Below are 245,820 nucleotides of genomic sequence, written 5' to 3' on the forward strand. Positions count from 1 at the left end.
GAGGCCTCGGCTCAGCCCCACTTGGGGGTGAAACTCCTCTTGGCCTTGCAAGAAGCAGGGGTGGGCCAGGAGCACAGCCCCAGTCCTTGCCCCATGCAGCATCCCGGAGCAAACGCACCCTGAGCACCGGTGCCTGCCTGCTGCAGCAGCACATCAAGGGCAGGGAATGTGCGGGCAGCAGCAGCAGCCAGAGGTGGGGGGAAACACCGCTTCGGGCTTTGCAGGGGTAGCAGGAGCCAGGGACACGTCCCCATTCACTGTGTGGCTGGCCCAAGTCCAGGCATCCTGCAAAGCGCCTGTATCTGGGTTCACAAGGATGTGTTAATGAACAGATTCAGTTTTCTGCAGGCAGCGCCCATCAGAGATGCCTTTTTTGGGGATGATGTCACCACCAGCACAGGAGATCCCCTGCCACCCATCCTCCCTTGCCTACCAGGCAAACAGGTTTCCCGAAATCCCAACCCTCTCCTCCGGAAGCGTGTTCCTCTGACTCAGGGGATGGGGAGCAGGCAGGAGGGCTCCTTGGCAGACAGAGCGGCCTCGCTCTGTGCCGCTGCAGGGGTGGACGTATGCCCCAAGCTGCCCCAAATAACCCAGAGCCCCACACTGCGGCTGAGCCATCACCTTCCTGCAGCCCCAGGCCACACCACCCGCCGGCTGCTTGCCTGGCTCAGCCGGAGCGGAGGCTTCCCCGAAACTCCCAGCAGCCTCACCCGCCGGCTGACTCCCTGCCCGGGAATGCTGCACAGCCGAGCCACGGCTCTGGGAGCCGTGCAGTCCCGGGGGGACGGCGGGGGACAGGAGTGCACGTGGCGCAGGAGCATGTCCCAGTGAACCCACAAACACAGGGGACACCCCAGGACAGGGAAGGGGAACAGCCCTGCTCGCACGCCTGTGTGGCCAAGCCTCCGAGAGGCTGCCACCCCATGGCCCCTTATTTCCATGGCACACAAGGGACCCAGCAGAGCGGGGCCAGGGCCACCCCATGACCTGCTCCAAGGGTGCTGGCGGGTGGCTTCCAAAGCCCCTTTGCCTGGTGGGGTCACAGCCCTGTGGGTCCCAGCGAGGTGGGCAGAGGGCCCAGCACAGCATCGCCCAGAGTCAACGAGCATCCTAGGGCTCCAGGACAGCCTGGCACCAGGTCCAGCCGTGCCTGGGGTGCTGCTCCCCACCACGGGGCCAGCCTGGAGCAGCGTGAGGAAGTGGCAACCGCGGGTGATGGGGCCTGTGGTTGTGCTTTGCCAGCGCTCCTGATATGGGCAGCAATGCAGAGGGCTCCTGGCTGCCATGCCAGCCCGAGTCGATGGGCTTATACAACAGGCAGAGCACTGATCGATCGCTCCGCTGCAGGCAGAGCCCCGCTGCATCGGGGTTCCTGGGTCCAGCCCCCTCTCCCTCCCCCCCCCCCCCCGTTCCCGCAGTGCTGGGAACAGCTGCCCTCCCCACGCTGATGGAAAATTCAATGAGCTCATGATGAGCATGCCGCCCAGTCCCAGTTGCATGCCCCAGAGCTCCCCATGCTCTTCAGCCCCTTGGTGTGGGGTGCATTGCCCTGACAGCGCCTGTGGGGAGCCGACGGGGTGCTGAGCACCCCAAAATCAAAGGACAATTACAGCCACGGCTCAGCCACTGCCCTGCCAGCACAAGCTGACGCTGCGGGAGGCTGGGTGCAAACAGGGATGAGCACGGCAAACAAACCCCGCCGGCATCTCCGGGCAAAGTACCGCACAGGACACCCCATCCCACCTGCTCCCCACCCCTCTGCCCCACACCTCCCTCCTCCGGTCCCAGGACTTTGCTCCCGCTCCAGGCTGCTCCCACCCTGCTGCTCTGCACGGGGCGGTTTTGGGGCCCACACGGGGCAGTGATACCATGGTCACGAGGGCTGATCTGAACCCCTGCCCCCAAAATGCTCCGGCTGACCCCCACTAGCTATGGGGCAGTGACCCAACAGGAACCCGAGGGCAAGGGTCTGTCCCTGCATCCTGCCCTGGAGCGGATGGGTGCGGTACCAGCCCGTCGCCAGCAGTGTGCCGGGGCAGCCACCAGCCACCAAGCATCTTGCCATGGGGCTGGCCACAAAGCCCTGCAGCTGCAGGACAATCCCCCGTGGGTGCAGGTGACAAATGGGCCAGCAACAGGCTGAGCCCTGCCCTGCCGCAGCCTTCGTCTGCTCTGTGATTATCCCAGATCGCATCTGTAATTAGTGCCCTGATGTCATGGTGTCAGGCCTGGGCAGCCCCACGCACTCCCTGCCAGCCCCACCCTGCCCTCTGGCCCTGGGGCTGAAGGAGATCCCAGCCCTCCAACACCATCTCAAGGAGCTCCTGCCCAGCTCCAGCTCCCTGCGCTCCCTGCCAGCATTGCTGCTGGACCCCTGTCCCATCCCGAGCTGCTGCAGGGCTGGATCTGTCCCTCTGGCCAGTGCAGGGTTTGGCTGCTCCCAACTGCTGCATCTCTGCTCCCCCCGCCCCACTGCCAGCATCCTGCCTGTTCCTTGCTGCGCTGGCCCTGCCCGCTGCCTGCACGGCTGCCACCCTCCTGGGGACGGATCCTGCCTGGCAGGAGAGGGGCCAGCCCCTGCCCTGCTGAGCTCCCCAGGCTGGGGACAAAGGCAGCGCTGCCGGTCCCCCACCCCCTCAGCACGGGGAATGCGCTGGAGTGGCCCCAGCAGCTATAAATAGAGCGGGAGGCACAGGCTGTGCGCCGGCCGGGGCACACGTGGGTCTGGGTGGCTGCTGCCCCTCAGCGGGTGTGTGGCACGGGCAGGGTGTGGGGCTGCAGCGGCACCCCGGGTGGGACGGGAACGGGGAGGGGGGTGGAAGTGTTCAAGGCCAGGTTGGATGAGGCTTTGGGCAACATGGTCTAGCGGAGGGTGTCCCTGCCCGCAGCAGGGGGGTTGGAACCAGATGATCTTTAAGGTCCCTTCCAACCCAAACCATTCTGTGATTCTGTGAAAGCCCTGGGCAGGACAAGGGCACTGCCGTCCTGCTGCAGGGACGCACCCAGCCCTGTGCCAGGGGGACGGCGGGGGAGGCCCCACACAGCCGCCGCAGAGCAGCACCCAGCGCTTTATTGCAAGGCACACAAATGCACTCCCCGCGGCACGCCGCACACCCCTTCCCTCTGCCAGGCTGCCCGGCCCTGCGGCTGCCCCCACCTCTAGCACCCGCGCAGGGGCCGGGCTGCACCGGTGACGGTGAACCGTGCGCTCAGCACCTCCGAGGGCGCCTGCATCTGTTGTCCCGGCTGCTGCCCACCGGCAAAGAGGGTGAAGGTGCCGGGCTCGAGGCGCCAGTCCTGTGCCCAGACAGCACGCTGCTCGGCCACCACCTGGAAGTACAGCTTGGTCTCCTGGCCGGCTGGCACAGCCACGCGGCGGAAAGCCACCAGCTGCCAGCGGGGCATCGGCACGGACGACTGCTCCCACCGCAGGTACAGCTGCACCACCTGCCCGGAGCGATGGGAGTCAGCACCAACAGGACCCCCCAGCTGCCCCCCTGGCAGGGGGGACCCCGACTCCATCCGTACCCCCTGTGGCCACATCAGTGCGGAGCAGCCATGCTCACCTCCTCGCCATCTCGCTGCCCCGTGTTCTCCAGCACCACGGACACAGAGAGGTTGGCACAGATGGGCAGCACTGGGGGGCTCAGCACCAGGTCCCGGTACTGGAAGGTTGTGTAGGACAGCCCGTACCCGAAGGGGTAAAGCGGGGCATCCTGCCCATAGTACCGGTACGTCCGCCCCTCCATGGTGTAGTTCTCCATTGGCGGCACCTGTGGGATGCGGGACCGGTGGAGGGGACAGGGTTGGGTGGGCATGGTCAAGCATCAGCCCTGCTTCCCGCAGCTGCCCCGGCCACTGAGGCAGAGAGGGGCTATGGGTGCCACCCGCTGTCCTAATCTCACTTACCTGGTGCATGCTGGCGGGCCACGTGGCCGGCAGCCTGCCAGCCGGGTTGGCCCCTGCCTCGCCCAGAAGGACCCTGGCAATGGCGAGGCCGGTGGCCTGGGCGGGGAAGAAGCACGCCAGGATGGCCCCCACGCCCTCGTGTCCCTGCGCCCAGCTCACGTCGAGGGGCCCCGCGTTGAACAGCAGCAGGATGACGGGGTGCCCGGCGGCTGCAGGGAGACGGCTGTCACCAAGAGCCTTGCACCGGTGCTGCTCCAGGGTGCCCCGTGAATGGGGAATGCCTGGGGGGGTTGTGGTCCCCCTCCCTGCGCCCCAGCCCATCACCACCCCCTCTGGGCTGGCCCTGACCCCCAGGACCCCAGCCAGCCCCCAGGCACCCATGCGCTGCCCTGGCCGGGAGTTGCCCCAGCACCCTACCTGCCTGCACGGCGTCCTGCAGCAGCTCCAGCTGGTGGCCTGGCAGGGACAGGTCACTCCGGTCCTTCGCCTCTGTCTCCACATCTGTCCCTGCACAGGGACAGCCAAGGGACAGCCCCTTACACCCCCCCCAGGGCACCACGGGCAGATGGGGCAGAGGGGCACCCACCACCTCGGGGGGCCGATGAGGACCTGTTCCTCTCCCAGAGCTGCCCAGGCTCTGGGGCGCTCCCCCTCCCCAGGCTGTGCCCACCCAGCACCCTCCGGGCTCCCACCTACCTGTCCCCAGGCAGACCACCACCACGTCGGCTGCCCCCGCCGCACCCACCACCTCCTCCCGCGAGTACTGCTGGCACAGCGGCTCACGGCAGCCTGCTGCGAAGCTGACGTTGGCCGGCAGCGTCTCCAGCCCCCTCCTGTGCCAGGGAAAAGCAGAGGGTGTGGGGGCTGCTGTGCCCCAGGGTTGGGGCACCTTGGGGACGTCCCCCCCCCTTGTCCCGGCCCCCAGCAAAGGGTTGAGCGGCTCCAGCAGCAGCCCCAGGCTGTGCCCAGGAGCAGGGGATGGATGGCGGCACAGCGCTGTCTCACCGGGGAGTGTAGATGTACCGCGGCTCTGGCACTGGGGCGTAGTCCCCGAACAGCACCCGGGGGTTGTCAGCGAAGGGACCCACCACCTGTGGAGGGCAAAGGGGTGAGGGCGGGCACCCACAGCCCTGTGCCACGCAGCCTGTGGCTCTCCAAAGGAGGGGAAACCTGCATGCCTGGGGCACAGAGCCAGCAGCCCCTGGGTCACCATGTCCCCCTGCCCGCCTCTGTTGGCGGTGCTCACCGCGAGGCGCTTGCCGGGCAGGTCCTGGGCCTGGAGGGGCAGCGTCCCCCGCACATTCTTCAGCAGCACGAAGCTCTTGACGGCAGCTTCCAGCGAGAGGTTGCGGTGCTCAGGGCTCTGCACAACGCTCAGGTCCAGGGTGCTGTAGGGGTTCATGGCCGGGGGGTCGAACTCCCCCAGCCGCATCCGCGTGTAGAAGAGGGGCCGGACCCGGTCACGCAGCATCTGCGAAGACCCCGACACCAAAACCTCGGCCGGGCTTGGTGGGGGCAGCCCTGGCTCCCTGTCCGTGCCCCCAGCTCACCTGCAGGCTGATGTTGCCCGTGGCCAGAGCCTGCGGGATGTGCATGAAGACGTTGTTCCTCATGCCGTAGGAGAGCTCCAGGTTGCAGCCAGCATTCATTGAGGCTGCCGTGCCGGTGAGAAGGGAAACCGCCCGTCATGACTGCATGACGCCCGGGGACCCCACGCTGGTCCCACAAGCTCACCGATCGCTGTCTCCAGGAAAGTTTGCGTGTAGTGGTGCCCCAGCATGATGAGCTCCAGGGCCCCCTCGTCGCTCACCACGTAGCCCTCGAACCCCCACTCGCCACGCAGAATGTCTGTCAGCAGCTTCTTGTTGGCGCAGGCAGGAATGCCATTGATTCTGAAGGACAGGGGATGGGGCAGCCCGGCCGGGCGGGCACTGGCCACCCCACAGGCAGCCCATCCCGTGCGGTCTCCACTGTGCTCGATACCTGTTGTAGCTGCACATGAAGCTGTAGGAGCCAGCACGCACGCAGGCCTGGAACTGGGGCAGGAAGGTGGTGCGCCAGTCCCGCTCCAGCACCTGCGAGAGCCACGGCAGAGAGGGGTCAGCGTCCGGGGGGGCTGCCCGCCGTCCCACGGCCCTGCCGCGCTCACCTTGGCATCGAAGCTGAGCCTGGAGACGGGGATGTTCTCGGGGCCCCCGTGCACGCTGAAGTGCTTGCAGCCGGCGCTGGCCTTGACGTAGCGGGGGTGCTGGCCCTGCAGGCCCTGCACGAAGCTGCGGGCCAGCTCCCCGCTCAGGAACGGGTCCTCCCCGTAGGTCTCCTGGCCGAGGCGCAGGTGGGTCACCACCGGGACCCCCAGCCCCGCACCCAGGGGAGCTGCTGCCACCCTCCGGCTGGTCAGCCGCAGTCCTGCGTGGCCCGAGGCCAGCCCCCCCCTCCACCCCCCCGCCGCTGGCACCTGGTTCCTGCCCCACAGCGGGTGCCTCATGATGTTCAGGACGGGGCTGAAGCAGCTCAGCCCCGTGTGGTCACCGTAGCGGCCGGCGGCGGCAAAGTCGTTGTGCTTGGCTCTCACCTCGGTGGCGGTGGCGTTGGCCACCCGGTAGATGAGCTCGGAGCTGCGGGGAGAGCGCGGGGGGGGGGGGGGGGGCGTCTCGCGGGGCCACGTCCCACATCCCCGGGGGGTCCCGTCCCGCGGGGGCCCGTCCCCGGTGCCGGTACCTGAAGGCGGCGGCGAGCCCCAGCGCCTGAGGAAAAGCCGTGGCCCAGCCGGGCGCCTCCGCGTCGCCCCGCAGACACTCCGTGTTCCAGTTGTAGGGCGCGATGCCCAGCCGCGGGACCGGGGGTGCGGGGCCGTTCCCCATCGCGCCCCCCCGCGCCACCTGCGGGCCAGCGGCGCTGAGCGGGGGGGTCCCGGGACCGGCCCCGCCGCCCCCCGCCGCGCCCTCACCTGCAGCACCAGCTCGGCGGGGCTCAGCCGGCCCAGCAGGTCGTCGAGGCGGCGGTGCCAGGGCAGGGTCGGGTCCTGGAACGGGAAGGGCTGCGCTCGGCCCGGCCCGGCCCCCAGCGCCGCACACAGCAGCACGACGGCGGCCCGGAGCCCCGCCAGCCCCGGCACGGCCGCTCCGGGGGCCACCGCGCTCCGCTGGCCGGACGAGGGGGCGACTCGGCGCGGCATGGCACGGCTCGGCACGGCTCGGTTCCCAGGATCAGCCTGTTCCGGCGCTCCGAGGCCACGGACGATGGGCGCAGCGGGGCGGGGCGCGCTGCAGCTCGGCCCTGCGCCCGCCGGACGGGGCGGAACGGGGTGGGGCGGACCGGGGGGGGTCCCGGGGCGCTGCCTGGCCCCGGCCGCGCTCCCCCCTGCCCGGGAAGGCATCAGAGAGCGGCGGCGCCGCAGAAGGCCCAGCCGCCTCCCCCCGAACGAGCAACCAGACCCGGCGGGGGGGGGGGGGGCCGTGCATCGGGGTCTGCGTTCGGGGGGCGGCGAGTCCCGGCCGGCGGCAGCCAGCACCGTGCAACGTGCAGCCGGGCCCTGGCTCCGCCGCGGTGGCGGGTCGCGGCATTTCCGTGTCCCCCCGCCTCCCCGAGCACCTCCCGGCACGGGCCCGTCTGGGGGCCAGAACCGGCAGAGCCGCCCAGCGCCGCCAAACCGGCTCCTGGGGTCTCCCGGGCTGCAGCGGGGCTGGCAGGGCACGGCCCCGCTCGGGGCTGGGGGCAGCAGTTGCTCCACCGCTGCTCCTGTCCCAGACCCGGGACAACGAGGGGAAGGGCCTTCCTTAGCATGCCGTGCTTTAACGAGAGCCACGGAGCGCGATGCCAGCGCGGTCCCCTCTGTGCCCTCCGATGCCAGGGACCCATGATGTGACCAGGACACGGTACCTCCAGTGGGCACCCATGCACAGGAGTGGCCGTGGACGCACTCGGTGCCTGGGGGGGTTCCGGTCCTCCCGAGCTGCCGCAGTCCCAGAGGTGCAGCCTGGGGACACAGCGTGGGGCTGGGCGGTGGCTCCAGCACGAGCATCCCGGCAGGGCTGCGGCCAGACCTGGCACATCTCCCAGGGCCCGGCCAGGTGACTCCCCAGCCAGCGAGGGCCAGCACTGCGGGACCTGGAGCAGCACGTGCGGCTCAGGCAGTCCCCGGGCACACGGCGGTGTTTGCTCTGTGGCTTTCTCACACGGCCGCTCCCACAAGACAAACCTTACGGTGATGGCCGGGGTTTGGCTCGGCACCAGGCAGCCCGTGCCCATGGAGACCTGTGTCTCCACATGGGTGAGCTCGGTGGCTACCTGGCTCCGGGGGCTCATGCCCACCTCCAGCATCACGGCTGTGGTGGTGTGCGCCGTGTGCCACGGGATCTCCACTGCCCCCGCCTTTGCCCTCCCCTGGATGTAGCTCTCCAGCCAGGAGATGCACAAGGGGGGAAGAGGAGAGCACGAAACAGCCGTTTGCCCACCAGTGCTGGGATGGACTGGGAGCAGGAGGGGAGCGCAGGCATCTCCTCATCTCGCTGGCACTGTGTCCCGCTCCTGCCAGGGACAGAGGCGATGCTGGCAGTTCCCCCGCCCGGATCGGCCACGCCAAGAGCTGGTATCAGGCCGAGAGGCTCGCAGCCCGCCAGCAGCCAAGCGAGCCGGGGCTGCGCCGTCCTGGGGCCGTGGCCATGTAAGGCAATGCCAGCAGGTTGGCTGCAGCCAGCGAGAGCCTGGCCGGCCCCCGCGCTCCCCGCACTGCTGCTCGAGGGTGACAGCGAGCAGTCACCCAGCTGTGGGAGTCCTGAACAGCCGGCAGGGGGGAGGGCACACCCCCGCACCTGGCACGCAGCCGCCATCGCACTGCTCCGGCTGGAGCCACCCTCGAGCACAGGTCAGCAATCGGCCCTCGCTCAGCGACATGTCTACAACAGAGACGTACCCAAATAAATAAATAATGGCCAGGCAGCATCCATCTGGGAGCGGAGGCCGGTGCTGAGGTGGTCGTGCTGGCTGGGGAGGGTCCGGGGGGCTCAGCTGTTGCAGTATTTACTGCAGGTGCACGGAGCCCCAGGCTGCGACATCCCTGTCCTCTGCCGCGTTTCTGCACGGCCGTGCTTGCTTCTCACGCGTGCGAGGGATGGAAACCCTGCACCGGGCAGCTCCTGTTCCCACTCCGAGCTGCAGCCCCAGGCTCCGAACTCCCTCTGCTCCGGGGGGCACCGGCTGCCCTGACCCCAGGAACCAGCGTCTGCCAAGACACGGGGGCCAGCAGCAGGGCACGGGCAGCACCGGGGAAGGGAACCTTTCCCCCCGACGGGCCTTGCTTTGGCAACGGCCCTTTCCGAGAGGAGTTACTCATCCAGCACAACCCCTCACCGCCATCACCGGGACCGAGGCCCCTCCGCGGCAGCTGACAGGCACCCGCGGGCCTTGCTGGAGGCCGAGCAGCGGAGGGCCGCCCTCCCCCGGGACAGGTCGCAGGGAGCAACGCCACCGGCACCGGCACCGGCACCGGCACCGGCACCGGCACCGGCACCGGCACCGGCACCGGCACCGGCACCGGCACCGGCACCGGCACCGGCACCGGCACCGGCACCGGCACCGGCACCGGCACCGGCGGACGACAGCACCCCCTAGCGGCGCGCACACCCCCGCGCCTGCCGGGATTTGTAGGCGCCTCGCCGTCACGTGAGGCAGGGCCCGCCGGGAAGTGTCCCCCCACCCCGCCAGTACGCATGCTCACAGAGCGGTCGCGTTGCACTCTGGGATGTGTAGTTCGATAGCGCGGGCGTGGCGGGACCGGCAGCCCGGTGCGGACTGCGAGTCCCGTGGTGCCCTGCGGCGCGGCGCGGTGCGGTGCGGGAGGCGGCCGGGCCGGGCCGGGCCGGGGACGCAGCGGGCCGGGCAGGATGTCGCGCCAGGCCGGCCGCGGCACCGAGAGCAAGAAAATGGTAACGGCGGGGCCGCGGCGCCTGAGGGGCCGGGCGGGCCCCGGCGGGCCCCTGCGCCGCCCGCCCGCGGAGCCAGGCCTGGCGGGCCCGGGGCGAGTCGGCCGCGGGGCGCCTCGCCGGCGGCGATGGCAGGGCGCGGGCCCGGGGCGGGGGGTGCCGGAGGAGGCGGAGGCCCGGCCCGGATGTGCGGTCGGGGCCTCCGGGGCTGCAGGGCCCGGCTCTGCCCGCCTCGGGCCGCGGGGTGGGCTCGGCGGGACCTGCCCCTCCGCTCGCCCCTCTCCGGGCCGTCCCCGGCGGGTGGGCAGGCGGCTACAGGCCGGGCACCGGCTGCCCCCTTCCTCTGCCTTTCCCGCCCGCCCCGGAGGCCCGAGGCGGTCTCAGCGGGAGGTCAGGACCCGCCGCGGCCCTTGAACGGCCTCGCCCTAAAGCGTCCGGTACCCGCAGCGGTCCTTGCGGGAGCTCCCGGCACCGCAGGGCAGGGAGTGCCCGGTGCCGCGGGGCCGGACGGCGACGGCGTGTGTCGGGATGAGAGATCAGAGGGGAACGGGACACTTGGGGTTCTGGAGACGTTACAGTCAGGACGCCGACGCTTTTCTCGCGTCTCTTCTCCTCTCTCACCCGTTCCGTGTTATCAGTCCGGCTGCACTGAGACACGAGAGATGGGAACAAAACTACAGAGCTGAGGTCTGGGTCTGGGTCAAACCAGATCGAATTAATTCACTTTCGGTGCAACACCAGTATTTGGAAGCAAGTAATAAAAATAAAATGTTTTTTCTCCCTCTCTGGCCGTGGGCTGGTTCTGGCTCAGCGGAGGCCGGGCAGCTGCCCGCTCCTGCCCGCTCCTGCCTCCTCTGCACCACGAGGGATTCTCTTCTAGGGATTCAACTCCTTACCTACAATGATTTGTACTTAAGGAATTGGTGTTACTTCAGTACGATTCTGACATTTTGTAGCCACAGAACCGTTATATAGTGTTGAGACTATACGCTAGTCTGCAATATAAAGAATACAAATAGTAGAAAAAGTATTAGGCGCTTTAATTCCATTAGATGGACTGAAAATTAAAGAGTTTGTTTACAAATATGAATTCAGAAGTTTGCCTTGTTACAATACTTTAAAATTACCTGAACAGCAGCATTGCTGGCGATAACTGTGACCAGCACTGGCTTTGCGCACTTGGGGGGCTGATAACCGTAGGTGACGGCTTCATGGCTTTACACAGTAAATGACAACACCTTGGAGTGGTAACAGCTGGATTTCCTCCATCCATTCACCCCTACTCCCTCCAGCTGCCCAGCCCTGTCTTTACTAAAATTACTGAACTCCTTAAAAATAGCGTAACCTTTTTTTTGCGTGTTTGTTAAATTCTCTGCCAAATGTCTGACTCTGCTGGTTGAGCTACAGGAGACTTCTGCCTTGTCGTTTGGTGTGAACTTGCGCAACCTTTATCTTTCCAAGATGAAAGCAGAATTTTAAGTAGAAAAAACCCCAAAGAATGCATCAGTTCTTTAGATCTGAAATTGGACAAAAGTACCAAGGAGCCTGACTGGCTCTTTTCACATGCTGAAAGCCTTTTGCTAGCCAACTGCTGTTGAATTACAATGACAAGGTGGAATTCCCGGTGTCTTCTAACAACCCCAATTTCTGTTTGTTGAATGTTGCCGTTTGGGAGTGATTCCTCCTTGTGTTTGTCTTGGCTTTGTGTAAACTTGTTCAGAATGAAGTGCGATCAGTGTTGTCACTTAACTCTGATGTTGTCTCTTTTCCCTTCCTTTCTGCCTGCCTGCTGCTTTCATTCTGTAGTATTGGTATTTGCCATTCATTTCACCTTCTGCATCTATGCATCTCATGGTAGGTGATAGGCTTTTAATCCAAGATTAGACTCTCTGTAATGTTTCTGAATGCTAAAACTGAAAGCAGAAATAAATTATGATGGTTTATTTGTTCCTGAAAACACTTCCTTCAGGTTCTGTGAAAAGCTAAAGCCTACTGTAGCTTTCTGTTTTGCAGCCTTTAATGACCCTGTTAGTCACTGGTCTGGCTTAATGGCTCCCAAGAAAATGGGACATTTGACAACTTTGACATAGTTGCTGCAGGCTGAGGATCGGTGGTGGTGGCGGCGGCTGGGAGAAGAGACCTTTTCCCTTGACGTTTTCTGCAAATCTGACTGTGCAAAGAAAGCCCAAGTAACTTTGATCCTAGCCAGGCACAGAAAGCGGCTGTGCACAACACGGATCTGCTCAACTGACCTGAAATTGTCCTTGCTGTTCCTCTTCTGGGTCTGAGGAGCTGATTGTAATGTCTGAAGCAAATTATGTGCCTAGATAACTTTCTAGGGACCAGATGAGTCTTGTTTTTTCTTGGTAGAGTTTGTACCTCTGGGGCAGTGGTTGAAATAAATTCAGGTCCCTGGCAACTGCACATTTAGCCATCCAGGAGGTGGTCAGTAGCACACGGAATGACCTGGAGGTATCATTCCAGTTAGCTGGGGATGTGCTCCATAAAGCAGAGATGCTAATTGGCAGCTGATGAGTTCTAAGAATGGCTACAGAGTGTGAGCAGCCTCCTGGCTTGCCTCTTCAGGTCAGATTCAATGGGAAGTGCTGTGTGTGTGGAGAGAGGGAGAGGAAGAAAGCGCTCAGTCATTTCTAGTCAAAGAGAACTTCGCTTTCCAAAGAGACTGAAGTTGCCTTGCCAAAATATGAACTGGGATCTCTCCTTATTAAGTAGCAAATTCCTTTGAGACAGCAGGTTTCTGTTCCCCCTCTCCGGGCCAACGGAAGCAGCGCTGGACACAGAAGCAGCAGTGCTCAGTCAGTTTTTTCTTCGGCTTGTGCTAAATCCCTTTTGCCTCTGTCTAGAACTCGGAGCTCTTCACGCTGACGTACGGCGCTCTGGTCACCCAGCTGTGCAAGGACTACGAGAATGACGAGGACGTCAACAAGCAGCTTGACAAAATGTAAGTGGATCTGCTGCAGTGGAGCCTTGCAGGAGCTGGGGTTCACAGTAGGCACATCTGTGTGCTGCACTAAGAATAAACGCCTGGCAGACTGAATTTTATTTAATACTGATATTTCTCAGATTTCATTTTTCCCCTCTCCGCTATCTTCTTTTATACATGTTGGCTGTTTTTCTAAAGAAGATGCTCTTCACACTCTAACTGTTGCTCTGTGGTACCTTCACAGGGGTTACAACATAGGTGTTCGGCTAATAGAAGACTTTCTGGCCCGGTCCAATGTCGGAAGATGCCATGATTTCCGTGAAACTGCAGATGTTATTGCAAAGGTAATTGTCAGAGCACAGCTTTGTCAGGTTTTGTATGTCAGGATAGAGTGTTTGCTACTCACAGGACTGTTCTGAGAGTTTGACTGAGATTTTGGGGAGGAAGAAGAAAGAATTAGATCCCTGACTGCTGCTGACTGGTGGGAATTGGGAGAAAGGCATGGTGCCTTCAAAACTCTTTAGTAATTTTAGAGATCAAAGCTGTGCTGTTGCTTCATGGGACGCGTTCTTGTTCAAACTCTGTTTGCCATAACAGATAGCATTTAAAATGTACCTGGGCATCACTCCAAGCATCACCAACTGGAGTCCTGGAGGTGACGAGTTCTCCCTGATCTTGGAAAATAACCCCTTGGTGGACTTTGTTGAGCTCCCCGACAACCACTCATCTCTCATCTATTCCAACTTGTTGTGTGGAGTGCTGCGAGGAGCCCTGGAAATGGTGAGCCAGCATCTCTCTTCCAGTGAGATAGATGTGTGAATGACCAAGGTATCAGCAGATACTTTACTGTCTAGGTTGTGTTTGTGACTTCTGTGTCTGCTTTGGACTTGAAGTTCATTCCCAGGAGAAGAGCAGGACCGCAGGAGCACTCGGCTGCCATTGCATATGGCAGCTGTGAGTTCCAGAGGTGCTGCCTTTCATCTTATGACCCAAGTACAAGCACTAGGATCTCCTTGAATTTTTATGAAGCTTCAAAGTCCTCCCTTTGTAACTGCTCTGAGCCCTAGTTGGGAATTGGCCGGAACAAGAGAACAGCTGTGTCGCAAATTTAGGAGTCTGTATTTGGGCTTGATTATCTTGCTTAGCTGAAATTTTTGAGGAACGTACATGGAGCAGCAGGACGTGTAGCCTGAGCGATAGGGTTAATTGGGCTCTGGTCTCTGCAGGGAGTCCTGGTTACCCTGTAGGAGGTATTTTTGCCAAGGTGAGGTGCCCGCTGTCCACCACGTAGGACTCGATGTACAAGGAGGGTGTGATCTTGAAAGATAACGAGTGTTTCTGTAGAGCTCTGCATTGCATGTCGTGCCCTTAGAGTTCTTAGGCTGGTGCTTCACGATCAGACGGTTCCTGGAGAAGCTGGTCTGGTAACAGCTCTTATTTTTCCTCTTCCATCACCTAGGTTCAGATGGCCGTGGATGTAAAATTTGTCCAGGACACGCTGAAGGGTGACAGCGTCACAGAAATAAGAATGAAGTTCATCAGGCGGATTGAAGACAATCTTCCAGCTGGCGAAGAGTGAACCGCAACCCAGTCTCCCTTTGGGACTGGAGGGGACCAGCTGGGTTTGGCCATTAGCTTTCATCACAGATCTGTAGGGATATAGCGCTTTCATCACAGATCTGTAGAGATCTGGTGCCCCTGTACATTCAGACTGACTCACGGACTGTTTAAGATGTAATTATATTCTTCTACTGTTACTTCCACCTTCTGTAGAAGACAGTTGTCCGGTCGCTGTTTATTTCACAGGTTCATTCTGAAGCTTTTTCATAAGGTGATGTCTTTTTCGTATTCCTCTGGGGACTCTTTCTATGCTCAGTTTCTAATTGTGATCTTTGGTTGTGCAAGAACTACTGCTCAGACTCCAGAAGAGCTCCAGTCTGTTCAAATCTGAATCCATGTTTTATTACCAGAATTGGAGACCAAACTATGAGAGCCCACCGATTTGTTGTTAAATGTCCTTAAAAAGAGGAGTTTAAAATTAATTTGGAGATCAGTGCATTGTATTTCTGTAGAGCAAAGGGGCTTCCTGCATTTGATTTGGAAGTTACTAGTAAAATGCAAGCTTGATACAAAGGGGTGGCTTGGGAGAGCAACTATTTGAGTGCTGGCACCCAGTCGGGGAGGCTCCTTTTGCCGGAGAGCAGTGGCATCACCAGCACCGGCAGGTTGAGGGGGTCTGCGTGGCCTGGGCCTTTCTGCGGTGTTATCTTCCCCAGCTGCCTCCTGCCTCCCCTCTTGGAAGGGGAGGACCATTAAATTGCAACAGGGCAGCAGTAAATATTTTAAATGGAGAAAAGGAAAGAGTGAGTAAAACGCCATCAGCATTCTACAGTACGTACAGCCCAGAGGCCGCGTGGCAAGTCCACAGAACGAAAAGCAGACGAACGACTGGGAGGTATTAAACACATTTCATCAAGTAGAGCCTGTTCTCCTGTTACGGTGTATAAACACTGCGCGGTGAGGAGGTGGTGCTGGGTATATTCTCACAGATGTTTAGGCTACAACAGAATTTCCCGTGTTACTTGAATTGGCAAGCTCCGGCAGTCTGTAGCACCTGCTGTTCTGTAAAATAAATACACAAAGTAGTGTTATATCTCAAAAACCCAAGATATTGGAAAATCAGCTTCCTCTGCCATCCCATTCAGCAAGAAAATGCAGTCAGACGTTCAGTTCTCAAATCACTTTACATAGCATGAAGGCACAGATCCCAGAGATCATTAGGAACCTGAAGTCGGTAGCTCTTACTCACTTCCACAGGAGCTGGCGGCTCAAACACCTTTGTAGGGTTATGCCTGAGCGTAAGGTGAGAGCCAGCTGCCGCTTGTGCTGCTGTTTGTTTAGGCTGTCCGGATGGACGCTGGGTCACCTGGACGGCTCACCCCGTCCCTGTTCTCCCAGTTGTGGTGGAAGGGTTCGGATGCCCGGTGCGGTGTGTGTCCTGTGGCGGGGCAGTGAGTCGCTGTAAAGGCAGCTGGAGAACGACATGCAGGAACAGCGGCGGCTGGTGGGTTTTGGAGGCAGAGGTGCCGCGTGGCTGCGTTGCAGAGATGAAAAAGATCCGTCCTTCCTCATTGTTGACCATTACAAGTCATTTTAAGGCTGCATTTTAAAAGCAATTGCATTAAAAGAATCCTGGTGTCAACTCTTTGGTTTCCTCTTGCCTTTTTTTTTTTTTTTTTTTTTTTGGGTGACATGGGTGCTGGCGCGGAGCAGCAGCTGATCGGTGTGGGCTCACCGCTCTGCCGCTGGCAGGGCGACGGCAGCACCAAACCAAGAATGTCTGGCTGCCGGCGCGTGTGAAAGCTGCTGCCTGAAGGAAACCTGCCCAATATTCAGGGCGCAGAGGGAGTGTGGCCGGGGATGGGGCTGATGAGCAGAGCTGGGAAACCACAGTCGATGTTTGCTTGTTTGAGGACGGGCCTTTTTCTGCCCCGTGAATACCCGGGCGTACATTAGCAGGGACTCGCTACCGCCAGCCCAAGGCAGCCTGCTGCCCAGGGCACTAAGGCGCGCTATTTGTGGTCATTCATAGTGGCAAAAAAGTCACCTCGGGAGGCATCTGTACCCCCTCCCCGCGCCAGGCTGGGGGCTGCGCCACAGCTGCCGTGGGCTGTGAGCTGAGGAACGGGAACTGCCGGCTCTCCGGGAGCAGGGATTTGCACCTCCCTTGCTGGTATAAATGATATAAACGTTCCCCAGGAGTCTGCGGCGTGGGGGAGCCCCAGTGGGCTTCACCCTTGCTCGGGGAGGGGGGCACCCTGCAGCCTCAGTCAGCCCCGGGCACTGAGCAGCGCCAGGACGGGGAAGCTTCAGCTTTTGCAATAAAGTGGCTTTTCTGTTTGGCCGGAGCTGGCGAGCGTCACGTGTCGCCTGCCTGGCCGGTGACAAAAGCCAGGCTTTGCCAGCCAGAGCGGCCCCAAATAGCCCCGACACACGCCCGGCTCCCCAGGCAGCCCCGGGGCAGCGGCTGCCCCCCCGGAACAAGGGAGGCCCCGTGTCCGCCTTGCTGCCGTGCAGCTAAAAGGAGGTTATTTTGCAACGAGGAGGTCACGCCGGGTCCTTTCCCTCCTTTGGGGAGCAAGGGAACGTGCTCACCCCCGCGGGGAGTGGGTCCTGGGCTCCCCCCGGGGATTACAGAGTTGTGCAGTAATTTGCTGGGGCGACTGGGTCAAAACCAGCCCAGACCCTCTGGAAGAACAAAAAGCAAAAATTGCATTAAGTAAATTAAAACTGTCTACTACCGAGTAGCTCATTGTAGACAAGGGAGAATATGCAAAAAGCTCTGTTTGAAACCTACTAAATATTACCATGTGCTGTTTATAGGAAACAAATGGGGAAAGGCATGCTGCATCAATAAAACCCTGAACATGGTTGGAGTTGGACTGAAGCCTTTCCACGGCTCTAGGTTATTGAATACCCCTCACTTTCATGTGGTGCCAGGCCTGACCCCTGGACACATACCGCGAAGGGGAAAGTTGACTTGTGGGAATAATAGACATTCCTGGTGAACGATTTAACCTGGCAGGAAAAGAGGCGACTTTCAGCCTTTCATATCTCCGCGTGATATTAGAGATGACAATAGCAACAAGTTGGGGGGGGGGGGGAATACAGAGCGGCAGCGCTGCCGGAGAGCGATGCTGCAGGACCCGGCGTACGGCAGCGCTCGGGGTGAGCCCCCCGCCGTGCCCGGCCCCTGCCCACCCGCACCGGGGGCTCAGCCAGCCGCGACAGCAGCAGACGGACCCTGCATCACCCAGACCGGCCGTGGCCCAACCCCAGCCCCGGCTCCCAGAGCCACGGGTCGTGGGAGCTTTATTTGCAGCGGTGCCCACAGAGGGCAGAAGGAGCTTTTCCAGCCCTCACCTTCCTCGAGCTCTGTGTCCTCCCACGGGTGAGCGAGACTTTGGACGGTGCTGAGCCGGAGCGTGTCCCAACAGTACACGCTGGCGGGAGCTGAACTGCTTACCAGGGTCTAGCTCGAGGGTTTAAACCAGTTCATCACCCCAGGTGCTCCCGCTCCCGGCTCACCCCGGGGTCTGTTGCCTGCTTTGCTGCAGGCAGCCGGCGAGGGCAGTTTGCTGCCGCGCTGCTCTGACCGCGCAGTACGGGGCTGCGGAGTATTTCGGCTGCAGCAGAGTTGTCGGGGAGCCCGACCGTGCACGCAGCCACGCTCCACACCGCCTCGTGCCGGCGCGTGCTGACAGCATCCTCACCCCACCCTCACGCTGCCTGGAGCTGGGCAGTCCCTTCTCCCCTCACTGGTGGGAAGGGGAGCTCCCAGCCCCGCTCCTGCCACCCAAACCAGGCGTGGGCACAGCCCCGGGCACTGTCCCTTTGCAGACCCCATGGCCCGGCACTGGCCGATGGGGCAGGGATGGTGCCGGGAGAGGAGCCTGGACGGCACAGGGGAATCTCTCCGGGAGAGAAGCGTTTCCGGACTGGTGTCCTCATTGCTGGGGCAGCTCCCACAGCTTTCAGCCAGATGTGCTTGGCCGGGGTGCCAGGCGCTCGCTGGGGCCGTTCGAAGGATGTTTCACCCACAAGAGCTTGTGCGCCGGGGACGGCAGCTCCTCGACAGGGCTGGCACGGTGCCGGCAGCCCCGAGCAGCCAAGGTGCTGACAGTTCTGGCACCATCAGCTCAACAAATGGCCCCCTCGAGCACCAGGAACCCGGGATGCTCAGCCCCAGCCCCCAAGGGTGCTCCAGCCCCGCATCCCTGCTGCAGCCATGCATTGAAAAACCGTTGGCTACTGGCAGCACCAGGGCCAGGTGAGAGGATGCTCAGGATGGGGGGGTCCAGCTGGGACACGGATCCATCCCCATCCCGGGATTCCCAGCTCTCGCCAACCTGGCCAAGCATCTTCCCATGCTTGGCACCACGTGGGTACCAAATGAACATGTTCTCTGCCTGATAACAGTCGGGCAAGTTTGGGTATGCGGCTGCTGCTTTTATAAAACTTCCCAGGACCCTGTGCCAGCTGCAAAACACGTTCAGCCAATCCAGGCAGCCTGGGCAGCATGCAAAACCCTTCCCCAAGGCACAACTGTGCTGCAAAACCACTGCCTTGACCCAAACACGGTTTCCAAAGCTGAGAATGCCCGCTGGCAGCAGCATCGGGTCAGGGCAGCCCATTGGCGATGCTCCTTGGCACCCGCCCTCCCGCAGCATCCCTTGCCAGGGCCAAGAAGGAGGTTTCTGCAGCTCCCCTCAGGCCAAGGGACGCCAGAGCTGTCCCAGCAACGCTGCTCGGAGCTCTGCCACATTTTGGTGGCATTTGGCATTTCGGGTGAAGGAAAGGAGGCTCCATTGTTCCTCTTTTATTGTTTTGTGTTTCCTAAGCAGGACAGGCACCCTCCTCCCACGCTCTGCCTGGCCGCAGAGCTGATCCGGCCCTTTGAAAGTCAACACTGCAGCAAAGGCGTCTGTTAAAGTGCTGGGCGAGCAGAAACGCAGTGAGAAACATCCCCGCTTCCAGGCACAGACCGGCACTGGCAGCACGTGCAGGGACGAGGGGTGCTCGGGGCAGGGACCCTGCATGGGACCTGATTAGTCTCAGTGTCCCCCTTCCCCCCGCACCCAGTCCGGGTCCATGCTCCCGAGTCACCGCACAGCGATTTGTTTCCGTACGCAGCAGCAGCTCGTGCCGAGCTGGGATGGGAAGGGGTGGCCCTGGGCGACAGCACGACGGTCACAGGGGAACAGGTTGACATCGGCCGAGCCACTGTTCCTGCCCCGTGCCGTGACCCCACAAGGACGCCGGTGCTCTCCCGGCGGCAGGATGGTCCAGCCAGCCCCCCCACCTCCCATCAGGCAGCCGGCCAAAGACCCTCCTTTCCGCCTTTCTCCCTGCGGTTTCACTGTTCTCAGTCTCTCGTTCTGCTCCATGCAACTAAACCCCAATAATTAAAACCACAGCCACTATCATCCTGCCGGCAGCAGCACCGTTCCCCTCCGGAAGCTGTCCTCCGCTGCCCAGCCGTGCAGGACACGGCACGGGGACCCGGTGCCCTGCGGGGCTGGGCTCCATCCAAAATTGTACAGGAGTGCCTGCGGGATGGGGTACAGCCCGTGCAGTCGTTTCGCACAATAAACACTGCAGCCATAAGCTCACCGCCACCCCAGCATCAAAAACCTTGGGGAGAGCAGGGGAGCACCAGTCCAGCCTCTCCGATTTCCTGCAAAAGATGCAAAATTTCCAAGGGCCAATTACCAAACGCAACCAAAACTCCGAGTCCGGCTCGGGTGGATTTGCCCAGAGGCGGCTTGGGAAACTGCTGGGGTCAAACAGCCTTGGCCATGATGAGACCTTCAGCTGCGGGCCAGGAACAGACAGGCATTTTGATGAGAAATGTTTGTTTTCTTTTAAAATATTTTTAATTGTGGCTTCCAAGGAAGGCAGCTGATGAAATGATCTGTGTTTCCGAGCCGCAGCAAACCGGGTTTTTGAAGGACATCTAACCCATCCCAGGGCAGGAGCTGCTCTCAGCCCATCCCCGCTGCGCTTGGGCCAACCTGGGCTTACAAACCCGGTGACAGAGCTTTCCTCCTCGCCGCAGGCAGCCCAGGCCCTGCTCAGCTGCCCCCCAAAGCTGCCACTTTCGAGACGAAACCTTTCCTCCAGCAGTTCAAACCTGTCCAGTGGCCTGTCCTGCAGCAGTGCCCGGTCCTGGTTCCTCCGGCCACCCGCTGGCTCCGGCACAGGAGCGGTGACCCCCGGCCCTGCCAGCGCCTGCTGGGGTGCCAGCCGACCCCGGGAGCCACCGCCCACTCCTGCACATCTGGGCAGCAGCTGGAGCGGGCACAGACAGCAGCACAGCTCTCAGGGGACACACCGGGGTGTCCCCTTGGCTGCCCCGAAGGACGGGCTGCGAGGGGCAGCCCTGGGCACCCGCTTCCCTCCTGCCAACCCACCCCCCGGCGTGGGCACTGCCCGGCACAGCCACCACCTCCCCTTGCAGGGTTTGCTGAAGCCCTGGCAGCCCTGGCTCCGAGCTCAACTGCTGCCATGGGGTCAGCACATCACCTACGCACACGCTCAGCTTCCTCAGCCCCACCGCCTGCAGATGACCCTCCCTGAGCCCTGCGGAGCCCGGCACTGCTGGGTTTGGGGGCTGTTTTTAGAGCACTGGGTGCCAGCCCCCACACCAGCCCTGCAGAGGCACAGCTGCCCCCCCAGGACACAGCCCATGCCCGATCCCATCCCCACTTCAGCAACCTGCCACGAGCACGACCGTGCCCTGGATGGCAGGGAAGGGGCTGGGGTTGAGGCTTCCAAGCAGTTAAATTAGAGAGGAGCAAAATGATTTGAAAATTTAAAACCAATCCCCTCCCTGAACGCGGCAAAGCCCCAGACTTTCATCTCGGCCCCAGCGTCCCGTTGGCTTCTCCCTGCCCATCACGCGCAGCCAGCTGAGACATGGGAGCTTACTTGGGGAAAGCGCTGCCAGAACAATGTCTCTTTTTCCAGCAAAAAAATATTGATTTTGTTTTAATTAGTGCTAGCGCTGACATCCAAGAACTTGGAGAGAAGTTGCCGGGCACGGGGCTGGCTCTGCCCCAGCCTGTGGCTCCACATCCCCGTCCCACAGCGGGCAGGGAGCTCCCCACAGCCACCTCCTGCCCCGGCTGGAGCCAGCATCCTGCCCCAGGACCGGCACTGGCATCCCAGCCTCTCACCCAAGCTCCCCAGTCGTGGCCATTATTGCTCCCCCAGGTCTCAGCAGCGAGTCATTGCTGGGAAGGAGCTTGAGCAAGATGCCACCAAGCAGCCAGAGGGGCATCCCCTCCAGAGGGGAGAAACCCAGCAGCTTCCTTGAGCACGGAACACCAACATGACCCAGCAGGACCTTTGCCTGCCCGGTACAGAGGAGCCTGGAAGGAGCAAAAGGGCAACAGGGGCTGCCCTGGGCTCCAGCATCCCCCCACTCTGCATTCCTGCATCCCCTGACCCCAGGCTCCAGCATCCTCCTGCATCCCCCAGGCTCCAGCATCGCCCCACCCAGCACTCCTGCATCCCCTGACCCCAGGCTCCAGCATCCCAGGCAGGCAGGGTGCAGGGAGCCGTGCCATGGGTGCTGGCTGGCCAGGAGCCGGGGAGCAGAGCGTTAACCGGGGCAGCGGGGCCAGGGAGCAGAGCCCAAGGAATGAGGAAGCTGAGGAGCGGGTACCGTAGTGAAAAAGGCTTGGCACGAGCTGTGGAAAATGGAGGCCTAGAGAAATGTGACAGCAGGCTGGACTGGCTGGAAGTACCACACAGGCATATTTAAGCCTTCAAGCCTGCCATTGTTCTCCCCTAATTATTCCCACTCCCTGAGTATTACACCCCATAATTCAGGAAAGCTGAGTAATGGAAGAAACAACAGCAATTTTAATCTCTCAGTACCGGTGGTCTCCACCAAAAAAATGCTTTCAAGAGCTCTGTGGTTGCAACTTCCTCGGTTTGGTGGGCAGCAGAGGGGAGGGAGCGCACAGCCACTGGCCCACGGGTGCTCGGCCGACACCAGAGGTGAGGAGGGGACCAGGGACAGGACCGGGACCTTCCTCTGGGTGATGGGAGAGGAGCAGGAAGAACACGCTGGGTGCCAGGAGCATCCCCACCAGGTACCACATGAGCCCCGCACCAGCAGCTGGGCTGGCTTTGGGGTGATGCTGGCTGGTGGGTGGGTACAGCCCCTCACCCCCCTGCACCAGAGGACCCTGGTCAGCATGGCTGCTGCTGGGGAGGACCAGAGCAGGGTGAGGAACCCACCTCATACCACCAGCACTATCTTCTGCTCCCGGCTAGACCACAGAGAACTGAGCATCAGTTTTTGGTCAAAACATGTTTTCCTTAATGGGAACTGGCTTTCTGAAAAGGAAATTCTGATCTCCCTAGAAATGCTCTTGCTTTTCAACAAAAGCCACTGCGGGTTTGTTCCCCGAGGAGCAAGCTTTGGGTAAACACGGTCCCACTCCTGTGAGGGGCAAGACCAGGAATCAGAATGATCAGCACCCGGGTGCTCCAGAGGAACCTGCACGGGTGGGAGGGACCCCCAGCCCTGCCCTCTCCAGCACCCCCAGCCAGATCCAGGCACCCACACCTTCCCACCAGCCGTGCTCCCACCATGGCCCTGAGCACGAGTAAAGCGAGTGGTGGGTTAAAACGAGCCTCTCTGCTAATTAGCATCACTTGCCCATCAGTTCTCAGGGAGCAAGGAAGGGAGGATGGGCAGCAGCGCCTGCAGCGGGGCCAGGACACACACACCGAGCATGCGCTGCGCTGCCCCAGGCAGAAAGCAAAGCACCGTGTGCGGGAACCGAGCACCCCAAGGCCAGGGTGTCCGACAGCCTCCTGGGCACACACTGCTGGGGGGGGGCAGCCATCGCCTCCATCATCCCTCCCTCCTCCTCAGCTCCGAGATGCAGGAAAAGCACCAAAATAAGCCCAGGTCCCCCTCACCCTGGCTCCCTGCAGACACTGCAGCTAACCTGTAATAAATTACACCAACTGTTTTCCCTCCTGTTTGAGGTTTCAGCGATAGCGAACTGACTCACAGAGCCAGGCAGTGACTTGCCGTACGAGGAGCCCGTTGCAGCCCATGGGGGATCACACCAGGAGCCAAGGGGACAGAGCCAGTGGTCTGATGTTAAACTGCATCTCAGCTTCTCAGCAGCTGATCTATAGCTTTGGCTACACGATGCTCAGCCCCGTTACGTTTAGCAAAGCTTTGCCGGAGGTTGCATCCTTGCCCCAGGTACAAGCCAGGGTGATGGCTCTGCCACAGCATCCCTTGGAGCCACACAACAAGCCACCAGCCTTGGGGGACAGGTCACCCTGCAGCCACCGTCAGCATTAACCCTAATGTCACACAATTCAACCTGCCACATCCTCCAGTGCCACCCCACGCTGTGTCCCAAGGTCCCTGAGCATCACAGGCTAGGTGGGACAGGGTGGCCCAAAGGTGGCCGTGCTGGCGGCACACGCTGCCTCTGTGTGGTCTGCAGCCATCTGGATGTACTTACAGCAATACTGCAGCAATTGCTAAAAGATCAAAAATCTTCAGGCCAACCTTGATTCCCATTGCATTTTTTGCATTTTTGAGGACTCGAGTCTAAAACCTGACAGCGGGGAGGGGCTGCCTGCACAGCCCGGGAGCGCTTGGCACAGCGCTGCCAGACTGCAAGAGCGATGGCTGGGCTGCCCCGGCATCGCTGCAAGACCCCACGGGGCGAGCCCGAGGAAGTGCTGTGGGGCCCTTTGTACCTGTCACGTGGAGCCAGCACCGTTTCTGCTGGAGGGGGGTCCGAATCCCTGAGCTGGACCCTGCTGCACCCCTGGGGGTCCAGCTCAGTGACAGGAGGGGGCATTTCAGGTCTCCCCATTCCTGGGGCCAAGGAAGACGCCAAGCAGCAGTCAACACCCACGCCTGTCCCCCATCAATGCCCCCACTCCCAGCCAGCCGTGCGTCCCTCCTGGGGCTTCTCATCCCCTTTGAAGCTCAGCTGAGGGAACTGGTCCCAGCTCCCACACAGCCCTGCCCAGCCAGGAGGGGGTTATCCCAGCACGGAGGCGAAGTGATGCTGGTTTACTGGCCGAGCGCCACCTCCATCCGCACCGGCAAGTGCCGAGGTTCAGACATCTGGGCTTCAGGTGTCCCACGACACGGCTGGATCCTGCCCAGGCTGCGCCTGGCCCCGGCCCCACTCCTGCACCCCCACAGCTCCAATCGCCCATCCCTGCATCCCAGGGAGTCCCAACTCACCCTAGACCAAAGTTTCCAGCTGCTCCAGTCCCCCCCAGCCCCTCTCAAAGAGACACACCCAGGAGCCACCATCAGCACCCACCTCTGTCCGTGGGGTACACCCAGCCCCAGGGCTGCAGCAGCTGCGTCCTTGTGTCTGCACCAAGAAAAGGAAAGGACACGTGTCAGGGTGCTGGTTTCATAAAAACCTTCATCTGTATCAGCAGAAAGTTATTACCAACCCACATTAATTGAGCAAGGCTCAGCCAGGTGCATCCCGCACAGGCAACCACACATAGCTGAGCCCCAGCTGGTGTGGGTGAGCTGCTCACTACACCCAAACAAGCCAGCAGGCTCTCAACTTTATTTTTGTAAGAGCAGATCAAGGAAAAGACCCTTCTTCACACCACAGTTCCCCCACCCGGCCCCAGGAATCTGCAGAAAAGTCTCCATGTTGGTTTTGGGCTGGGATAAAAGTCAAGCTGCACCAGCTGTTGAGCTGCCCCACTCAAAGTAGCACTCGGGAAGATCGCTGCGCAGCGCCTGGGTTTGTGAACTGGGTGGTGGGTGCTGCACGGCCAGAACTGGAGTATCTGGGGGCCGGCAGCACTGGGCTGACTCCTGCATGGGCACCGCTCCTTGCAAGGGAGGGTGCTCAGCTCCTGCCCTGAGCCATGCCTTAGAGGGATCAGTTAGACCCCCCCACACCCTGCACTCCAGCTCGTCCCTCTCAGCAGCCTGGTGCCCAGCTGTGGTCTCCACCTGAACACTTCCCAGGACCAGTCCTGTCCCAGCTGCACCCCATCAGCCAGCACACTGCTCCCCACCCCAGGGCTGGCAGGCTGCGCTCCAGCCACCTCCCACCCGACCAGCACAGCCAAGCTGGGGCTGCAGCAGGGCAGGCAGCCACATGCATCCCTCCTGCTGAGGGACAAGCTGTGGGCTCTTATCCCTGCAGGGAGATGAGCTCCTGAGGGTTTTCCAGCAGGCTGGCTCCTCAGCCATCACGGAGCTAGGTGCTGTCCCAGGGGCTGCCCAGCCCAGGCTCAGCGCTGCCTGGTGATGCCCAGGGGCTGCTCCTGCCCAGGCCACCATCACCAGGCTGGGCTAGAAGGCAGCATCGCAAAAGCCCTGTGTAGAAAAAGGCAAAGCAGCCCCCATCAGCCCAAGGACAGACACTGGCAGCAATGTCCCCCCCTTACCCAGAGGGAGTAGTCCAAACCCAGCAGCCCCAGCCATGCAACCAGCTCTGGGCTGGGCTTTTGGCCCCTTATATAGGGCAGTGCAGGCACCCCCCAGCTGGGAAGGGTTGTCAGCCCCAGCTGTGTTGGTCTGCTGCCTGGCTGGGGCCAGCCCTGCCTGCACCCTGCCCTGCCTGTACCCTGCCCTGCCCACCTCGCCCAGCACGTGGCCCTGTGCCCACTCTGCACTGACGCCAGTCTTCAAGCACCGAACGTAGGGGAGGGAGGTTTTATCCCTGGGCACAGAAAAGGGATAAACCTCCTCTTCCTCCCCAGTGGGGTGCCTGGTGCTCACCCCTGGGATTGCCCGCGGTGGTGCTGGTGCACATTCCCAGTCTGACCTCCCAGCAGCAGCCAGTCCTGCACTGCAGCACCGTGGCACTGGGCTTGGGTCTGGCTGCTCTCACACCAGGCAAGCTGGACATGGTTTCATAGAACCCCAGACTGGTTTGGGTGGGCAGGGACCTCCCAGCCCATCCAGTGCCACCCCCTGCCATGGGCAGGGACACCCTCCACTAGCCCAGGTTGCCCAAAGCCCCATCCAACCTGGCCTTGACCACTGCCAGGGAGCCAGGGGCAGCCACAGCTTCTCTGGGCAACCTGTGCCAGGGCCTCACCACCGTCTTAGGCAGCTGGAGCAGCTGGCTTGGTTGGAGCAGCACCGTGCCCACGTGTGCTGAGTCCCATGGAACCCCTCGGCATGGCAGGCACGGCAAAGGCGGCAGCCCCAGCCCAGGACCCGGGCACGCTGGTGCTGCCCTCCACACGTATGCACGGCCCTGGCACGCTCGCCCCACAAAAAAGCTGCTCAGAGAGGTAACGGCCCCAATAATTAATCATTACCTTGGTCGTTATGGAAGTGCTGGCCCCAGCAGCCTGGCCGGAGCGGTGAGGGGGTGAGGAGGAGGCGGGTGCCCACTCCTGTGCCAGTCCCTGCCTGTGCTGACTGAATGGTTCAGTCATTAACGGGAGTGGGGCTCGTTTGCCTTTTCCCTCGCCTTGCCTGGAAAGGGGCCACTTACTGTTTTACAACTAAAATAACAAATTATTTCATAGAGGGCTGGAGCTGCTGGGAGCTCTTGTGCCGGCCGCGGTGCGGCGCCGGGGCAGGCGGCACAGCCTCCCGCACCCCCCCCAGGCGGGGGCTGCCCACGCGGTTCCCACCGGCACGGGCGAAGGGGGCACAAGTGATGGAGAAGGAGGAAGGGGACCACCAGGGGCAAGGGCTGGCATGTCCCCACAGTTGCCTGTCCCTGTTGATGCTCACCCTCCCCATGAGGACCCCGTCCCCTGGCGATGCCCAGGGACCCCCAGCACTACAGCAACTGTCCGAGGGGAAACGGGCTCTGTGCAGTGCTGGGGGCTGCAGCAGCCCCGGCCCCCGGCACGCCGGGCTGGCATCTGCATCCTGCGACCCTGCCCGGTGGCTCTGGGCACCGGCGATGCCACCTCCCCGAGCACTCAGCTTCCTCTGGGAACGGGAGGCTGTGCTGTGCCCTGGCTTCCTCTGCCGGGGAATGCGATGGGAACCAGCCCAGGCCCCCGCTCTCCTGCCCTGCCCTCCGGAGCCGCTCACGCACTGTCTGGCCTTGCAGCCGGCTCTCCGGGTGCCACAGGACACAGCCCCGCGCCCCCGCGCCGCCTCCCCAAGGCGACCTGCTGACAGACCCAACAATAGCACGGCTGATAAAAATCATAAAGCTACAAGTGCACTTCCCTGGGCCGTGTCCCACCATGGCCGCCCATCCCCGAGTGCCCAGCCTGGTGCTGCGGGGCCGGTGGGGGCTGGGGGAGCCGAGCTGGGGGGTGCCAGGAGCCTGGAGCACACCACGACCTGGGCTTTGTGCCTCTGCTCTGCTGGCCGGACCTCCTTGGAGAATGACCCCCATAAAATGAAGCAGCAGCTGTTTGGTGGATAATAAAACGTTATTTTTTTTTCCTCTTTTACAGCTAGTTTACTGCATAAATGTTTCAGCAGCACAGCACAGCACCAGGAGCAGCAAACCTCTCTTGTGCTGCTGCGCATTCCAGGCGGCTCGCCGGATCCCCGGGCAGCTCCCAGATGGGCTGCACGACCCTGCCCTCATCCCATGGGATGGGTTCCCAGCACCCATGGGAGCAGCGTGCAGATGGCAGCACCCACCCCAGTCCCTGGTGCAGGAATGGCACGGGGAGGAGGGATGCAAACCGGGAGGGTGACAGCAGCTGGGCGAGTCTGCTCCCCACGGCTCCTCTCCTGAGCCACCCCCTCCAGGGACAGCCGGGTGCTGCGGGGTCACCCTGTCCCCAGGATGGAGCAGCCCCTGGGACCCGGGGACTCTGTTCAGCCACCGGCTCTGGAGGCAGATTTACTAGCTCGTAGCCCGGGGTGTTTATGGCCGGCTGGAATGCGTGCCCCCAGCACGTGATGAATTTACAACATGCCAGCGAGTGGATTTATTCCTACCCCACTGTCAGTGAATTAATCACAGCAGCCACGGAAAGGCTGGAGGCGCAGAGTGGGGAGAAGTGCCTGGAGAGCAGGGCAGCGGGGGGGATTTGGGGCACATTGGGCGTGGGGCATCACGGGGACGGTGCCTGGCTCCGACTGTGCCAGCCCCGTCGTGCTGAGCTGCGGTGAGCTCTGGGGCTGCTGCGTCCCCTCCAGTGCTCCCACTGAGCTGCCGTCCCACGGAGCTGGTTTGGCTTAGGTGAAGCTGGGGAAGCCAGGAGAGGAGCGTGTTTTCCAGCTGATTTCACACTCGCAAACGCTGCCATTCCCTGGGGGAGCCGCGTTTCGCCACCTCCCCACGTGCCCCAACGGACACGGAGCCCGATGTGCGAGGGCATCCATGGGAAGGGCTGCTCTCGCCACAGCTCCCAGCCGCCCTCGGGGACCACGGCCAGGGACGAGGAGTGCAGTGCTGCCAAGTCTCCCCCAGAAGGAATCTGAGAATTGATGTGTTCAGGAAAAAAACAGCCTGGGGGTTTATTCACCAGGAATCTCCCCAGGTCCCCGTCCCAGCACCGCAGGTCTCCCTGCTGCCATCAGCTGCTCTCCCGGTGGGCGAGGGACAAGAGCAGCCAGCGCAGGAGCAGATGCTGCTGCTGTTCGTGCGAACGCCGCATCCCCGGGCACGTGCCGAGCTATTTCAAGCAATACCCTGCGGCAGCATTTCTGGGTCTGTTTTGCGTTTGCTGTGTTTGATGGCGACGTGGGTCACTTCACCCCTTGCTCCCATCCCGACACCTCGGCAAGCAAAGCGCAGCCCGTGCCGGCCAGCTGTGCCGGTCGGGGCACGGCCGAGCCCTTGGGGACACCCCGCTGCTGGCACTGGGGCCACGTCCCTCCTCTCCCTGTGACCCTCGTGGCAGCATGGGCTGGACATCGCTTGCTCCTGCTCCTGCTCCCACTCCTGCTCCCGCTCCACCAGCGGTGCCCAGCAGCCCTCCTCCTCTTCCTCCTCCTCTCCCCCTAAACTGCAGCAGCATTTCTCCCACCACTCTGTTCCGGGGCTTGGCCACATCTGTCCGCTGGCGCTGGGCAAGCACTTGCCTGGGAAGGGCCAGCAGCCTCTGGGGCCACCATGGGGAGAGGTCTAACCTTGTGTGGCTTTCAATTCAACGTGTCATTTCCAAACAGAGGTCTTGGGGCCGCCAGCTCCCACCTGGGCCGGCTCTCTGCAGAAAAGGGAGCCGTGGAAATGTTAGGTGAGTGCAGTTTTTCCATGCATATGTATATAGGAGCGGAGTCAGCTGCCAAAGTAAATACAACCCTTCCCTTTCCAAAAATGTCCTCCAGGAATTGTAAAGGATCCTGGAGCAAGAATTCTGTCTCAGATCCTTTATGCTTTCTATCAGGGGAAGCGTATAAACCCGCTTCTTTTTAGCTCTAGCAAAGTCAACGTGCTGAGAGTGTTTTTTTTATGACATGCACCAAAGGCGCTGGGAGCCGGAGCCACGGCCATGTGTACCCCGGGCAGGGCTTACGCAGAAAAACAATCCCAGTAAAGAGCTTTATAGCCACCGAGGAATGTGGAACCTCCACCAGCCCGGCCGAAGCTTGCAAAGCTAATTGCTTTGGGATTTACTCTTTGGGGGGGTCGAGTCTCCGTGGTTGCTGCCTCAGAGGGTCCCAGCTGCCCTTGCGGTTCATTAGGATGCTGAACAGGGAACGAGAGATGCTTTTAGGAGGCTGCAGTGGTTGTGGGGTAAGGGAAGGAGCCATGCGGTTCCCAGCTGCAGCCCTGCCTTCTCCCGTTACAGCCGGGGACCCTTCCTGCCTCGGCGAGGTCCGTGCTCGGAGCCGGTGGTGGCCGCGGTGGCCCCACAACTGCTGCCGGTGCAGAGCCAGGCGCTGTCCCCAACCCTGGCAGGGCCGTCCCCTGCCAGCTGACCCGCTGGGACCTGTCCCCAGCCTGGGCTGAACCCCGGGGGCAGGAACGCAGGGGATGCTTTCGGGGCGATGCATCCTCATGTCCCCAGCAATCAGCGGTGGTGGCTGATCGCTGCCGCTGCCTGAACCGGCACCTCGCAACGCGCCGGTGGAGCAGCCGCTCCGGGGTGCTGCGCCCGCGGCTGCCGCAGCCACTCCCCGCCAGGCCCCGGCTGGCCGGCGTGTTTTCTTTACTGATCGTTTCTTGCTCGTTTAAGTGACTTTGGAAAATGGGATTTTGGCTCTTAAATCGTTCAGGGGCTTTTGAAAATTTGACTCTAAATACTTTCCGAAGTGCATTTGTATGAAGTAATTCTCTCCAACCTCCCACAGTGGTAGTCAGATTGCATTTAATCCATCACTGAATGTTCCCGAAGGCTGGGATCTGGCACCGCACTCCACACGGAGCAGCAGCTCACCCTGCGCTGTGCCGGCACCGCTGCTCGCTGCCCGGCCTTTTCCCGCCCGGGGCACCTCTCACCTGCTTGTCACCACCTGCAAAGCCGGGGCGATGCACCCCGGGCCCCCGGCCCTGCCCTCGGCACAGCCCGGCACGGCCCGGCACAGCCCTGCCAGCAAGCGGAGCGAGCACGGCATTGCGCCCCGACACGCGTGGCTCAGCCTCCCCTGCCGTGGGGACACCGCAGTGCATGGCCACCGGCACGGCCACCGGCACGACAGGGCTCTGCTCAGGAGAAGCGCTGCCGGCCCCCGGCTGCCAGCCTGGCCCCCGGCCCCCTCCTACCCCTGTGGCAGATTTTCCTGTCGAGCACCAAGGGCTGGTTTTCAGAGCACAATTATCCGTCTTGTGGAAACATGGAAACGATATTCCAGTGCACGGGGCTGATTCAATTACGTCCGTGACCCACCGAAATTAAGTTAAGGCATTTTTCAGCCCTAGATTGAATTATTTCTCCTCCCTCTCTTTCATTCCTTCTGTGCAGAGCAGCAGGATGGCTGGGACGGAGCTTTTGGGGGCAGCAAACCTGGGACCCCACGAGCAGCCCCCAGCAGTGCCCGTGCACCCAGGCCTCGGTGCTGCTGAGGTGCCACGGCCCTCGCCGGCTCGTTTAGGGCCGGTTCAATGCCGGTTTCCAAGGCATCGTCTCTCACCCCCCTGGGAGGCCATGGCCACCGCGGAGCCCTGGCACGGCAGGCGGGCGCAGAGCTGCCAGAGGTTAGAGGCAGCAGAGCCACTAAATCCTGCGCTAAGCCCAGCTTCCCTCTCCCGCCGGCGAGAACCTTCAGCAGCAGCTCGGCACAGCCAGTGCCCGGCTCCGCGCTGCTGCGCACGGCTGAGCCCCGGCCCAGGACAAGCCGTGTCCGGGGATGAGCCACGTCCGGGGCGGCAGTGGTGCCAGAAGCTGTGGCTGCGTTCGCCCTCATGGGCACGTTCGTCCCCGGTGCCCCACGTGCACCGTTTGGGATGGCACGGTGGGGACACCGCTAAGCGTGGAGCAACTGCCTCTGGTGCTCCGGCACAGCTGGGTGGAGGGAAGGAGCCGGTGCGTGGCCAGGTGGGGCAGGAGGGCCAGGGCGGCATGGCCAGGGTGGCACAGCTGCACCCCAGGATCTGTCCGGGCAAAGGGGCAGGCGTGGGGGCTGCGGAGGAGCGAGCCGGCACGGGGGCGATGATGGGCGGGAGACGCCGGCACGGAGCGAGGCTGCAGCCGATGGTTTGCTCTGTGGGACAGAGGAATGTCTGTGCTGGCTAATGAGTCTGCGTGCAGAGGAAATGCTTTGCCAGTGAGAGTTCTGGTTAAACAAGGCTGGTCCATTTCTGTGGGAGCCACTGTGCCGGCGGAGGCCCCTCCATCCTCTGCCTTGCACCCGGGTTCCCTGGCACCGGGGGCTGCAGGTGAGATGAGGGTGAGGGCATGGCAGCCACGAGGCCAAGACAGTGGCAGAGCAGTTTCTGCCAGCAGCCATCCCGCTGGGGCTGCGGTCCCCGAGCAGCAGGTGATGGTGCATCGCGGTTCAGGCGGGCTCAGCTGTGGCCAGGAGCAGCCTCGGGGCTGCTCTAAGCTGCTCGCTGTGGCCTGCGGTAGGGACCAGTTCTGGGTGGACCCCCAGTCTCGCCTGCTCGGGGCACAGAGGGGACCCCTAGCCCCATCCGCCTGCGTGGGGCAGAGCACATCAGCATTCCTGGGAGCAGGGTCCAGTCCCGCGGCGGCCGCTCGCTGAGGGAAGGCATTGAGGGGGGATTAGTCGTCTGATGCCCCCCCTTGCTCAGGCGCTTAATGCAGAAAACAAACACCCTTGTGCGCCCCGGCGGTCTCGATCCAGACGGGCTTTCTCTGTGCCCGTTGCCTGAGCAACCCTAATCTGCCTCCTGGGGCGCACCGGGGCCCTGCACCCCCGGGGCCTGTGCACCCCAGCAGCTGCGGCAGTGCCGGCGGCGTCCCTGCTGTGCCTGGCACGCGGCTGCCAGCGGGATGCCATGACTCCTCCACCTCGGCAACGGGCAGCACACGGCGGCTGGGAAAGGCTGGAGGTGGGGGCCATGGGCACCGCACTCCCCCAGGATTGGGGCATCTCTGTCCTGGTGCCTGATTTGAAACCGTGCCGAACCGGGAGGCAGCAGGACCTGGCTGCACTGGCACCACATTTCCCTACTTTTCTGCTCAGGGCAGCAGGATTTTTGGGGTGGTGAAGTTCCCCCCCCCCCCATTGCAAAGCGGGGGAGCGCCTCCTGCTCCGACTGGCCCTGTGCCTACAAGAGGAATGGGCGGTGGGTTTGGGGGAGCACGGGAGCAAGCTGCTCCCGCCCTGGCCTGCCAGACTGGCCAAGAAGGGGAAAGAGGGTTGAAGCCCAATCTGCCCCGTCCCAGGGCCGTGCTGGAGGCAGGCAGCACCCAGTTTTGGGTGACTGCGGACGAAGGAAGCTCTTTTCTCACCACTGTGGCTGGTATCGCTGGCATCAGCATCCCCAAGACACTGGGCATCCCCGCACCAGGCCAGGGCAGAGGAGTCTGGGCCCTGTGCCCACCCCGTGGGCTGGTGAGGAGGGGGCCGAGGGCTCTCTGCTCCCACCCCGCCGGCGGGCCGGGGGCCGGGGGGGCCGCACTGGTATTGATTTATTTTGCGCGCAGTCTCCCTCCTGCGACCGAGGAACGGAGGAGCGCTGCCGGGCTGCGAGCTCCGGGGGTGTGGAGGGGGGGGGGAGAAGAAAATAAGAAAAAAGAAAAAAAAAAAAAAGAGGGAAAAGGAAGAAACCGCAGCAGCCAGCCCAGCCCAGCCCAGCCCAGCCCCGCGCTGCCCGCTCCGCTCCGCACCTCCCGGCTCCGCTCCGCACCGCCCCGCAGCGCTCCGCTCCGCCCCGCACCGGCCCGCTCCGCCCCGCGGCGGGGGTGCCCGGCCCGTCCCGGCCCGTCCCGGCCCGTCCCGTCTCGCCAGCTCTCCGCCGGCGCCAGCCCGTGCCCGCCTGAGCCGCGCTCCGCCGAGGTAAGGGCTCCGCCGAGGTCGGGGCTCCGCCGGGGTAAGGGCTCCGCCGAGGTAAGGGCTCCGCCGAGGTCGGGGCTCCGCCGGGGTCAGGGCTCCGCCGAGGTCGGGGCTCCGCCGGGGTCAGGGCTCCGCCGAGGTCGGGGCTCCGCCGCTCCCCGCGCCCCCGGCCGTTCCCCGCGCTCACCTGGGCGTCCCCGCGGGTCGCGCCGGGCTCGGGCGGGAGAAAATCTCGTGGATTTCTCAGTCACGAGTCCCTGTAATTCTGATTACTTTTCCCCATGCGGAGAGGAATATTGCAAGGGCGCTTCCAAACGCCTCTTTCCAGGCGAGGTCCTAGCCTGCATGCTTTTCTTTATTTCTTTTTCCCTTTTGTCATCCCTTCTTTTTCCCCTGACCCACTTTAATCGCGTGCCTTTTCCAGTGATTCGTGCCCAGAGGTTTTGCCGTGTTCGGGAACCAGACGGACCGAGCCGTATCCTAACGTTCAGACCTTTCTTTCTGCTGTTAACAAAATCTGTTTGTGAGAACAAAAGTGTTTCGGGGAAAGTGCCGTGACCTTTGGGATGGCTGCTGCTGGCACATCGATGCCCTGACCCCGCCGGGAGGTTGTCCGCTCCCACGGCTGCAAACATCTGCACCCAGGGGTTCCCGGGTACCGGCCGGATCGGGGCAGGTTGCTGCTGCTCCTTCCACAAACACTTTGGGAAATACAAGGTGCTTATTTTATTTGGGTTTTTTAAGAGCGTTGCTGTTAATTGGCTCCTGATCTACCAGGTTCCCCGGCTTCGGACATTCCCAATAAGCCAGGAAAGATCCCCCCGTAACGGTAGCCTCAGGCGAGGCAATAACCTACCAGAGATGTTTTCTCATCAATGGGCAGCTTTGCTATAAGGAACATGTTTAATAAATCATAAGGCCGGTGAATTCCTGGGATTTTTATTGCTTCTGTAAAAATGCAGTTTTGATCTGTCTGCGAGGGACACTGGGAAGCAAAGCTGCTCTTTTCAGAGCCGGATCCTACGAATTTAGGACACTGAGCTGGCGGCGGGGCCAGTGGCTGCGAGCCCCCCCCCGGGCAGGGGCAGGGGCAGGGGCAGGGGCAGGGGCAGGGGCAGGGGCAGTGCCGTGGTGGGCAGGGGGAGACAGGGGCTCCCGGGACAGGCCCCAGCCGCGCTTCGGTTTTCTGCTTCTGCCTCTGCTCTTTGAGGGACCGAACGTAAATCGGGTGCCCGGAGCCCCGTCTTGGCTTCCCTCGCGCTGCTGGGGCTGCGGACGCGACCGCGTGCACAGAGCCGAGGCAGCGATGCCAGGGGAAACATCGCAGCTGGAAACCCAGCGAGGCTGCGCCAGGCTTCAAATTACATTTTTCCTCCTCGCCCTGTTGTCCGGGGGGAAAAGAAGCAGCAAAAAACCAAACCGCTAAAAAAACGGGAGAGTTTCTTGCAGAAGAATCGCCCGGTTTCCATCAGCCAGGCTGACCTGACCCCCCCCTCCCGCCTCCTCTGCGGGGCTGCCCGGCGCTGCGGGCAGCAGGGCGGTGGATTGCCCCGGCGTGGGGAATGGAAATAAACCGATTTTCTTTATTTGCTTCTTCCGATCTGAAAACTGGGGTTTAGACCTGGGAGCTGAGCCGAAACGTGAAAGGCACACGGAGATGTGAACCTGGGAGCTGTCAGGAGCTCGTTGGGATTTTGGAAAACACGAGTGCTGTAGCCAGGGGAGTCGGTTGCTGGTTGAAGTGGGTGGTGGAGGGTGCCCAGCTCTGCGAAACCCGGTGTGTCCCGGGCTGCCGAGCTGCCCTGCGGAAGCAGCGGTTTGGTGATCGGGATTTGTCCATGTCTACTGCCATGCCTTTGTTTTAGGCTGCGCGGAGCCTGGCTGCGCTAGCAGAGGCGGAGAGGGAGCTTTTCTTTGTACGGGGAAGTATTTAAATTCTTTACAGTGATTCATATATTCCATTCATATGAAACACAGTCCTGTGGAGTGTGAATGGGGACTGCTGGGGGATTTTTTTAAGGCAATAAGCCCTAGAAGTGTCAAAAGTTATTCACACCTTGGTGAAATCAAGGATATTTCTGTCCGTGGCTCTTGGCAGGGGCTCAGCACAGCTCGCCTTGCGTCGGGTTTTTGGTTTCCCACTCGGATACGGTGCGGGGGGAGCGCGGGGGCAGCCCTCTCGCTCCCACTGCCCGGTGCGTTAAGCATTTCTTGGTGCTTTCACAGCAGCCGGAGGGGCCCGGCGCAGGCTGTGCTGGGGGTCGTGGGGTGGCCCCCAGCGCTCGTCCCCACTGGGGTTTGGCCCCCTGTGAGTCGTGCACCCAGCCCGGGGCTGGGAAGCAGCCGCGTCTCGGTGAGCCAGCGGCTGGGTGAGATGCTGCCCCTCGTGTTTCACAACTCACGGGGCGGGGGGTGTCACCAAGGCTGCGACTAAAACTGCAGGCTGCGCCTGTCGGGGCAGAGCCCTGCCCCATCTGCCCCCCCGCGCCCCCGTCACAGGGGCTGCGTGCCACCCAGCGAAGGGACGGGCCGTGCGAGCATCCCTCCCTCGCAGGAGCTGCAGGAAGACTTCACATGCCCGGCACAAACGGGTGCCCCTCCGTCGGGCTGCTCCGCGGTGGCTTTGCCCGTTTCAGTGCCGAGAAACCCCTTCCCCTCCTGGGCCTTTTTGGGGGGTGCTGCCCAGGGCAGCCAGGCTGGGACCCCGGCGAGAGGCTCCAGGGGTCAGGCATGGCCCTGGGGGCACTGACCTTCTGGGGGGGGGGCTGCCAAGTCCCTGCTGGGGAGCGCTTGGGGGGGGAAATAAGGTGGAACGACTGGGAGCTTAGAGGTGCGGGGACATCGCCCCGCTGTCGGGATGCGCCCCAGGTGCGGGGCCAGCACCCGTGAGGGGCTCTCGCCTCCTCCAGCCGCGCCGGGATGCTTTGAGCCGCTGTAAATCCTCTCCGAAGGAACTGGAAAGACAGTTTTATGGCTGCTGGGGAGGAAGATTAGCAGGGTGTTGTTTTCAGAGCTGATCCATCACGGGACGCAGGCACTGCGTGGTGCATCCGAGCGCTCGGCTGCTGGCGGGCGGCGCAGCCTTTTCTGTGAAGGTTCAGATAAAAACGCCTGGTTTCAACGTTCTGTCTCCTCTTGGGATCTGTGATGCGAGTGACAAAACCGCCTCCGCAGGCCCCACGTGTCTCCCCTCTGCCCGTGCGGCAGCCGGGCTCCTCGCGAGCCGGGGGAATGGCGGATCGAGGGGATTTGGGCAACGGCACCTGCAAAAGGCATTAACCCCGGTGGAGAGGGCGTGCGGGGCCGGTCCCTTCCTGTCCTCACACACTCCCTCTGTCATTCTCTCCTATTTCAGCTTGTCCACAGCCCGGGAAGGAGCAGAGTTTCCATTCTCCTGCGCTAAAGAAAATGTCTGTGACAATAAAATCTAATAGTTCAGGAGGGGGAGGGATACAAAGACGCTGAATCGCATTTGTCTTCCCCCAGTTTCTCTCTCCCAGCCCCTTCCCTGTTGATTCCGTCGGGCACGCGCTGGGCTCCGAGCCTCCCTGCTCCCCCACGTGCTCAGTCACCCGCTAATTAGAGAAGCAAATTAACTGCCTTAACAAAGGTGGAGGGGGGCATTGACTCGCACCCACTCCCTCCTTCGCACCCAGGGGTTCCCTGTGCCTCTGCCATTGCTCTCTGTCCAGGACGTTTTGGGGAGAGGGGCTGGGTGCTGCTGGAAACTTGGCTGTGTCCTGCCGCACTCCCGTGGGAGCGGAGCCCTCGGGGGCAGCAGGCGAAGCGAGGAGCGATGATGCCCCACGCCGCTGGCTGCCCCGGGCTCTCCCCTCCCGGTCAGGACTCAGCCGCACGCTGCTTCCCCTGCGTGGCGACTTGGACGCCGGCACAGACATAATAATAAACCGCTTTTCCTTTTCCCCTTGCCGCCGGAGCTGTTCCTGAGTCACATCCCTGGGCGCGGGGCCTCTTCCCCGGGGCTGTCTGGGCTGGCTGCGTAACCCCGCGCGTCGGCTGCGAACTTCAAAGCCGTGAGATCCAATCCGGCCGGGAAGGGCCCTCCTGGCTGGCGGGATGGCAGCGCACCGGGGAAACATCTGTGCGGGGCCGGGGGGGTGCAGGGGCCGGCGCGGCCGCCGGGATGCTCTGCTAAGCTCTGCAGAGCCTGGCTCACCCATGGGCATCGCTCAGCTGCTCCCAAGGAGCTGCAGGAGCCGGACCCTTTCCCGGGGCCACCTTCTGCCCCGTACCCCCCTTTTCCCCGCAGGAGCATCCCACCGGGGACCCCACAGCTCCCGCTGGCTGCTGGCTCCCCACAGAGCTCCTGAGCTTGGCCAGGGTGCCGTAGGCAGGAGATGGGTGCCGTTAAAAATGAGATGGGAGAAAAAAGGAACCGAAGGCGGCCGTGTGAGGGATTCTGCCCGTTCGCGCAGAGCGCTCCTACGGCCCGCAGCCCCGGTGTCAGCCGAGTTCACGGAGCAAAGCTGCAGATCACAGGCAGAAACTGCAGCCAAAATCTGCAGAGCAGCCGGGTCCCGTCTCTGTGACCTTCCCTGGGGCCGAGCCCGTCCCGCTGGCCCATCTGGAGATGTTTGTCCTCAGAGGCTCTTCCAGGCGCCTCTGTCCAGGACAGGGCTTGGCAAGAAGCAGACAGGGAGGAAGACATTGATCTCGATGTCCACCTGCTGTGGATGCAGAGAGGCGGAGGCAAGGGCTTTCCCAGCTTGGATATTTTGCACCAAAAACCCAAGTCCCTAACTCTTGCATTGAAGTGCAGCGCTCCTAGCACCAGCTCTGCCTTCCCCGGGCAGGATGTGGCCCCAGGAATCCCCTAAAAGCAGCAGAGTTCTGCAAACCTGCTGCAAACCCGAGCGGCCCAGCAACGCCGGACCCCTGGGATCTCGCAGCACTGCCTGTGCCTGCCCTGCGGATCCCTCTGGCCGTTGCCGAGAGCCTCTTTATTGTTCTTGCAGAGGGTTTTGTTTCACTGCTGCCTTCCAAGTTCCCAGGGATCTAAATTCTAAAGAAGGGTCTTTTAAAGAGCCCCGTCCAGATGGATGAGATGATATTGCTGGTATCAGATGAGATCTATCCCCCGTCTTTGTCCGCAGACAATGCAGCAGTGGGAGCGAACAAGGATACAGCCTTTCTTCAGAGGCACATTAGCCAAATAAGAGCCTTCTTTTTGTTTTGTACCGAAACCCAAGACCCTGCGGCCAGACCACCTTGCGTAGCTGCTCCGATTCCCGCAGCCACGCGAGGATTTACCCCTTTCGCTGCAAAATCCTCCGTGCCCAAGGTGCGAGCGGGGCAGGGCAGATGGGTCCTGCCCGTTAAATGCAAGGGTGTTTCCTTTCCTGCTCCCGCCGTCAGGGGCGTTGGCTGTGCCCCCCAGGTCTCCGTGCTGCTGCAGGGATGGAGCAATGCTCGGGGCTCTTCTGCTCTTGGGCAGAGACATGAACCTGACACCTGCAGAAGTTGTTTTGGTCGTCACCATCTTTAAGGGAGAGCTGAGCCCATTCAGCCACGGATCGGGGCTGTCCAGAGCAGCCGAGTCCGCTCTGCGCACGCTTGCAGCGATGCTTGGAGCCCGCGGCCAATTCACCTGCTTTCAGATTTCATTACAAGTCCTAAAATTCAGCCCAGGTTTGTTTTAAGAAGTTACCAGAGGCTGAGAGAGCCTGGGACTGATTTATGGCTTCCCATCAAAATCATGTGGTTTTACCACAAAACTTGGAAGCTCTGGCTGCATTTTTTCTTTGGAGATTTTTGGCTTTGCTCCAGGCTCGGCTCCAAGGGGCGAGAGTGTGAATCCAGGGTGCGCATCAGGGCTGGAGCATTCGGGTGCTGCAGGTGAAACGGAGGAGATACAGATCACTGCAAAGAGAATATTTAATGTCAGGACAACACAGCCATCTTTTTCAGGGAAGCTCCGATAAGGCGACGGGAGGCTTGGCACGGAGGGGAGTTGCAACAGTTCCTCTGCTTTCAGCGTAGCTTTAATTTCAACACTCGCCACTTATCGCCCTTGCATCCTGCTCACTGTTCGGCAGCTTGATGTCAGCAGCCGAGAGCAACGTCTCCCGCGGCGCCTGCGTGCCCAGGGAGTTGTGAAGTCCCGCTGCTCTCCCCGGTGCCCTGCTCCCGGACCCGCGGGGTGAGCTGCTGGTGCCCACCGGGGTTAAATATGTGGGCTTTTGCCAGAGAAGCATATTTTCAGCCTCAAACATGCATTGTCAATGACTGCAGAAAGGTATTTCTCAGCTGCTCCAATGTCCTGTGAGCCAGCCAGCCAGCGGAGAGAAACAAGCCTACTTTTATTGCTATTTCTTCATATTTCCTGATATTGCCAGTCTGGCGCTCACAGCCCACAGGCAGATCCCCGAAGGTCCTGGGTTTGGATTACAGCAGCGATACTTTTGTCTTTTCTTTGCCTTTAATTTCAGATCCCTTGGCCCTAAAGGGATGGGGCTGATAAACCCACCCGCTGCCGCGGGGCGGGCAGAGACCGCAGCCCCCCAGGCTGGGCAGCCCAGGCGTGGAGAGCTGACCGCAAACCAGGCTGGCGTGGGCAATGCGTCGCCGTGCCCGGGCACCTCGGGGGCAGCCGGGGCTGGGGCATCCCCCTGGCCACGGTGGCATGAGGGTCCTGGAGCCCAGTGACCGCTGTGTGCCCACGGACCGCCGAGGGTCACGTTGGGAGTCTTGGCTGCCGGCTCGTGGATGATGCGTGAACAGCTGAAAATAGTGCTTGATGTTACGTAAAGAACAAGGTCAGGGCGGCTGCGAGCTGCTCCAGCCACGAGCGAGTGCCGTGTCCTGCCGAGCATCCCCGGTGCGGGGGCCGGCGGGACAGCAGAGAGTCGCTTCAGGGCTCGGGTGGCTTTGTGGTTTTAATTTAGTGGCTTTTTAAAGAAAAGATGAAAGGGAGAGCTGGGCAGTGTCACATCAGTTCCCTGATGAAAGCTGGCGGGGCCGCGCTCAGCACCGGTGGCTCCATGCCTGCTTCCTGAACCTCCGCTCGCTCCTTCCCACCGCTGCACAGAAACGTCTGCACCGCAAACGGACCTCGTCCGTGCCAAACACCGCGCTGTGCCGCGCCGCGCCGACTGGGAAGCGCCAGCTCACGTGGCGTGGCCCCGGTGCGAGATGCTCGGGTGTCCGGCACCGCTCCTCCAGCCGGGGCATGTTCGGTTCTGCTTGGCACATCCCCTGATGCTTTTTTCCATTACACATTCTCCCGTAGCTGTTTCTTAAAGACCACGTGTGATGTTATTGCCAAATGTAAACTACGAGCTAGGACGAGACCCTGAGCTCCTCCGGGCAGTTATAAGCAGAGCTATACAATGACTTTGTAATTATTTTATACCAAGCCTGGTATTTTCCTCCCCCCAGGGGAAGGCCAGTAGAGCGAACAAGAGCGGGCCCGTGCCAAACCGTGCCCAGGCAGCACTTTTATGAAATCTTGGGTTCGTAAGAATTAATTTCATTTAAAACATTCTTTTCGTTTTTCATAAAGCACAGCAAATCCGCGGTACTTAGGGCAGGAATGCAGCGAGAGCGCTGCCGGGCAGGCAGCGAATTACCCGCGGCAGATGAGCCGTGACAGCAGGGTCGCCCGTGGACTGGAGCTCTGCTGGCCTCGGCTTAGTCCGGGCATCCGGCTGGGAAGAAGGGAGATGCTGGAGCGACCGTCTTGGATGCAGCCCCCTCGCATCCTGCGCTCCCAGGGGACATGGGGGTCCGGCTGTGTTTATCCCTGGAGGTCAGGCGAACGCCAGCGTGGCCGTTTCCCAGCCTGGCACCTGCGTACCGTGGGGCTGTGGCATCCTGCACGGGCGGGACGGGGTGTCACAAATCGTCTTTGAGTCCCGTGGCTGGTGGCGGCTGGCCGAGGGAGGAAAGCGGGCTTGAAACCCAAGCAGACTTGCTCAGGTGACAGGTTGCAAAGAATTCAAGTGAGTTTTGGGGCTGGGGGTACCTGACAAGCGCTGGGGCCGGGGGCTACAGCGGTGCTGCCGGATGGGGGCTGGCAGCCGGCGCTCCTGCCCTGCACGTGAAGGCTGTGGGAGAAGGAAACCTCCGTCCTCATCGCTGGGCTGCTGGAGGCATGGCAGCCGGCTGCTGGGGAGCCTTGGCATGGGGTGGGGTTTGCTCCCTGGGGCCCGATCCCTGTTGAAGGAACAGCCCAAAATCTCATTATTCTGGAGGGCAGCCCCACTGGGAAGGGGTTTAACTCTCCTCCCTTCAGCTATTTCCCCCTCTTGCAGCTTCCCAGGACAGGGCACCTCGCATAACGTGTCCTCAGCTCGTGACCTTGGGTGTGCTTCCTCAGCCAGCTCAGGGGTCCGGCCACGAGCGCTGGCGTGGGACGTGGCCACAGGAGTTAGAAACTGGAGGCAGCTGATGGATCTGTCTGGCCGGTCCCGCTGCCGGGCTGGGATCGCTCCCTGCCGCACTCCCGGCGCTTCCGGAGAGGCTCTCTTGCTATAAATCTCTGCCTCCCACCTGGCCGGTGGGCTCCAAGCCTGCTGGAGAGCTGATAGTGATGAACAAGAGGAGGATTAGAGGGTTTAGCAGGTGTCAAACCTCATCTTTCATCCCGCTGCGGGGAAGTCCGTGGCTCGCTCTTTCCTGCTCCTTTTGCCAGCGCTGCCGGGGCCGGGGCTGCCTTTTCCTCCTTCGTATTTGCTGCTGAGCTGGAGGGCGCGGGAGATGGGGTTTGCGACAGCGCAGGGTGAGCTGGCGGCTGTGGCAGGGGGTCTGCGGTGTTCCCAGAGCCCTCCGGGCACCGTCCAGCTTTGAGCGGTGTGTTTTTGCTGGATAGATGAAGCACCTGAGAAGGAGAGGGCAGCAGCTCTCTGGCGCTGGGCGGCGCGGCACAGCCGAACGGCCGGGGCCGGCGGGGATGCCCAGGGAGCGTGGCGAGCGGACGATTTGAGTTTGCCAGCCACGGTACTGGGTTGAGCCACGCTGCTCTGCGGTTTGCTGGGGAGAGTGTGAGAGCGCAGGGCTGGGCACGCTGTTTATTTTGGTTAAATTGAGTTTTCTCCGGGAAATTGGGGGGCACGGGGGGCCTCCAGACAAGGGGCTTTTGTGAGCCGGGCTGCAAGCCGATCCTCTTTTGTGGTTTTGCTTTTTTGGATGATACAATTTGTTATTCCAAGAACTACCCAGCAAATGGACCCCATTAGCCAAGTCTCCGAAGCAGCTGGAGCTGGCGCTGACGGTGTCTTTGTCTGCGCCCACCTTGGCCCCGATGGGAGATGGGGGGCCGTGTCCCTGCAGCGCCTCTGCCCCCAGACAGTGCCCGGGGGAGACGGGGGGCCGGGAGCCACCGTCCCTCCTTGCAGGCTGCAGGGCCGCGGCTGTGCTGACGGGGCATCTTACAGGATTAGCCCGGGCTGGGAAAGCCAGTGGGACAGGCGGAAAGCGCCGGGTTTGTTGAATTCCCCGGCACACTCGTGTCCCCGGCGGCACGCTGACAATAACCCAATTGTTGCCGCGCTGCCGGGGGCCGGAGCCAGTGCCAGGGGGGAGCCCATCTGTGGGGCAGCCCCTTTGCCCCCCTGGAAGGGGCCGGACCCTCGCCCTCACCTCCGGCCACCCAAGCTGAGCTCAGCAGGAGCTGCGGGAGTCGGCATCCCTCTCTGCCCTCGGGCACCAGGGCGCTGGTCCCAGCCCCAGCCGGTGTTTAAGGTACGTGTCCCCCCCAAGAGCACTGACCACGAGTGGGGCCCACTGCCCCAGTGCAGTGCCTGAGGAGCAGGGGTGGGAAGTGGGGGGCAGCCACAGCATCGGGGGGGTCCCACAGCAGCTGGAGCTCTGCAGTTACCCACAGCGGCTCTGCAGCACCCCGAGCGGGGCACAGGCACTTCTGTGCCACACGCGCGGGTCCCCAGCACTGAGCAGCAGGACCTGTGCTGGGGGCAGCACATGGGGTCCCGCCGGCAGCCCCCCACGTGCTCCGCGGCAGCCCCAGCACACGTGGGTCCACCCAAGGCGGCTGCGCAGACGCAGCTGCAGCCTTGCGCGTTGAAGCCCGGCCCAGGACCACGGTGCCAAGGCATGTCCATCCCGCCGGGCAGCCCAGGGCCGGGCGCTTCAGCCGGAGCATCCTTGGCCCGCTCAGCGTTACCTCCTCCTGTGCGGGGATGCTGCTGGCTCTGTTTGTCTTGGCTCCGTTGGGCTTTTTCCTGCATGCGAGCCGGCTGGAGCTGGGCAGGAGCCAGTGGGTTTATAAATAAAAGCATCGGACACCTCTCTGGGTGGTGCTGAAAGCTCCCGAAATAGCCCCGCTGCCCCGCCAAGGCGCGCGTGGCCGGGATGTTCGCAGAGGCAGCCCCAGGGCTGGGTGTGGGAGCAGGACTCCCCCCGCTCCCCCCGGCTCCCATCCTGGCTGCCCTTGCACAACAGCCCTGGGGTCTCCCTTCCCAGCTGGGCGGGCACCCGCCGCTCTAGCGGCACCGGGACGGGCTGCCCTGGCCAGCCGGGACGTGTCCCTGCTCCTGCTGGCCCCCCCGATGGGATGTGTCCCCTGGGCTGGCTGTCCTGAGGAGGGACGAGGAGGGATGCCCCAGGAATGGGCAGCGGGCACCAGCGGGAACCTCCCCGGCGGTGCAGGCACACGGTGCTACGGAAAAGGGGGGGTCGGTGCTGGTGGGGACCCGACGCCAAGCTCCCACGAGGGGAGCAGATCAGCTCCGGGACACGGTGTGTGCCGGGCACCGCACAGAGGGAACGATGGCCGCGGTGAACCAGCCCCTCGGCCAGCTCCGGTTGATGGAGAAAAGCTGGGAGGAGAGCGTTGGCTTTACGGCTTCACCTCCCGCGCGCGGCGCTGCTTGGCCGCACACCGTATTCTGGTCGCAGCGCTGGCCTGGCCCAGGCGGGGATGGTGGGAGGCCGTGGGACGCTGGCCTTGCACAGCCCTTGTTTGCTGCCGAGGCAGCCCGGCTCACTGGTCCGGCCCTGGCAGAGCCCAGTGGGGGCCGTGGGAGGGGGCAGCCGTAACGTCCCCACAAAAGGAGCCCGGCAGCGGGCAGGAGACGGCGCCGGAGCCAAGTGCGGGGGCAGGACCCCGTCCTGGGCTCCTCGCGCTGGCCGCCTCCACTCAATGCTGCCTGCCCTGCCTGCCCTGCCTGCAGCGTGCCAGAGGGATGGAGGCAGCGGTGGCCCCGCAGACCCCGGTGCCACCCGTGGGGGCCGACCGCAGCGTGCCAAGGGCCAGCATGGCTGGGGGGTTCCCGGCGCCCAGCCGTGGCCAGAGCCATCCTCCCACCGAGCCCCCGCTAAATTCCACCAAAGGCCTGGCATTTCGATGTGCCGTGCCTGCGGAAAACAGCATTTTAATGTTCTTGCTGGAAATGAGGTGGAAAATGTCTGTGGGTTGTGCAGAAGGCTCCCAGGAGCCTGGCTGTGCCGTAGGCGTGCTGGGGTCTGGCCGAGCCCCGGCATGGCGGCTGGGGATGGGCTGGGGTCCTCCGGAGCCCCGCGTCTCTCCGGGACTTCCCCGCCATCGCAGGCCAGCTCTGCTTGTTCCGGGCATTTCCGTTGCAGCAGCGAGACTGGTGCTGCCCATCCCCGGGGTGGGTGCGGAGATTTGGGGCACACGCTGACCCTCCCGTGGTGAGTGTGGCCGGGGGGGCTGTCACCCCTCCCCGGGCAGGGATCGGGGGGCATTGCCGCTGTCCCTGCGCCGCCCCCAGCCTGGCCAGCACCTCCGGGATCCTTTCCCTGCTCCGGTCCTGCGCAATGACTGTGGGTGGGGGGTCAACGGGGATCGGCGCTGGGGTCCGTCATGCGTGGCAATGGGTGCCAGTCCCCCCCGCGAGTGCCACGGCAGCCTCCCCGGCGCCTGTGCCCCAGCAAGTGGGTGCCCCCCGTGCAGAGGCAGGGGGTCCTTGCTGGGCTCAGCGTTGCTGCCGTCCCTGCAGCCCCGGGCAGGATGAGCCCCTCTTTGGGCAGCGAGTCCTGAGCAGGGATGGAGGGAGGTTCCCACACGAGACAGCCCAGAGGAAAACTCTGCCTGGAAATAGGAGCTGGATGTTTTTCCAGCTTGAAGCCTAAACAAAAGGTTTTGCAATAAGTGCGTTCCCTTGGCCTCAGCTCAGCACCCGCCTCGGCCGGCTGCGGTGGCCGGCACAGCCCTCCCTGTCCCCCCCCGAGCTGTTCCCAGATTTTGCACTCCGGTGCTCCCGGGACGGGGCTGTGGGGCATGGTCCTGTGCCGTCACCGCTGCGGGCTCCATCCCTTCCTCCAGCAAAACATCCCCCCGGGAGGCTGCGGGGATGTGGGGACAGCCCGGAGTGCCACCGGCTGCCTGTCTGTCCAAGGGCTGGCGTCTCTTGACAGAAATAAATAAGTTCCACTAAGAAAATATTCTGTATGTTCTGCACTGATTTCCACTGGTGCTTGAACTCCAGGTCCCCGAATTTGCTTGGCAAAGGGTGAATGGTACCAGAGACACCCCAGGGAAACGCTCTGCGCCCTGCGGGGAGGCAGGACTGGCCCTGGTGCTGCCCAGCCCTGGAGCCCATGGAGGTCACTGGCTCCCCGGCGCCTTTCCCAGCCTGCTCGCTCCTGGTGCCGTCCTCGCTGCTCCTACGGCTCCTTTCTCTGACCTGGAGCCAGAAGTGTTTTTTTTTTTCCCCGGGATGGTCTGGGGCACACGAAATCCATCCCGTTTTCCTCTGGGCTGCCCTGGCGTGGTCCGGGTCCAGCTGCCCCGCAGGGCGGCTCTGCCAGGCGGCACCGCGTCAGGCGAAGCAGAACCAGCGGGAAATGAACACGGTTTGTGGGCACAGCGGTCCAGCCCGGCGCAGGCAGAGGGGATCTGGAAGCCTTTAAAGCAGATTAAATGAGATACTTGATTGCACTGGAAATTAGGAGCCTGGTAATAAGATTGTGGCTTCGGGTAGTGGCACATTGGCGTTGCTGGAGGGTGGAAGCTCTTTGTTTGTGACAAATAGAGATGGTACGCATGGGGACGCATGGGGACGGCGAGCGGCTCTCCGCCTCCCCAGGACACGGCACCTGGCTGGCCGAGATCCGGGAACCCCGGGGGAGGAGGGGAGCGGAGCTGCCCCATGGGACTCGCTGCCGCCTCGGCCAGGGGGCTTGCAGGGAACAGGGGTTTTGGCGTAATCCCCAGGAAAGCGGGGCCGCTGGAATTCCCTGTGAGGCTTTCGGCTGCGAGACAAAGGAAATGTGGAAACTAAAAAAAAAATACAAAAATTTCAAATTGAAAAATCAAACCAGCTGATTCAGCGATGTTGAAACATCTTGTGACAGCATCAGGCAAATTTTTTCCAAACAAAATGCTGGGAAAAAATCAGCCTGATTTTACACAACCTGTGTCTGCCCTGACGGAAAGGCACGTGCTGGGGGGTGGTGTGGGGGCTTCCCGCAGCCGGAGCGGCACTGGGATCGGTACACGGAGCCCCACGGCAGTGCAGAGCCCCGGGAGCGCAGCCTTGCAGAGGTTCTGCACCCACCGTGGTGCTGGCCCCACAGAAACGGTCATTACAGAGCGCGGAGGAAAAATCTGAAATCCAAGCCGGCAGCGCGGGGCCAGCGCCGGCCGGGCGGCGGGAGCGTGGTTTATGGTAGCGTCTTGTCAGAGTTTCCACTGAACACCTCAGGCTTGCTGGGATCTCACATCAGCTCACATAAATTAAATTAAATTAAATAACATAAACTAAAATACTGCCTGAAAGCGTGCGCTCCAGCCCCTCGCTGGGGTGTGAATATGTGTAAGCAGCTCCACCGCTGCTGGCGTGCCAGAAAAGCTGCTTTGTGGTGCACAGCCCCGGGGTGGCAGGCGATGGGGATGGGATGGGATGGGGATGGGATGGGGACGGGATGGGGATGGGATGGGGATGGGATGGGATGGGGATGGGATGGGATGAGTTGGGGATGGGATGGGGATGGGGATGGGATGGGGACAGGATGGGGTGCTTGGGGCAGCGGGATGGGGAGGGTTCAGGCTGTGGCAGCCTGAGGGTCCTGTCGGGAGCCCCCCGCAGTCGGAGAGAATCTGCTGCTCATTTTTTTTACTGAGTTAATTGAGTCACACGCCTTAACCCCTGACAGCCCCAAGCCAAGGCTGGGCTTGTCAGCCCCCCCGGGGCAGCAAAGGCAGGCCAGGGGCCCCTGCAGCCGGAGGGGTGCAGCCCCCCCCACCCGGCAGCTCGCCCAGCTCTGCCGCTGCCCCCCCGATGCCGCTTCGGTGCCCACAGGTACCGATCCTGGCAGGATGCTCTGCCCTGGGCACCGCGCTGGGGAGACCCCGGGACAGGACCCGGGCAGGGGTGGGGGCTGGCACGGGGGTCAGTGACCACCCCGGGGGCGTAAAATTGCTGAGGGTCGCTGTGTCCGCACTGCCCGTCGGGGTGCCGGTGGGAAGCAGCAGGGACCAGGACCCCCGTGCCACCCCGCTGTGCCGGGGGAGCAGCATCTCGCCCCGTGACCCCTGCGGCACGGTGCAGCCGGTGCCGGGCCGCGTGCCACCGAGGCGAGGGCGGCTTTGGAGCGGGCAGCGCCCCGGCAGGTAACCCTATCCCCCCGCGCCCCCGCGCCACCGCCCGCCGGGGAGGGACGCAGCCGAGGCTCCCGCTCCTGAAATTTATTTTAATGTAAACCTAGCTCTAAGGCAGCTTTTTCTCATTTTTAAACTATTTCATATCAATCCTTGGCCTGACATTTGTTTTCTTTGAGTGCGGTGGGGAGCGTGGTCGGCATTGCTGAGGATATCTCCTCAGGAATCTTGGCAGAGGCGGCTCCCTATCTTTGAAGAAATGGCAAATGCAAAACAGAAGGCAGATATTAGAGAAGCATAAACAATATTTTCCCCCTGCTAATCCCAGAAGCGGCGCAGCGGCCGGCTCGGGGACACGGTGGCGGGGGGACCCTGTGCCCAGACCCCACCGGTGGCACAGCACCTGCCCGGCTTGACCCCCCGGGGTGGGGGGGGTGCAGTCCCCAGCACCGCTCCAGGACAGGTCCCTATCACCGGTGGCCACGCCGCTGCGCAGAGGCACGTGGCCAACCCGGTCCCCAAGGGCTGTGACCGACCCACCGGGACGGGGAGCGGTGGCAGCCCAGGAGCGGTCGCACCGGGAGGGTTGGCAGTGGATGAGGCTGGTGCAGCCGCGGGTGCCCCCACCGGGGTCTTGCCCTGTTGGGTGCTGGGCTCTGGGGTCACCCCCGAAATTCTCAAACCCCAAGGTAACGCGGCTCCGAGGGTGAAGCTGGTTTCACCAGTGTGTTATGGCAGAGGGGCTTTGCGGAGGATGTGCACGGCGAGGCCGCGCAGGAGCACCGACACCAGCCAGGCGCGCGCAGGCTCAACTGGGGGTGCTGCTAAAAAGCTGGAAGAGGAGAGGAAACACAGATCAAAGGACCCAGCAAAACCAGGGAGACAGGATTTCAAGCCCTGAGATTAAAGTAAAATGACTGTTAGGACAAGCACTGCAAGGCAGTTTCCCATTCTGGGGAAACCAGGCTCGCTGGTGGGGATGGAGGCCGGGGTTATGGTCCTTGGCGTTTCACGCACGACAAGAAGTTTTCGCGGCAGCTCACGGATTTGCCGTCGTATCTGGGCAGCCGGGAGAGTGGCGGAGGGCGGCGCTGGCGAGGAGCGGTGGTGCTCGGCCTGGGAAAACAACAGCGTGGGGGACACCGCGGCGGTAACGCTGAGCCGGGGAGCGAGCTGCCGACCAGCGGCACCAGCTCTCGCAGGGGCACCGGGAGCAGCCCGGCAGCTGCTGTCTCCGCCTGCTTCACCACGGCACGAGGCCACGATGGACGGAGCCGTTGAGGCTCCTTGTTGCAACCGGAGCTGCTGTGGGGATTCTTGCAGGAGCGAGAGGAGAGCAGGGCATCGGGGCTGGTGAACGGAGGGGCTGGGATGGTGGCGCTGGGGTCTGGGGCAGGAGAAGCTCCTGGACGTGGTCACAAGCACAGGTTCTGCAGAGCAGCCGCTCGCTGCTTACAACCTAATCCACTGAGGAATGACGGTCCGTGGGTTCAGAGCTGGCCTCTCCCCTGTTCGCTCTCGGCATCTTGGGCATTTTCTGGCCCCCTCCATCCCCTGCCACAAATTTCACCCTGGTGATGGATCGTATGGTGCTGAGGAAGTGGCTGAAAATGCTGCTGCGCTTGTTCTGGGGGCTTTGGAGAGAAGGGAGGAGATGCCCAGCTTAGGGCAAGGTCCTCCCACGCGAGCTTTGAAGCCACCACAGGGCTCCTGGCCTCGCAGCGGCTCCCCTACTGCTGCCACAGGCTCGTGCTGCTCCTTGATCGCCCGCATCCCCCTTCACGGGGGTTCCCTTCCCATGGGGTGCGTGGACAGGGGCTGGAGCAGCCGCAGTGTCACTGCGCTCACTTGGGCACAGAAACCGTGTCCCCCCCCGCGGTGCTGGTGCAAGTGCAATGGGCTTCAGCAGCACCGGGCTGCTCTGTGCCGCGCCATCGCCCTGGCTCTTGGTGGGGACAGCATGGATGGGGACCCAGGAGGTCTCTGGGGCATCCCTGCCCCACACATCCTGCCCCACAGCATGGGCAGCAGCCCCCCGAGTGAGCTGCTCCGGCCCCTCTGAGCACCCCTGCCCAGAAGGCTCTGGCCCGGACCACGCCTCATTATAATTAAGGCGATGACCCCAGCACGAGAGGCTGGAAGTTTAAATGTCTGCGGTTGATGGCCACTTGCCTGCAAATTCCCCGAGATGGGAATCGCTCTCTGCGGGTCCCTCCAGGCTGAGCAGATTTCTTTGCACAATGCCCATCGCATTAGAAAACGCTGTTTCTGCGCGGGAGCTGCGAGGGCAAAGCGGCGTCTGACCCACGGCCCCTGGGCAAACACCATCCACTTCCCACCAGAGATTACGTGCCAGGGCGGCTTCGCCGGACCGAGCTGGCAGGCGTCCCTCGGGGAGCGATGCCCTGAAGCTGCTGCAGCTCGCTGGGGCTCGCAGCCCGCGTCCCTCCCCGGGGACATCCCACATCCCACACCAGGATCCGGGCGCGAGACGCTGCGCTCAGGTCGCGGCACGGGCTGGGGCTCACGCGGCAATTCGGACCCTGCGCGGCCTGGCCCCAGCCCCTGCGCCTGCACGGAGACCCCAGGAGAGGGGCTCCAGACCCAGCGGCTGCCGGGGCGGCGAAGGGGACGGGACCCTCTGGCACCACCGTCCTCACCGTACGCCCCAGCTCCGGTCCTCAGCTCTCGCTCTGCTCCATCCTTTGGCTATCAGGGACGGCATTGCTCTTGCCCCCCGGGCGGGCCACCGTCCCGCCGGGAGGAGGAAAGGGGAAGAAGAGGGGAAAAAAAAAAATGAATCCCCACAAAAATGTCTTCATAACAGGAAACGTCTCATAAAATACCTGTGGTTTGGCATGTGTGATCCGACTGGTCAAACTATGCACCTGGCAGGCAACCCTGCTATTAATGCTGCGCAGTCTGGTATTTCGGTGGAGCTGAGGCTGGCGGGGGGAGGAGGACAGGACCGGGCAACTCAGGGTGCAGAAACCCTCCGTCAGGGCTGGGGCGAGGGACAGAACATGTCCCTTGGGTCTCGCTCACCTCCGTGTGGGCCCGGGGGGACATCCCACCCGTGTTTCGGCGAGGGGACCACGGCTCCCCGGGGATGCGGTGAGCGGGGCTGAGCCTCACGCCTGGGGCAGAACCCTGGTGTTTCTGCAGCCTCAGGCCAGGGCTCTCCACCCAGACCGCGTCCAAGGCAGCGCAGACCCAGAGGTCTCTGTCCAGGTCTCCAAACGCCACGGTGCCCACCATTCCCCAGGGCTGGCTTCGCCTCCCGTGCGCGCCCTCGGCTCCGGCCACAGCCAGGCGTGCCGGCAGCGATCACTGCGGCGCTCTCCCGTGCTCAGCAGAGGAGTTTTGACAGCTGGAGGTGAGGGATTAAGCCCTGAGCTGTGACCTGTGGCAGGCTCACGCCTTGCCGCGCTCCCGGCACACACACGTGGAGGGTCATTAATCCGCCTTAGCTGATCTCTGACCTGGCGGCTGCAGGATCAAGCAGCGGCACCGACCCTGGTGTCAGCACCGCCACCGAACCCGGGGCTCCTCAGCTCCGGGCAACGTGCACTGCGGGCAGCGTGCACCGCGGGCAGCAGGCGCCATGGGCAGCGTGCACCGCGGGCAGCGTGCACCACGCAGGCCCCCACCACAGCCAAGTGCTGGCCTGACACCGATGCGGGGCGTCACCCGGCGCGTGCGGTGGGGCAGGGTGCGGTTCCCGCGCGCTCCCCACTCTCTGCACATCGCAGATGGCTCAGGCGTGTCGGGAGACGAGTCAAGACAGAGAGAAATACCCTGGTCGGTTTTGCAGAAAGCTCTTTAGCAGCTGCCTGCAAACCTGCTGGTTTACAACCAGCGGAGCGAGCGGGGCCCGGCGTCCCACTGCCTCGTGCTGTACACCCATCCCCGGGCTCCTCCCGCCGCAGCAGCCGCTGCCGCCGCAATCCCCCCAGCGCCAGCTCCTCTCCTGCGCCCCGGCACGGCCACCCCGAGCTGCACACGTGCCGGCTGGCCCGTGGCTACCAAGAGCAGCTCGGCCTGTGGCCATTCCTTCAGCCCCCTGCCCGCCTCCCAGTAGTTGCGAATGCAGCGGGAGTTAATTAGCACAGCCCCCAGCCTCGGAGTTAATTTGGCTGCAACCCCTGCCTGGACCGGAGCAGCACAGATGGACGCGGCCACCACCCGCAGCCAGATGGGCTGAAGGCACCGCAGTGCTGTGCCGCAGGGCGATGCACCGTGCCATGCCGTGCTGTGCCGTGCTGTGCCGTGCCATGCCACGCCACGCTATGCCATGCCGTGCCGTGCCGTGCTGTGCCGTGCCATGCCATGCCACGCTATGCCATGCCGTGCCGTGCCGTGCCATGCCATGCCACGCCACGCTATGCCATGCTGTGCCGTGCCGTGCTGTGCCGTGCCATGCCACGCCACGCTATGCCATGCCGTGCCGTGCCGTGCCGTGCCGTGCCCAGCCCGCTCTGCGCAGGGGCCAGGCGCAGGCGCTGCAGGGGTGGCAGGAGGCTGCCTGCAGATGGGGTGGGGTGTTTTTCTTTCGTCAAGGAAAATGTTTTCTTGTTCCCTCTGCTGACGGGCGGGTGAGGCTCCGGGTCCGTGCGGCGCGTACAGCAGCTTTTGGAGCGGATCAGGTGTCATGCATTTAAGGACCGGCTCCGGCCAAGACTCTCCCCGCGCGCTCCGGCGCTGCTCGGCCGAGCTGCTGCCTGATGCCTTTGGCTTTCGCAGCCCAGTCTACGGAAACAACGTGCTCGCTCTCCGTTTCAATAGCTCACTTTTCGTTTTTGACTCGTTTTATTATTATTTTTAAAGCATGTGTAGCGCAAACCAAATCACCTACCTCCCGCTGGAGTCAGTCCAGCCCCGTGTTGGGCTTGGAAAAGCTCCCTGCTTTATTTTTTATTGTAAATGACCGTAGGATGGAGCGGCTCGACGGGACACGGCGGCGTCCAAACCCGTGCTGCTCCAGCCCACCCACACATGCTGGCGGCTTTCTCGGTGTTTTCTCTTTGCAGTGTCCACCCGAGCTGGGAGAGCGTGTGAGGTGCTCGCTGCTCGCTGCTGCTCGCTGCAGCCCGGGGTGAGCTTTGGCCGCGGTTTGCAGAGGCGGTGCCTGTGCCCCGTGCTCCCGGTGCGCGGCACAGGGACGGGGACGGGGATAGCGATGGGGCCGTGCCAGTAAACCTGGGGGTGCGGTTGAAGCACATTGAAGGTCCCATCCTGGCTCATCCCTGTGCCCCAGAGAACCTGCGTGGGGGCTGGCATGGCCCCGGGTTTGACGCGGGGCCGGAGCCGGGGCGAGGGCCAGCGAGCAGCACGCCGCACCCCGCACTGGTCGCGCTTTTACTGCCGGGTTTAAACAAGTTCTTCATTTTACTGACCTTCAACCACAATCGCAGCTCCCCCGTGGATCACATATATTGACTTAAAAAATAATTAGCTTTGAAGGGAGCAGGCGCGGTGCCTGCCTGCCAGGCCCGTAATTAATATTTAAATCACAGGGGCCATAAATCAGCTGCGGCTCAGCGAACAAGCCCCCGGTTGTGTGCGCGGGGGAAGCGAGCGGCGGTGTTGCTCACAGGGAAGCGGCCGGGTCTGCGGCAGGGCCGTGCCCGGGAGCGTTGACATGGACGCTGCGGGGAACGGGGGCCGGTGCGGGGCGGCAGCAACCCCTTCCACTGGGAACGGCCGGAGCTGCGTGCCTGGAGCTGGCCGGGAACTCGCCGGGCCGACCGGCACAAGCCAAAGGCTGTTTCTGGAGCGACGGGGGCGGCGCAGGCTCCAGCTGCCCGAGCCCCCGCGCTCCTGCGAGAACAAGGTGACATTTCTTGTCTCCTTTCTCATGCTTTAAGTGTGAGATTTTTTTGTTTTTTTTTTTTCCTTTTCCCGGAGCTTTCATTGCGTGCCAGGGGTATTTAACACGTCTGCTCACCAACTGCCAGGGGAGCAGACACTTGCACAGTTAGCGCGGCGGCGGCGCGCTCTGAAGTCATGCCAGGGGTCTCGGTGCTGCGCCACCGCACCGGCTGCAGCCGGGTCGGGCCCCCGCTCCCCCCCCCTCCCCGGGAGCTGAGCAGCACGGTGCTGCCGAGCCCCGTCCCAGCTCCAGCGTCTTGGAGGGAACAGCACCGCGTCGCCGAACCCCTCGAGCGTTCCCCCTGCATGAACCCTCCTGGCCCGGCTGCTCCTGCTGGGCTTGGCTGCTCTGCACGGAGCGGTTGTGGTCGAACTACCGGACTGTGCCGGGGGGGCTGGAGCTGCCTCCGAAGGACAGCAGCTCGGCTGGCTGCGGTGCCCAGGCAGCAGAGCGGGGTGAGCCCCATCCTGCAGTGCCAGGGCCGGGAGGGGCCCCCCGTGCTCGGGAGCCCCCGCAGCATCTCCCCTGCTCTGAGTGGAAAAACGTGACTCCTCGTGGGATTTCTGCTGGCTGTACCAGAGCGGCTGCCGGGCCCCAGCTCCACCGGAGGACAGGCAGGCGACACCCAGCCGTAGCCGTCACGGGTGCAGCGGTTCCATCCGCACCATGAACCAGCCGACGTTTGCAACCTGCCCTGGGAGATGAGTACGTTACACGGCTGCTCGTTGTGATTAATTATCATTTCATAACGCAGGAGATTTCAGGCATGAAAGAGCCTCTTCACAGACACGTTGTGCACACTTTATCCATCATATGAGACTCCAGATGTTTCCATTTTATTCTTATTAAATCACCACCTGGAGAGCCCGGGTAGTGTGAGGCCTCCTGCCCCGATGCTGGGCACCGCCGCGGACGACAGCAAAGCACCTCAGACCCCTTTTCCTTCAGACACGGAGACACGAGCCTGGGGGTCTCGGGCCAGACCCCCCCCTTGCCCCCGCAGCCCCTTGGGAGGGCTGGGCAGGAGGGATGCCCCAGCCGGACCAAGGGAGAACGTGCAGGAGCTAAGCCGTGTCTGGAGACGCCACGTTACAGCCAGCGACCTCGGCGCGGAGCAGGGGGACTCGATCTTGCATCCGGCGCGCAGCGAAACGGCGGCTGGAGCGGTTTCCTGTCCTCCCTCTCCCTTCCCTCTGGCTGTGCTGCCCCCCCCCTGCCCTGTGTCTCTCCAAGGGCTGAGGGCTCGCAGAAGGACAGGGGGACATTTGCAGATGCCCCGCAGCACCCAGCAGCGAGGGGCTGAGCCACCCCAGGGTGCTGCTCCCGTGGCGTGGGCTCCTTGGAGCAACGAGCAGCGTCCTGTGAAAACAGCCCCGCGGGAGGGAGGAGCAGGGTGGGTAAAGCCCAGGTGGGAGAGAAGAGACCTGGGAAGGGAGGGAGTTAGAGACGGAGGCACAGGGGTCATACCAGGTAAGGAAAACAAATAAATAGCTGATTCAGGGGTTTGTTCTCCTCTTTTATTTAGCAGAAACTGTATTTTTACAGCTGCAATCCCTTAAAATGGGATTCTTTTTCCCTTAAACAAATGCTTGTAAAATAATGCTTCATAAAAATAAGCGTTCCTCTTCTCGACCTCGAAGACAGAAAAACAATAACGCCGGCAAGGCCCTGTCTGCGTCGCCGCCGAGGCTGACGGTGGCTGTCACGCGTGTCCCTGGCTGTGGGCAGGAGCCCAGCCATGGCCTCCCCTCCGGGTGCCGCGGTGGGTACGGCACAGCACCGGTACGCCCGGCTCCGGCAGGATGGGTGGAGCAGAGCTGCTCTCCCAGCGTCCGCCGTGGCCACCTGCGTCCTCACCGGTCCGGGCGCCGTCGTGCCACCGGCGGCAGAGCTGTCCCCGTCCCCTCCAGCCCCCAGCACGGCGCGGGGGGCAGAACCGCGCGGCTCCGCGGGCATTGCCTGGGCAGGAGAGCAGCGGTCTGGGCTGCCTCGGCACTGGAGACCTCCGACAACCTGCCAAGCACTTGTAGTGTCAGGAAGAATCCCACGCCAGGGCTCCCCACTCCCTTTATTTAATTTGCTTGAATTTTGTTTTAATTTGGGGGATTTTTGGGGTTGTTTTTTCTCCAGGCTGCAGCTTTTTTTTTTTTTTTTCACTGCTGCTTCAGCAAAAGTGATTCAGGAAATTCCGATCAAATCCCGGCGCGCAGCAGCCCTGCCCCTGCTCCCTGGCGGGAGAGGCAAAGAGCTTAATTCTCATTAATAACTACCACGGGTCAATTATTGCGAGAAGGAGAAAAACCAGCAAAGCCCTTTGATATCACGTGTTATTTAAACTTCCGAAAATAAATGTTCTTTGCAAAACAATCGGTTTGCAGCTCTGCGCGTGGACCTGGCACTGAAAAAGTTGCTAGAGGGCAGATATATTTATAGAGGGTATTTATTTTAAATAAACAGGCACTTAAGGCAGAGGCTGCTGCTTCCAAGCGCTGCAGCCTTCCCCTGGGCTTTACAGGCTGAGGATTCCCGTCCCTCGCCCTCCGAGCGAGCTCCCACTGCTGCCTGCAAAAGTGCCACAGCTGAGCCACCAACACAGCGAGTCCTGGGCTCCAACATCGTGGGTTTGGGCCAGCACCCACCAGGAGATGCAGCACCCATTTGGGAGACACAGCACCCACCCAGCCGCTCCCAGGGCAGGCAGGGCTCGGCGCCGACAGCCCGAGCCACCCGTGGGACCGCAGCCAGAACACACGTGGCTTTGGTTAGAGGAGACCTTGCTCGCTTGAGAGATGTGACAGCAACGCTGGGCTCCGTGGGCTGTGGTTTTCATCCTGCCTTTTTTTCCCCCTCCTCTTATATGTATGTTGAAAATATATAAGGGAAGCCTGACAGGGGCATAACCCCAGACAAACAGGTACTGGGGCGGCCTCTGAAAGGTGTTGCCAGGTGCCCATCGTTAATTATTGCTCCTAAACCATGTGTTTATTGTGCATCTCTCAGCCGGCGCGTGTTGGGAAGGGTAACGTGGTCAGGGCAACGCTGCTCCGGAAAAAGGCACATTCGGGGGAGCCCTGCTGCCACCAGGATCGTTCCCAGCTGATCCTTGCGGGACAGAGGGTGCGAACGGGGGTCGCGGGTGCCTGGTCTCACTGTCACTTTGTCCGCAGGAGCAGTGGGGAGCAGGATGCTGCCGGACGCCGTGGCACTGCTGGTGGTGGTGGTGATGGTGGTCGGCCTTCGCTCGGCGGCAGGAGGCGGCGCGGCGGGCTACGCCCAAGTGAAGTACATGCAGCCCATGGTGAAGGGACCCCTGGGACCCCCCTTCCGTGAAGGCAAAGGGCAGTACCTGGGTAAGGGACGCGCTCTGCGGGGAGGTGGGAGGACACGGGGCCACAGGTGCCTGGGAGACCTGCCGATGGCGTGACGGGAAGGGGCCGAAGCATCATGCAGCCATCAGGCACTCGCCATCCCCTTCCCCGCGGGGTCGGTGGCCCCGGGGAGCAGCCTGGCGCGGCTGAGGGTGTTGCTGTCCGATGCCTCTTGGGCCAAGCACGGAGGGGCCGTTTAGGTCTCCTTAACTCACTGCAGAAAGACAAGGATGGGCACGGAGCGGCTCAGCAGAGAAGCAAAGCCCTTTGCTTGGGCTGGGTGGGCACCCTTGGGTGCTCAGACTGGGAGCTTGTGCACAAAGGGGACCCACGAGTCCTTTGCTCTCCTCCTCCTCCCTGCATGTTTGCCGGTAGCTTCGAGGCTCAGCCCCAGGAGCTGCGCCACTCGCCATCTCTCCCTCTCGCTGCTGTTAAACCTGAGCCGTCCCTGCGAGGCTTTTTCCATTCCTCCACCTATTCCGTTTTCCCCATCTACTTTTTACACCAGCTGGGAAAGGAAAGAGGGCCAAGGCCGGAGCAGAGACCCAGCCTAGCGAGAGGAGAGCAGGAGAGAGATGCGTCCTTCCTCGGAGAGCAGCAACCAGAAACTCCACGTGTGTTAAATCACTCCCCACCCAGGACACGTGCCGTGCAGAGGTGCTGAGGTCACTGCTCTGAGCAGCCAGGCCTCCTGCACCGCGTCCAGCCCACCCCAGGCTTTTGTAACTGCCTGCCCCGAGCTGCCCTGCCCGCACGCCCTGCCCGCACACCCTGCCCGTACGCGCTGCCCACACGCCCTGCCCTTGCTGTAGTCCCACGTGCCTGCCCAGGGCTCCTTTTATGCCCAGCCCTGGCTGCGGGTGCGGGAGGTTCCGTCAGTGCCCCACACCAGCGGGGTTATTAGCGTGTGTTAATTACTCACACCCTGGGGAATTGCTCAGGAACTTGGGGGCTTCACAAAGAGCAAGTGTTGAGTGCGACTGAGTTTCTCCGGCACTTTTTGGGCTCATCAGGGCGTCCCTCTGCCAAGCGAGCACCCAGCACCTCCCGAGGGTCGCGGCAGCAGCAGGGTACTTTCAGCTTGAAGAGGGGATGGAGGCTCTGAGCCCTTTCCCTGGTACCAAACAGTGGTCCCCAACCACTTCCCAGAGCCAGCCGCTGCTGGCAGCACTGCGGGATGGGGCAGTGCCGGCTCGGGTACCCGGACCCGCCAGGTCGGTGCTTGGCCCTTGGGCAGCGGCTCTGCTGCGGGGGGAGGAGACGCCGGAGCCCTCCCTGTGGGTTCACACAGACCCGGACCCTCCGGGGAGCTGAAGTCTTGGCTCTGGGAGGAGAAACTGGAGAAGGCTTGGCTGCTGGTGGCTGATTTACTGCTGGGCTGAATGGCTTATCAGGAGTTCAGCTCAGCACATATGTCAGAAAACACACAGCAAAACCTGGAGCTGAAGCATGCGATGAGCCCCCCCCCTCCCTGCCCCCTTCCCAGCTGTTGTAAAGCTGCTCCCTGAATCCCAGCCAGAGACAAAACCTTCCAGTGTAGCGCAGGAACATTTCAGCTGCTGGTGGGACTGGATTCAAGTATCTCCCTGCTGTTTTTCCTTCTTTTTTCCCCTTCTTCCTATGCATTGGAGCGCCTTGCACTGCCACTGAGCAGCGCTGCCTGCCTACTGGCGGAGAGAGGAGTACGTGTGCCGGGCGCTTTGCAAGGTGCCATTTGGGTGCTTTGCCAGGTTAGACCAGGCACGGGTTGGAGGAGACACTGAGGCAGGGCAGAGCGCAGGAATCCCCTGGATGTTACTCTCCTAAAACCCCTGGGAAGAGTGCACGGGCAGGGAGACACAGGCAGGGGGGCAGCTGCAGCCTGAGCCACCGGCTACGGGGCTGCACAGAGGCGGCTGGGGAAGCCGGTGCCTCCAGGATCCCACCGAGCTCCCATCTCTGCTTAACCTCTGATTTGGCAAGGAAAATCCCTGCTGGCCTTCTGCCCTGCTTGGGGAAGCTCAGCTGACTCGCCGTGATGGCGCAGGGCCGTGCCGTGCCCCTGCGGGTTACCCCCGAGCTGGCAGGGAGCTGTGTGGGGCCCCCCCACGCTGCCCTAGCCTGGTCCCGGGGCAGGGACCCCTGCCTGGGGGGCCAGGACCCCTGCCTGGGGGGCCAGGCCAGGCCCCGGGGGCTCCCATCGGCCTGCGGGTGCCATCTAGTGAGAGACAGGGCTGGTTTCCTCAGGGTGCCAGACGCCTTTTCTGACCCAAAAGTCGACTCCCCAGGAACACAGAGGCAGCTCGGGGCAGGAGGTGCTGCTAAATGCTAAAAGCATTGAAGCAGTTATTTGCACAGTTGGGTTTTATTTTGGCTTGGTTAAAACCATGTTGGTGCAGCTCACAGCCAGGTAAAACCACTGCTGGGTGCTGGCCGGGGCTTAGGGCACCCAGCATGTTCCCCGTGCACGCGGGGAGCCAAGCCAGCAGCACCCCAGCTTGGGGCATCGATAAGGCAGAGGCAATGCCCAGGTCTGGCGTTGAGCCTCTCCAGCGCTGCTCGGGGCACCCGCTGCAATGGAAGATGGGATGAGAGATGCAGTAACACTGGTCCCGTGCAGTGTCCGTATGAGCCTGTGAAACTCGCTCTCACGAGACAGGGCTTGGCAGCAGCGCTGGAATGAGCTCGGCCAGGCTCTGCCATAGAGCAGCCAATCTCTCCTTCCTGCGGTGTCATCCGGCAGCGCTGGCCAGACCCATTGCTGACTGCTCGTGGCCGGGAACCACTTCCCATCTCACTGGATTGTTCCTCTGCCAGCCAGTCCACGCTGCAGGGTCCCTTCTCCAGGCATGCGGGGTCCTTACTGGGATGAACGCAGCTCCAGAGGGGCTGCAGGATCCGCCTGGACGTGTCCATGTTCCTCAGGAGGTGAAAAGTTCTGCGGTGCCCAGGCGAGAGCTCGCAGGGGCCGTGCCTGCTCCTTCCCCTTCCCGCTGCCCCAGCTGGCTCTTTGCATTAGCATTCATGGCAGCTTTGTTCATGCTTCGAGGGGAACACAGAACCCCATGCCGCTGCTGTGAAATGCAGAGCTCTGAGACATGCGTCTGTGGTAAGACATGGTCTTTTGAAATTGGATACCACTGGGGCTGCAATGTCCCAGTTTCTCTCCGCTAACGTCCCCGGTTTGGTTTTCCCGTCTGCTTTTTTGGCCGCCTGCAAGTTGGCAGCTCTCGCCTGGCGTTTCTCTTCGCTGCCTTGTGTGAGAGTGTGTGTGTGCTTTTTCCTTCCTTCGTGGGCTCAGCTGTAGATCCTTGTTCTGATTCCATGCAAAATGACCTAGAAAACTAATTCTTTTCAAACCATTGCAAGAAGAAAAGAAAAAAAAAAAGCGGGGGGGGGGGGAGAAAACACATTGAAATAATTTTCTGGAGAAAAATTTTTCCAGAATTCGAACCCCAGAAATTTACTTTACAACGCTTCACATCTCCCTTGCTGCCTTTCCCACACCATTTTCCGGGGCGAGGAGCAGGAGATTTGCAGAAATCCAGTGGCAATGTCATGACAGACAAGTATTTCCTTAACTTCCACAGCCAAGTGACCTCTATTACAGCCCAGGATGCAGGCCAGGCTTTGATATGTAGATAAACTCTGAAAATGTTTCCATTACCAAAAGGAAAACAAGCAGGCACCAGGCTCGGAAATGGCCAGAGCTAATTGCTGGGCTTAGGAAAGGTAAAGCTGCCCCTGATGCACCGGGAGCGGGGCCTGCCGCTGCCGCCGCAGTTATTCTGCAGTTATTCTTTTCACGTGTCTCAAATCTCCCCTAATCTTTTCCCATCAACTGAGAAAATCTCTGTGTTGGCAGATCCCAGCGCTGCGGGTGTCTGTGCTCCCGAGGCCCCGCTCCGCTCGCCGAGTGCCCGGGCTGGGCAGGCTGGCAGAGCTGGGGACCCCCTGCCTCCTCCTCAGTGCCATGCCAGGGCACGCAGCCTCGTGTTCTGTTCTCATCCCAGGCGGGATCCAGTCCCATCCCGGGAACTTGTCCATGCAGATCTCTTCCTGACTGGAATGTTCAACTTTGGGCAGATTTGATTAAAATTTGCCTAAGGTGTCAAGGCCCTCTCCTCTGCCCTTCGCATTTCTCATCACAGGCCCTCGTACGTGCGACTGCCAAATATTTCCTTCATTTCGAACTTCCCAAAAAAGAGTTTGTCAGATTTATTCTTTTGCACCCGTTCCCGGTGTCACGTGGGAAGTGACACCCTGCCCGGGCTGGCCTCAAGGAGTTATTTATGCTCATGTCTGTGCTTTAAGTACCGAGCTGCGGTGGGCATGTAATCTGGCTCTCCTTGGCTTTGTAGTCTCTCAGCTCATTAGTTTCTTTCTTATATCCATTTGCAAAATGCCTCTATAAATTCTTTAAATGTCAAGTGGTTACGGCCTATTCCCAGCTGGGCTGACTCATTTGGATGTCACTGAGGTTGCGTTTCCCTTGCAGCTATTGGCTTTTCCTCCATCCTCAGCGCTTTTTTTCTTTTTGGTGATTTTTTTCTCTGCCTTGCTGGACACAGGAGCTGAGCCAGTGAGCACTGCAGGCATGTCTTAACCCGTACACGAATCACCTCTTTGGTCTCTCGAGTACATGTCCAAGAGTTTTCTTTTTAATCCAAAAGGATTAAAGGTCTCCTGAGACCCTGGACTCCAGGGATGGGGTGGAGGGATTATCCTCAGTCTTGGCTTGCTCTGTCGCCATCCTCTCGGCTGAGCCCAGGCAGCAGCAACTGAATCCCACGGTGCTTTTGAGGCCGCTGGGAAGTGAGGCAGCGGGAGGTTTGAATCCAGCTCCTAAAAAACCCCCACAGGAGGTCATCACACAACAGCACTGCCAGAGCCAACAGCAACTGCTGGGCTTGTTGACACCCTCTGCGGAGGGATGGATGGAGTAAGGCTCGAATTAGTACCCTGAGCTCTGGCCAAGGTCTTGCCTCAAGCCAGTCCTGCTGATGCGGTGGCCCAGGAAGCCACTGTGGCCGCGTTTCCATAAAACCATTTCTAGAGAAGGGCTATTCCAAGTACAGACCCAGGCAGCGCCAAAGCCCCTGGCTTTAACACCAGGCATGCTCCTCCGCCCACTGCCAGCCCCAGTAAAGCTCCATGTCTCCTCTCTCCACAGACATGCCACCGCTGCTGCCGATGGACCTCAAAGGGGAGCCAGGACCGCCAGGGAAGCCCGGCCCGCGTGGACCCCCGGGGCCCCCCGGCTACCCAGGAAAGCCAGGCACGGGGAAGCCAGGAATGCACGGCCAGCCTGGGCCTGCTGGCCCCCCCGGCTTCTCAGGCATTGGGAAACCTGGCATCCCAGGACTGCCTGGAAAGGCGGGTATGAAAGGGATGCCCGGAGCCAAGGGCGAGCCCGGCATGAGAGGAGAGCAAGGGCCAAGAGGACTGCCTGGCCCCCCGGGGCTGCCGGGACCAGCTGGCATCTCGGTCAACGGGAAGCCAGGCCCCCAGGGTGGCCCCGGCCTGCCCGGGTTTCGGGGCGAGCCTGGCCCAAAAGGAGAGCCAGGTCCCCGTGGAGAGCGAGGGATGAAGGGTGAAAACGGCGTGGGGAAGCCAGGGCTACCAGGGCCCCGGGGGAACGGGGGCCCTCCCGGCCCTGCAGGGCCCCCAGGGCCCGTCGGCGTTGGAAAACCTGGCCTTGATGGGCTGCCGGGTGCACCGGGGGAGAAGGGCGACATGGGCCCTCCGGGTGGGCCTGGTGTCAATGGGGAGCCCGGCCCCATGGGGCCCCGGGGCCCCCCCGGCATCGATGGGATTGGCGTCCCAGGTGCCGCGGGGGTGCCGGGGATACAGGGCCCCATGGGACCGAAGGGAGAGCCTGGGATCCGTGGCCTTCCTGGTTTGCCAGGCCCGACGGGCTACGGGAAGCCGGGCTTGCCCGGCCTGAAAGGAGACCGCGGGCAGCCCGGGGTGCCAGGAGCCATCGGCGATAAGGGGGAACCTGGCGTTGACGGGGAGCCGGGTGAGCCGGGCCCTGCCGGCATCATCGGGCCACCAGGCCCACCGGGGTCCATGGGCCTGCCGGGCAAGCATGGGCTGCCTGGCTCCAAAGGGGACGTGGGTCCGAGCGGGCCCCCAGGAATGCCGGGGATGCGTGGTGACCAGGGCCCAAATGGTTTTGCAGGGAAACCAGGAGTGCCGGGAGAAAGGGGCCTGCCTGGGTCACAGGGACCCCCCGGCCCAACGGGCCCGAAAGGAGAACCAGGGTTCATCGGCCTCCCAGGGGTGCCTGGAGTAACGGGCGGCCCCGGGCCAAAAGGGGATGGTGGGATCCCGGGGCAGCCGGGGCTGAGGGGCCCTTCCGGCATCCCGGGCTTGCAAGGACCCGCAGGTCCCATGGGGCCTCAGGGGTTACCAGGGCTGAAAGGGGAGCCCGGGCTCCCTGGGGTTCCCGGTGAGGGGAAGAACGGTGAGCCCGGCATGGCCGGACCCATCGGCCCCCCAGGAATGCCAGGAACACCGGGGCTGAACGGGCCGCCGGGTCCACCAGGGCCACCCGGGCCGCCGGGAGCGCCTGGGGTGTTCGACGAGACAGGCATCGCGGGGCTGCACCTGCCGGACGGAGGCGTGGAGGGGGCAGTGCTGGGGAACGGCAAGCCGGGGAAGCCGCAGTATGGCCGAGGAGAGCTCTCTGCCCGCATCGCGCCAGCCTTCACCGCCATCCTCACCTCCCCCTTCCCGGCATCGGGCATGCCGGTCAAGTTTGACCGGACTTTGTATAACGGGCACAATGGCTACAACCCCGTCACTGGGATATTCACCTGCCCTGTATCCGGCATCTACTACTTTGCCTACCACGTGCACGTCAAAGGGACTAACGTTTGGGTGGCACTGTACAAGAACAACGTGCCCGCCACCTACACCTACGACGAGTACAAAAAGGGCTACCTGGACCAGGCCTCGGGCAGTGCCGTGCTTGAACTCAAGGAGAACGACCAAGTCTGGGTACAAATGCCCTCGGACCAGGCCAACGGGCTGTACTCCACGGAATACATCCATTCCTCTTTCTCTGGGTTCCTGCTCTGCCCCACATAACGGCTGTTGGGCACGTTTCCTTTTCACCCACTTTAGCCATAAACTCTCTTTTTTTTTTTTTTGATAAAAAAGTTTTTTAAAATTAATACAAAAAAGAAAAATCACTGGGAAGAACGCGCAAGCCGTTGTTGTGGGACCTTGCTTCATGCTGTTTGATCCACGAGTCAAGAGGGTAATCGGAAAGGAGACATCTATCTTTCTCTTTTTGGGGAGGGAGAAGGCAAGGAGGGGAGCGACTTCCTCAGCAAAGCATATTTGGAATAAATTTTACCCTAGTGACTGTACATCAAACACAGGAACACGTGTGGGATGGCAAGGATCCGGCTCTGCAGTAAACTGCTCTGTGATCCAGAGAGGGTCATCTGATGACGAGACCCTTCTGGTCTCTAACCAAGTGCCCTTGTTTCCCGTTTTGAGTACTAGTTACATAAATACAGCTGTTGTAACGGGCGGTGTATTTGCTGACCAGCACAGGGGTCCTAGGCACTTAACGCAAACCTGCGCAGCAGCAGAGATCCATGGTGGATTGAGAAATTTCCTTCCCAAACCATCAGACGCCCAAGTTCCAGTCTCATTGATGCCTATTTTTTTCAGACTGCGCTTTGGGGCGGTCTCTCTGATTCACTCCGGATTCAGTGGGGTTGGATTTATAATCGTAAGAAGTGGAACACTTTGCATAAGCACCTTCTTGTAAGAAGTAAATATTATTTTTAACCCTCCCCCCCAGCACCTTTAGGAGTAAGAACATCCAGGCATTGGTATCTGGGAGGACGACAGACGACCCATTCCAAAGCCGCTGAGAGAAGCTGGGACCCCTGTGATGAACAACGATCCTCTCTCTCGGGTTAGTTCACCTACTGGCAAGTCCAAGGACTAGTTCTGTCCTCTCTGTTTCTTTGCAGCCCAGAGACTCGCTCAGCCTCGTGAGCATCTTATTCTTTGACAAGACAAGGATGGCACTGCAAGCCCGGCTTACAGTGCTTCTAGCCTGGTTTGATGGAAGGTTTAGTTATGCTTTCTTGAAAGTGCCACTGACGGACAACTTGCTTTTACTGTCTCACTATTTCGGGATGTGTAAACTTTTGCATTGGTATCCCCCCTTTCTCTGGGGACCTTTTAACTAAGAAAAAATAATGTTCGTTCTAACTTTCCATTCAGTCATTTTACAACGGTGCTATTATCTACTTAACAATGTTATTTACAAGTCTAGTGCAATATGTACCTGTAAAAGTGCACCATTCCAGGTGCCAATCTGTGACTTAGGTTAAAAAAAAAAAAAAAAAAAATCACATTTGTCTGTTGTTACCACTTTGTCTCACTAATGCTTGAAATGTTATCGACCTGAATATGAGCTACAAGGTTCTGGGAAAGGTATGCGCGGATACTGACCACTTGGCTGCTCTGTCCTTTGCTAAAGGGAGCAACAACCCTGTTGCTTTGCAGATTTTCTCACGGTAGAATAGCCATTGCCACTTGCACTCCCAGGAAAGCGATTCCTCTCACACCAGGCAAGTAGCACACTGCTGAAGTTAATCCACATGCATCACGCCGCATGTCCCTCTGCAAAGGCACATCCCTGAGAAAACAGCAACAATTTGGTCACCAGCTGAGCAACTGTTACCCTTAAATTTTCCTAAGGCCTGCTCTATGGTCAACGACATGTAGCAAGAACCGGGACTTGGGATTGTTCTCCAGATGGACTGTACAAGATACTTAAACAACTTTTCTTTTTCTATTCCTGTTTTGTTTGTTTTTCTCCTTAAGCCTGTCCTGTGTTTCTGCCTCTTGCCACCCAGGGCTTCCTTTTAAAACCACACCAATCCCTGAGATGAAGAAACAGAAAAAGGAAATTTACAGTTGGAAGGCCAGTGCCTCGGCTACTGCCCGGCTGGGGCTGGCTCGTACTCCTCCCAGGGATCTTCTCCACAAAAAACTCCAGGTTTCACGTAAAGACGAAACCTTGTCAAGCTGAAGGGCTGCCCCAGTGTCTGATCCCACTGGACGTTTGCAGTTCCTGAGGGCAGGGGCTGTCGGGGCCATTCGGCTTTGATCACACTGGGTTATCTCCCAGCAGGAACGGGAGCCAGACACAGTCCCTAGAGTCAAAAGCAGATGCTCACATGTTTTCTTCAAGCCCAGGCTTGGGAGGAGGGTGGTAGGATGGGGCCCATCTCTCCTTTACTGAGGCGTTGTTCCTGTGGAGAACAGCAACGAACTCGAGCTGGTGCCACGCAAGGCCCCAGCCAGCAGCTGGCTCTGGCTCCCACCGCGCAGCACCGCGCACGCTACCTGCGCCAGGGCCAGGAGCTCCTTGTGCCCCAGACGTGCGCTGGGGTGGAAGCTTCACCCTATTACTCAGCAAAGCGACTTATTTATACTGTGTTCTAACCTACATCCTATCTCTTTTTGTTCCGTTTTATTCAACATTTCTTGTTCTAGCTGGCAAAAGGCGATGACAAAAGTATTCACTATAACCACACCAAGACACAAACTCACTCAGTGCTGTAGATACTGTTTTGCAATTTCACTTTCCCTTCACGTGCAGAGCATAAACCATAATCAACCTTCCGCAGCTATATAACCCATTACATTTACACAGTAATTGAAAGGCAAAGATATTACACGCACATAGAGTTAGGCTAGAAAAAACGATGCACAGAATGAGGGAGGGTGTTCATTAAACCGGACACTGTCAGGAAGAATTTGTTTTCTGGAGTACTGAGTACGTGATATTCGCCAGTAGAAAGGATTATTTTCTGTCGTGTGTGTGAGCGCGTGGGATTTTGGTTTCAATCACAATAATAGAAAAGGTTGGGTTGGATGAAGTATGTCTATTTTTAATTATGAAAACTGCATTACAATGTGCATTTTTATATACAAATTCTTACTATTTTTTTTAAATTTGCCTCTAGTATCTTCATTTCTAACCTAGTATATAGAGGTTTTTAGTTTTGTAAATACTTATTACATGCACTGTCATAGTAAAAGTTGGTTTAAAATGCACTCTTTTGTGATCAGAAACTGGCCTTCTCTTCAGAACTAAAACTACAGTACTTGATTGTATTGACAAAACATCAATAAAACTTATTGTATAAAAGGTGGTCGCAGCTGTGCCTTTGTCCTGGTGTTCACGGGCTCGCGCAGCCTCGCTGGTGACCATTCATACCGACCTCCTGACCTGTATTTCCTTCGCAAGCCCAGCTCCCCTCTTCCTAGCAGCGCAGCAGACTTGCTTGCCAATTCCCGTTCTTATGGAAGAAGGCATTGCCTCTTTCTTGTGGTTAGGGAGAAGATTCCTGTCTCCAGAAGTTCATTTTTAAAAAAGGATGAAATCTGGACCCTTCCAGACTGGCAATTATTAATTTGAGGAATTTAAGTCAAAGTGGTGGGGGCTCCCTTTCCTTTCTGTGTTTTTTCCATTACACCTTTTTTTGCTATGTTATAGAACCTTGTCTACAGCCAACGTTCGCATACTGAGCAGCAAAACCAGCCAGTTCAGCGGCAGACAGAAGAAATGGTGAATCACCTGTAAGCAAACCACTTTCAGAGACGAAAAGTAAAAAGAATAAAGAGAGGAAAATATGCTTTCTCACCTGATCTCTTATCTGGAAGAGGAGACGTTACTTGTTACAAGCAGAACACTTCCAGGGAAGCCTGGCTGCCACGCAGGCAGACTCCTTCAAGAGCTGACGATGAAGAACCAGCGATGCTCCTGCTGCAAGTCGCAGGGGAACCCAACACTGCTGCGTGATCATCCCACGCTGGGCTCCAGCAGCCAAACCTCTTCCATGCACTGCCCCTCGCTGCAAACAGCCTACAAGCCCCAGCCAGCAAAGGGCCTCTCCAGCAAACCGCCCTGCGACGCACGCGATTGACGCTTCCAACTCACCCTGCTGTTAACAAGAACCACTTTTACCAACTTTGGCTGCCCTGTACTGCTCAAAGGCACGAGTAGCCACCTGAAAGTAGTTTTTACAGCAGATTTCCAGTGCTAAAACTCACCCCAAACAAAGCACGAGCCTCAGCTACACGCAAGATGTCTCTAACCAGCACCGAACAACTTCCATTCTGCTTCCTACAGAAAGATTTCAAGGAGCCATTAACAAAGTAGTTTCAGGTTGAGTCTTAACAGTATGGGGTGGGGAGAAATAGCCCAGAGGTTTTCTTACAACTCCTCTTGTCATGTAGTATGGAAGAACAACTGCATGACTTGAATGAAAAGATGGGAGCAGTGGCTAATTAACAAAGATAACTAAGTGATTTTATTTCTTTCCAAGAAAGTCAGAGCTAAATGTTTTCGTACACATTTAAATTCTGGCCTAAAATGAGCTACATTTTTTAGACAGGAGCTCTTCTGCTCTTCGTGAGTTCCAAACATTTAAAATTATAAAGCTGCTTTAAAAGGAAAATATCTTCTTTTAAATAATTCCGTGAATACATTCACATCTCTGGCAGAATAACGTGAAAAACCTGACATTTTACATCTCAGATCTGCAGCACAATAGATATACAATAGACCAAAACTGCGCATATTCTCAGACAAGATACTCATTTATACAAGGAAAACCCATTAAAGCATCGCACAGAAAACTGGCACTTGAAGGAAGGAGAGTACAGGAAAAACTGGAACAACACACCGCGGCCGGATTTTCCGCATGTGCATGCAGCCTGACGCACACAACAACCACGCGCCGGTACCAACAGGGGCTGAGCTCCGTTTGAGCACAACGGTCACTTCCCGGTGTCACAAGGAATACTAGAGATTACAGAGAATTACACTGCCACATTCAAACTTAGACACATTTCCCTATGACTGCTTGTCTCTTTCAATTATTAAAAAGCTTTTAACCCTTTTCAGACATGCCATACCCAAGCTGTTACTCCATTGTTGACCAGCTCCATTGGGCAAAGGTTTTAAGCTTGAAACTCTGGAACGGCACGGCTTTGCTTGAATATTCTCGGCCACCAGTGCCAGCTTCAAACGCACAAATTCTTTTAAACTCTGGTAAGTTCTCCCCCAATTAACCTACCTTTCCCTTTATTTTCAGATGATTCTTACCAAGTACAGAGTTTTAAAACTGTGAGAAATAACTCCTGCTTCCCGCTGACATAATTTTTATCACTGACTGCAGCAGAACTAGGAATTCAATCCTTGTGTAACACCAGGTTTCACAACTATCTCCATCCACAGAATTAAACACCAATCTCACTTGATGCTCTGGACATACATAGGACAGGATTAAAAACGCAGGATGCATGGATTAGGAACAAAGGCTGGAGTAGGTGCAGCAATGTGAAAGCCAGCTACGTAAGGGACACAAAATGCAACAGATGAGGACAGCACCAGGTGGATCACAGAGCCAAGGACACCAAAGGAACAGTAATTCATTACACCCTCTTCCAGCAGCAACAGTGAGCCAGCTGGGGTTCTGTCTGCATGCACCAGAGGCATTTCTCACGATGCCACTAGCAATGCAAAGAAGCCCCTTCTCCAGTCTCTGGCACTTTTCATTCTGCCTTTAAGGAAAGGAACCTCCCTGGGAGGTCTATCCTCCAGCGTCTGCGCCCCACAACACAGGCGGTGACCCGTGCCGCCATGCAGGACGTCCTCAGGGACCTGTGCGTCTGCTGACTCTCATTGACAGCCCGTAGCTGGTCAGCTGGGTGTCAACTGGTGTGGAGCCTATCAAAGCCACTGCAGGACAGGTAACAACAACTCAAAGGCCACGGCATACAGGAGCAGAGGAAAACAGCAAGAAAATCAGTAGATTCCGACACCCACCTAGTAACTGTAATGACAAACGACCTAATGGCGGGACAAAGCAAGCAGCAGACACATTATGAAGAACTTGACGCTCCTGTACACTTAGAGCAGACGCGCCACATGCAGCCACTTCCCAGCTGACCCGTAACTGAAGGGTATGTCCCCTCTCTTCCAAACCAGCTCATGCTTCCAGCTCTCCACTTGCAGCAGCAGACGTCTTTCTCAGGGGAGGCTGGCTGGCGTCTGCAGATGGTGCGGATCCACCGCCAGACTTCTGACCAGAGAAGCAACGGTGACCACCCACTTCGCCTTCAGACAACACGCTCCGCTTGGAGCTCAGAGCCGCTGGCAGTACAGTTCATACAAGCTATTTGCCAGCTTCTGTGTCTCTTGAAAAGCTTCACAGCTCTGCTCCCAGCTTGGGGGTATCTGCTCCTCCCCATAATAAGCCCCTGCAATGGCTCCTGCCATGGTAGCAATGGTGTCTGTGTCTCCACCCAGAGAGATACAGTAGATGATGGTCCTCTGCAGGTTGCTGTAGTGATCAGGAATATCTGGGTCAGCTTCCATACAGCGCAAGAAGGAGTAAATTGCAGTAGGGACAGACCGCAAAGCGGCAATGCCATTGCCTGTCAACAAAACCAATCATCTTCAGTGCTGCAGAACACTCGGGTCTTCCTTCCCACAGAAGAACCCCTTCCCTTCTAACCACAACTTCTATCACTAGTTACTTTCAATACCAGTATCACTAATTTTGTCACGACAAAGTGCAAAAGTAAGTTTGCATCTCAGAAGAGAAAGCTCCCCGAGTTTCCCAGTACTACTCACATCCTACAGACCAACTCCTTGCTACACCACTACAGTCTGGCAATGCACATCTCCCCGTTCCTGTCCAATGTGATAGCCGTTAAGACAAGAGATCTCAGAATATTAAGAAACATTATTCATTACAGGTTTTTCTTAGCAAGACATTTTTTTCCCCACCAATACAGAGAGGGAAAATTACTGACTGGTGAGCACAGGCAGTCTTTCCAGCACATTCTGTGCCTGACAGGCAGCAGAGGCCAAAGTGGCAATCTGGAGGAGGACACACCAACCGGGCTTCCCGAGCTAGTCCTGCTTCCAGCTCTGTCCTAACACTTGTAGTAATAAAGGTACTTACCTAATTCAAACAATACATCTGCTTTGGGAACGCTGCTGAGCTCCAAAAATTCCTTTATTTTCTTTAGACGCCTTGAAAATGGTAAATCCTCAAATCCCAGCCTGGGGGTGGGTGAGAAGAGTACAATGAAGAAGAGAGAATGCGAAGAGCCAGAATACGCTGTACACAGCAGAGTTAATGCTCCTCACAGCTACTTACGCTCGGGCTTCAGTAAGAGATTTATCGTCTGCCTCTACATCCTCCATGTGGCTAATGAGCTGCTCCAGGAAGGTCTCCTTGCTGAGTTCCCCCTGCAGGGCGAGATGCACTGCCAGGGCCTGCAGGATGGCCCCGTTGTAGCCCAGGGAGTTGGCATGGGTTAACTCGGCACTCAGCTTCGCAAACTGCGAATGAAAAGACATTGTTAGCGAACCTGCCTGAGAGATCGCGTCGAAACTCACCTGACAGCAGGGACTCCCAGAGCCAAGGTGCCCAAAGGAGCCAAGAACGGTACCTTCTTAACGTCCTGCACATCAGAATACACGAGGGAGATGCCTGCCACCCTCATGGCACCGCCGTTGCCATAGGAGCCTTTCCCATTAAACTGAGCTCTGGCTGGTTCAAACACATCATTGCACTTGGGGCTCAGGAGCTTCTTGAAGACATTGACGACAGCCATCCCATAACCGCGGTTGGGTTCCTTCTTGTACTCCTCAGCAAACCTGGTGTAGGCAAGAGAGCAGCAGTCACGCAGGTGAGAAAAAACAGGCCGGGTATTTGGTCTGTTATTGGAGTTTGTATAAAGCCACTTGATAAAGCGAACACATGGGTAATTCAGCGACAGTCGGGGTTCAAGTGACTCAGTCCTGTAGGGAAAGAATCCAGTTCCCAAAAATTGGTGTGAAAGAAGGAAAAGGTGTATACACATCATCTTTCACAAATCCCTGCTTCCCTCTCAACCTTGCCTTGAAATAGAAGCAAACTGGAAACATTTCTGTGGGTCACAACCACAAGGAAAGTCTTTTGTTCAAGTTCAATGGAAGAGTTTTCTAAACAAATAAATATTCTCCCTTAAGTGGAACCAAATGCTACCAGGGTGGCTGTGGATTCAAAAGGGAAATGGATCATAAACAAACCAAAACTGACCTCACTAATATTCACTAAGTTAAGGGAAGGACAAACGTAAATAGCAACAAATAAACACGAAAGGAAATGCTTCTGAAATTTCTAAGCATTATCTTCCACAAAGGTGAATATACATACATGGCTGCAATACAGCACGTCCCATCCTGCCTCCCTTCAAAGCAGAGTCTGGACCCACCCCACAGCTAATGCTGCTGCGTGTTCCAGAACAGTGCAAAGCACACAATAAATTACAGGATTAGCCATCGCTGTTCTCATTTTTTTTCCCTCCACAAATTAACAACGACTTTGTCTTCGCCCCCATCTCCTTTCACAGAAAACTACACTGATTGCTGTCACTTAAGAAAGCTTTACCTTCACTAGTAAATGTCAACACCTGGCCTCCACTGCTGGCTGCAGTCCTTACCTCTTGGCCATGTCGACTTCATCGAACTCTTGCTTGGCTAGCAGGGACTGCACCACCGACCTGCTCATGGCCGTGTCGTCCGTGTACGAAAGCGTTTCTAAAACAGAAGGTCAAAATGTAATGTGATCATCCAGGGACAAACTCTCCTCCTGTCCTGCTCCACTGTCAGCACTTCTCTCCGGGGCCTGATTATCTGTATAGCTGGAGTTAAAATATTATCAGAAGTTCCCCAGCACTGTGAGCTTGTCACTAGCCACGGTCATCAGAGTAAGAAGACACAGAGCAAGAGAGATGCATCCACAGTGAGCATGAGACAGTATGCACTACAAGGTTAATAAGAGCCAAGAAAAAAAGTATGATATCCAGAGGCACATATGGACAAGCGAGACAAAGTCTCTTTTTCAAGGAGTTTACAGCGTACACTGACAAGCAGAGAAGAAAAAGCACAGCTGCATTTCTGGACAAGACCACAACAAAATCAAGTGTCTTTAAGATCCTACTGTAAGGGCTTACAGGGCTTGCTGCACAGCTCAGAGCCCCAGTACGAATCCATCATCACTTGTTAAGAGTTAAATAACCATTCTACTCTCTCCTTATCAATTTCTGGTACATCTGTTCCTTGCTGACACCCCTGCACTGTGACGCCCTGGTTCCCAGCACGCTACACACCTCAGCTTCACTCCAGGACAAGCAGCTGGCTGTGCACAGCAAACCGCTCATCCCTCCCCACCAGCCACCAGGAACTGCCCTGGGGGAGCCAGAACCTCATCCCGGGGAAATGGGGGAGGGAGGGGGGGCAAACCCCACAGGACAGGGGAAACAGGCTGGGGACAGCCACGGCTGTCCCGGGGGAAGCGCCCTCCGCTGAGGTGAAGGACATGAGCGGGGGCACCCAGTGGGCCTGGAGGCTGCGAGGACGGAGGACACACACAAACACGCACCCCAAAACCCAATCGTGAGAGTGTTTGGCTCCGGACCCAACCCCCGTCCCGCTCCCGACTTTTCCTCCCACCTCTACGGGCGCTGCCGGCCGGTTCCCCGGCATCAGGCGGCCCGGATACCGGTTCCAGGCCTCGGAGAAAACGCAGTAGATCGGATAGCTTTACGACGCTCCTGCCTTCGAAGACGGCGCCCAGGCAGTCACCCAACAACGCCCCGGCTAAGCAGCCCCGGAACCGGGCGGGTCCCGGCCGAGGCCGCGCCGCTGCCCGCCCTGGGCCTGAGGCCGAACCCGCCGCCGCCGCCATCTTCTCCCGCCGCCGCGCTCCTCCGGGCCACCAGGGGGCGGTGTCCGCGGCAGAGCCGCGGACACCGCCCCCTGGTGGCCCGGAGGAGCGCGACAGCGGCTGGGCAAAAAACTGCTTTATTTTCTTTATTTCCCACCCCCGCCCTCAATTTTTCAGGAGGAGCCAAAACCCATGCTGCTTTTTACCGGAGAAGTTACTGAGCATCATCTCTCACCTCGGGAAAAGCAGAGCAGGCCAAGTTTTCGGGCTCGTCGCACACGCAATAATAATAAACCGGTTTGCAAGGAGCGCGCCTGGAATAGAAACTATAAACTCCTGGCAGAACGCAAGCGTTGCAATTCAATTTTAACAAGTCTGCGGGTAAAAGAGCCAGAACGGACTCCCGGCTCTTGCTTTTGTAGCAGTGTTAGCTCCGCAGGGCTAGCAGGCAAGGGGAAATCCCAACCCAAACTTGAATCGTTAAAGCGAGCGGATTCGGGGCAGTACACCCGACAGAGCGGATCTGGCACGCGGCCACCGTTACACAGTCCCTTTTCAGAGCGCTGCCTTGCACTGTAAAGGACTTAAAAACACTGGAAAAAAATAATAATAATACAACACCCAGATGGATTCAATCACCACAAAATGCTTCCAACACTGACGGATGACAACTGCTTTTGGGGACAGAGTCTTTATAATGCTCCTTGGAGTGCAAGAGGCCATAAACATCATGGAAGGGGACAGACAGTTATATAACAAACTGGGAGGAGGGAGGAGAATTACATTATCCTAACACGACACAGATGTCCGCTTTGCTTGCTACGGAACTGAGTCACTGGTAGCTTTCTCCTCGGTGCGACTCGTTGCACAACGCTCCCCGACGCACTACGCCAGCTCCAGCTGCCCGTTCCTCAGCGGGGAGAGCGGACGGTTCGTGGTCCGGTTGAAAGTGTCGACCTCTGGCACAAGTTTCTCGGTGGGGACCAGGAGCTTTCTCCGGCTGTCCATGCACTTGTTGTCCAGCACCAGGGAACCGGCTTTGTAGCCAATGTCTGTCTGAATGCGGTGAAGTTGTCTGTAAAGCGCGTCCAAGACGCCCCTGGGAAGGAGCAGAAGTGAGAGGAGTTGCGTTCAAGCACTGCCTTCACTTCCCAAGTTGGACAGGAAACACCCAACTTCCCACTTTCTGGCAGCAGAAATACCCACGCAGCCTTTGCCTCTGTACGAAGACCGAACGTATCGGGGATTTCTCTGGGCACAGCGGCAGCACTGGGGCTGTGAGCAGCAAGCCCACATGCTGCTCCTGGAGTGCAGTGCAGAGATGCGCTCCATGGGACCCCATGCCAGCCCAGAGCAGCACTTCTGTTTTTTCCTTTACTTTTCACCCGTTTTGTTTTTTTTTCCCCTGTTTTAGAACCATCTGTGCCTGGCTGAAGTCAGAGTCGCGCAGGGACCGTGGGAATCCCATTCGCCCTCTCAGCACACAGAGCTCTCGTGCCTTGTCTGCACCCTGCAAGCCCAGTCCAGCTCCCCACCCAGCCCAGAGACTCCTTTCCACTCCTGATCCAAGCTCCAAAATGCAGTTCCTGGACACGTGCCAGCGCCAGACCTGCACGCAGCCGCATCCCTCACGTAGGCAATGTTGGGCCACTGCTCAGCCCCAGAGCTGGAGACTTACTGTGACTCTGCTAGCTTCAGTTTGAGCGCGCGGATCGTTCCCTCCAGCTGGTGGACCTCATCCGTGAGCCCGTACTGGACCTGCACAGTGGGGAAGGAGAAGGGCACAGCATTTAACAGGGCTGAAGAGTTGTTTTACAAAGGCCACAGTTCCCCTCTCGTTCCCCTTCTAGCTCAGCTATGACATTGATTTCCGTGCTCTGACTGTAGGATCCGTTGCTCAGCCCCTTGTAGTTTTTTCCAAAGCGCACCCATGTTTTTCCGAGCCAAGCGAGGCCCTGTCCCAGTCAGTTCCTCCGTCCCTCCTGGGGACGTGCCAGGCAAGGCTGGTACCTGATCCCGACAGAGCTCCACATCAGGCCGATACGTGCGGGTCTCCAGGCGGGTGTGTGCCACTTTCAGATCTTGCGCTTTCCTTCGAAGATCTTCCTCCAAGCGTCGGATGTCCTCCTCCATCTCAGCAATTTCGTCCAACATCTAAGGATAAAGACATGTATCATGAGGGACAGCCAGGGATACAGACTGGGAAACAGCCCCCACACATCCCGGGCTTTTACTGGGCTGGGAATGGGTTTTAAACAAGAGCTGGTGGGCTTCTGAGTACTGAACCCATCTGCTTTTCGCACGGAGCAGGCACAGTGCTAACGGTGTTTTGTGGCCACAGCGGTTGAGACCAGGGGTGAAATAAAAAGGCCAAAACCTGGCACTGCTCCTGGGAAATGCCAGAGCAGCAACTGTGATGGCAGGAGGAGGTAGGATGTGGCAGGGATCATACATGTGCCTCTTAACAGCTTTCATGTGGAAACCGTGCTCAGGCCAAGTAGCTTTCCACACAACAGCCTTTTAGATTCAATTCCCACCCAAGGTTGTGGTTGATAACACTTACATTCCGCTCCTGCCATTTCAGCTCATCATAGGCTCTTTCCAGGTCTCTAATCCTCTTGCGCAAGGCAAACTCTGTAGCTACACGCTGAGCCTCCAGCTCGTTGTTCGTCTGAAGAGAGAACAGGCTCCAGTCACACACATCTAGAACGTGTCTCCCTCCCAGCAGTCACCAATACAACTGTCACTTGCGACGGCCTCCTGTGAGGTTGGGACAAGCCTGTTAGCAAAACCAGCTGCGTTCTGGCAGCTGCTATGCGTGCGCAGGTCATGCACCCCCTGTAGCCAACAGGCAGGAATGGTGGCAGGTACCTGTCTGAGACTGCTGCAAGCTCCGCAGCATAACCAAGCTCCCCGTTTAACCCAGAGGGCAGCTGCTCTCAGAGGGACCCATGGGCCAATACCGTCTTTTCAAAAACTCCCCTCCCCTGGCCACAGCATGTGCCAGCCCATTCTCCCACGCTGGAACATCTGCACCACCGATTCACAGCCAAGGGACTAATTTACCTGTGCAATGGCAAGCATCGTTGCTTCTCGGAGCTCAGCCGAGGCTTTCATTTCTGCCTCAGCATGCTCCTTGTTGCGTTGGCTATTCTGTTCCCACTCATCAAGTGCACTTGATCTGTGAACAAATCAGCAGTTATGAAAATAAGTTGAGTGTTTGCAAGACAGTTCAAAAGGAACCACCTGCTGCAGGCCAAGAGGGCTTTGTGCAGTACAAAATGATTCAGGAATTCTGGAGGTCGCATCCTGTCTGATCTCCTCACTGCACCAGCTGGAGATCACTACCCCATGGCTCCTGCACCAAGCCCAACATCTGCTCAAACTGGGGACACATCCAAAGCATGCTATGAAATGCCAAGCAAGTGAAAATGTGCAGCAACTCCCCCATAAGCTGTGCCAAAGGCTGATACCACGCTACTTACTGAGTGTTGCCTATAGCCAAGCACAAGGGAGGCAGGGCAGCTACCTTCTCTGGTTTTGCGGTGACAGTTTAGGTAACTCCCAAAAGCCTGTGGCTTCACAATTCAAGAGCCACAACAAATCCCAGCAGCCAGCTCCTGTTCTTCGCGGCTGCACCCATCAAGCCAGGATATAGCACCGAAGGAAAAAGCATCCCGGGATTCGGCCACACAAGGGCAGGCTCTTTCCTTACCCGTCTGGGACCCGTGTTGGGTTGACCTTGAAGGAGATGTTGGGAGAGTTCACGCTGAGGGACAAGCACACACGATCTATTTCCAATGCTTCCATCTTGCGCCGGTGGTCACAGCTCAGCTGTTGGCGAGCTTCCTGTAAGAGGCTGCAGAAGCAGGATTGGAGTCAGGAGCAAGCACGCTGAGAGAGGAGGCAGCTCACAAGTTCCAAAGCTTTCATCACCACCTCAGCCATCTTTTTAAAATAAGTGATGAGCTCCTGCCCTCCTGGTGAACTGGGCCCAATGTGGAAGAGCCACACACCTGCCTTCCTGCCCGCCTGGCTCCCCCGTGCTCTGCTCTGGCAGCACACTGGTGAACTGAGCTGCCTGCCCGCCCGCAGCGGGGCAGTGACCCACGAGGGATTAGGGCCTGGGAGCTTTAACACCTCCAAGGCACCGCTTCATGAACCAAGGCAGGTGGCACAAAGAGATCTGTCATCCCCCAGATTAAACTGCTGAGGCCAAGTGAGGAGGGCAGAGTCCAGTCAAAAGCTGTGTCATTCATCTCACCAGAGCTGTTCGAAGGCTTCATCCGCTCTCTGCTGCAGTTCTCTCTTGGCTTTGTCTATCACCTTCACCTCCTTGTGCAGCTCCTCCTCCACAGGGTCCCTCACCACGTCGATGGCACGACGGCTCTCATGGAGTGTCAGGCAGTCAATGGAAACATCCAAAGGCAAGTTCTTTGCCTGGAGGGCACGTTCTGCTGCTTCCTTCACCTGGAGGAAGAGGGCAGCTGGGTGTGTAGGGTGTCTCCTTCAGGGACAGGAGGAAGAAAGGAAGGGGAACCCACTGATACCCTTGCTAAGAGGGCCTTGCACTGCCTGGCTTTGCAGTTCTGAAACCTTTTAGCAAGTCTGGGATGAAAATTGCAAGAGCCAAGCACACTAGGCTCTATATCTGCTATTTGCATTGGGTATCACACCTCGCCGGGGGCTAACAACTCCAGGAGCTGCAGCCTCTGGGTTTAGAACTAAAAGAATCAGAGAGATGTCTCACTGCTACTCTCTATTTAAAATCAAACATTTTTGAATGATGGTGTTAACATATTTCTCATTATCCTTCAGAGCTTTTAAAAAAACCCAACAAAACCCACCCAAACACGAGCATGCAATACTCAGCTCCATAAAATGGCATGGCTCAGCCAAGAACACAGCAGCTGGCTTTCCAGGAAGTCACTTCAGGTATGCATCTCAGGACACCTCTGATAAGCCCCCCTGAACTCCATATGGGCTTGCCCATTGCAGAAGATGAGCCTCAATTATTTAACATCCCACGTTGAGAGTGTAAGTTGATTTCCAGCCATCTGTCTTCCCAACATACTTTGGCTAAGGCATCAATTTCCACATCTATGTCTGCAAGGCATTTGTCCAGGGTCTCCTTCCATCTGTTCACACTGCTGATACGTTCAGCCAGGCGGGTTTGGTTGTCATGCTCATCCCATTTTGTCTGGAATTAGAGGAGAAACGCCATTACTTTCTTTTAAATTGCATTTGTGAATCTTGCTGAAGCCTTTCCCTGTTTTCAGGGTTGACTGACCCTTCACAGGAGTACAACACATTGCCGTGTAGTCTACTGGTCATCTACACAAATGGAGAGCACAGAAAACACCACAAGTTGCAACAGACATGAGAATCACGCCCAGAGATTTTATGACAGTACGTGTGCATCACTGCACATAGGTTACAGGAAGTAAATGTGCATACTTAGCAGGTTCTGTAGAGGTCAAGCCTTCTCCTATCCCCTCATCCATATGCCCAGACCTAGATGTTCTCCATACTCCTTAGCCCACTGTTCTGACAAACCCGGAGCAGCCAAGCTGCCAGAAGACCCACCTGGTTGTTGGTTTCATTGCGGAGAGCTCGGGCTTCCTGCCGCACTTGGTGGGAAGCAGAACGCTGGCGTTCAGCATCAGCTGAGATGAGATGGGAGTTGGTGTGCCAGTCCGGCAAGGTGAACCGCTGTCCTGGCTTTACACTCAGTGCGGCCATCTCGCTAAACAGGTGTCTAAAAGCGAGGGGAAGATTCTCACGTTTATTCATGCAGTACACCAGAAATGGAGATGCACCCACAAACTGGAAAGCTCTTCACGAGGAAATCAGCAGCAAACTCTAGCCTGGCATCTTGCCTAATGCAGACACATGTCCACGCAACCGGGCAAGCACCAGGGCAGGCGATCGGAGCCACCCTCTGCCGCTGGGCCAGGAGGAGAGCCCTGGCCACCTCTCTGTCTCTGGAGAGCGGTGCTATTTGCAGAGACAAGGAACCACTCACAGCACCATCTCCCACATGGTATTTATTGAGCTTGGACAAAATGGCTGATTACATTACTCATTCTGCTTCTGTTACAACTGCGAAGGCTCAGCCCAGGGTTGCAGTCCCAGGGGACTTGGAGGCTTTGCAGGAACAGTATAGTTTGCCGCCATTGTCCTTGCTACCCAGCGTATCCCTGCAAAACTGGCAGGAATTGCAGAGCTCGATCAACAGAGCAGCTCCTGAAAGACTGCAGGTCCCAAAAACCCCACAGCCAGGTGGAGTTCGGGGGCAGAGAGTCTCCCTGGCTCTGGCGGTCCCCCAGTCCTCTCGGGCACAGGTAGTTGGGACAGAGCTCCTTGAGCACAGCCGTCTGCACCAAAGACGGCTGGGGAAGAGAAGCAGGGGAGCTTCTAAAGGGAAGGAAGCCCTGCGGGCAGGACTCGGGGCTGCAGAGCCAGCGGGAGAGAAGGCACAAAGGGCTGCAGGGCAGAGGGGAAGGTGGATGGAAGGAGGGAACAGGGAAGGGGCTCAGTCCCCAACTAGAGGGGCCCTCACCCAGGCTGGGCGCAGGCAGCCCTGAGCAGGGTGCCCCAGCTCCACCCTGCCAGGGCCTTGCTGCTCCCTTGGGGCTCATCCCGGGCCCGGCCCCGCTCCTGCTTCCTTAGGGCCGACCCTGCTCCCGATCACCTCCCCGGCAGCCCCAGCCCCGGCCCCGCTCCCCTCACCGCCAGGCCCCGAGGCCTCAGGGCCGCTCCCGCCGCCGGCCGGTTGCCAGGCACGCGCGGGTCCGTTGCCAGGCGGCGGCTCGCGGCAGCGGGGCGGGGCCAGCGGCCGCCCCACCCTCCCGTCCCGTCTCGTCCCGGGTTCGCGGCCCCGGGACGGCAGCGCCGTGCGGATGCTGCGGGGCTGAGCGGGGGGGCACGCTGCGAGCCGCGGCAAAGCAACGCCCAAACCAGCCGTCATCGTTATTATTATGATTAAAAGAAAGCCAAGCCAACGGGCATCCTCCCGGCAGGCAGCAGGCTGAGGGCCCGGACCGAGCACCACAACGGCAGCACAACCACCCCCTCACCGCGTAACCCGCCACGGACACGGTGTAACCCCCGTGCAGGGCTCGCCCACGCCAGCAACTCGGAGACCGCCGCGTTCCCACCATAGCTCCAGCTCTGCGGACAGCAGGAGGATTTAAACCACCGATCTGAGCCCTGGTTTTTAAAATTAAATGGCATTAAATCAAATCAAACAGAAAAGGCTGAAAGTAAAAACTCTTTTCTGGCAAAGGTCTGGCAGCCATGCCTGGTACCTCCCTCCCTCCAGCTGCCCTCCAGCTCAGACCAACACCTCCATCTCCGTCCATTCCTGCAATGTGGCTTTGGGAAGAAATTAAAATGATGCAAGTATATAAAAAAAAAAGTATCACATATGCATTTCAAAAAAAATTTATTTTTCAAATGAATACGGTTTGTTTACAATACACCCAACTTGATGGTATCTAAAGCCAGCAGAGATCTGATGACTGTTGTGTGTACTATACACAGTCGTACAGAGGTTACAGATGCCTACGAGAGGGAAGGAACAGTGAAAGAAGTTGACATTTTACTGTGCTGGAAAGAAAGCAACTCTTGCAACAGGTAGAAAATTTTGGCAAGAACAATTTGTCTGGAAAGGGAGAAGGGCAGAGGACACCGCTTCTGCTTAGCAAGTACATCTCAAAACACACCGACACATGGTTTCCCTCCCGCCCCACATGGTTGCAGCCCACATCCGCAATACAAATAGGCACACATGGTCAAGATGGTTAAGTAAAAATAAAGGCTTTTACCAGTTTGTTTGCCATCCGTCTACAATCTATTTGTGCAATGTCTCAAGTCACAGCTCTACTTTATTCTTGAAACAATTCCCTTTTGCTTTGGAAACCCCCAGCTGGTGGGAACGCATTTGAGTTCCTGCTTAAGTGACAGTAACACCAAAACGCGAGGGGAGCAGTTACCAGCATATGAAAAAGAGCAAGACATACACATAGAAGGGAATCTCAATCCACCGGACTGCTTTATTAGAATTTTATTCTGAAAAGGAATCCCAAACAGCACAATATTTTTTTTTTCAATTTAAACATATGGTATTAAATACGCAAAGTTTATATGCACAACATTGCTTCCAGCAGTCTCCTAAACAAATGCAGGTTGATCACTAGCAATGTTTATGGCACACACTATGCCACCTGAACCACCTTCTCCTGAAGATACTTTAATACCCAGATTGGCTCATAACCGAATGCTACCAATTACTGTGAAAGCTTTACAGTAATACCTGCTGATAGACAATGTTCTTATCTACGATCACACGCCTCCAGGCTACGTAAACAGCCTCGTTTTTCCCCACAAACATCAACCATGCTGTTAACACACCGACAGACTACCTGGGGAAGCTTAACTGCTTACACCAAGGGAAGAAACGATGTAAGACAGGAGAATCTGTACCCTGTGAGCCCAAAGTGCGGCACCTAACCTGTGAAACGCTGATCTGTACACCAGTGTCACTGGTCATGGCAGTAGGGGCTGAGCAACGAGCCTGTAAAAATCAACATTTCAGACCAAAAAACTCGTTCTGCCAAGTCTATTGCTGTGCTGAGGCTAGCTTTTAGGAACTGCCTGCAAAACAAGACACAAAATGCAACTTTCTAGAAGCAGGGTTTTCTGCAGGAAAACAACATTGTCTCAAGGCTAAATTCAACACTGAAAACTGCAGAAATGAGAACATTTTGCTGAAGAATAGAAATCAAGTCCAAAGAAAACTAAAAACTATAGCCACAGGAGGAAAGTGATGTACAAACCCAAGTACCCGAAAGAAGCCATTCTTCACTGCAACGTTGCCAGAAGTCACAAGTCAAACTTCAGCTCTAGCAGTCTTCCTCTCACTGAGTTTTTTTTGGCGTCCAATGTTCCTCACCAGTTAAAGAGCACTACTCAAATTTCCACCTCGCTGGCACACCATCAGGTTCGAAAACTTCAAAAGGGTCTTTAAATTTAGCATTGCTCCAGTGGGTATTGCTTTGCTGTTATGTCCGAGTGAACACTAACTGGCCAGACATGGATCTTCTATCAATGAAACCGGTTTTGAATCTATTTAAAAGATTTGCAAGTGTAAGAGTAATGAAAGTTTATTAGCAACTATTTTAATAACTAATTTTTTGCACACCTGTACTTAAATGGGTTGTGGACCTATGATTTATGGGCTAGCATAGCCCTAAACTCAACATATTAGTCATAGTTTTCTGTGCTGCTAGATAGTATTACAGTAGGTATTAATTTTCCAACTGCCAAATGTGTTTGAAAGACCTACATAATTCTCAGCAATGAAAAAAACCCCAACTTTCATTTAAATAATCTTGCCCTCTGACAGTCTGTTTTGCAACAAACAGATTATCTTAAAAGAAAACAGCAGGTAAACGTTGTGGGAGCGATCCCGATGGCCCTCCTTGAGCAGAGCTGCCATGAGGTGTAAGGGAAGAGCGCAGGCTCGCATCGGAGACGGACTCCGAACAGAACTGTGTTAGTCAAAGATGCAAACTTGCAAGAAGATGCACAGGTTTATATGAAGAATTTAGCACTTCCACAGCATGGTTCATCCTCAGAACACCTAACTGTCAGCTCTCATAAGGCGATGTGAATCATCATAAACATTTTCTAGATAGGGTGAAGAACGAGGCAGAACCGTTTACTCGAGGTCAGAGAGGGAACCCAGTCAGAACCAGCGTTAATACCAGAGTTCCTGGCCAGGGAACTCAAAACTGCATCAAATACAAATCCATTTCAGTCTGAAAAATCCACTTTTTTAGCAGCTTTAAGCCCAAACTAGCATCTAAGGACACAGGCGCCTACTTTTGCGCAGCACAGTCTATGACAGACTTCCCTCTACTAGTGCCTGGATATCAGAGGAGGGGGGATCTCTTCTCCCCTTGTACCACTTGGCTCTTTCCATACCCAAGAGACCACACGATCTTGTTCGCAGACATCACTACCCTCAGCTGCTGGTTCTTGATCACTGGATTATCTGTGATGTTTAAATCCTCACCTCCACGTTCCCACTTAATCAGACCTCTGCACTGCTCCCCGACATTCACTGGACAACATTCTTCATGTCCTTACAGCCACCAAACAGGGGAAGGGGGAAGAAGCAATGGAGTGTATGGAAAGCTGCAGGAGCACAGTAAAGCATGAAAACATTACTGGACAGGCAACATTCAAATAAAGGCAGAATTAATGATTCTCATTAGGTAGAGAAACATATCAAGGTTAAATTGTATTTAAAAAATTGCAAGTCTACCAGGAAATATGCTTACTTGATAACATTACTCTCCAGAAACCGCTTATTTTAAAGGCTTCTCCTCTCTGGGTAGCTCTAATTCACAAATAATTCAGGGCTCACTAAGTAATTCAACACAAAACCAACTCCATTCTGATCAAGGACTTCAAGCTTTATAAACAGTTTAAGAAAAATACTAACCGTACTACCAATGCAAATGCAAGTTTTTCCAGCTTTGTTTCTTGATCAGAAAAAGGCACATGCTTGTTCTCAACAAGTTCAAGTCTGACACGAACAGTTCAGGACACCTAAGCTACTGTTTGACCTTCCCATCAATTTTCCTAAGGGCTCGAGCTGACCACAGCTTACCTGACATCCACCCAACTCCTACCGATCCTTGATCTCTACGGGCAGTTCTATTCATTGCCATCGCTCTACCACCACCCCTCACATCGAGAGCTGACTCACCTCCCGCACAGCTACAGCGTCCTCAACACGGTTAATTCTAGATAGGCAGTGGAGGCAGGGAACAGGGAGGTAGGTAAGAGCTGAGGAAAAGCAGAGCAACTGTAGTGCTACAGCAAAATGAACTCTACAACTGCCTGCTGCTGTTTCTCTTGGTAACCAGGCACACTTCAGCATGAACTGCGTGAAAATTGCAACCAGAAATCTATCAGAGCATCTGTGGTTTATGGAGGGGTCAGATATTGCTCACAACCCCCCTTGGCTCCGTTGTTGCAAATAGCACCGATCTACTGGAACTTGTATCTGTTTTGAATCAAGTTAAGGTAGCTTCAAGGTTTAGATACAAACCCAGACAGTTTGATTTAACTACACAGCTGTTACAGGCACTGCCACCTGCTTCTCAGCACAGTCCTTTTAGGAGGTGAACAGGCACTCAAAAAAAAAAAATACTTTTCCCGCCATGTATTAGTTTTTGAAGTAGTCATGTGGGGTCTTTTTGGGTAAACTGTGGATGCAAAGATACAGGTTCACAAGGCTCTTAGCAGCATGAGATTTTTTCAGTATAGTCAGCTTTTTCAATATGAAGACAAGTTTCCTCCTTGCATTTTTTAGAGCTTTCTACTATTGGTTTAATAGCACAGTCACCACCACCACTTCTCCTCTTCATAAAACATAGAGCTGAGTCAGTTCAGTTTTAGGATTAATCCCAGCACGATTTACTATGACTAGCATCAATCACAGCAAATCCTCAGTCTCAAACTCTGCCAGGAAGGAGGATGAATTAAAACTATCCACATGCACTGCATTGTTGGGTTTTTTGGTTTGTTGGTTGTTTTTTTTTAAATTGTTAATAGAGTGTCTACATCTTCAGCGGTTTATTAGCTTGTATTTAAATTGGCTACTTTAAAACATCATGCACCCTCCAATAAATGCAACAGAAACATACAGAACATTTCTACTGTAATTAAACCCACGTGTGCTACAGTTCATCACCACCAAGGCAAGACTTCTAGGAAGAGATCTGTGCCCAACAAACCAGCATCACCAGACACAAGTCCATTTCATTTCTTTCAATATAAAGAAGAGGCAGAAAAGTCCTTCTAAATCTCAACAGCTTCAGTATTTGCAAAATGCATATAGAAAATAAACTGGTTGATAGGCAAGGGAAGAGATGGAGAGTATTGCTGCAAACAAGCTGATGGTGCAAGATTTTTGGCCCTTTATAGTCTAAAAGATAAAAACGTCTACTACTAAAAGGGATAGGAGACACAGTTTTGGCTCAGAATTTAGACTGAAAAAATGCTTTCTAAATCCTAGCCTAACGACATTAAGAAACTGGGAATATAAAATAATTTAACATCATTGCAAGCTTAAATACCAACAACATGGCATTGGGCACTGTAGTAAGACAAAAGAGTGGGTAACAAACTACACGGAACATCACTTCATTTCTCTAACTTGAATCAGAAGAAATCTACACAGCAAAAAGATACTTAATTCATAGTCTCTGTGGGTAGCGTAAGCAACTGTATCGCGCATTGATTCGATAGCGTCCCTTCCAAAAAGAGGTGTGGGCAGCTCCAAACAAGGGGCACTGCCCCGCTCTGGGACCGTGTACCTCAAATATTCCATTGATTGTGTCCAAATAAAGAGATGTTGAAAAGCTCTGCTTACTCCTAGAAAAAAGCTGGACACAAACATATTCCTGCAAAGACACCACTTGCAATTAAAGTGGGAGTTTTGCGTTTAAGCTCCTGATATTCAAAAATATCCTGACATCAAGTTATTCTACATCTTAAATGCCCAATACTGTATGAACAGCAATTCAAATGAACACAAAGTCATTTTAGTTTGAAAGAAACAAGGTACCAATTGAAGTAGTCTGTCTCTCAGGCTGTTTATTCAGTCTCCTCTCAAACATGACTAGTTAAGCTGACTTCAGAGAAGAAAAATAGAACATTCAGAAACTTCTCCCACCTAAAAATAAGTGTTAAAAGCAACACACAGACCAGACACACAGACCTATGAGCTGCACACAGATTACCAATAAATATACAGAAACACCACAATAAAGGACAAGGTTCATCATAAAAGAAAAAGTCTCATAACTGCTATTAAGACAATTACAAAAATGAAATTTAAGTGTGTTTTTTGCAGGCATGTGCAAGCACATTACAGTGTAATCAAAGCAGAACTTTGCTATTATTATTACTTTATGCAGCATTACAAGGTTACTGAGGTGCAGTGTTTAATAGTCTACTCTACAGCTTTTCCTGACCGGAGGAATGCTCACCAAACTCGCTGTGGACCCAACACCCTCTTCAGCCGTCAGAGCGGGGCAGCACCCCCTCCCACAAGCCATTCCCACCCTGAGGTGGGAATTAGAAGCCCCACCGACACGTGCACATCGCTCCTTTGAACACGCAGCCACGTGAGCTCTGCTCGCAGCGACTGACCCTCTCGCAAGTCATCAGGTGGCTTTTGTCTACATCTTTGGGAGCTTGCTACATCTAAGAGACGGCACCCTTCAACAGCTATGGATTCCCTTTCAGCACTAATTACATCGCCCCAGAAGCCCCGTGCTGTTGCTTCTCCTACACCCCCCCACCCACACACCCCTCAATGCGAAGAGGTAAATTGCATTGACTAAATCAAACCTGGTTCCAGCCTACCAGCTGAATTTGGTGATCGCTCCTCAATGCCTCTCCCTCCACATGAAAACACCTTCCTGGTTATTCTTGGTCCTGACTCAAAGCTGATGCTTGAAAGTACCTGAAAGATACCATCAAACACTTGGCATTTTCAATAATTTATCTTAAATTTTCAGCCACGTACAACTGGAAAATAAAAATCTACAGCACCATCTTCTAAAAAGGCACTTTCTGAGGACTGTCTTGCTTAAAAAAAATAAAAATCACTCCAAGTGGAACTGATTTGTTTTGAAAGGACCCTATGTTAACTACCCGTGTCAGGTGAGGGGTTACCTCAGACAGGATCTGAAAAGGCCAGGGCACACAGCATGGAAAGGGGACGGAGTCTCTCCATCGACACCCTTGTTTCTGTAACACTGATGCTTCGGTATTTTCCCTTGCAAGCCTCTCCCTTGCAATTCCCTCCCCTCCATATGCACCTTTGCCTACTCAGGGACAATTTGGTTTTGTTTTAGTGTTATAGAGATCAGGATTCTTGAGACTCTGCTAGGGAGGTAAAAAGTCAGATCCTGTACCCATCTCATTCATAGCTCAACTAATGACAGTACAAAGTCTTCTACTAGCAGAAAGCACCAACTAGCTCAAGCTCTAACCACTACTTTTTCAGATTTACAAAAAACAGTAAGTGAATTGGCTAAGTGAAGTTTTATTGAAACAGGTGCCAAAACAAAAATGATATCCTAATAGCCCACATCGATCTAAAGTACCATCTTTGGGTAGAAAAGAAAGACGGGAATCTTTCCCTTTGACATCCACAGCACTGAAAGGGACAGAGCATCTGCCTGGCGTGACCACAGACTATGATGGCCATTTAGAAATAACGATCTCTGAAAATGGAATTTATAGTTTCAATGTACATAATCTGAGCTTTTGATTCCTTGGTTATAAAAGTGCTTTGAGTAAAGGTTCTAAACCCTCAGTTCACAAAACTGGGAAAATATTAAAAGAGGACAAGATATGAAGAAAGTATAAAAAAAAAAGGCCTCAAGCTTTTTTAAGTGTAGGCTGAGCTTGGAATTTCACCAGAGTGGACTTCAAGACTAGTAGAAAACCAGTATTTGTAGCTGGGATTTGTACAGAAGATTACTATCTGGTATCTTCTGTTGAGCATTTTACAGGACAAAAATGAAGAAGTGAAAATACTTTAGGACCGATAGCATCTTGAAATAATTCAACTGACAACTTCCAGAAACCCACTTTACTCCTGAAAACCATTTCTATGGCCAAACAAACTTCCAAAAGAATGCCAGAATGAACCCTATAAAAATAACTTTTGGACGCGTTTAGCCAGATGACACATTTAACAATAATACAGCGATCCTGAGTAAAATGGCCACAGCTGAAGTGCCCTACAAAGGAAAAAAAGCTACTTACAGTGGAGTCAGTCATTCTCTTAGCAGATGTTGCATGTTTAACGCCTCAACTACAAAACCACTCTACTCCTCTCCAAATCTGGATCGACCAGTGGCTAGATCGTGGGTTTCGGCAAGGCTCGCAGCTGGGTTACGAGAAGCACTGCTGCCAGCCCCAGGAGCGGCTCCCGCTCTCGGCACAGTACCAGCGTCGTGTGGCTGGTACTGCAAGAATGCTCCTTCCCCAGCCCAGCGCCGGGGCCCCTGGGTGCTCCCACCACGGGAGCAATTAGTGGCACTCATTAGGTACAAATGAGGTCTCGGTACAAACTGGTACAGTGTCCTAGGAGACAGGAACTGTTTCTCCAGACAGGCATATACAGGAGGGCGGTATGTCTGCAGAGAAAGTAGAACTGTCAGCCTTTGCCTGCATCCCTCTTTGGACTATATACAGACAGCTCCCAGCACGAGAGGGGATCTGGTACGCCACTCAAGGTTTCCCCAAACAGCACATTACATTTGAGATTTTTTTTTTCTTTTTAAAGGAGAGCAGGTACAAAAATAAAAGAAATCCATATACTCTGAAAATATACTGGAAACTGCCACCACAGATGAGGTACCATTTATCCCGACCCCCCACCCCCAAACTGCAAACATCAAAATATATATGTTTTTAAACAAAGGAAGAATATCTGGCTATTTAATCTCAGTTAAAATGACAGCACCCTTTGTTACACTTGATATTTCACACCATTAATTCTCTTTTGAAAAAAACAAGATATCTAACTAACCTTGATTCCTTGCTTTTCTCCTCATTCCTTAGTGCAGTAATTGTCCATCTCCACTTAAATAAATATAGCAGCTACAGCATCATAAACGTGTGGCCCTCACAACGCCAGTAACTTGATATTGTAATACAAATAAGTATCGGCACTTTACGTAGATATTTGCAAAACCAAGAATAGAGATTAAAACTTCCAAATACTCTTCACATGAAAACCAGGTAAAATGCTAGCTCGATACATAATTGGAGACACTTTCCCAATGAAGTTGCTTTGATTTATTTTTTGGTGAAAGTAGCAAGCAAAAAAGCTTCTCAAAAATCATAGTCACTGAGCGTGGGCAGGACAAGAAGCATACAGTGTCTTTGAAAGGAGCGTTAAAAGATTTTTTAAAAAGGAATTTTCATCTAAACACCAGAAATCCACGAGAATTCTTTGTAAAATAGGTTTTTGTTTAAAAAAATTCTCTATTTTAAAACAATTTTCTGTAAAAAGCCTAACCTGAACCTTTTATAAACAGAACTACTAGCTAGAGTGCTTCTGAGAGGAAACGGACAGGTCGCAGACCAAGAAAACTGTCGGAAACCATCTTGCTCAACTTATTTAGTGAGACCAACCTCCCTGCAGCGGGTTTAGTTGAAGGCGCTGAAGGTAAGTGCATGGAGACGTCAAAGAGCGCGGCTGGGCCAGTCCTGCTCCGCGGGCGTTGCTGCCCCCGGACCCCAGCGACTCTCAGCCAGGTCAGGGTCTGCCGAGTCTCCCTTGATCACCCCCCCACTCCTCTCCGGGGGCCCCCGAGCCGCTCGCCAACTGCCCACCGTCACGACTATTTCCAGTGCAATTTTAACTTTGCAAAGTTACGTCTTTTTACATTATCTTCCTTGGTATCGGGAGATAAAATACGTATATACACTAACTGTTTAGTAAAGCTCTTCGAGACAGTGTTGTGAACAGCACTACGTACATTTCAATACAATATACAAACGCACAAAATACAGTACTTTGTTTTCTGGCAGAAAAAAAAACGGGGGAGCATCATGCCTGTTGAAGCGAAATGGGCTCAGATTTTAGGCTCAAAATACAGTATATTGGCAAACAGCGGATTTCGTGAGAATGACAGGAGATAAGCTACTTAGACCAACCCACTGGTTTTCATGTGGAGAGCAGGTGGAGTTCAGAAGGGCTGGGATAACAGCAATGCCCATACAAACAATCTGCAGTATATATACTATGAACCAGTGCAAGTAAAAACAGTCAAAAATGCAGTTCACGAGTTTACAAAGTGCAAAACTCCCCAGTCCCCTCATTGAATAAATGCTTGTCTGACATCTTAAATATTGTTTTACCTTTAAAGTGGAATGAAAGAGTCCCATTAATTTGTTTCACATTTCAGTGATTTAACATGTTAGAACTATCCCAGCCCTCTTTATTTGCAGAGTGAAATGAAGTTACCAATAACTTAATTTTAAAAGGAAAGTCATTATCAAAGAGGAAAAAAGCCTAAAAACTGTTTATTGATTCCAGACATTTTACTGATGTCAAATAGATTTAACTAAGCATGTAAAAACTTAGATCTTAATAAAAAACCCTTTCCATTTAATTCAAATATCCTCCACATTTCAAAGCCAAAAATACAGCCAATTCCTTTGTTAAATCAAAATACTGCAGTGACAAGTAAAGCTCGCAGAATTCTAGAAGCATTTTTTTGCTATTTTTTGATTTAAAAAAGGAAAATACAAGATTCCTTCTGACTATAAAACTTTCCTTTCAAAATTAAGGCTTTTACTTTGTCCTTTTAAAATCATGGAGGTGTCCATTCTTCCACAGTTAGTGGTACAAACACTGCTTTAGTACAGCTCAATGGACACAGTTTTCCTTTAGAACGCTTATTGCACTAAAAGATAGCAAAACAAGTTGTCAGTTTTTTTTAAAAATAAACATGGTTACATTTCTAAAAAATAAAAGTTGATGTTGACCATATGTTCTGTAATAATTAAATTAAAGCATTATTATTACTCTAATAAATATAAAAGAAACAAAAGGAAGCTAAACTTCAAAAACACATACATATGAAATCACATTAAGGTGTGAGAGGCAGCAAGTAAACTAGCATTTTTCTTTTTTCCAAAAAGACCTTAGCTCTAAAGTTTCAGTTCTGGTGTTTACTAGATGCAATCCCATAAAACTTGGGACATCTGATCTCACCTGAAGCTTCAACATATTTGACTTGCCAGATAGAAAATAATTGAAACTTTTGGACTAGGTAAAACAGCAGCTTTAGTAAATTCACCAGGGAGCAAGAAGAGTTTGGATCACTACTGCCTGCACATACTACCACTAGCTTCTTTGCTTTTTAGAAGGGAACCATTGGAGCTGAGAACTCCAAAGCTGTGAAGAAAGACACAAAGGCAGCAGTTGGCTAAATTATGTTCAAATTACTGTATTAGTGTGCAAAACATCTTCCCCTCCTCATTTTTTTCCTAGCTAGTGCTGTACATTCAAATGTACTTGGATATGTTCACATTCGAATGCTTGATGGCAATATTGAGAGAAAGATTCCTCAATGCAGTGGGGTAAAAAACTTAATACTTTTTTTTTTTGCACACTTCCCTCCCCCAAACAATCATTGTGATTGTTTCTATAAAGGTGGTTTGCCTTTTTTTTTTTTTTTTAATTATACCATTGATTTTTTTATTGTTACTATTTTATTTTTTTTTGCAAAGATAGTTGTGCTGCCGAGCAACTTGAGGTAAAGGCATAAGAGGGTTAAACTACGAGAAATTAAAAAAAAAAAAAAGATGGCGGTGCTTCCTACAGGAGACCGCGCCAAAAAAGCAGTTGGCTGGTTTCATATTGCATAATAGTGCTGTGTTCCTCGATGAAGTAAACAATCTTCCTTGTGTCAATTTAAGGGTTAGCCTCTCGGCCCTGCACAGTGTCAACTTCAGCATGATCGGAGGCACACCCCATAAACCAACCCCACTGGAAACATACATTGTATGTGGCTTAATTTTTCAGTTCTTCCTTTCAGTGAGTATGCTCCCGTTTTATTGACTTAAGCGAAGTACATCGTGCGTAAGGTGTCTTGGTGAATTTGTACAGCCTTCGCGAGGGCCTGTGGATCTCTCCCATTGCTTTGTCCTGAAACATGGCTTCCTTCAGCACTGCAAGAACACGAGAGACACAAGCAGGGCTGTAAATCCCGTCAATTCAGATCAAAAGCTGCCTTCTCATCTCTTCAACGTTTAAGAGGGCAACATGGCAACAGTAATAGAACTGGATACTGAGAAAAATCTACTTGTCTGTTCACCCAGCAACCTCAAGGCTTTTGAGAAATCCCCTTACCTTAGCTGCTCAGCTTGTCCATCTAAAAATAAGCCTGTTACAAACACGCTGACGGCTGGAAGGTTATAGAATAGTTCTGACGTACAAAGCAGAGTTAGTAAGCGGAAGGCACTTAACATTTTCTTCATGCACAACCACTCTAATTCTAAAGCAAAAAACTAAACGCGTGGCTTGATTCCCTCAGACCACGTCAAAGTAATACCAGAATACTTTATTAAACTAAATTCTTATAATCTGACTGTTATTCAGTAGAGTCCACCAACCCACTCTTGTCTGATACTGAGCAGCAGCTGTCAGGAATGACTATCTTAATACTAGTCCCAGAAGTAACAAAAATTAACTACAAAATGAGGGGTAATTACCTACAGTCAGATGGCTCATGCCTGACAATGGAGCAAAGACCAACGGGGACAAAAACTTAAGCACACGTTTTCATTTACCTGTCATGTTCTTTGTCCACAAGATGGTATCGTGCTCTGAATGCTACCAGGTGAGCATAATACGCTGGTGCGGGTATAGAAACCGATCGTGTACAGCGCACATATGTGTGGCAGAGCTGGTAAGTCAGCAGCTGAAGTTCATCTGCAGTAAAACAGTTATCATCCCACAAAACATGATAGTGTGAGGGACGGCTGGTACCCTAAGAAAAAGGGAAGATCAATTCACTTATGTTTTTTCCATACAATCGAGTCAGATTAAGTTCAGAAAGGGCCAGACTACCTAGTCTGAACTCCTACATAACAGAAGCCAAAGACAATTCAGTTTTATGTCAGCCCTAAATGTAGTTAAAGATTAATAAGAAGTCTAACACTTACATGATTATGTTACTCTAATTATTCTTGCTTGGAAAAAAAACAACACATGCCTTCTAGATAATCCTCAACGATCAAAATCTGCTTCCAACATGACTAAACCATGATTACACCACCTTTTAACTACCTTGAATTAAACCTGTTTCTCACTGAGACACATCTCCCAGAGAAATAACTGCTGCTTTTAGCTCTTTCCAATTCCTTAGCACCCTAACTTAAAGTACGAACACTAGAAATGGTTCCAGTATTTCAGAAGTTACCTACAGAGTTCTACACCAAAACACACACTTCCTTCCTTACACACGATGCCATCTTTCCTACAGGCCCAAGAGTTGCCTTGCTCTTTGGCATTACGCTGAATCAGATTTTCACATGTCACTCGTGTGTCAAGGTTCCCCCCAGATACGTGCTGACTTTCACGACAAGTACTTAATGTTTCCTTATAGACCAGCACCAAGTACTGAATACCAAGTACAGTTCTTAGGAACTCGTTCTCTATTAAATGATGCATTACTTTGAAAGATACTCTTTTGGAGTGAACACTCCTCTTCCCTCCTGCTTCCTTCCCACAAAGGGTGGGATAGACTCTAAGAGTTAACTCCAGTGTAACTGAATTAGATCAATAGTTGTATTTTAGCCAGGATAGAAGTCTTTTTTTTTTTTTTTTTTTTAAAAAAAGGTATCAATTTAGTTAAGACTTCTTTGTGACTTGCTATATTAAAAACAACGAGCTGCAACTACATCTGGCATTTCTGCTTCAACTTATATTGGTACTAATTTTTTTCCAAGGGGCCAAAAACTAGCTTGCCTGGACCTAGCATAAAGACAGACATGTAAGTGGAGAAAAACAGCGGAAGTTTTCAACTCCAGAGTAAAAACATTGCAATGATAAAAACTGGAGAAGAAAACCTGTCCACCCAACCTAAACAAAATGAGTGATAATGTGGTCAGATGCACAAAAATTTAAAGAGGGTTTTGGGTTTTTTGGCGTTTTTTTGGTGTTTGGGTTTTTTTTTCATTTTTAAGCAATATCCTTATATAACTTTTGTCATTAAGTTGACTCTCCACTGTATTGCTGGCAATACCACCACATTGTTGGATTTAATTTCCACAGCCTGTAATTCACTAGTCTGCATTTAGTCTGTGAACAGTCAAACATTGCCTTCGGTCTTTCAAACTGTTTAAAAACCTGATTCAATGTTAATTTCGTTGCGATTAGAAATCCTAAAAGTAGCAGGTTTTATTTTCAGAAATAACAAGGGTACAAAATAAAGTCACCTCTTCAAAAGAAACTTTAAAAAGCATCACTTACCATCAATGCAAGTTTTAAGGGTGTAGCAGAGACCACCTCTTAAGCAAATAATACTTACTCTCACAATAATGTGATATCTGAGATAAAACTGAGCTAAATGACATTTCCCTACTAAATAACTGTTTGTAAACACAAGTGTCACAAAAGGGAGAAAGCCCAACATGTTCTACATTCACGTTTACTTACAAAGAAGCAATCATACCTGTATTCCAGCATGGCTACAGAGGTAAAAATCAAACTCGTATGGATGTGTAATGTCTGTATCTACAGTTGTTCCAGCTGGAATATTGCCACTTCGTCCAACCTAGAGAACAGGTTTTGTTAAAAAGTGCAGCTAACAATTGTTTATACATCTCAACTGTAATTAAAAATATATTTCTATTCAACACATGCAAGGTTTCAGCAAATGAACTGCCACAGTACTGTTTGGAATGTGGCAATACAGCCGCCTAGGATGTTTGACAAGGACTCTGCATGGCTCTACCATCTCAACACAGAACACTGCACCCACAGCACTTCAGAACTTTCAATCTCAGAAAGACGGAAGAGCTGCACATATGTTTGCCTTTTGAATTGTCCGCTTGAGTTTGGATCGACTCGCTCAGAAGAACAGAAAAGTTAAGGGCTCCATCATTCTGCATTTTCTTCTATCACAAGTGCTGTAGTTACATGAATCTTAGCTACAGCTCACTGACAAAGACTAGTATCAGCGTGCAACATGACAAAGCCCGACGGGGATTTTTTAACATTCTTAAGGTCAATGATTTTTCAGTTTGGGGCCACATTTTGCCCTTACCAATTCAACATCTTCCCTGAATGCAAAGACAATCAGATCAACAGAGAAGCCCATGCTAGTATTTTCTCCAGCAGTGTAAGTACTTGACATCAAGCTTTTCACATAAGGCTACTGATTATTACCCTTTCTGTTCTGTCAGCACAGAACAATCGTGTATGATGTCGCTTCTGTACCACAATATAGGTTATTCCAGGCTGGTAATCTTTTTCCAGACTGATGCAGGCTTCTCTAATGGCTAGCAGTTCATAATACAAAACCTACAAGCACAAGAACAGATTAGTTTAGGTTTTACTTCTATTGTATTCTGCACACAACACCTAATAAACGGTTTGCAGTTAACACTAAGTACAACTTTGCCATACAATTAGCAACCTTAGGAAGTACTTGGAAATATATTGATTCCCAGGTTCTAAGACCTCTCCTTCACAGAGAGGAAAGAATTTGCAACTTTTCTTACCCAACATCCTTAAGAAATTCTCTCCTTAAAAGTCTCAATTATTTTGTGGTATCTTGGTGTAAACATAAGCAACTCAAACAGTACAGTTATTCAAATATGAAAACTGGAGTTATTACGTAGTAACACAGTCCTTCAAGAAATCCACAAATGAACCAACCTGTCGAAACTGCCCCTCAGAGACCCCGTCCCTATAGAAGATGATACGTGTGGGCTTGAACCGTGTTGACTTGTAGAACTGGATGAGAAGCTCTCGCACCATGGAGGCTAGATCTTGGATGATTTCCTGCCGGGGTCGCTGAACTCTCACCGTGGCACAGTACCGGCTTGGATGAGCATCCATACTACCTACAACCTGCAGGGGAAGATTACGTGAGTAAAGGCTGCAAGATCAAATCTATACCAAAAAAAAAATTAAAAGAGCGCAAAAGCCAAGAGCAGCAATTCTCAAGTAAAAGATGCTTATGTTAAAACAAGAAACCACAGTAACATTTTTACCTGGAACTTGTAGTAGGAACAGGTTTAACACTTCTGCAAAGAGGTATAAAACTTGCCCTCCAAGTACTGTGAAATGCATCTGCAGAATTGGAGTCTTCCCCTCTGTTCACAGCACACTAATGCATATTCTTATAACTCACACACAGACTTTTCTCTTTGAAGTTTTCTCACCTTTTACACAGAGAAACACTTCGGTTTGCCTTAGTTACTTTAAACAAGGACGCAGTTTCTGTAACTGCAATCAATGCCAAGTAAAAGACCAAGAGAACAAAATAGAAAGGGACTGACCAAGCATCCAACCACCACTTTGATCTCCTGGACTGCATCAACACAAAAGGTAAGAAGGATCAAAAACATTCCTGCCAAACTAGACCTTTAATTACATTTTTCTCCTTTAAAAATACAAAAGCATCATTCACTAACATCACAAAGCTGCAGTATTCCCTTTAGAATATTTTTGCAGAAATACATTATTTAACATGGCTGCCATTTTACCTTGATTTAAAAATTGAAAAGCTAAGAAAACAGTCCAAAGTACCAAGCAGTGTTCTCCTTTTAAAGACATGACTTTCAGTAATATTGGAAATATGTACAAAGAACTGACATAAGCCCTGAAAGATATCTGACATAGACATAGTCCATGAGTTGCATTTACTGTTCTAACATTTACCTAAGATGAAAAAACAATGCTAATTTAACGTAACTTACAGCAGCTATGGAAGGCTTCTTTCCATCTCCAGCAGGAGGGTGAGTGACATCAGCTCCCAAAAAGATCACTGGCTGCTGGAACACAGAAGGTCTTCAAAAAGAAAAAAGTGCTAAGTCACACTTGCAGATGAACAGTTGGCGCAAGGTTATTGCTCAATATGGGGGTTTGTTTCTAGTTCAGCTACGCTACAAAGAGAAGCCCTCTTATCAGGTACTCTGGCCAAACCTAAACAATGAAATCTTTGTGCACAAGATGTGAACTTTGAAACCAGCCGTTCCAAAATACATTGCCATTTAACTGTGGCATGATTCTAGTGGAGAAAAGCCACAGAACGGTGCAGACAGCTTCATACAGAAACTAGCACTCTACAGGCTGATTACACCAGTGCTTGGAGGTCAGCTAAGTCCCACTTTGGTACCGCACCAGCCATGCCACAAACAGCTGGTGCAGTAGCACACACATTCTTCTGACTTACAGGATTTAACAGCAGGATGGTCTCCCAGTGCCTTCAAAACACCACTGTTTCACATTTAAACTTTGATTCCAAGCTCTCAGGAATTCTCAGGAAAGAATTCTTAAGACTTGCACTCCAAGAGTTTTTCTGGCTTGCTACCTTGCTTTATGCATATTTCCACTCAAAGAACAGGTATGCTCTAGTAAAGGTTAGAATCAATCTGAATTTCTAGCCTTCAGGACCTAAAGACTTGTGCTTTTCCAGAATGATCCATGTGAGAAAGCTGGGAGCACACACAGGTTGGACTTCGCAAATCTTCTCACTGAAGTCATCAAAGTGATTGGAACACACTTACAAATAGAGCATGGACAACAGCCACACAAAAAACAAGTGTGAGCTGAATTACCCAGCCTATAAAAGTGAGAGAAGTAAGATACCTCCAGTATTCTTCTACTCTTATTAACAGCATTATCCTGGTTTCAGCTGGGATAGTCAAAATGATCAAACATTTGGAAAGAACCTTGACTTAAGAGCCAACTCGGGCCAACTACTCCTCAGAGCCCAGGCTAGAAGAAATTTATTTCTACTTCACATACCACATGCCACAATCAGAAGAATATTTCAACTTAAAACTAGGCCGCAATTAAATTTTGGGTGCTAAGTATCAAACTTAACATCTGTTAAAAAAACCCCCAAATCAGTCTCCACAAAGCGTCTTACCGTTGATGAGGTACAAGGATGTTGTTGATTCCTCCTAGTTTAACATTAATCTTCAGGCACAGATTTGATAGGGTCTGTGGAGATGTTTTAATGACGTTCTTAACTTGAACACACTGTGTGGCCATTCCCAACAGTGTATCTCCCACACGCTTCACCTCCGCTGAGAAGCAAATGTTAGGATACAACATTTGAAATTATTACTTGATCTTTGCTTAAGTCACAATTATTTAAATATACATACTCTGCAACACAACTTTCAACTTATCCACATGCTCAGATCTGCTTCCAATTCATGTTAGCTTCAGACAAAACATTTGTTTCTAATGTCTAAAGAATGGTCCTGGCTGAGCAGCAGATTTCTCAGAATGATACTTGACCGAACAGGTAAAAAAAGAGGTATTCCCTTACCGTACACTGGCGTTTTGCCTGGCAGGATGACAATGATGAGCTGGAGCCCCGAATAGGTGTTCTTGAGGTGTCGAAACATGGGCTCCACACTGTCTGCGCCCTGGGCATATTTACAGAAACAGGGCTGGCCTTGGATCGGCATCCCTGCATCTTTGGAGATCTTGCGCAGCTGGTCTGTGAAACCCCTAAAGACGAGAACAAGTTTTTTTTGAATTTTCACAGTAGCACTAGCTCACAACCACCAAAGCAGAAGGGGACAGAAGAACTGTGTTACTTAAATGAAGATGATTCCAAATAGCTTTTAAAGCAGCATTTCAAAAATGTTAATTATGTGGAGGCTGTACAGCTTTGAAACATCATAGGCCAGAATGGAGAGAGAAAAAAAAGTTTAGATGCCTTTAGTACTTCACTCAAGATGTCAGAAGTAACTAAACAGAAAGCAGCAACGTTGCAGGACCAAGACACCACAGTGTACACAGGTACAGCATTTTGACTGTAGCTTCCAGCAAGGAAGCAAAATGGCTTGGACTCTCTAACATCTTAGATGATTAAAACCAGGTAAAACACTCATTAGAAGTCTATGTTCATGTTTTCACTAAGATGGCTTCATTAAGAGAACAGTCCAAAGCCTAAACTCTGACATGCCTTACTTCAGTATCTCTTCTCTGCATTGTCTCTGTGTTGCAAAGCAAGCTATAGCCCACATTTTGATCTCAACACCGGTGTGAAACTGCTTCCCTCGCATGTCCCATACTCCATGGCTTGGGGTTGCCACAGTTCGATTCTGTGGAAACAAAAGCAACAGATATTCAAGTGACTGAAAAGAAAAAGCCTATGCTATTTTCACAGTTTCAGGATTAAAAAACAAAACAAGTTTACCATTCAAATTCTGATCTCTGTATTGCACAATGCAACTGAACTGACTACAATAGTCAATGTGCACAGGAAATCACTCTTCAAAATAGAAACAAAAGAAAAAGCAAAAACCTCACCCGTCCTCCATACTGCAGCATTGGAGCTGGGAGCACGCGCCCCGTCACATGGGCCATCTCATCCCGGACTTTGAATTGGAACTCTTGAACAAATGGATCTGCATCATAATTTGCACTTCTCACCTAGAAGAAGAGTTTTGCCATATTACAGAAGTATCTAATTATAATTCATATCACAAACAAAAGACTAACAGGAATGCTGCAGAAGCATTCTACAACAATTCTCCTTGTCATTGAGAAAGGCTCAGATTTAACTGCTCAACATTATCCCCAGTGAAAACAATTAATACCATGAGATATATTGGGTGAGATTTTTGTTTGTTCCCTTAGTTACTCAAGTGCTCATTTGTAGTACACTCATTCAAAGATATTTTGTTTACTCACAGGATAGATCAAAAACCATTGTCCTTTAGAGTCAAGAAACCCAAGGTTAAACAAATTAATTCATTTTATTACTGCACATTCATGTCTTCTGTATTTTCCAGAATAGCCTTATTTTAATTGAAAAATTCTGGCTAACTTGTCAGCTCAAAAACCAGACCGTTTCAAGTAAGAGCTATCTGTTTACCAGAGCATTCAACTAAAAATATTCAAGTTTTATAGTATTTCAAGTCAGAAAAAGCACTGATGTTTAGACTGTCTGGATTCAGTAAGAAAAGATACCGGAGTTATCAGGTGAAAACATTTAGTGTGTACCACAGCAAGCAGTCACACATCTCAAGTACAAGACTGAGGCTCAGGAGACCTAGAATCATTCTTCTACCCTGTTATAGATTCCTTATATGATTCTGCACAAATCAAGTTGCCCCAGTTTGTTTTCAGTGCCTATTAAAATTAAGTAGTGCTGGAGTTACGCTACCATCTTCAAACTGCTAACAGAAAAAAAAAAAAAAAAAGAAATTCCCAAGTCTTCAGAGCCTAACTCATGATTTTAAAGGTATTTAGCACTGCTACAAATAAAAGCATCCAATAATAATAATAAAAAAATTATGGTGTTCAAATGCCAACAGGAACCAAGGAAAAGAAAAGTATCTAGAACAAAAGCTTATTTTCCTGAGTTTGGGTGCTAAAACCCAAGCCCATTTCACAAATTTATTTAAAAAACCTGAGTGCTCTATACAGCAAAACACTGAAAGCATTAGTACCGAGTAATTCCAACACCTACTTGGAAGTAACTGTAAAAATTAGAACGAAAGAGCTAGACTCAAGCTGTTGTTGCATGCTATTTTAAATGAATCCTATTAAAAAAAGTTGTTCAAATCTATCAAGTTGCAGGGCTAGAAGGAAGGAGTGAAAAGACTAGGTCGGTCATGTAAGAAGTTTTTGCATTAACGTGATCTGGTCCAGCGTCATTTAGTGAGTAGTATCACGCCCAACAAAATTACAGAACTAACCAATCTGCTTATTTCCTCTTGCCTATCTGGAGCAGATCTCGCTGTGGCCTTTATCATAGTAGATGTCTGATTGTCCGTCAGCTTCTTGATACACCGCTGGCCAGCTACAATGTTACATACCTTAAAGGAAAATCAGAAGCATCAATACACAACAGGAGCCCTTAGAAACAGATCCCAACATACCGTACGTACACAATACTATGCTACCGCTACAAAACACCCCCCAATGTGTTTAAGCAACTGCATACTTCTTTCTTATAGTTCTAAACTTAAAAGCACTTTTAAAACATAGATAGTCTTTAATGAAATAAAGTAATGAACATGTAAATATGTAAACATGCTGGTATTGCAAAGTGCACTACTTCTTAACATTTTGCAAAATGATACAGCCTACCAATAACAAGCTGATTTATCAGAATAAATTCATTACTTCTAAAGGCAGGTAGGTGTGTTTCTGTTCTTGTCCCACTTGTAGGCAAGGAAGATGAGGGTATTTCAGCTGGAGGTTGTATTTCTCTCTGAAATACTGTGCTACTGTTCTCTCCACAGTCTGGCCATTTTCTAACTGCAAAGGAAAGCTGAAGAGACATACATTTAAATAACATGTACAGAAATCTTAGTTGGCAAGTATCAACATCCTCAAAACTAACAAAACATGAAGTCCTGTTACTTATTCAGTGTTAAGCTATCACACATTGTATGCTCTGACAAAAAGCATCTTACGTTTGATGACTTGCAGGCCTTCTTGTTACATTACAAACACGGTATTTCCTTCTCATGGTTCCACAGTGAGTCACTTCTACCTTTAGACCTGCATAAAAGTACCAAAAAAACCTGATGTCATACCTACATAATAATTTGCACCGGAGAGGCAAGGTTTCATACAATGGAACATGCTCTAATCTAACAGCTTTGATGGTCAGCATCAAACAGCACGACATAAATTATTATTCACTAAGCATTTTGCTTTCATTATAATTTGATTTCTGACTAATCAGGTATGATCCTAAAAACAAATCATAATGCATAACATTTAATGTTCAATGTCATCTGAGTTTCTTGTAGCGGTTTCATTTAACAGGCATGTGACTAATCTCAGACACAGGCGGCTGTTTTTACCACGTTCTTTTGTTCTTATTCTCAATGCTGTATACCTCTTAAAACTAGCAGTTCTGATGTAATTGAAATTACAAGAGCAAAACCAGATTTCTACCTTACTGTTCATTTTTCCCCTTAGCTTTGTATCCACGTTCAGCCTGTAATTTTCGTTAATTTTACTGACCAAGTTTAGATTTTGAGCAGCTGAAGATCTTGTCTAACAGCACCCAGCCTACACACCGGAGGCTCCCCAGACTTGACTCGCTATCCACGGTAACAGTGACAGCAGCATTGGCAGCTTCAAGAGGCTTTCAGTGGCTGTTTCTATTAACTCTGCGTGCACTGTCTGTACTGTGCCGAGAGAGCAGACTCAACATCTGCTGGAAGTACCGAGCTTATCACACAAGTGCTGCATAGCATCGGCACGCTGTTACGTCTTTCCCTAGCCCCACGGAAGAAAAGGCAGTTGAAAACAAAGCCTTGTTACCCAAAAGATTCAACCTTCAGACTACTAGTAAAGGCTTTTGAGAAAGCCATTGGATGACTTGTCCTGCATTGTGGGCCACAGATTGAATCCTCCACATCAAATCGAGTGCCTAAGTACCAGATAGCTGATACCGTGTTTAGTTCTCTGTGGACACAGACATCCCAAAGAAGTACCAACTGTACTTGATTGATTCCTGACAACACTAATTGCAACATTAACATCAGTATTACTAAGAGGATGGCATAATAAAAAATAAACTACCCCTGCCCCGATACAGCATTAAGAGAAAATACAAAAAAGAAGCCATGAAGCACTATGGCCAAGCAGAAGAGGGTTGTGTATACAGAGATATCTGGAACCCATTCAGTGCTTTGTCATTAATCTGCTGTGACACTACAGAAGGCACTACCCTCCCACAGAGCTGCTCACAGACTGCCAATTCTTCAACACAGAGTTTGTTTCACTGTACGTGATCACAGCATCTTGGCTGGAGTTCCCAGATACTATAGTAGTAAAACTAAATATTGACAGCAAAGGTAGGCTTTCAACATTGTCTGACTATGGTAACGAAGTCTGTGAGGCATCCAAGAAGCAGCAGAGACAGCTTCTCATTCTCCTTCTTCCAGAATGAAGACAGAGGGAGATGTAAAAAGAGGACATGTTAGGACTACTACAAAATAATTCCTTTAAGGTTTTTTCACTAATGACTATTCTATAAACATATTAATTTCTGACTATAGCTCAGATTTGGGTTTTTTGCTGTCCAGTATTTCAATATAGTCTAATCTTGCATCAAGTAACACAAGTGTTTTAAGAGCAGAGCTTTGAAGAGCTGAGCTCTTTCAAGGCTTCTCTCTCTGCAAGTTACACTGGAATGAAAGGATATGGGGAAATGCAAAGCAAAGTAGCATATATGGAGTGAAAGTACTCAAACCAGCAGCTTATGCAATTCCTTTGGAATGGAATTTGGCCCTCAGCTGCAAGTTAGCAAGTGGTACTTGTTTTTCCATAAGGCAATCAGTTATTAGAAGTCTCTGCAACAGCATACTTTCAAAGAATCAATGATGTTAGCTTTGAAATCAATTTTCACTTTGCCTCAGCATTAACCAGCGGGAGACCTACAGCACAATACCACTGTGGCCTCAGTGACCCCTGCTTACAAAAGGTTAGCCATCCAGCAAGGCAATGGCCACTCACCTCTACCCGGGCAATAAGCAACACAATCCCTCTTGCCCCCTTTAAGCCACTGGGAACATACCTCATTTTTCATCTCTTGTTTCTGCAGAGCTGCATTGTTTCATTCAGGACTGGAACTACAAAGAGGGCATGCTGCAATCCCCCTAGCAGTTCTAGGGCCCTTCTGACACACGCTAACCAGGAGGCTTCCCGTTAAAACAAGTCTCTTAGAACTAACTGGACTGTGTTACCTGGGACAGAACAGATACATTTCTACTCACCCTTTATCTCTTTGGTGAATTTTACCCGATGAGAATCAGTCAGAGGTCTTGGTTGTTCATCAATATTATGAATGTCAAGAACTTCACACATAAATTGAATTACAGGTTGTGCTTTGTAGAAGGCAGTGGCAGAAACTAAAAAGAGCAAAATATTAAACGTAAAAAAACCCCAAGTCAGAATGTGGTGAAGCAGTATATAAATGAATGCTTTTTAAAATTCCACGTAACCCTCAAGCAAATGTTGTGCAGCACACATCTTTAAAAACAGATTAGCAAGCCTTGCAACAACGAAGTACACAAAAACCAGCGTATGGCCCACAGTGACACATCAGTCTCCAGCACAGTCATACTGCAACTACCTTGCATTTCAGGGTTTTGAAAGGGTTTTTCCCCAGATAACATTTATTTCTAGAGAGCTGTAATGTCCCAGAGAGACATTCTCCTTCAACTCTGTACGCAGCTGCAAGCAGAGATAGTATTAATGTATCTCTACTGAAGACTTTTTAACATGAAAAGTTAAGATTGTTCAACAGGCAACATAATTTTGTCAGTGATACGATCTGCTCAATTACTGAAACAATATTTGGTAGAAACTTGAGCACTATTTTGACTATACACAAATTGTGTTGGTGTAGTGGCGAGTTCAACCCTCGATCTACTAAAATCTCTCACCCTCCCTGCACACTAATGACACAATCATATTAAGTGACAATATACTGTTTTTAAACAGGACAGTTGACTTATTCCATGGAAGGAAGACCATAAACAATCTGCTTGACAAAGCTACAAGCATCTGCAACAACACCTTCTAGTAAGAAAGGTGAGGTGGCACTAGATATAGCTCAAACACAAATAAACTACTCCACACATTTAAAACTGTAAATGGCAACAACAGAAAATAAATACTCAACAAGCATTTTATTAGTTTTCCAGATCTCATGTACCAAATCCACCACATCTCTGTGCTAATACAACGAAACATTCTTCAGACATGCGTCACTTTAGCAGGCTGCCAGCTTCACATGACGCACTCCGGCCAACACCTCCGGATGTCGATTACTGAATGAACACAAATAGCTCACACCCCCAGCGACCGGCAACGTGCGGTTTGTCTCCCACAGCAACACAGGCGACACACAGAGAAACAGATTTTGCTGAGAACCTCGTATGAGTTAAACAACTAAAAGTCAAGTGATGGTATTTGAATGTAATCTTCGCAGCCTCAAACCACAACAAAACGTAATTGCCCCATAAATCGTAGCTTACAAAGTTCTTGAGTTTCTCATTCACAGAAAGGACTAGAAAATTTCTACTGCAAGAGTTACTACTACACTTTCTAATGCTGATAAGAAAAACCTGATTCACAGAAAGTAACAGAGCAGCACATCATAAATTGGTATAAATTAATTCTCTTGTCCCACCTGAATTGCAGTTATCTCAGTACCTAGCACATAGATACTAGTACTGGTTATTGCTCAGACTGATAAGATTTTTATGTTTGTTTTTCAAACAATAGCTACACCATAGCTGCTGTTTGAAAGGCAATTTTACAAGAACAAACCCATCTGAAGTCACATAAGTATCATGCACTAGAACACACGGACTTGCAAATTTTCATTGCAAAAGCTCAGCATCATTTGCAACATTTTATTATGCTCCGAGACAGATGCTAAGCACAACCTGACTTAAGAGTGCTTCACCTAGTGCAAAAAAGACTATTTACCTTGGGTTTATAAAGCATTTCAAACAGACAGTGAGAACAGAATGTGAATTAAAGAAAACTTTAGGCAGCACCTGCATCTCAAACACTGACATTTTCCAATAGGGCTTTAACAACTAAATAGACTTGGAGTGCTTACAGAATCAAGGAGTCTGACACACGCACCAGTCGATCTCAGATGCATTCATCTGGGACTTAATAAAGTGGTGCAAACCAGATCTGATTTTGCATAAGAAAGCCCACCTCAATTAGCACTATTCACAAAAGTGCTTGTGATATATCTTAGAGTTTTCTTGGAAGTATCGAACAACACCTACTGCAGACAGCTGCAGGCAGACACATCTTAAGCAATTTGCCTGCATTGCTGTGGATGTACCAATACAGAAATTAAGTAGAAAACCAGCTATGCTAGGCTTTTCCTTCCTATATAGGCATTAATATTTTTTTAATATGGCAGGTAAATTTCTGTCCAAACACTGACATGCTGACAAACCCAGAAAATAAGACTAGGATTTCCAGGTAGCCTTTGCCGTATAGGTCTGGTCTGAACTGGCTGAGCAGGAAGCCAATGCATGCATGCATACATTATTACAATCTCACTCTACTATTATCATTACAACTTCTGTAGTAGGCTGACTTCACAATTACTGTCGTGTTTCATAAGGATATTACAAGAGACAATTACTAAATCTTCAAACTGAGCAATAAGACACAAGTATTTTTCAGGTGAAAACCCCATGTCTATAAAGCAATTAAAGTTTGGAAGTTTTCTTATTCTCATATAAATTCTAGCAAAATACCCCAAGCTACTTTAACTCTGTATTATTTACAATATGAATTAAAAAATTGGTGTAGAAGATGGCTTCTGATTACTAAATCCCTCTGCACAGATGGCACCAAGTTATTACCACACAGAAACGCGGTACCACCAACTTGAGCACATGACAGTAAAATGACTGAATGGCAAGGTCACTTTTATTCTTATTCTTTTATTCTTATGTTCATTACTATCTTTATTCTTAACCCTGAATCCAAACTTACCATCAATATTGAGCATCATCTTCCACATGGCAGGCCGAACAGACTGATGGAATCCAAACCAGACCTCCCTACCTCCACCCAAGGGGTGATCATAGCCTTCTGGAGCTGAGAAAAAAGAGCGGCCCACAGGGGTATACCTAGTGAAAAAGATTACATGATTATGCTATTGCTTTCCAAATAAAAAACTCTATGATAAAGCTTATAACACACAGATTTTATTTTTTTTTTAATTTTGTGGACCAGGAATCTGTGCCTAGAACCAGGTTTAAAGAATACATCCTGAATGCTGCTGTTCTCATTGCAGTGTTTTTAAATTGAGACAAAAGACTTACTAGTTTTACAACGCGCAACCACTTTCAGTTTTTACAACAACTCAGGAACTAAGTTAAGTTACCATTTCTGCTCTTCCAATTCAAGAAAGTATAATCTCCATCACAGCAGATTCTGTACAACAACATTATATTTACTGGACTGACCCTCAAATATCATTTTTGCATGTTTGTATTCAAATGTTCCCTAGTAAAAGTACACTGAGAGACGGACTAACTATGGCGGAAACAAAGAACTAGAGAAACTAATGTTTCTCTCAGGTAGAAAGCAGCTGTTGACAAACCTCCATGCCTCCTCACATTTGTAACGGACAGGCATTGGTACAGAGGTTAACATCTTTCATGTTTGCTCAGGATCCAGGGTAGCTGAGGAACATTGGCTACCATAAACCAAGTTCTTTCTTTAAGGCAGTTACACCCAATGAAAAACACTAGTGCAAAGCCATCCTACCATCTAAAGCCAGCAATCAAACTTTAGAAGTAATTTTCATTGACCAAATGAAGCAAAATCAATTTGGCCTTTTCTAAAGTTTCTGGGTGCTGAGATAAACAACAGACTTTGTTAAGACAGGTATCTAGTCTCAACTGTGTATTTAAAACATGAGAAGCAATGCATCTCTGATGGGAATATTAATGAATTAAAAAGACTTGTGCTTTTAGACAGTCACTGCCATCAAGTGCATGACACTTGGCTCAACTTGAGCAGAAAACACAAAAGCGGTGCTATAGCATACTGTAATCTCTCCGTATTTCAGTTAAGGCCTATTATGTTTCCTGTTTCTTGATCTTTTCAAATACATCACCTGCTCTGGAGTTTAAATGTCTACAGAAATACACACTTCTACATAATTAGCTGCAGTATCCCCAATTCAGCTAACTAGCTGTGCTGCATAGGGGGAATGATCATTTTTTTTCTTTTCGGTTGTGAAGAAACAGGGGTGAAGGGCTCCCAGTGGGGATATTTCAGGAAAAGACAGACTACACGAAGACAGTGAACCTACTTCATGGAGGGTAGGTGTCGTAGCACCACATCGACAGCATGAACAGGGTTAGTGCTGATAGGTTTGTCTAGTTCCAGAGGCTCAGGCAAGGTTCTTCCTGTCAAAACTTCATGCAGCAGGTGCCAGCTCACCCGAGAAACAAACTTTATTGACACTTTGAAGGGACGATCTTTTCCACCTTCTCCCGGTAATGTCACATCCAAATCCACCTAGGTGGGGGGGGAAGAAGAAGGAAAAAAAAAAAAAAGAAAAAGCAGCTGTTTAATCTGAAGTCTGGTAGCCTTGAGTTTTCACTCCTTCCTGTAACTGGGCCAGAGGCTCAAAACCTCAGATATTTAGGACACAGCACATTTGATAAAAGTACATTATCAAATGCACAAAATAAAGAGAACTGGGTCCTCACCAAGCAGAAGAGGATCATGTAACTTTTTGTCATCTTGAATCAGAAAACCTCTCATTCCAGAGAAACTGTGGTTTGATTTTTTTAATAGTACTTCATCATAAGAGAATGTATTACAGTCTGTAAAACTGGGTATTTCATAGATGTTGCTGTAGAAAGAGGCTACTAAATTCTAGGGGAGGTTCTGAATGCAACTACTACATGCACATTTACATACATTGGAATTTGCAGAATATACATTAGGACTCCATTTCAATACAGATACTGTAAGATACTTCCAGTTTCTCTGAACTTAGCAACATTAGAAGTTAGGTTTGTTTCGTTTCCTAGGAAGCTGTTACAAATATAATTTTTCTTCCAGTTATCTTACCCCAGTAGTGGCCACAGGAAGTGGATTGGCTGTATAGAGGCTTCTTTTCCCATCATAAACTGGTCTACGGTCCCCAAATATTGTCACTTTAAAATGCTGCACCATTGAGTCCACCACCTCCCTAGAAAAGTTGATATTTACATTGAAGATGTTTTCAAAGAAGTATCAGACTGGAACTGGCTCCCACACACCCTGTGTTTTGCTGAAGTAGTTTCAACAAACATATTACTCAGGTGAATTATAGAACACTCTCAGATTTTCCAAAAAGGTGCTTCACATACTTCAACTAAAATAACAGATAAACACTGAAGAATAAAACCAGAATCAACGCAAATGCTCAAATACTCAAATGGCAAGTATCATTACTGAAATAATTCCAGGAAATCCCACAAATGACCACGGCCGTTGTATAACTTTTATTATACAAAGCAAGGACACGCTTACCTTGGAAGAAACCCGCAAGCTAGTGTTATGAAAAACTAGTACAAACTCACAACTGAAAGCTATGCTAGTTCATGGAAGCAGTAATTAATTGTATTGCCTACCAAGTAACATTCATCTGCTCTTCAATTAACAAGAGTTTTGAATTCTGCCTACGTTGTAAATAAAAATGAGGTACTGTAACAAAATAGTCTTAGCTTTAAGTCCTTAATAATCTGAGTTTTTACAACAAAATCATGTAAAAGCCTGATCAAATTTGTACACAATTATAGATTCTCCTAACTTACTTTATTATGAGTTGATAGCAATAAAGAAAATAGTAACCTGATAGAAGCTCTGAAAGGCCACTTGGAAAACAGCATAAAATTTTCATCTTATATAAAAAAAAGGCTTCTTGGTACAACTAGGAGATCTATCTGGTCCAAAGAGACTTTTGCAATACATCTAAGTGAAACATGCCTTCAGGATTTGAATTCTCTGGGTATTTTTTGTGTTTCAGTGGCACAACTGTACCTTACTTGATACAACTCCTCCCTTATTTTACAGAAATTAAACACTTAAGCACATGCAAAGTACCAAGTAGAAGCTTACTAGTATACCATTTCCTGACCAGCAATATTAACCTAAAGTACTTCAGGAAGATGATAAATATTGACTTCCTCTTCAAGCAAAATTAGCAGCAGTACTTTCACCTCTCAGCTGAGACTTGGGGAAAAGGAAAAGAAATTCTCCATTTCACAGTTCTTTATGTTACTAAACTCTCAGAATCCAAAGCCTTTCACTGGCTAAAAGCACATCAATACACTGAAGCAATTTCACAATATCTACTTAGTACTCAATTGTGCTCCTGCACAAGTCCATCTTATCTGAAAACCCCATTCCACACTGGTACACTGCTCCCTTGTAACACTGTGTGCAGGGTTAAGTGCGCAAAAGCAACTTTTTCTGTAAGGGTGGCTGGTTGTCACATACCCTGTGATAAAAGCAGAGGGATAAAAGTTAGTGATGAAGAGTAGGAGGTAGGAGGGAGGAAGGAAGAGGCTCTGTAAGACAAAACTCCCATACCAGAGTTCTCAGCAGTAGCTTTGCTGTTCCTCCCGCATGCACGGCACGCTGCAGAGCAAAGCATTATTTACCTTCTGCTTTCCAGTTTACAACGCAGCGGAAACAGAGGTAAAGAACGTCACTATAAAGGAAAGTGAAGAGGAAACAGAAGACACTCTAGATTTTAAAGCTTCCCTACACCTAAGAGCTAATAAAGGTGCAGGTGAATTTAAAAAAACCCAGCAACTCTACAGGAACTAAACTCCCTATTTATTCTAAATACAAGCATACGGACAGGATGTTAGTCAGAAACTATTTCAGAATAGCTGAGTCTATGTAAATGCACTGACTTCTTAGAAATAATTGTCACAGCATGCAAGAGAAAGGGAAAAATATATTTCTAAGGAAAAGTCTTCAAAGCAGGTATTTCAGTGTACTCATTTTCATTTAGACTAATGAAAGCCATTCTTCTCTGCGTAATCCACAGCACGCTATCCAAAGGCATCTATTCAGCAGATACTATATTCTTTTATTGGGCTCATTTGTACAAGCTCTTGCAGTTTTTAACTAACATCTGCCACATCTTTATACACATGAAAGTTGTTAAAGTAGTAGTATTTTTAAATAACCAATTTCCCAGTTCCCTACTTTGAAAACACCAACATGCCTGCAAGATTTACCCTCAGCTTTCAGATTTTAAACTGCAGCTTATATTAGGATTCATAATTTACATACAGTATTTGCTGTCAAATTTGAAAACAAATTTAGTCTTTCATTTGAAAATATTTGACTATTAAAGCAATTCCTTAGGTTTGCTGCCTGTGTTCAATTAGTCTTCTCAGTTTACCTTGATGAAAAACACATGACTGCTTCTGCCAGTTGGTAACACAAATGAAGAAAAGCAAGACACTGTCTTTACTGGTAGAATAGAAAGTTGTTCAGCTCCAGGACAAAGTTACACACGCATCTGAACTATACCTATGCCACAACAACTAAATTTATGAATGAGAAACCTCAAAAAGCACTTAAAATTAACTCCAGTCTATAAAAAGCTCTTCTGGGAAACAACCAACACTCACACAACCTAACAAAAGTCAAAAGCAGCAGTTAGATACTCAACCTGAGAGTCACAAAAGGTATGAAAAGTTGGATCAGCTGCAAGCATGCTCTTCATGAATTCACTATTATTTAGGTAAGCAAAAATATTGATCATTTCACACAGAGTTACTTTGCAAACTCAAATCACATGCTTTTGCCTCTCCCCATAAACTGAAAACTTCAGCAGACACAGCATTTATCTAAGGCATAACCAACCAAACCAAGCTGTGACAAACACTGGGTTTGGTTTTGGAAGCAAGCTTGAAATTACCCTACAAACAGGGCCATGAAAGGGATTTTTTTTTTCCTTTTAAATTTTAAATAAAATTTAGTTGCTATTTTAAAACAACTCATTTCAAGTTCACTATTTCCAAACATCTGTATTTTTTCCCAACTGTTATGGAAACAACAAACTACACAGACTGCAGTTGCTGGAGCTACCAGAGTTCTCACAGCTTTGTCTCCCTCAGTCTATTTTAATCCACCATTTCCATGCAACAGACAAAAAAAGTGGTTTTAGTCAAAAGATTTTAAGTGAAATGACATGTATCTTCATGACAAGATTGCACTAGAAAAGAATCAGACATACAAAACACTAAGTCAGTTTAGAGCAGTTTATATTCTCCTTGTATCCCTATGAGCATAACAGTAAGATTATATTAAATATTAATTCACACAGGACTATTATATACCAATTTTAGCAATTTATTCGTTTCTTTTTAATTAATACTTAACATAAGTATTTATACAACCTTCATAACTGCAGTATGCAACTAGCAGTGGAAAAAAATCACCAGGTAGAATCAGGCCCTAGCAATACACTATTGTTAAAATGCAAAAAGCCAGAGTTGCAGATGAAAGAGGAAAAAATTGCTTTTCAGCTACCCTGATGAAATAGATTTCACAAGAGACTAACAAGTAACTCCTCCTGAAAAAAAATACTCAATGCAGAGAAGAAATACAGGAAATATGAAATGTTGTAATCTTTAAAACACAAAAAATATTATAGCTCTAATGTCAGGTTCTCAATTAACTATTCCTTCTGAGGAGGCTTCTCTGGCTCCCAAAATGCATAAGGTTTAGGACAAAACACACAAAGACCATATATAAAAAGCTGTACTATCAATCTGTTAAGGCTGAAGAATCCAGCACTCAATAGGGAAAGTCTGTTGGATCACCAAATGAACAGGGATACAGCATATTAATATATTATCTTCATTTAACCATCAATGTAGAACTGAAGCAGCCTAGGAAGGGATTTTAACTGACCCTAATACACAGCAGACATGAAAATAAGATGAGATACAACGTGCTATACAAAATGCTGTGACAACAGAGAAAGGACACAGGTGGAGCTCAGGCCAAGTCTGACCATTTCAATATACTAAGCTGATTGCATGAAAAACCTATTAACAAGGGGAAAACTAGTTTGTTTGCAGTGCTTTCATACCACTACTCCTAACTGAAGCTTTCCAGCTGAAGGCCGTCTCCTCCTGCACCTACAGCAATGGCTTTTAGTCACTAGCTTCTGATCACAATACCCAAGTGAATTAAGTTGGGAAACCTTTCAAATTTACCAATGCTGCAATGTATCTCAACACCAACTGAGGATAAAAACACCCATAGGAGCAGACTCCTGCTAACTCAAATGGTGAAACAGCCAGTATTGCAACCCAAAAAGGTGACTGCCGACAGCTATACCATATTTATGCTGCCCTGAAGAATAGGGGTCACTGCCCACAGGGCTCACAAAGTACTGTGACCACTAATGGCTGGCCCACTTCAGAGCACCTGGCCCCAACCAAACTGTGAAGAACTTGGAACAGGCTCTGTACCTGTCTCACAGATGTCTGTGAGAACTTGCACACAGGTCTCCATAGCATACTGCTCAGATTTTAAGCTACACAAAGATTATATTTACTTCAGTAGGTCCCTCTGTTGCTTAAAAATTTCACTATCAGTCTAATTTACGAGATAAATGTCACCTCACCTGTTCACCCTCCGAGGACACTTATCTGGTTTGATATCCACCTCATAGAGGTAGACATCAATCTTTGGGATTTCAACTTGGAAGCAGTTGGCCAGCAGTTTAATGGGTTTGCCCATGGTGCCATAGCCAGGACGCCTGGGCACCATGAGTAGGGGCTGTGCCCCGACGGGTCCTGCGAAAGAAAAAAAATACCACAGATTAGAAGATAAGCACAACAGACAAGCTGTCCTACAGAGGTACTACTTGCTTATATTTCAGCAGTTTAAAAGTACAGAAGGCTCCTTGCATTTGCAGATACACATGCTTGCCTCCCATTGAGACTTACTAATGTACTCCCCTTTTCAGTCTTAGGCAATTCCCTGAACCAACTCACAGCATGACCGGGCAGGCACCAGAGCCAGTACACTGGAAGAAGGGAAAATCAGCTGTATCAAACAGCATACATCAAACAGCCTGCTAGCCTATTAAGTTCTAAACAAACACTTGCCCATTTTTTCCTCCATGAGCCTCCACCCACATCTCAACTGTCTTCTTACTGCTGATTTTCAGCTTCTGTGATTAGCATGATTAAACCAGGAGACTTCCTAAACAAACAAAAAAGCATGCTTCTCCTTGTAACACTTTACTATTGCAGAAAGCTTGTCTGCCATTAAAACACAAGATGTTTTACAAGTCTTTTCTGAACACCTAGTAATAACAAAGTTGCCACAGAATACAAAACCATGGAAGCAGTTCTGGACTGATGTATGTTATGTGTGATAAACTCTTAATTTCATTGCCATTATTAGCTCAGTCTTGGAAGACAGATCATTCTTGAACTTTGCTGGCTGAAAACGGATGAGGAGTAAAACCATTACCTCCTGTCTAACTGCACCGATAAAGCCGATTGACCAGAAGAGGAAAGACTCAGGGTTAAGACCCAGGACTGTAAAACTCTTGATTACTTCTACATTAGAGAATACCCATAGCTGCTCAGAGAAACCATCGAAACCTGCAATAAGATACAGGTATTTTGAAAGTCAGTTGAAAACACCTGTCTAGTAATATACGTTACATCCTCATCTGGTTGTCTATTTAATTTACTTTGTATCATTTAGATGAGAATCCTCAGCTCAAAATCTGGGTTATTCATGTCTTATAAAACCAAACCAACTAGTAAATATAGTCCACTTTCAAGAATTTCTACTGGTATTTCCACTTTAAAATATCTCTCTCCAGTCAAGAAACAACAACAAACCCAACATGTTTTGTAGCCAGAGTTTTAAAAAATTACTCATCATAGAATGCCCTGTAAATCATGACATTTGTATTAAGTTAGTTAAAAGTTCTCCCCTCTACTCCTACTCAGTGACGCAGATAGCAATTCCAACCCACTCATTTTCATAGAAGAGTTAAAATGTCAAGTGCTGGTAAAAATTTCTATTTGCCTTTTGATTAATCTCCACCATTCCTGGAAAAAAATCTCATTATCTTGAAGGAAACCGTGTACTGAGAATAGGTGAACATCAAAGCCGAGTTCCTCTGTAACATTTGTCTGTCTCTACCCAGAAACGTACCCAAAAATTCTGAGTGGGCTTGGCTTTGAGCCAGAAGATAAAACAAAAACATAAAACAAGAAGCATCATTTAGAACACCCTCACAGACTCTGCTTATGCAAGACTTGTTCCAAGCATCTGTTCTCTTCAACTTTTTTTTCATTTTAATACTGTAAAAGCAGCTCTACAATTTACTCCAGATATATTTTCAGAATATAAGCATATGCAAAAAGTTACTATTAAGCATTTGAGTGACATAAATGACTCAATAGCTTATTTTAATATTACAAAGACATACATGCCATAGTTTATATTTAGTTCACATCTGTAGGAAATGCTAACAAAACTGCTGAAATAAAGATAACATCTAAAAGTTTACTACAGTCAGGTCTGCCCTGTCTCCTGTCACCCCATTTGTTAAAATCATGTAAGAACAGTTGCTAAAATCTGTAAGCACAGAAGACACAGCATGAAGACAATCTCCACAAAGGTTAGGAGAAGAAGTTGAAGCGCGCGGAACAGGGAAATAGAGCACGGCTGAAATCTTAGTGCAACTTCCAGAGGAGACGGTGACAAAGTTCAACTTTTTAACTGAGCACTCAACTGCTGGAGAAGAGACGAACTCCTTTACAGGAATGCTATCCCATTATTTACCCCTTTGCTTACATTAACAGAATCCTAGTGATCAACTGCACAGGGGCAAAAACCTGAAACAGAGAAATTATATTCAGTTACTAATATGAGGCAGGGTGCACTTCAAAATCCTGGGTCATAAAAGAAATGCTGTACCCAAAGCCAAGCATGCAAGCAGGCCTCCAACCTCTGCTCCTTGGAAAACAGTGGTGAACAAAACAAGAAAATACCAGTTGTTAGACAAAGGCGTTCGTTAGCCTCACTCGTTCAGCTGCACCACACACGGCTCTGCAGGAAACAGCTCACCCTGGAAGAAGTTAGAACCCAGATTTTGGCAAAGAGGAATTAAGTGACCAACAAATGAATAAGAATCACAGGTCTACAGGCTATTCAGGAATAATTTTTAAAGAATTCAGCTGATTTTGCTATTGTGTGATTCACACACTCCCTTGGACAAGTTAACGTGACATGAGTCAGTTCTACTATCACTGTCCAAACACACCAGCACCCACTCGGAATACCCTGCTTTCAAAAATACACTAAATTGCCAGATTGCATGTTGTGAAAGTCTGCACCACTGGCTTCAAACCTGTGACTCAAAACCCAATAAAACATAAATAACCAGCGATGCTCTCTGAGATCAGCTACTGCTCCCGTATCGTATCAATGACTCACTCAGCCTCATGCCTAAGTCCTGTGTCAAACCAATGGAAATAAACACATGAACCAAAAATATTAAAAGCCCTATTATTCTAAATAGCACAGAATGACTACGAGTGGCAGCCCGATTCCTTCATGTTATTTAACCATTGCAAAACCAAAGTCGTTAACGCGACAAAGATCTTTGCAAAAAGCATTACTGCAGCACAGCCTGGCTCCGCAGCAGATGGAGGAACGTTCAGTCTCTCGGTGCCTCCAGACGAGCAGCTCTGCACTGTTCGTTGCCCACAAGAGACATTTTAGAGGAGAAACTTCTTTGTGTTTAAGAAACCATTACTGCTCTGCCATTAGAGCAGCATCAAATACGTACATATACCTAGTGAGTCCTTAAAAATCCAAGAAAAAACATAAATCAAGTCTGTTTAGCCTGCCAGGTTAGTACTCAATTCATAAAACCAGTTAAGGAAAGTCCCCAACATCGACATTCAACTGATTTCTAACACAGAACAATGAATACACAGGTAGGAATTAAGCTTGACCCTTCAAACGGATTCTTGGAAGGCTTTTATACAGCAAGGAAGCACATTTCAAGAACATACAAGATCTGCCACTAAATAAGGAACCTTCTGAATGTACGGTTACTCATTAGAAAATATACAGCAGAAATCTGCAGATAAAATATTTGACTAAGCATTTAAATCAGTAATAACACAAGCTAGAAAAAAAAAAATCTCTTCAGGAGCTAAAGGTATATTAATTTATAAATTACCACTCATAGCATTTGCTGAAGTCACTATTTATGAACATCCTTCAGCAATGCTGACAGACTTTTTTCTCACAACCGGATGCGCAATAAACAAGTAGGAGCGAAAGCCCTGACAATATACCTGCAAACCAAATACCAACCCAGGAAAGTTCCACCTTTCACCAACCAGTGCCCAACGGCGTGCTGTGTACAGCAGCGCACAAAGTCCAGGGTTTGCTCCCCGCCACCACTGCCACGTTTGGAAGTAGGTATCTCGAGTCCCCGTCGCATTTCACAGGGGATTTACACCGGTATTTCCCACGGACATAGACGGGACATTACTGTTCCAGCCCAACGTGCACCAGGACCTAAGTTGGTTATCTGTGCCTGCTGCACCAGACTGGGTCATGTGCCAAATTACCTGCGTCCCATAACCAGGTAGCTTGGTGATGAGGTGGACAATACTTTGCTGATATTTAATTCAAAATTTCAACTAAACCCCAAAAGAGATGAAAAAGGAATTGTCACTTTTAGAGGGCTTAATGAGGAAACTAGTATTTCAATATTTTTTTAATTGTTAAAATGGACTAAGTCTATTGTTTATGAAATACATTCTGAAGAAAAACCTCATACCAATACTATTGTTTCAAAGAACTGAAGTTTGGAGTAATATTAAAAATATGTGGACAACGAAATTAATTTCAAGTGCAATTACGCAGCACCTCTGCCAACAGAACCATTTACTCCAACAGCACTTGAAAACAGGGAATTTGCAGTTGTCAGTGTTCAAATCCACAATGTGAAAATTCCCATTAAAGTCAGATAATATTCCAGACCAATATGGAAGTCCTTCTAATGGTTTAAATGAGCTCTGAATCAGGATCTTTTCTTCTGTGGAATTATGGATGTTACAATAAAGATTAAACAAAACAAAAATTGACTGTAATTTCTATGGCAATACAGCCAGCCGTATAGAACACATCTGGCGTGCATCCAAAACGCAGGCTTGAATCTACCTAGCAACCAAATGGAGCCCTAATCAGAATAAAGCCTGAACAGAAAGAGCACGAGCACAGAAATCTGCAAATACTTTCAACAAAATTGAAGCTTTTGGCATGCAAGACAGTTTAACAACACGAAGCAAAATACTGAATTCTAGCAAGATGCTAATAGAAAATACAGATTTCTTTACATGATCCTTTCTTTACAGAAAGAGACATCAGTACTGAGCTTCCAGCAAAAAATTATCCTCTTTCCTGCTGTGGGCTTCAGCATTATAAAACCAAAAAATATTAACAGATGATTACTTAATAGTTTTATTTTTGTTTATAAAACAGTTCTAAATCTCTGACTGAATAGTCTTACAAACATGATAGAGAATTAACAGGTAAAATATTATTTAAACTCTGGCTCAGTAACCCAAGGCAGGTTTGTCTAACAGCTCCCATCCTCGGGCTGGAATCTGCACAGGGGAGAAAGCTCTCCATGGAGGGGGGGAGAAGACGGGGGGGTGGAAGATTCCCTTTCAGAGGGCCCCTGGCCTCTGCTTGGACTCAGAGGCCCAGCCTGTGGAGCTCAAAGAAAATCCTATCACTACCGAAAAATAAGTGAATTCTAGATTTAAAAAATAGATAGGGAAGATTATATTTAAATGTTGGTTTCGGTAATTGAGCTCCTTACTTATGCCAGAAATCATGAATTGCCTTATTTCTGTAGCAGCAGCCTTGCTGGGTGGCATTACATTATTTATGAGTAACGCAGTCCACGTTTACTAAACATTCCTACTCTCAATTTAGGCTGGGCTTTTTTTTTTTAAGGTTTCAGATAATAGGTCATGTTAAAACTCATCAAAAGCCAACATTTTGATGCCATGCTCAGTGATAGCCAACTGCACAAGTAAATACCAGTGTGCTAACTTGTTCTGCCCTAACGAAGTTACAAAGCATACAGTGAAGTGTTTTGGAAGCACTTACAAGAGAATAAATCCTTCTGAACCACTAAAAAAATCTAATCATGAAGAACTTTAAGGTAAAAAAACCAGAACCACGTGAAGTTAATGCCTAACTGCTCCAGGAGAAGAGAGCATGACAACCCACACAAACACCGCAATACTTTTCCCTTGAAGGTACTCCCACAGACCAAACTCAGGAAGGTAAACGCACAATCCATACTGTTGGTGTAGATAAACCACATTTTGCTGCCAAAAGAAACCTTTACCAGCGTGTACTTGCATTTACGCTAAAAAACCCACTTTATAAGAAAATACGCAATTCTTAATGCACTGATTTTTATTTTTCTGGTTTTAGATGTATTGTTTCAAAAACTACACCATTCCTCCCCCTTACTCACTAACTTTGAATTGCTCTTTCGGAGCAAGTGAAACGTGGTGTCCATCTACTGCTATTTAGGTTTCAACTTTAAGATACAAGCAGTTCCCCTTTTTCCAATTTACTGTCTGAAAAATATCTAAGAGCTGAACAGTAAGATGTGAGACACATGGTCATATTACTCAATTTAGACCCACACTACCAGACAGCCCCTTGCAAAATAAAGTACAGTTTTAACAGTTACTAAATACTAAAATTTACTTTACATCCTCACAAGTTTTGCACGTGAACAAAATTAAAAGCAATACATTCATGATAAATGTCATTGTTTTCACGCATTAGAGCAAAAAGAAATGAGAAAGTCTGAAGAACATTAAGAACAAAACTGAGTTGTAGCCAACTATAGCCTTTTCTTTAATTAAGAGGTAAATGCTTTGCACGACAGTTCAGTTATACAGTCTTGTCTAACGAGAGAGAAAAATTACTTCAGTTATCAAGATACCTCTGATCACTTGGCAAGTCACCCTGTTTGCTGCTCCTTCTCACTCCAAATTCAATACAAGTCTTGGGACTATCAGCTGAATTTTCAGACTACCCAGTAAGACTGCAAAGCATCAGTCGCAGGCTGACTCTCAGCTCCTCGCTAGAGCTAGATATAAGGGGAGACTGCGGTTCAATTAGTGTATTGTTTAAACACATACCAGATGTGTCAAAAGGCATATAAGCCGTATATTCCTGTAGTTTCTTTAAATTTCTACTGGAAATTAGCTCAAGAAACATGCCGACACCTTTACCACTAAGGAAGCAAAGCCATGAGGATGAAACAATTTGTAAAGTTCACATTGTGAGTCAAACAGCTTCCGCTGCAACTCCAGAGAAAAACTTCCACTGCAACTCCCATCACACATGTTCTGAAGTAACTTTTGAAGGCACTTATGATTCATTCTCCTTCCCTCCTCTACCCCACCCACAAAAATGTAACTTTTAAGAGTAGTGATTTGGGAGGACCATTAACACAGATGGAGACAAGCAAATTCTCAGAATTTTATCTGCCCAAAGTTTGCATAGAAAAGCGAACAGAAGATTAAAGATATCTGTAGAGCTTCATTAAAGACATACCACCACACTAGAGTCAAGAAAATCCAATGTGACACTTTTAACACACAGAGTTGTGAACTCTGAAGGAACAATTTATGAAAGGTAAGTGAAGACATACGCAGCACTCTGGTTTGACTCAGAGCATCCTCAGTTCCCTGGTAGCACTGTTTTAATGCTCCTGCCTTTTGTAAGTTCATTTAACGCTGTCCTCGTAGAAGTGTGACACACGACACCAAATTTGATCTGTTACCAAGAGCTGCTTTTACTTCACCGCACCTTTTTAGTGAATAGCGTTTTATTGCTATTCCTTAGCTTACTGGATTTCACCACAACCTGCACCATGAACAGCCGGCTTCATGTCCTTCTCATTTGGACTTTCTAGATTTCAAAGACTAAGCCTATCACACAAATAGGAAGCCACCTACAGCACCGCTTCACCTTAAATATCCTGGCACACACTTCCATACTTCTCTCCAGGTATACTCGCACCCCATCTCTGTTTCCCCACTCTTCTGCACTGTGTTCTCCCTTCACACACAGAAAAGGAAGCACATCTCACTGTCCTTCTCTCCTCTATGACAGAACTTTAACCGTTACTTGCTCTGCCAAGGATGGTTTGTGTCCTCCTGTACCAGTATTGTGTCTGATGGCCAGAAGGTTCTGTGAAACACGGACCGTCAACATCACGCTTAATGCTTCCCTCGTTACACAGACGTGGAAAGAAGCATCCGTCATGCCAAACACAGTGCTTAGGCTGAGCCCATGAGGAGCAGTCTAATGGCACGCGTTGATGAATTCTAACATGTTACAGCCTAACAACAGGTAAACTCATTCCAAAGAAAAACTGTTTACAGGCTGCTCTTGCAAATCTATTTCTTGTCATGAGAAACCTAGCATCATACCAGGTAATCATTAAAGTTTATTTAACACACACCGTTTATGAGCATACCATCTGAATTCCATCAGATTACTAAAACCCAGCAACTTCCTAAAACAGTTTCAACCCCACCATATACCTCATTAAGCAAGGACAATAGCTCAGGTGGCAAGTTTTTTCCAGCCAAATCCACCATTAACTTAAATCTCCATTTAAGTTAGATACTTTCCTACACATGAGGAGATGAAAATCCACGCTTTGCATTGCCACCCTCCATTTTCACTAGCTGCGGCATCTCCTGCAGTGACAGAAATGGAACTCCACATAGCCTTTGACATTCCCTTTGCCATGCAGCTACATCACGAACTACCGATTAAACACAGCCCAAATCCTGAACTCTCCTTCCACTCTTCTGTCAGGCCTGAAGATTAATTGTTTCGATAAACTGAAGCACAAACTCCTTTGCCAACTCTGACAATCTACTTTAAACACAAGGGTTTATAAATACTAAGCATGGGCTTCCCATATAAAAGGATCAAACGACTGAAGGCAAAACTAAAGACCCTGGGTGGGCTGCGCCTAGCAGTGCTCCCAAAAGCACATGCAATTACCCTTAAAATTCTAGTGTCCAGAGACCTGCACAGCCGTAAGCATCTCCGGTTTGCCTGGCAGAGGGTGCGGGAAGGAGCCCTTCGGGGGAACTGCCTGTTCCGCAGGTGAAGCTTCAGCTTTCAAGGCGGAATCTCAGACATCGTCGCAGCGACAAGATTATGCAAGCTGGCCTACAGCCGCTGCCTGGGAAGCTCTAGTTAGGCAACACACAAAATTAATTCTCTGCGATCTTCGGCACCGGAAAACGGGCAGCAGAGCAGGACGCGGTGCCCGGCTTTCCCCGGTTACCGGAGCTAGACCACAAGGGCTTCCGCGGCTCCCCCCGCCCGGCCGGCGGGGCAGAACTCACCCACGAGGCGAACGCGCCCGGCCCCGCCGCTCCCGGCGGCACGCTGGCAGCTCAGCAACGCTCCTGCCCTTCGGCCCACGCCGCTCCGCCGGGGCGGGAACCGGGGGGGGTGGGGTGGTGAAACGCGCGGTGAGCCGCCCCCCCCCCCCCCAACCGCTCCGGCCAAGCGGCGGCGGGTGGGGGCGCGGGGCAGGGCCGGTGCCCGTTCCCCCCACCCCGCCGCAGGGCCCGCGGCCGAGCCCCGGCCAGGCCGCCCCGCCGCCCCCCGCGCTCACCTGCGCTGCCGATTTCCATTCATGGAGCTGGGTGCAGCCGCTCAGGGCTGCGGCTTTCTCCGCTGCGCCGGGCCCGGCGGCCGGCTCGGGGCTACGCGGGGCTACGCTGGGCTGCGCTGGGCGGCGGCCCGCCCCCTTCCCCGCAGGCCGCGGCCCGGCGCGTCGCCTCGGCCGCCCGGAGCTCCCGTCCCCTCAGGCAGCAGCGGCGGCGGCGCGCGGCGACCGCAGCCCCCCGGGCGGAAGTTGCGTGGCCGCCCGCAGCCCCGGCTCGCGCTGCCGCTCTGCTCCGCCGCGCGCGCGCGCGCGCGCCCCAACCGCCGGAAGTCCCGCCCCCGCATGCCGGGCCGCGCACCCTTTCCGGGGGCGGTGCTTCCGGGCGCCGGGTGCGCGCGCGCGCGGGAAGGAGGCGCGGCCGGAAGTGCCCGGTGCCGCGCAGCGAAGGCGCGAGCCGGCGCAGTTGCTCGGCAACGGAGCGGGGGGGGGGGGGGCGGGAAAAGCGGCGGGAGCGGCCGGAGACACCGGAGCCGCCTCAGGGCCGGGCCGGGCCGAGTCTGTCAGCGCCGGGAGAGCGGGGCCCGGCTGTGCCCCAGCCCCGCAGCGTGGACGCCGGGCCCGCCCTGTGCTGCCCTCACCGGTGGGGCTGTACGCGGGCGCCCTCGGGAGCCACCCCTGAAAGCACAGGGTGGGTTTTCCCGTTACCTCACAGAGGAGGATTTTCACCTACAAGTAGAAACCGTCACCGCGGGCTTTCTCCTTCCAGCCTACCGAACACACGCTGTGGCCGTTGGGGCATACGACGGCTCTTAGGGCTGCTAGCCCAGGTCCAAATGCATTATGTTGCTGGGTTGTTTAACCTTCACTAAATCTGCCAGTCGAAAAGCCTCGGCCTTAGTCACACTCAAGAACGTAGCGCTCTGCGAGTATTTCCCTGTTTGTAGGACGCAGCAACACGCTGGACGGGAGCTCTGACGGCTGCTGGCACGTTCCGCACGCGCTGCCAGGAACGCTGACTGAACGCGCCGGCTTCTTCCTCTGCGCTGAAAAACCTGGTAAAACACGTATGGTGTACGACTGCAGTGCTAAGGTGAGGGGAGGAGATCCTGCGAAACAGCACTGCCAGAACACGGGGAGAGCCGCGCGGCAGGGCCAGGCTCAAAGCAAGGCAACTCTAGGCAAGGCTACGGTATTAAACGCTGCTGCAGACAATGAGGGTGAATATGCAGCCTTCCTCCCGCACAGCTTCAGAACAGCCTTCTCGGGGAGGGAGATGTAAAGACATCTGAGAAGCGTACACTCAACTGACTAAAAAACCCGCTAAGTGCACATTATCCTTCGACATTCCCATAACAACCAAAGGATTGACATCAGGCCTGTGTTTATTTTTCCAATTTGCAGGGGAGCTGTGAGACTCTAAGTAACTCGGGTTGATGAAGAGAATAAAGACTATGATTCACTATATCACCATAAACTGAGAGCGTACATCTGCCCTTTTCTCAGTTTTTGGCAGCGTTTTTAACAATGTTTAGTACCAGTTTGTTACAGATTTGGTGCACAAATTGTCACCAAACAAGCAGAGGGTGAAACAAGCAAAGGAATTGTGTGCACATGGGGAACTGATTCAGATGCACCACGCTCAGCACTGGGTCAGGCAGTGGCACCCTTATCTCTATTTCCTCTGCCCCCAAAAGATCAGGTTTTTGGTAAGAACAGTATATTGTGACTTGGCCCAGCAGGTCTGAACCTGGTAGTTGTGAGGAAGAAACAACGTCGCCTTTCCCGGTGGTGAGAGAGGCACTTCCCCAGATAAACGGCTGTAAGTGAAGAGCTGGAACCTTGGGCCAGCAGAAGAGGAGTTTGAGATTCATAACCCAGATTTTGGAATCATTAAGAATGACCATCCTGGGATCTGCCAGCTAAAGTAGTCTTCAAAGTGTAAATTTAGCTATCAGGTAAGCTATGTAGTAAGGGCTCTAAAACCATGCAAATTAACAGTAAACTACAAATTATTTCCTTAATTGAAATCCTGAGAGGGAAGGGGAAACACGATCTCCAAGATCAAGCAGATATGGCGGAGGGGGACACCTCCACGAAGCGCCCGCACCTTGGAGCCATCCAGGCGCTTCTGGCGCTGCAGCGCAGCCACTGTAACCAGAACCAAGGGCCAGGGCTCGAATGCCAACCTAACATTTGAAACCAAAGAGTCCGACCTGTTTTCCAGAACTTCAGGCCCAGCTGCATGAGGCACAATTTTCTGTTACACCCTTCTCACGGGAACAGACCCCTTGAAACTGCCAAAGAAGATTTCTATTAGAGAGTAGGACTCATTTTACAAAAGTGATAAAACCTTAAAACCAGCAGGAGGGTGTGCAGTCTGTACAGATGCTCCCTTCAAGACAACACCTTCTGCAGGCTACAGTTAAGTAAATTAGCTAGCGAGTACATGCCTGCCATTAGCACGCGCTTCCTTAAAATTGCTTGGCATTATTCAAAAATCCAGTTAAAGCTCAACCGCTAAATAATTCATCATCTAAAGGTCTGTCAATACACGTTTGCGAGGTAAAGCACAAGCATTCAGAGGATGGCAACCAACCTCCAGTTTTGGGCCCCAAGACACAACCATAAGCTCTTGGCTTTGGAGAGGGCTACGACATTCGCAAGGAATTCCAAAGCTGGGAAATGTAAAAGATGACACGGTACAGAAAACGCAGAGTTTAACCTCAAGCTGAAAGGAATGTGACATCTGTCCTTAAAGCAGCTGGGAGCCACGGCCCTTTCTAGCCCCCCAAGCACAGGATGCAGCTGGAGAAGCAGTGTATCCTGATGTACCCAAGGAGCTCAAATCAACTCAGTTCCCTGACAAGTGACATTTTAATAAAAAGTGGAATTGGCTAGCCTATTCCAAGAAGTTTTCAGCACATATTTGTTTGCTCAAGTGTTCTTCTCGTTAAATTGAAATCTGGAAAGTGAGGGGGTTTGGATCCTCCACAGTATCTGATGCAAGTCAGCTCCAGTCAGCGTTTCACCAGTTCTCCCCAAGCCCTTCTCGAGCGAGCAGCCAGGACTGCGCGCATACCTTCCCCATGCGATCTGACTCAGGAGCGTCACCCCAACATGTTCACATTGCTTTTATTTAGGTCTTCTGCCAACAGTTACAGGGTAACAGACACTTGGGACTGCAAAGTCAAAGTTGCAAGCAAAAAATCAGGACCAAGGCAAAAAAAAAAAAAAAAAAATCCACAAAGGCAATCAAATCAAATATAAATACAATGTTCTGGAGCTCTTTAATCATACCATTTTCTTTAATAAAGAGGTGGTTATGATCTTACAGTATCTTCTTCTGGCCTAATCCAAGGGTTTTGTTACTCTTTACCAGTCTTAATTCCACGCATACAAAACCAAAAAAAATTGATATTCAACCTTTAAAATATAAGCCGTATTTTCTTAATAAAATAAGTTTTGTGCTGCTGCTTGTTTAGTAAGTACTGTACATCAACTGTTCACGTCTATTTAACAAATGGACCATACAGATTTCAAGCTAAAGCAAAAAAAAAAAACCCCACAAGAAAAATAACAACCCAAACAGAGTGTCTTGTAAACACCCCGTGTACAGTTCAACACTTGCTTGTATAAAGGAGGTACGAAAGGGGCTAGAAATTGAACACAAAAGCACTGGAGTCCCGTAAATTTTCTTTCACAACTATTGAAGTGCAAATCACTCAGGCAAGATATGAATTTCACTTTTTTATTGCTGTCCTGCTGTCTGGCTTCCCTTCCTGAATCACATTCTTTTTTATTTCACATGAATTTTCCAAGAAGAAAACCTTCCGCGAGGCAACGTTGAATGCTTGGGCTTTTTGACGCAAGACATCGGGTCGTACGCTTGCGAATACCAGAGCGCCCCGGAGCTCTGAGGAGAGGGCTGCTCTGTCCCCTCACCCCCCCCCCCGCCCCCCGGGTCGTTCAGAGATGAGATAAGGGAAACAAACAGCATTCAACCACTGACAGGTAAATGGAAGTGACTCCTCTTCCCACAAAACTGCATGCACCTGGTGATGGTTCCAGTTGCAGGAGGAACACGTGCGCGTGGAGGAGGCAGAGACTCGGGAGCCGTTGGGGATGTCCGTGTGGGGTCTGTGGCTAACTACACCTCCTGGTATGTATCTGAGTTAACACCTATCCGCTATGGGTAGCAAAATACACAGCACCTCAACATGCAGTTAGTCGTTTGCATCTCGGACAAGAGAAGGGTAGAAATGCTGAATGCTGGAGCTGCGTGGAAGGTACAGTGCATAGTCCATCATACAAAACATGCGGGTAACTCAAACCCCTTCTAAACTTCTGCAAAATGGAAATTGGGTTTAAAGGGCACAGCAGCTACTGAGTTTGGCTTTTTTATTTGTTCAAAACCACGAAAACCCAACGCAGAGGGTGAAGTAAGGGCAGAACAGGATCTGCAAGTCAACAGCTGAGAGTTTCAGAAGCTGTGAAGCTTTTGTGTAGTTAAAATCGCTGTTAAAAGTAGGTGCTACATCAGCAAGTCTTCATTCATAGTTTTCTATGAACAGCCACCTTACAAATGAGTGCAAATCTTAAAGGTCCATTTTACATTTCAAGTCTCAAAGTTAAAAAAAATTGTTACAGAGCAACAAGCTGTTTCTGTAAATGCCCACACTATCTCTTTTCAAATGGTTAAAAATGGCACGTGCTATGCCACAGCTACTAAAAGACATTTCAGAATTCTAGACCCAACTAAAACACTAAAATAAAAACTAGAAACCAAAATACCTTTGCCCCTCGCTGCAGAACAGCAGCCAGGTGCTTTCCATTGTAATGCTGGTGAACAAACTGATTTGCAGAGAGAACCTTGACCTTAACCCCCATTTTATTCTTAGCAAGGGGCTTTCTAACACAGGGTGAGCGGGTACAGCCCCTCCGAGATCCTTTTGCTCTCAACGAACACAAGCCAGAGTTCTGAGGGTGAGATGGAGAGGTGCTGGATTTGTGTCACTATGCAGGCACTTGTGTATAGGAATGTAGGCTTCTCATGTTGACACTCCGTGTTGATGCATTCCCTACTCCCTAAAAGCATTCCTAAGAGTTCACTACCCCACTGACCATGAATAGTTCCTGGTCTCCTCCCCGTCACCTTGCAGATATACAGCAGTGGAGGTTGACACAAGGTGCAAAGGAGAGTATGAACCAAATACCGTAGTCTTGAGGAAAAACAGGACTGTGCTAAACGTAGATCTTCACAAAATATGACATCAGTGGGCTCAGCACTTGGTTTGCATAGCATAGTGATGTCTTCATTTTTGACAAACACGCCCAAAAAGAAAATGGGTAGAGTGAATTCCGGGTGTTAGGACAGATCAATGGGCCAACACGACCAATGTGGTTTTCATGAAGGCAAGGCAAGTTTAAACGTCAGAAAGTACAAAACAAAAAGGTGTGCTTCTACCCACGCGCACTGCCGAGGGGCAGGGCTCGCGGTGTATCTGCCCGGGAAACGCGTTCACGTTTGGCAGGAAAACTCACAGCAGAGCTCTTCCCTTTAAGAGCCTGGTAGGAGTGTGCGCGTCATTTTTTTCTCTTGAAGGAAGCACTGTGCACACTTTCATATTAAGATAACCAAAACAAAACAGATAATCTGCCCACATGATATTGGTGATGAGTTGCTACTACTGCCCCGCTGTGCACAACGGTCATCTGCGCAGCAAAATGAGTCTGAAAAGCAGTCGCTATGTCACCGCTGGGAAAAAGGCTTTTTTCCTGTTACAAACACAAATCAGTAGGAGTTTCCCCCATGACAATAACAAAGATGTCGTCATTCTAAGGAACAAATCAGGTGTGCTTTCAGAATAAAAAAAAAAACCCCAAACATCCCTGTGCATGAGATCAGAGACACCATGACACAAAGAGCAGCAAAACCTAGCAGCAGAGAGGGTGACAGTTTGGAGGTGCTGGCCTCGGGGTACGCGGTACTTCAGAGAGCAGCCGACCCGGGCAGACACGTGCCGAATGCACATGGGAGACGGGCGCTGAGGAGCACCCGGCGCTGCACAGTTGGTAACACTCATCGGACAGGAAACCTTAGAAATCTCTGGCATGAGCGCACAGCCTCGGGAAGCACGGTGATGTAAACTCTGAGCATGTTAATGACCTGTGTATTTTGGCAACAGACTCAGTATCGTATAAAAATAATGTTTAGTAAAAAAAAATCCCGGTGTCCATCATAAAAGTTCAGGAAAAAAAAAAGAAAAAAATAGAAAAAATCAATAGCGATTTCTGTCCTCATGGGATGAAGATGCCCCCATTTGTCAGAAACAGTTTTAAATAACAAGTAGTACATTGGAAACAAAAATGGGTCAGCAGCCATTAAACGTGTCCTATGTGAAAGTGCACATCTTTCAATGGAGTTTAACCACCGTGAGGTCGTGATCTAACACAAACTGCAACTTAGGACCATAGAAATTAACTCCTTCCCATGGAAATATGGACCACCATCAAGACAAGATTACTGTTTTCCTTACAAGATTAAAAACATTGAAATTTTGCAGCATCATAGTAAGGCACTCACCCATGGAAAAGTCTGTGACTGTTGCTTCAAATGGCAGCAGCTAACTAGCTTGTAACACAAGGAAGACAGTTTTCAGTTCTGAGCTAAGTGCTAGGGTGCCTTACATTATATGGGGGGAATTATTCAGGGCCGGGGAACTGTTAGTGTTAGAATTCTCCTATAAACTAGTTGGTTTTCCCCTTAACCCATTAAAGCATCTCATATTCTAAAATATTAGTTTTATAAATCTAGTCTTCTGTTTTAAGGCTCTAAAAATTCCCTCCCCCCAACCCCCACAAAAAATACCTACCAGCGCCTGGTGGGCAACGGAGGACCAAATCCGCCATTTCACAGTCAGGAGTCTATAGTATTGCATCTTAAAAATGAAAACCTGCTTCCGCCTCCTGGGAGTTTTATCCCTTCCTTGAATGCCTTCATGTGTTTGGTCAGGTCAAAATTTTGCAAAGCCAGAAAAATTAAAAAAATAATCATCAGTCTCTTCCAATCCTACAAAGGTGTTGGATCTTTCTGTCCCGTGGTGCTGGTCTCCTGCCTCAAATTGACGCTGCCTGCCCTGCAGTGATTTCTCATTGGAAAAAAACCAAGGTGTCCCAATGCTTCCTTTTTTGTATGGCTCCTACAAATCTGAAAGCTTTCTTGAGTGAGGTAACAAAAGTTAGGCTTTCAAGCAAAGTACATGGTACGTAAAGTGTCCTGATGAACCTGCACAGCCTTCGCCAAGGCCTGGGGGTCTCTGCCGTTGCTCTGTCCAGATATATGGCTGCCCTCGCCACTGAAAGTCAAGGAAATCACTGCATAATTATTTCATATTTCCCCCCCCCCCCAGAAACACTGAGAAAAGCCCCTTGGAGATCAGGGAGTGCTGGCAGCACTGGGAGGCATCTCACCAGGGAGGCATCCCACACGGGGACACTGCGCATGCTGGTGACCACACCTGGCACCGCTGAGATTCCAGCACCTTGAGGGGGCTGGTAACGCTCAAACACCCCTGGGATGCTCCTCCAGGCACAGGATGAGCTCAGGATGGGATTTAACGCTCCTTGACCCCCCACTCCCTCTAGGCTGGGACTGAAGGGGATGCAGCTACACGCACGTCTGCCCCCGCAGAAAGGGTCTGCCGTGGCGCTGCTCGGACACCAGCACCCTCAGACACTGAGGCAGGGCACTCGTGCCCCCTGCCCATCCCCGGGTCTGCAGAGCCCCCTCACCTGTCGTGCTCCTTGTCCACGAGATGGTACCGTGCTCTGAACGCCACCAGTCGGGCGTAGTACGCCGGGGCCGGGATGGAGACCGAGCGGGTGCAGCGCACGTAGGTATGGCACAGCTGGTACGTGAGGATCTGCAGCTCATCCGCAGTGAACCGGTTGTCATCCCAGAGCACGTAGTAATGGGACGGCCGGCTCGTACCCTGGAAAGGAGAGGGGGCAACATGAGAGGTGCTGCCTGCACCCAGACGAAGGCAGCTGCCTCGCATCCTCATCACCCCCTCCCTGATCAAAACAACCCGGCAGACAGCCTGGGCAGGAGAGATGCCCGTGCTCCCCTAATTTGAGGGCCACACACACGCACAGGCACCGCAAAGCAGGAAAGCCCTTAATGCTGGTTTCCGCCTCGGTGCCAACGCAGCTGCCCCGTGCCCAGGCGCTGCTGGTGCTTCTGTGCTGCCGCCCCCGGCTCCTGACGCTGCACAGCCCACTGCATCGCGCATCGCACCGGCCCCCCACCGAACCCGGCCAATTCCCCGCTGTCCTTGCAGGCGAAGAGGAAACCAAAAACCCTCCCTTGTGGATGCAGCTGTAGATTAAACAAGTGCAATTTTTTCAGTATGGTTTCTGACTAATCTTGGCTGCCGGAAGAAAGGCAGCTGCGAAGCAATCTGCCTGCTCCAGGGACGGCTGGCCCCAGCTCTCCCGCCCACGGCCAGACAAGAGGTCCCTGCTGACAACCAGGCGCCCCAGCGAGCCCGACACGCTCAGACACCAGCTGACAAGCTGCTGAATTGCCGCTCTGGAGGCGGAAAATCTCAGAGGAGAGATCCTTAGCTCCAGGAGAGAAACCAAGTACGTGCCACATAATGCAGCAGCAGTGCCGGCCCGGCACCTGCTCACCAAACCACCGCAACGGCAGCGTGGACCGAGCTGCCCACGTCTCCGGTGCCGGAGGGAGGCTGTGACAGGGCCGGGTCAGAGGTACGACAGCACACTCCGCAACCACAGCTGAAGAAAACCAGCAGCATCGCAACAGCCAGCTCCGCAGCGCGGTACCTGAATGCCTGCATGACTGCACAGGTAGAAGTCGAACTCAAAGGGGTGGGTGATATTTGTATCCACTGTTGTTCCTGCTGGGATGTTCCCGCTCTTCCCAATCTACAGGGAATAGAAAGAGAGACCCAAGCACTGCAGAGTTTGGTTATTTCCAGCTGCCCAGAGCACCATCTGTAACCCTGCCCTGCGCCAGGGCCACGGCGCAGGGTCCCCATCTCAGCGTCTCCGTTTGAGAGCACCGTGCAGAGCCGCTCCCCAAGTGCCCACTGAGGGGAGACAAAGCAGCTCATCGTGCTCTGCCCCCTGCCCGAACAGGCTTGCGGACATGTCCTGCAAGCATCAACACCAGGCACGACGCAGAGCTAGAGCAATCAGCGTCAGAAGGAAAGCAGGCAGGGTGACGGCTGGGCACTGGCCCATCCTACTGCAGAAATGAGGATTAAACAAGGAAAACTCCAGGGATCTCTGCAGAGAGCGTACACTAGAGTCTCTGCAACGAAGTACTGGGGCTTTTGCACCCTGATGAAAAACTGTCCTCAGTTCCCAAGATTAAATCTTCAAGCTCAGGTAAAGCCAGAGCCTGGTTAGACTAGATGTAACCACTAAATTTAGATCAAATCTAGGAAAAGCTTCAGCAATCAATGTTACTGCTCAGCACACACAAACAAGCTGTGAGCAAGCAAGGGGTTATTCATCCTGTCGCATCAGCGGCTACAGCGATCACCAAAACAACAGATGTTTTCAAGCTGACAGAGGCTATTTCAAGAGAGTCACCAGGCTCAGCAGCACCCCGTAACTCCTAACAGCAGCAAACAGCTGTCTGGGTTTCTAGAAGCAGCCTAATCCGCACGGATGAGGGAGTCAACCGAGCAGCACGTTTCATTCAAGAGAGAGCTCTCTGCCTGGCAGCGGTGAGCTTTCCCTTCACAAAGTCAGGGCTGGCTCTTCCTGAAGGCCGGGGAGGAATCGGCCGCCTCCGGCCCCCCGCGGGGCTCACCCTCTCGTTCTTGTCTGCGCAGAAGAGACGGGTGTGATGCCTTTTCTGGACAACGATGTAGGTGATGCCAGGCTGGTAATCCTTTTCCAGTTTGATGCAGGCGTCTCGGATTGCTAGGAGCTCGTAGTGAAGGATCTGGAGAGACAAGCACACGCAGAGTGAGGGGACACACTGGCACCCAGCCGTCCCCGTGCACCCTTAGGAACCCCGCGGGAGCCGGTGCAGCGCCACTGGCCGACGGGCATCCGAGGGGTCCTCACCTGCGGGAGCTGCCCCTCGGGAACACCGTCGCGGTAGAAGATGATCCTGGTGGGTTTGAAGCGGGTGGATTTGTAGAACTGGATGAGGAGCTCCCTCACCATGTAGGACAAGTCCTCGATGATTTCCTGGCGAGGACGCTGCACGCGCACCGTGGCACAGTACCGGCTGGGGTGGGCGTCCATGCTGCCCACAACCTGCAGCGACAGAGACGGGCCAGGCCCACGCGTTACGACAGAAGGGTGCAGGGGACACGAGACGTTCCTGCTTCCAACACCCACAGCTGGCAGAGCACCCGAGCCCACGGATCGCAAGGTGGGACAGTAAATTCTGTGCAGGCAACTAGCACCCAAAAAGGACGTCCCTGGTCATGGCCACGTCCTTTTTCACACTCTGCCATGCCCTTTGTGGTGTTTATGGGAATTTCCAGCGAGACAACGTGGCTGGACCCACTGAGCGATGTGTCTGTGGGGGCTGTCGCTGCTCTGCCCCCACTTCGCTCCTCCTGCTCAACCTCTCCACCTACGTAAGCCTTTCTCACTCGGTGGATTTTGGCTGCCACAAAGGACTGTGTGACCCCAAACCCTGCTCTGCTGTTTCACCATGGCAACGATGCTGCCAGGTACAAACCCCCAGTGTGCAGTCGCAACGCTGCATCGAGGTCTGTACCGCAGCGACACCACGGACTCTGCTCAGCTGGTCCTTACCCCTCTGGCTGCGGCACCAAGCCCTGCCCACCCCAGGCTGCCCAGAGACCCTCTGCCCAAAAGGCAAATGAACCACATCAATGTTTGCACAGAGCATCCGCCAGCATCGCGTCCCTGCGCCCGCCCTCGCTCAGCCGCAGGCAGCGGAGCTGCCCCAGACGGCCGCGGTCTGCTCCGCCGGCGCTGCCGTCTCCCGAGGACATGGCGGGGTTGAGTCACCGTGTGGCAGCTGCCGAGCAGGGAGTTCCCATCGCTCTGGAGGGGAGACCTCAAAGACATCAGGGCAAAGAGGCCAAGAGCAGCCAGGCTCGGCCGTGACGTGGGGCTGGGGGTGCAGCACAAGTCACGGGTGTCAAAGCAGGTGCCGGCCCGTGCTGGGAGGCAAAAGCCCGGCTGCTTCGCTGCACCGCGTGGTCCACATCCCCCCGAGCGGAGGGAAAGTACTGCAGAGCCCACATCCTCAGCGCCATCGAGCCTGCTGCCCCTGCCCTCAGCGCCGGTTTCACTTTTGCTTCGCAAACAGAGCTCTGGGGTCTGGGCTGCACCAGCGGAGCCGATGTGCTCAGCAGAAATGTTTCCTTTGGCCTCAGCCACGGACCCCCTTCTTTTGTCTAATTAACAACGGACCGAGGACAAGATCAAGGCCATCTGAAGGCTTGACCCTTCTCCTCCCCTACAGCTTCAAAAAAGCTTTTATAAAAATTTAGGAAAAACCCCCTACAGCGGTCCTGTACAAAAAACACAGAAAACGTTTTTGGAGTGGAAGTGCCGCCGCCAGGAAACAGACTGTTCTGTCCCACCCACACCTACAGCAAACAGCCAAAAGCATTTCCCAACCCCTTCTAATTAAGAAAAAAACACTCCTCCAAAGACGCATTTGCATGCCAAGGAAAACCTGAGCTATGAGTCCTGGAAAGTTAAGAACTTAATAGGAAAATGCTGACGTGCTTAATTAAAACAGATGCTACGCGAACCTGACACTCTCCTGCACCGCAACGAGGACAAGGCAACGTCGGAGAGCCCCGCGAAGGGCGCGAGCTGCCACCCAGCCTCACTGGCACGCGAGCAGCACTTCACTCGACGGATGCTCGTTATTCATTTGGCATGAAGGGAAACCCTCCTCCCCAAAAGGCTCAGAAGCTGCTTAGACACCCCAGTTTCCCATCTCCAAACCCCAGCTCTCCCGCCGGGGGAAGGTCCCTCCTAGGGCGGCACTGCCAGACCAGGATGCCTGGGGATGACTCCGGTGAGCTCCCGGCACACCCTGCCCGACAGCGCTCGCGGGGTCCGGCACATCATGAGCCCCATCTGCTGGCAGCTGCCAGCTCTCCCGGCCGCTCTCCAAAACCGCAGCTCCTCCGCGGAGAGGCAGGAGGGGATCGGGGACCCACCGCCCTGGGAGCGGGATCAAAACACTCAATAGAGCATGGTGCCACCCTGAGAGTTGTCACCACAGGGACAGTAGTGACACAGCCCCTTTACAGACACACGAGTCCCGTTCCAGCTCCCGTATCCCTGCAGCGCTCTCAGGCTCCAAGCCTGGCCCTGGACAGGGAACTTACAGCCGTTATGGAGGGTTTCTTCCCATCTCCTGCCGGCGGGTGAGTGACATCGGCCCCGAGGAAGATCACCGGCTGCTGAAAGACGGCAGAGCTGGTGGGAGAGAAGAGAAAGCAGCAGTCAGCCTTTCGGGCTGTCCAGGGGGATGCACAGCGCAATGCAGGCGAGCAGATCGCACAGAGGACATCTCTGGCCCTGGGCACATCAACAGCTCGTTACGGGGCGAGACAGGCTGCAAATGCCCATTTCCAACAGCTACTTCAGGCAGCTGCCCGCAGGCCCCCCCTTCCCCAGGTAAAGCCAGGCAGGCAGCACCACGAGGGACTTGGGGAAACGAGCCCCAAAACCGCGAGAGGCAGCAGCCACACGAACCGCTGGTGAGGCACAAGGATGTTGTTGATCCCGCCAAGCTTGACGTTGATCTTGAGGCAGAGGTTGGAAAGGGTCTGCGGGGAGGTTTTCACCACGTTCTTGACCTGGACGCACTGCGTGGCCATTCCCAGGAGGGTGTCCCCGACGCGCTTCACCTCGGCTGCGGGCAGAGGAAGCAGGTGAACAGACAGGCAATCTGCAATGCGCTGCTTCCAGCAGCAGCCTCGGGAATGGGGAGAGAAACCTCCGCGGGAGGAGCAGAGCCAGCCCTGCTGCGTGAGAGCAAAGCCCCTCTCCTCTCCCCACCTGCCCCTGCCCCAGACGCACCATACACCGGCGTTTTGCCTGGCAGGATGACAATGATGAGCTGGAGCCCCGAATAGGTGTTCTTGAGGTGTCGAAACATGGGCTCCACACTGTCTGCACCCTGGGCGTATTTACAGAAACAGGGCTGGCCTTGGATCGGCATCCCTGCATCTTTGGAGATCTTGCGCAGCTGGTCTGTAAAGTTCCTGTGCCCGGGAGGAGAAGCAGTGAGCCCCGAGCCCTTCCGCACGGCCGCTCCGCCACACGCCCCGGCCACCGAGCAAGGCGCAGGGACCCACGGCGGGAGTGCTGCGGCACAGGACAGACGGGGATGTGGTGTCACCGTGCCTGCCGTTTTACAGCATCCGGCAAGCACACAGCGTGGGAAACGCAAGACCGACAGGTGTTAGAGCTGAACCGTCCCCTCTTGGTGCCCTCCTACCCAGGTACTGACTCTTCCTGAAGTGATGGAGCTGTGAGCCGTTCTCCCTTAGAGAGCTGGAGAAGGGGGGCAGCAGACCTGCTTGATTTCCAGATGATTTGCAAAGCTGATGCAACCCTTCACTTACCAAACCGGACAAAGTGCTCAGCCACGCTCTGGATTTTTGGATTCCTAAGGATAAATTTGCTGCAGGGAGAGCCAGAGGGAGCGCAGGGCTCCCAGCTCTGCCCCAGAGGGGTCACAGGAGGAGTGCGGTGTCACTCCCGCCTCCACCTTGTTACTGCAGACATAGAGACTTTGAGCTGCTCCAAACCAACCCCAACGTTAACCGTGCCAAAGCCCCAGAAGAGGCACACAAAACGCTCGCCTAGATGCATCCACTCTCGGTCAGGAGTAACCTGAGCCCCAGCAGAATCCAAAACCAAGGCGACCATTTCCCTACACCAGATAAACTGTCCCCACTCTGTGTCACTTTGTACCGAAGCAGAGAATCTCTAACCTACCAAAGCTTTGCAGAAAGCCTAAGACTTCTCTGCAATAAAAACCTGCGGTGAGTTAGGATGCTTCCTACATGAACTACATTATTTCAGAATTGGGGAAACTTTTCATTAAATATCCCTCACACCCCCATCTCTCTGGGGAAAGCTCAATACAGCTTTAGGGCTGGCAGTACCAAATCACGATCCTGCAGCTACGTGATGCAAAGAGCAGATCGAGGAGAGCCTGACCGTCAGCTCGCAGGTGCCAGAGCACCGATGCGCTCACTCCAAGCTGGCAGATTTTGCGATGGCTCAGGGACTGTTTGCAGCCAGGATAAACAGTCAGGCACTCTGGATAAACTAACAGAAACAAGACTGAATACCCAGACTGAACCCGGATCAAATTTGTACCACGAGCAATTCAGATCCAGCGTTAACGACGAAGGACACGCAGCCCCGGGCTGGGAGCAGCGGGGTGGCCGCGCCGCTCCCCACGTCATCCCACCCACACGGGCTGCCCCTTTCCTTACTTCAGCACCTCCTCTCGACACTGCTTCTGCGGGGCAAAGCAAGCAATCGCCCAGACTTTGATCTCAATGCCGTTGTAGAACTGCTTCCCTCGCATGTCCCACACGCCTTGGTTGGGAGTTGCAATGGCCCGGTTCTGCAAGGCAAACAGACGGTCAGAGCGCTGCCGCTGCCTGCCCGGCCCCACGCCGGCAGCCCCCGGGAGCATCCGCACGTGCCGTGGTTGTGCTCCCCATCACAAAGCCGTACACCCTCGCCGGAGCCAGCTCCCTGCGCTGCCAGGGTCTGTCGCGGCGCGGGGCGACGGGCAATTCAGAATCTCAGCTCCTCAAAGGCGTTGGAAAATTCACCCAAGCTGCCTTACCCTGAGCATCCCTGTCCCCTTCAGCTCGCTTGTTTGTCACGGAATGACTCTTGGCCACGCTTTCAGAACAAAACCCAAAAAAACCCAAACCCAAGGTGCTCTGATAAAAAATTCCAGCTCTAACCTATAAACCTGAAGGCAGCACAAGTTTTGTTCGGAAAGAACGTTTTCTGGTGTAAAAGCATCTCTGCACAACACAGCCCAAAGCCCGGTGCAGCCCTGCTTACCCTGCCTCCGTACTGCAGGATGGGCGCCGGCAGGACCCTCCCCGTCACCTCCGTCATGTCATCTTTCACCTTGATCCCAAACTCCTGAATGTACGGATCCAGGTTGTAGCTGGCGTTCTTCATCTGCAGAGGGAAGGAAGGGCCGTGGGAGGGAGCGAGACCACCTGCTGCATCCCACACAGCTTCAGCTGCCCAGGAAACACGGGCACCCAAATCCTGTTCTCTACAGAGCCACACTCCTCGCCGTAAGGGCGGTGCAAGCCGTTGAACACGAAGGGCTGAGCCCTGTCCTCCAAACTGCCCCACAGGGGACCTCATTTTTGAATGCACTGACTGATGCTACCGAGAGCAGCGCCTGCTCCTGAGATTTAAGGCTTCAGCGAGAAGGTTCAGACTGGCAAGAGGATGTTATCAAGAGTCTCAGAAGAAATATTAAACATCCCCAGCTTTGAAAGCCCAGAGACATTGGTTTGGGTAACAACGGCACTGTTAACCAGCTCCTGCCTGGCCACTGGCAGAGCTGGGTGCCCCTGGTTCACCCCAGCTGACCTGCAGACAGAGCTCCTGTACCGCAGCCCCCCACCTACACCCAGAGCCAGGGTCGTTTCTCTAATTTTTAGTTTCCTATTTTTAGTTCAGCTCCCTTTGGGTCAGGTTCCATCAGTGCAAGGACCTGAATTTGCTGCACACAAGTTTCCACGGTCACTCTACACACGCAGTCACCTCTGACCGGGCACGCAGTGGGAAGAGGGGGATAAACCCAAGCCATTAACCCCACCAGCATCTTCTGAGCAGGTCACAGCTCTCCAGTGCAGAGCAGCTGAGGAGCAGGACCACAAGGTTGATCACGGACACGCCGCCGTAACCTGCTGTCAGAGCCACAGCCCCGACACCGTCCCTCCCAGGGACTCGTGCCACGTACCAGGCGACTAATTTCCTCCTGCCTGTCTGGGGCAGACCTGGCCGTTGCTTTTATCATGGTAGACGTCTGATTGTCTGTGAGCTTCTTGATGCACCGCTGGCCTGCCACGATGTTGCACACCTGCACGGCAAGGGAGAGACAGCAGCCACACATTAGGGACAGGCGAGACACGGGGAACCACGGCTGAGCTGCCCCGCGGGCACGGCACTCGGGCCCTGCAGCCAGCCCCAAACGGAGATGCCAAGCCTGCAGCTGCAGGAAAACGGCATTTTTACAGCATGGTCTCCTCCCTCACTTACTAGAAGCGGCTCTTGCCAGGTCAACATCGAGGCAATTAGTGCCCACGACACATCGGCTGCAGAACGTTGCCATGCATCTGCCAGCAAAGGCCACTTGCCTTTGCTTTGCACGGTGCCCAGTGGCGCGGAGCCGACACTCACCTCCAAGGGCAGGTACGTGTGCTTCTGCTCCTGGCCAACCTGGAGACAGGGTAGGTGGGGGTATTTCAGCTGCAGGTTGTATTTCTGCTTAAAGTACTGAGCCACTGTGCACTCCACTGTCTGACCGCTCTCCAGCTGCAGGGGAAACCTGGCAGAGGCAGGACACGAAGGATGCACCTACTCAGAACAGACACTTCCAGACCTCAAGCACTACTTACGCGGGCTGGGAAGAGAGGGAACTGGCAGGCTCCCGCTCCGAGCTACCGTAAAAGAAAATAAAAAGCAGAATAGTGGTATTTTCAGAAATCGCATCAGGAATACTCTGATCCCAGTGTGGGACTGAGATCCCTAAATAAAGCTCTCCCTCACTAATCCAGCTAATCAGGGCAAATGTTTATTGCAGGACATGCCACGCATGCCGCTGTCAGGTACATAAATACAGCACTGGCACTCCGGAGGACTCCTGTGCCTGGTGCCCTCCCTGGGAGCCGAGCTGAGCTCCAGGCAAAGGTTAACCAGCCTCTCCGGGTACAGGGCAGTGGCTCCGGGGCGGGCAGAGCATGGGGGGCAGGAGGGGTGCATCTCCCTTCAAAACCACAGGAAAAAAAATAAAATAAAAAAATCAAACTTCCCGGTGGCAGGGCTGAGGGGTGCCGTGCCGTCCACAGCCGGAGCGCGTGATACCCAGCCTCGCCCAGCACCAGCTGTTCCCGGCTCCATAAAGAGCCCTGCGAAAATCAAGAATTGACCCGATATTCTTTGTGGAGCCAAAATTAGACAGGCAAGCCAGCCCAAACGCCCTGGCGAGGCGTCACATTCCTCCCGCGCTTGCCAAACCCAAAGGCTGGGAACCAAGGGTGCTGGAGCACGGGAGAAGCGGGGTGCACGCAGCGACAGGCGCATGAGCCCCCATGAGATACCCCCAGAGATGGGGTCGGACGAGGAGGAAATGCGGCTGTGGCGAGGGAGGTGAGCCCCTTTGGCGGGGGCTCTGCAGCCCGGCACCCGGCCTGAGCGGGCGCTGCTGGTTCGGTGTCGGGCAAGAACTTAGAGCAGAGATTTTCTGCCAGCGCTTGGGTTTGTACAGCACGAGCCAAAATTTCTTGTTTGTGGGGTTTTTTTTTTTAATTACCTCTCTTTTTTTTTTTTTTTTTTTCCTGGGGGGCAGACAACCTGAAAAACATCCGTCCCGCCCCCCCCATCTCCCCTCCAGCTCCACTGGGTGAGCACCCAGCAGAGAGCACAAGCCAGCCCCTCCTGCCCCAGCACTGCCTGCACGGGGAGGCTGGGAGGGTCCCCGGCTCCCCCCAGCCTCTGCTCAAACCTCGTTTTGTCTCCAAGCCTCCCCAGGGGCAATTCCCAGGGCAAAGCCCAGCGATGAGCCCGCGGGCTGTGGCACCCGACAGCTTGGTGCTGAGGGTCCTCCGCTGCCCCTCCCTGCGGGGGCTGTGGGGAGCAGGGCAGCCCCCCGACACGGAGCTGTGCCCAGGCCCAGCCTGCTCCCAGGCACACGCAAATAATTTCAAGGCAGGGAATTGCTTTATCCCCTGACAAAGCTTCTGCTTTGGCAGTGTCTATTTTAAGAAAGAAGAAAACCAAACTCGGAGGTAAAAACTAGGACAATTCCTGGCATGTTAGCTCCCGCCCGCTGCAACGCGCTGCCTGCCAGACAAAGCATCCTCTGCGCTCCCACCCTCCCCTGCATCCCGCTCGCCTTCACCGCGCATGACACGGAGCTGCGTGAGCTGCTGCGCCCAAAACTGCTGCAGAGCGCCGAACACATCTCCTTCTGCCATCGCAGGCTGGAGTTTCCCGTCCAGCTCTCCCTAACGACACCAGCAGCTGCTAAAGAGAACAGCTCAGATTTTTCCAAGGGCATCTTCCCACCCGCCTTACGTCTGGTGGCTGGCCGGCCGCCTGGTAACGTTACACACGCGGTATTTCCTCTTCATCTGCCCGCAGTGGGTAACCTCGACTTTCAGACCTGATGCAAGACAGGGAGACACAGCAGAGGCACTGGTAACGGTGGGAGCGACTCCCCTTTGCCCAGCTTCCCCGGACACCGCCAGCACCTTCCTTAAACAATTAACCGTTTGCAGAGCAGGTATGTTTGCAGATGTCCCGTGAAGCGCAGGAGGGAGGCAACGGTGCCCCAGGAGACATTTTAAACGTGCAACCCCTGCACCCCCCACCTTGCTGCAGGGGCTGGGGGGGAGACAGCCACGGCCGGTGGCTGGGACCGGGTCCCCAGCACTCCCCGGGGGCTCTACCTTTGATCTCCTTGGTGAAACGCACTCTCTGCGAGTCCGTCAGGGGCTTCGGCTGCTCATCGATGTTCCGGATGTCCAGCACTTCGCACATGAACTCGATTACGGGCTGGGCTTTGTAGAAGGCGGTGGCCGACACTGCGGGACAGACCCCACGATGCCTCTCTGCTCTCTCCCAGCAGACAGACCTGGCCCGAGAGCCGGATCCAGCCTCCCCACGCACGCCCAGCCCCACCACTGCAGTTCCCCAGCACGAAAAATACGTCACCGTCAATGTTGAGCATCATCTTCCACATGGCAGGCCTGACCGACTGGTGGAAACCGAACCAGACCTCTCTGCCACCTCCCAGGGGGTGGTAGTAACCTTCAGGGGGGGAGAAGAAGGAGCGACCGACGGGAGTGTACCTGCGAACCAGGGCAAACCATGTCAAACAGCAGACACCAGCCCCACCAGCAGCCACCGTGACGCACCCCCAGCCCCTCCGGCTGCATCACCCCTGTTTATTTCTCCTGCAGGAGCATCCACAGCGATCGCACCAAGTGGTACGGCAGGCACGGCTGCCTCCTCCCAAAGAGCTCCAAGGCCAGTCCCAGGCACAGCAGCCTGCCGAGGGCAGCCGGTCCCCTCCCCGGCACCCTCAGTGCTCGCGGCACGGCCCCCGCCGCCCCCCCTTGGCACAGGTACCTCATGGAAGCCAAGTGTCTCATGGCAACGTCCAGCGCCTGGACGGACTCGAGGGGGACGGGGATCTGCCCGCTGACCAGGGCCTCGTGCAGCATGCGCCAGCTCACGATGGCCATCCATTTGATGGAGACCTTAAATATCCTGTCCTTGCCTTCCCCCGGGATCGTCACCTCAAAGTCAACCTGGGCGCAGAAGGGAAGGGGAAGCGGTCGTGGCGTCCCCGCAGGCACAAGGGGAGGGGGTCGGGTTAGCTGGTCCTCCCCAGGGAGGAGACGCTGCACGGGGCTCGCCATCCCCCCTTACCCGCTCGTTTCCAATGGGCAAGGCTGTGACAGTGTAGATGTTCTTCTTCCCATCGTAGACTGGCTTTCGGTCGCCGAAGATCTGCGGTTTGAAGTGCTGCACCATGTACTCCACGACTTCCCTATGCAGGCGAGCGGGGCAAGAAAGAGGGGCAGGGGGAGGGAAGGGAGAGGTTCGTTTTACCGGTTTCTTTACAGCCCGACACCTTCCGCGACCTGCCCGGTCCCCGGCTGCCCGACTCGGGGCACTGCTGAGCCGCAGAGCCGGGTCCCCCAGGGGAAGGGGGCTCCCGGATGAGCAGCCGCGCACCTTGCCCCGCAGCTCGGTACATCGGCTTCGGCAGAACGAGCTTACGCAGCGTGCAGGAACGCACGCACGCCGGAGCTGGCCGCAAACCCACCACGCGTGCCGGGACGGTGAGAGGGAGCGACTCGCGGCCACCGAGAGCAGGGGCAACAGCAGCCACAGCATCCGCTTGCAGGCCTTCGGGGTGCGGAGCTGCCCAGGCTGCCGGGGCAGGAGGGGACAGGCAGCGAGTAGAACATCAAAAAGAAAACCAAAGAAAAGTACGTGATGGCCCGAGGTCTGAGCTTGCTATTTTTAAATACGGGATTGTTGCCAAAATAGCACAGCTGCTTTGAAGCAGCAGGGAACTGCGCTGAGGTTCAGGACCTCCGAGGCTGTCAGGGGCAGGGACCAGTGCTGCTGCACAAACACGGCTGACGGGGTCCAGCCACCCATGGGCGCTGGGCAGTGCCGTGACCCCTGCCACCACGCCACCCTGACGGCTTCCACCGGTGAGGAGTGAGACAGGCACTTGTGGAGCCTCCAAATGGAAACTGGAAGCGGGGAACGAGTGCCAAAACCTCTAATACTTGCCTTACCTGTTGACTCTGCGTGGACATTTGTCGGGTTTGATATCCACTTCATAATGATACACATCGATCTTGGGAATGTCCACTTCAAAGTAGTTGGCCAAGAGCTTGATGGGTTTCCCAACGGTTCCTATCCCGGGCCGACGCGGCGCTTGGAAGACCTGCTGCAACGGTGGCAGGTATGCGCCTGCAGCTGCGGGGAGAGACGTCGGGTCAGGAGGGCTGGGAGAAACCCCGTGCCCAGCCAGACGGACAGACAACGCAGGCACAGCGCTCTCCATCACTGCATCCCGAACCGGGAGGTCTCCCGCTACAAACGCTCCTGGCAGGAGGCGGCAGTGGCAGAATTTGGACCAGCACAGCTGGAAGCGACTTCCCCGGGTGCGATCCGGCAAGCGCCAGCCAAGCCATCAAAGGGCTACGCCAAACCCCCCACTCTGCTGTGCCGACGGCAAACCATCTGCCGGCAGATAAATAATCTCTGCTTTGCCTTGGGGAAGGGAACTCACGCGGGGCCGCGTGCGGCGGCGGTACCGAAGGTGGAAGGACAGGGGACTCCACCGCCCGTCCCGGGTGCACCCACGTCCTGGCGTACGCCCCGGTCCCATCACTCAACTCCCTGACCAGACACGGGGACGGAAGGTCACAATCAGTTCTCCTGACACCGAAGAACAGGTTGTACCTAATGTCCACATTAAAAAAGCTTTGAAAGCGCCCGCTACGCCGCCTCCAAGCTGCACTGCAACTTCTGTTTCGCAGAAGAAATGTCGTAACGTGCAAACAACCAGAATGGCGGCAAGAAACTCTCCAGCGCTGGGTTTGAAAAGCCAGCAGAGCCGCGGGTCTGCGGCAGCACCCTGCGCCTGACGCGTCCGGGAGGCATCGGCACGCCGAATTAGTTTGCAGGCACCCTCTGCCCCCGCGCCAGGGCTGGGGTGGTCTTGCCGCGGGGAGCTCAGCCAGGACGCCCCGACAGCGCAGGCAGCCTTTGTCGCGCAGCCAGGCCAGCCCCTGCCCCGCTGATTTACAAGCCAGCGCCGGTACAATGGGGAGGAGGCGAAGGACCGCGTCCGCTCTGGGGAGAGAAATAAAATACGGCCCCGCAGAGATGCCCAGCACTTCTGCCGGGGGTGAAGCGAGGGGCCGAGGAGCTGGCAGTGGCCCCACCGCCTCCCGCCCTGCGTGGCGTGGGCTACGGCATCTGCCGCCTCCCATGGGAGAGCAGCACCGGCTCCGCCGCACGGAGCTGCGGGTCTGCCCTTCTCCGAGGGGACGGAACCCCCAGACCGTGTTTTCCCCTCCATCCTCCAGCAAATTCCGACTCGCTACCGGAGGGAGGATGCCACAGGAAACAGGAAAGACGTTATTGCATCTGCACGACACGATTATTTAACTGCTAGATTTTGCAGGATAACCGCTCGTTTTGGTTTTATACTGGTTCTTAACGATCGTGTTTCGAACTCCAGGTCGCACGATAACTCAAGTCCCAGAACCTGAACTTTCCTTTTATCCTTAACCCCTGCCCAAGGTAATTCTCAACTGCTGTTCAGCAAAAAAAAAAAAAAAAAAAAAGAGTCACATCGATGAGGAATGCTAACTCCAGGGAAGTCACTGATAAAAAACAGAGAAAATTAAAACCAGTTTGATTAAAACCTCCTATGAATTATGGGAGGGAGCAAAAAAAAAAAACAAAACAACCCCAATCCCAAATCCCCACTTCAAGCAGGATGGGCCCCAAACCCGTAAAGAGGGAAGTACCAGTTTTTCCACAAAGGCCGTTACACAGACTTACTAACGAAGCCCTGGAGATGGAGGGCTGGGTACCAGTGCCCAGCCACAGCACCGAGCTGTGTTTCCAAACCGACAGCACCCTCGGACTCAAAGGTATCTTAAACTACTGCCAAAGCAGCATTCAACACCGCTGCTCTCCGAGGCGAGACCTGCCCTCGCTGCCCCATTCCCACCTTGCCCGTCTCCACCCATCCCAGTTTGATCTTCTGCTCCTCAAACCCCGCGAGGTCTCGGCCAGCTGGGCCGGGTGCGGGGAGCGCAGCGTACGGGATATTCGGGCCAGGTCAGCCCCCAAACACCGTCCCGGCTCCAATTTTGGCTCTTGAACACACGGTGCTCTTAGCACCCCTTGCTCCCATCCACTTTCTTTACAAATCCAAATTTCAATTCCAGGCTAAAAATATCAGAAGCAGAAAAACAGAAGAGCAAATCTGAAGTTTACTGCTCAGTTTTTCACTCCATCTTTGCAAGACTTTTCCTGCCGATGGAAGGCCACCGCGCTGCCGGACACCAAGGGGACGGGACGACCCTTGCGAGAATCCAGGGACCAAACTGCGGCATTAACTTCCACGAATCCAACCTCTGCTCTTGCTGCTGCCCTGCGGCAGGAGCCCGGGAGCTCCAAAATCTGCCGGGAGCCCCGAGCCCGTGACCAACCTGGCCCCAGCGCCTCTGCGGAAAAAGGCAGCGCGGGACTCGGAGCAGTCCGACGAGCAAGACGGGGATCCCCGAGACCGAGGCGGGGCTCGGACCCCCATAGGCACTCGCGGCTGCTCCGGGGCAGGGCGGCCGCCAGCACCCCCGAGACAAACGGCTGTGCGGCGCTCCAGGGGCAGCTCGTTATAAGTAACTCATTTTCAGATGAGCTACTCGCGGTGTAATTCATGTCTCCACATGACAAACATTTCTTGGCAATCGCCAGCTCCCTGGCTGCAAGCTGACGCATTTTTAAATCATGGTTCGCAATCAAAGAGGTATTTGCCAGCGCTGCTGGAGCCTCTGGTCCCTGCGCTGCCTTTTGAGTGAGAAACCGCGCAGCCCGCTCGCAAGACCTGCCGGAGCACAGCAGCTCTCCGCTGCCTTCCCCGCAACCACATCAAGGCCAGCACCCGCAGCTTCTCCTCTTCTGGACCTTCTCACTCCCGAGACGATCCCGGCAGCTGTGCGGGAGCAGGACAGCATCTCCATGTGCCCACGGCGTCCCCGCGGGTGCAGGGCAGCAGCCACGGCTCGGTGCCGGAGAGGAGCTGAAGCACGTTTGGGGCCGGCAGGAGCCGCGCTGCAGAGCGGTGACCGAACGGCCCCGCACCCATCCCGCAACCCCGGCACCGCACCGGTCAGCCCGAAAATAACGTTTCGCCGTACAAACCCTCTCGCCGGAGGATCACCAGATGCTTTGCAAACGTAAAGCCTCGCAATTAGGATCATGAATCACAGATGAAGGAGCCAGCCTCCAGCAACACAGAAGTCGGCTCGGGAGTTTGATGTGAGCCACGAGATATTGCAAACAGGCAGCCCGGCTGGGGGGAGCAGCACCGCGGCGGCAGGGACACCCCAGGCTCGCCGCAGGGGTCGTGCCGCCCACCCAGAGCTTGCCCAGCAAAGGAGGGAGCGATAATGACTTTTCCTTTCCAAATTACTTTGAGATCCAAAGCTTTTTATGAAGCCATTATCTCCCAGTGCCCGTGCACGGCCTGGTGCAGCCGTGCCTACCCGGGCACGGCTATTTATAAGGACGGTGACGTGGGGGCAGCCAGCACGGGGAGGGGGACCAGGGGTGACGCTCAGCTGGGACCCGCGGTATCCGGCACCTCCGGCGTGCGAGATGGGTTCTCGCCTGGCCCCAGCTGCTTCGGCCCCGGTGGGAGAGACCCCAAAGCCACCAGTGTTGGGGGAACACGCAGGCTGGACTCACCCCTTCCCGCGCCACGTCCCTGCCCCGGGGTGCTCAGGGTCCCCCCACGATTTGCATCAGTGCAAATCCTCCCGAAAGCCACCCTGTGCCCAGCTCGGGGGATGCTGTGCCAGGGAACGCCGGGCAGCACGACGCGGCACCCCGGGCACCCTGTACCCACAGCCCCCGGCTGCGGCTCGGAGCAGCAGCAAAGGGGCCAGTGCCGAAACGTGCCAGAAGCCTCGTTAAAAAGCGACCCAAACCTCCCGGAGACAGGGAGGCTTCTGCATACAGGGGGGGCTTCTGCATACCTCGACTCTCCATGGCGAAGCTGCACAGGCTCCCACTTTGTCATGTAAATCCGGGCGCCCGGGGCCGGGGGCTGGAGGGCGAGTGTTGTTCCTGCAGCACAATGCGGCCAGTGAGCGGGATGAAATCCGCCTGCCATTATAAATTCAGCGGCCCGGGAGAAATCACAGACTTTCACACACAAAAGCCGTGCCCCGGGGACACGCCGGCGGCGGGAGCATCGCCGCCACCGCCGCCCCTTCGCCGGGTGCGCGCGAAGCACCGGCGGGCAGAGACGGCGAGAGGGCAGCGCCGCCAAGGTGAAAGTCCGTTTGGAGTAATTAGGGCTGGAATACGCTTTGTTTCTATTATTTATTGTAACAGCTGGGGAACACGACCCGCTGCCCAACAGCTGCCTGCACCCGGGCAAAGCCGCCGGTGGGACGGCATGAAATTACCATGTCATTTAAATCCTCTCCAGCGCCGCATTCAGCCGAGGGGCCACGGGAACCGGGCCCAGACAAAAGGGAGTTTTACTGCAGCGGCGGGTCTGCGACGGCCCCCTCCCCGCACAGCCGGCCCCGCCAAAACACAGCCGGGATCGGAGACGGGCAAGCGGGGCCGCGGCACGCCAAACACTGCCGGACACGCAGCGTGGTCTGTCCTGCCATGAGCCGCCTCCCACCCTGCACCAGCCCCAGAAACCCCCCAGGGAAGTGAAACCCCCCCGCCGGGAGGCAAAGCAAGCGGCTCCAGCAGGAAAGGCGACTGCTGGCAGGGCGAGCAATCGGCTTTCCCAATCTCCAGGCTCAACATCTTCAAAACCGCCGGCTCTGAGCAGCGACCGACACCGTCCCGCGATACCCAGCTTCAAAAAGCACCTTCTCGTCTCTGCCAACCCAGCCGTCGCACCCGCCGCCTGCTCCTTCCCGAGTTCCCCAGGTCCGCGCAGCTCCCGGCACTTTTCAGTTCGACGCCAAACGGAGTTTAAGGAGACCTTGCCCACGCGGGGCAGAGGGCTCCGGCCGCAGCCGTCGATGCACAACATTAAACTCATCCCGTGCACCAGAGCCCATCTGCCGAGGGAAAGCCTGAGCTGCTCCTGCCCCGCGTTGCGGTGGCTGCGTCCAAGAAATGCGCCAAAAATGGGCTCTAATCTGTTTTACTATGGTATTTACTTCTGAAAGCGGTTTAGTTCTTTGTATCCTCGATAAAGAGCGCCAAGCGCTGCAAAGGGCTTCGTTGGGCCGTGTCAAACCTCAGCTTTCCACCTGGAAATCACGGGCGACGAACTCGAAAGCGTCAAGTTAAAAACGCGCCCCGACGCAGCCGAGGCCGGTCCCCCGCACCCCGGCGCGCGCAATCCTGCGGATTCTGCGACAGAGCATCACAAACGGCAGCCCGAGCGCGGCCGCCTCCGCTGCGCCCCTTCACGGGGATGGCAAACCACCTGCCTGGGCTCTGGGGAGAGCGGCGCGGTGATGCCAGCGGCACGGACACGGCTCGACCCGCGAGGGTCTTGCTGAGCCAGCCCTGGCTGCCCAGCCGCTCCACGTCCCTTTTTTTGGTCCCTCCGACGGGGCGTGAGAAGCACCCGGCACCGTGAGTGCCGCCACCTCTGCCGAATGCACCGGGCGGCTCGTCTGGGGTCCCCGCTAACGACACCTGGACCGGGCATGGCTGACGCCCCTCCTGCCTGCCCGCAGGGTCTCGCGCCGCTCCCGCAGACCTTGCAGGCAGCAGCCAGGGCCGTGCCGGGAGCGGCAGACAAAGGCAGCCCCCGGTGCTGGGGACAGGACAAAGGCGACGCCGGCTCCTCTCCGCGTCCCACCGCAGCCGGGTGCCGCGCCACGGGCAGCCCCGCAGATCCAGCGGCCGGGGGCTCCTGCAGAGGTTAAAACCCGAACCCGGCTCCGCCACAGCTCACCCTGCTGAAAGAGCAGCGCCTTTCTGCCTGATTTGGCTTCCTTTTAACGTCTGCCATCTTAGTAACTCGTCCCTGTTTTGTTCTTCCCGGGGTTTAGAGAGGGGCTGCGGAAAGCGTTTAGAGATAAATCATACGTGCCGTGTCTCCAGGCAAGGTGCTTCTCCCGGATTTGTTTCTTGATATAATCCCGTCCCAGAAACAGGCACGTGCGATTTCACGTTTCCTGAAGATAAAGAGATCCAACAGACGGAACAGCTTTGGGGTTTTTGCAGGGTTTAGCACAGGAAGACAACGGTTAAGATTAACAGCTTTTATAGGAAGTTTGTGAGGGATAAAGAAAACTAAAAGTTGGGGGGAAAGGAAACCAACTTCAGTTTTCAAAACTAGCGCACGCGTGCCTCCCCGAGCAGCGCCTGCGGGTCAGAAGACGCCCCACATTCCCCCGCCGCTGTGAAACGGCATCTTCACGTTGGGCACATCCAGGCACACGCCGAGTTTTCTGCTTTATGACCCTGACAGGTCGCAGACCGGCACCGTCAGCCTTGTACGCGAGGCTCGGCCCCGTGCCGGGGTCCCCTGGCAGGCAGGGGGACGTAAGGCCGGGTGGGATCCGCGCCGGCTCCTGCCGCACGGGGTAAACCTCTCCCTGCACGCAGGGTGACCCGGGCGGGAGCAGACGTCCACCTGCCAGATTTGGGGAAGAAAGGGGAAATTCCCAAGAGCGCAGCCTCCGCCGCCCCGGGGACCCCCGCACCATCGGTGGCACCAAACCCCAAACCCGCTCCCCCGCCGAGCGTGGCCCCATCCCACCCCAGAGAGTGTTTTAAAGCACCTTAACAGAATCAGTTAAGGCCGGCGGAAGGAGGGTGCGGGCATGCCGGCAGCGTTATCTGCGTTGCCCCGAGGCGGCAGCGCCGCTATCGCCCCGAGGCGCCGGCAAAGCCCAGACGCCCCCGTGCAGCCGCCAAATCAAATCACGGCTTCCAGAGGCCAATAAATCAGCCCCAAACACAAAGCGCTGGCAGCCAGAAGGTAACGCGGGCAGGAAGGGATCTCCGTGCCACGCTTAAAATTTAATACTGTAAGGAAGGACCAAAGTTTGACTGTAAACGTGCAGCAGCGTTATGTCAAAATCTCACCACGCCACCGCGTTACAGCGGGCGGCAAACTTGCCGGCACAAGAGCTACGAAAGGGCAGCGGTCCCCAGTCCCCGTTGCTCCCTCTCCTCCTCCTCCCGGCACCAAAAACCCTTCTGCGACTCAGGGCAGCATGAGTTCGCGACGCTCACGCCGGGCACGGGAGCGAGCATCTGCCGACGCAACGGACAGGTTTCGGGGAACGGCTCTCCAAACCCCCGTGGAGCGGCCGGCACGAAGGGACAGGACTGAAAGCACCGCCAGCTGCTGCCGTCACCGGGCGCGGGAGGCAGGGATGGGGGGGACACGGGGTAGGGGGTGACCCTGGAGCTCGGCCCCCCGGCCCCTCGACAGCAGCCGGCCATGCACAGCCCTGGCTCCGCGCATGCCCCGGCGCGGGGAGAGGAGCCGCTTCGTGCTGTCACGGTGCGCAGCATCGCCGGCCTCACGCCAGCTGCCCGTCTGTGCCCCGCTCCCCGAAACACCGCACCGGGGGGGGGGGGAAGGACACAGGGAGCTGGGGGGCTGCTGCTGCTGCAGCTCCTCTGTGCAGAAGAGACCCTTTGCGCAGGGCTCGCGCCGCGCTTTGGGGGGGCCCCACGCTCCCAGCCCTGCAGCCGGACGCGTCCCCCGACCACAGGGCTCTGCACCCCAAACCTGCGGGTGCTCTGCCCCGTGCGGGCCCCTCGGTCGCCTCCTGGCCCCCCATCGCTGCTCTCCCCAGGGCACCCGGGGGCCACGCCAGCCCTGAAGCGGGGCAGCCCTGCAGCCCCCCCCGACGCCCCCGGCCCCCCCCCGGCGGGCTGCAGACCCCGGCAGCGGCGTTCCCCGCACCGCCCGTTGCACGGGCACCCCCCGCCCGGTCTGGCCCTCACCCACCGCTGCTCAGACCCCCCCTCGCCCCCCCGCACCCCCCGATACCGCCCCGCAGGGCCCCCCCTGCTCCCACGGCACAGGCCCCCGCCGCACATCCCTCACCCCCCCGCTGCGGGCTCCCCCCATTGCACCCCCCCCCCGCAGTCCCCGTGCCCCCGCCCTGCCCCCCCGTGCCCCCCACTTCACCCCCGCCGCCCAGCTCCCCGTTACAGCCCCCCCCTCGGTCCCCACAGCGGGGCTCCCCGGCCCCCATTGTGCAGCCCCCCCATCGCACGCTCATCCCCGGTTGCACCCTCCCTCATCGCACGGCCCCCGTCGCACGCTCCTCGCCCCCCCCCCATCGCACAGCCCCCCGCCGCACGCTCCCCCGTTGCACGCTCCTCGCTGCCCCCCCCCCCTTCTCCCCGGTGCGCAGCTCCCCGGTCTCCCGCGGGTCACCGCCGCTACCTGCGCCCGAGGGTCCCGCTTCCATCCCATCCACGCGGGTGCCGTTCCGAGCCGGGGGCCGCGGGCAGGGGCCGGGGCCGGGGCCGGGCAGGGCCGGGCAGGGCCGGGGCCGGTGCTGCACCGCCGCCCGCCGCAGCCGCCTCTCGCCGCGCCCCGCCGCGCACGCGCCACCGCCGCCGCCCGGCCCCGCGCCCAACAAAGGCGGCGCCCGACGCACCCGCCGCCATCTTGGGCCCGCGCGAGGCGGCGCGGCAGCCCCGGGGCTGGTACCGGAGGCCGGAGGCACCGGGGATGGGGAGGGGGACGGGACGGGGACGGCACCGGGGACCGGGCACCGGGCGGGCCCGCGGGGGACCCCCAGCCGGCGCCGCCCCGAGCGGTGCAGCATCCACCGCCCACGGTCGGGCCTGCCCTGCACGCCCCCGCCAGAGCCGATTTTTGGGGGATTTTCCTCCTTTTTTTGACTCGGTTTGTGCTGCCAGGCCGAGGAGGAAGCGGCGGGGGGAACCAGGCCTCGTGTGGGCAGCTTTCGTGTCAGCCCTAAGGCGTCCCAGGCTTGCCGTGGCCCTGCTCTACCAAACCCAGCAAAACTGGGCCGAAATCTCCCGATTTTCACCGAATCTGCTAGACTTGCCCTCGCCAAGGTGTGCTGACGAGCGCAGACACTGCCCCGGCCACGACCGCCACGATGGAATCAGCCCAGGAGCGTCAGGCACTAACCCCAGGCTGGAGCGGGGAGGCGACGGAAAAAAGAAAGAAACCCGCAGAAACTCAAACCCTGGAAGCACGTTCACTGCTGACAACACGGCGCAGTCACGCCATGGAGCACGAGGAGCTCCCATGGGAGCAGAAGTCGGGGGGCAGTCGGGGTTCTGGGGCTGCAGAGCGCAGGGACGGCGGGTGCCACGCAGCCCCGGCTGATTGCACCCTTTTTGGGAAGACACCAGGATACAGTCATCCTTTGGAGGATCGCCACTGCAAAAAGAATAAATAAGAACCTGGAAGCAGGGTTTGCTGAGGACGCGGGTTACCGTCAACAATCGCGTCCCGAGTTCAAGTTCGGCCTCGTCCGCAGTATTTTAGTGAAGTGCCGTTGCCTCAGGAAACCACAGACCCTCGCCTGAAACAAAGATGATGAATAAACAAGCAGCTCTTTCTCATATTAATTTGTGACTCTAATATAGAATCACTCCTCCGGGCCAATACGGAGCCCGTTGACACCGTGTTCTCTCCAGTCATCGCTATATGATCTCCGAGAACGCTGAAAACCGCGCCCACGCTGAACATCTCCCCCGGTCGGCACAGGGTCTGCAAACAGGCGCTTCACGCCCTCCCGTTCGCATCGCTAGAGACGTCAGCAGGTGAACTGCTGCTGCTCCCTACGTCCTGGCACATCAGAAATAACTGTATGTTGTGGCAATGAGTTCCACAGGTTACACATTGTGTACAAGTTTTAATTAAAAGTTAAATAATTTAAGACATTTCTTTACAGGCAGCAGTATCGGTTGCTCACTCTGTACATTGCATTTATTAGACATCAACAAGGAAAACCAGAACATTTGGCACAAGAATGCCAATATTTTTTTTTTATTATTATTATTTTTGGACACATGAACACAAAATATCCCTGCAGGCTAAAAAAAAAATAAAATACATTGCAAGTTGTACACGACCAGCATCTTATCGCAACATGGGTCTGCTAACCCGCCCATAACAGTTTAGAAAGAGTACCTCGTATTGCTATAGACATACATCCAGTCCAAATTTAATAAAATACAATTTTAAACATTACAAGTCTAACAATATAGAAACAAAAATTACATCATAAGTCAAAATGAACAAATGCAAACATTTTACACTGAAGTTTCAGCCTCTAGACATAGAAATATGAAAATGCCAATAGCAAGGTATAAGAAAATCTGTAAGTGATATTACAAGATCTTTCCTCCAATGCACAAGGAAAAAACCTTGTAGTTGAAACAGTATTGATACAATGCCCTCCAAACCCTGCCTTCTTAAAATGAAAGCAGAGTTACTCCCTTGCTATTGAGCAAGAAAAATCCTACAGCACATCCACAAAGGTAGTTCGGGGGTAGGTTTCGTTAAACACTGGATCTGAACAAAGGCGCCCTTCCCCATCTGAAGAGCAGAGCTGTCGACAGAGGTGAAATAACTCCGACGCTCGGGTCCGGGACAAGAGACGTACTGCGTGAAGCGCGTTTGTACATCGCCACCTCTTGCACCCTTCGGATGCAGCTACGGGCGCTACACTACACTGTGGTACTTACGACAATAAATAAGCCAGGCTGTTCAATCGTCTGAGACGGGCTAACTAGTGATTGCCAGAGCTTGTTCAGAATTCAGCTGTTCACAAAGCAAGCAGAACTGGTTTGAAAATGGGTTTCTGCCCCCTTTTTTTTAGTATTTTTTTTTTTTAAATGTCAACCGCCCCCTTCCCCAACTCTTTAAACTTTGCTACATTTAAAATCTTTCACACCACATAGCTAAACAGTGGCCAACAGGCTTTATTTATAAAAAATAAAACAAAACAAAACCACCCTAAGAACTACATCTACAGAATGCACATCTTCCCATTGATTGACACATGCATAACGATTCAGTCAGTCCCAAGGGTTAATCCAGATCCTCGAGCCCAACCTCAAGACTTGGACTCAGACCTGCGTAGGACCAGCACCGCCAAACCTTTGATCTGACTTTGATCTGACCGTTATCGCCACGACACGGTCCTGAACCGAAACGCTCTGCCCCAAAGCGACAGCACCGCACCCTTCGCGGCGTTCCTCTAGTGGCGTCTTAACGCGAGATTAAGGTTCTCACCCTGCGTCCCAGGGCTAGTCCCGGTCTAACAACCCGCATAGTCCGAGGTGAAATAGTCCGGTCTCAGGCTAACAAAGGAGAGGCTCTCACTTCACTCAATCTGAACTAGGAGTGCTTGGCACTGGACAGCTAACTAACTGGTGAGAAAATTAAGTATTTCTTATGCACCCTTGATTAAACCAGTCACATTCTTGCCTAGTGCACAAACTCAAAACAGCGATCTTTGATCCTATAACCTAAGGAGGGTGCTCAGTTTCTTTTCAAGGTGCCGAAGTTCTCCATGTGTGTTGGGTCAGTCAGAGTTCATTCTAAAAAGGGTTTTTTTTGTATTCTCCCTGAACGAGTACTGAGAAAAGCAGCCATCTAGCTGAAGCAGCGGTCAGTCTCCCACCCACATGTCCTGATTTTATTACACAAGTGAGGTATTCCTTAAAAAAAATTTAAAAAAACTAAAAAGAATCTTTTTTTTTTTTTCAATCTAGACCTGTCCACAATATGTGCCAGGAGCAGAGTTCGCTTCAGTCCCATTTTCAACAGAACATTAAAAAAAATTTAAACTTAATTTAAGGAGACATACTACTTGAAAGAAGGTTATAAAACTGTTTGAAGACTAAGGTCAGTGTACTCTGGTACAACTGAAAAAAAAAAAAAACCCAGCATTTAGAAATGTAAACTTTGATTTATTTACAAGCTTAAAGACTGAAGGAAACAGCATTTCATATTGCTGAACTTTTGAGGGGGCTGGTTCCTAAGCTTTGGAACAGCAGACAACTTAGCAGCAAACCCCACACGAGTATCAGAGACCACAGTGCAATCGTTGGACTTCTCAAACTTCTGTTATCAAAGCAGCGGTGTTGGCTCTACTCAGTTTAGGAATAAGCTTTTAATCTGCGCTAACTCAGGTTAACACTGAGAGGAATCAAGTCGTAACGTACTATGTTCGTGGATTCCAAGAGTGAAACCAAGCCCCTGTTCTTTATTACACATTGCAGCCAAAAAAAAGCCAAGCAGATTAAAAAACCCTAATTTCTAGGCTGGGACAGAATCAGTATATGAGACTTACATTGGTTAAACATGCTGTTGAATGCAGGTGTGTGTGCAACCTAGATTCCCAGGGAAAAAGAGTTTAAAATGCTGGTACAAGTCCTTAGGTTGCCTGTCACACAATACATTTAACTGTACAGATTGGCAAGCCTTTCCTACACGTAACACCCAGTTTCCAAGCTTATAAAAAATGTTGTAGACAGGACACCAACAGTGAATATAAAACAGTTAAAAATAATCCTTAAAAAAAGCATGGAAGTGTGTCTTTTCTAATTAGTTTCAGAAACTGCCAAATTGTGTGTTCAGAAAACGACACGAGAATGTTGGTTAAACTCATGCACAATCCTCAGCTAGAAAATTACACTGTTAGGGGGGCTTAAAAAACAAATATTTATTGCCAAAGTTAAACCTCCTATGAGAAAAAAGTTTTAAAATCACTTAGATTTATCAAACCACACAGCAGCATAAAGTGGGCACTTTTGTAAAAGTTTGCAAAATACCTAAAAGCTAATTTTTTTTGTTTTTTGTTTTTAGCATTTTTAGAGGGGGAAATGATGGTTCAGCACTTGTTACGATACCATGGCAGTATTATTTGTAACCATTACAATTAAAGTCTACTGACAGGCATCACTATCTGGTTATATTACACATTCACAGAACAAGAACCACCTATTTGAACTCGCATTATAGTGCAATTGCTTTGCAGCCGAAGTCTGCAGAGATTAAAAAGATAATTAGTAAAACTGACAAAAAACTGCAATACCTGTGAAAGTTATGTTTGTTAAAAGGCATTTACAGTAGTGAAGTCTAAAATCTCCATTAAAAAATCTATGGCCCCACACAATAGAACAATTACATTTAACTGGAGTAAAACATCTTGCCATAATATGCACACTCACTAAGCAGTGCACAGAGACAGGGAATCAGTCGTCATGATAAACTAGTGGGATGAGAAGATAACTTAAAAAGGATAGCTAGCAAAATATTCAATAGAAACCTTTCATGCCAAGTCCTTGAAAAATTTCAGGATATTCGGCCTTTTGCGCTTTGAGGTAAAAATTCAGTCCAATGCATCAGAAAAGACAAGTCTATGAATTTCTATTACGTAAAATAATGAAACAAATGGCTCAATTGTGTTGGTGCATCAGACATTGCTGTGAAGTACAGATTCAGTGCGACTGTTCAGAGCTGCTGGTAGTGGGCAGTCTGAAATAAACTGGGCCCTAGCTATAGCAGTAGGCATTTCAAAACATTTCAGGACTGCACGGGTTGTTTGTTTTGCCTCATCTTCCCAGATGCTCTCAAGCAAAATACATCGTATGCTGAGTATCGTGGTGGATCTGCACTGCCTTTGCCAGAGCCTGAGGATCGCGGCCGTTGCTCTGTCCCGACACGTGGCTGCCTTCAGCACTGCAAAAACGCAGACACGTACAGAGAACCGTGAACAATCGGGCCAAGCAGGGCATAATTCAGGTCCATCACCTGGCTACTGCCACGACGAGGCACAGTTCCTTACCTGTCGTGATCCTTGTCCACAAGATGGTACCTGGCCCTAAAAGCTACCAGCCTGGCATAGTAGGCAGGAGCTGGAATAGAGACCGATCGCGTACACCGGACATACGTGTGACACAGCTGATACGTCAACAGCTGTAGTTCGTCTGCGGTAAAACAGTTGTCGTCCCACAAGACCTGGTAGTGGGAGGGCCGGCTGGTTCCCTGCAGAAAACAGATGAGCAGTCAGCTGGAGAGCACGGACAAAACCAGAGGCAGTACCTGCAGGCTGTACCTGCCATCAGCGCACTGAGGGGTAAGTGCCAAACGGGCACTGGACTGATGCGACTGTAAGTCTGCCACGCTACAAAAAGAAGCAACGTTACTCGTCGGGACAACTGTAAGGATTTAGTCCCATAGCCTGAGCACAGCAGAGGTGAAATGTTACCTGAATTCCTGCATGGCTACAGAGGTAAAAGTCAAATTCAGAAGGATGTGTGATCGTGCTGTCCACAGTAGTGCCTGCTGGTACGTTGCCGCTCTTACCCACCTATTGAGGAAAGTTTATTATTAGCCCGTGGCTTTTTTTGGAAGTGACCCAAAAATATCTCCTAAGGTAGGCTCTACTTAAAGCTGTTTGAGAATTTACTGCTCAAAAAAGGTGGAAAAATATTAAGGTCATTTACACAGGAGGAATGAAAACGTTCTCTGTGAGTTCATTTTTAGAAACTTCACCAAATCCAATTGGTGTGTCATCGGAGAAAAATAAAACACTTGCCAGTACCATTAAAATCGCAGAGTGGGATAAAGCCTACACAAGTAATTCAGAATCTGAAAATGCAGGCTTTCTGAAATAAATGTATTTCATACCCTTGTCTGCACTCACATCCCAGAGATCCGTATTTTTTAAGCAAACCTGAGATCAAGCACTTTCCTAAAGAAGGTTCCTTAGTTGCCTTATGGATTTGTGCCACAGGCAAATCTCACAGATGCATCTGGAGACAGAACAGACAACAAACTGAACAACTAGTTCAGTTTATAGTCAGCAATCCCAGGCTATAAAAAGCCAGGCTACAGCTCCAGATACACAAATACAGCGATATAGAGTACGCCTACTCCAAAAGGGGCCGGGAACAAGCTGTTCCATCTGACCGCTTGATCTAGAGCTATAAAAAAGGGGAGGAACCACCTATTTTGGTAGAGAAAGCGTGTTACTGCACAGAACTGCTGCTTGTACAGGTTAATTCAGTTTTAGTGGGCGAGATGGATTCCACCCCACTTAACCAAACAATCTTACTTTCCTGTTGCCATCACCTCCTTCTTATGTAGTCAACATTACTTGCCCTTTCAGTTTTGTCAGCACAGAATAGCCTGGTGTGATGCCTTTTCTGCACAACAATGTAGGTTATTCCTGGTCTATAATCTTCTTCCAAACTAATACAGGCCTTCCGGATTGCTATCAGTTCTGGCCAAGCTACCTAGAAGTAGAAGATTTAACTATTAGGTGCTGAATTCAGTACATCTATTATTAATTAATTTTTTTCCACATAGAAACACCACTTCATAAGGAACATGACAAGACAGGATCAGACAGTACATTGTGCTTGCCCAGGAAAACTCAATGAAACTATTAAATGTCCCCTTAACAAACGCAATCCATGTAACTGTATTTATTTTCAAGGGCAAATCCCTTTTCACAAGCAACAAGAAATCACTGGACAATACCTGCTTCATCTGTCCTTCTGATACTCCCCCTCTGTAGTAAATGATCCTCGTGGGCTTGAAACGAGTGGATTTGTAGAACTGGATCAATAGTTCTCGCACCATGTTAGTCAGGTCCTGTATCACCTCCTGACTGTAGAGCAGCTCCTGGGAGGTCTCCTGGCGGGAGGTCTGCACGCGCACGGTGGCACAGTAACGGCTGGGATGGCCATCCATGCTGCCGACCACAGCAGCTATGGATGGCTTCTTCCCATCCCCGGCAGGAGGGTGAGTGACATCTGCTCCCAAAAAGATCACTGGCTGCTGGAACACCGATGGCCTGTTTAATGTGATTAAGGTTTATTTAATAATAAATAATAACAATAATAATAGAAAGAAGGGGGGGTGAGGAAGGAAAAAAAAAAAAATTACAACCAAGGAAGGTCTATCCAAACCATTCAACATAACTAAAACCCTGTCAGAATCATTAAGGATGAAATTCTCTGCCTCAAGCTCTTACAGTCCAGAGGGAACAGAAAGTAAAAAGGAAAGGACCAAAGGTAAAGTTACAAGCATTTATCACAAGTCACTCTTCCTCCCACTCCTTTTCTTTCAATTTGGAAGGAAATACAGTATGCTTAAGGAGGTGGCAAGAGGAGAAGGTAGACTGAGCGAACCCAAAGGCAGGAAAAAAGCGACACAGCAAAAAAAAGCCTCTGTGAGCTTGTTTTCACACACACTGCTAGATGGCTCTAACACTAGAGATGTTCCTCAGCACAGGCGGATTCTGAATGCTGAAGCATCCTTCTCTGTCCACTTCAGATTGTGGGTATTTCTAAAGCACATAATATTTTGAAAGGTATCATTTTAGCAATCAAAACAAGATGACACCGTTTTGCTTGACAATCCAGACTTCAAGGAGAGCTTTAAATTTAATCTCACCTTTGATGAGGTACAAGCACATTGTTGATTCCTCCCAGCTTTGCATTTATCTTCAGACACAGGTTGGACAGCGTTTGTGGTGAGGTTTTTACCACATTCTTTACCTGCACACACTGAGTGGCCATTCCTAGAAGGGTGTCACCAACCCGCTTTACTTCAGCTGCAACAGAAAAATAAGTTAGTGGTTCCAATTACCTGAACAGTCAGTAGTTCCATCTGCTTTCTCTATTCCCCCTCGCCAAATGTTATTGTAATTCAGATCCTTAAAAGTTCAATGACACAGGTTCAGTTCGCCCTCTGGTAATATACAGGTACTCCAATCAGGCCTGACAAAACCATCTCCAAACCCCCCTTTTAAAAGGAACATATTGCCTGCTCTGTCTGCTTCCCACCGCTGAAGTGCACAGTAAGATTCCCACTTGCTGTACAACTAATTAACGCTTCTTCTCCGTACCGTACACGGGCGTCTTTCCGGGTAGAATCACCACGATCAGCTGCAGACCAACATAAGTCAATTTTAAGTGTTTAAACATGGGCTCCACACTGTCTGCACCCTGGGCGTACTTGCAGAAACAGGGCTGGCCTTGGATCGGCATCCCTGCATCCTTTGAGATCTTACGCAGCTGGTCAGTAAAACTCCTGGAAATGAAATGTAAATGGATTTGTCCTGGCCTTTTCTCTATGTTTCACTTTGCCATTAAATTTTATCAACAAGATCCAAGTTATTTCAGCTATTCACAGCACTTCCAATTTGACACTACAGTAATTATTTTTTAGCAGTTCTGTCACTCAAAGAAACTCACTAAGAGCATTCTAAACCTGTCTGAGGACATTTCATAAGCCTCTATTCTTGGGGAAACAAACATACAGCTGAGTTGAACATTCTGAGGTAGATTCCCAAACTAATACTGATGCTTAGGTAGATTGATTTTACTCATGCACCAAACTTATCTGAGCATTGCTGCAACCATGATTTTTGCTGAACATTTCAGTGGTTCAGACAACCTCTATCTTTAGGATTCTGTAGAATAATTTGAAGGAGAGGGGGAAAATCGTGGCATACATTGCCTGGGAGGCAGTAAAGGTTAAGAAAAAAAAAACCAGTTCAGTTTTTAGAATGAACCACCATCATCAGTTATTTGTAAAAACAACGGAATACAAGTGGAATGCAGCCTCCACAGCAGAAAATACAGCCTCAGTGGTAAGGGAATTAATGCTTTTCCTAGCTGGCCAATTAGGTTATGAGCTTTGTCGTAGTCTGCTCTCAAGTAGTAAATATTTAAGAAACTGGAGAACTGTCATTTATGAGGAAAATAAACCTTGCAATAAGTGTCCTGAATAAATAGGAAAATACTTACTTTAGTAAGTCTTCCCTGCATTGTTTCTGAGGAGCAAAACAGGCAACAGCCCAAACTTTAATCTCAATGCCAGCATAGAATTGTTTTCCTCTCATGTCCCACACACCTTGGTTTGGCGTGGCCACAGTCTTGTTCTAGGTAAAAACCAAAGGCAAATTAAAAATAAAAAGCTCCTTTGTTTTGACTGCAGCCAAACAGCGCTGATACAAAGGAAGCCTTATGAGAAGATAAACGGAACACTTAATGAATTTAAATAACCTCAGGACAAGGTATTTTACAAGACCTGGAGAACTTACCCTGCCTCCATATTGCAGCATTGGTGCTGGCAAAACTCGGCCTGTCAACTCCGTCATTTCATTATGGACGACAATACCAAACTCCTTCAGATAAGGGTCAGGTCCACCAACCATACTGTTACTTTTCACCTGGTGACAAGAGAAGTATTTGCGTAACTACACCTAATGCTTCAGGTGGCTCTTTGCCATGAATAGGCTTTCTATTTAAAAGGATTTGTTTTAAAAAGTCAGATTTTTTAATTCCTGCAGTTCTTGGTCATTCTGCTTATCATTACATATGCCACGATGTTTCTGGAGGATCCACAAGAAGTGACAAATGCAGACTGTTTGGCTGGAAAAAACACTTACTAGTCTGCTGATTTCTTCCTGTCGGTCTGGTGCAGATCTTGCAGTTGCTTTTATCATAGTCGATGTTTGATTGTCCGTTAGCTTCTTTATACATCTCTGGCCTGCCACTATGTTACACACCTACACAGGAACAGTGAGAGGTGGCGTGACACCGTTCAAGGGAGGAGATACCACGATGCAAGAGAGAGCGAGATTCTTACCTCAAGCGGTAAGTACGTGTGTTTCTGTTCCTGTCCTACTTGGAGACAGGGAAGGTGAGGATATTTTAGCTGCAGACTGTACTTCTGCTTAAAATACTGAGCTACTGTACACTCCATAGCCTGCCCATTTTCCAGCTGCAGAGGAAACCTATAAAGGATATTTGTTCTGGTTAGACTTTTCAAGATTTTTTTTTTTTATTAAGGAAAAAATGGTGTGGAAAAATCTATTCCAGACTAGAAATGCTGGAATCATTTCTTTTCCTTAGCTACTGGATCTCTTCTTTATGAAAAGATTTTATAGACTCTATACTGAATTTTTCATAGCTCTTAAAAATTATAGCCTTTGATAACTATATTTAAAAGTCAGGATACAGCTTCCATTTTCCTGTGTTGAAGGAAATAGAGCAGTGGTCTAAACCCACACTATTCCTCTACTCCACTAAGACTAAACATTCTTGTCAAGCCACACAGCGGCTTCACCTCCAGTATCAACTATTCTTGCACAAACAATATACCTAGCGTACCTAATAGGTTCAAGATTTTTTAAATTGTCAGAAAGTGCTTGTATACATACGTCTGATGACTGGCTGGTCGCCGAGTAACATTGCAAACTCGGTATTTTCTCTTCATCTGGCCACAATGGGTAACCTCTACTTTTAGACCTGAAAACCCAACACAAGGGTCATCTAAATAAATTCAGGCATAGGAGTCACCTTTGAGAAAGATGAGGGCAAAAAAGAGCAGGCCAGCTTCCCAAGTGCCTTGCAAATTTTCATTACAATGTAATATGAGCAGGTTTCCAGTATTTTGTTGCAGCAGCTTTAGAACAGGCCTTTACCTCTGATTTCTTTGGTAAACTTGACACGCTGTGAGTCCGTAAGAGGCTTGCTTTGTTCGCTGATGCTCTGAATGTCCAAGACCTCGCACATGAACTCGATGATAGGCTGGGCACGATAGAAAGCAGTTGCTGACACTAAGATAAAAAAAGAGGACGTTTAATTTAGAGGCAGAAAGAACTCCGTTAGATTAGTGAGACAGAATTTCCTACATACCGTCAATGTTGAGCATCATGTTCCACATGGCAGGCCTGACTGACTGGTGGAAACCGAACCAGACCTCTCTGCCACCACCCAGAGGGTGGTAGTAACCTTCAGGAGGGGAGAAAAAGGAGCGACCCACAGGAGTGTACCTGAGAAAAATAAGAAAATTAATACTTCGATCATTCCTTTCTGATACACCTTTTTACATTCGTGCCTGTAATATTTAAAACACATTTCTACAGTACTGTTAGAGTTAACTTATGGCAAGCGTACAAAGCCTTTACTGACAGAGCAGTTGGAAAGGCTATAGCAAATTCCTGTTAGAAACATGACCAGCAGATACAAGTCCTGAGTTCAGATCAGATTTCCCTATTCTAGTGCAAATTTGTAAGGCGAGCATTGAATTACACAACTGCATCCCTCATCCCTTCTACCGCAGGGAAGTGTAATAGCAGTAGAACAGCAGCAAGTAATAACTAATACAAACGTTAAGACAGATATGAGACTAAGCCAGTCAGGAAGGCACCAGAAGGACCCACCTCATGGAGGGAAGGTGCCGTGTGATTACGTCAAGCGCCTGCACAGAATCTTCAGGAACTTCATTCAAGTGCCCTGCCAGAGCTTCCAGCAGCAACTGAAGGCTGACGACTGACACCCACTGAATCGATACTTTAAATGTCTGGTCCTTCCCCTCTCCTGGAAGCGTCACCTCCATATCCACCTGACATAGGCAGAACAGAATTAAGCACACACTTTTGTTACGGGTTACACACTATCACAACACTAAGCAACCTTATATTTTTCTCCTAGGTATCCTGTGAATCTGTATTTTTGACAATTAGTTTGTGTAACTCTTTTAAAATATTACAATTAGTTTCCTTAGGATTTTGAAAGCTTGTAATTTATTCATCTGAGAAACTGCAGTGAGGTATCTTTAAGTGTAAATTTTAAGTAGTAATTAGTATGGTGACATCAAAGCTCTGGAGAACTGTGAGTCATTTCTCTAAGTCAGCCAATTAATAGCAAGATGCCTTGTGAACCGAACAGGAAGGCAAAAAAACCCAACCTTTTGGGCAAAAAGACGACTCATTGGGAAACACTAATCTCAGAGTTCTAGCGCAGTACTTGAGATCACTGCAGAGGGGTTGAACTGGGTGACCTTTAAAGGTCTGTTCCAACCCAAACTATTCTATGAGTCTATGATTATTCTCACGTGCCATCAGCCCAAAGCGTAAATGTGAACTCATTTTATGTATTCCTCATGGCACCGTACCAGCAATAACCAGATCCCTGGGGAGAAGAATAGACAGGGGTTAAGTTTTGTATCAGGACTGGTTGATACAGATTGCAATCTGTTTGAGCCAGGGTGCTGACAAGCTCGGCCCAGAACACAAAAGGCCAGTGCAGCTGATCCAGCTGTTGACAGTACTTGTGCCGCATGTTCTTATGGAACGGCGTATTTGTCATCTACAACTACTTTATCATTTAGCAACAGAACAAGGGTTAGAAAAGAGAAAAAGGAAATTTCTATCAGAGTGGGAAAAAAAAAAATCTACTTGCAGCTGAAAGAGCACAACAAATTAATTCACATTATCACTGACAAATACTCCAACTGAAGAGCTGGGAATTAGAAACCCGAAGACAACAAACTTCAGAAAACACCAGTAAGTTCCTAGAGATCCCTGACTGGCATTGCCCGACGTTCCCAAGACTGTACTAATACGTGCGACACCATTTTGGGTTTACGTCAATAAAAGAACACTTTTCAAATGCCGCAGTAACAGCTTTGCCACAGAAACTTAAAACTGCTTATAGCAACACTTACTCTATCACGGCCAATAGGTAATGGGTGTGCAGTATACATGTTCCGTTTCCCATCATATCCAGGCTGCCGATCACCAAATATCTGCATCTTGAAGTGTCTCACCATAGTATCCACCACCTCTCTACAGAGGGATTTATTCAAGTTAGGTTGAAGAACAGAAAATCCAGCAATGGTCTTACACAGTTTAAAATTCCTTTTTCACATTTTCTTAAATGAGCAAGGCAGGAGAAACAACAATGTACTAACCAGAGTATAGCTAAGTCATTAGAAGACACCAGGAGTTTTAAAAGTCACCACTACATTAAGACATCTAAGTTTCAGCATACGGGTGTCTATACACAAGGCAGGTATCCGTACTGTCAGCAGAGATACGGTCAGTACGGGCAGGGGAATCTGGAAAGCTGTTCAACCATAGAGGCAAGTATCTGCCTTGGGGTGAGCATGGGTGCTCTGTGGGTTGATGCTAGTGACAAAACATCCACACGTGGACCATAAAATGCTGGCGTCAATCGGCAAGCTGAATTCCCTCCCCTCAGCTGCTAGCCCATGTTTCTATAACAGACTGTAGAACATTATCAGGGACATTCACTTGTAGACTGGAAAATAAAAACAGCTGTAGTTCAAGGCTTAGTACATCTCCTAGAGCCTTCTAGATTATAGGTCAATTGCAAAACTTCTTAATAAAAATAAGGAGAATATAATATTACAGTTCACTGAAAAATTAAGCAACTGCTAACCACAGCACAAATACAAACGGGCCTTTAGCAGATGAAGAATTTCTAGGATGTAGAGTTTTCTTAAATTGAGGCACACATACTCTTTAATTTTTTTTATTAAACAACTCATACCTGTTCACTCTTCGGGGGCGTTTTTCTGGTTTGATATCTACGTCATAGTGATAAACATCAATCTTAGGGATCTGAACCTGAAAATGGTTGGCTAGGAGGCGGATGGGTTTCCCAACAGTTCCCAGGCCTGGGCGACGGGGTGGCTGGAAAAGGCTGGTCGGGGGCCCTAGGGAAGTCAAACAGATACGTGTGAGGTGCAGCATCCTTTCAGGTGAACTTTAGCTGAAACACCTTTCTGACAGGGCAGAAATCTTAAGTAGCTTTCTAAGGTTGCAGATGGAGGTGTTCCAAGTGGCTCACAGCCTTCCAGCTGCTTGGAATTTCTAGGTTAAAAAAAAACATGTTCCCTAAAGCATATATAGGTTAGTGCCATCATTCATTCTCAAAATTTTAGTGACATTTATTCATGACTGGTTATGAACTTGACAGAGTCTTGAGATGGAATGTAACCATTTACATATCTGTAGTTTTATATAATGTAAAAATAAATACATGCCTACCACCATTTTTGGAACTAGCCAATAGCCACAGGAGCCACATTTTTTCATTGTTTTCATTACAGGCTTAAAGTTCAGACGTTAATGACTGTCACTCTTGCCATACTTAGGCCATACATCCCCAATGTTTAGCTGAAAATGGATATTATCTGGAAATGGGTAAGGGATATTTTTATTCTGAACTAAAAATATATTTCCGTATAGGATCTAAGTTAAAACAGTTTTGCCATTTCCTCTACATCATGAACACATCGCTTTTGTTAATAGCGAAATACTTTTCCCCTCGAGCACAATTTCAGCCAATTTAAAATTCAACACAAAGAAAGGAATGAGAAAAGGTTTAGGCCTTCTTCTAAAAAGAAAAGTAAGGGAGAAAGCATAAAGACAGGTATAGACTCTTAACAGATATGGAGAAGATAAATTATTTGGACAAAAGTAAGAGCTTCAGGAACAATTCTAATGAGAAAATTATTAGAGGCTTGAAAAAGTACTCACGCACAAGCTAGTCACTAGTTAAGTCTTTAGTTAACTTCCTCAAAGTGTTAAGATCTGAGATACCATGTTAACAAGATTAAACAGACTTTTTTTACAATCTATCACAGCCTCAGTTGACGCTGCACATAAAGCAAATCGAATTACTATATTTTCATGGGGTTTGTCTATATCTGCCAGTGTTTAGTGTGGTCAAAGTTTCTTCCCTCTGTTGTAGAGTAGCAAAGGGGGGGAGGGGAAAAGTACTACAATACAAGAATGCAATAATAAAGCAATCATAAAACTTAGGGCAAATTTAATATCATAAAACTGTGTCAACCTGCCAGTATTCACTTCAGTCAAAGGCTCACAGTTTATACCAGAAGAGAAGTAGATAAGCTGTGGGAGGATAAAGGTCATGTTTGGGTACGTTTTAGGGTACAGCAATAAACTTCAACGCCATCCTAAACTAAGCCCAGCACCAAATCTAAGCAGACTTCTATGCTGGCTTTGTAAGCCATCCAATGGCTACTATATTACCAATTAAAATTACCGATCCGAGGACACTAACCCTGGAATATTTTTAAACAGAAGTAATACTTAGAGCATGTAAGCAGCTGTAGCCCACTCGACACGTCAGCTCCCCAAAGCTGCAGTAACAGGGTGGCTGCCGGGGCCACAGACATCCCACGCAACACAGTCGCTGGTTCTGCACCCGCCTGACTAATTACAATACGTCCAGGAGGAGCTCGCAATGCCGTAGTTAAACTGGTTGTGGGGTACAGTTAGCACTGTAAAAAACTACAGCTGTCCTGACAAACATGAATCATCAAGGGCAATCAAAGTTTGCTGTGCTTATTTGGATACTCGAGAGATGATCCATTAATCCCGTGCTAATTAGTCTGAAGTGAGTGCAGGCACTGACCTCCCACAAGAGATTAAATGACAACTATATTTACCCATTTTCCTCCCTCGGTATTGACAAGTTCTGTAAACAGGCATGGCAACGCTGACCTCAGTCGGTTTTGATCAAAGGAGATAAAACTTACATCTTCTCCTTTCTAAAGTTATTTCTCAAAGGATTCCAGAGAATAAGCTAAGAACTGTTTTCCCACTTGAAGCCAGGCTGCCCTGCAAGTAACACTGATTTCATCAGGATTTTCACTTGATCGGCCTGACTACATGTGCTGTTACTCTTTCAATTTCTTCTGGTCTGTGTTGATTATGTACTAAGAACCCTCGACCAAGTTACTTCAGACAGGAAGCAGTTTTACAAAACTAAAAGAGGATCTACTTCTACGGTTGGAAGTCAGAGGACACGCTACATCATACATACATACAGCAAACTCTCCGAGTCAGCCCTCCACTATCTTCAAACCTGGATTCTTATGGAATTGCACCTTTGTGTCAATAAACACTTCCTATTGCACCAAAATCAACACTATTTCGATTATAGCAATAGTTTGAATGGGAACTTGATGGCTAAGATGCACAGAGCACTTCTGTCAAGAAATACGTCTTACAGACATTTGATAGAAGAAGAGTCGTGGAATAACGTACCAGTAGGAAAACATCACATGTAAAGTATCACCAACGTTTAACCAAAGTCTGTTAAAAAAAATAAACCCCAACATCCGTATTTTCAGAAAGTATCACCTTAAACTCTTCATAACGGCACAACGTCAAAAATAAAACTTGTTATTGTACAGCTGCCAGGCCTGACACGCAGGGAGCACATTGCTGTGTCCACCTAAAGCCCTACGCCTCTTTCCCCACCTCCTCGCTCTCCCACTCACAAGCCCGAGCCCAGACGAGCTCTGTTCCCTGACTCTGGCCGAGAAGCCGCACTCGAGGCCACGTCCTATTTACTCTCGGGAGGGTGAAGTCACCCGATAGCCCGAGCAGAAAACTTCCACCGCAGTCAGCAACCTGTTCGGCAGCGCCGTACGGGCGCATGCAAATCTCCTCGGAAAGTTTGGCGACCTGCTGCAGTTCCTCTTTAAAGGAAAGCGCCCGGCGGCTGCCAAGACGCCTCCGAGTCCGCTCGCGTGTCAGCCCGCCGCCGGAGGCCCACTGCGGGGTCACCAGCGGCCCCGGGGCCCGCCGGGCCCGGCCCGCGACACGGCCCGGCCCGCCCGGCCCCAAGCCGCTGCGGCTGCCGGCCCGGCTCAGCCGCGAACGCCCGAGGATGGCGGGGGCGGCCCCCGCCGGGGCCGGGCTGGGCCCGCGGCCTCCTTCCCCCCGCTGACACGGGCCCGCCTCCCCAGGAGCCGGGTCAGCGCGGTGCCGGGCCCGCGCCTGACAGGGCCGGCGCTGACCGCGACCCGCCAGGCCGCAGCTGGCCGGGCCCCCGCGCCGCCGGCCGCCCCCTCCGCGCCGCCCCCTCTGCGCCCCTCGCGGTTCTCACCGGGTCCCAGCGCTTCCATGGCGGCGGCGGAGGCGGCCTCGCTGCGGTCCCCCCCGGCCCCGACGACCGCCCCGGGCCCCGCCGCCGGCCCCGCCGCCGCCGCGTAACGCTGGATCTCGGGAATATTGGCTCCGGGGTGGGGGCCCGACGCGGGAACGGGGGGGGCGGCGGCGGGGCGCGAGGAGGAGGGGGGGGCGCGGCGGGGAGCGGTCCCCGCGCTCCGCTTCCCCGAGCGGCGGCGCAAACAATCCCCCCGCTGCGCCGCCGCCGAGCCCGAGCGCGCCCCCGCCGCCGCCGCCAGTACGCGCCGCCTCCCTCCGCGCGCGCCCCCCGCCGCCCGGGCGAGGAGGAGGAGGAGGAGGAGGAGGAGGAGGAGGAAGCAGCGGCCCCTCCGCACTGCCCGGGCGCCGCCGGCTCGCGCACGCGCGCTGCCCCCTGCCGGCGGGGGCGCGCACGCCGCCCGCACCCTTTCAAGGCCGGCGCGGCCCCGCGGCGGCAACAGGTGACGGCAGCGGCTTCTCGCGCGCGTGGCTCCGCCCGTCGCCTCAGGGAGCCGGTTCCCTGCCCCGGTTCCCGCGTCCGGGGGGGAGCTCCCTTCCTTCCCCCGCTGCCCGAACCCGACATCTGTTCGCAGGTTTAATAATTAACCGAACAGCGACCGAAAACTCGGGCGCGCTCCGTGACAGCAGCTCCGCGGGGCACCTCCCACCCCGGGGCCGGCCCGCAGCCACACCGCCTTGACTTCCACCCGTCCTCGGCTGCGCCCCGAAATGGGGAACTTGCCCAGGTTAATTAATTACAGCCTGAATAACTTCCTGTACCAGCCAAACTGCCCTAATGCGATTTAAACCACCTGAAAAAAACCCCCAGCATTTGTAAAAGGCGAACCGCTGGACGTGAAACACTCGCGTCCCCTGAGACGTCCTGTGGGCACAAGATGGCCCGGCCGAGCGGCAGACTGCCTTGTGGGGCTCATGAGCGATGGCCGCCCAGCAGCTGGTAGAGACCGACAGCGATCGTGGGGCATCGCCCCGAGCTGCCAGGGAAACACGACGGAAGGGAACTGGCCGGTGCCTTCAGCCCCTGGGGAACAGCTCGCCATGGCCCCGCTTCCCTCGCTCTCCCTCGCCCCTCTTGTCGGCGAGCAAGGGAGGGGGCTCACAGGCAACAAATTTGGCTTTTTAAAAGCCAACGTTTCAGGCCATGTGCCCTTAAATAAGGGGGTTACTGACTTTTCGCCTTTTTAAGCAGCTTTTCTATCTTACTGAGCTGCTCCCTCACACCCCCTTCAGGTTCTGTTTAGCCAACAATTCTCAGCTGACTCACAAGAAGGTCAGAAGTCAAAACATTTTATAAATAATAAATGCCGAGTCCATTTTATTTGCCTTTTTTAACCTTCAGCGTTGGTATTTTCCAAGTTGAAACATCAAAAACCTCTTTTAAAATGAAATGCAATCTGAGATTCTCATATAATTGCCTAACAGCAGTTGATGAATACTTAGGGGAAACACCAGTTTTACAAGACCAGTAACAAAACTCCACGATGTCAAGCAACGTTTCCATGCTATTATTCAGCATATCTATGTATAAAACCCATATATGTGGGGCTATGCAAATAGTACTTTAAAAAAAAAACCCAAAGATACAATCTCTGCCTCAAAAAGTCTGCAATACAAAGGCTTGGTCCCGTAAGATGCTGAGTATGACAACTCAACCCTATACTTAATGCATTATAAAATCAAAAAAGTCAGTAAAGCAATTAACTTGATAAATATTACATACACATTGAGGCATCCTGACTGCCAAAACGGTCAGAACCTTATTTCTGTATGTTAGCCCACGCTTACATTGAAACCAGCCACGTGTTTCCAGCGGTGAGACCTAATTTGGTTATGATGGACAATAGTTACGAAAGGCTTAGCTCTAAAGATTTGCTTCTAAACATCTCACCTGTGGAAGGACTATGTTATGTAGTAAAAAATATATTCATAAACTAGCTTTTAAAAAATGAATGTTTTAATGTGGTACTTAAAAAAAGTTAGTGCTAAAAAAAAGTTGGAATTTATTTTTCAATCTCCATAATGGTAAACATTTACCAAGAATTACCTATTTGTGAGACTGCCTTTGTGTGCCAGCTATGAGTAACAGAACTCGGGATCGGAAATAACCTAATATGGCAGGTAGCTAATCTTTTTGCCACCTTTTTCTTGCCAGCGAACTCTCAAAACTGTTCCTAACACAGCAGGAAGATTACAGCCTTGAGTAAGTACAATAAAATGCTTGCTAGCTTTTTTTTTTTTTTTTTTTACTGGCAGACTACCTAGAATGATCCCCAAATTCCAGGAATTTCTAGAGAAATGCCACCACCTTTTTGCATTGTGATTACCAGGTAGAAAGCAGCATTGGGAAACAAAGGTCTGCACAGTTACTGCTTCTTCAGCAAAGAACACAGTGTTCTGCAGAAAAAGGACAGATGGTCTTAAATACTGGCTGAATATGTTTTGTTTACATTTGCACAATAGTCTAAAAACTCCAACGGTGGATTTATTCACAGAAGTTAGTACCTTTTAAAAAGCAGGTAATTTCATTTCTTACTAAAATTGAGGATTGTTTTTTCTCTTGACTCTAGTAGGTTAGAGGCAGTATTTTAATTATATGGATTAATGGTGGTTTTATAGTAATAAATTACCATAGCTCCTGTAGCAGCTACAGAAACCAGAATTGTGTTGTGATGTTTGCAGTGGGTTTCACGGACATTTGCTTTTCTCACTTCCTCCATGCTCAGACTCGTTGGCTATATGGGAACTATCATAGCAGATTAGTCCATCTGCTCCTTATCCCCCCCAAAAAACTGTGACTGGTACCAAACACTCCAGAACACATATTTTGTCTTTTTTTCTGGGCTTGCCTTCAGTGACAGCAGATTACTGCTGTTTGACTCGGAAGAAAAAACATTACTGTAGCAGTACGTTCTACAGAACAGACCTAACCACGAAGAACTGCCAAACATCCGTGACTCTTAATTCAGAGCAAGGTCCCTGGCCCTCACCCCAGCACGCTGCTCTCCCTCTGGCTGTGGGTTGCAAACACCTCTAAAAGTTCCAAGCTCTGGGGAGGGAAAGAAGAGGTGACACACATCTCACAGTGCCTCAAAACATTCTATGTTTTTCCATGAATTCCTATGGATCCGGAGAAGCCTCTTCAGCATCAGGGTTGAGCTCTGACCTGCCATCCCTTCCCCCCTGGCAGAATTGGGGCCCTACATACTGCAGGCTTGGTGGCATTATGTGGTGGCAGCACTTTAGAATGAGCAGATATAGGGAAACGAGTTGAGGTATGACAATTATCCCTACTCAGACTTGTCTGTACTCACCAGTCCCAATCACAAGGGCAAGGCCTTTGCACTCCCACTAGCAAGTCCTTGCAAGGTGTACAGGAGCAGGTCTGTGGCCTCCACAGGTGACGCAGCACTAGACACTGCCGTTAGCTCACTGGCTCTGGAAGCAGGGCCACGCTGCCCTCACAATGTGGCCCCTCAGGGGCCTGAGCACTGAGGGGCCACTGTACCTCAGGGGGCCAGCTGGGTCTGCAGACCTGAGGAGCCCACACAGCCTAGTGCAGCACTAGGAGAGCTGTACACACTTATGCACACCCGCTCACGCCCACCAGGTCCCCGGGACGCGCGTACACGGCCTCAGGTCACCCTGAACCGGCCAAGCGCGGGCAGCGGACACCTCACCACAGCGAGAGCACCGCCACGGGGCGGGGCTATAAGGCGTGCGGGTGGCCTCGAAGCGCGAACAATGATTGGGCCAGACGGAGGGGGTGGGGCTACGCGGAAAAACACCCAATAGAGGTGATGGGCGGGGCTTCTGGGGCAGCCCTGGGCAGCTATTGGCTGTTTCCGGGGTCTGGGCGGGACTGGGGCAGCGCGCGAAGACTTGAAGCGGTTTCCTACGCGGTTGTGTGGCGGGAGCGCTGGGGCTGTGTGGGCCGGGGCCATGGCGGCGGCTGCTGCCGCCCTCGCTGAGGTGAGTCCTGCCGCTCCGCACGACCGGCTGGCGGCGGTGGCTGCAGTCCCCGGCCTGCCAGCGTTTTTGAGGCTCCTCTGGCTGTAGCGCGGCGGAGGGCCGGGAGGGGCAGCGAACGAGGTGGTAGCGGTAGCGCTCCCTTGAGCTCGGCCGGCACCGCGTCGTCACCGGGCTCGTTCCTCGCTTCGCACCGACTGCGCTTCCCAGCACAGCCGGCGGCTTGCCCTCCCTCCCTGGGAAGGCCGTGCTCGGCCTGGCCCCGCGGGCGCGGTGCATGCCGGGGGGTGTGGGGACCGGCCGCGGGCGCGGTGCGTGCCGGGAAGGCGGCGCCGGGCCCGGGCGGGCGCGGTGCATGCTGGGAGGGATGCTCTGCCCGGGGCCGTGTCCCCCCCCGGGGGGGGGGTGGCCGTGTGTCGTCGTGTCCCGTACCCCCCCCCCCGGCCGATCGCCTGCCCGCCGTGCGCCTCTTCTGCGGCGCTGGGCAGGGCTGTGGGCACCGCCGGGGTGCTGGCCTGCTGCCCCTGCAGCCCGGGGGGTGTCAGCGGGGGGGCGGGTCTATTCCTTGGGCCCCTTGTCACGGAGGAGCCTCTCTAAAGAATCCCCACAGGCGTGTCTGGTCCCTGTTTAACTCCTATGGTGAAATGCGGATGTGGGAGAATAAAGGTTTATGTTTCTTGTTACCCTTTTCATTCTAATGGTTCTGAATAATAATCAGTGGAGATCAGCCAGTATATTGATTCTCTTTGTGTGTGCAAGCTCACCTTAAACATATTTAAATCCTAATAAAAGTTGATGTAGTGTAATCTCCCTTCATGTAAACACCATTTAATTCTTAAAATAGAATGCATATGTAATTGTGTGTAAGGGGTTAACTGAGGTTTTGGAATGAAGTTAGACACCAAGAGGCGTTACTACATAAACATCACGTCGTAGTAAGGAAAATTTTATTCTGCTTTGCAGCTTCCGTTAGAAGATTTGAATTCAGACTTGCAGAAAACCCTCGAGAGTGACTCTGACAGCGGACAGGGCAGCTGTGAAACGGCCTCTCCAAGTCACCGCAGCAAGGAGATAGCGTCTCTTGATGACAGAGGTCTGTAATGTTTCTGTGAATTGTGCCTTGTGGTCGTTGCCTTCAATGGTGCTTTTTGTTTGTTTGTTTTATAAATACCTTTTTAGGAAGTTGTCATTGCTTGACATGTAGGAATCCAAACTGCCTTTTGTGTTGCTCAGAATGTGGGGAGACATCTGTAAATCTCTAAAAAGCATTTTTCTGAGGTACAGAAAGGGAAATAGTAAATGGGATGTATTAATTGTTTTATTTCCTTTCTTTTTATGATTTGCTTAACCCATATACTTACTGGGGGTTTTATTACTATTTCAAGGCAAGTCACTAATCTGTCAGTGAAGGATTTTCAGCTTTGGCTTCTTTTTAAGGTTAAAAACCTGTAACATCAATTTGGGTCAGATATATACTGCACTGTAGGAAGAACTGGATTTTGAAAACTTGTGTTCAAGTTGATTTGCTATAGACATTGACATCTGTTAAATTTAACAGATACGTAACTTTGTGTTTAACTGATAAATTGTTAATTAACTTGTGGAATTTTCCTCTCTATAGTGTACATAATTTCTGTTCCTTTAATATATTTTCTAAGATTCAGAGGAAGAGATTTTTGTACGTAAAAAAGCAAAAAGCAAGAAGGTGCTTCAGGAGAGTGAGAGCGAAGACGGAGAGGATGGTGGCTCTTCTGTGCAGAACGATGCTCCGGGTGGAGACAAGGAAAACGAAGAGGAAATAGAGAACATTACTGCCCAGAGGAACAAGAAATCTCATCGGATTCGCCAAGGTCTGCTAGACAGTGATGACAGTGACACTGGTGACCAATTGCAGATTGAAAACCTTGAAAAAAGCAGAAAGTCTGGCTTGCCTGGGAATGAGTTGGAAGAGGAGAGACCCCTAAAATCTGGGAAAAAGTACAGAAAACATAAACCTGATTTTGAAGAAGAGACCGCAAAAAATGCTGTAGGAAAATCAAGAAGAAGAAAGGAGAAGGAGAGAAGAATTGAGTGCATTAAACAGCTGAAAAAAGAAAAGAAGCCTAGAGCAGAGGTATATATTTTGGCAGAAAATAACAGATGTTTTCTCAACTAAGTTAAAATTTTTACTGCATTTGATTATTGTGTTTCAATGCTTTGGCATTGCTGGTACCCGCATTCCTACAGCAGATGTGGTGTCCACAGGAACCCATGAAACACCAGATAAGTCTGCAGTTTCATCTGCAAAGAAAGTACAAACCCTAACACCTGATGATTTAACGTCAGCGCACATGAAGCCAGGCAGAAATTCTCTGAGTTCTTTGGGTTCGTTGCGTGCACAAATGGCTTTGGTTGGTATTTCAGCTTTTCTCTACGTTGCTGTGCTAGTTTCTGGAGTAAGCTTTGGGCTACTTTCAAATTGGAATTCTGGTCTAAACAAATGGCTGCTTGGGAGGTTGTGTATTTTTGCTATTTATAAAATGTACGTTTCAGGTGTTTATTTACTCTCTCTGAGCCATTTTGGTCTTCAGTAACTATTGGAAGTCCCTATTTATCATAGATGTAGGAAATTACTTTATCCTGAATTACCTTATCAATTTTGCAGTGCTATAAAGTGAATATGACTGGCTTACAGGATACAAAAGATGCTAGATTAAAGATGGCATATACTTTTTCTAACTTCTTTCATCAAGACTTTTTGACAGTAATCTTAAATGAATGCCAAAGAACTGAAGGGAGCCTTCTGAAATTAATTACACCAATACTTTATTCTTATGGCGAGCAGGTAGATGGTGGTGAGAGGTATCCTTTTAATGACAGTGGATGTCTTCTTGATGACAAAGAACTCTTTGATAATGGCTTAGAAGAGGAAAACGATTACCCCCCAGAGGATGAAGAGTCGTTAGAATCAATACGAGCGGCAGTGAAAAACAAAATAAAAAAATACAAGGTACCATTTGATACTGATACAGATTATTGGTTATTAGTGGGAAACACTGTACCTGCGTATGTATTAAACTCTTTTTGACAATGGTGCGCTTCTACCGCTGTGAGAGAGGAGAGACCAGTCCTCTGCTACTTGTTCTTAAAGATGGAGGGATGTTGTCCTGCAAAGTTCTAAAGCTAATGCTACAGTAGAAGCTTTGGAAATCTACCATAAGTATTATGTGGCATTTGTGCTGGTTTATGAGAATACTTGCTGGTTTTGCTGACCAGTGATGATTCTGTACAACTATTTTTTTACTTACGACTTGTTTGCCCTTGGTAGTGCCTGTGTATCTAGACAAATAAATGAATCTCTTTTTATGCACTGTAGAGCAAAGAATGGTTTTCTGAGGGTGAAGGCTACAAACATGTATTTAATGATGAGAATGAGGAACCTGTATTAAAAGAACCAAAAAGGAAGGTGAAGTATTCTTTTTTTTTTTTTTTTTTAAAAACTCTCCACTGTTTGTTTCAGTAACTCAAGTGGGTTTTGTATGCTGTCTTTTCAACACTCTGCAATGTTTTTGTTGATTTGCTATTTTTAGTATTTTTTTAATTGGCTGCTTTATTCTGACCCCTTTCTGTTTGAAAGGGAAAAATAAACTATTTAGAAAGTATAGATAGAGTCCCATAACTTGTTTTCTGACTTCAGAGCCCTTTCTTTTCTTTTCTTTCCTTAAGGAGCGGAAAGCAGCAAGGTTAAGTAAAGAAGCCATTAAACAACTACATAGTGAGACCCAGCGACTTATCAGAGGTAAAACTTAAAGTCCTTGTATACAGAGGGGTACAAAACATTAAGAAATTCAGGGGAGATACTGAAAGAATTTACCTGAAAGGCTAGAGTCTTCTTTAATCTAGCATGAGTTATTTAGGGTTGACAGGTGCAAGACCATTTTTATTCAAGGACTTGTTCGAAGATATCTTTGTAACTAATGAAAAAAAAATAATTGTGCAAACACTTGAGCCTGTAAACTGGTTGTGTAAAGTTAGTGGAATATTTAAAGTTTGATAGGCATGTAATCAAATTGAAACTGGTCCTGCCATTCTGATATTCACAGCACAGTTCATTTCCAGATGAATCCATGGACACGTTGCAAATTTGGTCTTCAAGCCTGTTGCTGTTGGAACTCTTTCTCAAACAGTAGTGTTTGCTGTATTCAAGTTTAAACTCTGCTGTTTGTGCCTAGCCAGGTGTCTTTGTTGCAAAATACTTGTGTCAACCTTCTTTGCATTTCAGAAATACCAAATAAATGCCTCAGATGACTTTTTCAATTTCCTTTCACCTGCTTTCTCTGGTAGAAACATCTGTGTCTCTCCCATACCACGTCCCTGAAACCAAAAGCATTCATGACTTCTTCAAGCGTAGACCTCGACCACTATGCCATGGAAATGCCATGGCATTGCTGAAGTAAGGACTTAAACCTTCCTCATATTTTTTTCATAAATGTTGAGGCTATCCCAGCTTTGCTTTTGAGGATAACCAGACTCGTGCACGCTATAGGCGTTGTGTGACGTACACACCTGCTCTGCGTACAGTCACATCCTGTTTCTGGTTTAATTTTAGCTGTTGCTTTGACTGGAAAGTTTTATTAAGAAACTTTCTTAGATTTCTTTAATTCCATGAACACCTGGAAATTAGGAGTGTGTCACTGTTAACATAAAACAATGCTGCACTCTTAACACACTCGTACCATTGAAGTAATCAGGACCTAGTAGTAACTCCAGGTGAAGTAATGTGCTCATGCCAAGTTACTTTAAAGTGGTTTAGCCTGGACCGCAGCATTTTACTTGGACTAATTATACTTTTGAGTAATGTGTAGTAAAATACTTATGCTACTGTTGTCAAAAAATCTCTCAGGAATTTTGTAATGTAACTACTTAGTACAAAGTCTTCACATTACTCTACACTTCAGTTTCCTTATCTCCTCAAAATGAAGTTTTCCAGACTTCTGTCCTTCACCTCTTCCTACACATTAATGACAATAATTAAAAAATTACTTCTTTCTCTCGGAGTCTGTTCTTGACTTCTTCCCTGCCACAGTAACTGTGGGTAATACATTTCTTTCTGCCTTTATTAGGTCCAGTAAATACCAGCTATCCCTAAATGAAGAATCTGCAGAGACTAAGAACTTGAGCGCGGATTGCAAAGATGGGCGAATAGAAGGTGATCAATCAGCAGCTAAAGAACCAGAAACAAGCCTTGGTGGAGATGTTGATACTACTGTGAACGAGCCTCTTGCTGATGTAGGGAAGAACTTGACAGGAGACTGTGCTGAAAAGCCCGGGCAGGACAGCGATGGTTCTCATACAGTTGGTGCTGTAACAACTAGTAATAATACGGGAGAACAGCAGCACTCTGACTTCGTAAGCACTGATTGTAGTGAACAAAAAGAGAATGAAATGCCTCTGGCAGCTGGAGGAGATGCCCTGGAGCGAAGGGATGAAACAAGACCGGATTTACAATGTGAAAAAAGCAATCAACCAGTGGGGCCTGGATTGGGGGCACAACCTGAGAAAGCAAGGAAGTCCAAGTTGGATAAACTTCGCGAACTGGGAATAGACCTGTCCGTCAAGCCACGAATCTGCTCTGGCAATGAATCCTTTATAAACCTCGATGAATCTGATTCAAATAAAGGTATCACTTTTATTGTTGAATCCTGTCCTGTCTGTCCAAATAAGCAGAGTTAATCTGACTGGAAAAATCTCTGAGAAATGTTTAGGTGATGGAACAGTCTGGGACATGTTCTTACTAGTATGGATTCTTTGCTCAATGTTGGTATCCATTTTCTTTCAGCTGATGGTTAAAAGGGAAGTTCTGAGTCCTTAGTATTTGAAACCTTGAAGGAATGCTCAGTGATAACTATTTAATGATGAATGATTTGTTTCCATTTTGCTGTAGTGAATTATGTTGGTATTTAAAACACATGGGAGCACTTTTTTCAAATCGATTCAAAACTAGGCATGCAGTAATTAGATGGAAGCAAAACTGGCCTGTGTTCCAGAGTGTTTACCACTGATATTGTTAAAAGGCAAGGTTGGATAGCAAGCAAAATCTTACTTTTGTAGCAATAATATTTTGAATGTCTTTTAGGTACTGGAATTTGAACATCAATGTAATCAGTATTAAGTAGTTGACCTTGTTTCGGGGAAAGATTGCAAATGATTAGGCAATTCTAGAATTCCATTAAATCTGTTACGTATTAGAAGATATTAAGACGATGTCTGGATTGGCTGCTACTGCCATGCATGCAGGAAAATGACTTCTGCCAAGAAGCCGCGGTTTTGTCAGCCATCAGTCCAGTTTTAGATGTATGTGTTAACAGAAATTTAGAGATGCCTGGCGGCTGCAGGGCTAGACTGGAAGTGAACTGAGGTCTTGGGGATAAATCGTAGTCAGTGGTAACGTAATTTAATATTAATTGAGTACAAGTTACAGCAAAAATATTCTGTAATGGTTTATTGGTTTACTAGTCAAATAGAATGGTTTTGCAAATATTTTAATATTAAAGACTTAGAGATTTTAACTAACTTCCTTTGAAAAAAAAATTCTCAAGACCTACTCTTGATACAACTTTAGCACTCAATGCTTTTAAATGCTAGCAAATTAATTTGATTTGCATTTTGAAATTTAATTAACATGTATTTAAAGAATTAGAAGCCTTGAAAGCACGTTTCTTGAAGCACACTCTTCGAACGTCAAAATCCAAAGTTGAACGAACCGTAAACATGAGCATTATTCGTAAGGAGATGACGTCAGAAGGAAAAGAGGAGCTGAAAGCAGACGTTGTACCAGCAGTGTTAGCTGCAGAGGGCCTGGATGAAAGAGTCCACACCAAGCCAGGTTGGTTCGGGAGGAGAAACGGTTGAATTGAAAAACACTTTGTCGTCTTTTTTCTCTCTCAATTCTCCCAATGCTACCCTGTGAAATACAGATGAAGGGATCTTGGTATGTACATTCCTTTTAATGGATAGGCCTGTTTAGAAAAGAATCGTGATCGACCTCTCAAATAGCACTGGCCAGTGTAGGACAGCCTCAGTTAGATTGTTGTGACTGGTTCTCTGGATTTCTCCCCATCTGTACCAACTTTTAATCTAAACATGTATCCGCACTGTTATTTTCCATCAGCCCTCTGAATGGAAGTCTCAGACTTCTTGTGAACTATGACCGTTTATTAGAGCTCTTGTGCTTCCTTATTTCTATACTGCAGTTTCTAATATAATTGTATGTATGTGCAAAAATAAATATGTGTGGAATGTGACTCCTGTACTATCCGTTAAAAGAAATAAATTGTTTGGCTGGTTCTATGGGCACGCGTTATTTTTAGCGGCTCTTAATTATTTCATGTGCTATAGCACATCTGCCCATGGCAATTGGATGCTCTTGTTCCCAAAAGACTCAGTGGCGAGACAGACCCTATTCTCATTCAGAGTGCTGCACCGGTGGTGTTTCTGGATAATGAGGAATGTTGATAATTCATGAGATTGTGAGGTCTCTCTAAACTGAGCTCACTGAAACTAACTGCTCTAACTCTTACAGCTGGCAGATCAAGTCGTAAAAACATTTTAAACCAAGTAATTTTTTAATTCCCTTTTTATGTGTGTACTTACCTTAGATTGGATGCTTGAAACCAATGAAGTTAAGGATTCACTGTAGTGCATCTAATATATTAATTTATTCCCCCCTCCCCAGGTGAAAAGCTACAAGCGCTGAAGGCTAAACTCCAGGAGGCCATGAAACTCCGCAGGACTGAGGAACGCCAAAAGCGGCAAGCATTGTTTAAACTGGATAATGAGGACATGTTGGAGGAGGAAGAGGAGGAGGAGGAAGAGGAGGAAGAAATGACAGATGAATCTGAGGAAGAGGAAGAAGGCAGTCATGAGGTCTGTATTTAACAGTTTTACATAACCTAGTCAGCTTCTCAATTCTGCTGCCTCTCCCCAGTGACAATAGACTTCTGTACACTATTAATATTAGGGAATTTGCTAAAGAATTCTTCCTAGAAGCTGAAAAATCAGGATTTGGATTGTCTAAAACTGAATTTATTAGTATTTTCTTTATTTGTCTAAACAGTACTAAAACCAATAAGAGTGTATAAAAGATTCTGGTGCTACTTTCTCTCTTTATATATCCTTGGCTCATTGCGAGCAGGGGACAAACAGGTCACCTGCCTGATGAGGTAGGGTCTGTTGCAGCCTTTTCTTTTTAAAAGGATCAGAATAGCTCGACTGTTCAAGCACCTCTATGTCGGTTGTCTCAGAGTGGAATAGGTGCATGTATGAGCTGTGAATGTCACTTGGCTTCATCCTCCAGATGTTAAAACGTTTTCTTGAACAGTACACAAAGATGTTGACAGATGAAAGCAATGATCACCACATCTCTGCTATGTTTGGGGATGTTTTTTAGAATGTGGAATTTCTGCTTGGTGAAGCAGAGGAAGATAATGAGGATGCAGAAGAGAAACGTGTTGAAGATGGTGATAAAGAAACCGACAAAGAATCACTTGATGGAGAGAAGCTGGAGAAATCTGTGCACTGTGATTCTGTTCCCAAACCACCTTCAACAGAGTCTACATTGATGCTTTTTAAGGACAGTTCCTCCAAAATGGGGTAAATAAACCAAGCTTTAAAATTTGTGCCTGAGCAATTTTAAATTTGATCAATACATGTGGATGTTTTGTTTTTATAAGTATTTTTTCTGTCTTGTTCCAGTACTTATATGTGCATTCACATATATTTTCTTCTAAAAAAAACTTAATGACTGTAACTATTGTTTAGTGGAATAATCTGTTTCTTAATCAAAGCGTACTAGATGCATTTTTGTGTGTTACCTTTTTTGCAATTAGGTTTGACAGACAATAGCAATTCATCTTGTATATATTGGCACTAAATATAACACTGTATTTAATGAATTGCAGATACTCTCTTCCTGATGAGAAACTTGAAATGGAAGAAGCTGCAGACAAAGGACCTACCAAGTTAGGTAAAGTAGAACTATGATAATAGCCAGCATTTTTTTTCATGTGGCACACATAGAAGTTTCTATTTGAGGTTGGTATTCAATATTTTTGTTATTTCATCATCTGTATAGTAATACAGTATGATTATAAAAGTTTAGACTGATGAAAAAAATGGGAGGGCTTGAAAAAACTAGAGGAAAATAAAGTTCAAACTGCAATTGAAAAAAAATACAGAAACAGTCAGAAATCAGTAAGATGAAATTCAGTAAAGAAGTGTAATATGCATCCTCTATGGAGAAGGAAATCCAACATGAGCACAAAATAATGAATTTTAGCGAAGTGTCAGTGTTGCAAAAAAGTATCTTGAGGTCTTACAGAATCACAACAACAAAGTTAAGCACTGTATTTACTTTTCTCCTTTTTTTTCAGAGGATGATGATTCCTTTTCTCTACCAACACTAGCAAAAGAGAATAGCCATAATAGCAGCTTTGAGTTGATCGGCTCCATGATTCCATCGTATCAGCCTTATAACAAACAGATGTCACGTGGAGGGAACTTTGCGTCTGCAGCAGGAGGTTTCAGGTCACCTTCCCCAGGTTTTTTCAAAACAAGCTTTGTCAGCTCTGCTTCCAAGGTAAGGTTCCGGGTCCTATTCTCATTGTATATTAAGACAGTGGGTAGTGAATAAATATATTTTATCCTAACTGTCATATCTATCAAAAAAGTAATACCAGAAGAAGGCATCTAGCCAAATGCTTTTATATGAGTAAGATTTCAGAAAAGCAAACTGTCCCAGGAGTTTAAAATGTCTCCACATTGAAATGGATAAAAATGACATTATAAAAACTTATATTCTAAAACAGCAAAGAAAAGAGGCTATAATCTGGTTTAGATATCTAAAATAAGTACATTGTAAATATTTTTTAAGCATACTTACATGGGCTATACAACATCTGATGTTGGCGAACTCCTATGATTTATCAGAGCAGTGTGGACATACTTGACACCTGCATGGTGTTAATCCTTTCAAATAGCTTAAATGTTTTGTTCCATTCTTGCTTTTGACTTTTAGGATTGCAAAACAAATAACTTGTATATTTTTACGTTCCTTTGACTAGAGCTCAGGAAAGACGTCTGAGCCCTCTCTTCCCATAGAAGATTCCCAGGACCTGTATAATGCTTCTCCTGAGCCTAAGAGTTTATTTCCAGGGGCTGAGGAGTCACAGTTCCAGTTTTCTCTGGAAGATGACACTCAGAGCCAGCTGCTTGATGCAGATGGGTAAGTAATAGGTCTAAAGGATGACATTTTTGTGCCCCTTAACAGAAGTAGGACATACAGACCAGCAAGATTTTTCTAACTACAGACTTTCTTTCAGGTTCTTGAACGTCGGACAACATAGGAATAAATACCAGTCCTCAAAGCATCAGCTGACTCTGGCCAGTATGGATGAGAATGCAATGGATGCCAATATGGATGAATTATTGGACTTGTGTTCTGGACAGTTTAGCAGTCAAGCTGAACACGTGCCAAATACCAGCAGCAACAAAAAGCAGAACATGGAGGAATTGCTCAATCTTTGCTCAGGAAAATTTGTGTCTCAGGGTATGTCCTGAATTCTGTTGTCAGCTTTGCTTATTTGATTTATAAGCTTTACACGAAGGTACCTTTTAGTTCTGGGTGCTAACACAGAATGTGGAACTTCAGAGAGCTTTAACAATGTGTTGCCTTTGTTGGGAGCGTGCTAACTGTCACTTCTAGGATGCTCTCTGACCTCCTAAGAGTAGAAACATATCTGTCTAATAAGTTGCCATCTTATTACTTGTTTTGTAGCAGGTTCTCCAACATGGGCATCTTCAGTGTCTTCCAAGGCAGAAAAAGATAGCGACATAGAAGATCCAATGGCGGAAGCTCTAGCACTTTGTTCAGGCTCCTTTTCCACAGACAAGTTAGTATTATTCTTCCTAAAATTTACAGAAGCTTATAGTGGTAATTGTCTTGTTTCACTCTTCATATGTCTTCTTTTTTGACATCAATTCAAAATGCTGTAAGCAAAAGTGTGGTCTGTTCTGGAGGTGAAGGGGAGGAATATTGCAAATTGCTCAGCAGTCACTCTCTAAATCAGCAGCACATATGTTTCCCACAGCTACTGTGAAGGGAAATTCTTCTTTGTCTTTTCACTGATTGTGAAAGAAGTGTTGAAGAGCTGTCATCAAATTGAGAACAGATTGTTAGAATGCAGGACTCTTGGATTGTGCTCTGGGCTGTTGCCAAACTACAGGAGCCATCACCAAATGTAACTTGGATACTTACGTTAAACTGTAAAGACGTGTGGCTGCCCAACAAAAGGCTTAACAAATGGGAATGTCAGGGATCCAAGAGGAATTTTAGAGGGAAACACTCAGGATTTAATACTTGTCCCGTGGTTTCTGCAAGTGAAGCCCCAAGGTCTTAAAAAGTTGATGCTAATGGGGATGTTGGGCATCTAAAGCTAAATGCTGTTCAGGGACTGTAGCTCTTTGGTCTCAGGCAATTACCTGAGTGTTCATAGTCTGAGCTGTCATGATGGTTGAAATCTTGCCTTGAAGTACTGCGAAGCCATCATTGGAGGTGAAATGAAAACGTGCGTTTCTTTTGTTCACTTTTCCCATAGGGAAGAGGAAGATGAGGAGGAGCAAGAAGAACTTGGTGATTTTCAGCTTTTGACAGATGACAATGCCTTTGATAGTGAAGAGGTACGAACTGATGGAGCGAAGCAACTGCTACGGCATTATGACTATGAGAATTCCATTTATCTACTTAGGTTTTTACTATAACCATCAAAGCAAAGTATCCCAACTTCCAGAACAAGTCACTGAAACACTTCTAAGAGCAATAGTTGGATCATTTAAAATGTCCACTTAATGCTATAACATACTGGATAAAGCATCTTAGCATAGCAAATCCTCTGAAAGATTTGTGGTGATTCAGTCTGTGTTTATTGACTGAAGAACAGAAGAAGCTGTTGTTATAAAGCAATCTTCTTTTCAGAAATTCCTTAATTTCTGAAAACTTTCTCTTTGACAGGATGAAAAAAGTGGAGACAGTAATCCTGAAGAAGCAGAAGTTAGTGATGAAGAAGAAGAATTGCTGAGACCTAGACAGGGCTTGAAGAAAAAACTGTAAGTACATCTCTTTTTGTATCTTCATTGCCAGACAGAATAGAATATCAAGAGCACTACAAATGTAGTCTATTCCCTCCCCAGCATTAGTAGCTAATGTTTATATAGCGTTGGCTCTGGTTGGTGTTGGGTTAGGTTGGTTGGTTTGTTGGTTGTGGGGTTTTTTTGGTTGGGTTGTTTTTTGTTTTTTTTTCTTCAGTGCTGTCATGTTGCATGATGTAGAGGATTTCCATTATAACTTTCACTATAGTTGGAAATCAAAAAACTATGATAAAAACAATGCAATGGGGTTTTTTTGACCAACATTACTTAGTCTTTTCAAAAATTAAAGATGAATCATAATTTCTCATTTAGGATATGTGTTAATTTTGTGTCAAAAGATAAATCTTGCTTTCAGAAGATTTGTGATGATTATTGGTCTACCAAACTGAACTCTTTTAACATTCTTTTACAGAAAACTGCAGGATTTCATGGAAGATGAGGCAGAGCTGTCAGGGAGCGATGTGGGAAGCGAGGATGAATATGATGGTGAAGACCTGAACGAATACGAAGAAGAGATTATTGATGAGGAACTCCCTAATGAAGTGGAATTAGAAAATCAAATACACAAATTCCACATGTCAGTGACAGTATTAGTGTGTGTGAAGTCATGGCTCTTGGCTATAACCTGGACTAACCTCCTCCCTTTCTCCTCCGTTGCTAGGAAGGCAATGCTTGATGATGACAAGCGTCAGTTACGCTTGTACCAGGAGAGATACCTCATTGATGGTGACCTGCACAGCGATGGCCCTGGCAGAATGAGGAGATTCAGATGGAAAAACATAGGTGCCTTTCTGATCCATAGTTAAGAGATGGGGTGAAAGATTGGAACGAGAGTGTGTGCGTATGAAACTGCACTCAGTAGTCCTTCAAAAATAAATAATGTCTTTCAGAAATAAATTAGGTTGGGGTGGTTCTGGTTGGTTGGGGGGTTTTGCTGTTGGTGGGTTTGGGGGGGTTTATTTTTTTTATTAGTCTGCATATTTTATGCCTCAAAATTGAAAGCTAATTTTTTTTCTTTGTCTAGATTATGCTTCACAGATTGACTTGTTTCAGAGAGATTCAGATAATGATGACGAAAATGAACAGTTTGATGAGACAGAAGCAAAATGGAGGAAAGAGCGATTTGAACGAGAACAGTGGCTTCGTGAGCAGGTATTAGCTTCAAGAAAGGCATCTCACTCAGTCTTTCTCAGTAACATTGCTAGATGTGAAATTGTTAGTTCCTTAAGTTAAACTCTGGAGAAAATACCAGTTATAAATGTATCTTTGGCTTTTCATTATTAATTCTGCTCTTTCTCCTCAAGTATTGTACAGAGGCGCTAATTCAGAAGGGAGAGGCAAAACAACTTTGTTCTGAAACAAGTCAGCTTCAAAGCTGGAATAAGTGCCTTACGCTAGGAGCACAACTTCAAATTTTAGAAGTTTCAGTATTAGGTTAGTTTTTTCAGCTGAATGTGATGCTACAGGTTTGCTGTTCATCAATAGAACAAGGATGATAAAGTTTCTAGTAAATTGCAATAAACTTTTACAGTAGAAAGTAAATAAAAATACTATTAATTTACATAATGAAAATAATCGGCCTACTTAAAATAACGAATGAAATGTTCATTTCTAATATGAACTACTTCAGTTTTACAAAGTCTCTTCTCTCTGCCGCAGAAGGAAAAAAATAAAGAGCAGGAGGAGGAGGAAGAAATTGGTGAAGACAGCCAATTCATGAAACTAGCAAAAAAAGTAACTGCTAAGTCCCTACAGAAGAAAGGTAAGCTTACTTGTTATTGAAGTGACAAGCAAATAAGAGAAAGAAAGTTTAACTTCTGGTTGTCACCTGCGGTCTCCAGTGAAGCAGGACATGGATCAGAAAACTCCCGTGTCTTGTTTTCTTACATGAGTTGGAGCTCATGTCTTCCTGCACTTGAAAAGCTAAAGGTATAAAAGGATTGAAAACGTGCCACTGCAAGGTGATAATAATTGTGTATATTTACTTAATAAAATAGTATGCTACTTCTTGAAAAAAAATGTTGTAAAGTGGAAATAAATTCCTCTACATCTTTGTTTAGTCTTTTATTCTTCATTTGCTTGCCTTTAAGTTGCAGAGTAGACTGTAAGCGGCATTCAGCCTAGCAGTTTCTCCAAATATCTGTGACTTGAGGAAAGACTATCTAATGTAGTGAAAATAAATGCAGATTTTCCTTGGTGTGGTAAAAAAGTGACTCCAAGTGTGCAAAGCTGTTTCAAACCCAAATTTTCCCTTCTAACTGATAGAACTAATTGCCAGAGTCACTTATCAGTTGTATGGCTCCTAGTATAATTTTATGCAGATTTTTTTTCCTACAATATTTACAGTCTGTTGTCAATTCTAAGTTCTTCAGTTTGATATAAAATTATATCCTTTCAAATGAAGTTCAGAAACTGACGTTTTCCTGTTTCTCTGCCAGCGAGCCCTGCAGCAGTGGTACAAGACACAACACTATTACCCAGGAACCCGTTTGAAACATTCAGACCTGCCAGTGACATCCAGGTCGGTAAAGGTTCTGAAAAGTGGTGTTTCCAAACAGCAAAGTCAGCTGACTCTAGATTCTGGGCACTTCTGGTTTGTGTGGTAGTGAGTAACGTTTTAGTAGGGTGTGTTCTTTTCTGTTGAGAATAACCCACTGGAAGAGCTGTCTTATTCGTGTGAATGGTTTAACGCACCATTTCTTTGTTCTTCAGATAAAAAATGGGTCTCTCTTGAACAGACCTAAAGCTGTCCTTCAGAAACTAGCAGCAATGTCAGATCTTAATCCAAACGCACCTCGAAATTCAAGGAATTTTGTCTTTCATACACTTTCCCCAGACAAGAGTGCAGAGGCAAAGGAGAAATCAAAACTTCAGGTAAAGATTTGTGTGGAATGTGCTGCCAATTGTGTAGATTATTTAAACGTCCAGGCTGTTAAGAGCATTGCTGTTTTAAATGTTCTCTATGACTTCCTAGTATGTGCTCTCACACCAAATAATTCTCTGATAATTCAGAATTTAAACTTTTTGGAGATTTTGAATATTTCAATGTATCCTACTCCCCTGTAGGTGAAGAAAAGAGGTCCTGCTGCAGTGGTAACATCTCTGGCCAAACGGCCCAGGGTAGACAGCACAGAGGAAACGAGTCAGAGCCGAAGCATATTCCAGTACTTGGAGAGTTGAATATTTTTGTTTAGGGCTGGAGGTTGTATCTCCTCTCTCTGCCAGTTGCGGTTTGTTTTGCAAATCTGCCAGCAATCATCAGGAAGGTAAACAAATTGCTGTACATTCTCGTGTTGCTGCTTAATTCACAAGTTCCAGTAATTTCCAAGCAAAGGTCTTGTTTATTCCCCTTTGTTTTTTCTCAGTGCTCTGTGGCAAATGAAAGCACAAAATCCATGCTTGGTTTGGAATGAAATGCTAACTTGGTCTTTCCCAAGCATTAAGGAAACTTAACACTACTGTACGCTGTCCTCACGGAATCTCACGTGTTTCAGTGATATCAGTTCCATCTGAAAATACCGTTTGTGACAGGTGTGACACAAAATGCTGCAGTTAGCTTAAAGCACAGGTGAAGGAGGTATTTCTGCAGTTTTGGGTAAGAAGAAAGCAGTGTTAACTATGGCAGGACATATGTTGTTTACACTTGCAGAATGAAGGTAGCTATGGCTTCCTCCAGTATCTTGTTTTCTCTAATGTTAAGCATTTATTAGCTTGATGTTTTAAGAAGCTCTAATTTATATTTGAAATGTATACTTTTAAAAAAGGTCCCAGTCTTATGAGGCAGTACGATAAGGATTTCTTTCCAAGTTTTTATTACTGTTTATATTCTCACACATTCTTATACGAATGTGTGTGTGTGGAGAGGGAAGAATGTAACAGATGTGGGAGAGGAAAAGGAGGTGTGTTGGGGGGGGGGGGTATTTGGGGCTTTTGTGGGGGGTGTTTGTTTTGTTTTGCCAACTGAAGACTCTCTTAAATCATCCATTCTGTTGTTTTCACACAAGCTGCACTCATCCAAGAGAAATTATCCATTTTGGAATGGCTAGTAATGAAAGGCTTATTCTAAAAGGAGGAAATCAGATAATAAGGAACCAGCATTCACAACTATTCTAAATAGTGTGAAAAAACTCTTGAGAGAATATACAGCACTTTTGACGTTTCTGATTACATGTTGAATGTCTTAAAGCAGAGACCAGATGATGGTAACGCAGTGGCCTGCTCTGTGAGACTAAACATTCTTCTAGGACTTGATGTCACATACTTAGGTTGCCGACGCTGTCGGAGAAGTATCTTGAACTGTAAATTTTGTAACATCATAAGCATATGCCTGGTGTGCTACATGTAAAATATTTTAATGTATATTATGTTTATAAAGAATTATGGTACTAATTGGAGGTCAATTTTACAATAAAACATGTTTTTAATTTCAGAGGCAGTTGGAATTAATTTACAGGATTTCATTCAGTTGTGCGTATAAGGGGTTTTTTCCCAAAATGTCTGTCTCTCTCTGATCTCTGTGTCTTTTTTCTTTTTTCTCATTGCTGCTTTTCTTTTGTAGCCACAACTAAGCCCTTCAGTAGGAAAAGCTGCAATAATATTGGAATACAACAAAAATAACCCCCACAATGTTTATTGGAGTGTAAATTCTCAAGTCTCCCACTTAGGTTTGTGTAAAATTCTTGGCCCTAACAATATGTTTCTTTTTACTGATTCAATAGTTTTGATTTTGTTAGCCCCTAGACAAAACTTGCTTTATCTCTGGCTTGAGGCATGCCTATTTCAGTTCGTTCTGGCACTTAGAATAGTTACTGTACCTGGATTTGGGATGGGAGCTTTAGGGAAGAGAATGAAAGAGGAAAGGTCGTTTATCAGGTGTTTCCTGAAGAGCAACATTAACTGAAGGAAGATCTCTGAATATCCAGTTAATTCTTTATGGTGTTTGCACTGATTTGTAAGCTGTACTAATTCAGCACAGATTTACTGGACAAAAACATTTGAAGCTGCAAAATTCAGCATCTTCTCTTAATTTTGCCAGTAATGCCTGCCACTAGAGAGCAGCAAGAGCATGCTCTTCCCCTAGCAAAAGGGGAAGAAGAATGATCAAAGCTTAAACTATACTCTGACTCATGGGGAAATTCTTAGTTTCCATGCTCTATAGCATTGCAAAGGATTAAATTTATATAAACCTGTAATTGCTACGTTTTTGCATTAGAAGGTAGTAGCTTGAAGAGCAACTTTAGAGGGTTGGCTTTGTCCTAGTGATCTTACTAGCCTCCCCTCAGCATATGCTAGTCACAACGCTGGCATTTGTTTTGCTCTCTCTTTAGAATCTTCCCTTCAAAACATGTTTTGCTTGTTCCAGAGCCAAGAGTAGAAAAATATTGTTGGGCCTGAAGAGTTATAAATTGAAATACAGAGAAGGGGAAGATTTCTGACTGTTGAGAGTAAATATTTCCCCCGCAACAGCCTTTTCAGGAGCTCAGGGTGTGTGAAACACTGCTGGTAAAAGCACTATATTGCGCCCCAGAAATTCCTTGCAGGGGGGTGCGTTCCGTGCCGTGTTCTGAGGGGCCGGGGCCAGTCCTGTAGCAGCTGAAACCCTCGGTGGCTGGCGGGGTTGAACCGCGTGCTGCGATGCTGCTGCCGATGGTGCCAGACCCCATTTGTGGGAGCGGTGGGTTTAGGCCTGACCCTCGCCTCCGCTCCCCACCCTGCCGCTGCCCCCTCGTCCCTTTGGGGCTGCCCCTGCCCCACCTCCCGTCTGGCACATTAACTTGGCTTCGCCTTCTCATTTTCACATATCGATTCAGCTCGCCCCTCCTGACATCGAGGTGATGCCGCTGTGCTAAGGAGGAGAAGAAAAATCCCCCCCTGTTGCTGCTGGACGTGCCAAGAGCGGTCTGGGGCTGGGAAGGAGGGATGGACTAAGGGTGGAGACAGGGAGAGGGGACGGGGTGGGAACGGGGGTCCTGCGTGCAGCCCTGGGGCAGGGCTGCGGTGCGTCCCAGCCCGTGCAGAAGTGGTCTCTGCGGGGCCATCCTGGCTGAAGGAAGAGCTCCTGCCACTTTGCTCGCTGCTATTCCCCTCTAATTGTATCTTGGTCTAACTCCTAGGAGTTACAGCTCAGTCGGGACTGGCGATGGACGGTTTTGGCTTTGCATGAGATGCAAAAGTGGCTGCGCCTTGGTAGGACACAAGTTAGGCATCTGCAATAACTACATGTCTCTGTGCCTCAGTTTCCCTTACCCCCACGAGGGACAGGAGGAATAAAGCCTCTCGGATCGGGTCTGATCCTAGACTGCACCGCAGGAGCCTTTATGAGGGAGTGCTGCTAAGTATGCAATGTTATCTGCTGAGTTTGCAGGGAGAGTGAGCTCTTAGGAACCTAAATGATAGTGAAGAAAGTTGAAAAAGAACTTACAAGCAGAGGAGGGATCGGCCTTCGGTCCGTGTTAAAGGTTAACATTGCAGACACGTTTATAATCATAGCTTTCACCACCGCGCAGCTCCTCGGGGGCTCGAGGCAGTCACTGAATTATGTTTTCTTTTCCTTTTTTTTTTTTTTTTTTTCCTTTTTGCCAAGAGACTGAAAGGGGGAGAGAAAAAAAACTATTTGTTTGTCTTGTCTAATTTAATTTATGTTATTTATCAAATAGACAGGTTATTTGGGAAACCAGATGGACCCAGGCTAAAATCATCTGTATTTCCAACATGTGAAAAATTATGTTGGAGTGGACACATGAAAAGAAGCGTGCTCTATGTTTTGTGTGCGCTTATCACGTGAGCTTCTGCACCTCATCTGTCCTGGGCCTTTAATCAGTTGTCCCAGACCCAATACGAGGGTTAAAGGACAAAAAGACCCCCAGGCATCCGCACAAGTGCGACGGGGAGGGTGTCTTCTAGAGCAGCCGTGTCACAATTATTTACCCCGCCTGGCTCTCGGCCCGCTCGTTAGCTGGTGCATCCTTTCTGCAGGAGTGATGGATGGGGTGCGGTTTCGGGGCCATGAGAACGTCCTTCGCGGGCGCTTGGTTTCGGAGCGGATCAGGTGATGTTTTCAGCATCTGTTTCTTTTCCTTTGGCTTCTCCATTATTAGAAAAGAAAACAGGGAAGACAGAAGAGCAGGAACGGCCGTAGTCTAACTGAAATGGAGTAGGTAATTCAAGAAATACAGAAATACAATGTAAGAGTATAGTGAAAGCAAGCAAGAGCTTTCTTGCTTTCTGACAGGCAGGTGCTTTCCTTGCTAAGAAGCAAAAGATAACAGGGATAAAAACGTCAGCCTCACTGCAGGACTGACGATGCGAAGGTGCTGCCCTGCGCAGGTGGGACCAAGCTGGCAGTGGCAGAGCCGGTGGGGCGGGGGGGGTGGCTGGCCGGGCTCGGTGCAGGGTCCCCTCCTCGCCCCATCCCTCTGGCCAGGGCAGAGCTCGGGGCTGCCACGTCCGTCTCAGCCAGCATTGGGCTCCTGATGAAGTTCCTCCTACGAGAAACCAGCCCTGGCACGCCTCGGGTGCCCACGCTTAATTAATGACCCGAAATCAAATGGGCAGATTGAAATTTGGCAAAGACCTTCCCGCCCTGGGAGCCGCTGGGCAGCTGCGAGGGGCCGTGCAAGGGTGGGACGCCTCGATTGCTGCTTTATTACCCGAAGCAGCCCCCCCTCACTGCAGTGCCTGCGCCCCGGCCCCCCCGCTGCCCCTGGGCAGAGCAGAGCTGCGGGGGCTCCTGGCCGGGCAGAGTCCGGCCAAGCTCGTGACATGGAAAAGAGCTCTGTCCGAGACTTGCAGGGGGGCTGGGTTTATTAGGCGACCTGTAAAGCAAAAGTTTCATTCTATATTAACAATTAGTCATTTCGTTATAACGTTGCATGCGCTCTGTGGGGACAGATGTTCAGTCCTTGGGTGTTATTTTCTCTTGTATCATCCAGAAGCCCAATTTATGGCTAACTCCAGCTACGCTTCTCCAGGCAGCAGCGATCTAAACCAGCTGTAATTAAAGAAAATGACATAAAAGATTGCAGCGCGAGGGGGAGGGGTGAGAAGCAAATCTTGCAGCTTTGCAAGAGATTAATTTTATTTTTAGCTAATATTTTTTTTTTCTCTGTTCCTCAAGGCTGTTTTCATGCAACATCCTCTGTGCTGCTTCCCTTACAGTGGCCCATTGATTTTCAATATTTGATGTTCGTGCACGCGGTGACGGAGGATCAGTATCCGAGAGGCGTTGTTCCCTTCGGAGGGCGAGACGTGCGCGCGTTTGCGTGTGTCCCCGCGCTTCGTGGAGACTCGTTTCTGCCCAGGAAGAATAATTAACCACCGAGACGCTAACGCCACCTCCCCTGCTGCTCGGGATACGCAGAGGTGGTATTTCCACATTCCTCTTTTACACAAAACCCAAAGGGGAGCTTTGAAAACCTCCAACCCTTTTGCCGCTGCTTGAGGTTTCTGCAGGGCGGCTCGCCGAGGCACCCCGAGCCCGCCGAACGGCGGGCTCGGGGTGCCTCGGCGAGCCGCCCTGCAGCAACAGCCTACGTAAAGTCGTAACCGCAGCCGGCATCTCCCCTCGGGATGCGCATCCCGGCTCCGCCAGCTGCAGCCCCTCCGACCAAAGGTAATGCAAACCCTATCCAGCCCGCTGATGTAAAGATGATAATTAAAGCAACAGGCAATTATACCTGCCATGTGTTCCCTATTTTGTACGATGTGAGGGCGATGCTCTCACTACAAAGCTCTGAGCAAGGCATCCGGGGGGGGGGGGGGGGGGGGGGGATGATCTCACAGGTAGCGCTGGCCTTATTTTGGTAGCCTACGGATTTGCTGAGCATGTGTGATCTTTGGAGATGGGGGTGACATGAGCCCCAAAGTATGATAACAGCTCCCGAGGTGTCACTGCCCGGCTGCAAACAGTCCCCAGCCCGACGCGCTGCGGTCACCCTGGTCTGTTCCCCTTTGCTGGAAAGGGAAAAGAAAAGGAAGGAAGAAAAAGATTAGATGGGGTCAATGCAATTGGCAAAGACCCTCGAACATCTGCAGGGAGGACAAGAAGGGCTGGAGGAGCTGGATTTGATACTCATCAGCCAGCACCGAGGCCCCAAATCCTGCCGAAGTCTGGAGCAGTTGGGATTTGTCCGTGCACTGGTTGGGTCTTGTCCATGGCTCCTGCTAAAAGCCTGGGAGCGATGTTGCTGATGTCTCCAGCTTGAATGGAAGCTGGAGATGTGAAAATAAACCCCATGGTGGTTCTGGTGATAGCCCTGGTCTGGCAAAACCTTGAGAAACCCTCAGGCATCGAAGAAGGGCACAGCAGGGACGTGCCGGGGTTGGCACAGCCCAGGCTGGTGCCCGCAGGCTGGCGGGGGAGCCAGGCACCAGCTCTGGTCCAGAATGGACCACCCTCGTCCCGAGGGCTGTGCTGCCTGCACCGCGGGGAGTTTTTAATTCACAGTGCAGGAACTCCACAGCAAGATCCACACCTAAACCTCGCCAGCTGCGTTGGCGTTGCCGGATCATCGGGCAGCAGGGATCAGCTCCCCCCGGGGCGGTCACGGTGTCAGTGGAGCTCCTGGAGCCCGCGGCCGTGTGTCCCCGCTGCCAGGTACCGGTGAGGATGGCGAATGGTGGGGGGACACGTCCCCACCCCCCCGGGGCACCCCGTGAGCCCGGCACCAAACTGCCTCCCCCCCAGTGCTCGTATGTTTTCCCCCGGGAAGTTGCCTGGGGCCGCTAACGAGGATGCGGAGCTGACGCGGTGTCACCGCCCCGGGGTGCTGGTGTGAACCCCGGCGATGAGGGGCGAGCAGGAGGGGACATCGTGTCCTGCTCTGCCCCGGTCCCCCTGTGCCCCACGGCCCCCCCAGGCTCCGGGGGTCAAGGCCGGTGTTGCATGGAGCCGCACACGCATCCTGCGAGGGGAAGAGCACCGCTCCCCACATCTGCTTGGCGTTTGTTTGTCTTTCATTCCCAATTCCTACCCTGCCTCCCCCCTCCTCTTTCATCCTTCCATCTGCATGGGCCTAAAAATAGGGCCGTACCCTGACTTGATCTGCTCCTCGTCAGCCCCCCGTGACTTCAGTGAGATCCCGTCTGTGGCGCGGCGAGGAGGGGACGGGACCCTGGTGTCCCTCCGGCATCGCTTTCCTGCCGCCGAGCGGTGATGCCGCATGCCGCGCCGGGGTCCCCGCACCCCCTGAATTTTGCTGAGCGCTGTTCCCTGCTCCGAGCCCTGGCCCTGCACACCCCGCCGCTGCGGTGGGGACACGCGTGTCCCGAAGGGAAGGAGCCCGGCTGGTGCTGGTGCCGGCCGCTCTCCCTCCACGCACCCGGCCACGTGCTGCCGCCTTTTCATCCCTCCCACCCCCCTGTTCCCACGCTGAGCCCCGCTTTGTCCAGACGTCTCTCCTCGTTCCAGCCCATTCAGTTCAGATCTACTTTGAGTTTGCTCCCCCCGCTCCATGAAGGCTTCTCTTGTTCAGCGGTGGGTGCAGCTGGGGGTGGCCGAGCCCCGTGTCCCCGCCACATGAGCGCCAGCCCGGCGCTCGCCTGCTGCCGGCTCGGCCACCCCCGCCAGCCCGGGCTGCCCACCCCACCAGGATGAGGGTCCTGTCCCGGCTGCAGCGTCCTTCGGCCGGGATGGCCACGGCCGTCTAGGCTCATTTGATCCGGGATGCCAAGTGCAGCCTGCCTTCCTCCGCACCCGTCCCAAAACGCCTCGTCCCAGGCATGGGGGGGCCGCACACCGAGCCCCGTGTCGGCCCCTGCAACCCTGCCCACGCATGGCCCTGCTGCTGCGCCCGGGGCGGGGGGGGCACCGGCTGCCACCCAGCTTTGCAGAGGTGCCCGCGTGACAGGGGAAGAGCAGAGGGGGTGTCCCCTGGCTCCTGCACCCCCCAAGGGTGCCTGGTGCTGAGGGAGCAGAGCCACAGGGACCCCCCGATGACCAACTGGGGCTGCAGCGGGAGCCGGCTCAGCCCCATGGGCTGCTCTGGGGGTCCCCATGGACTGCTCTGGGTCCCCATGGGCTACTCTGGGGGTCCCCATGGACTGCTCTGGGGTCCCCGTGGGCTGCTCTGGGGTCCCCGTGCCTCCCACTCCCCAGGTAGGGTCGGTCCCCAAGCCTCTCCCGGGCACAGAGCAGGGCGAGCATCGCTTTGGCGCTTCCCCGTGTCCCCCCACCCCTTCCCCAAGTCGCTATGAATAAATCATTGTTTTATTAAAGACAAGCAGCTGCTTTTTTTCTTCTTCCCCCCCCCCCCCCCCCCCCCCGACACGCCATCCATACCCACAGGAGCCCTTTGGCACATGCTCGAACGCCGAAAGCCCCATTGAGGGCCCCTGAAGCATAGCAATTGATACACAGAGATCCCCAAATCCTATTCAGGGGCCGCTTTTCTGCACGAGCAGCCTCTAAACAGCTAATTCACTGCTCTTTTTGTGCTGGGGTTAAGTGGTTAAGTGTGTGTGGATCCCATAAAAGGCCTTTACTCCATGAAAAGCTATATTTACATTGTAATCACCAAAGAACTGTTTAGGCAGTCAATAGCGGGATGGAAAGGGGCAGCGCCGGCGATGGCGGGGGCTCGGCGGTGTGCCCCTCACCTCTCCCGCTGATCCCCCCGGAGCAGGACTTTTTGTGGGATTATGTCCCCCCGCGCCAGCTGCCGGGGGGCTGCGGGAACCGACGCTCTTTGTCTCGGCACGGAGCCGGGGACGGCCCAGGCACCCGACTCGCCGCGCGTCCCAGCCGTGGCGCCCGGCGTCCTGCACCCCGGTGGCCCCGGCCCCCCGGCAGGGATGACACCCCGGGGTCCCGCTGGTCCCGGGGCTGATCCTGCACATGGGGGACCAGGAGCCCCTCTCCCACCACCGTCCCTCCCACGTGAAGGCACGGAGCGCCCATTACCCCGTCATTAACTAACGTCCCGTCGTTATGAGCCGGGGCCGCCCCGGTACCCCTGTGTGTGAAGTGTGAGCTAAAATTATATCACTTTAACAAGATTAATTGAGCACAGCAAAGAATGGCACAAGCTAAATTAATTCACCGAGAGTGAGGCGAGGGCTTCCCTTTCCACCAGGAGCAATTTCCACGTAATCAATTAGATGATGTTCCAACTGATATCCCCATCGGGGAACGGCCTGCTCTCCCCACGCGGGTGTGAATATTCATAACGGCTACACTTTAAGAGTAAACACAGTAGAAATCCCCCCCATCTCCCCCTGCAAGCCCCCGTGGGGTTCGCCCAGGAGGGCCCAGCACTGGGGCAGCCAGTGGGAACGGGACGCTGCATCCCGCCGGGCACAGGGATGGGGATGGGGATGGGGACGGGGATGGGGATGCTGCTGCTGCCAGCCACATGCCAGTGGAGATCCCTGTTGAGGAGCAATTGCACACCACGCTGGTCCCGCTGCAAACCGCGTGGGGCGAGGTGGCTGCAGCCCGTCAGACTCTGCCACCGGCCCCCGGGAGCTGGAGCGGTGGCGCGGGGAGCTGCGGGGCACACGTGTGCCGTCAGCGGGTGCTCCCTTTCCCCTGCCACGTTTGTCTTGTCCGCTCCTGAAAAACGGAAATTAAAATGTTTTTATGGTTATCAATTACACACTCCGACTTCTTCTGGTGCCTAGTGTGAGTTTTATGATAGAACAAATTTAAAAGTGTTTTACTGCACCCTCCAGCCCTATGGAAATGGTAATTACGAGGCTGAACAGGCTGGTTAAGCAGAGGAGGTGATTTTCCCCAGTGGGCAAAACACCCCCCCGCCCCCACGGACGGGGGTCTCAGCCCCAGGACGGCCGGAACGATAATCTTCCCCCGATACGAGCAGGGACACGGGCTCCTGGTGCCCCGGGATGTGCCTGTGCCTGGCAGCACCACGGCTCGTCCCAGCGTGTCCCTGGAAGCGCACGTGGCTTTGCCCTTTGCGCAGGTGGCGTGGCCAGAGCCTGCGGCACCGGCACCGGCACCGGCCCCGGCCCATGGCCCTGCATCGCCGAGCCATTCGCATCATTCCGGGGTTTTGTTTTCCCTCTGGTTTGGCTCCCGCCTGGATTTTTCAAAGGCTCCAGAGCAGTGAGCGCCCTTCCTCCCCCGGCCGGCGCACATTGTTCAAATTAGTGCCTAAATGAAAGGATATTGTTGGTTCCTGTTCGGAGATAATAACCTCGGTAGCGGAGGGAATTTCACCCATGCAGAGAGAATTTGCCGGGCTGTTCCCGCCAGGAGAGCCCCTCGCCGGGGTCCGTCTCGCCAGGACCCAAACAGGGTGATGGGAACGGAACCGCCAGGAAGCGAGGGTTTATCTTGGCGTGCCGCTCTAATTGCCGAAAACTCTGCTTTCCGACCTCAAAAACGTGCCACCGCTCCCCATCGGGCGCGGGGGCACCTGCGGCACGGCAGAGCCCGGCCACGGCCAGGATTAGCACCGAAAAGCAGCGGCTGCTGCCTGCCCGCTCGCGCCGTCCCTGCGGAACAGTGCTCCTGTTCCCAAACGCCCGCGGGACTTTGGTTTTCCCTCTCGCTTTTCATCCCTCTGCCTTTTCTCACGGTTTAGGGAAATTTAAACTCCTCACCCTGCCGTGGAAAAGGAAGAAAGAGGAAGGAAAACGAGCCCAACCATGGAATTCCAGTGTTTCTATTTTTATTAAAAAGTAGAGGATGTCAAGCATAAGGAAAATCTCTTTTTCGGTTCAAAAGGCGCCTTCTGTCGCAAAGGCCTTTTCTGCAGGGGGGGAGCCCAGCCCACCCAGCACCCGCACACCCCGAGCGACTCCCCGGCTGGCACCCCGCTGCCTCCGACCGGCCGTCAGCACCGTCCCCGGTAACGGCACGGCAGGTGCCGGTGGGACCGTGCGGCTCACAGCAACACCGGGATGAGCGCGGCGGCGGGTGCTGGGGCAGGAGGGGATGGGGCGGTGGGAAGCTCCCCCGGTCCCTCGCGGGCCGTGCTGGCCAGACCCACACCCTGCGTGCAGACCCCGCGTGCCGCCGTCCCACCTGGCTGCAACGTGGACAGTCATTTAATTGTACGCCCCCAGTTTTAATTTTTTCAGCCGGTTTTGCTCTGATTGAATTTTAACAGATGTTTTGACTTGTTACAGGTGAGGGGGAAGCTGAGAAAAAGAAAAAAAAAAACCCACCAAAGTGTTTTTTGATTACAGCGTGTTCAAAGTTCTCCAGTGGAGCAGTTTCCACATCAGAAAATCCCGACTATGCGCAATCAAACATTTAATTTCCACAAATGCAATATAAGACAGTTCCTTCAGGTTGGAATCTGTTACAGTTATTAATCAAAGCAGGGCAGCTGAAAAGAAACCTTTTATCGAATATTGTGACAAAGGGATAAATTAAAGCATTTATGGAATGTATCAGATTTGTGTCCAAGACTGAAATTTCAAAATCCTGAAGTTTTCCGTGTTATGAGGTCCAAATGTGGAGCCGTTCTGTTTCAGGACAAGTGTGCAGCAGTTGGGGGGGTGCAGGGAGCCGCGCTGCCGTGACCGTTTGCTCTGCAGAGAGGGAGGGGATGGTCCCATCGGTGCCGAGAGGTCTGCGCCGCAGGACGTGGTGCTCGGGGACCAGCACGGGACGAGGACGGTGCTGCCCCGAGTGCTGGCGCGGACCCTTGGCAGCGTCGGTCCCGTTACACCAGCCCTCCCGAATTAATTACACCAGCCCTTCCTCCGGCGAGCCTTACTGCAGGGGCTGGTTTTGCTTGAAATGTTTCGGTTTTGGTGAGGGCAGCAGCACGGCCGTTCCCAACCACGCGCTGAGCAGGAACGCGCAGGCGTTGCTGCCTTTATTATACCATTTGCAAGCCGGGAGCCCCCTGCCCGGAGCACCCCCGTGTCCCGGGCTGCGAGCAGTCGGACGGCCGGGTCTGCCTCGGGCGGGAGACAGCGCAGGGACGCACGGGGCTTGGGCTCCCGCCGAGGATCTCGTGCTTGGAGGCTGGCGAGTGCCCAGCCGCAAATAGCAAATGATGGAAAGATTTCATTTAGCGCCGCTGCTCCGGCACAGCCGATGGACAGCGATCAAAGAAAAGAATATACATCTAAACATAATAGTGGTTTTCATCCCCAAATCCGTGCAGACAGGCAAATCCATCCGCTGGTGAACTTTGTTTGCAGCCAGACTCGGAGAGCCCCGGGGCTGGGCTCGGGATGCAGCCCGTGGCCAGCGCAGACGCGGGGACCCGTCCCGCAGCGCAGGGGGGTGACACCATGGGGCGAAGCCGCCCAGAGCCACCGGCCGAGGCAGCGAGTGCCGGTCCCTCCCCCTTCCTCTCCATTTCCCAAACAATTTCCTAATCAGACCTTTCTGTCTGGAGTTTATTAGTGATTCACAGGCCGAGAGGAAATGGTGATTTTTGGGTCCTGGTCTGCTGGAAGGGGTGGAGTCGGCATCAATATTCCCCTTCTGTAGCTCAGCAGCAGATCAACCCCAGAGGAAACGTCTGCGAGACGCCAGCTTTGCTCTCTTGGCAGAGCCCATCTCCCGAACCAAGATAAATCCCTGCTGTGGGAGTTAGGAAAGCAAAGAGGAAGGAAGCTTCTCCCTGGGCGCGGGTGGTTTGGCCGGGGGGGGTCTCTCCCACCACCGGCTGAGGGGGCCGCATGTCCCAGGGGCAGAGCTGGGTCCCCATCGCCGATGGCTGGTCCCTCCGGCGGGAGGTTCACACCTCTGCTGGGCTCCCTGGCCCCGCAGCTCCTTCCTCCTCCTCCTCCTCCTCCTCCTCCTCTCCCCCGTATCGTGACGCATCCCAAGGGCTGATCCTCAGGGCTGGGAGCTGCTGGGGGAAGCGGGCTCTGACCTCCAGTCCCATGGAAATGGTCTGGCTTCCGTGGGATTCATGGCTGCTCTGAAATCCAATCTGGCTGTGGATTCCTGGCATTTTTCACCAAATACAGTGCATCTGTCGCTGCTTTGAGCCTGATCGAAATATGATTTGTTTTACAGGTAGATGGCAGGCAGCGGGGGACCAGCCCAGGAGCTGGTGCTGGGGCTGCGGGGCAGGGGTGCGGGGTTTGCCCGGATCCAGCCCCCTCTGACCCCTTCCGCTGTCCTTGAGCAGTGTTTTCCCCAGAAAACCCCTTGGGAAACACAGACGATGGGATGCGGCGTGTGAGGGCACCGCAGGACGGGGATGGGGACGGGGCTGGGGACAGGCATGGAGACTGGGATGAGGATGAGGATGAAGCGGGGCCAGGGATGGGGCCAGGCTGGCAGCGATGCTCAGCTCCTGCTTCCCCGCTCGGAGGCCGGTGGCTTTGCCGGCCCCTCCCCGGAGAGGAGCGCCAGCACTCGTACAGCCTGGGGATGCTTTTCTTTCCCTCAGCCTATGAAAATGACCAGGATCTATGAAAATAAGAGCATTTTTTTTCAATTTTGTGATGCTAAGAGGACAAGCCCTTTCCAGCATCCTGACGTTAGGTTTTGCAGCCCCAAAAGTCACAGGGCAGTGTGATGGTCCCGGTGGCTCCTGGCCCCACTGGCAATGTTGGTCCCGAAGCCTCGGCCGTGCAAAGCGCCTCGCTGCCGGGGATGCGGCATGGCCACGCAGCCCTGAGCCGTTGGTCCACAGCATCCCCCTGGCCACGTCTTTGCCCGGCCGACCCGATGCTCGGCCCCGGTTTCTGCCGGTTGTGGGGAGAGCTGCTCCTGCCTGGCCACCGGCTCCCCCGGGACCCCCCATCGCCCCCCCCTCGTATTTACCCGAATGTGTTTACAATTACACCGAATGCCAAGGCACCGGTGGCCGCCGCAGCCGGGCCGAGTCAGCGGCGGGGCAGTGCGGGGTTGGAGGTCAGCAAGCTGTTTACTTTAATTTCTCTGAGAGCTTTTTGGGAGATTTCCCTCCTCCGTTATTAAACTCAGATGAGCTGCTGGGGAGGTTAGGTCGCATGTGGTTCAGGGCACTTTTTTCTTTTGTAATTCTTTTTTTTTTTTTTTTTTTTTTTTCAATTTTTAACCCTTAACTCTTTCGGGACGGATTCCCCGTCTCAGCACCGGGGTCCCAGGCTGAGCTGCTGGTGGGACAGTGGCTCCTGGGTGACCTGTGTCCCGGGTGGGCTGGTAGCCGGTCGCTCTCGGCCACGAAGGCGCCCGGCCGGGCCCATCCCAGCATCGCTGCACGGCCGAGCACGGCCCCACCACGGCCGTCACCCACGCGAGGGGCCCTGTGCGCGCAGCCAGGCCGGTGCCCCGTGCGGGACAGGGCGGGAGATGGGAACCGATAGGAGCCGGGGGAGGAGGAGTGTGGAAATCTCCCACAAAACATGTTTCGTTTCCTTCTAGCACTGCAGCCTCCAGCACACAGGCCTCCCCCTCCATGCAGCCTCCCCACGCACCAGGGCTTGCCTGCGCTTCCAGCCCAGGGGCTGGGGTGCACACAGTGGGCGTGCAGTGGGCGTGCAGTGCGTGCGTGTGGGTGTGCAGTGTGTGCGTGTGGGCGTGCAGTGTGTGCGTGTGGGTGTGCAGTGGGTGTGCAGTGTATGCAGTGTGTGCGTGTGGGTGTGCAGTGGGTGTGCAGTGTGTGCAGTGCGTGCGTGTGGGCGTGCAGTGGGCGTGCAGTGTATGCAGTGTGTGCGTGTGGGTGTGCAGTGCGTGCGTGTGGGTGTGCAGTGCGTGCGTGTGGGCGTGCAGTGGGCGTGCAGTGCATGCGGGATGCGGTGGGTGCGCGTGGGCGTGCATTGCACGTGCACATTGGGCAGAGGGGCTGCAGGCAGAACCTGGGGAGCAGCAACGCTGGCATTCGCCTGCCCCTGCACCCCGCAGCTCCCCGGCAAGGCCGCAGGGTCCCTGCCCTTTCCCCTCCCTCCACCGTGCCGGTCCCGGCTGTCGGGGCTGGATACAGCCTTGCGCGGGGCCGTCCCCCTGCGGGCGCTGCACCCCTAACCCGTCCCACACCGGGCGGCTCTCAGCTCCCTGGTGCCTCCTTCCCGGCAGAGAGGTCGGGCACCCGCCACCACGTCCACGACACGGGACTGACGTCACGCAGGCACGGGGCCGAGCGCGAGGGCTTCTTCTGGGACCAATTTTGTTCAAAGCCTGTGGCACGTTGCATCGGTTAGAGGGACGCACGGCAGATGAGAAGCAGGCGGCAGCCTGCCCTGCGCATGGGACGAGTGCGGGGAGCGGGGAGCCGGGTCCTGGCTTTGAAGGATGATTTCCACCATGGCCAGTGCCGGTCTCCCCTCTCCCGCGTTTCCCTGCGGCAGTGCCGGGTCTCTGCTGGTGCGAGGTCATGGAAGTCCCCTGGGTGCAAGGGGGCCTGAGCCCAGGGGAAGGGTGTTGCATCCAGGCTCCCAGGGACCTGCTTTGGGTGAGGAATCTGGTGCCAGCGCCTCCTGGAGCAGGTCTGGGGGGTCACCCCAGCACCCTTCTCCTCTTGAGCCCCGAGGTGCACTGCACTTATCTCACCCAGGACACCCAGCTCTGAAAACCCAGTGCATCAGGTCCTGTGCTCGGTCTTCTTAAATGATTTTTAATTTCCTGGAGGGAGAGCTTTTAATTTATTTCTGGAACAAAGTGGGGGAAAGGGAGGGGAAGACGACTCTGAAATCCATCACTAAGCCTCCTCCGCCTCCAAACCTTCTCTTTCCCCTGCCCAAAGGGATCAGCCCAGCCTCCCCATGGCCCTGTGTCCCCTTTCTCCTGTGCCCCGAGCCGGGGTTCCCCATAGCCGTCCCCGCTGACACCATCCTTGGGACGAGGGGCAGCTGGGGCTGAGGGGACGGCTGGCTCACCGGGAAACGGAGCTGTTTTCATTGCAAGCAGCAAATCCCTCTGGTGTCCATCAGGTACGGATAATCCCGGGGCTGGGGGTGCTGGGCTGAACCCGAGCTGCCCCAGTGCAGAACCAGCCCCAGCGAGACAGACCCCTGCAACCGCTGCTCCCGGCTCCTGCCACAAACCCGGCACCGACCCGGCTCACGGCACGGCCGGCATTTGGGAGAGGAACCCCCCAAACCACGGGGGGAGGTTCCCACCAGCACCGGTGAAGCCGGAGCCAACACGCAGCAGGTTTGCAGCAGGCTCGGGCACGTCCGCACCCACCGGCCCCGCAGGAATTCCTGGGGTGGGGAAGAGTAAAACCGAGACAGGAGCAAACCCCGCTCCTGCCCCACGAGCCAAACTGCAGCTGAACTTCCAGCTTCCTTCTGCCTGTGGTACCCAAACCTTTGATGAAAACGGCCTGTTTCCGCTGGGCCTCCGCTCAGTAAACCCGAGGAGAAGGTCCCCGAATGGATGAGACTTTCCTCCCTGCTCTCTGTGACAAATATTTTGCTTTGCTTTGAGTTCAGGCCCCTAATGGGAGTGAAACACAAACCAGCAGTAACAAGCAAACGGCCAAGGCAGAGCAGAGCGGGGCTCAGCCCATTGTTTGCTCAAACTGTTTTTTTCTTTCCTGCCTGTTCGCAGACGCCTCTGAATCAGTTTCTGCCTTTCCTGTGTGACGGGAAGGTTTCGTTTCTTTAATCTCGGGCTTTCCTAGGAGGAGTGCTCCAGCCCAAGAGCCCGGTTACAGCTCTCAGTCCCGCCCCACCGATGTCTCCGCCATGGAGATGCTGAAGTCTTTGAGGCTGGAGCAGCCCGGAGCGGGAGAGGCTGCCTAGGGGCCTGCCAGGCAGACGGGAAGTTAAAAGAACTTATTTATCACTTATTAGTGTTATTCCATAGCTCCGAACTTTTGCAATGTCATGGGGGAACATCTGCTCTTGGCGTTTCTCTCCCATGTCCCACCTCCCACAGTCCAGAGCTTCAGAGAGGATCTTCGGATGCCATGAAAGCCCCTTCATCCCCTCCTTCCTCCTCCTCGGGGCGGGCAGGAGGTGCCGAGCCCCCGGTGAGACTCCCTTTGGTCGGGGTGGGCCTGGGCTGTGGAGCCCGTGGCTGATGGCGCTGCTGTCCCAGAGCTACCACGGGACGCCGGTGAAGGCCACGTCGGGCAGACCCAGCAGGAGATGAGACCATCCCCACTCGGGGCAGGTCTGTGGGTAACGGGGGGGGTCTGTGGCACCCCCACTGCCCCCACCCTGGCTCCCGGCCCCAGGCGTGCGGTGCGTCTCCTCACCCGCCCCCCAACCCCCCGCTGACCCCACAAAGCCTCTTTATCTCCCGAAAGGCTCATGGTGCTTCATGTGACCCCCCCGTGCTGTCCCCGCGCTCGTGGGAGCCCTTTGATGTTGCGGAGCCTTTTCCTTTCCCAGCAGACGGACACCCCGGCTCCGGGCGAGGGGAATAAAGGCCCCATTGAGAGCGTGGGTCCCGCCGTGCCCCTCGTCCCCGCGGGGACCTGCTGATGCTCACGGGACCCACGGGGAAGGGCTGGGAAGGAGTCGGTGTGTCCGAAACCCGTGGTGGGATGCACCCCCACGCACCCAGCCCTGCGCACGGCCCCGTTCCCACCCCACGCTGGGGCTGTGGGTGACGGGGGGCTCCAGCCCACGGCCCCCTGTCCCCTCTCCGACCCTTCTCCCCGGCCGGGCTGACACGGGTGGGAATTTTCCCTTTTCCCCGCCAGGCCAGGCAGACAGGAGAGGAATTTCCCGTGGGATGCTATGGATGCACATAGACGCACGGCACGTACAGACACACGGACACACGCGTGTGCGCAGGCGGGCGCGGCGGGCCGGTCCCCACAGCGGTCGCTCAGCCCCGGCCACGGGGGGAAGCGGGGTCCGGGGGGGGGAGGAGCGGGGGCCGCGGGCGCCCTCGGAAGTGCGGCCGTGACACCTCCCCACGCGGGGCCGCTTCCGCTCCCACCCGCGGCGGCGGCGGCGGCAGCGCACCGAGCCCGGGGCGGCGGTGAGTGCTGGGGCCGGGCGGGTGGGAGCGGGGCGGGCGGGGCCGGGCCGGGCTCGGGGGTCGCAGCCCCCCCCTCCTCCCCTCCCGGTGCCGGGTCCCCCCCTCCCCGCGGTTTCCCGGCGCAGCGCGGCTGCGGCTCGGCCGGGCGTGGGGGGGGGGGGGGGGTGCGGGCAGAGGGACCCACCGCCCTTCTCCCCGCTGCCCCCCAGCCGATGGGGGGGGGGGGCTCGGCAGTGCCGGGATGCTCCTCGGCTCGCCCTCCCTCCCCGGGGGCTGAGCCCCGCGGCCCGTGGGCACGCATCCTCCCACGGCACATCCACGCAGCCCCACGCTTGCGCGGGGCGGAGCAGTTTTATGGCGGTGTCACCCAGCGCAAATGGCTGCGTGCCGGTGGCAGGGTGCGGGGGCTGAGGGGGCTGCGGGGGCTGCGGGGCCAGGTCTTCGGGAGTCCCCGGCCAGGCGCAGGCCCTCGCCCTCCTCTCCCTGGTGCCATCCTTGCCCTGGCCACCAGCATTTCTAGGTCTGAGCTCTCCCACCCCTGCGCCGGGCATCGTGCGCACTGCGGGGCATAACCAGCCGTGGGGCATAACCAGCCGTGGGGCGCGCAGCCGTGGGGCGCGCAGCCGAGGCGGCAGGACAGGGGTTGTACCGCGCGCCCCACGGCGCGTCTTCGCGGCTCTTCGTTGCTGCTGCTGCTGCAGCCGGTGCCCCACAGGACCCACCCTGCCTCTGTGCTGCTTTCCAGGGGTGAAACCGGGACACTCGATGGGTTTTCCTTCATGTGATTCCTGTGAGCGTGTCCTTGCTGGGAGACAGCTCAGAGTTCGGCTCTCACAGCTGGCAAGAAATGCTGGGTTAACCTTTCCTTTTCCGGTCCCATCTGCGCCCAGTCCTGCAGAGAAGGGAGCAGCCCAGTGGGGATACTGGTTTGGGCACTGACAGAGACCAGACCTGACCCACGGCCCAGCCCAGAGACGGCAGAGTTTGTATCGAGGACCCCAGGCAGTTTCACCTGCTTAAGTAAATTTTATTGCTGTTGGAAAAGCAGCTCCCTCCAAGCAAACCTCTACCAGCACTGAAGTAATTGCATCTACCGCAAGCTCAAACGCTGCTGGAGCAGAGCGTGCCGGCTGCGTGCCTGCGCCCTGCGATGCCCTCCGACAGTCACCGCAGGGGAGCCGCGGAAACGTGGCTTTGGGCTGGAGCTCACAGGGAGGAGAGACGAGGTGCCTGCCCCCAGCTTCTGCATCAGCTGAGAAGTTGCCCCTGGTCGATGTTGCCGGGGGCACGCTGAGCGCAGCGCCCAAACGCCAGGAAAGGATGATCCCGTGACTGGGGTTCAGTAGCTTTAGAGAGGCAAATAAAGTAAGAGAATATTTTATCTCCCCGTAGCTGATCAGAGTTCTGGTTGTGCCAGCCTGTGTACCCCGCGTTACAGCTCTGCCTCTCTCTTGCAGGCAGGAGACCGGCGAGATGTTTGCCGTCTGCCCGCCCGGCGCCCCGGCGAACGCCCTGTTCCGGCAGGGCCGGGGGGGCCCGGCGCTGGGCACAGCCCACCCGGGGGCCGGGTGCGGGCAGGACTCCAACTCCAACTTTGTGGGAGAGGTGTGCGACAGCAATGAGAACTGGAGCCGGCCAGCGCCGGGGTCCCCGCCGGAGGAGGGGTCCAGCCAGAGTGAAAACACGACAAATCCGTCCGATAATCTGCTGTTATTAATGCAGAGACAGATGGTCCAGGGCCAGCTTAGGGACGCCGCCCCAAGCCCGGGCGCCGCGCGGCCGCGTCTCCCCGAGCCGGGGGTGCGCAGCCCCCCCGAGGGAGCGGAGGTCGGCGGGGCGGGGGGCCAAAACGCTGCCGCCGAGGAGCCGGCCGGGGGATGTGGCAAGCCCCTGAGCTCCCCCGCGGAGGACAACGGCTACGCCAGCAGCTCCCTCAGCATCGACAGCCCTGACAGCACCTGCGGGAGCACCTGGGACCCTCCCGCCGCTGCCCCCCTCCCCAGGAGCCCACCCCAGCCGGGGGTGGCTGAGCCCGAGCTGGGGACCCTCTTCCCAGCGCTGGCAGAGGCTGTGCAGCACCTCCAGGACAAGGAGCGCTTCAAGGAGCGGGAGAAGGAGAAGCACCACATCCAGCTGGTGATGTACCGGCGCCTGGCCCTGCTGCGCTGGATCCACGGCCTCCAGCAGAAAGTCGTGGACCAGCAGAACCGGCTGCAGGAGAGTTTTGACACCATCCTGGATAACCGCAAGGAGCTCATCCGCTGCATGCAGCATGGCCCGGTGTGCCCCGCCGGCACGGCTGCCTCCAGCCCCTGAGGTGCCGCCGGTGCTGCCCCGTCCCAGCTCTCGCCCTCCCGGCCGGCGCAGGGCTGTCCGGCCTCGTCTCTGTGCCGCACACCGGTGCGGGGCGCTCGCTGGGCACCCGGGTGCCACCTTGCCCTTCTCATCTCTCTCCAGCGTAGCTGAGAGTCCCCGAAGCATTCATCTCAATTTTCCCTCTGCATGGGAATTAATTTTCTTCTGCACCGTGTCCCACCAGTCTGGGGACCGCGCGGCGTCGGGCTGGGTAGACCTCGGGGCCTTGGGGTTTGCTGAGCCTGGGGTGACGAGGCTCATCTTTTAGATCTAATTTATGGTCCTTTGTGCGAGCCCAGCTGAGCCGCGCGTGCCGGGACGGGCCCTGCGGTGAGCTCTCCCGCCTGGCAGCGAGAGCCTCGGGGCAGCGAAGCTTTTAAACGTACCTGGGCAAAGCACTTCAGCGCGTGCTCTGACACAAGCATGAGCTCACTACATCCCCCGCATCGCACCCGCGCCGGTGCGCGCCCGTACGGAAACAACCCAGCCACCGTTAAACAGTGCTCGTGCTTTCAGTGCGAGCAAGGTGTCCTGAGCTGTTCCTCTGGTGCACCGGCTAACGAAGCACAGAAAAGCTTTGCAGATAAGATCTAAACTCATGCAGAGAGACAGAGAGAGAGGAAAAAAAACCAAACCCATTCTGAAAAGTGACCTCAGAATGCTTAAAAGTAAATTTAAGTGACAACTTATTAAAATCCAATATATTTTTTTTAGATTCAGTATTAGTGAAGAGTTAATTTAGATTTTTCCTTACAGCCAGTGTGTATATATGCACAGCTGTCTGTCGCAGGAGATGCTTTAACACGGTGCATGATCAGGAAGCTGCTTGCAAACTTGTGCTGTTGCTGTTTATATTAATTTATCATTTGAAAGCAAAGAGAGTATTTTTTTCTAATCTACATTTTATCCGGTGAGGACTGCATACAGAGGACAAAGAACAGTCTTCTTAAATAGAGATTAAAAAGGAGATGCTGTGTGTGTTTGCTGTGTTTTACTAAGTGTTAATATGCCGTGTATTCTGTTTGAGTTGCTGATGTGGAAGGAGCAGCAGCGGGGCGGTTTCGCTGCAGGCCACGGGCTCAGCCGGGAGGGGACCCGCTCCCCGTCCTGCCCGGAGTCGCTGTGTGAAGCCAGGCACTAATTTCGTTTCTTGTCTGCAAAAGGCGGGTGATAAGAGATTTCAGAGCGGCTGCGTGCCCCCAGCCAAACCTCTCCCTGCCGTCGGAGGAGCGGAGCTGAGAGGCGCCCGCGACTCTGCTGGGACCCCGCTCTGGTGCCCCGCGGGGTGCGGTGCCCGGCCGGCTGGCACAGCCCCGCAGCCTGGGCAGATCCCGGCTTCCACCGACCGCTAGAAGTTACCGCGCTGCAAATAACTAACCACGGCCGAGCCCACCGGCGACTGCGGGGCCAGGGGCCGCACCGAACCTCCTCCCATCCCGCCCCGGGCTGCTGCCGCTCGTCGGTCAAGTGAGGAGACCCGCGAAACTCTGCTTCTGAAAAGGACGTTTCGGTGGTGAAGGGTACTCTGGGCTCAAAGCGACCTGTGCCGGCCTCTGCACCGGCGCTGGCGGCCGGAGGAGCCTGGCAGCGTCCCTGCAAGGCTCGCGCTGCCTCGCCGCCCTCTTGCTCGCTCGCGTCCTGCGCCTGCTGCCTGTGTCCTATCCCAGACGTGTGATCGTGGGCGTGTTGCACACCTTAATAAAAGCTTTGGAGGTGGAAGAGCTGAGCCCCGGGTGGATTTGTTCCTTTATTTCCCTTCACAAGCCTGCCGGGCGTGCAGCGGGTACACGCTGGGAGCGGCCACCCCGTGCTCGCCGCAGGACGAGCAGCCCGTCGAGGGCGCGAGTCCTGGCACCCTCCTCCCATCCCCGCGTCCCTGCGCACGCGCTGGCCGCCGACACGCTGTACCAGCACCAGCAGTTAATTCATGCTCAACTTAGAAGCCTTTTTGCTTTTAAAAACTGAAGTGTGACGCTCCTCCCCTCTCCCTGCGGCCGTGGGGTGGTGGGTGCTGGGGAGCTGGCGCTGGGGTGCAGCACGGGTGCAGGATTTACCCTCCGCCCCCAATTCCTGGGGTGCCGACCACCCTGCCCTGTGGCCCCCACTAATCCGGAGGGATGGGGTGGGGAGGGATGGGCAGGGATGGGGTGGGGAGGGATGGGGAGGGATGGGGAGGGGAGGGATGGGCAGGGATGGGGAGGGGAGGGATGGGCAGGGATGGGGAGGGGAAGGGTGGGGAGGGATGGGGAGGGGAGGGATGGGCAGGGATGGGGAGGGGAGGGATGGGCAGGGATGGGGAGGGGTGGGGTGGGGAGGGATGGGGAGGGGAGGGGAAGGGTGGGCAGGGATGGGGAGGGGTGGGGAGGCAGCTCTGGGCAGATGGGGATGGCAGATAAAAACACCTGAGTATTGACCCAAAGGTGACTTTGCCTCAGGCCCTGCAGAGATTAACTAGAGATGAAAACCCGAAGCTGTAGCAGGGCTTTGAACCTTCCTTCACCTTTTTTCCCCCCCTTCCTGCTTCTCCTTCGCAGCCTCTGAATCTGTGGGAATTCAGGGATGCAACAGCCCCTTTCACAGACCCGGGGGCTGGGTTAGCAATTCGTGACGGGCAGAGCGGCTGCATTTTTCTATCCTTACGCGTGCCCTGCAGCCGGGGCTACGAGGAGGTTTGTCCCCAGCCCTCGACCGGTTCCGTAGGACGTGCACGTGCTCGGCTTTAAGGCCCGTTTTCCACCTCGGCTGCTGCCCGCCGAGCGCACGCTCCGGCAGGTTTAGGGGAACATGAGACCTCCCAGCCCCGCAGAGAGACCGAGCGATTCTCTGTTTATCTTGGTTGAATGCTTTACACAAATAATTATTTCCAAGGTAAATATTGAGAAAATCCAGATTATTTGCTCAAGAAATGAAAGAATAACTGCGGGAGCACATCAAAGTGGCGGATCTGCTCCGCAAGCAAGAGGCTTCCTCCTCGGTTATTGGGACCCCGATGCTTATGCCCCGAGAGCTGCTTTGAGATGGCCAGTGCTGATTTGCAAAATCAACTTCAGACAGAGTTTTTTCCACCCCCAGCTCCGGTGCCCAAATGAGATTTGGGAATTAATTAAAAACCCGACCAACTGCAGGGGAAAAAAAACAATAAAGACAGAAAAAGCTGCAAGGCTGAGCCGGGCCAGCTTGGGGGGAGCCGGGACCCCGCTCTGCCCCCGGGCACTCGCACCTGGGGAGACTGTAACCCTGCAACCGCCCTCTGCACCAGCGCTCAGCTCCCTCCGCGGTGCAGATCCGGCCCTGCGCAGGATGGGTGCAACGGGCAGGCGCCGGGTCGGGGCTGGGGACAGGGATGCGCCTGAGGACCACGCTGGGGATGTCTCCATCCTCAGGGATTTCCAATCCTCGGTAAGTAAGGGGCTGGATCCTCAGCTCACAGGTGGCTAACGCGGCTCTCGGGAGCTCGGAGGAGATGCTCTGGCTTCAAAACCTGCCCAGGTCGGTGGGAAGAGTGAGCATCGCCAGCGGGGTCTGGGTCAGGACAGAAGCGGGGAGCCACGTCGGGGCTGGGGGCCGCACGTGATCGCCTCCCCGGCACATGGGGGAAAACGAGCTGCGGACCTCGGGGCACGGGAGCTTGAATTTCCGTGCGTGGCAGACAGGGCCCTTTGTTTTTAAGGTCTCCTCTGGAAGTTTATTGTTATTATTATATTAAATCCCTGTAACACTGGACTGCTTTTACTGCGCAAAGCGAGATTTGGCAAACACCGCCTTTCTTTGAAAGTTAAAATAATAGCATTAAAAAAAAAAAAATCAAGTCTTTATGTAGCTTTGGAGGGAAATATTTTACCTTGTAATTTGAATCCATTCTAACTCTTTCCAGTATTTTGTGGGCTTAAAAAAATAGTCTTTAAAAATAAAATAAAATGATGTGATAACTGATGCCATGAAAGTACAAAAGAAAATTAATCATCTCAGGCCATTAACATCCAGAGATCCAGACTGGGACACACTTAAAGCATGCTGGGATCCCCTGTTTATTGTGTCTCGGAGACTTCCAGATCTCACATGTTCAGTTTACAGCGGGAAAGGGGTTTTCCTTTGCTCTCGGGGGGGCAGGGTGAGCCCAGCTGGGGCTGCTCCCCTTGCCCCAAACACTGCACCCAGGCAGCACCCAGCACAGCGAGGGGCTCCGCACCCCCCGGGCAGCCCGGGGGTCCCACTGCCACTGTCCCTCCCCACCGCTGCCCGGTGCACAGAGGAGCGAGGCTGCCTGGAGAGATGATCTCAGCCCTTATAGGATCCATATGTGCTGCCGTGCTGGGAGCACCTGCGGCTGCTGCCTGGGAGGTCCGGGAGGGCGGTGGGGAGCAGAGGGGCTCCGTCCTCGCTGCGCCCTGGGCAGGGCTGAGCCGTCCTGCCTGTGGGCATCCGAGCCGGGCGGCTGAGAGCCTTTTCTGTGCGGCCCCTTATCTAGCACGGAGCGACTCGGATCCTGCAGCCCCCTCCGGACGGCTGGGAAGCACGGATGGGGGGGGAATTGGGGAAAGGGAGGGGGTCCGGGTCCAGGGCAGGGGTCGGAGGGGACCTGCCCTGCCCCTGCCTGGTGAGCATCGCCCAAGGGATACCCAGACAGGCCTGGCGAGAGCTCTGAGCGCGGGATGCCTTTGCTGCTCCTGCCTTTTAGCAGAGCACTGCTCCTTGCCCAGCCAGGCTTCCTTTTCCCGCACCTGAGAGCCGCTGCAGGGCCTGGGGGCTCGTGCGTGGCCCCGCGCCTTGGTGCATCCCTCCTTTTCCAGCAGCATCCGCTTGCCGGTGACCTCTGCGAAAGCTAAATATAAACCCAAGAGCACTCCGAGCCGTTCCGTGCCAGCCAAGCCAGAGCGCTGCTGACATTTCAGCTTATTGGGGCAGCAAGTACCGTGTTCAGGATCCAACCCAAACGGCTCAGCCCTTTCCCTGCCCCAGGTGCTCTGATGCATGGCTGGAGCAAGATTCACACTATTTTTCAGGCTATTCTCACTCCCTGATGTTTCGTACTTAATTTTAAATGCATTACGTTGATGGTATAAATACAGCCACCTCGGCCTCCTGCTCGAAACAGAACAAAGCAGCGCCGATGCTGAGAGCTCGGGGCAGAAGGGACCTGCAGGCAGGTTTGGGAAGCGTCGGGGTCTTCCCCCTGCCCGCACCGCTAACGTGTCAGGACGCATGGCAAAACCCCGCTTGCCCTTCCAGGGCATTTCTAAAATCTCAGGATGCATTAAAACCCGGGCATCGTCCCAGCTCGATTGCACAGGCTCGCACACATCACACTGCAGCTGCGTACCCGCACACGTGCGCCCGGAGCACCCGCGGCCCCACGCGCTGCCTGCCTGCCCGCAGCCGGAGCTGAACCGTGCCGGGACACGACCCTGCCCGGCCAGGCAGGCGGCCGCACGCTCCAGCACAGCCCCGGCTCGGCGTGCGGGTCCTCCTCGCCCTGGCTTGGCCGTTTCTTTTTTCCAAAGCTGTTTCCCGCTCGTCCTTTCCAGCAGCGGCGAGATGGGCAAGACCCCGAGTGCTCGGCTCTGCCACGGTATCTGATGAGAACGCAGTTTGAGCCTGCCTTCTTTAATGATTCCCTTTGAAATGTTGTTGCTTCCGCACATCCCCCTTCGGGGTAGAATATTAAGCAAGAGCAACTCGGCTGGAAATTCAGATTGTTTTCGTGTCTGTTTTCATTTACATTTTAATGATAGAGAAATCTTAGAAATCAGGCTATTTGCAGCACAGCTCCTCAAAAGAAAAGGGGAGAAAAAAAAAAATCACCCGCAACCATCTAACCTTTGCCCTCTGCAAATGGCACCAGGAGCTGGGGATCGCTGACAACTTTCTGCGTGAAAATGCTCTTTGCCCCCTTTTCCCGCCCAGGCAGCAGGGATTTCAGAGGGCAGAAATCGGCCCTCGGGCATCGCCGCAGTCGCAGGGCTTTGCCCAGCTGCAGCACCGAGGCGCGGGCACGCCGGGCGGTTTGGGTGCTGGTGAAGGGGATGCGGTGCGAAGGGGCGAGCAGCTGGGTGCTCTCTGTTCGGTGTGGGTGGGTGCTGAGGCCAAGGGTGCTGGGTGCTGCTCCAGGAGCTCGCTGTACCCACAGGAGTGGGGGGAGAAGGGGTCCAAGACGTGTCCAGGTCATCACCTGCCCTGGGCAGAGGTCGGGGGGATTTTCCCGCAGGGATCCACCCTGCAGAGCCCCATCCCGGGAACCGGCTGCACCCAGCACCTCACCAGCCACCCATGGCTCTCCGGATGAGGTATGGGGACCCAGGCCTCCCCGAGAAAACAGCTGAGAGTAAAGATCACTAGAAGAGAAGCAATAAACTCTCGGTTATTCTTCTGCCATTGAGGCCAATCAAGCTGCAAAGAGCGCCTCAAGGCCAGTTGTACATCATTATTTCATAGCGCGTTCTCCGTATGATGTAGTGGCTGTCTTGCTGGAGGGAATGCCTTCCTGGTTTTAAGCATCAGCACTGAAATATCTGGAGCCCTGGAACCATCGGTTTGAATCCCAGAAGCCTCCATGCTGCACTTTTATTCCTCCAAGGGGATAATAATCCGAGTGCCACGCAGGCTGGCTGTCCATGAGCATTTGATTGAGGGCTTAAAAACAAAGGTTCTGCTTGGATGGCCAAGAAACACCTATCCAGCCCCAAACAGGGCTCGCTGCAAAGGTCTGCTGGCTCCTTTTGGCCAGGACGGGGGAGACGACCCCCCCCGGGGCTGCTGCACATCAGGACGGGGCCGGGAGCTGCCGAGGACGGGCTCCAGCTCAGTTGTGACACGTGTGGGACTGCGGCATCGCCGCTGCCACCCTCTGCAGACACGAACCCCTGGGGCTGCGGAGCCAGGCTCAGCCCGGCCGGGAGCAGGACCCCCCCCCCCGGGGATGGGTGCAGCGGCCGCCGAGCTCCCCGCAGGCCTGGGGACGCTGCGTGCTGCTGGAAGCGGAGCAAGGCTGAGGTCGGGGGCGGGTGGAGGGAGGCTCCCAGCTTATCTGTGTTTGGATTCAAACCCAAACGCCAGCTCTGAACAACCCCGGCTTGGCTGCGTTCACAGGCTCTATCTGTGTTTTCCATCTCGGAATCTCAATTTTTCTCTATCCTGCCTTAATTTCTCTGCTCTCTGGACAGGGCCGGGAGGGAGAAGCAGCTTCCAGTTCCCAGTCATGGATGGAGGCTGCATTTTCACCTAGAGCAAAACAACAAAGAAACGCATTTGGGTTGGTTTTTTTTTTAAGTCTGTTGAGGGCTCAGATAATTTTGTTCTGCCTTCCCAAAGTCTCCTGCCACCCCACGGCTCCGTCTCTGCCCTGCACGTAGCACCATCTGTATTTTCATGTCTGAGCGATGCTGGCGGGAGGAGCGGCTGCTGCCGGTGCGAGGGATAGCACCGTGCCACCGAGCCGTGCCAGGACCGAGCGGCGTGGGCCTGATAACCGCACGGGCCCTTTCCTCCGCCGAGCTGCAGGAAATTTTATTTCTCAAGCCATCAAAACTTTCCGAGCTGACTTTCCATCTCCTTTGTTTTCTCCGGGAGGGCGAGGAGGGGGATGCAGAGCCCAGGCAGGCACGGGGGCACCGGCAAACCCGCCGAAACCCGGCGGATAAGACGGATGCGTGGAGAGACATGGAAACTTTTTAAAAATTCATGACAAACGAGGAATAGAAAGACGAATTAAGAGAAGCCAGTAGCATTGGGCTGAGTCTGTTTGGTGTTGATACTGTGCAGAATTAAGCCACACTGGTCTTTCTTGTGGCCAGAGGGGAGGAAAAGGGCTCCCAGTGGAGAGGACCCAGCCCGGCGCTGGCGATGCTGAGCGGGGATTGATAACCCGGTGCGGGGAGGGGGGCGGCGCGGCTCTGCCGGATGCTGCTCCAGGCCGAAAAGCCTGCATTTATCCCAGCGATAGCAGCCAAGCCAGCGCTGCGGGCCTTGGGGGTAAAAAAGGCTTAAAAACCCATCCTTCATTCATCAGGCAGCTGAGACGGAGAGGGGGAGGAGGGGGAGACAAAAATAATGGAGAACGAATTAAGAGTTGGGGGAAATGGGGGGGGGGGGGGGGCTGCCGTGCCCCAGATGAGGGGCTCAGCCCTGCCCAGACCCTCGCCCCCAAAACCAGCAGCCTGGGTGGGGAGCTGCCCACCCCACGTCCCCAGGAGGGGATCAGGACGCGCCTCTGAAACCCAGCCGAGATGTCACTTCCCAATCCCCAAATCATATCCCTCCCCAAGCCCTGAGACACCCGGACTGCCTCCGCAGACGCTGGCGGGCAGGGGGGCAGCGATGGGTGCTGAGGTCTGGGGTCCCTTCGCCCACCGTCCCCCTCCTGCGCCCCGGCGATGCCAGGCAGCTACCGGGAATTTTGCAGGCAGGGGAAGGCGGGGGGGGGGGGAAGGTTCATCAGTCACTTCTCGTCGAGCAAATAACGCAATGTGACAGCGAAAGGCTGCTGAGCACAGCTAAGAGGGGATGCACAACCCTTCCCGCACAGAAAGAAACCCGCCATGCGGAGACAATGCTGCCTGACAGCGCAGGCAGCGGGCAGGCAGGGACCCGCCGCAGCAGCGGGCTGGGGTGCACGGGGCAGGCAGCAGGAGGGGAACGGGGGGTCTGGGGGCTGGACGCACTCGTCGCTGCGACATGCCGACCTGCTGGGAAGCAGCCTGCCCCCCCCCCCCCCAAACGCCCTGCCCGCGGTAGGGAGGTTTCTCCTGCCTGCAGCCCCCAGCTCTTTGGGACACGCTCGTGTCGGGGGTGGCTCGCCATGGAAAACTTTCAAAAGGACTCACTTTGGTTGTGTGCTGGAAGAAAACCAAGTTTTAAAACCTTGAACATTTGACGAAACAGTTCTTGTTCCCCAGCCAACCCCACTTCTGAGCCCATCGACTGCAGGGCCAGAAGGGACCGTGACGAGAATCGAATTTGACGTCTCACCCAGCATGGGCCAAAGAAACTCACTCAGTACCTTCTCCACCAGCCCCACAATTTCTGATGGCAGCGTTGCTTTTGGGAAAACATCCGTCATCTCTGCGGCTACGAACGAGGCCGTAGGCACATCAATTAACTTCTCGCACCTTCCCAGGTTCAGAGTGGAGATGACCATGGCAGGTCTAAGAGCAGATGTAGAAATCCCCCTCCCTATTCCCCTTTATGGGATCAGACATCTAAAGTACATTCGGGAACATGCCGGACCCCAGGGCAGACCCTCTCTGGGTGCTGGAATGAGCTGTTAGCACCCCATGGTGGTCACCCGATGGCCATGCTGGTCACCCACCCCGGAGCAGAAGTGCCACCGCCTGACTTCTCCCTGTTGACAAGGGAGTCTCCTGCCAAGTTGCTCGGTAGGGTCCAAAGCACTAGGATTGCACTGTGGAAATAATTCAAATTAGGCATGCGTGTAATTACAGATATTTTATCCAAACAGGAGGAGCTGGAACATCGCTGGGTATCTAGGGAATCATCGTGCTAGATGCAAAGAGGGAAGCGATGCAGCGGATGGGGACATGCTCGCCCCCTCCCAGCAGCACGATGCCAACCCTGCCCAGGGCTGCTCGCTGTGACAATAACTGTCCTGAGTCTGCAACGTTGGCTTGGACGTCCCAGCCAAGCTAACTCCAGTGGCTGTGTCCTGCCTCCCGAGGGCAGAGCTTCGTCCCTCTCCTCCTCTTCTGTCCCTCCCACGGACATGGTACATGATGGTGGTACAACTGTCCAGACAGCAGGTATCCACCGAGGACATCTTGCGTCCTACATACTTGGAGATGACATCTCGTATCCTATTGTGCTCGTGTGCCACCTCTTGTCGAGCTTTGTCAGAGTAGAGCTTCCTCCTCCCTGTCCTCTTTGCCACTCAGTTTTTCCTCTGTCCTTCTAACTTTATTATTTGGTTTTCACTCTTAGTCAAGGGTCGAGCATTCAGGGGATGAAGCTTGGCTGAAGAGATGCAGTGAGAAATAAAGACGGGCTGTCATGCCCGAGGCTGTCACAGGGGAGCTGGGGACCCTGAAGGTCTGTTTGTCCAGACCGTGGTGAGGTGGCGCGTGTCGAGCAGGGCTGCATCCCTGCCCGCACCGCTGGGCTGCATCCCTGCCCGCACTGCCAGGGGCAGCTCACGTGCGGAGGATGAGGCTGTGGCAGCTCCTGGCCCAGGACCTGGTGGCTGGAGAGGTCAGGTCTGGAGACCTCCGGGGACTTGTGGCGGGAGCCACCAGGAGCGGCGTTGCTCAAAGCCGGCCGTGCTCCTCCAGGCCAGCCCTGCTCCGGTTCAGCTCTGAGCAGGTTTTCCATGCCCTGGGTTTATTTTTGCTTGGAACCAGCTCAATCCACCAAGTTTTGCATGATTTTCTGCCTCTGGCTCCAGGCTCTCCAGAAACTCAGCCTCTCAGCTCGTGCCAGGCGCCTGCCGCCGGCTCCCGGTGCTGCCAGAACCTGCCCCGGAGGCTGCTCGGGAGTCACCAGCCCGAAGCGCGGGCACGAGCCTTGCCCCATGCTCGGCAGCGGCCCCACGGCTGCGGGGACGAGGTGGGGATGGAGCCCGGGGCGTGGGCTCATCCTCGGTGCTTGGGCGGCCGTGCCGGCGCGGAGCGTGTTGGAGCAGGTTTCCCCCAATAAAGGTGAAACTCACGGGGAGCTTCTCTCAAATGAAAGGCAGCCCCTGGAGCAACCTTTCCTCAGGAATTACCCTGCTGATTAATCTCTCCCGAAGTGACTGGTGATAAATGAAGCGATTAAGGGACTGACCTGCCAGTGGGGGTGGATATTTTGGAGGGGCTGGGCAGGGAGGGAAGCTCTGCTCTCACACCGACGTATTTTAAGCTCTTTTCAGACCCGGCACCTCCTAAATCCGTATCGCCGAACCAGCCCTCGCCTGGCTCCTGCAGCTCCGACTGCACTGGGAGGAGGTTGTCCATGGCCACCCGGGTGCGGGGTCTGTCCCGGGGGGATTTGGGGAGAGGGTGCGGAGCCCGATGAGCCCGGAGCAGACCCTGTGCGGGCAGGGGGCCGGGGCGGAGGGCCGGGGGGTGCCGCTGCTCTCAGCTGCGTTTGGTGGTCCCTACATGTACCGGGGGCTAATGCGTGTGAAAAGCAGATTTATTTTTGCCTACGTTTCATATTCTTCACGCTCCGCGGCGGGAGACAAAGGATCAGCTCTTCAATGGAGTCCTAAGAATAAACCTTAAACCTCATCAAATCCAATCCGGCAATAAAAATTGCCCAAACAAAAGGCCAGGGACTAAGGGTGGTGGCGGGGGCCTTTTCGCCACGATAACAAGTTTTCCCAAGACTGTTTATCCGCACAATTTGGACCGACACTTAAAATCTCTAATCCCAATAGGCATGAAAGTGCTTGTCCTGAGCAAGCAGGTGGATTGTCCCAGAGCGGCCGAGTTGCCAATGATGCTCGGTGGCCGCCGCGGTGCCCGTGGGGGTCACGGGGAATGTGCTGAGACGGGGCAGCTGCAGCCTGAATGCTTCTCTTCAACCTCAAAGCCTCGGTCCTCTCCTCCCCACCCCTCTCCATCCCACCCCCTATTCAAGCCGGTTTTAAAAGGCAGCAAAATGGTTACAAGGTTTAAAGCGGAGGCGAGCAAAATGCTCCACAATAGGGAGGACAAAGGAGTGCCGCGGGCCGGTCCCTAATCCAGCGCCCATGGCAATGCAGCCCGGACCCTGTGGCTGCGAGGATTAAACCCGCTGCCAAGGGGAGGGTTTAGTGGCAGGGCTGGAGGGGGTGCGGAGGGGTGTCCCTCCCCGCCCCCACCCCGGCTCCCCAGAAGGGGCTTTCTGCAGCAAGAGCCCTCCAGGGCGGCCGTCCCCTCCCCGGGGCTCGATGTAGGAGGTGGGGTGGAAGCAGCGAGGCAAAGCAGGGGGGGAACTGCTGCCCCTCTTTCCCGGGGGGGTGCAGTGCCGATTCTCGGGCTGGTGTGGACCTCGTGGAGGCCGGAGGTGGGTTGTTGGGACCCAACCGAGGATGCAAAACCACTGATGCAGTTGGGCTCAGCAGAGATGCTGAGGGTGGAGCAAGAGCCACCATGTCCCCAGCAGCCTCTCCGGCCCCAGGGAATAATTGCAACAGCCTGGGGAACCACAGAGCAGGATCCGACCCCGGCCACATCCTGCAGCCGAGACCTTGCACCCAGCGCTTCCCCCGGACCGTCGTAGGCGGCGGCTTCTGTTCGTCACTGCCCATCTGCGGGCATCCGTGGTGAGGCCAGCGATGCCGCACGTGAGAAAGCGAAAGCGTAAAGACAGGAACGATCTGGAAAGAAATTGCACGGAGCTGCACCGAGGGGTGACAGAAGTGAGCAGGGACCAGCAGACAGCGTGGCCACGGGGCCGAGTCGTCGTGCCGCAGAGTCCTTTCAGCTCCGTGGGTGCCCTTTGGCTACGACTGATGTATCCGACACAGTTTAATACATGTCTGTCGCTGGTCACAGTGGGTCACAGCCCCCGCTGACACCCAACCAGCCTCTAATTGCTTTCTCCAAAGAAACCCTTAATTCCTCCTGGTTTTACACAGAACCCTATAAAGTGTTAATAGCCAACGGTGGCTATTAAGTTGCCCAACTTGAGGCCTCCCAAGGCCGTGCCGCGAGCCACTGCACCGGCTGGTTTTCCCTCACGGCTGTTGCCTCCGAGCTCCCGACTCGGTGCTGCGCCGGGAGCTGGTTACGGCAGGGACGGGGTGAGCCACAGCCCCCCGAGACCACCAGCCCTGCGACCGCCGGGCCCGGTGATTCAGGACGCTCACACGCCTTTCCCCCGCGCACCCCAAGACCCTGGTGCGTGCTGCCCACCTCGTTTTAAGAAAAGCTCCTTTCTCTGGACCTGACGTTCACCCCAGCGCCCAGGAAAGGAGCCATCTCTCCCTGCAGCATCGGGCTTCTCCTCTGTCTAAAGCTGGTTTTGAAATTAAGGTAATTATTTTCGCAGTCTTTGCTTCTGCATTGCTGCTCCCGCGTTATCTGCCGGAGCACGGCGCCGTGCCCACCCGGCGTGCGCAGCAGACGGCTGGGGCCGCTAATCCCTTTAGCACCCCATAACTATCACCGAGACAGTAACGGGGCTCAGGATAAAACCAAACTGACATCCTTTTCGCACATGGAAGCCAGGAGAGAAGCATCGGAGGGTCCTCGCTGGGAAGCGGGGGGGGTGCTCGGACCCTGCGGGGTGTCGGGGGACGTGTTACGGTGGCAGCGACACGTCCCACCGGCTCCTCGCCGGCGCTCAGGGCGGATGAGCGTTAGCACAACGCCACCAAGCCATGTCTGTGGGTGACAACCGTGGCACCCCTGCCCGGCACCGCTGCCCAAGCCCCGCACCCCGCACCCGCCGCGGTCAGGGCACGGCTCGTCTGCGAGGGAAAGCGCTGCTGGGGCCGTGCTCAACACATGCCCTGGGTGTCCCAGGGGCGGCCGGGACATCCCGGGGGAAGGACGTTAGAGGAGGGGTGAGGATGTGCTGCATCCCGCTGCCAGGGGCTCGGGTGTGCCGCCATCCCCGGCTGCAGCTCCGGCCCGGGATGCTCCGAGGCTCCTGCTCGCTGCGAAGAGGCATTTAATTACTGTCAGCGCCCGAGTCCCACAGCACGCAAACTGCTCCCTCCTCGTCCCAAAGACCGGCCGGGGGCAGGTGAGGGCTTGGGGCAGTTTTCAGACACAGATTCCTGATCCAAAGGGAAGGACAGAGATCCCAGGAGCGCGCTGTGGTTGCCGGTGCCAGTGCAGCGTGGCTTGTTTTTAACCGGCAGGTAGAGGAGAGCGTGGGCAGCGACTAACCCCTGCGCAAAGCTGCCCAAGGTATTTCTGGTGAGGAAAAAGCTCAGAGTGAAAATCTCTTCTATGCACAATTATGGACACTGGAACCGTGTTTCAACATACTCAGTCTGAGCCAGGCCACCCTCTCCTTCTCTAACATAATCCACATTTAAAACAAACTCTATGAAACCAAAGCAAAAGCAACACTGTATTTGGCCAAGTTGTGTATTTTTTTCTTCCCAAGTTCATGGCAAAATGAAAGAGCTTGAATAAAGTTGGGAAAAAAAAAAAAAAGACAGTGAGGTTGTGCTTTAAATTAGCATTCATTTACAAAGCCCAGACAGACCCGCTAAGCAAATTGTGCCCATTAATATATTAACAACAGATTTTCCCCTACTGCTCCTTTGGGTCCAGAGTGTAAACAGGGGCTGGTGATTAAGGCTTTCTTTTTTCCTCTAAGAGCCTCAATGACCGGGCTGGACCCTGCGCAGCATGCCCACGGCCGCCTGCTTTCGGGAGGGTGTCAGGGTGACCTCAATAAAATAGGTGACCACGGCACCTCTAATCCCCTTTTTTTAATTGATTACTCTCACCCAGCCCCCGAGGCCATGAGAACGGGGGACCCACCCTCTATAGATTAGCACCCTTTAGTTTACAGATCAGCCACTTTTTCAGTCCTTTGCCCTGCAGCAATGCATGAAAATAACACTAATCTCATTAAGGACAGAAGGGAGCCCTTCAAAGTTTATTAATAATGGGAGCAGACAGGGAGAGAGCCAGGCTCTGGGTCAGATTTCAAAGCTGGGAAGTGGCAGGAGCTTTCCAAGGGCCTGGTTTTGCCGGGGAAAAGGGGTTTTGCCACGTTTCAAGCCAGGTCTGGAGGCTGCAGAAGCTGCTGGTGGGCAGCGAGGGGACAGGGAGGGCTTGAGGAGCGCTGGGGCTTGCTCAGCACCTGGGGACCCCCCTAGACGTGGCTGAGCAGGGAAAGGCAGCGCTCCAGCTCTCAGGCAGGCTGGTTTGGCTGCTCCAAGCTATTTTCTTGTGTTGCACATGGCTGCAGCCCCCTCCAGCCCCCAGCTGAAGAATTTCTTAAATGACTGCAAGATCTCACCACCTGGGAAAAACTGACAAATGAGACCTTAGGCTTTAAATGCCAGAATGAAGAGGCCCACATTAAATAAATTAAGATTTTCAAGGCTAAAGCAGCAGCATGGCCCTGGCTTTGGTGCTTTTATCTCTTTTAGGTAGGACTGCGGAGTTCCTCCTAGTGCTACCTTTGCTGCTGGGGTCTGCCCAGCTTCTGGCTGTATCCAGCCCAGCATCCCTGACCTGAGAGGAGGCTGCAGGCTTGGCATGCATCAGCCAGACAGGAAAGCAAAGCTTTGCTCATCTCTGAGCAGGACTCTGGGCTTCTCCATTTACCTTTCTATCAGCAGAAATGGGACAAGACCCTGTGAAAAGATGCCCCACAGGAGCTACACCATTAACCTGCTCGCCATCCAGCAAGGGCAGGGCACAGAGGAGCAGAGCACCTTGCAGGCACCCCTGAACTGCAGGGGCAGCTGCTACATCTCCCCCCCCCCCCTGCACACTCCAAAGAAGAAGCCTCCAGCTCAGTGCAGAAGCCCCTGTCCCTGCTGTGCCTCCTATTTATTCTCCTTCCCCTCCCGCTGCCCAATTATCACCCTGTTAAACTGCACAGCTGCGGGGACATTCATCTTCAGCCTTCTGCACCGCAGGTTTTAACCCAACCTCACACCACCGGTGTTAATGGGAGCTGTAGGATCAGTCACCCTCCGGAGGCTCAGCTCCCGCTCTGCGGAAGGGTGGGCTCCTGGCGGGGCACCTCCATCTGCCCGGGCTTTTGCCAGAATGAGGAATTAATTAGTGGGGAGGAACCCAAAGGATGGTTTGAAACCCCAAGGACCGGAGCAGCGTGGTCCTTGCGAGCCGATGCCGTGGTACCCGCAGGGCTGTGCCAGGGATGCTGCAGGGCTCGCGGAGAAACCCCGGAGCCGGGCAAAGGCTGCCCATCGCTGCGGCCTGGGCGGGGGGGAGCTCCTGGGGGCTTCAAGGGCTGCTGGCACCCGGCTCTGGGCTCGCTGCGTGCAGCTTGCTTCACCTTCCCCTTGCCTCGCCCTGGGACAGGAGACAAAACGCCTTTGTCAAGTGCTTTCAGATCCAGGGGTCTGGAGATCTATAAAAGCGATGAGCAGGCTCTTAGTGCTCCAGCGGAAGCAGTTTATGAGAGATCACCCAATTTCTTCCAAGCTGCCCGAATCCCCGTAACAAAGGCCATGCATTTTTAAAGCGTATTCCACATACGGTGTTCCCAGGCTGAGATGCGCTTTAAGGGATGAGCCCTGATTTACTACCTGACTTCAGACGGGAGATGACGGTACAAATGTTTTTGCGCCAGCCGAGCTTTTGCAGAAGTGGGACCTCGGTGCTGCCAAACCTGAGCTTCATGGCCGGGATTTCCCAAGATCCGGGTGCTGGGACCCCAACCGCCCCTGCGGGATGCTGTAGATCCCGGGGGATTTGCAGAGCCCCGGGGAGGTGCCTCACCTGGGAGATTGCTGAGCGCAGAGGGAGGATTTCCTCACGTTACTGACACACGCGGGGCTGGAGCATCCCGTGCCTCGCCGCCGGCGCTCGGAGCTGCACGGACCGTGTGGCGGGAGCTGCCCCAAATCCGCAGGGCTAAATGATATCGGCCCCCCCCAGCAGGGCTGGCTGTCAGGCTGGGTGTTTGGGGTGTAACGCCAAGGGTTTGGGGGGGCTCGGAGGGAGGATGAGACAGAGCGAGAGAGGAGGGAGGGTCCCAGGCTGCGATCCCTCCAGGCCTAACCTAATCACCATCGCTCTGCATTATTACCCTGCCTAACGCGGCATGCTTTTAAATAAAATATGCAAAGATTTCTCAAATTATTTCCCCGGGGCAAGTGCGTTTTCTATCTTCGCTCGTGCATGTTAATCTGAAAAATGCAAATTCCGCACACACCCCCATCTGTTGGGGCTCGGCCATTTATTAACTTTTTTTTTTAATGCAAAATGTTTCTTTCCTTTTTATATATATATATGAAAAAGCAATGAGTTTTGTTATCTCTGCCCCTATTTTATTTCATTTAGAGAAAACAGGTTTTAATGTATTAAAAAAATAATGATAATAAAATGGCCCTGAGGTGGCAAGGATTACGACTCACTCAACACCGGAGTTTTAATCAGGGCTTGGCGTTGGGGAGGATTATGGCTATGAGAAGGCTGGGCCTGTTTTAAGAAGAAATGCTAATGTTCAGGGGACAAGATTTACTTATTTATTTATCCGGGCTGACTTTGATACTCTGGGGCTGAGCCAAAGAGTCCTGAGAGGCTGGCGGCCCCCCCCAGCCCCCCCCGGGTGTTTGGGTGATGGTCCCCGGGGGCAGCACGTGGGGACCCGTGAGCAGCGCCCTCATCTCCATCGTTAGGGCTCCTTTGCAAAATCATTTAAAACATCAAGAAAAAAGCAAGCACAGACAAAAAAAGCGGGGAAGAAGGACCCCAGCAGTCTTTTCCCTGACAAGAACCCGATCTGACAGAGCTCGGCGTATTGAGCGTAATTGGCAGCCGCTGCCCCGGAGAGGCCCAAGGACAAACTTGCTCCCAGACAAAATGATGCTCCGTCCCTGCGCCCCCGGGTCGCGGCGGCCGAGGCTGCGGTGGGCGGCGAGACGGGGACCGCGGCTCCGGCACAGCCGCCTTGGGGAACATCGGCCTTCACCTGAGTAATGAGACAAAACCCAGGGAAAACACTCGTGAAAAGGAAGGGAAAGAGAAACTCTTAGGAACTAAGATCAAAGTCTTGCCTTCAAAAACGTTGTCCTCCAGCTACAGAGAAACCCAGATAACCCGAATTGTGGCAGCTGCGTACAGCGCTTGGCACAGCATGGGAGCGAGCACCGGCCGCGCAGAGGAGGGTGGGCTCGGGGGGACCCCGAGGTCCCAGCACCCAGCCGGGAGGGACAGGAGCACCAGGGCGATGCTGGGGTTGCTTTTTTTTTATTTTGGAGTACTCCTGCCCCCATTCCCGCAGGCCCACGGAGCTTGGGAGCGATGTGCAAATGAGAAGAAACGTGGTGCTGGTCCTCGTGCAAAGGGTGAACGAGGGTGAGCAGGGTCTGCACCGGCCACCTTTAAACCAGCTGCTTCTGACAGCGCCTGTGCATGCAACTGCGGGAGAGACAGGGAAAAACATACCCTAAATCTCCTGGTGTTTAGTTTGGAAGCCGAGGTGGGGTGCTGAGTCCTCAGAGCCAGGCGGGCAGTTTGTAGTGCAGTCGCGCTGAATTCTCTGTGTTAACCAGCCCCCTGCTTGCTCACGTATGGAACAGCCAGATTTTATCAGGTCCCGTAGAAGAGCCCCGGCAGGGACGCAGGGCACCAAGCCCAGCACCGAGCAGGGCAGCTCGCAGCCGCCTCCACCGCAGCGACCCTGCGGCTGCCCGCGGTGCCCAGGGCAGGCGGCATTCCCGGCGCAGCCGCCGGCGGGCACGGCACGGCACGGCACGGCGTTTCTGCTCAGGCCGATTATGGCTCCGGAGGTGTCTGCCCACGTCCAGCACCCGAAACGCTGCCTGTCTCCTGCCCGGCGCCAGCCTCGCTCCCTCCTCTGCGCTGGGCGAGAACAAGCCAGAGCTGCTTGTGAATCAGCTTCGACCAGCTCAGCCTGACTTTGCTCGGGCTTTGGGAAGAGCCCCCGGTTCCTCCCCTGGCCTCGGAGGGGGACACTGCCCAGGGCACTGCTGGGTGACGGCGGGTCCTTGCCCCCAGCCCCCCTCCTGTGCCAGCTGGGCCCTTTTCTAAGGGGTGTTCTCCGGTTTTTTTTCTTTTTCCCTCAGTGGATGAGGGAGCCGAGGGAAGCTGCTGGCTTGGGACACATTACATGTTGTAACATATGTTGTATTAAATACAATTTTATTAAAATAGTTCCCTCTAGACATTTGAAAAAGAAACATTGGATAAAACTTATGGCCAACTGCTCGGACATGGCACTGATTAGAGTACGTTTACGCATGGGAATGGTTACAAAGCAGAACAGAAAAGGAGCTGCTCAGAGCCGCCGGGGAAGAAAGTCTCTCTTTCGGTAAACCACAAAGAAACTCCAGAGCTGAACCTCTCCCAGGCTCCCCCGTGCAAGTTCCCGAGGCAGGACCAAGTGATGGAGAAGAGGGAGCCCAGCCCCAGCGCGGGGCGGTGGGGGACGGGGATGTCCCGGGGGGCTCTGCCCGGGCTGGTACCTGTGGTGTGCCGGGGCGGCTCCGGACAGCGTGGGGAGCCGCCGACCTGGGCTGGCTATTGCAAAGCCCCTCTGTTTATTAACACGTTCAGTGCACAGATTTATTCTGCAGGCAGACACTTATTGCTTGCCTTCAAACAGGCTCTGGCGCACGGTGATGGATGAGCCGACAGGTTTGCCTCCTCTCGCCACCGTTTCTGCAGGACGCCTCTCCAGCCCTTCCTCTGCCACGGGCCCTGCAGCACCCTGGTCCTGCAGCCCACGAGCAGCAGCCGGTCCCTAAGGGCAGCCGGGGGTCTGGGAGCCACAGCACCAATCCAGCCCGACCCCTGCAACGGGTGTCAGGGTGCCCGGGTCCCCGCTGCGGCAGAGGGAAGCAGCTGGCTGGCCCTTTAAAGCCTTTTTTTTCCTCTCTTGTTAAAAGATGTCTGGGAGGGGAGCTGCCAATCTGAAAAATGATCCTTTCTTTTTTCCATTTTCTTCCTTCTCTCCTTCTAGCTTGTGCTCATCTGTTCAGGTGAACCGCAGGCACATTCATTAAATCTCTGTCTTTGACACCTCAGCTGCTTTGGAGCCCTGGGCTGCTCTTTCTCTTTCCTTTCTGTGGTTTTTTTCCTCTTTCCCCATCTCCAAGCCTGCCTGATCAGCACACTAAAGCAGCGAGAGCGAGCCGCAGAATAGTTAACTAAGCATAACTTTAACTGCGAGCTGCTGAGTGGCTGGTTTGGTGGAGGGCGCTGGGTGCAACCACCGTCCCTGCCCGGGGACGGAGAGCATCGGGGCACCCCGATGTGCCACCGCGACGTGCCACCGCCAGCACTGGGGCGGCGAGGGCAGGAGCAGAGCGCAGCGACGGCACAGACTGCACCCAGCCAGCGCCCCGGGGCCGCAGCCAGCAGCCAAGGGCTTGCCTCGCTCCGCTTCCCTCGGTCCCGCTAAACCCTGTTACTCCCTGCAGGAGCACCTTTCCCTGCTCCCCTGACCCCCCCTGGGCTCCCCAAATCCGCCCAGGGCTCGCTGGAGCCCCCTCTGCCCATCCTCCTTCCCCTCGTGCACCCGCTCCTCGCCTCCCGCATAAATCCCATCCTGCCGGAGAGGCACCGAAACAGATTTGCCACTCGGCCAAGAGGGACTGAGCTCATCTCCAGCAGCGCGGCTGCGGCTGCCGCTGGATCGGCTTCTGATGGCCTCCGCGGCTGAGCGGGGCTGGAGCGGGGAGATAACCCGCCCGGCTGCCGCCAGGAATGATTTGGCCTCGGCTGCGCTGGCCGTCGGCCGGGGTCCCCGCCGGCTGATCACAGCCCTGGAAAGCGCCGGTATCGAGCAGCGGAGCTGGCGGGGGGGGATGAGATGCTCTTCCACAGCCTTTGCACGTGGGACAAGGGATGTCCGTGGGCTCAGTGCGAAGGGGCAGGAGCAGAAAACATCCCTTTCGGGGAGGCAGAGCCCCGGCGAGGAGGAGGGCGGGAGGGCTGGGGCCAGACCTGGTCACCTCGGGAAAGCACGTGTCCAAATCCCAGCTCTCCCTGGGATGCAGCGCCTCGCACCCAGGGCACGCGGGGCGGCGGGTCCGACGCAGAGACGTGTGTCCTGCCGGGAAGGGGAGCAACGCGGTGCGGAGGACGGGGGGCGAGCAGCGAGCGTGGCTCCGGGAGGCTCAGCGGGGCTGGGCCCTGTAAAGCTGTGAATTCCTGCAGAGTTTTGTTAGCGGGATCGGCGCGCAGCCTGGTGCCCTGCTCCGAATTAATTATCCGCTGACACGATTTCACTTCTTTCCCTTTGTGTTATTTTAATTAACAGAGATCTCCTCCAAGCAAGCCAGCTGTCATGTAAATTGTAAAACTGTCAGCATGTACAGGAACTTAACAGGGATTTTAAGAAAGCCTTGCACAAAGGGATGTGCTACTTTCCCTTTTTGTTTTTTCTTCTTTTTTTTTTTAATCTGGCACATTTGTAAAGTTGAAAAAAAGTGTGAGGGCCAGGGTGAGGCTACAGATGGAGAAAACTCAGCTTTTATTTTAGATCCATTTCTTGAGGCAGAGGTGAGGGGCAGAGGTACTGCTCGTGTCCTTCCCATCAGGACCATTTTTTTGCAGCCGCACGGACGTGGCGAGTTCCCGCGGCCCGGCCGTTCCCCCCCCAGCTCCCTTCCCCTGCGTCCGAGCAGACTGCAGGTGGGACGAGACCTACCGAAGGAAGGGCTCAGCGTTAAGTCAGGAAGGCAACATGGATGGCTTTGCTGTAATTAATGTGGTCTGTGCCCATTGCAGATTCAACCTCATGCGCATTTGTCCTGAGCTCGATGTGACTGCGTGTGCTGACGGCCAGCTGCCGAGCTGGCACCAGCAATCCGGTCTCTGCTTCTGCACCCTATTGTGCCTAGGCTTGAGATTTTTAACGATGAGCTGAAATCGGCCAGCTCTTCCAAAGAGCAGGCTCTGCAAACAAACAAAACCATGTTAATGGGCCCCATATATCTTTGGTTAAAAGCCGCTCCAGCAGCAAGAGCAGCAGATGCAGAGCCGAACGCGTGCAGACGGAGGTGCGGTGGGAGTTCACGCGAGGATACCCCGTGGACACCTCCTCTCCCCCGAACACAAGCAGAAGCCTGTGGTAACCCTGCAGCGATCGATTCATAAATGTTTAGGTGAAGTCGATGAGGGTTAGCAAGGTCCCAGCTCAACGGGAGGCTCAGCGAGGACGGCAGAAAGCAGCGATGCTCCAGAGCAGCAGACGGCTCCGGTAGACGCACGGCGTGTGGGACCCAAGGGGGACCCGTGCCGGGGCGGCCGGGGGTCTCTGCACATTGGTGGGACCTGACGTGGGCGGGGGGCAGCAGGGATGCTCACAAAGCCTGCTCCCTGCAGAGAAACCCTGCGGGCACTCCCAGGCTATCAGAAAGTCTGCATTTTTCTCCCTGCTTGATTTTAGGTGCAGATTAACAGCTCGGGGAAGGGCCCAGCTTTTCTGCAGTGTCGTTTTCTGCGCACGTCCCTCATCCCTACGGGCTACGGACCTGGGTTAAGTTTGGATGAGGATTGAGCTACTTAATTCTATTTCCTCCCTTCCTCATCAGAAATTATTTTCATTGTCCTTTCAGAACAAAGCAAAAAAGATTTCAAACCACATTTTGGTGAAGAAGGAGGGATTTTCTTTCCCAGCAGCAGCCAGGGATAAAAGCCTCGAGACAGCTGAGAAAGCTGCAGCGTTAAAGCCCAAATGCTGAGCTTATCCAGCGAGCGCAGCCGGGCTGCGAGGGGTCCAGCGTGACGCTGACGGTTTCGCAACGAGGCCAGTTTCCCAGGGGCTTGGATATGCCTATCACATATGGAGGTTCCCTCCTCAGCCCTGCTTGCCAGGCCAGGCAGGCTGCCTTGTCCACTGAAACAAATGACCTTGAGCAGAGCTGCGGGTCAATAAAATAATTTGCTAACTGATCCATCTTCTGTGGCAAACAGATGAATCAACTTCGGCTCCCTGGGCTGTTTTATGTACGGATGGCAGAGCCGCGAAGCTAAAGTAACGTGTGCGTACGCATCCATCTCCACGCAATAAAAGGGTGGCTCCAAGTGAATAAATTTGTGTATTTCAAGATGGAAAAAAAGCATCTCTGCGTCTTCTGACACTTGACTTTCCGAGGTGGGTGCCCTCCTTCGGGCGGTGCATCGTGCCCCCTCGTCCCTGCCTCCTGCCTGTCTCTCCCCGCAGCTCTGTCCCCATCCTCTGATGGCCCTTCGTGGAGGTTCAGCCTCCGGGCAGCCCTTGGCCGCCCTGCCCTTGCCACCGCCTCGATCCTCCACGAGGGACGGACCAAACGCTCCGGTCCCCTGCGTTGGGCTAAAGTTTCAGCCGCAGGAAGGTGTCTTACAGCCGGGAGCTGGGGCAATGTGGGAGGCAGACTCTGCCTTTACTGGTCTCCCGTGCAGCAAAGCACTAAAAGCAATTAAGAAATGGCCATTTCCACAGCGGCGACACAGCCTCCCGTAGCAATCGGCAGGGGGTGGGAAGGAGCCGGAGCCAGGGGAGGGGATGGAAACCAGCCAGCGCTCCCCGGTCCGGGGGCTCGTGCGCACGCCCGGACTGCGCCTGTCTGAGAGCACGGCAAACTGGGGCACTCGGAGGTACGGGAGCAGAAAGGCCCTGAGGGAGCCTGTGCTCAGTGAGCCCCTAATCACGGCGAGGTGATTAATGCCCTTCTGCTCCCGTGCGTCGCTGCTCCATTCCCGTGCTCGTCGGCCCTGCTGCCTCGGCAGGTCCCACACCGGTGGGCACCAGGCAATCGGCTTTGCAGGGGATGGCGCCCGGTTTTCCGGGCACCTAAAGCAGGGATGGAGCCGGCAGCACGGGGAAAGGGCAGGGCAGAGCCAGGGCTCTAACCCAGGGACTCGTCCTTGGCCATGAAATGGTCGGTGAAGTAACGGCCGTTCCCAGGAAAGGGGGTTTGTCACCTTCCTTCCCAGCGGATCTCAGCACTCTGTGCTGTCCGGGGCCGGCGGGTTTTAGGGGTCGCAGGGCTGAGGCTCAGACCCGGCTCCTGCCGCACGCACGTTGCTCAGACAGGCTGGAGCTACCCCGTATAGATCTGCTTGCAGATCACTCTGATGAGCACGTTGCCTTTGTTTTTAGGCTGGTGCAAAGAAAGCGGTGGCTGGGAGCACGGGAGAGCCCAAATTTAAGCTCAGGAGTTGCATCCCAGGTTTCAGTGCCAAGGCAGATGTTGCTGGGGATAAAAATCCCCTGTGCCCTGCTGCTCTACCTGCTTGTTTTCCAAATCCTTTATCAAAATTGCTGGCACAAGCACGGTGGAAGGAGGGCCCTGGAGACCCCCGAGGGAGGAGAGGTGCTGGTCCCCTGCGCCAGAGACAAGCCTGGCACCCAAAGTCCTCCTCTGACAGCTGGGAGCAGAAAGGGGGAGTCCCGGCCCCCCCCTTGCTGCAGCAGCACTCGCTGATCCCAGCGCTGCATCCAGCTGCAGGACAGGGTCCTTCCCGGGGGATGCAGGCGGGATGCGTCTCCCCTCTGCTCCCCCACAGCGAGGGGCGAGTTACCTGGCCCTGCTCCCCCGGGGCTCTCCCCGGCAGGTTAACAAGGTTAGGCGCAGCTCAGCGAGGTTAGGCGCAGCTCAGCGGCAGCAAATAATAAGTTAGTGAGCGGGAGCGAGCGGCCGTGCTTATTATGGGGAGGTGAGAGGTCGCGGTTTGCCTGTCCCGGAGGTTAACAAACCCCACGCAGCCACCCCCAGGGCACGGGACCTGCTTTAGCTGGACACCAAGATAAAAGAGAGCTGCTCAGAGGGCTCCGAAAAATGGGGTCCCTTCCACAGGGCCACTGGAAACACCTCGTGCCCCGGCAGCTTCGTGCCACGCTCTTCTTCCTCGGCTGCGGCCCGGGGGCCGTGCACGCTGCGGAGCTGCACCGGGCAAAGCTTGCTCCGCACCGGGATTGCTGCAGGGCACTTCCTGCGAGCCATTAAAGCAACCCGGGTAATTAATACCTTCCATGCATGAGGAAAAATGAAAGGCAGGTGGGAGGAGGAGGGGAGGGCAGCGGGGAGGAGGCAGCTCCATTTTGAGGGCAGTCGGCGTGGTTTTCCCTTGGCGTGTTGTTACGAATTTGGAGCCTCCCATACGCTGCAGCGTTCACACCTCTCAGGCACAGTATTAACAGCCGGGTCCCACGCGGCTCTGCGATGCCGTCGGACCGTGCGTCTCGCTGCTGCCCGGGCACCCCACAAAGCCGGAGCCGCTCTCCTCCCTCCTCTTCCCCCTGGGACAGGCCGGGGCTGCCCCACGCGCCGGGCTCAGCACCGAGCCGGGTCCTCCGAGTGCTCCCCCAAAGCCGCCCGGCTGCAGGGGGTTACGGGAAAGGCCCCTCAGTGCTAAAGCAAGCTCCATTTCAGCACCTTAAATACAGTTTCTTAACAAACAAAATGTTTATTTTCTAAATAATAATAATAAAAAGGAATTCCAGCCTTGGGGCATTTAGTGAAATGACTGTAAGCTCATTCGAGCGTGTGTCCATTACCGTCCCCCGCTACAAACCCCGCCGCACCCCCAGCGCTTTATTCCGGAGAGTGACTGACAGCCCCCGATCGATGCTGATTTTGGTCTTAAATAAACACTCCGGCCCTGGTTCGCTGGGGAAGAGCGAGGTGTCGGCATCTGGCTGACGGGCAGAGACACGGCAAACTTTGCCAAACGGGCATTTCTTCGCAATCTATTTTATCTTCTATCAGCATGGTGCCGTGGGAGCCGGGCAAAAGCTGGGATGTGACAGTTAGGAAGGTTTTGGGACTTGGGTTTTTCTGCATTTTTCTCTTTAACTTGTGCTTTCTGTAGACAGAAAAATAACTGAGATGGAGTTCAAATAATGTCCTGCTGAAAGCCGTCAGATATCTCACTGCTGACCGATCAGACCACCTAGCAGGGAAAGGTGCTTTATTGTTGACAGCTGCTGTCAAGAGAAAAGCCCTTTGACAATTTGCGGAGCTATCGCAAGAGCCGTAGTGCTCCAAGAAACCCCGAGATTCTTGGGAATGCAAAATGGGAAACTCCTCTCTGGCTCTTGCGCCAGCATCGCGTAGTTCTTACAATTATTGGAAATGGCACTTGAGAGGTGAGCGACCTCAGGCTGCTGCAGCTTTGCAAAACATCACTCAGGTCATTTTTTTTCCCCCTTTGAGCACCGTTTTGTCCAATCCATCAGTTCGATACATCACCAACGCCCGTTTCTGGCTTTACTGCGGTGTCAGGCATCAATATCGGGACAGCAGCAGATAAAGTCTGTCGCTGCAACAGCCCTGGCAATCTCCTCGGCGCAATGCGCGACGGCGGCCGCCCCGAACGCTGCTGCTCGCGTTCGCGAGGTGACTCCTTTATCTCTGCATCTCTGACCCCTGCGTGCCAGGCAGACTCCAGCCTGGTCAGAAATGAAGGTGCTCTGAGTCGAAGGTCACAAGTTACTGAGCTGAACTGGGAAAGAAATTCCAGGAGAGCAGATTGGGATTGTTTTAATTAAAGGAGAGAGGCAGGGGAAGGGGTCAAAGAAACACTTGAGCAATCAAACAGCATTTTCCCCTCGTGAAGATGAACGGTTTGAGGTAGGATTAAGAAGGCTGAAATTGTCTTTTTAAAGGAATGTAAAAATGTGGATGTTGAATGATTGACAAATAAAGGGCACCCTCCTTTAATTTAAATATGCTCCTAGTTTGTGCAGAATATGCTAATTTATACATTGCCTAAATAGCCAGTAGCTATTGTCTGTAAAACCACATCAGATCAGGGCAGCAGGGCAGTTAATGTACTGGCTAGATGTTACGGCTGGTCAGTGAAGCGATCCGAGCTTCCTTCCACTGGCTCCCAAACCCTAAATGGAATAGCTGAGCTGTAAAAAACTGCCAGGGGCATAAACTGAAGTTCATTCTGTCAGCCCCCAGCAGGACGGGGCTCTCCTTCCCACAAGGACCCGTACGTGCCCAGCCCGGCTCCTGCACCCCGGTGACCCCAGAGCCGTTCCCCGTCTGCTGGGAGCGAGCGGAGGATCCTCCGGAGCCCCGCAAGCCCCCGCACCCTCCGCAGGGCTGGTTTCGGAGTTGTGGGGTGCCTACAGCACGGCCCCGGAGCTGGGGGATGCAGAAGCTGTTCACAGCTCTGCGGTGCCTTCCTCTGTCCCCTGTGCCTCAGTTTCCCCATCTGCAGGTTCTCCCAGCCCTTCCAGCCCAGCTCTCCTGGGACTTTGGTCACGTCTTCTGTCTCTCAAGGTCCCACAGGAGCTCTTTCCTGCCCTCCTGCCACGCCATGCCCCACTGTGGGGGTCCTCAGCTTGGCTTCCAGAGCAGCCTTGGTGGTCCAGCTGCATTTTGACTGCTGTGACATTCAGCGGTGCCAGCGAGTGAACGAGACGTTGCGTCACATACATTCATGTCTCTGCTCAGCAACATTCAGCAATTCGGGATGTCCCTTTCTTCGTTCTCAAACCTGCTACCGTCCCTCGCAGGGGTGCGACCTGAGGCGGCCGCCGGTGCTGACGGACGTCCTCTGCCCCAAACCCGGGCGTGATCCATCCCTGACCCGCCTCTACCTCCTCCTTCCTGCGTAGCCACGACCTGCTTTGGTCGTGCAATTTTTAAATGCAGAGAGGCTTCTAATTAACAGGATTCTGAAGTTAATTAAGACAATCTTTCTTTCTCATCTCATTTAGATGTCTCCACGAGCGCTCACCAGGGCAATGCTGCTTCCCCGGGCTCTGAGGGCGCCTTCGCCCACCTCGCAGCTCACGTCCCAGGGGCCGTCGTGTCTCGGGGCAGGGGTCTGGGATGTCACCTTAAAAGCTGCCATGTCCTGCAACGTGCGTCTGTTTAAAGGGCCAAACGATCAGCACCGAACCTCAGACTCCGGAGTCCAGGACCGTGCTCAGCCTCCCTGGTCTCCTCCGTCCACTCCTTGTTCAAACCTACCAGCGAGTCCTAAGGGGAAACTGGCCCCTCGCCGCCCAGTCACCGGGCAATGGTATGGGCTCATCTTGCTTAAGAAAGGTCCATCTTCTGCATTCCCAGTGCCTTCCCATAGATCAGTCTGGATTAAATTTAGAGTGATATGATAAGTAGTAATAATACTGCTGCCTTGCCCCTAATTATGAAAAATATAATTACGTACCCTCAAGAAACCTTTTAAATAGCACACTCTCATCAGCGCTCTGGTCCAAGGGATTCATTTGTTTCAGGAAAGAATTATTCTTGGGGCTGAATCCTTCATTAGTCTTTACTAGAGAGACTGCTCCTGAAGCCAGCAGGGTACGTGTGCCCCACTCGAAGACGTGGGGCTCTGCCCATCGGGCAGCTGGCCAGCAAAGGAAGACTTTTGCAAGCACCTCTGAATTTGGTTTGTCGGCAGCATAAAGCATTTGGCAAGGAAAAAAAAAAAAAAAGCAAGCCTGGAAGTCTGCTGGAAAGCATCAGCGAAAGACTCGGAGTTTCACTGTCTTTTATCAGCTTATCACGCTTTCTTTTCTCGTGTTTTAATCCTACCGAAGCGCTGCAGCTCTGATGTGTGAAACAGAGAGACGAGATCCCTTGGCCGCTTCGCTCGGAGCGTGAGGCTGTCCTCCTGGGCACGGGGACGTGCCGAGTTCCCATCTTATCTCCCGGTGCTCTCCGAACCAGCTCGGTCTGCCGGAGACCCGGCTGCCCGGTAGACGTGTGCCGGTGCCGGCGCGCCCGTGGGTTGGCTCTGGGGTGCGGCACGCAGACCCGCGCAGACGTGGGTTCTCGCTGCTGGGATTCACTTGCAGCTCCACGCAGTGCGACGGCCGTCCAGGGAAGCTTCCCAAGGCACACTCTGTGTTCGGGACGGTGGCACTTTGCCTGTGCGACTGGATGCCAAGTGTGCAAACCGAAAACACGTACCATCACATTATTGTGGCACGCCACCCTACCTTGAGATCAAATATTGGGAAGGAACAGCAAGAGCCAGTGTGTTTGGAAGGGAAGAATTAAATGCATACGTTGAATTTATGCAGTATATTTTTTGTATCTTAAGGGGGTCCGTTGTTTTACTGAGCGAATCGACTCTTCATTCAGAGTGCTCTCGGGGGGGGTGGCAGCCCCACGGAATTTCCCGTAAAAGCAAGATGTCCCCAGCTGAATTTTCCACTGTCCCCATCCCCGCTGCCCTCCCGTCGCGGCGCGGGCAGCAGGGCCAGGATTCCCATGCATGCCCGGAGCCCAAACCTGTCCTGATGCGCCCCCACCTTCCCCGTTCGAACCTGCGGGATGCTCAAAGCAGAATTCGGTTTGTGGGTTTTCAACAATTCAAGATCTTTTAAAGGCGAAAAATCTGTATAAATGGATCTTTTCCCAGGATCTTTGGTTTTATTTACTTGCTGGCACAATGGTTGAGAGTCCACCTGGGCTTTGATCCTGCAGAGACTCTTCTGTGCCTAACGGGGTGTCGGGAGCGCTCCCCTGGAGCCAGGGGGTTATTCCTGGTGAGGGAAGCATCGTGTAAATCAACGCCCGCTTGAGCCCCTAGACCAGGGAACAGGTACAGCGGGATCACCGAGTCAGGATCCGTGAAATCCTTTTGGGAAAGGGAGGGCTGGAGCCAGGAGATGAAAGCCCAGCCCAGCCCTCCCTGTGCATCCCCACACAACCTTCATTGCAGACTGTCCCTTCTCTGCACCAGGGTTGGAAACCCAAGGATGAGTTTCCGAGGAAGTTACCTCACTGAAATAGTTAACGAGAAATTATACCATCCCCCACCTCGCTCCCCCCAGCTCACCACCCCTCTGAAAAAAAAAATCAGAATAATAATTAAAAGATGCCTAGAAACGCTCTTGGAAGAGCATAAATTCTGAAGATGAAAGTAAATGATTAAAATAATTAAATACTTCAAGTTGACAAGCAGAAGCAGAATCTTGCCAACGGACATTTGTCGGTAATTAGTTAATTAATCCTAACACAAATTATAAGCCATAACAAACCAGTCAGGCTGAACGCAGCCGGCTGTTCAGAATTAAACTTAGAAAACGAGGGAGTGAGAGAAAGAAGAAAGAAAAGTTTTAAGGTTCTCGCGGCTCTGAGGGACGATGCTGTGCAGAAGCTGGTGTCCCCGTGGGAAGAGCAGTCAGCGAGACGGGCTGGTTTGCTGGGGCAGGAGAGCGGCCGCCGGAGCGCTCCCCTTCCCTCCTCCGCTCTCGGGGTGCTCCCAGCTGCCCGCTCAGCCCTCCGCCTTCCCGCTCAGCTCCTCGCCAGCCTGCCCGCGGCCCTGCCTTCACACGGGAAGACCTTCAAGCACCTCTTGGTCCCTTCCGCAGCTCCTGCACAGCATCTTCGGGGCGAGCTCGGCCTCCCGGCGCTACCGGCACCCCGAGCGCGGGAGGAGTGCTTGTGTTCCCCTTGCACCCCTGCATCTCCTCGCTGCTTGGTGGATAACCACAGCGGTGTCACGGAAACCTGCTGGGAGAGGGGACTGGCCGGCACTGGTGTCCCGGAGAGCTCCTGCAAGGCTTCTGGAGGTGATAGACAGAGCAAGGATGAGGAGATGAGATGCGGGCTGGGCTGCATTCCCACCCAGCACAGGGGGACGGGATGGTCGGAGTGGGCAGTACGGAGCAGGACCTGGGTTTTCCACCCTTCTTCTGGGAGTAAACGTGGAACAAAGGCTTCTCGGCTCTGTTTCCAGCTCTGCCACTGACGCCAGTGTGCAACTGGACGCACATCACTTACACGGCCAGCCAAAGAAACAGGCCGGTCTGTGCAATTGGGGTCCCCTCGGGTCCCCGGGCAGACGGTGACATTAACCTTGCGGCTTCTGGAGACAGGCATGGGCCAGCACCTCAGCAGGGCTCCGTCCTGGGCTGTTGCGAGGGGAGCTGCAAACCAGCTGCCCGTTAACACCCTGGTTTAGAAAATGTTTCTAAGACAGGCTGAAAAAGCCGGGTCAGTGCTTGGGAGCTGGCTCCAGCCAGGGAACCTCGGGTGCAAATGGCCCCGGGCCACGTATGGGGACAGCAGGGACCTGGAGTGAGCCTGGTGCACGCCAAATTGCTGGAAAGATGGGGAAGACGGAGCCGCTGCTTTACCTTGTGCAATGGGAAGAGGTTAATGAGCTGCAGTCTGGTTTCCCACCTCCAGTCACCTCGGCTCAAGTCCAATTTTCAGCCCTAGATTAAGTGAGGCCAGTGATCCACAGGCAAGACATGGTGAACGACAGCTCACACGCGGCAGCGTACCTCTGTATTAACACGTCGAGCCGGGGCTGTAGATGCACTGAAGGGCCAGGCTTTGCCCTTCCTCCAGCACGAAAAGGCTCGCGGACAGCCGGGAGTTGGTGCTGCTATGGAGAGGACCTGCGCATCCCCAGCGCGGGGACACTTCTGCGTGACAAACTGGGCCAAATGACCGCTGGCAACGCGGTTGGAGTGATAAGTGGGACGTGCAAGTTGCAAATGGGCTTTTATCAGTAAGGAAAAGAAGCCGGGAAATATTTTGAAAGAATAAACAGATGCCGGGGAAGTGTGACTTTCCCGCAGATTCCAGACTGTCAGAGGAATTGCCAGCGACTGATGTGTCACGTCTGGGTACGTATCTGGGAAGTACGAACACGTGCACACACACCACCGTCTACTGATGCATTTTACACGCAGAAGAGAAAGAGATTGTTTGCAAGACAGTAAGAACTTAAAATTGAAGAAACGTAAGGCTCATCTTTTTTGGCCAAAATTCTCTGAGACACACGCGAAGCGGGTCCCTGTTCGCCGTAAAATCCATCCAGAGCTCCGCTGAAGAGAAAGTTTTATTCCGCATGTGTGTGAGCATGTGTACGCGCGTGTTCTAAGTGTTTTGCATTATGTGAGCTCTGACCTTCAGAGGGGAACAGAAGGAATATTTTCCCCCCTGAGGCTAGAGTTGTCAGTGAAATGTCTGTCTTTCTTAATAATCTCAATCCGGGTGACAGGGGACAGGGCATTTTGCTCTGAACGAACGTACTGTAAAAACTGTCAGATAGAATTTGTCTCAAGAAGCAACATTTCTATCTATTCAGGGTCATAATTACAGGCATCTTATGACCTGTGGAGCAGCACATTTTTCTCAACCGAAAAAAGGAGTCCTAAAATAGGTGGTTTGGTCTTCTGCAGAGCTTTGGATTAAACCTAAATGGATTCTAACATGCAATGGTGATCTCCAGCAGAATGCTTTCTTCATTTGTTGGTTGTTGTTTTGTTGGGTTTTTTTTAAAATCCAGAACAAACTGTGCACAGAAGTGACGTAGCAGAAAAGAAGGGCTATAAATTGCCATTCACTGGGCTGGAGTAATGGCCTATTTCGTCCTATATCCTGTCTCCTAACTGCCTGCCTCTCTGAATTTCCTCCAAACTGACAGTGGCCAGCGTCTTTTTAATGAACTGAATAAGTAACTAAATGGGTAATTAAACAAATGAGCATGACGATAATTTGATTGCGCTTTCCCCACTTTTAAAGCACAGGAAATAGTAAGAAAAGTAATAATTCAGTGACCAGGAGGAATTCAAACAGCAGGATGGAGCTAGAGGAGCTGGGGGGGAAGCTTTGACTAGATGCTGCTGTCTATAAATCTCCCACAACAACAGGGAAACCTCTGTTTTGCGAAACATTTTGATTTCTTGATTTGTGCCTCCTTGGGGGGGGAAAAAACCTATCCAATGACTTGAAGCAGCTTTTCTTCTTACAGTTTAACTTTACAATTAGCAATGGTTAAGAAAGGGATCATCCCGCTGGACCGCGCAGAGCTGTACAGTTATGGGTCACACCCCCCCCAAAGCCAGGCGTCGGATCGCGATCACCAGCCTGGGTTTGCATCTCTGAGCTTTCGCAATATTAGCCTGCAGCGCCTGTTGCTTCCCCGCCTCACCCAGACGGTTTGAGCGGCAAATCAAACTGGGAGAGGGAACCAAAAGTTCACGCAGCGGGAAGCAGCCACGATGCTCTGCACTGCTGGGGAGGCTCCAGAAATGGGAAAACTGGGAAATAACGCTCCCTGTCCCTGGCCATCCCGGCTGCTTGCGGTGAATATCCTCTTGCCCGTCGCAAGGAGACAATGATAACCGCTGCAGAGCTGCTCAGGAAGGAGCATCCCGCTGAGAAGCGGGGCCCCAGCTGGTCTCTGAAATGTTCTCACCTGCAAGATCAATCCTGCCAGAGACACACACAAGCGCTAATCAGCGCTATTGACACGGCAGACGGCAGGTTACAATCCATTTTCACCTGCACACTCCAATGGATGCCCCGTTCTTGCCATCACGGGTGGAGGGTAAATACGGACCCGGGAGCAGGGAGGCAGAGCAGCCCGCGGGGGCGGCTGCGGGACGCAGGGCTCGCAGGATCGACACCGCCAGACACGGACATTTCCTGACAAGTCTGGCAAGAATAAGGACTCTTAGGAAGGAGTTTTGCTGGCGGTGGGCGAGGAGGACAGAGTCTCTCCACACTGACCTGCAGGAAACTGCAGGAGAGGTGACGGGAGCCTTCCTCCCGTGTTCAGAGCCATCCCTCTGCGCAGCTGCTGTACGCCCGAAAGCAGCACTGCGGGGAGATGCTAACAGTCCGCTCCGCATCCCAGGAGAGCCGGGCTCATGATGTAAATACCACTGACAAAACCCCTCCATCCAGGTAGTGTTTAACACAGATCTGTCAAAACAAACATGCGGAAGAAAGACTCTGCAACTTTTGCTAGCTGAAACTTGAGCAAGCACTGTTCTCCGGTGACCCAGAAGCATCTTGGTAGGGAGGACGGAGGCAGAAACAGATGGGCACGGGGGGCTGCCGCCAGCCTGGGCAGGGGAGAAACAATGCAAGGCTTGTCCCTGCCCATCCCTAAGGAGAATCTGTTTAAATATACCGGGGTTCGGCCTGTAGAAAGTCAGCTCGAGGAGCTCTGTGGAGCCCAGACGGAGAGATTAAGAGCAAAGCTCCACGTAAGCCCTGCAGAGTTCATTCCGGGGTTGTGCAATCCAAATGGCACGCTTCAGCAGCTAGAGAGGAGCTCAGTGAATCAAGACGTTTCTATTCCTATCCAGTTCGCTAACCTGCTCTGTGATCTCCACTAAATCACTTCTCCTCTCTGCGCCTTCATTTCCTGCACCTGAAATAGCAGGAACGCAGGGATCCTTTTCTTCTCTGGACAGCAGTGAGCTCCCAGCAGGAAACCTTGTCTAGGCATTACAGTAACTGTAACACCGTCTTTACTAATACCATATTGAGACGGATGACAGCAAAGGGCAAAAGCCAGTGCAAACACCCGTCAAACAATCCCTGGAATGAAAAATACCTCCCGTACCGCAGCCGTGCATCGTACCACAGCCCCACGCCTGCTGGGCTGCCTCGTGCGCGGGGGCCAGAGCCGAAAGCTGAGCCCAGGTCTTTCAGGCCAGCACTGCTCCGCTTCGGTTCAGCACCAGCCCAGGAGGGCTCAGCATCGCTCTGCTGGAAGGGGAACCGGAACTTGGGATCACCAGATTGGGAGAGAGAGAACCTGCGGAGTTTTCCTCCTCCTCTGTCACATTTAGGGCACTGTGTCCCCTCTAAAAAATGTTCTGCTGTTATACAGGTGGAAGGGGGACGGATGCCAGTCGTCAAGCAATTAGCCAGCGGCCTGGGAGTTCAGCAAGCAAAGTGCTTGTTCCTGGCCAAGTGACCGCAAACGTATCACAACTTCTCGGCACGGCAGATCTGCTGTCTACGGCAGAGCCGTATCTGTGCCGCGTGTGAATTCGCACAGTCCCCGTGTCCCTGGGTGTACGCAGACCTGGGATGGACCCTGTGGGGAGCCTCCACAAAGCGCGGCGCTGTTTACAAATGTCAGGAGCACAGTAAGTCTGCTAAGCGTTAACACGAGACCCACACACCGTCGGAGAGCGATTGTGCGCAGGGTAGGCAGGCAGCTGACGGCCGGCTGGCACAGCAGCGTGCAGGCTGAGCACGTAAAAGTGAGCTGCTTGTGCAAAGGTAAAAACAACGCCTGCGGTATCTCACGGACAATGCGTGAAGGGGAAGAAAAAGAAATGCTGAAAGATTTGCAAAGCCAGCTTATGTCTTCACGGGCACTTGTTTTCCAGCTGTTGATGTAATGACTTGTCTGCATTTTCTGCTCAGCTCTGGGCTCTCTGCCGGAGCACTCGGCACCTAGTAAAGAGACTGTGATGTTTTCCTCTGCAAATATAATCTCAAATTAGGAAGAACCGGTCAGCCCATCACCGGAGATGAGCAGTTACTGGCCAGGCCAGACCCACAGCTGAGGTCAGCACAAACCTGCAGCAGGGCTCAGCGGATTTAAATTCAGTGCGGCGCTGACTCTGGGCTGTACTGAGGACTCTTTTTACTAACTTTTATTATTTTATTATTGCCTTTGTATAGAAAACATGACAGCTATTTATCCCTGACCGCTTTTCGATCTACTTCTCAGCCCTCCCCTTTTTCCCTTTCCCGAGCAGTCCGCCCTCGCTGAGGTCCCTTTGTTCCACCATATCTTTACACCGATTTGCTGATGTAGAGCAGTCCAGGGCGTTAGGCAAGGTACCTAATAAATTCAAGCTCCTTCCTCCTTCGTGGGTGATGATTTTTTTTTTTCCAGGACTCCTGAAAGGACCAACCTCCCTTTTTAAGAAGGTATCACCTCTCCAGCTAAAACGTACTTTACTTGGTAGAAGCTGTGATGGGAGGATGGGAGGGCGAGCTCCCGTCTGTCACAGCCTCTCGCTCTCTGTTTTCCCATTCCTGCTTTGTACCGCGATGCTTCAGCTCCGTAACTTATCCGGACCGAGTGAGAAAAGATGCTCAGGACCACAGAGCCTTTGGATATACTGGGTGCAGGATCTTGGAAACTGTCTATTGTATATCAGGTACCTCAGCACACGTAAGAGTTTCATGTGGGCTGCTCAGCACCCCTGTGCTATTCACAGCTTTTGTTCTTGGAATAACCCCACCAAGGTTATGTAGCACACATGTCTAAATACACAGAAACACAACATTCGTCTGGAAAATAAAATAGGTGAAGGCACATTCAATTTTAAGACATCCTGCAGCCTGGACAATTTCCCTTTAATGGTGGAAAATATTCCCCGGTTCCCGCTAGGCAGAGATGGTTTGCTGTCCTTCTTATACCCGTGCAATAACGTCAGAAGCGCCTTCACCCCGGGAAGAGAGGTAGGTGCGTGCTGGATGCACGCGTGCTTCCTAAACAGGGAAATTCAATCTGCCAAGAAAATTCAGTAACAACCTTAACATTTAATTGTACCCTAGGGCCCAATAAAAATCAACAAGGATGGTAGCTGTTGATTTTCCGTTAACCTTCTCTTAAAAAGGTCTCAAAAAATAACTGCTACGTAACTGGCTGGCTGTATGTACGTGTGCAATACGTACGGAGATCTATAGGGAAAAATGGGCTTAAAACTTCAGGTTGGATCCACACGGAAAATGCTTAGGCGCTGGCACAGAGCTTGGCCATTGTGAGGTAAAAGAAAACATCCTGTTTTGATTTATGCACGCAGCACTCAATTTAACAAGTGTAGCTACAGGCAATTGGAAAACAGTCAAAATGGTGAATTTGCTGCTTACACTCATTTATACTGTTTCCTGAAGACAATTTGCTGTTGCTTTTTGGCATGTTCAGTATTTTTTAAAGCACACAAAGGTTATGCCCAGTTCTCATAATTACGGAGCGACTTTCTTGGTGTGGGTGCAGTTGGGCGTTTGCCACGTGCTGTAGCACCCAGAGTTTTATTTCCCGGGGCTGCCTTCTTTTCGGCAACCGCCCGGGGGGGGGTTAATGCTTCGGTGGCCCCTTTCATTAGCGCGGGCCGGGTCTTTGTAGAGCTGCACTTAGACAACGTATTAGATGGGGCTCAGGCAGGGGCAGCGTCTGATCAATAAACCAAGTGCCAGTTGGAGTTACTCTGCTCGTCAGGATGGCGCCTGCAGTTAAGACAACGTCCAGGCAATTAGAGTATTTGTTTTGCTTCTCTCATTATTAATTACCTATATTACAGCCACACCTGGAAGCTTCCGGGTGCTGCACAGCCTCCGAAGCCAGGACATTTCTTTTGCCCCAAGGAATTTAAGTAGATTGAGAGTGGGGGGAAAGAAGTGGACAGCAGAGAACAGCATTTGCCGATCGGCAGCTGCCAGAACCTGTAAGTAGCCAGGTGATGAAACAGAAACCATCCAAGCGCTCTACCCGAGCTCATGGAGGAGCCCTGAAGCCAACAACTGATCGAAAAATCCACAGGCACACCTGCGGCTCGGGAGTTTTCCCTCGGTGGCTGGTGGGGACAAAAAAAATAATCCCCAAATTATTGGCTCGGTAGGTGAGCCAGGGTAAG

General features: G+C 53.1%; 10 protein-coding genes across 18 annotated transcripts; 4 read left to right on the forward strand and 6 right to left on the reverse strand.

Annotated features, from left to right (window-relative positions):
- Positions 1 to 1,660: 1,660 nt before the first annotated feature.
- Positions 1,661 to 15,982, forward strand: TRAPPC3 (trafficking protein particle complex subunit 3). 2 transcript variants are annotated; one of them, XM_075773744.1, is made up of 6 exons: positions 1,661 to 1,665; positions 9,762 to 9,839; positions 12,701 to 12,798; positions 13,025 to 13,124; positions 13,378 to 13,560; positions 14,240 to 15,982. In XM_075773744.1, exons 2-6 carry the CDS (start codon positions 9,798 to 9,800, stop codon positions 14,357 to 14,359), a joined length of 543 nt encoding a protein of 180 aa, XP_075629859.1. In that variant the 5' UTR covers positions 1,661 to 1,665; positions 9,762 to 9,797; the 3' UTR covers positions 14,360 to 15,982. The 2 variants fall into 2 exon arrangements, with proteins under 2 accessions (XP_075629859.1, XP_075629858.1); XM_075773743.1 differs by lacking the exon at positions 1,661 to 1,665 and having other exon boundaries at positions 9,684 to 9,839.
- Positions 3,056 to 7,221, reverse strand: LOC142604815 (uncharacterized). The gene is made up of 14 exons (XM_075773919.1): positions 6,863 to 7,221; positions 6,634 to 6,794; positions 6,371 to 6,530; positions 6,062 to 6,232; positions 5,896 to 5,987; positions 5,647 to 5,804; positions 5,463 to 5,566; positions 5,159 to 5,383; positions 4,918 to 5,003; positions 4,609 to 4,745; positions 4,330 to 4,419; positions 3,913 to 4,121; positions 3,570 to 3,776; positions 3,056 to 3,450 (listed from the first exon to the last, which is right to left on the reverse strand). Exons 1-14 carry the CDS (start codon positions 7,088 to 7,090, stop codon positions 3,163 to 3,165), a joined length of 2,316 nt encoding a protein of 771 aa, XP_075630034.1. The 5' UTR covers positions 7,091 to 7,221; the 3' UTR covers positions 3,056 to 3,162.
- A 17,474-nt stretch (positions 15,983 to 33,456) lies between the features above and the next one.
- Positions 33,457 to 67,611, forward strand: COL8A2 (collagen type VIII alpha 2 chain). The gene is made up of 3 exons (XM_075773856.1): positions 33,457 to 33,661; positions 57,240 to 57,422; positions 62,593 to 67,611. The coding sequence occupies exons 2-3, from the start codon at positions 57,257 to 57,259 to the stop codon at positions 64,512 to 64,514; spliced, it is 2,088 nt and encodes a 695-aa protein (XP_075629971.1). The 5' UTR covers positions 33,457 to 33,661; positions 57,240 to 57,256; the 3' UTR covers positions 64,515 to 67,611.
- A 1,139-nt stretch (positions 67,612 to 68,750) lies between these two features.
- On the reverse strand, positions 68,751 to 74,225 carry ADPRS (ADP-ribosylserine hydrolase). Its single transcript, XM_010305301.2, has 6 exons — positions 73,981 to 74,225; positions 72,969 to 73,065; positions 71,934 to 72,141; positions 71,639 to 71,823; positions 71,441 to 71,541; positions 68,751 to 70,907 (listed from the first exon to the last, which is right to left on the reverse strand). The coding sequence occupies exons 1-6, from the start codon at positions 74,213 to 74,215 to the stop codon at positions 70,615 to 70,617; spliced, it is 1,119 nt and encodes a 372-aa protein (XP_010303603.2). The 5' UTR covers positions 74,216 to 74,225; the 3' UTR covers positions 68,751 to 70,614.
- Positions 74,226 to 74,869: 644 nt separating this feature from the next.
- Positions 74,870 to 81,001, reverse strand: TEKT2 (tektin 2). 2 transcript variants are annotated; one of them, XM_075773862.1, is made up of 10 exons: positions 80,927 to 81,001; positions 79,781 to 79,952; positions 79,269 to 79,394; positions 78,459 to 78,664; positions 77,910 to 78,053; positions 77,261 to 77,375; positions 76,758 to 76,865; positions 76,205 to 76,348; positions 75,873 to 75,952; positions 74,870 to 75,293 (listed from the first exon to the last, which is right to left on the reverse strand). In XM_075773862.1, the coding sequence occupies exons 2-10, from the start codon at positions 79,934 to 79,936 to the stop codon at positions 75,080 to 75,082; spliced, it is 1,293 nt and encodes a 430-aa protein (XP_075629977.1). In that variant the 5' UTR covers positions 79,937 to 79,952; positions 80,927 to 81,001; the 3' UTR covers positions 74,870 to 75,079. The 2 variants fall into 2 exon arrangements, with proteins under 2 accessions (XP_075629977.1, XP_075629978.1); XM_075773863.1 differs by lacking the exon at positions 76,758 to 76,865.
- A 623-nt stretch (positions 81,002 to 81,624) lies between these two features.
- AGO3 (argonaute RISC catalytic component 3) lies at positions 81,625 to 123,610 on the reverse strand. The gene is made up of 19 exons (XM_075773850.1): positions 123,298 to 123,610; positions 114,187 to 114,358; positions 109,614 to 109,734; positions 108,844 to 109,052; positions 107,514 to 107,650; positions 104,753 to 104,887; positions 102,434 to 102,521; positions 102,141 to 102,288; positions 101,711 to 101,830; positions 100,317 to 100,439; positions 99,975 to 100,108; positions 99,325 to 99,509; positions 98,917 to 99,076; positions 97,742 to 97,832; positions 96,696 to 96,890; positions 96,204 to 96,338; positions 95,488 to 95,589; positions 93,602 to 93,801; positions 81,625 to 92,980 (listed from the first exon to the last, which is right to left on the reverse strand). Exons 1-19 carry the CDS (start codon positions 123,314 to 123,316, stop codon positions 92,872 to 92,874), a joined length of 2,583 nt encoding a protein of 860 aa, XP_075629965.1. The 5' UTR covers positions 123,317 to 123,610; the 3' UTR covers positions 81,625 to 92,871.
- Positions 123,611 to 126,406: 2,796 nt separating this feature from the next.
- Positions 126,407 to 152,395, reverse strand: LOC104642237 (protein argonaute-1). Of its 4 annotated transcripts, XM_075773853.1 has the most exons (20): positions 152,231 to 152,386; positions 147,867 to 147,957; positions 143,880 to 144,063; positions 142,996 to 143,116; positions 142,689 to 142,874; positions 142,276 to 142,408; positions 142,011 to 142,145; positions 141,637 to 141,724; positions 139,741 to 139,888; positions 139,301 to 139,420; positions 138,379 to 138,501; positions 137,790 to 137,923; positions 136,360 to 136,544; positions 136,033 to 136,192; positions 135,663 to 135,753; positions 133,396 to 133,590; positions 133,136 to 133,270; positions 132,139 to 132,240; positions 131,083 to 131,282; positions 126,407 to 130,646 (listed from the first exon to the last, which is right to left on the reverse strand). In XM_075773853.1, exons 2-20 carry the CDS (start codon positions 147,877 to 147,879, stop codon positions 130,538 to 130,540), a joined length of 2,562 nt encoding a protein of 853 aa, XP_075629968.1. In that variant the 5' UTR covers positions 147,880 to 147,957; positions 152,231 to 152,386; the 3' UTR covers positions 126,407 to 130,537. The 4 variants fall into 4 exon arrangements, with proteins under 4 accessions (XP_075629968.1, XP_075629967.1, XP_075629966.1 ...); XM_075773852.1 differs by lacking the exon at positions 147,867 to 147,957 and having other exon boundaries at positions 142,276 to 142,412; positions 142,693 to 142,874; positions 152,231 to 152,395; XM_075773851.1 differs by lacking the exon at positions 147,867 to 147,957 and having other exon boundaries at positions 152,231 to 152,395.
- A 1,336-nt stretch (positions 152,396 to 153,731) lies between these two features.
- Positions 153,732 to 169,692, reverse strand: AGO4 (argonaute RISC component 4). Of its 3 annotated transcripts, none has more exons than XM_075773847.1 (18): positions 169,537 to 169,692; positions 166,162 to 166,327; positions 165,314 to 165,434; positions 164,028 to 164,209; positions 163,501 to 163,637; positions 163,287 to 163,421; positions 163,023 to 163,110; positions 162,449 to 162,596; positions 162,249 to 162,368; positions 161,901 to 162,029; positions 161,605 to 161,738; positions 160,701 to 160,885; positions 160,247 to 160,406; positions 159,329 to 159,644; positions 158,947 to 159,081; positions 158,052 to 158,153; positions 157,629 to 157,828; positions 153,732 to 157,522 (listed from the first exon to the last, which is right to left on the reverse strand). In XM_075773847.1, the coding sequence occupies exons 1-18, from the start codon at positions 169,553 to 169,555 to the stop codon at positions 157,414 to 157,416; spliced, it is 2,586 nt and encodes an 861-aa protein (XP_075629962.1). In that variant the 5' UTR covers positions 169,556 to 169,692; the 3' UTR covers positions 153,732 to 157,413. The 3 variants fall into 3 exon arrangements, with proteins under 3 accessions (XP_075629962.1, XP_075629960.1, XP_075629961.1); XM_075773845.1 differs by lacking the exon at positions 169,537 to 169,692 and adding an exon at positions 168,926 to 169,430; XM_075773846.1 differs by lacking the exon at positions 169,537 to 169,692 and adding an exon at positions 168,926 to 169,430 and having other exon boundaries at positions 158,052 to 158,144; positions 158,938 to 159,081.
- Positions 169,693 to 173,463: 3,771 nt separating this feature from the next.
- Positions 173,464 to 190,176, forward strand: CLSPN (claspin). 2 transcript variants are annotated; one of them, XM_075773840.1, is made up of 25 exons: positions 173,464 to 173,567; positions 174,528 to 174,657; positions 175,223 to 175,677; positions 176,389 to 176,553; positions 176,920 to 177,009; positions 177,270 to 177,342; positions 177,888 to 177,996; positions 178,667 to 179,223; positions 180,238 to 180,429; positions 181,279 to 181,469; positions 181,993 to 182,195; positions 182,504 to 182,568; positions 182,975 to 183,180; positions 183,665 to 183,825; positions 183,923 to 184,149; positions 184,378 to 184,492; positions 185,198 to 185,279; positions 185,611 to 185,705; positions 186,160 to 186,324; positions 186,409 to 186,530; positions 186,772 to 186,899; positions 187,407 to 187,509; positions 188,186 to 188,268; positions 188,460 to 188,621; positions 188,814 to 190,176. In XM_075773840.1, the coding sequence occupies exons 1-25, from the start codon at positions 173,538 to 173,540 to the stop codon at positions 188,925 to 188,927; spliced, it is 4,023 nt and encodes a 1,340-aa protein (XP_075629955.1). In that variant the 5' UTR covers positions 173,464 to 173,537; the 3' UTR covers positions 188,928 to 190,176. The 2 variants fall into 2 exon arrangements, with proteins under 2 accessions (XP_075629955.1, XP_075629956.1); XM_075773841.1 differs by having other exon boundaries at positions 184,381 to 184,492.
- Positions 190,177 to 206,440: 16,264 nt separating this feature from the next.
- Positions 206,441 to 210,628, forward strand: C22H1orf216 (chromosome 22 C1orf216 homolog). The gene is made up of 2 exons (XM_075773864.1): positions 206,441 to 206,547; positions 208,005 to 210,628. The coding sequence occupies exon 2, from the start codon at positions 208,021 to 208,023 to the stop codon at positions 208,861 to 208,863; it is 843 nt and encodes a 280-aa protein (XP_075629979.1). The 5' UTR covers positions 206,441 to 206,547; positions 208,005 to 208,020; the 3' UTR covers positions 208,864 to 210,628.
- The last annotated feature ends 35,192 nt before the right edge of the window (positions 210,629 to 245,820 follow it).

This window comes from Balearica regulorum, chromosome 22 (assembly GCF_011004875.1).
Source record: "Balearica regulorum gibbericeps isolate bBalReg1 chromosome 22, bBalReg1.pri, whole genome shotgun sequence".
Classification (NCBI taxonomy): domain Eukaryota; kingdom Metazoa; phylum Chordata; class Aves; order Gruiformes; family Gruidae; genus Balearica; species Balearica regulorum.

What these genes read in the sequence shown, in the direction of transcription:
- COL8A2 (XM_075773856.1), top strand. Translation starts at nt 57,257, where the DNA reads ATGCTGCCGGACGCCGTGGCACTGCTGGTGGTGGTGGTGATGGTGGTC. An exon ending in AGGCAAAGGGCAGTACCTGG is followed by an intron (nt 57,423 to 62,592) that starts GTAAGGGACGCG and finishes CTCTCTCCACAG; the next exon opens with ACATGCCACCGCTGCTGCCG.
- LOC104642237 (XM_075773852.1), bottom strand. Translation starts at nt 152,255, where the DNA reads ATGGAAGCGGGACCCTCGGGCGCAG. An exon ending in ACACGTACCTGCCCTTGGAG is followed by an intron (nt 139,421 to 139,740) that starts GTGAGTGTCGGC and finishes CTTGCCGTGCAG; the next exon opens with GTGTGCAACATCGTGGCAGG. An exon ending in AGGAGGAAATTAGTCGCCTG is followed by an intron (nt 138,502 to 139,300) that starts GTACGTGGCACG and finishes TTCCCTCTGCAG; the next exon opens with ATGAAGAACGCCAGCTACAA.
- CLSPN (XM_075773840.1), top strand. Translation starts at nt 173,538, where the DNA reads ATGGCGGCGGCTGCTGCCGCCCTCGCTGAG. An exon ending in AGCGTCTCTTGATGACAGAG is followed by an intron (nt 174,658 to 175,222) that starts GTCTGTAATGTT and finishes ATATTTTCTAAG; the next exon opens with ATTCAGAGGAAGAGATTTTT. An exon ending in ACAAAATAAAAAAATACAAG is followed by an intron (nt 176,554 to 176,919) that starts GTACCATTTGAT and finishes TATGCACTGTAG; the next exon opens with AGCAAAGAATGGTTTTCTGA.
- AGO4 (XM_075773845.1), bottom strand. Translation starts at nt 169,085, where the DNA reads ATGCGCCCGTACGGCGCTGCCGAACAGGTTGCTGACTGCGGTGGAAGT. An exon ending in GTGCTTGTACCTCATCAAAG is followed by an intron (nt 159,645 to 160,246) that starts GTGAGATTAAAT and finishes CACATTAAACAG; the next exon opens with GCCATCGGTGTTCCAGCAGC. An exon ending in CAGAAGGACAGATGAAGCAG is followed by an intron (nt 159,082 to 159,328) that starts GTATTGTCCAGT and finishes TTCTACTTCTAG; the next exon opens with GTAGCTTGGCCAGAACTGAT.
- TRAPPC3 (XM_075773744.1), top strand. Translation starts at nt 9,798, where the DNA reads ATGTCGCGCCAGGCCGGCCGCGGCACCGAGAGCAAGAAAATG. An exon ending in AACAAGCAGCTTGACAAAAT is followed by an intron (nt 12,799 to 13,024) that starts GTAAGTGGATCT and finishes GTACCTTCACAG; the next exon opens with GGGTTACAACATAGGTGTTC. An exon ending in TGCGAGGAGCCCTGGAAATG is followed by an intron (nt 13,561 to 14,239) that starts GTGAGCCAGCAT and finishes TCCATCACCTAG; the next exon opens with GTTCAGATGGCCGTGGATGT.
- C22H1orf216 (XM_075773864.1), top strand. Translation starts at nt 208,021, where the DNA reads ATGTTTGCCGTCTGCCCGCCCGGCGCCCCGGCGAACGCCCTGTTCCGG.
- ADPRS (XM_010305301.2), bottom strand. Translation starts at nt 74,215, where the DNA reads ATGGCGGCGGCGGCGGGTTCGGCCTCAGGCCCAGGGCGGGCAGCGGCG. An exon ending in ATGTGCAGGACGTTAAGAAG is followed by an intron (nt 71,824 to 71,933) that starts GTACCGTTCTTG and finishes TTTCATTCGCAG; the next exon opens with TTTGCGAAGCTGAGTGCCGA. An exon ending in AGATGTATTGTTTGAATTAG is followed by an intron (nt 70,908 to 71,440) that starts GTAAGTACCTTT and finishes TTTTGTTGACAG; the next exon opens with GCAATGGCATTGCCGCTTTG.
- LOC142604815 (XM_075773919.1), bottom strand. Translation starts at nt 7,090, where the DNA reads ATGCCGCGCCGAGTCGCCCCCTCGTCCGGCCAGCGGAGCGCGGTGGCC. An exon ending in CGCTGTGGGGCAGGAACCAG is followed by an intron (nt 6,233 to 6,370) that starts GTGCCAGCGGCG and finishes CGCCTCGGCCAG; the next exon opens with GAGACCTACGGGGAGGACCC. An exon ending in CGGGCAACATCAGCCTGCAG is followed by an intron (nt 5,384 to 5,462) that starts GTGAGCTGGGGG and finishes GGGTCTTCGCAG; the next exon opens with ATGCTGCGTGACCGGGTCCG.
- AGO3 (XM_075773850.1), bottom strand. An exon ending in ACACCTACCTGCCTTTAGAA is followed by an intron (nt 101,831 to 102,140) that starts GTAATGAATTTA and finishes TTTTCCTTTAAG; the next exon opens with GTATGTAACATTGTAGCTGG. An exon ending in AGGCAAAACGCCAGTGTACG is followed by an intron (nt 99,077 to 99,324) that starts GTAAGGGAATAC and finishes TTTGCTTCTCAG; the next exon opens with CGGAGGTGAAGCGTGTGGGA.
- TEKT2 (XM_075773862.1), bottom strand. Translation starts at nt 79,936, where the DNA reads ATGGCCGCACTGAGTGTAAAGCCAGGACAGCGGTTCACCTTGCCGGAC. An exon ending in TGGAGCTCTGTCGGGATCAG is followed by an intron (nt 75,953 to 76,204) that starts GTACCAGCCTTG and finishes CCCACTGTGCAG; the next exon opens with GTCCAGTACGGGCTCACGGA. An exon ending in CTGAAGCTAGCAGAGTCACA is followed by an intron (nt 75,294 to 75,872) that starts GTAAGTCTCCAG and finishes GCTCCTTCCCAG; the next exon opens with GGGCGTCTTGGACGCGCTTT.